General features: G+C 36.1%; 4 protein-coding genes across 9 annotated transcripts; 3 read left to right on the forward strand and 1 right to left on the reverse strand.

Annotated features, from left to right (window-relative positions):
* Positions 1-1,289: 1,289 nt before the first annotated feature.
* LOC145684228 (serine/threonine-protein kinase Doa-like) lies at positions 1,290-52,960 on the forward strand. The gene is made up of 11 exons (XM_081756320.1): positions 1,290-7,654; positions 16,662-16,740; positions 17,529-17,595; positions 21,874-21,987; positions 25,340-25,430; positions 26,461-26,631; positions 27,833-27,962; positions 29,149-29,293; positions 41,189-41,294; positions 45,361-45,563; positions 51,943-52,960. Exons 1-11 carry the CDS (start codon positions 6,626-6,628, stop codon positions 51,986-51,988), a joined length of 2,181 nt encoding a protein of 726 aa, XP_081612446.1. The 5' UTR covers positions 1,290-6,625; the 3' UTR covers positions 51,989-52,960.
* Positions 52,961-84,402: 31,442 nt separating this feature from the next.
* Positions 84,403-133,508, forward strand: LOC145684230 (tRNA (guanine(10)-N(2))-methyltransferase TRMT11). Of its 2 annotated transcripts, none has more exons than XM_081756321.1 (10): positions 84,403-84,670; positions 90,610-90,675; positions 94,528-94,773; positions 97,933-98,067; positions 100,940-101,096; positions 104,051-104,154; positions 111,755-111,896; positions 120,865-121,060; positions 126,366-126,492; positions 130,526-133,508. In XM_081756321.1, exons 1-10 carry the CDS (start codon positions 84,596-84,598, stop codon positions 130,748-130,750), a joined length of 1,473 nt encoding a protein of 490 aa, XP_081612447.1. In that variant the 5' UTR covers positions 84,403-84,595; the 3' UTR covers positions 130,751-133,508. The 2 variants fall into 2 exon arrangements, with proteins under 2 accessions (XP_081612447.1, XP_081612448.1); XM_081756322.1 differs by lacking the exon at positions 84,403-84,670 and adding an exon at positions 89,425-89,499.
* A 27,107-nt stretch (positions 133,509-160,615) lies between these two features.
* On the forward strand, positions 160,616-190,901 carry LOC145684231 (putative ribosome production factor 1). Its single transcript, XM_081756323.1, has 6 exons — positions 160,616-160,935; positions 165,975-166,199; positions 174,976-175,129; positions 182,850-182,932; positions 186,909-187,090; positions 190,475-190,901. Exons 1-6 carry the CDS (start codon positions 160,813-160,815, stop codon positions 190,647-190,649), a joined length of 942 nt encoding a protein of 313 aa, XP_081612449.1. The 5' UTR covers positions 160,616-160,812; the 3' UTR covers positions 190,650-190,901.
* Positions 190,902-228,153: 37,252 nt separating this feature from the next.
* LOC145684232 (uncharacterized) lies at positions 228,154-255,449 on the reverse strand. Of its 5 annotated transcripts, none has more exons than XM_081756324.1 (4): positions 255,183-255,449; positions 247,097-247,325; positions 242,249-242,767; positions 228,154-229,915 (listed from the first exon to the last, which is right to left on the reverse strand). In XM_081756324.1, the coding sequence occupies exons 3-4, from the start codon at positions 242,647-242,649 to the stop codon at positions 228,946-228,948; spliced, it is 1,371 nt and encodes a 456-aa protein (XP_081612450.1). In that variant the 5' UTR covers positions 242,650-242,767; positions 247,097-247,325; positions 255,183-255,449; the 3' UTR covers positions 228,154-228,945. The 5 variants fall into 5 exon arrangements, 4 of the variants coding, with proteins under 4 accessions (XP_081612450.1, XP_081612451.1, XP_081612453.1 ...); XM_081756325.1 differs by having other exon boundaries at positions 255,291-255,447; XM_081756327.1 differs by having other exon boundaries at positions 229,773-230,907; positions 255,183-255,448.
* Between the last annotated feature and the right edge of the window lie 32,909 nt (positions 255,450-288,358).

Genomic DNA, 288,358 nt, shown 5'->3' on the forward strand with positions numbered 1-288,358 from the left:
TGCAGATTCTGTTCCTATATTTTCAACAATATAGAATATATCATTAAACAAAATTTTTCTCTGGACAACTTTCAATATTGCTCAGGCTTCAGTGTTAATCACTGTTTGCTTGGTTTTAGATTGAATTTTTTTATGGCTTTCCGAATAGTGTACAGCATTTCAACAATATTATTTTACTTCATAGTTTTTATTTATTCATTTTTTTAAAGATAATACAATAACATTTGCTGACGTTTACGTAATATTAATTGAGAGTATCTTTAAAAGGAAGTGTTACGTGTCGGTTCATCGAAATTATTTTTATGAAATCAAATTTAGACTAGTTACAATCTCCACTTTACAACTACCTATAAAAGGACATTCAGTACTGTGAAAGTGGTTACTGTTACGAAGAAATTTCGTTATTGAGATTGTTGGAATCTGTACTTAGTGTTACTGCATAGGAAGTGATTCTCCACCGGAAACTCAAAATTAACGTGTTTTACGAAATAAAAAGTAACGGGAATACTAGTAAACCTTGATCGACCCCTATTCCTTACTAATTGTTAGATCATGACGAGTTTATTTCTGTAGTTTTCACTTTTAAGTGAAGAGGGGTCGAGTTGACTAGTGCAGCTTGAACCCAGACACCTACAAAGCACACTCGGCGCTTAGCTTATTGTTTTGGCTACTGTACTTGTTGGCATGGATTAGTAACATAGTTGTCCAGATCTTAAAGAAAAAGTTCACAAACTATATATCCCCCCCCCCCCCCCCGATAAGTCCACTTGCGTGCGACTTAGTATGATCGGAATTGCGATTGAAGTATCTGTATGTCAGTTCGAAAAACAGTTAACCTCGATATTTAAAACGATAAACATAGACTCACTCAAATGTGCAAACACTGTGTCCTATTTTTTCCTTCTAAAAATAAAGGAAAGGGAGTTCGACCAAACTCGTCGCGTAACACCCTCATAGAATCAATTCAAGTCTTGTAGTACTCAGCTTTATTTGATCCGTTCAGTTGCGTTGCTGGGGTATCTTAATTAGCTAATAATACAGCTGTGTGCAATCAGGAAACAAATATTATTACGAACATTCTACCATAATTAGCTCTAATGCTACGTTATAATATATAATCAACCCAATAATAATAATAATAATCTGGTACATCATTAAAAATTAATGAAAAAAGCCCCATAAGTACACTTCTTACATTTCTTTCCTAAGCTACCTTTATTTTCATTTTCATTTTACCGTATGAACTGTACCATTTTTAAAAAACTTTACCATTTTAATAGGAAACCTTTAGTTTCATTACTTTATCTACTGTTAAAATAAAACCATTGTATTGTAGTCTTTAACTCTCTCAAACAATTATTCATGGATTCAGTTCCGAAATAATTTAACCATAAGTACATTTGGTGTAGATACTTCGTAACGGCTCCAGTATCTACTTTCGTTTTGGAAAACAAGGCCATACATACATCTTTTTATCACATGTCTTCACGATAACTACGAATCTTTGCATTTTCAGCTGAAGTGCTTCATTGGTAGAGCGCTTACCCTCTGGTGCATGGAGTCCTTGTTCGATCCCCGCCCAAGTAACTTTGTGGTGGACAACATCGTGTCCATGGGTTTTCTCGGGGTACTCCTGTTTCCTCCCATAATGTTGTTCCATCATTCACTTGCTTTAATCATCGTCTCTCAGCTTGAAGAGCATAATCGTCGGATGTTAAATTGGCACTATTAGATTTCAGTAAAGTGCTTTAGTTTTGTGAACATTCTTGGCTTCATAAATTCCTACAATAGGTAGTAAGATTATTTTAGCCAATAGACGTTGGAGACCATACTGAAATACCAGGTACTCATAGTGCAAATGTATTTTCTAGTACGTTTGTTTAGGATGTCTATATCTTGTTTGTTCGCGTGCTTTTGAAACTGTATCGGAAAATACTTCAAAGATTTTAAGCTTTCAGACCTCCCAGGAATTCAATACACTTATAGTACAATTATAGTACACTTTACTTCGTGACCCAGAGGCAAGAAACATTTTTATACGTATACGTGGAGAGCAGATGTGAGACTACTGACGTAATTCTAATATGATTCTCTCTTCTCATGAAATCTATTTTTCTTGAGACTTAACGTCTCACAATTTTGCACCGACGCCAGGGAAGATTGTGATGGTGAATGATAATGGAGGAATGATGAAAGTGGAAGGAAACGGAAGAATTTCTGAGATCTGAGAAAATTTCCGCATACGGTGTTTGTCCCACTTGACGTGAGTTGGGATCAAACCAGGCACGCGCCATAGGTAAGCGCTGTACCACTGAGCAGTTCCGATCCCCCCTCCTTTCTCGGTCGTCAGTGTGCCCCAGTATTGCACTGAAAGATAACTTCAGTGTCTTGCCAGTATAAACGCGCGAAAATAAAAAAAATGAAAAGCTACGTGTTTCAAAATTTAATCGATCGAGCCTACAAAACTTAGGTAGAATATGAGATATCACTAAATATTAAATCTTCTTGTGTAGTCTTATGCTCAAAATCACTGCGTTATTTTTAGTATGGCAAAACGAATAAGCATACAGTTATATTTGAAATAGACCAGGCATGCTAGCTTGGTTAAGAAATATCACACCGGACATTAAAATCATGTGTGTTCGAGCTCAGGCAGTTATCATTAATCCATTGTAAAATTCAGCAGTAATTCTGTAGAGTTATGGCTGTTAAGTTATTTCAGCTGTTTTTGGGTGATCGGAGTGTCCGGGTCTCTCAGGTCACCAAGTTTGACAAGTGAGATCCAGACGCGAATTACCGAGAGAAAAGTCCTGACCCATGACGTCACTAGTTGGTTAATCTTATAGTTCAGTTTAACGAACAATTGACAGATCACAGGTGGTCTCAAATGTATCCAGCCGTTTGGAGGTCAGAATTGAAAATACATTGTGATTTTAAAATACAATTTTGAAACCGCATGTATATTATCTTGTTCGATGACCTGCCATTTTACCGGCAACACAATTCTGTCGCCACAAAACTTTCATAGCTTTTGGTGAAGAAAATATGACTCGTAGTTTTCACAATCCTGATTTGAAACTCAGTACAATTCAGGGAGTTTTACCGAGACCGAAACAAATGAGTCTCAGGTTCGTGCTATACGCGGAATTCATTTAAAACTTCTCAGAAAAGTTCTTTCATTTTCTGACGGGTCCGTTATTTAAGATTTATTCGATCTAGATGTCGGTGTGGTATGGGATACCCTTTCTGTTGATATCAGTTCCAGTCATTTCTTGTTAGGTGCACTCGCAATAATTGTCAAAAGCGTAGGCCCGAGTCTACCATTCTACCCGACGGCAGCAGCTCGTGACATACGATGTACTTCCAATTCCACCAAATAGACAGCACAATCTTCCTGGGCGGCGTCAGTGTAGGTTATCCCCTTTCGTGACTCGTGTTCAACCGCTCGAGTTCTTGTAAATTTCATTAAGATTTGCAGATAGAAATTCAATAGTGTGTTTTTGAGTCAGATCATGAGGCACCGAAACGTCCATAATTTTTTAATCTGCTTTCTTTAGATGATTTAACACTGTGTGGTGATGGACGTTTAGGTCATTAGCGATATTATGATTCCTTAAATATGCCCATCTTATTCCACTTTTGTTAGAATATCATCCACTTTTGCTGAGATTGTTCGTTCATTGTCAGAAGCATCTTGGATATCGTAATTTTCAGAAGAAAAGCGACTGAAAGTTTTGTGGTTGATGCTTTGATAACTTATCTTGCCCATAAACAGCAGAAATTTCTGTATTGTCTTGCGCATCATTTGTACCTTTATCAAAATAACTTGTAAAATGTAGCACAGTTTTACGGAAAGCTCACTCACCTTTACAGTATAATACCTTACGTCTCATAATAAGAATTTCAATACTTTTTGTACGTCTACTAGTATATCAGGCTGCGACTCAAATCTGAGATTTGCGACAGTAACGTCATCACGTGCGCATGCATGATGTATTAGGTTCTTATCTGTAGCATGTGACAAAATTATATTACAGTTCGATGAGTTGTAGTTTCAGTAATTGAGACATTATTCCTGGTTTGATTATAAAAATGTATTATCAGAGGTAGGATGCGGATGGAAGAAATTATATTTGCATGGTATTCAAAATTAAATGTTTCGTCTAATTCTTATGTACTCTTTTTATAAATTGCTGGTTTTCAACCTTGATTATAAAATACCTAACTTACTGATTACTGGATATATTTGGATCTGGAGAAGCAGTTAGGAAAACGACAGTCTGTAATATCAACATAACAATTTCATCGTCAGTGGAATTTTCCTTCATTGTCACAGTTTCTAGGTCTTACGTACAAAACACAAGACTGGATCATTTGGCATTCTGAAGCAAAGCTAATTTTAGAATTATACGCCGTGAAATGCGTGTGAATGTTTATGAAGTTGCATCAAAAACATCTTCTAAAAAATAAATGAAAACGTGTCTTGGCACGAAAAGCTTTATACTTGAGAATTACAGAATTGAAGTATGTTTATTATTATTACTATTTTATTTTCGGCCCATAAAGTTATGAGGTATTACTTGCAAATCGTGAAATACAGTAGCAAATCGTGAAATACAGTCAAGTTCAGTCCATTGTGATTAGAATAGGAAAATATGGAAGGTAGCTTGAGCTTAATACACATAGATTCAGTGCACTTGGTTCCATGTTTAATTTCCATATCGTGAGGCAATTGGGAAGTTAAAATTGTACAATATTGCTAGTTTTTGACGAAAGATTATTACTTTTTTTCCGCAGAATTTGCTTTTATAAAGTGCTCAGCTTCGTTTTCTGCTAGCTACTACAGGTAGAGATGTGTATGATATATTTTTTCGTTTAACTTCTATATTGTGATAAGCACTTTTAGAGGAAATGGCTGCTCACCATAAATACATTTATTCTACACATTTTAGCCTTTTATATTACCCTAGCCAATTGCCTTTCTTTGGGGCGCCTATTTCTCTGGCGAGCTGCAATATTCTGCCTGTATTTGGGTATGTTTTTCCCTATAAGATCATAACTTCTATATATTAGTGGCGAGAAAGGAATCCACAGTCTTCGTATGGAAAATGGATTAAGATTAATGAATGTTGAAATTTTCGAGGTCCTGATCAAAAGTTACACGAAGCTCAGAGTGGCTTCGCGTAGCGTAGTCGCTAACACCCTCGCCTTTGGTGTGAGCGGCTCCTGGTTCGATTCCCGGTGAGTACACGATCGAAAAGTGTAAAAGCTTTTTCAGGCCAGCCGTCCTGAGCGACGTTTTCCTGGGATTTTCCTGATTCACAGCAGGCAAATGCCGGGATGGTACGTAACATAGGTCCCAGGGCGCTTCCTTCCTTCCCTTTCCTCGAATAGTGTAATCGGAGAGAAACATCCCACATATGTGATGGGCTATGGCCAAAGATGCCGAAAGCCCGGAAATCTAATCCCTAAATCCTGAAATGAAGCTCAGGAACTGATCCTTTTTTGTTGTAGATTTATGTGAATTTTTAGTGTACTTCTACAACCATTAGAATAAAAGTTAAATAATCAGTTTCTCAGTTTTGCTACATTGAGACTTTTGATCAAGACCTCAACAACTGTAACACATTAAATTACCTAGTTTTTCCAAACCTGTTTTCCGCTAGATTTGCTGTATTTTATCAGCTTTTGACATTTATTACTAGATCAACTATCTTTATAGTGAACAACATAAGAAAACGGGGAAAGAGAAAAGTGACTACTGTACTTAGCTCTAAAACGCTGCATTATAATTGTAGTAAAGGCTTTTCATTTAGCAAAATTTTGAAATACGCAAAGGGCTGCAGACAGAGTTCTTGAAGCTAACGAATGAGTTTTTGAAGTAAAATTCCAAGATTCGTTTCGCGCTTAATAAACCATATATAATGAAGCTCGACACCTACGAATCTAGTTATTTTTAGATTGTTCACGAGATGCTTTAGAGATATGGACAATCACATGGCATGTTAAAAGGCAAGACGGAACAGGTGATGAGTTTTAACTATGGGACTTCATTGCTCATTGAAGAGAGGAAGCAAAGAGATATTTAGGTGTTTTGACCGGAACTATATGAAGTGGGTAGGAGTTGCATTCCCTAGTTCTGGCAGCTTGTCTTCTGAGCCTGCTGCTCTCAGCTTGTTATTTTTAGCGACATATTTGGCAGTGGGAATAGTGTGAGTGCGCCTTCCCAGCCCGGCTTACCGTGGTATCTTTAGGTGCATCCCGCCGTGCTATGTTGCCATATTTCAATTATTATTCCCCTCTAGTTAATGTTTGTAAATACAAACTCAGCGTTTCCTCCAAAACTGCTGTTCGCTGTATGGAGCAGGGAGGGAGAGGTTATTTGAGGAAAAGACTCAACTCTTTTTTTCAATACCGACTACGATGGCAGTGCAGGTAGGGGACCGTGGCAACGTAGGAATCCAGGTCCCCAGAAACTCGTGTATTCTCACCTCAACTTGTTGTGTCCCCAGGCCAGAAGGCGACAAGAAGTACCAGTGGTCAGAACATAGCCAAAGCTATCTGTTTCATATCATTTGAGCAGTAGTGTTTGATCGTAAGTGTTGTGTTGTGATCGAGGAAGACAATGGCGGCGTCGCGGCCGCGGCGTCAATATACGCGGTCTGCGACGAGCAGCATGACGCAACTGCTAGCTGATTCCGACGTTGTCCGGACCTGCACGAGCCTCATCCACCGTCTTACCACCCGCGTCCGTGGTCCTTCAGCCAACCCAGGTGTTGACTCTTCTGCTACTAAACTCACAGTAGCACCAACCAAGTCTAACATTATGACAGACTTCAGTAGCACTACAACTTCTACATCTATAACTAGATCGGAACGCGCTCGGGAGAGGGCGCTTTTGGAAGAAAAATATGCGGCGTACCTTGAAAAATACTCCAAGTACTGGCAAAACGAAGATAACTCAAGAGAGGAACAGTGTACAGGACCAACACACGCTTTAGCGAAGAGTGCCACCAGTGTGGTTCTTGCTGAGAAGGCTTATCCTTACGTTAGTATTATGAGGACCATGAATGAGCGGAAGGACGAAGGAAAACAGTTCAGAGAAAAGACGCCGTATCGGACGAAGTATGGAGCCGAATATAAACCTCGTTTCACAACTGCTACTGGGAATACCAACTATATTCGGTCGACACGTCACAAGTCGGCCCATTTACCTGATAAGGGAGCACCGGAAGAGCGGACTGAAGAACAAACTTCGAAGAATGAAAATGTAAATCGACTCCCCCGCCATCCTGGCCGTGCTGCTCGAATGAGAAACAGTGAACAAGGTGATCGTCTTGTGTCTCGACATGTACTGACAAGCAATACAACCTCAACAAGAGCCAAACTCCGTCCTTTGGAATTGAAGCCTGCAGAAGATCCAGAACCTCCAGTAAAACAGGATAACAACAACAATCCAGCGGAGAGAGAGACGAAGAGGAAAGAAATAGAAAACCTTATAATGAAATATTCAATTATAGATGATATATATACCTCAGCCAGCGCAACACGAAAGTACCAACAGAAGTACGGACATACTTCTTCAACTAGTACAACTAAAACTCTTGTGAATCAACAAGTAGAAAGTGATATTTCCCGTAATGTTAATTGTACTGTGAGTAGATTTGATGAAACTATTCAGTTTGGAATGCATGACAGTGCATGCTTCTTTTAAGTACAAAATAAACTTTGTGGTGTTGTTTTTGTGTGTCTTGTTCGCATGTTGCATAACATTCCAAGTCGAGGTGTAGTCTGTTGGATTTTGCTCCTATTTGCATTTGAAAGTTTGTGTAGTATTCCAGAGTTCTTTAAAATTTCGAACAGATTCTATTGAGAGATACAGGTTGCCCCACTTCTTCGTGAACCGATAATAGTTTTGCTGCAACAGTAGTCCTTACAGAAATAATATAAAACTGTAACAAGTGACGATTTTAGATTTTTCGGGGGGGGGGGGGGAGAAGGCGGCGTCATAAGTACCTTTGAAATATTTTTCAGTGATAAGCTGCGAAATTCAAGTCACTGTTCGATAGGGCTTCAGAAGGCATTGTTTTAATGAAACATTTTTCATTAAGTAACTATTACAGAATCATTATTGTTACTATGTCCAGCATGTTCAAAATTATAGTTTTTTTTTTGGGGGGGGGGGGTAGGACCGTTAATTTATTCTGATAATTCGGAACGTTGTATTTTATACGTGGGCTGTAACGAAAATTCTTGGACTGTGAAATTTTGATGCACTTGGTTTTAATTGATTTTTTGTAGGGGGTTACAATGCCAAACAGTGGGAAGAAAGGACATTGTTAATTTTAGAAGTTAGCGATTCATGTATGGAGTAGGATCGATGAATAAAATCATGCCTTGGCATGAGTAAGTGAAGTTGGCCTTCGTAGTTGTGAGACTTGTGTTGAGGTGATTCGAATAGTTATTTCTGTCCAAAGTGGTTGTTTTGAGTTCCTTAGTTTCGTGAGCGATGACAGTCCAGACAACGTAAGATTGAAAAGGACCCAAAATATTTCGTTTTTGTGACGTTGACAAATCTTGGAAGTTGTATGTTCGTTGGTTTGTTTACGTAATTTAATGAGTTCAGGGCTTGGTAATGAGTTCAAATTTCTTGGAAGCAAGCATGTTGCTTGTACAGTCCGCAGCGAAAAACCTGCAACATGAGCATGTAAGTGTATTGTGAAACTACGAAGTATTTTGCTCCAAAATACGTGTGCTGAGGAGGACGCAGAGGTTTCTCCTGGAAGATTCGTGCCACTTAGAAATTATGTTGATTCTCCACACTGTTAGGTGTAGTTTCACAATAAACTTATATGCTCATGTTGCAGGCTTTTTGCTGCGGACTGTACACCTCAAAACAAAACTATATCACCGGTTCCAATATGTCACACTCACGATGCTCTCTTCTTTCGTCCAGAGTCCAGTCTTAAGCTTCTTCACTAAGCTCACCCATACTTGTTGAAACTTGGTGGATAACTTGGAAAGGCTATGAAAAATATGGAAAATGAGCAAAGTAATATTTACAAAATGCTATTAAATAAACTAACAAGTTTCCAAATCTTTATGCATATATAATACCAATAATTTGCGTGCAGAGTTCAGAACGTTATCATCGCTGGGTTCCCAGATTTATACACCATATGGAGAGTCTTGAAAAATAATTTAGATCATATAGTATTGTTGTGTACATATACCTTGTTCACTTTATAAATTTTTATATTATGTTTACTAAAATAAAAAAAAAAAGTTGGGATAAGCTTAGGAAAGAGCCTTGAGTGTTGTACGTAAACGAGGACTTCACATTTATTCATTAGTTTCCTCTTCGGGTTCTTCAGTTTCCCTCTACCATCTTCATTCCATCATTCAGTGACTTGTTATTGAAAAATAGTCACTCGTCCCCCCTATCCCCAAAAGCATTTGACCGCAGGTAGTTGAATAATTCATTTATTTTTTCTAACAACTTAAAAAGTTACAAGGCATCTTGGTCACCAGGTGTCTTGCCTCCATTCATATGTACTATTTTTTGGGGGCGCGGTGGCTCAGTGGTAGAGCGTTCACCCCCGGTGCTTGGGGTCCCTGGTTCGATCCCAGCTCGCGCTGTGTGGACTTTGTGGTGGACAAACACCGTGCACGTGGGTTTTCTCGGGTTCTCCCGTTTCCTCCCACTTTCTTCATTCCACCATTTCATTTATTTCTCATCATCACCGTCTCCTTTAGCCTAACCGGCATAACCGTGGGACGTAAAACTAAAGATTTCATTTCATTTTTTACTATTTTTTTCTGCTATAATTAGAGCACGTGCTATTAAATGAAATTAAGAATTGTCATTTACGTACGTGAGTTTTACGAATGGGTATTCTGCCAGACTCCAATATTTGTCCAGCGCAGCTAAGTGGTTTCAGTAGAACATGGGTCAGAATTACCAGCTTCTTTTGCCTGTTTAAAAGAAGTAATAGTTACAGTGCCTAAATGTTTATTTCCACTTTACTGTATTTCTACGGTAGATGGGCTTTTTCACATCTAAGTCCAAGATCCTTAACATAAACTTTTTTCGATATTAAAACCTAATTTCATGATATGGACTTCAGCAATGAGTTAAGGGGGGGGGGCGGTGGCTTAGTGGTAGAGCGCTTTCCTCTATACATGGGGTCCCTGGTTTCATCCCCGGTAAAGTAAGTGTGGTGGACAACATCGTGTCCGTGGGTTTTCTCGGGGTACTTCCGTTTTCTCCCACTTCATCATTCCACCAATTCTTCCATGATCATTCACTTGCTTTAATCATTGTCTCCCTTAGCCTAAAGAGCATAATCGTGGGACGTTAAACTGGAATATTTCAATTTTTGAGCAATGAGTTAATTACCCATTATTTCAAAATGAGTGGGAATCTCTTGTCTCGACTCCATTTGAATGGATGTGGAATTATGTTTATAACGTGGCCCTCTTGATTATATGGTTAACACACCTGGTCGCGAGAGATCAGGTCAATTCCCAACGGGGGCACATGTTCACATTTTTGTATTTTTTGTGCAGAAATCAATCTATCAGTTCAGTGCTACTATTCAATGCGTTTTGAATGATCAGTCATATCTAACTGCCCAATGCAGAACAGGACATAGGTGCGCACCTTTACATCCGAGAAATAACAGAACGATATAGGGAGGGAGGAAATGAGGTAGGAGATTGGAATAATGAGGTGGTAATTGTGTTGAATTATTGTTGTGGATCCACGAGCAGTATGCTTGCAAAACCATCTACTACGCTGTCGATGTTTGCTTGTTACCACTGTCTTGCAACATCCGGTTTCATGTGTGAACCTTCTTCGCTCTATGTAGTTTACTGAGAAGGGGATGTGCATACTTGCGTCACAGAGCATTCACTTGACAATAGCTGAATTAGATTCAGTGAATTGTTTTCGGATGAGTACGTAGTGTTTAGTTTTCGAGATTCGTTTACCCATTCTAAAACACCTGTTCGGTGTTTATTGGGATAACTTGATGTTAATACTTGTAGAAAATTACAATATTTTCCTTAATTGTATATTCACTGTACCTAGATTTACCGTTAAACATGCCTCGAGGTAACTATTTGGGAAAATTTCATCGGAGTTGAGCTTGAACCATGAGGCGAACGGAGCCTTATATAGTCTTGGCAGTGATTGATACTTGCTCTGCCACTGGGAAACGAATCTCAGGGTCTCTGAACTAAAATCACGTGCACTAGCCACTAGGCCAGTTAAGAGGCCGAGAATTCCCATTTATATTCATTTCTAAGTTGTACTCCGTCGCATTTTAAAATGTCTTATCCTGATCATCTTTTTTAGAATGTTAATATTAGCACATATGCATTCCATTAATTGTACTGTATAATAAAATAGTGTATACTTGTATTCAGAAGATTTTTACGTTGCAAGTAGAAAATATTCGCTGCTGCAATACGGTGCAGTTGATCACATCGACTCTCCTGCTGTACTTGAGTGGTTGTGAAAGTTTTAATTACAACATAAGTCTACAGTGAGGCATGTTTATCAATGTAATGAGGTTTTATTCTTCTGGGAGTGGTTATAAACGATTTAGTTCAAAATGTTAATCTTGTTGTGGCATCAAAACCAGCTCTGACCATTAGCCCGCGCTTATGCTGTAAACAGTTGGCAACTGGAGTTGCTGCGCTGTTTGTTAGTTGCGTTGCCCAGTATAAATATAACTTTCTATGCTCTGTTGCAACTTCAGTTGTTGCCAGTTGCTTTTACTTTAAATATGCCTTAAATCGTCGTTAAAAATTGGTTTAAAGTCGTCGGGGAAAGATTAGATAGATTGCACAAAATTCTTAGTACGTCAATAATTAATGTTTGTTATTCGTAAAGAAAGTGTGTTTTATTTGGGTTAGCATTCAGCGTGAGAAGATCATATTTGCTGAAAGTCCTATAAACTCTCAAGTACGCACAATTCTTAACATAGCTTCAAGATTTCCAGATTTTCCGCTGTAATGCGAGTTCTGGACACCTGCTTAATCAGTCGTCAGCATCCTTGACAACTACTGTTTATTTCAAAGTAGAGGAGATTGTGCCAAATTGGCTTCCGACCAGTCTTTTTGAATAGCGGCCTGGAAAGAGTAGAGCCACTAGGCTGTTCTGTACTATAGCAGCATCACTTAGAAAATTTCCCTGATTCTTCCCCTTCCCCCCTTGATATAAGAACTGTTGTAGTGAGTAAATCAATATAATTAATCCGAAAAACCGTTTTAGACAGAAGTAAGTTAGAATTTAGGGTCAGTTATTTACTCAAGTTTCAGCATGGGTTCTTGATTACCTATCAGGTAAGGATAGATGCTATATGCTTGTCAGCAATTGATGATCAAGTACACTAATGTTACTAATGCATTACGAGAATTTCTATAAGATTAGTCATGTTTTTGCGGGATTATAGTTTAGCACCTTTTCAACACAGTCTATATGAGATGCGGACGTAGTATATAGAACCCGAACCATAGCATGCGTTCAGATTTTTCAAGACTCTGCAGGAAATCGAACACGAGATCACGTCCACCAAGGCGCACGTGCTAGCCACTAGATCAGCGGGGAGGGCGTGAGTAGTTGAATACAAGTTATAGAACAAAATGTTAGTTTCACTGATCACAGGAATTGAAATAATTTTCTCAAGTTCAATTTACGACAAAGGATAGTGTCTACCTTGGTCAATATCGAAATCTACGGTTGAAGTGCTAGCTTAAACAGATTCAAACAGCAATTTGACCCCATATACATATCACGTTAGTTGCTTTTCTTATATTTTCTTTCAATACAAGAGAAATACACTTAATACATTGAATATATTCCATCCTTTGTCCCGTATACTGTTGTGTATTGATGCCTTAGGAAACTATTCTGTAAATATTTTGCTATTTGTGGTATGCTTACTAGTACATACGTTAATAAAAAATGTAACTCAACTACAATAGGAAATTTATAGCGAATATTATAGTCGAGGTGACGTTCCTCATTTCTGTAAATATGTATGTTAAATGTGCATAGTTCAAGCTAATAAATATTTATAGAGAACTATTAGGAATGTTACCACCATGCTTTACTTTATTTGCCACACAATTCACGGTGGTTGTGATTACGTTGGAACAGAAACCTTGCGAACAAAAAACAATACATGATATCACCATGCCCATTAACTACCTCAGATGATTATTATAAGTATTATTATTTAGGTTTCCAGATAGCAAATAATTCTAAAATTTTATGCTCCGTTGTTGCTGTTGATTTCAAGTGACGGTACCTTTTTCGTGCTTCATTGATTTTCCCTTAAAAAATAAAGGGTTATATGTTAGTAGAGTTCAACCAAATTGATCAAATGTGGGTATTGGTAGCTGTGTAGCTTTGACCTACTATACAAGTGCGTGAAATGTTACAATGTGCAGTCTTGGTTTCCAAGCTATTTGACAAAATTAGAAATTTGGATTTAGAGAAATTGTTTCGCAGAACAATTTCTCCATGCAATTGTTGAAAGTTATCCAATCTTGAAACCTGGCATGGTGTTACGCCTTGACAGGCGTAGTATGCATAATGAAATATGGTGTACAGGGATTTGGTTCCCGAATTAGCCATTAAATTTGAGGCTCAGTCGCACGAGTTGAACCTAACTCGTTTGATCTGATCAGACTTCACATGATGGTACTGCTATAAAAGCTTGTGCAGGCTTTTGGTTGCCGAGTTTGAACCATTAAATTTCTTCCTATTGAACTCCAAGGGATTGTTTTTATCGGTGATTATTCTCCATGTCGCGTGGGATCTGACCACCCTATGCTTTGTCAGGATTGATTAGGCGGTGCGAATGTAATGCCTGCACAATCAGTTTATATACGTTGAAAAGAAGAGCAACGTTTACTTCGCCCACCATTATTATTTTCAAATGTAAAGTCTAGATAAAAAGTGAAATGCATATCACTAGAAGAGCTAAGTTAAATTATCGTTCATTAAGTGGCTGACTTCGTAGGGTGTGCGCACCATGTGAAATATTCTTAAATCGTAAACTATTTTAATTAACGTAGTGTAATGAGTATTCACCATTTTTTCTTTCTACAAACTGAAATGTAATGGCATTACTTCCGATCTGATTTTTCAGTATATCAATTGCGCTTATTCCTAATACGTAAGCGTACTTATTTGTTTTTATTTTCTAAGAGTCCTACTAGCAGTTAACTGTAGTGTTAATTGTGGAGTGCTAATGATAAGTGCCGTGACGTTTGGCATTTTTGAAACGAAGATCATTAGAAGCATGTAAACATCGAGTTTGATGGTTGTTCTAATGCTGCTTATAATGTAATATATATCCATAACAGGATCCATGTTCTGTTGTGTCTTTGTTATAGTTCGTATCCCTGTTTTGATCCTGCATTAGACAGACGGACTTAGGTGATCAGGGCATACATAATTGTTTAAATGAGTCCGATGATGCCACTAACAGCAAGTGCCATGCAGCATGCTGTTTCCTCTACCCGTGTTGTTAACGAAGTTGATCGACAGAAGAGAAGAACTGGTAAGACAAACGAAGCTTAATAAATCTTACATAAATGACTTTGATTATCAGATTATTAAAAGAAAAAGAAAACTTGTATACGATGTGTTTACAAATTAGTTATACAAAAATTCGGTAGAGTAACTTAATATTGGAGAGAAGGCATAAATTGGTTGGTGGCTAACATATTTCAAAGAATTGACATAGAGCATCACTCACTACCTTCTTAGCATACAATACATCCTTGTGATACTTTTCCTGTATGTGGAGATGGTTAAGTTGTTCGAGAATGTATTGAAAGATTTCAAGAGAAGTAAAATGTTTTATTCTTATCACTATTCCAGAGTCGTGCAGTATATGGAGTTTCTTTTAAATCCATGTTTATTTCTTTTTTACATAACAATTATTGTATTAAAATTAGTACGTTCCATTCCGGGTGTAATGCTAATGTTAATAGACATAAACAATTTACTTCATTGAATAATCACCAAAGGAACGTTCCCCAAGCAAATAAATGGAGTTTTCTTTGTTCGTTCGAAAATAAAATGCTTTCTGCCTTTACGGTGCAAGGGTGGTATCTTTAAAACGAGGACGAAAGTGCTTAAAAATGTAGAACACTGTTTACCTTGGCTAACATCACTTCAAAGTAGTTGACATGAATAAACTTTTCTCTTCATTTGATATTTGGAAGTAACTTATACAGGGTGTTACAAAAAATATTTTGGAAATAGATTCATTACATCAAAATGAGAAAAAAATGTTCATATAGACCTGTGGCCGGAAGTGCATAGTTTCATGATTACAAGTGCCCAAACCGTATGTAAAAAATAAATAAATAAAAGTGCATAGTTCCACTACTATAGGACTGATCCTAGTCGGGTCAAGACATCACTGAGGAATTGGTATGTAAACTATCCAAATATTAATTTTTAGGAACCTTTGATACTTGCACAGTCATTTTGAGAAATGCTGTTTGGAAGTATTTGATCACTCTCCACCTCCCTCTTTAAAAATTGGAGCATTCTTAAACATGGATGTTTGATTAGTTCACATACCAGTTCCTCAGTAATGTCTTGACCCGACTACGATAGATCCCATACTAGTGGAGCTATAAACTTCAAAGGTCACTTGTTTCACATTTTCGGCACCCTAACTCCAAAACTATCCACTTTTGAGCACAGATCCATATGAGCTTTTTTCATATTTTGATGAGGAATCTATTCCCAAAATATTGGGACACATTTTTGTAACACCTGCATTTTTAAATACTACAAATTACATGGCTCTCCATACATGATAAGTATCAAGGTTTGTTATACTCGTTCTCTCAAATTTTTGTAATTACAACATTGAGTGCGAAACCACAAGTAACATTGGATGCGTTTCATGTTGATACACACTCTCCGATAGTTCGTTGCATATCTGCTGGAATATCTGTATGGTTCCTAGAGATATTTTCAAGAGGAATATAGCTCACATTTTTTTTTTTTTTGTTGGAAAATTCGACAGCTAAAACTTCGTATTTTTTTGTATAACTAATTTATAGACACACTATATTAAAATTACAAAGTTCAAAAAAAATTCATTTTTGTATACAAGTGATAAAGTTTCGTAATGATAATAGTTTGCAGTTCAGCACACACACTTCAAAAGAGTAATGTTTAAAAGAATTATTGGTTTTTATTGTACTATTTATTATATTAGTGAGGCTGTGGTGGTAGTTTTTAATTGTTCTGTTTATTTAATGATGTTTATATCTTTCTTTAAAAACAAAAAAAGAAATTTTAAAAAGTACAAGGCACATAAACAGTTTTCTCACTACCACTGCCTCCATCTATATTGCTTTGCTATGGTAACATATCTTGTTCCCATGGCAATCATTGTTGACAATTGTTGACATGGCAACCATTTGCCTTTCCCCTCTTTGTCTATTGTTGGGTTGCATCTCGGTTAATTGGCGGCTATGAATGATCTACGACAATGGGCACATCCTCACGCAACAACGAACTTTCATCACATGGCTCCTTTGGGTCCTTGCTGATTGGTTGAACGATTGGTGCCCGTGATGGCCTGGATGATGCTGCTGCTGGTTGGCGATTGCAGAGTTCTCGAGCTCCTTCTGTGGAAGATGATGAAGATGGGCACCTGATATACCGCCATGGCGACGTACTACAAGACCGATGTTCGTGAATACACTTTGTAGTAATTTAGATTTCCTCTAGTGACAGTTTTATTTCCCATTAATAATAACTTTGCTATATACATATATCTTTTATTACATATATATATTTACACTGTTTTTAGAAAGGGATTATTATTTATTTTTTTAATACAAAATGAGATTTTAAGGGATAATTAATGCACAATTCTTTTCCAGGAGGTGGGAGGGTGAGAGTTTAGTTTGTATAGGGAAGTAAGTGTAGGATTAATTTTGACTGGTTGTGGAATTTCATTCTTTTCATGTGGGATTTTTTAATAAAGAGAATTTTATAATTTGGTCTTAAGTAACAGTAAGCTAGGGTGTTACTTCAAATATAAGTATTTCGTAATTTTGAAATAAAATATTTGAGCATGACGAAAGGTAGATAATGTGAAATAAAAGATGAGGGAAAGTATTTAGTCACAAAGTAATTTTACAATATAAAGTTTAAAAAAATAGGATTGGTTTGAGTGTTAGAACTAAATTTTACATACTATTCAAGAAAATTGCATGTTTGGCAGTAATCAAAATTGATATAGGTAGCAGTTAACTTTTTTTTCTTGTAGTCACAAGTATTATTTTCTATAATTTAACAGAAGTGTAAGGACAAAATATTGAATCGTAAATAATAAATTAATTTTGAGAGATCTCTAAAGTTAAAAAAGATAAAAAGTTATGTAATAAAAGTTTGGATTGGCAGAGAAAAATTCAGACTATAAGGCGAAGTCACTTATAATGTGTGCCTAATGTATTTTGTACTTCTTTTTCAGACAAGATTTTGGCCACCTTAGGGGAAGGCACATTTGGCAAGGTTGTCAAAGTCAAGGATTTACACACGTAAGTAACATTTACTCGTATACTTACAGTATAGAAATTCAGTCAATGATAAATCTTAGCAATATTTTGGTTTGATGCAACATTTTAAGTCTTTGTTGCCGCCTGACAGTAATTGGTGTCAGGTGGTACCCATTTTGTTCTGATCAGGCCCTTTGGCGTCGTAAACAGCAGTTATAGATTACCCTCTCTTTAACGGCACATGAATTAACCTTAAGTTACAATAAACGGCATATCAAGAGAAGTGGGGAAACAATGTAGTGTGTATTTAGCAGAAATAGTCATTTTGCAATCTGGACTCACTATTCTCAGTGTAACTCGCTGATCTTAATGAGAGTAGAGAGTAGCCGTAGCTTGATCTTGCTCTGATTGTGCTCAGATTGAGGTTGGTGTTCGCTATTATTAGCTTCGTTGGGGCTTACTATCCACAGAACTTGGACTCGCTTGTGCTCGCGCTCGTTATTATTGCGATCAAGGAATTCCAATAAAGATCACGAGTTTAGACATCTTGGTACGAAAAAGATTCCGTTGGCAGAAATATGGCGACAAAATGGGTTTGTCGCTTTAGAAAGACAAGTGTTAAGAGTAACGATGCCCCGCGCTTAGGACGAACGTATGACTCGCGAAGACCGATCGGCCAAATAGAAAATTGGCTGGTATGACGAACTTCGAGAAAGAAACAGTGGTAGATTACAATCAGTAGAAAATTGTGGCGTATACCTGTAGGTTACCCACATTCTGACAGAAAACAATACCCCAATGTTTTATCACTAGTACTTTTTGACAATCGGTTACAGAGATCAAATTTTTAATCAAAAAACTGCAGAGTTTTGGGAAACAATGACGGAAATACAGTAAAATACACCACCATTTAATATTTGCATTTATTTATTACTTTAAGCTAATAGAAAATACTACAAAATTATAAATTATATATCAATACAATAAAACTCTTTGTAATCTCAGCTCTTTGTGGGAGCAGAATTTTTGCAAACATTTTATCAGTGTGTTTCTTGAATGAAAATAAAATATACCTCTTGGAAAACTTAATCTCGCACATTTCTTAATCAGGTGCAAATGATCCAGTATCATAGTCCACACAGTATAGTTCATGTTAGAAAATTGTATCATGGTATATATTTTATCAGCAACTTAGAAACGAAGTGACCGATTTGAATTACGTTAAGTAAATTTTTGTAATAAACTGAATTGAACAAGCAATTTCGCGAAGTCTGGTGAGGATTCTTACCTCGGATAAAATCCAGTTACTAGATCAGTTCTCACTTTAAGTAATAGGATCCGTCACATGTAGCATTGTTGGTAAAGCAAAACTTTAAAAGCCAATCAACCAGCTATAGGGAAAACTAATATTCCTGAAAGGGCCGATATTTAATTGGAAACAGGTAAGTAAGTTTAGCAACATTGTTTTATTGGGTAAAAACAAGTACATATCCACTTTATTTTTCAGCATAGTCACCATTATTTCCAAGCACTTTCTGTACCGTGGCACAAGTTTTTTTTTATACCCTCTGCATAGAAATTTGCCGCCTGGGGTTCAGCCACTTCAACACTGCCGTTTTCAATTCATCAGGTTCTTCAAATCGTTGAGATGAAAGCCACTTTTTTAGGTGCAATGTTGTTGGTGAAACCTCTGGAAATTCGATGTGTAGAGCGGTAATGGTGAAGCGATGAATTTCTTTTTTTTTTTCATTCACTCGCTGCACCAAGTTGTCAGTCTGAATGCTTGGTCTTCCACTCTTCTCTTCGTTGTAGATATTTGTACGGCCTTCTTTAAATGCACGGCACCAGTGCCATACTTTTCCTTCACTCATTACACTTTCGCCGTACACTACACACAATTCTTTATGAATTTCAGCAGCACTTTGTCATTTGGCATGAAGAAATTAGTCACAGAGCGGACCTCGCACCTGGCGGGATTGTGTATGCGCGCAGCCATTTTAACACGCTCCAGCACACACGAAAACAAACAGATGACTGGCGAAACTATGGTTGTTTGATAGCCAATGGACCAAGTGATGTACTGTGCAAGTGTGATCCGATCACTATTGCCAGTCGCTTATAATAAAATATCTGCCCTTTCTTTTGAAATGCGCCTCGTATATATATAAAGGCATTTCGATTAGTAAGGGTAAATTCGACAAAGGTGTGTTTACTGAAAATGCACTCTGCTCTGTCAAAATAATGGTCCATTTATTTTGAAACTAGTTTCTACTGGGAAGGGGGAGAGACTTCTACAGTTCATACATATGCGTGAGAGCTGGCTGGCATAGAGCAGTTTGTTATTTCTGTTTGAACACATTATTAGTCTGTAATTGCCAAGTACTTTCAAGCAGAGGGGCCGCGGTGGCTCAGTGGTAGAGCGTTCACCTCTGGTGCTTGGGGTCCCGGGTTCGATCCCAGCCGCCGCCAAGTGAACTTTGTGGTGGACAAACACCGTGTGCGTGGGTTTTCACGGGGTTCTCCCGTTTCCTCCCACTTTCTTCATTCCACCATTTCATTCATTATTCATCATCACCGTCTCCTTTAGCCTCACCGGTATAACCGTGGGACGTAAAACTCAAAGATTTCATTTCATTTTTTCACTTTCAAGCAGGCGAAAGGACAAAACTGTGTTTAAATTAAATATTAGATGTAAAATGTGAAAAAATGTCCTTATAAGTGAAATTACTGTGAGGGTTAGAGTGGTGTGGAAATTAGTTCAATTTTTGATTGTTAAAGGGAGGCTGCATAATCTGGACAAAATTTCCTTACTAATTATTGTCACTTTTGAAACTGGTTACAAATTTGAAAAAAAAACAATGCCTGCTAAATTATGTGGCCACAGTCTGAGATACAATGAGTATTCGCTGGCGTGAGGTAACAATCTACCGAACCAGAACATACTGAGGACTCTTGTAACAATTAAAGTACTATTTCACACCTTATACCAAATAAAATGAAAAGGGAAAGAAGATCGTACGCCACAAACAGAAGGTACTCCCAGTTTATAAAGTCTGAACCAACAGTATTGGATTACTAAGATCTGGGACCTGGCCCACCCGCTTAGGCACGAGAGGTAATTTCATCCCTTCCAAAGATAAAGAAAGATGGGTCTCAATCTTCCCTCAGCCTCTATATAGAGATGCCTTTATTTCCATTACAGCTTTGGGTTTACTAATTCCAAATGCGTCCCGCACACATTAAATTTCTTAGTCCGTGTTTCAAGACGAGGTCGGATGTTCCATTAAACAGCACACTCCACAAAACAGGAGATAAGAACCGGTTCGTAAAGACTGCACAACAGCGTCGAACTGCTAAAGTCTGGGACTAGACCCAGCGGCTTAGGCAGAGAGAGGCCAGAAGGGTTGAAATGGCGCCTCTGTTGCTGAAACCGTCGGTAGTGACTATGGGCTGGGCGTATCTCTTATCTTGATCAGTTTAAGTGTTAAATTTATTAGAAAAATAACATTAACAGTGTTGGGATATTTCTTAAGTCTAAGATAGAAATGAAAAGGTTCATTTCTAAATTTAGAACAAGACAGTAGTAGTAAAAGTTGGTACATCACTATTGATAGAAGTTAATTTTCTTAGTTATTAAAAATATAAATTTCTAGTGCCAGTTAGCCATTGAGTTCATATCCAGTCGGTATTTATGAACGTTGCTGCTTTTGATATTACGAGCTATGCTGCGTTTTAATATTGCAGTGGTGGCAAAGTAAAATTTTTAATTGCATTCGTATACAATTTTTGTTTCTGTATGAAATGCTAAAAATGAAAAATGATTAATCAGCTTTAATTACGAGATGCAGTACTGATAATAGGTAGTCTAAGTGCGAAACACGTAGAGAGAAGAAAAGACTCAAAAAAATAAAAATAAAAGTTTCACTATTCACATTAATACATCAGTCATGGACAATATAAAATTCTGTGCAGGGGTTTGGAATTCAGGTTTAGCTATATTTGTTTCATCAATTTTTGTAACACACGAACCTACAAGTTCGTGGAGGATTTTGTAGTATAGCTGTTTTCAGTGTGATAGTTGTTTCTCTTTGCTCACTCATATTTTTTTTTTTTTAAACTAGATTGTAATTAGAACCACTTTTAGGTATTTACAAAGACAAGTAGTATTGTTTTTATATTTTTAGTTTTATTTGTAACCATAATCTGCAACCTTTTGGCAAGGAAATTAATTGCGGAAAAGGGGCATCCAAATTATCTTACATGATTGAATCAGGCGTGCCTTTATACAACCTTAATATTACTTTCTGAATTTTATTTTAGGGATCATGTTATGGCCTTAAAAATAATCAAAAATGTTGAAAAGTACAGGGAAGCAGCCAAATTAGAAATAAATGCCTTGGAAAAAATAGCAGAGAAGGATCCAGACAGTAGGCAGTAAGTATTTTCAAAGATTGTGTTGAGTAAAAATACTTTTAACATCAAAGCTAGTATAAAGAAATAGCAGCAGTGTAGAAGGTACTTTTTTGTGTTTTAAGTAGAGCTAACTAGTAATTGCTAAGTTCATCGACATAATATAAGAATACGAGGAGGTGAGTAGATAAACCGGTAGCGACATCGTGCAAATTTTTGCTCTTTGTCGTATTGCTACATTCCCGTCTACTTACTGAGTTTGAGTAATGCAAAAACAAGAATTTAGTAATCGTAGTAAACCTTCTAGTATTTAAAAATTCTGTTTACATATAGTTGCAAGCTCTGTCTGACAGCCAGAAATAGTGGTTTCAGTTCATGAGATAATAATTGTTGTTACGCGAAATTCCTGCGCTATGTGAAAGATTTTCAAAAGAAGATAGTAAATTCCATAACATTTTGTGAGGGAAGACTAAGCACCCCAGGAAGAGCCATCTGTAGGATTGTAATCTCTGCCTACTGCTTAATATTTGATAAACCTATTTTGTCCTCAAGATATAGTTTTACGTATTGCACTCTTGCTACAAAAGTGCCACAACTCAAAATAGTTTTGAGTAAATTGCATTTAAGTGTTGGTAATATATTCGCTTTAATGTTATTAACTAATAAAACTAGTGCTCTCACGCAGCTTCTAGTGAAGCTAGAGCCGTGATTCTTATATTGTCGGATAGAGGGGAGGCTCTGAAAATATATATATATATATATAATGTAACTTGACAATTTTTGAGTTGTGGCACTTTCATAGCAAGAGTGCAGTATGTTTGTTGTAGGAAAAAAAAAAAAAAAAAAACAATTACTTTCCTTACTGATAGATTGGACAAGATGATTACCCTTTCTGGCTGCTATCATCACAAAATTGCCACTGTTGATCATCGTGTCTAATTTCTCAACATTGTTACTGTTGAACGATGAGAGGAACGTATCCGCATAATATCAAAACTACGAAAGTGAATAATTAATTATTAAAATTAGTCTTAACAGTTTCAATAACTTAACGGTATCTTCATCTAACTTTAACGTTAAGTATTGTAACTGTTAAGACTTATTTTAATAAATAAGTATATACTCTAGTCAGAAAAGTATTAATTAAATAATAGTTTCAGAGTGAAGATGGATGAAGTTAACATGAAAGTGAACTAGAAATGTTCATAAAGGAATTAAATAGCAGGCTCATATGTGAGGGGCAAACCGAGTACAATTAAACTTTGTTAAAAATGAGGAAAAACTGACTCATTCTGTATGATTTATTACACTGGCGCAAGTAAATAATTCTTTCTTGAACTGTAAGAAAACAAAATAGTGTACACTTTGATTTTTCGTTGTGTCACTGCATAGCATCTTAGACAACACTGTATAATAGGATAAATGTAGAAGTAAAGATCGCGAGACATGTGATCAGTAGTTGATCGAAAAAGTATAAATATATAAATATTTTCTATATATGCTTTTAGTAAGATTGTGCTAAAGGTACCGAACCTGAAGGAACTATAATATAATTATGCTGATAAGTGTGAGTTTTTATCTTGTTTTGGAAAGTAGTAGTCATTATTTAAGTAACTAGCGGAATGCAATATTGGCAACTTGTTGATCAGATTATTGTTGTTCTGCCCGTTGGGTATGTGTTTAGATAAATCAGGTTGAGAAACACTGTTAGAAACAGTGCGATTTTTTGTTTTACGTAAACACATGGTAAGCGTGTTTTACTCGGCTCAACTTACAACGATAAACATAGCAAATATAGTGGAGTCACTATCTTCATAGGATCCGTACAACGGTTGTCATAATTTAAATATAATTTGATGATTACATCCAGAAACATTTGTTTTTAAGAGTGTCCATAATCTTCCGAGTAATATTTAGAAATAGTATTAAATTTTCAATATTAATGGTTGTTGAAGAATGATAAATTTACTGCTTCTGTACCATAAATAACAGCTTGTATTGCACTAGCATTTGTAAAGTGGGAGTGGAAAATATATCAAAATGATGGAAATACCTGAAGAAAATGCAACTTACTTGATTTATACAACTTGGGACCACCGTTACTTCGCAGAACAACTTGATTCAGTGTGTAATGAAGCCATATAAGTCATGAATAGTTTCAGAGGAATATTGTACCGTTCTTTTTGCAGTGAGACACTTAGTTCCGTTAGCAAGGATGGAGAATATTTGCTTTGGATTCTGAGTTCCAGAACTGACCATAGTGTTCCGTTGAGGCCTAGGGATTGCGCAAGCCAAAGAATACATTCTAGTTCATTTAGATTTTCATGAAATCACGCAACAACAGCGTGAATTGGTGCAGTCATCTTGAAAAAACGTCATTTGCCAAAAATATCTGGATCGTAGGGTGCACGTGGTCACCTGAAATGTACACATAATTACAGACAGTAATATAACCTGTAAACATAATCACAGCACCCATGGAATACCAGTAAATTGTGGCCACTGTCGTGTTTCACGGTAGAAGGAAGACAAGTAGTAGTATATACTTCTTTTGCCATCCAACATACACAGCCACGACTTTTGTTGGACATAAGGTGAAAAAGAACTCATCGCATTATCGTATTTCAAATCATGACTTTCCACTCCGCATGTTCTCAGTAACATTTTCATCGCTCAAATGCGTTGTTGGTGGTGATCAAAGATTTGAGATTTGCACCTCGGATTTGCAATCAGGTTATGCAGCTGCGTTGGACAATGATTGTTGCAAAAGGTTGTCCCAGATTTATTATTATTATTATTATTTATTTATTTATTTATTTCCCAGTTAATTTCGTCGTATTCTCCGTAAGATTCATTGTGACTATCCTTTTCAGTGTTTGGATTCAGTACTCCTGTCACCAAGGCTGCCCTTCCGTCTACTATTTATTACTCTTCGTCTGATTTGCTCGTTTTGCAGGCTTTCATCACCATAGACACAGTTCCTTTCGACACACCTAACACACCAGGATCCTTAGATATACTAACTGTGCATCCACAATAAGAACAAACTATGCTAGTAAAAGGCAGGTCTCGCTTTTCAATTATCACCGTTTGCGCCTTCAACACATTTACATAACATTGCTCACAGCAGACAGGCACTGCATTCACATCTTCAGTGTTACCACCTCACATATCTTATCGTGTTGCAAAGTGCAAACTACAGGTGTTTCCATCATTTTTAATAGGCGATAGAATAATTCTTACATCGAGACGAAAATCAAGTAGATACTGAAATGTATAGAAACCATACAAATAACCTGCCAATAGATTAATTATGTAACAGTGAATGTTCATCCATGTCATTAGGTATAGAATGATGAATATTGTTCCATTGCAGCTTGTGTGTGAAGATGCTGGATTGGTTTGATTATCATGGGCACATGTGTATTGGATTCGAAATGCTAGGGCTCAGTGTCTTCGATTTTCTGGTGAGTATATATGTTCATATTGTAATTGTTGCCAAGAAAGGAGTAAATTCAAAATGAGCTTTAAAAAAGTTATCAGCACAGGTCGTTCATAAAAATTAGTTTTCGTTCTATGCCGGGATCTTCCTCAGACTCTAGGCTGAAAATATATACGAATGAGGCATATGTATCCTCAGCCGGGCCTCGAAAATATATGAAGAGGCGTGTATACAGTAATTCCTTGAAAACAGAGTAGTTTCTGACCTGTCAAATCATCCGTTTCCCTGTGGACTGATGGGCATAATTCGGAATTTTTACCTCTTTTATGTCACCTTTCCGTATTCTGAGCAAGCTTCTTAACAGGATCTATTAATCTCAGAAAACAGTAAATGGAATGCTAGTAAGCTACAGATTTCAATTATTTATTTATTTTTTACATACACATAAAATGAATCAAAAAATTATTAGCTTTTTCTATTGTGTATTTCACTAATATTTCTTCCTTCTATCTTGGCTGCGGGCTTCATCAGTTTCAGCTTGCTTACGCAATAAATGATTCTTTATATGGAACCTAAAATTGTTTATAGAGTATAAATTTGTTAAAACACTGAAAACTTGTTAATAGTGGATATAATTTACTATTGGCAGTCAGTAATACTTCTCAGTGTTCAAGGAGCTCATATTCTTAATAATTTTATGTCCAATATAAAGAAGTACCTCCTGCATAAGTAAACCGAAGTTGTTGAAGGCCGCAGCAAGATCCACGGTCGAAATATTAATGGAATAAATAAATAAATAAATAAATAAAATCGCAGTAGAAAAGGTAAATAATTATTTTATTATTGCTAGTAAGCTTTTTTTTCCAACTTTGTTTTAAATGTTTTTCCGTTGAACCATAGGTAGAATTCTACACTTTTAGAAAATTTTACAATTTTAGAACAGGACTTCAGTGGATATTGAAGTGTCAATTGAGGTGTCATCTAGCTAATTTTCGGCGTCTGAATATTTAGTGAAATGAGATAATAATTCTTTTTATTTTTTTTTCCCATTACAGAAAGATAATAACTACCAGCCATATACTCTGGATCAAGTACGTCACATATCATATCAACTTTGTTATTCTGTAAAATTCCTACATGATAGTAAACTCACACATACTGATTTGAAGCCAGAGAATATTTTGTTTGTAGATTCAGATTATGACATCGTGTATAATAGTAAAAAGGTAAGTAGAATCCTTAAGTAAATTACACGTTTTAGACACAAGGTATGATGCATTTTTTAAAATTTTTTTTTAAGTAGTTTTCAAGAACACCTGAAGTTCTCGTAGAGAATTCTACATTTGGTTAAGAATATCAATGAAAATAAGGAAGGTCAAAAATGCAGATCTATCTTGGGCATGAAAAAGACAAAATTCAAACAAGTTATGTATGTGCAGTTACAGAATATAATTTTTCATTAAAAATTGCGATATAAGGTTGTAAAATAAATATGTAGATCTTTGGGCAGTTGACCCGGCAGGAACAAGTAAGGTAATACCGGTATTCATTGTTCATGTATATAATATACAATCCGTAACGAAATACGTGTTTACCTTGCTATTTTTTATATCATAGTAATCTAAATAAACATTACACATTGATGTGTAATAAAGTGACACTACTAACACATGGCAAGACATGTCATTATCATAGCATTTATCGTGAGTGAAAGTCAATATATCTGTAGTACCTCTCGACAGAAGGATAACTAAGGGAACATTAAGCAAAACAGGAATCATCACCTTACTTAGAAGAATTTCGTATGCTATCCCTTAGCTGCCTTCAGTCTGCCAGTCTGTGAGGCTTAAGTGTGTAAAAGTGACTCGCACACGTCCACATTAGTTTAGTACTTGAAACATCTCATAATAAAATTCTTGAAGTAAATATGGAAACGAAATTAGAAACACCAAATAATAACAATATTTCCTTCGTATTGTTATAATGTCTTGCTGTATTATAGCCTTTGGAGTTAGTTCATATTAATAAAAAAATAAGACACTTCTCCGGGTGCAATTAACTTTCATCCTTTCAATTTTAGTGGACTAGGGTAAACCTGTCAATTGCTAGAGGCTAAAATTATCCATACAATATACCTAAGTGTCATTTTAGTTTATTCTGAGTTTCAATGGATAATACTAGTATTATTAACATATCCTTATAAACTTCAGTCCCTCTTACGAATAGAATGTATTACCTTCATAGCAAAGTATTAGACTTGTAGCTAAAATTATTACATCATTTCACGTAATCTAATTAGCCTTTATTCTATCAAAGCACATATCAGTAAAAGATCAAAGGAACCTGAAGGGTTTTCACTTAAGAATTTTAACCTCTTATTGACGTGTTCCTATTACTGCAATAATAATAATAATTTTTCTTTTCCAGAAACGAGACATAAGGAGAGTCAAAAGAACTGATGTAAAGCTAATTGACTTCGGAAGTGCTACATTTGATCACGAACACCATAGTACGATCGTCTCCACCCGGCATTACAGGGCACCGGAAGTAATTTTAGGTTAGTGCTTTTAAAGAATGTATTACATAATTAGGCCAATCAAAAAGAATTAAATATACGAGAAAAGAGCTAATAGATAAGGTTATGGATTCACATTTAAATATATTTTGACATTTCAAGCTTTTTTAAAGTTACCGTAAAGCATCTTGTTGCTTTTAAATTAATCGTTGCAGGTACAAAGCAGAAATAACAATTTGATTTTGATAAACCAGTAGCAGAGCTCCCGATCATTTTTAAGTCTCACGTAACTAAGTCATAGCTAATATTTTAATTAAAGTGAAGATGTTGAGAACATGAACCCTTTAAGTGTGAATAACGTCCGCGTCCGCAATGTAAGGTTGTAGTAGAGATGGTGTATATAAATATATACACTTTGAATTTGGTTTTATACTGGATTTGTGTGTGGAAGTCGTAAATAGACTCTCTCATAAATTTTCATCACAGTTTCGGTACGAGGTTTAGTGGTAGTGTCGTTGTAATGGATACTACAAAAACCAATCAATATATCTGTTTTTCTTTATGTTCTCAAACAAATTCTATGAGAAAAAAAGTCAAGAGGTATTTGTCCCCAAAAATTCCACACTTAATGGTTAATTTGAGCTTATACATTGGTACAGCCTTAAAGGTCTCCTTCCCCAACCACCGCTTCTTTTCACCCCCCACAACCCTCGGTTAGTCCTCGCGAGCATGTAAGCTGTCACTGCTTTCAGTGTTGTTGTACCTCTGATCCACATGTGTAGTTAAAAGTCCGGCAAAATAAGGAAAAAGCTTTCCTTCCTATTTTCAGTTAAAAAAAAAAAAAAAAGGCAACTTTGGTTTTTAGCCAAGAGGGATCATAAATCTCTACCACGTGTCTTGAAGACTAATAGAAGAAGCTTTAAAGGGGTGAATAGGGTTTTCAGAATTCTTGGAAAAAGAACTCTTAAGTATGACCCAATGTATGTATAGCTGTTATGTTGAAAGTTTCGTGGACATCTCAAAAGCTATTGTATTTTATGTAATTTCTTCAGTTTTACTAGAATAGATAAGCACAGGTGATACAATACCCTTAGAATTCTAATTCATTTTCAATGCTATCAACTACAGATTCTTTTCTTCGGATTTCCCCATTTTTACTTGTGAATTGGATTTTATGGTACGAATGACATTTTCATACAACTTATAATTTTTTATTTCCTTATTGCAGAATTAGGTTGGTCTCAGCCATGTGATGTGTGGTCCATTGGGTGTATTATGTTCGAACTATACCTTGGAATAACGCTTTTCCAGACGCACGATAATAGGGAACACTTAGCGATGATGGAAAGGATTCTAGGACCCATCCCCTATAGGTATGTATTCATGTTTTTAGAATAACGGCTATTTATGTAGTAGTAGCGAAAACTTGTTTCCCCTTCAACATTTTATCTTAATGGACTGACGTGTTCATCATAATGCGTTGATTTATGCGGAATTACTTATACGTGGGGTTAAATATTAGCGCCCATGCAAGCAAATTATTTCAGTCAACAAGACCCATCCTGAGATGTCAGTGATAAGATGGGCATAGGCTTGGAAAGTATACTATTATTTAGAAGGAGTTTCCAGCACATTAAACTATATATAGACGTAGACCTACAGTTTAGTACCCCCACCCAGTACTCCTAATTGTAATTAAACCTTACAAAAAAGAAGCAAACATGTTAAATATTCAGTCACAAAGGAGCTAGTACATTAAAAGTAGTAATATAGAAACAGATAAAAAATAAGAGTTTAAAAAAAATCCCACTTGTAGACTGATATTTCTTGTTCAACTTGGATAAATCATCCGAAGCATAAGAGGGAAATGTGAATAGAGCAACCAAAGCTTGATAAATGAGACGAATGAAATCCTTCATTGAGCGTTCCAAGGTAATGCCTTTGTAGATAAAAGGAGATGGATAATTAATATAAGTGAATTATTATGAAAAAATGGTGGAATAAGAATGTAGAAGGAAACGGAGAAACCCAGAAAAACAGACGGGATGTTCACTTGGCCTGGGATCGAACTAGAGGACTCTGGTACAGATATGAACGCCCTACCGCTGAATCACCGTCCTTCCCATATCTTTTCATAGGTTCAAATGAATGAGAGTCTTACTTCATCACAGCCGGTGACAATGAAGAGCCAAGGTTCGGTAACTTGCATTTTCTGTTCCAAAGAGTATGGCTGGTAAATAAAGAAGCCATTGGAAGATATGTAATTTACATTTGTTTTCATACAAGAAGTTTCCTTATCTTAGTTATGTTCCTCGTTTTCTAGAACTTAGACAAAATTAGACAAAAATTACAATTTTATCTTCTATAATGTTTACAGGTGATCACAGTCATTATACTCTTTTAAGCTTTCGTATTTAATACATTTATTTGGAACTTGTTGGAAAGATATGATGCCAAACTACGTTACGTTTAACACTTCCATTCAATGAAAGTCAGAGAGCGAGAAAAAATAAAGACTTGCTCTCCGGTTTATGTCAATAAACGAAACATTAAACTACTGGTCCACTCCTACATTTTCACTATGAATTCCATTGAACTCAGACCTATGAGGACATAGCATAAGGAAAACTCGGTTGCTTCCACCCTTTTCACATCTTATTCAAGATATTGTTTATGAATATAGATACTTATCCAGGCACTACAGAAGTCATAATACCCTCATCTGATCGAAATGACTGCTCCGACCTCAAGAATGGGAACATGTAGTTGGTCGTAAACGAACTGAGTAGCATAGTTGTTATTGTAAGTCATGGTCCCGGATTCTATTCCTAGTCCGTTTCTGAACTCCCTTGTTGCTATGTGGTTAGCGTAGACGCGGAAGACGAAGTTTCTAATTCCGGTGGAAGCTTGAGGTTAGGATCGCACATGAAGCTGCAGGTCTGTCTCATAGCAGGGTGTCTATCGGTCACGATTTCTTTCTTTTTTTTCTTTCTTTTCTTTTTTCTTTTTTTCTTTTTTCTTTTTTTTATCTACAAATATAAGTGCAGACCGGAAAATTTTATTCTATAAGACGTCAAAATTCACCACCAAAAATGCCTATGTTCGGCTTTAGACGCTTCCAAATCGCAACCAAAGTATGCTTCTATCGCATGTATGAAAATTTGGCCTAATTCGCACCCAAATTCACACTTGAGAATGTTACGAAATTTTATGGTTTGATAAAGAAAAGGTCACGAAAAAGTCACGAAATTTGATTTTGAAATTTTAGTAGACACCCTGCATAGCCTCGCAGCTCAATTGGACGCTAAATTGAACCAATCAGCCAACCTGGTCCATTTCTGTCATTCTATGAAATTGCAGTTAGACGTTGACACAAGTAAATGAAGTGAGACTTCAGATCTTGAACGTTCTTGGGAGTTGGGTGTTGTAACAAAATTTATTTTTGCGGGGGGTACACCCCAATCCTTTATTTTTACTTCCTCGTGAGGCCTCAGAGACTAGAGGAAATCCCAATAGGTTCAAAGCGGTTATTCAGCTGCAATATGTGTTGGATGTAGGTTAGATTAAGTTTCAATATCAAAAAGGACGTTTCTGCTATAACATTTATTTGAACAAAAATTATATATGAATTCAACAACAACAGAATTACTAAACGTAGATAACAGTAACCATGAAAAATTCTCATAACAAATTCGTAGTCAGAAACGTTGATCTTTCGATGCAGAACTATCAATACATTTTAATGAACATCGGAGTTTAACAGTTAGGTTTCAATTTTAACTTTATAAGAATTAAATGTCCAAAAGAAGTATTTAATATCACTTTCCCATTTTTACTTAATACACAATACATTAGCCCATATTGCCATAAATAATAAGGCATCCCCAATCAAACCAAACAGTCAAGTTAACTATGTGAAAAAAGAATGAAAAAAGAAAGAAAAAAAAAAAACACAAGAAAATTAACACAAAAAGAATGATTAAAGATTACTCATTATCCTATGCTAATATGGACTATTACAATTATAACTTACGATACCAGGAAACTCCTGTTCTAGGCATCCACATCGAAAGATATATAATGGAACGATATTCAATCACATTTTTAAGTTCAATACTACTGTTCCATTCACTCCGTCTTCCTGTCAGCAAATGTACCTGACACAAGGTTGAGTACTCTTACATCGGTTCAGCTAGTTCCAACCTTTGCCACTAGATGTCACTATGTCTTTGATGCGTATAGAAAGCATCTATCACTGCCTACCTCTAGCGACTAAACTGATAACTACTTATTCAACTTCCTTACTTCAATCTAAATGCTCACAAACTTAGTCTTTTTTTTTTTCAATTCCGTTACAAAATTCCCCCACAAGGGTGTATAAATAATTTAACAGACAACAAGGTAATTGAAAAAAAATGATCTGTCTCTGTTGAAATCAGGCATGCCAAAATCGGAAGGATCAACTCACCATGTCCACTCACTTTCCAAAACAAAGATCTTACTTGAATATGGGCCCACTTAATTCCGGAATATTCAGAGTTCCATGGAGTTCTAATCCTTTCCATAACGAGGATGAAAATGTGACAGCCATCTCGAGGATCCAGAGTATTTACCAAATGCAACTGATGACGAAGGAAAGAAAGTCTCTACCATTTCTGACGATGTATTCCCAGGGACATGAACAGGCATGGACAAGTACACACATCCTGCAGGATTGAACAAACAAACACAGTATACAAACATAATAAAAATGTCTCTAACATTAAACATGTCTATCTACATATTTACAATATTTAAGGTTATTACACGTGTTTCCGGCAAGCTTTACTTTCATGAATAAGATTCAATTACTTATGAATAGAAATTTTAAATGCAATTTTACAATCTACATTTAAATTCTTTCAACTTTACAAATTATGAAGCTCTAGGAGGATAGTACCTTTTTATATGCATTACATTCCTTTTTATAACAATGTCAGGATTCTCTATAGATTTTAACAAAACAGTGTTTTTGGTCGGATAGCAAAGTATCTGGAATGGGCCATCATAATTCTGACTTAGTTTCGGCATAATTTTTTGCTCGATCGAAGCCTTTAACATACGCTTCACTAAGACAGAATCACCCACAGCGAATGTCACCGGAATACGGCGTTTCTTATAAGCGGATTCTTTCCGACGCCAAGCCTTTTCAATATTTTGAGCTATCCTCTGACTCATCTCTTCCTTATCTTGTGTATTATCAAATACACCAAGATCTATAATCCATCTAACGTCAAGAGGATTCCACATTATTCTCCCAAGATATAACTCTCCAGGAGTTTTACGAGTTTCCGAATTCTCTGACGAGTTCAAAGTATATTGTACTTTGTAAATGTGATCAGCCCATTTAGTTTGGTTTTGATTTATGTACGCTTTCAATATCAACTTTATATTTTTATTTTGCCTTTCCGTGAAGTTACAAGAAGGCGAATAGGGAGCCGTACAAATGTCTTGTATACCTAAACTAAACAAATATTGACGGAACTGATCAGATCTAAAGTAACTCGCATTATCATGCAATAATCGAGCTGGATATCCGTACATATAAAATATCTTATCCAACTTGACACATATAATCTTAGAAGTTATCTTTCTAAGTGGTTCAATAATAACGAACCTTGAAAAGGCATCCGTGACAACTAGCAGATATTTATATCCATGACTAGGTAACCAAGGACCCATTACGTCAATATGCAAGCAAGCATTGGGTTTAGTCTCCTTTTTCGAAAAATACGTACCATAAAGAGGTATATTTCGATCTTTTATCCGCTGGCAAATATCACAGCATTGAATAAATTGAGCAATATCTTGATATAAATTGTCCCAAGTAAAGCGGCTTGCAATTTTAGCGATGGTCTTGGCCCGACCACCATGACCACCCCCGACGATTTGTTCATGGAAGAATTTAATGATACTCTCTTTCATACTGTCAGGAATTACAGCCCGAAGTCCCCCATATACCTTGCCATTCGTTCTTTTTAACAAAATATTATTTTGGATAAGATATGGTTCTACTGTATGTTTATTTTCTATAGATTGGATTATACCTTTCAGCTTTGGATCCATCCTTTGCAGTTCTCCTAAAGGTTTATTAAAAAGAGGCAATTTCCAAAAATTTATAAAAGATAAATGCACATTTTGATTGTCAACAGTATTAATCTCAACAATATCATCGCCCGGAGGCTCGAAATCAACAAAACTATACATACGACTGATATAATCAGCCAAAAAGTTCTTTTTACTCCTAAGATGTATTATATTGAAATTATATTTACTTATCTTTTCTATCATAGAGCCGTATTTTCTTTGTCTTTTATGATTTTTCAAAATCCATGTCAAGCTGGCATTATCACAAAATACTGTAAATTTATTATGATGCAGATACATATCAAACTTGTCTAAACAGTAAATTAAAGATTTCATCTCAAGTTCGAAGATATTCTTCGACCAATCAGTTGTTGGAATTAACTTACTAGCAAACATCACCGGTCTTAATAACCCTTGATCATCATACTGACTAAGGACTCCACTATAACATCGACAAGACGAATCGACATATACTACAAATGGACTTGAAAAATCCGGGACCTTCAAAATGACATGATTTATTATAGCTTCCTTGATCTGATCTAAAATTTCATCTTCCTCTTTACCCCACTTAAATGTATTTTTAGGACTTTTAAGTTCGTATAAAGGCCCTAACAATTCTCCATAATCTTTCAAGAATCTCAAATAATATGAAAGAAAACCTAGCAGTTTCGCTAATGCTCTACGATTTTTAGGTCGGGGAAGTTGTTTAATAACTTTCACTCTTTCTTTGTCGATATACATATTTCCTTCAGAAAATTCATAACCAAGAAATTTTATTTTACGTTTACACAAACGAGTTTTATGAGGGGAAATGGTTACCCCATTCTCTCGAAGTCTTTGCAAAACTTTTTCCAGAATCTCGTTATGTTTTTCAATACTATCAGCATGAACTATTATGTCATCGACAAATATGTCTAAATATTCTCCTTCCAGGTCCCTAAACATTCTATGCATTAAGCTAGACAATACAAAGCCTGATGTTACGAGACCCATTGGTATCTTGCGAAACTGGAGTAATCTAGTTGGGGTGGCAAAAGCTGTTATTGGTCGAGAGCTAGGATGAAGTTCTATTTGATAATAGCTAAATTTTACGTCAAAACAGCTAAAATAACGATGTCTCCCAATGTTAGCTATGATAGATTCTGCGTGGGGACTCGGAAATCCTGTCATTAACACACGCTTGTTGATTTCTGAGAAGTTGACTACTAACCTCGGCGATTTATCTTTATTTGAAATCATGAAGCAGGGTGAAATAAACGGTGAGCTTTTAATCTCTTCAACAACCCCTTTTTCTGTTAAAGAATCGATAAATTTATCCATATCTTTCAATTTATGTTTGGGAACAGGATAGGGCTGTGTAATACACGGTGTAGTATCAGTTAATATTATCTTATGTTGATAATCCTTTATCATACCTAAATCATCGGTGATGACATCTTTAAATTCATTAAACAATTTTTCAACATAAGGTATTAAATTTGGAGAAATAATATCAACAGAGAAATCAACATTACCTTTTCCATTTTCTTCCAACTCATTGGGAGAATTCTGGAATTCTGATCTGGTGGGATTGTCAACACTGACCCCAGCTGGAACTTCTTCCACAAACTGGACCTCTCTGGAAAAATCTCTCGAATCCATCTGCCTAGATGAACAACGCCGTGGTATATGAACGTTTGTCTCAACATTGGTTCGGCTGGAACTCCCCCTTCTCCACCTAGATCTGGCCCGCTGACGCTGACGGGAAACCATCTCTCTGCTCACACCCGATGTTGTTTGGCCTAGGGAAGATCGATTAGGACCACCACCATTGCTCTCCACACCTGAAGTTGAACGATCTATCTGCAAAATTGACTGTGAATAGTTACTAGTTAAAGGGGGTTTAAATGATTGATCAGGTAAATCAGTGTCACTACGCACCACTGGAAATCGACGATCACTCATTGGAACTGATTCCTCAGGATGTTCTGACCTCTGTGTGATAGGCAACTGAGTATTAACACCACTGCTGAATGATATCCATCATATATCGCTGATCGTTCATCCAATGCCGTAAATTGAAATCCACTCCCATCAGATGTTGACGGTTGACACAACAAACCACAACTGCTCACCTCCACTGAAGACTCATGATCACTACGTACCGCAGACGGACGCTGACCTCGATGAAAAGTTGACTGTCGTCTAAAATTCCTAGATGGTACTACTTTTGTCTGGTGAGAGACATCTAGATTACGCTCCGCCTCTGAAACTCCAAGACCTCTTGACATCATGGATGGATGGTGACTACTCTGATGAACCGACAGGCATCTATTTCCCACATCACACGATGTTGTTGATGGACGGGATGAATTGATAACAAAAGTTCCTTGACGAAAACGCCCCGCTGATTCACGACGATTACCAATATTTCCAGCTGACCTATGAAAACCTCTTCCTTTACACGCTGCCGCTGAGGAGCTACGCTGCATAGATATAGAACGCGATCCAGGTCTAATACCATTACTCTCATTTCCACTAAACTCCAATCGTTGATCGTTTTCAACTTGACAACCTTGTCCAGTAGAAGATGAACAACCTACCTGGTCCGGGCATTGCATATCTGCACCAGGAGTTCTGAAGTGAAGCGGTCACATTACATACTCTAGGACGACATCCGGAATTACTATTCTGTCTATTAACCCCACTATAAATTACACTAGAATGTTTTAATTTTGTAGGATAATCAACAAATACATCCGAATGATGAGAATCATGTTGATTAAATTCAGTCAATTTAACTTCTTTATTGAGTTTTTCAAAAAATAAAGTTTTATTTCGAATGTCAATATGAGCGAAATTTTCGTTTAAAAACGAAATTCCCAATAATAATTTCATATTAGGGTGATCAATAATTCCAAACCAAGCACTAAAACAAGAATTGTTCACGAAAAATCTTAATTCAACCATTTCTTCGATGTTTACAGACTCATTGTCCAAAACAGTCACTGAATACTTTACAGGTTTAACTTTAGGTCGACATTTCATACTTATTTCCTTAAAAACTGTTCGTTCGCATAAATTCAAGGTTGAGCCTGTATCAATAACAGCCGGATAAGGCGTTCGACAGATGGAAACCATCATTTGTAAAAGATGATATTGTTTCTCATTTTCATTATTCAAATACATAGAGTCTCCCCGAATGTTACTACCTTTATACGGACATCGATTCCAAGCATGATTACTACTACCACATACATTGCAGACCAATCCTGCCCCAACATTTCTAACACGATTTTGTTTCGTAAGGTTACGTACTACTGTATTCGAAATATATTGATTTTTTACTGTTTTCTGATAATCCAAGGCATATCGCCTATTCATCTCATAACTTTCCGCAAATTCTAAAAATTCATGAACAGTATTAGGCAAACCAGTTAACAATAATAAATCCCGAATCTCAGGTTTGATTAAGTTTGAGACCGTATGACAGAATTCTACATCTGACATTTCTATATTCAATAGTTGCAACACTGATATTTTTTCACGAAGAAAATTTTGAAGGGATTCATGCTCTTTCATAACTCTAAACATCTTACTATTATAAAATTCCGTACGAACTAAAGGTGAGATAAATTTTTCCAAAATACATTCAGAAATATACTTCCAATCAGTCGTTATATTAAGTAATCGCTGCATCTCTTCAAACATTTGGTTTTTACACTTACTTAAACTAGCAACTAAAACTGCTTCAGATGGTGCAACCTTCATTTCGATCATTTCGTTTACCTTCAACAAGAACTGGCATAAAAGAATACCACTATTTTCATTCACAAGAGGTAGTTCGCTAATTTGCATCTCAATAGATTTATAAATGCTTTCTGAGAATATTTTTTTGTGAAATTACATGTGATAGGTGGTTTATTCAACCCACGATAAGGACGTACTTGTGGCACCGCACAGCCAGCGAAGTCCAACAAATCAGAAACTTCCCGATTCTGAGGGGCCCCCCTGGCTCCTGCGGTGGGCACATCGTCAATCTGCACCAGGGAAGCAACGGGAACCTCGTTACCCCCTGGTGGATTACACACAGGAGACCAACCTGTGAACTCTCTTCCAAAACGAGCGGCAAAATTCATGATTGTGATTTTTTTTTGAAATATATTTTCTAATTGAAAGGCCGAAAATGGTCAAAACTTCCCCCGCACAACACATTAAATTTATTAAATCTATAACACAGTAGAACCATTTACATATACTACGTATATCGGAACGAATATTCCTTACAACAGATTTTCTCAAAAGCCAATTATTCGTATTATTTCCAATGCTGAAACGATTTTTGTTTGTTCCTTTTTGTTCTCAACAAGTAAGGGAATGAAACATATACGTACTCTTTACATTCAACCAACCACATATAAATTGATATAATGGGACATCGAACCAAGTACCACAAATCAGGACTCGAACCGTAATGCACTAACCACTCCTACCTTCCGGGATCGAACCTACGCTATCTTGATCCGAACCAATATTCAAATATTTCACTGGAACACAAACCAACACATGTAATAATACCGGGATACGATCCAACACAGCAATAACCGACATTTGCTGACAGGAAGCTTGTAACAAAATTTATTTTTGCGGGGGGTACACCCCAATCCTTTATTTTTACTTCCTCGTGAGGCCTCAAAGAGACTAGAGGAAATCCCAATAGGTTCAAAGCGGTTATTCAGCTGCAATATGTGTTGGATGTAGGTTAGATTAAGTTTCAATATCAAAAAGGACGTTTCTGCTATAACATTTATTTGAACAAAAATTATATATGAATTCAACAACAACAGAATTACTAAACGTAGATAACAGTAACCATGAAAAATTCTCATAACAAATTCGTAGTCAGAAACGTTGATCTTTCGATGCAGAACTATCAATACATTTTAATGAACATCGGAGTTTAACAGTTAGGTTTCAATTTTAACTTTATAAGAATTAAATGTCCAAAAGAAGTATTTAATATCACTTTCCCATTTTTACTTAATACACAATACATTAGCCCATATTGCCATAAATAATAAGGCATCCCCAATCAAACCAAACAGTCAAGTTAACTATGTGAAAAAAGAATGAAAAAAGAAAGAAAAAAAAACACAAGAAAATTAACACAAAAAGAATGATTAAAGATTACTCATTATCCTATGCTAATATGGACTATTACAATTATAACTTACGATACCAGGAAACTCCTGTTCTAGGCATCCACATCGAAAGATATATAATGGAACGATATTCAATCACATTTTTAAGTTCAATACTACTGTTCCATTCACTCCGTCTTCCTGTCAGCAAATGTACCTGACACAAGGTTGAGTACTCTTACATCGGTTCAGCTAGTTCCAACCTTTGCCACTAGATGTCACTATGTCTGATGCGTATAGAAAGCATCTATCACTGCCTACCTCTAGTGACTAAACTGATAACTACTTATTCAACTTCCTTACTTCAATCTAAATGCTCACAAACTGTGTCTTTTTTTTTTCAATTCCGTTACAGTGTGATGTTAATTTAAAGATAAAATTGTAATAAAGCACCTTATGGTATACTTGGTGGATTCCCTAGCCTTTAGATGCTTCGAAAGAGAAAAACATTAAATTAATGCAAATGAAATGTCCGCCTTAAGTGCATCATCATCCCTCCCCCAAAATGGAACCTACAATACCTGATGCATCAAAATAGTTGCCATCTGCAAGCATACACTGCTTCTATCTCTCAGCCAATGATTGGATTCTGTGATAAAAGAATTCTGGAGTCTGCGATGCGGAGAAGTCCCAACTGCATGATGCACCACCTGATCATCAGGGATAGATCTTCCTTCCCAAGAAGTGCTCAAAGATGCCGAAAGAGCAGGTAGAGGGAGAGACGTCAGGAGAATACGGTGGATAGGATAGGGTTTCATACTGCAACTCATGGGGAGTTTGCAGTGTTATTTGAGCGACATTTGCGCGTACATTGTCGTGCAATATGTCACCATATCTTGGAACATTTCAAGATGCTTGCGGGCAGAGTTCAAATGCATTTAATCGAGCTCAGCACTGAACAATCCGCAGCGATCGTTTTGTCTTGACGGAGAAAGACGATAGATCAACCCTCCCATAGATCACTATACCACATATTCTAGAGGTGGGCTTGATCAAGATCCAGCCATTGTCCTGACCGTTTAGGATTGACGTAGAAGACGTTTTACATCAAAAGTGACGATCCAGTGAAGAAAACTTTCCCGGTTATCCTTACACTCAGAGAACTGTATACTTCCAGACGACCAATCTTGGTAACCGGTGTCAACTCATGTGGCGTCCATAAGCCCAACTTTTTCTCAGCGATTGCGCGGAACTGCCGAACATCAGTGATATGGTGTATGCCCGACTAGTCTTTAATAACACGAATACTTCTCCGAGGGCCCCGCTTCAACGGTGTTCCTGAGGAACTCGTCCAAACATGATATTAGTCGGTACCCACGGGGGTCACCGGAAGGAAATTTGACGAACCAATGTCTGTCCCAAATACACTATAAATTTTTGCTCTCTGCTATGCAGAATGCCCCAGTTCGAATTTATCGCACTCAGTTGTGTTCTCTGTAATGCTCTTTCATACGACTCGGTTCAACAACGCACTCTCCTGACGCATTGACTGTGTGCTGGACTTGCACAGAGTTTGTGACGTTAGACGCGTAATCTTAGTCTATTCCTGTGTAGGGTTGCTGATGTTTCTCACCAGGCTCAAAGCGCCCATTTCATTGCCACCAACCTAATAATTGGTTTCGAGCGTTATTGAGAAGTGAATTTTCGCTTTAAGGAAGACTACATACTGGAATTCAAACTATTAAGCTAAAATTACAATGTTATTCGCAAAAATAGAACGTTAATTTCCCGCAGATACATTTCATCTAGAACAAGGGAAAGCAGTCTATTTCCTACAAGTTATTGTGGCTCAGTATGGTTAAAAATTTTGTCAGTGCAAAACATCATGTGTTGCACTTTTTTACAATCACGTTTAACTAAGTTTCGTTGTATTATAAATTATTTTAATTGTCCATGAAAATTTGAAGCTCATAACCAAAGGGAAATTGTTACATAATACATATGTTAATTTTATTACAGAATGGCGAGGAAAACCAAAACAAAGTACTTCTATCACGGCAAGTTAGACTGGGATGAAAAGAGTTCAGCTGGACGATACGTGAGAGAAAACTGCAAGCCTTTGCATGTAAGTAGGCCTCTGTTTTTTGGCTATTGTTTTTACTTTTGGGGGGTTAATTTAAAGTAATGTGACAGGTAAGCTTTTACACCGTGTAAATTGAGGGTATCACCTTAATAGGAATTGGTTAATGAAGAGGTGAGAGATAGCCAGCAGCTGTGTGGTGCGGTGAACTATGTGGAATTAAAGTAGTTTCTTTTAAATAAGATTTCACAAAAGAAAAGAAAATCAACAAACAAGACAAGGAAACCCATGTGGAGGTGAATCGAATTTCAGTGGAACAGTTGCTTCAACGTAGAGTAATGCTTTCGTTTGTCAGTTTAGCTATTTGTATTCGTTATTGTGAAATATACTTTGATTTCAGTTTTTATTTTTTCTGCCATTAACTACCGGTAGGAAGCAATTCTGATGTGTTGCTTAACCTTCTGCTCCCTGACCCTTTAGAATTTATACTTTAAAAATTCACATCATGATGTTGCATATGAATTCTATGCTTCCTGAACATAGTTATTTATTCAATACACGATATTTTACTTAAGATACTGAACTGTATCAAATGATGGACAAAGTGTGTGTGTATATATATATATATACATTTCTCGTTAAACATATAGTAGTAATAGTCTATATACTTTTTTGGCCAAACTCCTTCATGAATCTTTAGGTTTAAATAAATATTCATTTAAGTTTTTCGTATCGACATTAGTATTACCTATAAGCTGCAGTAACACCAGCTCATTTTATATATAAATGTCTGTTACAAAGTTATCTTTCTTTGGTGCGGAAAATAAATTTTCAAGCAGTTTCAATATGGATATTGCCGAAGTTGGTTGTATATGAGTAGCTAGAAGTCAAGAATTTTCAAGTTAATAAAAATCTTCAGTTTTAGACGTCTATCATTAATAGTCATCACAGGATTTTTAATATGATTTCTTGTGTGGTTAAGGAAACCTGGCGTATAACAGCTGCACATGCTATAAACAAAACGAAGAGGAAATGTTTTCGCAGTCACTGCAGTATTCTTTCACACTGTTTCTAGGCAATCAAAGTAATTGACATCAATGTTGCTTGTAGTTAAATGTTGAATCATCATCTAAATACTCCGTGTTCTTTTAAAATTGTTATACATGATTATTTTATTACGATTATAAAAGTAAGTCTGGTTAAATGTTATACATTCATCATTCAAGCTGCCGTTCGTATTTTTGCAGAGACTAACAAACGCATCTCCAATGCTCCATATGTTCTGTTCAACTATCAGACACCAGCTTTCCTTAACCATACAATAACATGATGTAAATAGTTCCAATGGAAAATTTTATTTATTTTTCGGAAAAATTAACATTTCATACACGGATAGTATATATTCTGTACTAGAGATTTATCACAGAGTAATTTTATTTCTGTAGTCTTACAAATTTGTCTAGAAAATCTTATGTATTTTTTCTGATTATCATTTTTTGATAATTGTGTTTTCAGAATTGAATAAAGTGAGGATTTCACTTACACATCTATATAATAAATATCTTTCATTAAGAACTGACAGTTTTATCTTGGGCGGGCATTTTTCTCCCATGAGGAATGAACGCAGGGCTTTTGCTTTAGAAGCGCGTAGTAGAAGACTCTCGGATGGAATAGAAATATAGCAGATGTTTGGGACGTGGTTGACTTCGTACGAGATAAGATCCAATTGCTAACAATCTTACAGTCAATTATTTCTTCTTTCCGAAATGCTCTTTCTCACTGCTGATGAAACTTTAAAAACCCTGTCATACATGGTTAAATACATTGGCGGCAAAGAGGCCAATGAAGGTATAGAAAATTTATTACTATGCAGTGATACCTACTTGAATTTGAACGGCAAGTATTTGGAGAAATGGAGTTAAGTTATGTAGTTTCTGGAGTAAATCTTTTGCTCTTTTGTAAACGTCATTTGTCCGTTGTTTTACACCGATTTTGTAGAAGCTCTCACTACTTCGGAGGGTGGAGAAAAATAATTTTTGTTGATTTGTTTGATTTAAATCAAATCTTTCTCCTCGTATAATACAAGTCACGAACTAAAGAAGAAACATTAGGAATTAGTATTAAATGTCAATTATGTCATTTAAGTGAAAGTATTGGGGTTGAATTTTGAATTAATTCCTAATCGCTAACCTATTTCAATCCCAAACAGTGTTTCTTAAGCATTAAAGAAAATGTACAGCAACATTTAGCTACTGATATTTGGCAGGGACATACTCGGAACTAGCTAGCGGCACGAAATACATATAAAGTAGGTAAATTTCTCTTAAAATTAAGTAACTAACTCTATGGCCTATGGAACCCGGAGGTTCAATGCCACATTCACAAAAGCTCTCCATTGACTTCTATCCTTAACCAACTGGATCCAGTTTCTACTTTGTATTCCTATTTCTGCGAAATCAATATTGTCCTCCCGTCTGTGTTTAGGTCTTCCTAATGCTCTTTTTCCATTGGTTTCCCACTTAAGACTTTGAAAGTGTTCCTACTTTCTTTCATCCTGGCTACATGACCTGCCCACCTGAGTCTCCTAGACTAGATGACCCCAACAATGATTGGTAAACCGTATAAATTATGTAATTTTTCGTTATGAAGTTTCCGCCATTCTCGTTCCTCTTGGGTCCGAATATTCGTCTCAGGATCTTATTCTCAAATACTTTCAGTCTATGTTCTTCCCTCATAGTAAGCGACCATACTTCGCAACCATGCAGAACAACAGGCATGATTATCGTTTTGTGTATTTTAAACTTCAGATCCCTCGACAGAATTCGCGACAAGAAGAGATTTTAAACTGAATAATAATACGAATTCCCTGCTTTCAAGTATTATTTGATATTTTAATGCATCCAAAATTTGCCGTACTACGATTCAGGGGAACTAATATGTATTTAGTACATAAATTTCGACTAAAGTTTTAATTGTTTTTATTTTGTTTCGGAGAGGGAATCGGACCCCTCTAAATACGCCCGTATTACCAGGAAACAAAGAAATGGACGTGGACACAAAAGAATTTTCGTCTTAAATGTCCATGGTGATTTCCCCGTTGGAATAGTTAACGATTTAAAAACCGTATGTTACGAAGAGAAGGAAGTAGGATTCACCCGTTACCCATTCAAAACAGGATTTTCCCTAATCATCCTCTGCATGATACTAGTTTTCATATTGCGCTTACATACATTTGAGTCTCATGGTATTATGATTATCATCTTCCATAATCGAAATAATAGAACAGAAACGGAATTTTACTTATCTTCACTTTAAATTAACTTATTTCGGAATTTGATTTAAATCAACTATTTTTATTTAAAAAATCAAGTGATTTAAATCTTGATTAAAATCGTGATTTAAATCAGACTGATTTAACTCAATCCACCCTGCTACTTCTTTATAATTCATTTTACTTGAAAGAAGATCGATCATACCAGTAGGACGAAGCAGATCGTTAAATGTGGCATGAGCTAAAGCAATGATCCTTCCATGTATTTATTAGGTTTTTTATTTGTTTGTAGTTTAACGAAGGAAATTTCAACAGAACTTTACTAAATTGATAAGGCTAATAGCAAAGAGAACTTGAATTATCCACGAATAAGCAACAGGGTATTTGGTGATAATGCTAATTAAGTGTAAATAATGCATTATATACTGTACGTTATTGTGCGCTTAACGAAACCTGACGTCTGCACATCCTATAAACAAAACTTTAAGAAGTACGTTGTTTGCCAATCACTTCAATAATCTTTCACGCTATTTCTAGGCAAGCAAGGTCACTAACCGCGTTGTTGTCGGCAGAGAAATCGAGTTACATATCTTCCTCTTGTATTACAATTAGAGAATTACGAGTTACTAAATGTTCTAAGTTTGTCAGAGCTGCTGTTTCTGTTGTAGTGTCTTTAACAGCTTCACTTTTAACCTGCGACGTGTTCTGTCGGACTGTCAAGACGTCAGTTTCCGTTAGCTGCTCACTAGTTCTCATCCATTACAGCGAGAGAAATGGTAGTTATTTTTATTAGGTTTAGTGTGTATTGAAATTAATTTGAATGTTTGGTTGTCTTTGCAGAGGTATTTAACATGTGATGATGAAGATCATAGAAACCTGTTCGATCTCATCTCGAGGATGTTGGAGTATGAACCAAGCCAGCGAATAACGTTGGGAGAAGCTCTCAGGCATCCATTTTTCGATAAAATCCCTTCTCATCAGAGATTGGGAGATTTCCATGGGTCGGGGGACAGTGGACGTGAACGAAGCCATTCCTTGTCTCGGTGAGAACTGGAGAAGAGGGAGGTGTCAAATAGCACTTTAACCCTCTGTTTTTCATTTAATAATTATTTCTCACCAGCCCAATCTTACCCTGCCCCATATAGAGCTAGACGTGATGCTCTACCCAGTCATTCGTGGTGGTGATGAACAATGCTGGTGTGCATTGTGATTTAGTCTGGTCGTGTGTTTACATAAATTAAATAAAATAAAGACTTGTGAAAAGAGAAATACAATGTACATATTTCAAGTTGCGTAACAAAGAGAGAACTTTAGTAGTAAATCAGTTTTATATCTGTATACCTTTGTAGGACTGAAAGGGATTTTAAATGCATTTTATAATGCAGCAGCATATGTGTATATATAAGTTTAAAAAAAAAGTGAGAAAGGGGAAAATCGTGGGTGCATGAGTGAATATTTCTTTGTGCATTTGTAAGCATAGCTCCATATGTATATTTGTATATTTTAAAATCGTAACTTGTTTTATGTATTTCTTTTAAAAAGAAAGAACTTGTCTTTTTTTTTTTTCCTTGTCAGTTGGAGCAATTGCTTATAGCATATTCTTAAGCTTTTGTGCATATTGCATTAAAATAAAAAATTCGTCCTCTATATAAATACGTTCGCATACCAGTGGCAGGAGCAGAGTGTTTGTCTACAGTACTTGAAATAATTAATGAACTTTTTTTTTTTTTTAAAGTATGGTTCCATTTTCAGGTTTCGAAAACTTATTTAAAAAGAAAAAAATTAGAACAATTCAGAATTGTTCAAAATTAAGTTGTTCTCTTGCCATTTGTATCTTGCATAAGCACTCTGAATAAAGTACATCTTTGAGTACTTATCTCTTTCTTTAATTAACTAATATTCCTCAGTACTGATCGTTCGTCCCAGAGTAGTTTTAGTGTTGGTAAATCAAGTGACTGCATTTTTTCTTTTCCCTACTCTTCAGCAGCTCTTCGACGTAAGAGGGAAACTATAAAATAATAAACCATATAGAATTTTTAAAGATCGGAATTCGATTTCAAGTCTTTTCCCCTAAATAAATTATAATAATAAAAAGATAAAGCCGATTCAGAATACTCGGTCTTAAAATCGTGGAGTTTATGCTTGCATCTGCATTTATAGTATATAAGGATTTTAAATTTATTTTTGAACCATAATTAAATATTGAATTAGGTCAGTATTTACTTGCAAAACCGTATATCATTTTATTTAGCAATGCCGTTGCATTCATAAATGTTTCTATTATGAATAACTTGGAGTATTAAAGTTCAAAATTAGTTCTCTCGCTTACTTGATAGAACATACATATATTTTAGTTTCATGATTTAAGAATATTTCATGTTCTCTGTACAGTAAAAAGTGGATGCAAGTTAATGTTGACATAGAGATATTAAATACATGATATGGTTATAGTGGAAAACGAAATCGAGTTCCGTATGTATGTCGTGCAGTCAGTAATAACATTAAACTACTATAAAGTAGTAATGATGGGTGAAAATTAATGTAAATACAATGGTTATTCTGTCAGCATAAATTCTGCAGTCGGGTCGTGAGAAAAACATCCGATAAGTCATATTTCAGATACCTATTGTGTATGTTCCTGCATATTGTGTTACGGGCAATTCCTGTAGCATTGAGAAAGTTGGTTTCGTAGTCGTTCTCGAAGTGAGTAGGCGTTAAAATAAGTATTTATTTCAGTATTTTCGGTCTTTAAGACTACGCTTTAACCTTGAGACGAATATTTAGACCATTTATTATGTCATTACATGAACAAATGAATGAATAAAATAAAACTTGGATTGAATCAAATATATTTAAACGTAACCAAAATCAGTTCTTTTTAATTTGGTTCGCCACTAGACAACATTAAGCTGAGTCATTGTACTTCGACCCGGTCTGCGATATTGAAATACAAGTTGCAGGATTCGTTTAATTGTAGACATTGTCGAAATTAGTGTTGGCTGTGACTAATATATAAAACATTAAAAATCAGATCCCACATTTTCACACAATTGGTGAAAATATGTACTGTGTTCAGTGCTGCGGTTGAAGTCCAATAGCCCATGCTGTGCTGCGGCAAAGAAATGTCGTGTGGAAGTAGCGCTATCGTTAACAGTTGCTTAGCAAACTTGAACAAATTTCTTGAATTAGTGATGAGTTAATGTTCACTTTTTCTGTATTACAAATATCGTCACTGAGAAATACTCAACAACATGCGTGTCCATATTTGAACTTCATATTACCTTCGTGGGTCGCTGCGCCAAATGGGTTTTGAGGTAGAAAAATAGTGTTGCCAGGGCATTTCTCTGGATTCTCCCATTTGCTGCTACTTCATTCATTCCACAACCTTCTTTAGCTTACACGGCATTTCCATGAGTCGTAAAACGGAAAGATTGAACTTCATTTTTGAAATTACCTTAGAAAAAGCCAGTAAAGGTTGGCCCCAATGTGACCCTCGTGTGTCTTAACAATAGCTTCTGCGTTCATTTAGAGGCCTTCTACGGAGCACAAAAAGGGGAATCTTCTGACATTCCTCTTTTACAGGCTTTCCACAAACCCGGAGACATGATACGACGCGAGCGGAGTTTTCTCTTCAGAATTCCACAGGACTGGCTAATAGTATTTCAGCAGTATATCCTGAAATGAAATATCCTAAATGTCGGTGGTTATCTCCAATCGTTACAGAAAATCTGTGAATAGAATGAGATGTATGTTTTGGGGCAAATAGACTTGGCTTATGACAAGGGCTAGAATTTTCGGTCGAGGAAAGGTACTGAAATTGATGAATGGAAAGTGGGGGGAAAAAATGGTGGAATAAAAAATAGCTTAATTATATTACGTTGCAAATGTTTTATATTCTATTCGTCTAGATATTGGTCACTTGCTAAATGTAAATTATCATCGAAAAAATGTAAATGAATGTCACAATTTGACCTTCATTAGTTGAGATTTCAAACCGTAAAATAGTGAAATAGAAATTGGCAGCATTCATTCATCATCTGAATGTTGGAAAATATCAAACGTTCTTGGTTTGCCAAGAGTACTTTATTCTGCTAGAAGGAGCGTGAGATTTTGTTCTAACATTGACTAAAGTTCTTTTATTTTACCATAGGTAATTAGTGATTTTACTCCCGTTAGTCATGTGGTATCACTTGTGCCTAAGCGGTTATAGACCTTAGACAGACAGACCTAAGAAGTATATACAGACCTTTGGCGTGGCAGACCTATGTTCGATTCCCGGCGGAAGCTGATGTAGTTCAGATTCCACGTTACTCTGTAGGTCAATCTCTCCTATAGCCTCGCTTCGAAAGGGACACTTGACTAAAAAATCAAATGAAAAAATAGCTTTAGTCGTGATTAGCAACATTTCATAGTTTCAGCATATTCCTAAATTATAGCGTTAGTACAGTATTTACATTTTCCGCAATGTAAGAAAGGCTGGGAACTTGTTCATTTATCCATCTCATGCCTTCGTAAACTTACGTTTCGATATCTTCTATACTATGTTGTTACATATCTAAACAAAACTATGTGCATTGTTATAACGACAATAAATCAATACTAGCGGGAAACTAGAAAGAAATGAAAATGAAATGCATTTTTTGAGTTTTACGCCCCACGGTTACGCCGGCTACGAGAAAGAAATAAGTCATACATCAATACAACATGTATGGATAACGAATGCAATCTCAGTCTGGTGCTGCTTTGGTAAGGTTTCTTGATTAGGTGATGAAAGTTCTTTTTGGTGGAATTTGATGGATATGAATTTCAAGTTTGGAACTCCAAAGTCATGTGGGTAACTTGGAAACAGTTTCAACAACCTCCCAACAAATTCTTTTGATTTGATAAAATACCGAGGTCTGCTTGTGACGTTCCTATATAGATGAGACATTCTATATAAATGGGTGCCAGTATATGTTGCTGATGGTATGCAGAGTTGATTTTACAGTTTTTGGCACATGACTAATAGTGAATCTTCCATTATAATAATATCCCTTGACAACCATAAATTCTAGAAAGTTGCTTTGTAATGGATAAATTATGGACGAGATTTTTGATCAGTCGAAGTGTAAAGTATGGTAAACTTTACCACAGTCAGATAGGTAAATCCAAGCTTCATCCAGTGTAGCGATGAACATTACTTGATACCGGATAGATGGTTCACAGAAGCGTCTACAGTCGCATTCGACGCCCTTGATGGGTAAACTAATAGCTGGAACCTCGTGGGTTTTATATCATCTAACCATGTTTGTAGTAGTCGATCCTATAGTGTATCCGTTTTATTTCCACTGTTTATCACTTTTAGACACAGAAAATCTGACGTAAGGAAAGTGTCACGATATACGCTTTTCAAAACCTGTTCACTTTAAGACTTCGATGCACACGGTACACACTTAGGATAGCAAAACAGTACTGAAAGCTTGTGACTGTGTGTTTACCTTTGAACAACCGGATTAGTGCAATCGATATTATATGCATGGGTGGCGGTTGAAAGCAGGACACGTACACACGTAATCTTCCGTAAAGTTTACTACTTAAAACTCGAACAGTATGTTTGTATGTGCTCTTACAGTAAAACCTACTGGTCCGGCTTTAATGATTAAACCTTCACCGTTTTTCGGATGGTTGTAGGCTACGCGCAGATTCTAAGGAGCTGATCAATAACGTAAAAGTAGGACAATTCGTGTAAAAACTTTCTCCTAGATTGCCTAACACTTTCCATGGAATGTGTTACATTTTCTGTTTTCTAATGCGAGAAAGTAATTACTTACTTGTTCACTTCGGGAGAATAAGTTGTGAAAGGAAAACAACAACGTTTTTTTTTTTTCCTAACAGTTTTATGAAATAAGATTAATAGACAGTTTCCAATCTCGAGAAAGGAATTTAGTTAGGCTATTTTGCTACTTGTAGTATAGAAATAACTTCGGAGGAGAGATTTCGAATCTCCAGTGGATTCGAACTTACGTTAATGAGTTTCCTGAGCTAGAAGTGAGAGGTTTGTTTGAGATTTTACCATTAGTTTTCTCACTGGGCGGAGAAGGTCATTAATAGTTTTAAAATAAAGCAGTTTTGGGGGATTAAAAGTTGTATATCAGTGCTTCAGCTAGAAAGTTATAGCTATTGACGTTATATAAGTGTATATTTAGAAACTTAACTCTCCAAATACAAAGTTTTGTGTTACGGACAGTCTCCAGTAAATCAAACCTACAGTAAATTGTATAGTCATGATTTTATTTCAGTTCTCTTAATATTTGAATAATAATTTTTTCATGCACTTACACTTTTCTTAACACTGAAATCGTAGATATTAAAGTATAACGTGCATAACTACTCTTTGATATTGAGAAAGCTTTATGTTAATATGTATATGATCCTAATTAGGACTATATATTATAGACAATTACGAAATCGTGGAATGTATAAGATCTATATTTTCCTCGTGCTTAAAAGGAATCAAAAGGGTCAAGATTTTTCAAGGAATTGCCGAATCTTGAATAAGACTTTGAACAATGATTAACGTTGGGTGAAGGGGAGAAGCATTGAGAGCGGAAAATGAAATGAAATCTTTGTTTAACGTCCTACGATTATGTCCTTTAGGCTGATAGAGATGATGATTAAAGGAAGTGAATGATGATTGGATAAGAAAGTAGGATGAAACGAGTACTCTGAGAAAACCCACGGATACGATGTTGCACACCACAAACTTGGTCGGGGATCGAACTAGGGACCCCCCAGCATTGAGAACGAGTAAAATCTTAAGAGGGAATTGTAACAAGAGGTTAATTATCATACGGTTCAATTTTATATATATTGATGACACTAAAACAGTTTTCTACAAAACATTCCGTAAGCAGCAAGTCTACCAGACAATAATAACCTATTAATGAGCATTGTTTTCTTATGTTCCGGTAAATTTCGAGAGAATATATTCGAAATATTGCCAATAGATGATGTATATTTTCATCTAACGCGTGTTTCCAGAGTTAATATTTTTACAATTCTCGGTTATAGTTAGGATTTTAAAAAATCAACGTAAGGAAGCTGGATTTAAGTCCTGGTATGGGTTCGTGGTTTGATTTCTACGTTAAGCTGTAGGTTCAAGTCTCATGTATCTGCTTTGAGTCGTTAAATTCTAATCCAAAGAGGGAAGCTAAGCATTTCTAGCTATCTTTATTTTCTTAGTGGTAGAAAGCTATATAATATTGTTCCTTAATACTGTAATTTAAAAAGTACATATGAGATGAATAGTAAGGACCCTTAATTCACTGTAAAAAAAGACGTAACCTGGCAGATAGTACTGCAGTCATATTTAGAAAAGAAAAGACAGTGTTTGATGACGCCGGTTTTACAATGGTTTTCCCCTTTTTTCTAACTACTTTTTAGCATTCACCAGAGGCACCTAGCAAGCATGCAGGGTCACGATGACTGATATACATAGTTTCAGCCAAGTCTGTTAAGCGGAAAAGCAGGCCGAGAGAGGAAACGTTCATACGTGGCACAGAAATCGGCACTGTTCACTGTTGTTCGAGGAGAGGAACGAAGGAAGTGGATGGATAGTATTGTAAGTGGATTGCTGTTATTCGTGTACTAAAGAGAGAGAAAGAAAGAAAACAAGCGAGCCAATAGTAGTTGTTAGAATGGGAGATTTGTTCCACCTGTTGCAGCAAGCCCCCAAAATGGCCAATGTTTGGTTTTTGATTGTAATGTGTTTGTATAATGGTGGTCAGATCTCGTATAAACACCGTAAACAGAGGAGGGAAATTCTCAGTCATGTGATATTTAAAGGCACAGTTCTACTGAAAAAGTGAGGAAATTGTGTACTGGTGTTAAAAGTAGTGTTAATCAATCGCTCACAATTTCTTTCACGTGATAACATTGTTATGGAGTGTAACGCCCAACAGGAAAAAGCATAATTTCAAATAAAGTGCCCTCGTCATAATTTGTCTGTTGGAATAGTGTAAGAAAACGTAAATAATCAGGTGTAAAGAAAGCTGAAAAAATCTCTTACGACATTTGGATACTAGTAAAATCTGTTGCAGATATAAGAGAAACAATGGTTATACGTATTGTGAATAGAAAAGGACACGATGAAAAAAAAAAAGCAGAAATTGTATGCATAAAGAGCGAATGTTAATTGCGTGAATGTATTCTATAAATGTATATGTATGTATGTGTGTGTGTGTGTGTGTGTGTGTGTGTGTGTGTGTGTATATGACATAGACATATTCTTGACATACGCTTTTGTACGATGTACGTGTATATAAAATTTACCCAATTGTTAGATTGGTAGAATGGTTTAATTGATGTTCATCGTTCGTTCTTTCACATACATCAACCATTGTCTGCCTTGTGATTTTTTTGGTACACAAGTGATCAATAATAAATAATTATTTTGTTCATATGTCTGGATTTTATTTCTGCCTTTATCCTGATATGTTGCGTGATGATTGCATGTTCGCTATTACAAACTGAAGTCTATGAGATACTTTCCGCTCTTTCATTATAAAAATTGAGGAGGAAAAAAACATTTTTAGTGAAATATCCAGTCGAAATCGTACTTCCTGAAACTTCGATAATGGGCCTTGTTGTCTGTGGTTATAATTGAGATATTTTTATGCTATTGCTTTATAGAGCCGTTCTATTTCAAGCGGGCACTGCTGTCGATGTGTGTTTTTCCGTACCTCCCTCGAAAGAGGAGGAACACGTTGCTCTGGCCGAGATCCTTCAATGGTTGGATGCGGACAGGGTTGCCACATTAAAGTCACGAACTTCGCTGTACAGTTTTAGCCGTTCTAAATAGCCTACGATCTTCACGTGCCAAAACCAAATGACTGAAGGACCAAATTGGCAGCACAACGGAGGTCATTCACTTCTTTCCCCGAAGCAAAGTGACGGATGAGGCCGAAGTATGTTTCACATATTTTCCAAGGGCACACTTTAAACTGAAAGACTCTAGTAAATGTACTCATCTCTTCAAGTGCTTTTTCTAGATGTACAGGATGATGCATAAAGGTATGTCCAGATTTTAGCAGGTGATTTCTCTGACAAGCAACGAAAAAAAATATCTATATATAGACTGCTTGGGTTCAAAGTGGATACTTTCCAGAATATTGAAGATCTCGTTAACAATTCACATTTCTGTTACGTTGACAACCAAAGTCTCAATGTAGCTTACTGTTTTATAATTTACTGATAATAAAAATCTCTTAAGGAAGATCTCATCCATAGAAGTGAATGAAACCATTAGTTCATTTTTCATGTTGAGTGAGAGACGTGTTTCAGGCTTTTTGATATTTTCTCAAGAAGGGACGAAAAAGAGTGGGAAGAAAAAAGGATAAGAGTTAAGATTATCGTAAAAAGATATCCATATCTCAATCGTTTTAGATTATGATATGTCAGGAGCGTCATTTAGGTGGGGGCCAGGGATGGGTAATTCCCCCCCTGAGTTTGAAATTTATGTAGATATCAAGAGGATAGTGGTAGTAAATCAGTGAAAAACGTGAAATTTAACTTATATCAAGCCCCCCCCCCCCCCAAAGCAAAATTGAAATGATGCTCCTGTAGTATGTGGATCTTTAATAAAATAGTTTTTTTTTTTTTTTTTTTTTGTGTGTGTGTGTGTGTGTGTTAGATGAGAAAATATTACGGGAATCAAAAATAGTAGGAAGTTGGATTTGCTATAAGATGATAGCCATATCTCGAAATTCTTGAAGATTAGGGATATTAAAACTTAATGTATAAACTAGAGATGCAAGTGCTCGGAAAAAAACCGGCTTTTTTTGGAAAAAAACTCGGTTTTTTCTGCTTTGCTTTTTTGCTTCGGAAATTTTGGGCTTTTTTCAAAATACTGCTTTAAATTGATAAAACAGACTTTGTATCGCTTCTCTATAACACAAAAAATCATTTAATTAGTGGTTGATGCTGATAATAATATAAAACATCGAAAATAAACTATGAATTTCGAAAAAATATTTCAAACAATTTTTCTTCAACATATTTACATTATGAATTCCACAGGATTAACCAATGTATATAATAAGAATTTTTTAACCTCCTATATACAAAAGCAAGCAGAATTGGCAAGAACCGTGGTTGTTTTTGAAAATGCCAAAAACCCGTTTTTTGGGGGATATTTAAACCAGGCTTTTTTGACTTAGATTTTTTGCTTTATGTATTTATATTACATATTCACAGAAATAGCCTAAGTTTGTTTCGCCTTGATGTTATTATGCAACAGCGGGGTTATGCCGGAAGAACTCCCATAAGCTTAAAGAAGTGCGGTCAGTAAATTTCTTAAGTTGAGAATCTCCCGCCCTAGCCATTGGGAAAATCCGTCATTACTTGAAATGTAAGACAATAACGGGAAAATCCTGTTATTGCTTTGCATGTAAAATTTAAAGGTCAACGTACCATAATCAGTACGCTAAAACTGAGGTATTAAATTACAAATTTAGTACCGGTACGTAGATATCATTGAAAGTCCAATCCAAGCTAATGTTGGAAGCTACGTAGGCAATCGATAAATTTTGCCAATTTCTATCAATATATTTAAGCAATATTGGCTTCTTTATAAAACAACACGCATTTAGGCATGTAGAAATATACAATTTGGTTTGTTTCGTATATTTAGGCTTAACATCCTTACGAAATACCGAGGTTATCAAGGAGAAGACTTTCGCTTAAACTGACATCCGAACCGCTACTTGGGTTACACATGAAAGAAGTATTGTGGTTCGACCGAGAATTGAACATGGGACACCTTGATTAAAAGGTGAAAGGGAAATAAAACTATTGCAGGTGGTTTGATATCTGGAAACGTTACCATGAAGTTCACACGATTCGCATTTTTCATTCTTTTTATTTTTGTGGTTTAAACCAGTTATTAAAAAAAAAAGTTGGTGTAAATCAGCCAACCCTAAAAGTAAACACTTCTTTTTAAAGAATACACAAATAACTAGCAAAATAGTATGTAGTATTTTTACTTCAAAATATTCCATACCCTCTTTTTGAAACAAAATAAAATTAAAATAAAACATAAGAGAAATACTTAGATTTATATGATACACTTAAAGACTGCACATCTAGAACTTTTGGTTCTGTATATTCTTGAAATTCTACAGTTAAGTTTTATAGAACCACCATCACAGTTTACCCAATCCTCAAGTTTTCTGAATTTTTAACAAGAGGGATTCAACATATCATTACGGAACCCCCCCCCCCCCCCCCCAAAAAAAGACTACGGAATATATTTAAGTTAAGCTAAATACAACTGCACAACAAACATGACTGAGTGATTAGCTTTTGCGCTTCTATCGGGAAGTCCGGGATTCAACCAGCATTCGACCATTCTGTCAAAGCTTTTCTTCATTCCATCTGTGAATGTAGAAATAGTGCGTGTACTGTGAGTTGGGCGACTTCCTTTTTTATTGTTTTTAAATCGTTATTATTACTAATTACCAGCAGTGACGGTTTTGCGAAGGTTAGGGGGGCGGTCTTTCGGACTGAAGCCCGTTCCCCAAAGTTACGGAATGTCTGCAACAAACGAAATATCTATTATTTATGCCTTTACTGATAAACTTTAAGCTCCCGTCAAATAAAAATTACGAATGTTTAAAAAAACTAAACATTAGTAAGAAACCCTTCCCAAAATACTTTTCTAAATCCGCCACTGATTCTCAGTATAAAATGATTTTTAAAGTTGTATCCGGAAGATTATTGCTAAACATATAAACGAAACGAAATATTAGTTATGCCTGTACTTATAAACTTCCCAAATAAAATTAGGACTTTTTAGGAAACGAAACAATCAGAAAAAAAACCCTCCTAAAGTACTTTTCTAAATCCGCTACTGATTATTTGTATAAATTGGTATTCAAGGTTGTGTCCGGAAAATTATTGCTAAATCACTTCACAGCTACAGTATAACAGAAATGTGGAAGTACGGTTTGACGGATATATTGGAAAACGTACGCTTTGACGGATAAATAGAAAAACGGCCAAGTTTAACTTTTGCGCTAGAAGCTAGAGTACTAAAAGCTCTTAGAAATGAAACACGGATGACAAACTAGAGAAGAAAAAAGATGTCGATAACTCAAAAGTTAAAATAAAGTTAAATAGCCTCTAAAATTACCCTCAAATACTACATTCTTCATGTTAGCTTTAATTCGTAAAACATGTGCTCCATCCATCTTGATGGTGAATTTCAGGGCGAAATATCACATTCAGGTCATGGAATTCTTATCTAACTATAGAATATACTATAAGAAAGCTATTTAGATAGAAAAATCATGAAGTTGAAAAAAGCCAAAATTTCCAAAATTCTCGTTTTTTTCCCAAAAAAGCCGGCTTTTTATGTGAAAAAAACCATCGATTCAAAAAAGCCGGCTTTTTTGCATCTCTAGTATAAACTCGTTATTCAAAACAAGTGGTCATATGCTAGTTTCCGGAAATTCCACTTTTACCGAAAGAGAGAGGGGGAGGCAATTTCAACTTTTTTTCTGTATAGAAATGGCTTCGATCATATTTAAGTCTTAAAAAACAAAATGAACACAGCACTTGAGCCGACATGAATTTTTATCATTTCATTTCGAAATGGATATTGTAAGTGGTAAAAGTGTTTGAATTTTTCGCCGAGAAAATGCCATGAACGTATCCTTGCCGCTCGAAGAACTGAAGCAGAGACTGAAATATTAGGTGCGAGGCCGTAGGCCGAGAAAATGGGTGGAGGGGAAATCCCTAGCTAGCCGAAGGCTAATATCAATATATGTGATATTGCACCGTTCCGGAGATATACAGGGTGTTCAAGATGCTCACTTAAATGGCAGGACACCCATCGTTCGGGAAACACGATAGAAGTACACCTATGGTATGCTGGTGTCTATCTAGTCTCTTTAGGCTCATTGATAGTCTGTCCACCTCTACTTTTAGTCGCTCGGTAGTTGACACATCTTATGGTTAATCCTGTATATGTCCGAAACTATGCGGTATCAAATATCAATTTACTTTTTTTTGTGCCTGTTATAAGAATCACCTTCTGAAGTTTGTGTACTACCATGTATAAACAAGAATATTTTCCTACAGAAAGAGGGATTTGGCTGGTTCCAATCGATCAATTCTATATTTACACTAGCCACGCTTATTGCTGTTTCTCGGGGGGGAAAGAAGTCAATTTTTTTCCTCACCAACTTGACTTCGTATAAGTTAAGTATTTAGAAAAAAGTACGAGGGTCATTTAACTCGAACTGGCAATACTGCTACGATTGGAGTGCCATGTGAGCAGGAGACAAATGACAAACGTAGTGTGTTCCGTGGATGTGTATGAGTCAGTTCAACGCTGCTGCGGTCCCATATTACGATGTTGTGGCGAGTAGACATTGTTAAAATGATTGTTGTGTGAAATACCGCCCTAACGCAAAGATCACGCGTGCAGAACAGTGTGTGTTTATCAAATTTCAGGTGGCACGAGGGCGAAATGCTAGGACGATTCACAGAGGATTAGTAGAGGCCCGTGGTGCAGTTTCTCTACCGTATCAGACAGTGGCTAGATGGTTTGCAGCATTTCAGGCGGGACGACAGTCAACAGACAAAATGCACGGTAGAGGAAATATGCGAACGGCTACGGACGAAATTCATTTGCAAGATTACGGACACTACTTGACGCTGAACGGTGCTGGACTTATAGTAAATTGGCGCAGGAGCTGAACATTTCTTCCGGATCAGTGTTCCGCATGCTAACAAGATCTTGGCATGCGGAAAATTGCAGCCAAACGGTACCTCTTGCTCTGACCGAGGTTTAAAAGTGGAATAGGTGGGAATGTGAGTGCCTAAAGCTTCGACGTTACAGTGAGGAAGGTGATGACTTGCACCGCATTATTGCAAGTAACGAAACGTGGGGAAGATCCTACGAGCCTGAATTGAAACGTCAGTCGAGTGAATGGCGCCACCCAGAATCTCCACGACCGAAAAAGCTTAGGCAAGAGCCAGCAATCTTGAAGGTGATGATGATAATGTCATACGATTACGAAGGCATTATCCTGTCACATCAAGTTCCACCGGGCGTTACCGTAAATGCTGCATACTATGCCTCATACCTCAGTGACGATTTGCGACCAGCATTGCGGCGGAAACGTCCACACCTCCTGGAGTCTGGACCAATTCTCCTACACGACAATGCCATACATCCCATCCAGTGCAGACTTACGACGAGGGGATGGGAGGTACTGGAACACCCACCACACCCCTAATATGAGCCCCTGCGATTTTGATCTTTTCCCCAAAATGAAAGGCGCAAACGTTTCAGAAACATTCCCAGCATTGTTCGTGCCTTACGGCACACTGTCAACACCTTCTCTTAACGAGGAGCTTTGACAGGTATTCAATGGTTACCAGACATCTGGCGGAGACTACATCGAAGGACTGTAAGCTTCTTGAGGTGAGTGACCTATTACATTCCATTTCACAACCACTTCGAGTTAAATGATCCTCGTAATATGATCAGTATTGCGTGCTGTACCAACAGAAGGGTGTTCAACTGGTATTCGAGATGAACAGGAAAGGCATTCCTTCAATTGTACTGTTGGTATAGCACAGCTGCATATTCTAGAAGTTGAAAGATGCTCTGTCTGACAATATTCTATCTGGTGAACATTTGGGGCAGAATGTTAATTAATTCACTTTACGAAAGAAGATTCCTGTAAAACCTTGCAGAGGAAATACATTTTTGAAGGTCCTTCGCATTCTAATCTCTGCATAAGATGGGGTGCGAAAGTGATATATTGAAAATGCACCCATACATATTAGCTGTTATACAGGGTGAGACAAAATTCCTGCGTTTGATTGTAATGTATCCTTTGAAAGTAGAATTGCCATTCTATAGGATGTGCTCAATATGATCACTTTGCTGTTAGATTTATAATGTCAGTCGTGTTTTCTACTCCAGTTGGAGAATCATTCCATACCAGTTTTCGCAGTCCGGAACAAGCAATTTTGAGTACTATACCGATAATCGCAAACTAAAACTCATATTTTGTGTTGTATTGACGCAAACGCGTACAGAATGAGTCCCTTGAATCGACGAACAAGAGATTAATCCTTATTATAAATTATTCTAGAATAAATACATAGGCTGGTATTATGAAAAATCGAACTATTATTTGGATAATGAATTTTAACAGCATTACCAATGATGAGAACTAAACCACAGTGACGTTTTTTATTCTTATCATAAAGACCAATAATACAAACATACCAATATCTACAAAAGGTACTAATACGACTTCCTGACTGTTTCACTTTCTTGACAATAAATTCCTTTATGTAAGGTGTGTCCTAAATTTGAAGTATTTTTTGTCACTCCCCGACTGGTCGCAGCACGTTCGGACATGTTGAGTTAGGTGGGCAGGACTCTCAACTTTACAGGATACTCTAGGCTAGTCAGCTCTGAGCATTGGTAGCGTCAGGATCGCTAACAGTGCACCCCTGTTTTGAGATCACGTCATGGCGGATACTTTCGAATAACATTTGGCGATCAAGTCCGAAAAGAGGTGGACGATGACCTCTCTGGACGGCCATCAACTAGCCAAACTAGTGAAAATGTGACTCGTATGCATGAGGTGTTGTATGCTAGTCATCATACGAATGTTCGGCTGTTAGCTGACACTGAACATTCTGAAAACGTTGTGCATCGCATAATTATGGAAGAATTGAACGTGAGAAAGATGTGTGCTAAGTAGTTCCCTACATTGTTGACAAATGAGCGAAAGAGCAATCGAATGTTGATCGCGAGTGAACTAAAGGGACGTTTGGACATTGAACGAGATTATTTGAACAACAGTATTACAGGTGATGAAACGTGGACATTTCAATACGACCCAGAGGCGAAGCCCGAAACAGAAGAAGGCAAAATGAGCAAATCCAAATTGAAGACAATGTTGGTAATATTTTTCGATGCTGAAGGTGTGGTTCACAGAGCATGTACTTCAAGACGGACCGTTACCATTGCCTACTACGTGAGTGTTCTGGAAAGATTTTGGGAAAAGGCCATCCATGTGCGAAAAGACCGCCGCTATTTGGCCGCTGTATCATGATAATGTGCCCAGCCACACGTCCATGAGTTCTTGGCAAAGCTTAATGTGGAAACGCTTCCGCAGCCACCCTATAGTCCCAACCTCGTTTTGGCCGAAATTTTTGTTCCCACGTACTCAATGAATGCCGTTTTAAGGGACGATGGTGCGAAACTTCTTTAACAAATTATTGTTACGTCGGCCATTTTTAAAATAAGCATTCTTCCTTGGCAACCCTCCTGTTTGCTATTGAGTGTGCTAATCTATGAACTGAATTGTAAATCTTAAAACTTTACAGCTTAAAACTTAAAACTTTAAAATTTTCAGTCTCTACCGACCATGCCCTTCCTGTATTACTGGTACTTGTTTAAATTCACCATTGACTCTTTAAAGTGACTCTTTTGGAATGTTGTTGAGGACTGTATAACCAGACTAGGAGTAGATACTACTGCATTGATGTATCTTGAGGATAGTCATATCTGTTTAAAAAAAAAAACGCAGTTTTACGATACAGATCCATAGTATAAGTAGTAGTGGGGGTAGGAGTAGCAGTAGAAGTAGGAACGGGTTAGAAACCCCGCAGGGGTTCGTTGGCTTCTGTTCTCGATATAAAATGGGTAAATTAAAAGACCTTCACATTTTTCATGTATTTTACAATCTGTGGATCCGTATAGTAAAACTGCACCGAAGAATTACCTAAGGTACTAATTCTTGCAATCAGCTTCCTGAAGCAGTATGAAGCTTTCTTCCCTTAGTGATGAAATTGAATTCTTACCGATGTGTCTGAGCAGAAGAGCCGCCACTGCATTATTGTTTGTGAAAATTGCATCAGGAAAAGCGTCCGAATGGAATTAAATTTGTTTTACTGCATCACCATACAGAAATGAGCACTATTTCAGAAATATACACCTCTAATCTTGATAAATCAGGATGATGTGAAAAAACGTGCTGTGATCACATCCTCTATACGTTGTAGCATCAAAGCAAGTTGGCGTTGGATGTGTTTCTGAGGAGTCGAATTTTGCGCTACTTACATGCGAGTTCACAAGACATCGATACCATCTGCTTGCGGTTTGTGACAAGTTTTGCCAGGTCTATAGATTTATCTATAAGATCTACAGACCTTTAGTAGTAAGGGCGGCACCCTCAGCTAGTGATCGAGCATGTAGATGTTCTCAGTTTGATTTCTTCCCTCAGATACGATACCAGTGTTGTGCCGCTCGCGATAAGTGTCAGATTTTAAAAAATACATTTAGGATCGCTGTTTTACAACAGTGCGTAAACTTCGTTCGTATTCAAAACATGCGTCAATCTTTCCATGAAAAGTTGTCGTTCTCAAGGAAGTACAGCTGTTGCTGACACTTGCAGAAATTATCTTAACCGACCTTGCCAAAGGAAATCGCATTTGTTTTCATTAAACACTTTACGAAATCCAAGCATTCAACATATCTTGAGTTGTACTTTGTCCTTATGAAAGAGAGAGAGAGAGAGAGGTAGATGATTAAGGTGACCTGAAAGAATTTGTACACCTTAGCATTTTGTTTTGTTCTGTTGTAAGGGCTATCATTGATTTTAAGGTTTCTTGAACTTATCAAATGGGAATTACTGTGGTAATTAACCTTTGCTTAAAATGGTCCAGGGTTCGATTCAAGGTCTTGAAAATATGCGTTTATGATTGTTCTGTGTAGGGACTCGGGTTTCACGTAGCGTAGAGGCTATGACCAGAAGTTTTGCATGCTTTCATGATGATACGAAAACAAAAGAAAAGTCCGATTATGGCTGGCCATCACGTCGACGTTGATTTTAACAAACAAAAGGTTACAGTTCACTAAAACGGATCGTAAGTTAGGATTGTCTGATGAGATAAAACTCGATTAAACTTAATTTCAAGCAATATCAATGTCTCGGTCCGGCTATGGCTCACCAGGCGGTTCATCGTCTCAAAAACTTTGTCCCGAATATTTCTTCGCGACAATTTAAATTGTAAAATCAGTAAACGGCTATGGTTATGCCTTATGAAATGAGTTATGATCAAACAGATCATTGCCATTTTTTTAAAAATTTTATGGTGTTTTCTCCTCATCTGAAATGATAAACTTTTATGACTGTAATACTTGAATAGAGGATAGTTATTGATGAAAAGTTACCTTTGCCCAAAATTGGTTCTCTAACTTCTAGTTCGAGCTTGAAATCCATTAATTAACTTTACCCTTTGAATTTTAAGATTATAAATGTAGTAGAAAACGGCCATTTCTTGAAAACCGTTTATTTCTAAGGTGTAATATGATTAAGTGATCACTTTCAAACCTGCTAATTTTTTTCAAAAAGTTTGTTTGAAAAATTTCGAATTATTTCTTTTGATCGAAACTAAAATTTCAGTTCGAAAATTTTGATTTGAAATTTTAGGTCCGAAAAATTTGATTTGAAAATTTTGTTATAAAAATTTTGTTCGAAAACAGGTTGAAACATTTAATTCGAAACTTTCAGTTTGAAATATTTTTGGTTTAATAATCTTGATTCTTTTCTTGTTCGAAAATTTTAGTTTCAACTTTCTACTTCTAAAATTTGGATTGAAATGTTTTGGTTTGAAAATATTGATTCCATTTTTCAAAAATTTTAGCTTAAAATTTTTAGTTGAAAAATTTCAGTGTGAAATTAATCGGTTTGAAAAATTTGAATTCGATTTTTTTTAATTTTTGTTCGAAAATTTGTTTCAACTTTCTAGTTCTAAAATTTGGATTGAAATGCTTTTTACGACAATTTTGATTTCATTTTTCAAAAATTTTAGTTTAAAACTTCTACTTCAAAAATCTCAGTGAGAAATTGTTCGGTTTGAAAAAATTAAATTCGAAAAATTTTATTTCAATTTTTGTTCAAAAATTTTTCAACTTTCTAGTTCTAAAATTTGGATTGAAATGTTTTTTTCGACAATTTTGATTTCATTTCTCGTAAATTTTAGTTTAAAATTTCTATTTCAAAAACTTCAGTGTGAAATTGTTCGGTTTGAAAAAATTGAATTCGGAAACTTTTATTTAAATTTTTTGTTCGAAAATTTTGATTTCAAAATTTTTAGTTTTCCAAAATTTGTTTCGAAGATTTACAATTTAAAAATTTCAGTTTGATTTTTTTTTCGAAATTTTTTGATTGAAAATTTGTTTCGAAATTTTTGTTTTGAATATTCTTAGTTTGATTTTTTAATTCGAAAATTTCAGTTTGAACATTTTTGATTTGAAACGAGTTCGAAAAAATTTTAATTTCAAATTTTCACTAGAACTTTTGTAATAACTGGAAATTGGTGAACTCAAAAATTTAATCGAATAGTTAAAACTGTTTATTTGTTAATCGAATAGTTAAAAACCGTTATTTTAATCGAATAGTTAAAAACCGTTATTTTAATCGAATAGTTAAAAACCGGATAAAGTTTGACGGTTAACCGTGAAACAATTAACTCTTTGCACTCTGAAAATTTTTGGCACGTACTAAGATATTTTGAAATGATGATTTAAACTAAACCGTCAAGGTTATTTAAGATATAAATCACGAAGTAACACCACGACCAAGAAAATGACCTTGAAATATCGTGGTTCTCTCTCATCAAAAAGCATAAGAGGAGTGCATTAAGGTACGCATATCCTCATTATATGTAAATAAATTGACAGCCAACTACTTTGAAGAGCTCACACAACGTCTATGTAGAGCATAAATCCTAAACAGCACAAGAATTTAAGTTAATATCAGTCATATAAGCTCTCATATATGTCATATAAATCATATAAGCTCTCATCGAGAATCGGAGACTAAATGTAGACTTGCATGCCTATAACGTAATAAAGAGAATACGAGGTTAGAAGCCTTCCCAAATTATATCTTTAGCAATTTTAAGTGATCAAACACTAAAATTAGTTCTTGAGACTATGACTTTTGTTCTGCCAAATTAATCCACAAAAAGTTGGTACCAATCACGTTCGTCCATGTACCCTTGCCCTATAAAAGTCTATATTCATCCATATAATGTAATAAAGAATCAATCAAGCTTACAAATATTACACAATATTAAGAACATTTTATTCATGAACCTAAACGACATATAACAAGCATACAACAAGTGCTGTCGGAACAGTTTTCCATCAGCTAAGCCCTTAGTAATTAAACTAAACACTGGAACGCTGAACGTTTAATTCGCTCAAACCAATAACAATGTTTCGTACTCATTGTTATCTCATTAGAAGAGTTATTACTATGAACAAATCAGATTTAAGCAAAGTATCATCTCTTTATTTTAATCCACAAAAAAAAAAAAAAAAAAAAAAAAAAAAAAAAACGAGAGATACTAACTAGATCCAAAATCTCATCCCAATCCTTTTCTCCTTCTCAAAGAATGAATATATCTATTCAAAGTAAACCATTAGACACTACTTGACAATTAAACACCGTATTTGTTCGTACCAACAATGCCAATGAATACGTAAGCATATGTAACACGATAAAGATGACATTTCCTTTCAAACATATGATTATAAATCAATAGATAAAGAAGCTTTTTAAATCTTTCCAACAGTTTTATTTAATCCACAAACGAATGCGACATAAATTATTGTTGTTAACCAGGTCCGGTATCGCCCCTCCCCCTCTTTTATGCGTCTCAAATAAATGTATGCTTTCTTGGACACACTTTTTGACAATTGAATATCGTGGTTCGAGTCTCAATTCAAGTCCCGTGAATGAAAACTAAACCTTAACCATAAATCAAGTATTCCTCCCAAAGTTTTCGAGTTGTTGATTTTGAATTTAACGTCTCGTTCAGCAGCAAGAATAGAACCTACTAATTAACATGGAATCCGTACCGCATAATCTCCCGCCAGGAATCGATCCCTGGTCTCCCATGCCAAAGGCGTATACGCTAGCCGCTTAGCCACGGATGAGCTCAAAAGTTTTCGAGTTTCATATTAATACTAATAAAAATTCATACTATTACTGGGGTCTACTAATTCATAATGCAATAGATCAAGAGATCAAAGACCTTGTTTTAGTAATTTTGTACCCATAAAGGGAAACGAAACAAGCCATCATATCCTTCAAGCTAAAAATCCCAGTTCAGTGACGTCATACGAATACATTAGTTCGGACCAAATACCTCTAATTCATTCGCACCAGTAAAGGCGCGGTGTCTTAATGGTAGAGCGCTAACCTCTGGTGCAGGGGGTCCCTGGCTCTATCCCCGGTCAAGTTAGTTTGTAGTGAATAACATCGTGTTCATCGGTTTTCTCGAGGTACTCTCGTTTCCTCCCACTTTCTTCATTTCATTCATTTCTCATCATCACTGTCCCCTTTAGCCTAACCGGCATAAGAGTGAGACGTAAAACTAATGATTTCATTTCATTTTTTCCATTCGCACGAGTGTTAGTCCAAATATATAACGATATAGGGTAATAACATCTCATCAAAGGCGATAAAAATTCCAAATTTTATGCCATAAAAGGAAAATGAAAAGCATACATACACCCTGTATCAATTCATAACGTAAATAAATCATCAAGAAAGAGATCAAAGATCATGTTTTTAATAATTTTATACCCATAAAAGAACCATCATCACCTCTGATCCAAAAATCCCAATTCAATGACGTCATACAAATGCTTTAGCCGGTCCAAGGTACCTCTGACTCATTCGCACCAGTCTGCATGGCTCTTGAGTAAGCATAAACAAAATTTCAATAGGTAATGCAATCCCGAGCCAAACTACCTCTGACTCATTCGCACCAACGCTATGATCCATGGGGCCCCTACATTGGATAATCAAGATTGAGATAGGGTGCCGCCCTTACTACTTCTTTCATAGCAATATGGGGGAAAACAAGAACTTTTGGTATGATCTACGTATTTTCTTTTTAAAAAAATGTCTGCAGTCTGCTAAAATAAGGTACACTACACATAGTGATGGTAATAAAACAATTTTAAAACGAATGATCCCAGCATCACCGCCAAGGGGCCATTGTAAGGGTTAACACATGCTTGATGGTGCTAATTGCTGCCTGTATACAAAGACTAGCGGTGTGAAGATAACTCCTCGGCTGTTACATCACTAAGTTATTAAAGAAAGGGACACGAAAATGAAAAAAAAAAAAAAACACCATGATTATCTCTACATATGTATCAGGCCTTATTTAGAGTCATATTGACGTGTGGTTAGCGTCATTCTAAAGACCGGACTACTAGAGGAAACGTATGTTAGTAGAACTCCTTAGTACGACACTAATCATGCGTCAGAAGTTCTCTGTTTAAGGCTCATCATGTTTTTTTAATCACAGTCCAGCTGGCATGATGAACGCAAGCCAATAAGATATAAGTAATATATTAATATGAATAAGGAACTGTATTATTCGTCAGTGGTCAGCGAAAGCTTTTATTTGCTGGGAACAATGGCTTAAAAAGGTAATACGACCGCCTGAAAATCCTGTGTATCAGATCGATTCACACATACTATAATTTTAAGCGTACACATTGACTCCCAAGGATATAATAAATATTTAACTGACGTTGAGAATTTGTATTAACCTTTATTTTTTGCTACGAGGAAAGCTTTATGAGGTAGATTTGACACTTATACCAAGTAACGAACACTGTATTATAAAACCAAGTTACCCCAGCCCGTCTTGTTTAGCAAACTCGTCGTGACGTCTGGATGACAATGGATCTCCTCTATTTGAACTATTCCCACTCCTTTCTTAATAGAAGTTGTTCCTCTGGCTTCTTGTCATTGTCTCCACTACTTTCATTCTCAATTTCTCCCGCCACTTGCCTTTTCCCTCCTCTCTGATTTTCTCTATATGCTCCATAACCATCCACCCCTTACATCTTCCTTTTACCCTCGCCGAACTCTTTCTTGTCTATCCCAGTCTTGTCCTGGTAAGGATGGTGTTACCTATCGTCACTTACAATGTATTCCAATATACCTGCAGTTTTTGATCGTCCTGTATAATTTTTGCTTGGTCTTCTGAACGCTTTCCACTTCTTTGGATGGACTACCTCATTTTTCCCATCCTCAAATTCACTAAACACCCTGGTATTGCTGATCGTTATCGCCCTATTGCTCTCTCCACATGTTTGCGAAAGGTCTGAACATCTCCTCAAGCATGATCTACGTAGTTCTCCGAACATTACCTCCATTAGTTCTCCGAATATTACCTCTTGTTCTTCAAACAGCAATATAGCTTCAGAGTCTGTTCCATTGTTTATGACTCTGTCTCTTAAGCCCCGACATTTGGCTGGCCTTTCCCTGCTGCTGTTTGTCTTTGCTGTCTGTATTGACCTCTCTCATACTTATGGCTGTCTCCCTTTATGATCTCATTGATATTCTCTGGCAATAAGGCATCCTCTCTAAATATCTATGTATTATCTACAACAATGAAACTCGGATTCTGCCCTAATCTGTTTATTTATTTATTTATATCAGGCCTCAGGTATGTTACTAGACCATTTAACACTGAAACGTGTTAACAATTTGAGCTCAAGATTGGTACAACACAACAACGACATTACAAAAATAGCTTATATAAATAGGTGATCTGAAAGTATACTCATTTGGAAAAACGTCTACAGTTTCTGATTATAAATACTGACAATTCGGTTTAGAAGGGATCTTTGGACAATACAGGGTGTCCGAGAAGTCCTTCGCTGATTACAGACATTGATAACTCAGGCTAGAAATAAGATAGAAATATGAAACTGGTGTTGAATTGTTTACAAACTATAAAAGTTTTTGTCTGTGTTAGGTTTGTTCTGTTTTACAAGGCTCAATTTTTTTTTTGTTTTAGGTTTGTAGTACGTAAGTAAGAAGCCCAAGAAGCCATGCCAACCAACCAGGAGAAGGCACAGTGTGTCCTGTGGTACCATGAGACACGATCACCAACCACGGTGCAGAGACAGTTCCAGACAACATTTGGGAGGACTCCACCTGATGTCAAGAGCATTAAAGCCTGGTATGAGAAGTTCTAGAACACAGGGTCGGTTGCTGACCTTCCGAGGTCTGGTCGACCAAGAACCTCAGCAGACACGGTGGAGGCTGTGCGGCAGTCTTTTCTGACAAGTAAACCTTACGTTTGGGTGAATCGAGTTGCTGACTGAGACACATATGAGAAAGTAGTACTAAATGTGGTCAGTATTTCAGTGAAGTTGTAGGTGCGAAGCTCCAGGGGTTTAGGAGATACAGCTACCAGAACATCACATAGAAGTACAGAATAGTCTTCATACAGTTGGAGGTAAAAGCTCTGTAATACGCCTTGTAACGACAAAAGGTGAATAACAAATATATGGGTACATATTAGGACTAGAGGGAAGTCATATAGGAAGGGTATACCTGACGGCGGCCATCTTGAAATCCGCCATTTTGAATTAAGGTTAAGTTTTGAAAATAGGAGTAGGGTCATGTGATACATGATTTAAGGCGCAAATTTAATCAGAAGAACAATGGTGACGTTAATTTTGATTTAAGCGCAATTGGTAAAAAGTTACAAGGAAATCAAATATTGTTGCAGCATATGTATTAGTCCTTTACCCCACCTTGTAAATTTTGTGTTAATGATAATAATTAAATAAAAAGCAGGTGGATAAATATTAGGTCTATGGTAAGAGTTGCCTTGATGGCGGCCATGTTCAAATCCGCCATTTTGAATCTGACAAAAGTTTTAAACAAAACGCATAACATTGACACCTTATTAATAGCAAATTTTACCATAAATCCAACGGTATAACCATTTTTGCTTTATCATTAACCAGCATTTGTTATCGCATAAACAAGTTGCTAATTTAAGGAAAAATTACAAAAGTGGAATTAAGTCATAATTGAACTTGGGTCTTTCTTCCAGAAACGTCCTCAATTAGTATAATCAATATGTAATTCATAAAGGAGTGCATGACTTGCACATATGCTCTGCTCACAGTGAGCACACCTGACAAAGGCAATCGAGTTATACTTGACACATTCAAAATGGCCGATTTGAACATGGCCGCCATCAAGGCAACTCTTACCATAGACCTAATATTTATCTACCTGTTTTTTATTTAATTATTATCATTAACACAAAATTTACAAGGTGGGGTAAAGGACTAATACATATGCTGCAACAATATTTGATTTCCCTGTAACTTTTTACCAATTGCGCTTAAATCAAAATTAACGTCACCATTGTTCTTCTGATTAAATTTGCGCCTTAAATCATGTATCACATGACCCTATTCCTATTTTCAAAACTTAACCTTAATTCAAAATGGCGGATTTCAAGATGGCCGCCGTCAGGTATACCCTTCCTATATGACTTCCCCCTAGTCCTAATATGTACCCATATATTTGTTATTCATCTTTTGTCGTTACAAGAGGTCTTACAGAGCTTTTACCTCCAACTGTATGAAGACTATTCTGTACTTCCATGTGATGTTCTGGTAGCTGTATCTCCTAAACCCCTGGAGCTTCGCACCTACAACTTCACTGAAATACTGACCACATTTAGTACTACTTTCTCATATGTGTCTCAGTCAGCAACTCGATTCACCCAAACGTAAGGTTTACTTGTGAGAAGTCCTAAGAAATCGGTGCGCAGGGCCTCACGTGAATTACAGATGCCAAAAAGCTCTCTCCATGACATTTTACACAAACGTTCATTGTTTCGTGCTTACAAAGTGCAACTCGTTCCGCCTTGTTGCCCGACGACGGTACACGTCGATATGACTTTGCGGTCGAAATGCTATCACGTATTGAGGACGATAATGGTTATCTCAGACGAATTGCCTTTTCCGACGAAGCGACATTCTTTGTCAGTGGAGTAGTGAATCGCCATAATGTACGCATTTGGGGTTTAGAACCCCCCAGGGAGGTCAGGGAGTTCACCAGAGGCAGTCCAAAGGTGAATGTTTGGTGCGCGTTATTGCACGATCGAATTATCGGGCCATTCTTCTTCGCTGAGGATATCATCGCATCTGCAGTGTACCTGGATATGTTGGCAGTGTACTGATGTGACCAAAACTTTTATAATTTGTAAACAATTCAACACCAGTTTCATATTTCTGTCTTATTTCTAACCTGAGTTATCAATTTCTGTAATCAGGGAAGGACTTCTCGGACACCCTATATTAACTCTCGCCGCTCGAGTGTAAAAGAGATCACTAGACCGTGTTGTTCTAGCGGGTATACGAAAATTGATCTGACTTAATAACTGTTCACATGATATGTGGCCATTTATAATTTTTTTGCAAAAATATTAGGTCAGAAATTTTGTTCCTCACTAGGGAAGGTTTGATATTGAGGAGGTTTAAAACGTCATTTTTTGGAAGTGTTTGGAGATGAGGTTCGTGGTAGGATACAATGGTTAAAAAGAAATTAATTACGTTTTTTTAAATGACTAGAGCATGCCATAGACCAGATAGGAGAACAGTACTCAATATTGGGAGCAACGTATGACTTATATAACAAGATTAAGTAATTATGATTTTTTATGTCAGTGAAGCGATGAAGGAGTCTCAGTTTTCTCATAGCAGTACAAGATACTGTGCCTATAAGATCCGCAAAAGTAAGCTTACTGTCAATGATAACACACAGATCTCTGAAAGAGGGGACAGGAGTTATGTTCTTATGATCAATTTTGTAAATGTGTTTGTAGCGCCCCAGAGGGCCCTAATCCCTGGAAAGCCACAGCTAAGTTTAACGCCCAGTGCCGGAGCACCGAGTTAATAGTTATAAGAAAGGGGTCGCCACCTGTGAACTGCTGGGAACACAGGAATGAAGTAAAACATAACACACAAAAACAAATACAGGATAAACCTGCATCAAAGAAAAACTAAGAATGCAAAAATAATAATAATAATAATAAAATCACAACGGTAAACGAATCCAACCTAAGCGAGACTGCCACCTGTACACTCTACGAGTGCACAGAGAACAGCCCTTTTCTTGTGTCATGATTTCCTTACCTGATAGTAAACCAAAACTTAATCACCAAAGATACACCCGTGAGGTTTGGTTTCTCTAAATATAAAGAGTGGGATTACATGTGTTGTAACATTTATTTAACTATATATGTTTCCACAAGTAAAATTATTCAATAAGTATTATGCATGTAGAAATGGAATAATGTTATTTTCTTACATTGAGACTAGAATCAAATAAAATAATGTTCTTATGACTTTTGAACTTGTGCAGTTATGCAACAAAACAGGCTTATACTATGTATTGAGAAAGTTAAACATGCTGCATGGATAAACGAATATACAGAGGACACACACACACATAAAATAACAGAACATTATGCTGATCAGTTTACCATGGCTTTAGTACATAATTAAACAAAATAGCTCGAGCAATCTAACCTTGAGAACCACGACTAGTCGGGTGGATATAGGATTGGATAGGACATTGTTATAATTGTACATTATACTTGACTGACTTAATACTAGGAGACAAATTAACCCTTTTTTTAAAAGAAACATCATGTCATATTAATATCACTCGTAGTAAACGAAGGGTTCAATAAGGTGGACAAATTGCCAAGTATGGCTATAATTGACAGTGTGACATACTATAATAATGGACATTGTGACATACTATAAGATAGACCCGTGTAATCAATCTACTGTAGACCAAGAATGCGGCTGGGATACCTTTGGACATAGATTGAGAAGAAAGAACTGGAGAGGGAACAACATGACTTCCGCAGAAAATTGAATTAGCTGTAAAATAGCTAGTATAACCCAAGAGGACAACAGAAGGGACCAACTTATGCTAAGTGGCCAAACAAACTTCAAATGGCTAAGATACGTTCGTGGCTTAGCAGTAATGATCTCAAATGACCACTATTAACATATGCATTATTTTACTCATGAGATGTTTATAACACAACTAAGACTCCTGTGAGTTAAGAATAATTATCTGCAATGACAATATTTAAGTGATGTACGTGCAAATCCACAAATGGGTGCAATACGTACTCGAAACTAAAATAAATCATTAGAAATGTCGATGAATTCTGCACGAGGCAGAGAAACTGGCCAGCTGCGAAGGCAGGCACATATCCTTTGTGTACTTACCCTACTTGCAGACATTGGATAGATATATTTCACTATTATTTTCTTAGATGCACTTGCTACACAAATGAGCAACACTTTAGGAGAGGAGAATAATTACACGAGATACACGAAATATTGCATCACTCACATACATAATATAATGATCTTGGACAAATTAACGAATCACTATTACGACGTTGATCCTCTTGACTACCCATAACTGGAATCTATTTGTAGGAAGATGTCCTCATTGTAAATAACCTTCTCCGGGCAGGGAGAAGCCGGTGACACATCCACTTCCTGGACAGTATTGGGCAATTCAGATGATATGGTGGCTGCACACTGGTTTAATGTGATCCACATGCGTAACGTATGTAGTAAGTACAAAACATTGGGTCATTAAAACAAAATTAAGTCTGGCTGATTTAATTAACACATTGAAGAAACGCCAGAGAAAACGTGTCCAAGTAAATTCAGTGGCAAGGAACTATATACATCCAAGGCACAAAGCCATATCTTACTTAAATAACATCTTGCTTCATCTTCGCTTTTACACTACGTAAATGGATTGAATTGTTCAGATTGATTATACGGTTACATAAGCATAAGCCGCTGCGAGATGAATTCATGGTTTTCATGATGGTATGAAGAGAATATATCAATACTGACTGGTTGCTAGACATATTGCGTTGGCTGCTTCCTAAAGACACATTCACAAAAATTAGCTTGTCCCTGTTGCATTGACAATAAGATCCGTGGGCTTCCATAGTTGAGAACAGAATTGATGTAGGCTAATGATGAAGGCAGATAGAATAACTAATCATTGTGTTACTTAGTTGACGACGTGGATGGGTTGGGGGCCGCTGACTGGGGCTTAACTATGCATGATGAGACTTAGCTGCAAACTAAGTTTATATGCTACTACTGACATAATGACAAATTCTCTCTACAGACAGCACACCAGATGAGGGAATATGCTTCTACGAAGCCACTGTACCAAACATGACAAATTTCCACACAATGTCAACTCACGTGGTGGAATGAAAAGAAGGCCTACGTCCCAACACCATTCAAATACTGCTTCAATTTATGTTGATCACAAAGACTAACTAGCGTAAAATGTTCTATGTAACACAACGTGAGTTAAACCCACTTCTTAAATGCAGATGAGCCTTATAAACGAAGATATAGCAAAATAGGTTGACCATGGAATATCACTACATCCTCTTATTCCTCCATGTTCTGGCGGGGTACCCAGAATTCTTTGCGCGCGACCGCGAGCATGATGTTTCTACAGGGTTGCAAACTACAATTATATTACAAGATGTGTCTTATAAATTACACTAGTATTACAATTCTAGCCAGATTATACAGGGCCTTACATGTTTTATAGATTCCTTTTTAGAGAAATGTAAGAGAAGCACATTTTTCGATGTTTAAGCTAAGTTTCCAAGAGTTACACCAGTTAAGAAGAATTGAAGCAACATGTTGATGAGCGAACGCATCGTACTCGGATGGAACTTGTCTGTAGAGTTTGCAATCATCATCGAATAGAAGAATATTGGTAGAGGTGTTTGTGAACAAGGAAGGCAGATCGTCCATGTATAATAAGAATAGAAGTGGACCGAGAATACTGCCTTGAGGAACTCCAAAAGTTACGGGAATAAAATCAGAAAAGTAACCTGAAACTGAAACTCATTATGTCCTATTACTGAGATAGGTTTCCAAAAGACTAAGTAATTTGCCATGTATATTGAATCTAGAACTGAGTTTGTGTATAAGATGGTGTGGAAGAGAATCGAAAGCCTTAGCCAGATCCAAATACAAAATGTCGAGTTGAGAATTTTCTGAGATGCTGTTCACTAGATCTTTTCACAAACAAGTGAGAGAGATGATAATAAAGAAAAAGATCGATAGGAGGACACATCATTTTTATTTTTACCAGACTTATGAATAAGAGTGATATTAGCTCTCTTTCAACAGGTGAGAAGGACATCCTCTGCACAGCAGCGATTTAGTAAATTCGAAAAGGGTTTAGAAAGCGAACTGGCAACACTGCGTAGGAAACAAGTGTAAATATTATATGGCCCTAAGGCGCGCTGCTGGGGCAATGTCAAGACAAGAAAAAGTACTTCGGTCGAAGTGGTACTGATAGAAGACAAAGATTTAGAACAAACAGGTTGAAGAGGGTAGGGAAGGAAGGAGAGGTGGGAGGGGATGAACAAAAGCTATCAGCAAAATATTCATTAAACATCTTTGTCCTGTGTTTTTCATTTACACAAGCATTTTTGTAAATCAGTTATGTCGATATACGAGAACTATTTCTTCGATTGTTTATTAGGGTCCACAAACGCTTAGAGTTATTACTTGTATCGATTGTAATGTGTTCAATGTACTCCTCATACTTTCTTTTGATAAGATATTTACTATGTCTTATAATATCAGTAAAGTTCTTATAAGTTTATTCACTGGGAAAATCCTTCCATCGTATCCATGCCCTTTTTGTTGCGTAGTATGCACTTTAGTTCCTCACCTAACCATGAGGGAACTTTGAAGAAGTGGTTTACATCAAATACCTCTCGGGTAAGTTCTATTTATAATGTTTCCAACTTATACTATTCCTAAACGTTGCACATATACCACTTCTCTCCCTCTTATATACAATAATTACCATGAGCTCTAACCGCATCTGCTTCATTTACAACGCAGTGACGACTAATGTTAGTGTTGCAGCGTTGCGCAACGACCAAAGTATTTCAAGAAAAAAATATTATTATCAATAGTAGTAAAGAACAGAAAAAATACTTATTAATACTTGCATATATACACTTTAAATAACATATTTTTTTTTACTTCTGTAACTGTCCGTTCCGTTAATCCGTTTTAAAAAGCGAAAAATAATCCGTAACAGAGTCTCTAATTTATATTGTGTTGCAGCGAGCATACAACGACCAGATTCCTTCAGCGCGGCAATTGGAGCAAATGATAAGTCTCCCTTACGCTATCTCAGAAGTTAAAGGGACTAGTCGTTGCATTGCTACTGCAACACAGCACGGTTTTCAGGGAACGAGAAGGTTTTTCACGCTAAATAAGATTTCTGAATTTTTTTCACTAGCAATTAACAAATGGAATTTGTTTTTATTCATTCATATTTTTAAATTACGGGACCATACTGAAGCAGATCAATATAATGACAATTAAAAAAAGTGATTGCAGAATTACAAAATAAGAAAGAAAATATCTAGTAGAGGAGAAAACAAATGAAAGTAGACCCGCATGTACAAGTTAATTCTTAGCTTATATTGATAATGAAGGCTTCTTCTACAGTAAAGGCGGATTTTCATGTGTCCTTTACCTCCGTGAGTTGCGAGCGATTGTGCTAAACAGCCAATGAAATCACGCATCGGAGATGGCGCGCTACACTCGCGTCAGAGTAGAAATTTGTTCAATTCTGACGGAAGTAGCGCGCGTACACTATTGTATTCACTGACTAATATGGCGGAAGTCGCAAACTTTCTATTTTACGCATGCGCATTAGCTAGGGAGTAGTAATTTGGCGCAATACACGCACGGATGTATGAAAACGAAAATAATTTACGGTGAATACGCTACATGTGATGCTTCCGTTCTAACGCGGGCATGAAAATCCGCCTTAATTTGTGAATCAAATATTAATAAGTCAGTATGTAGACTCGCTCTCCCCCTCTCTGTGGATAGTATTTTAGTATAGACATATTTCTTTTATAAAATAAGTATATTTTATATTCTTGATAATTTCCACATGAAACTCTATGATGGGGAACGCCACATTGAATTTGAGACTAGTTAGCAATGCTCAGGGGCGTAGCCACGAGGGGGGTCCACCGGGTCCAGACCTCCCCAAAATTTCGAAACTTGACTAACATTTGTAGACTTTCTTAACGAACTATACTTGTTTAACAGAGAAACGATTGATGTAGGCTAAATATTTTATTTTACGCCTCATCATGTACTCTTCTTTTCTTATAAAAATAATCGTTCTATCATTTTTTCTAAAAGTATAGATGACAGTAAGTAAGAATTACTTATCGTCTTTTCGGGTGCAGTATAAGACAGGTTCCATATTATGTAGACGTATTCGACCTCCCTCGAATACGTTGGACCCCTCCCAGTTAACATTTCTGGGTGTAGAACTAGCAGTGCTGTTTGTTTTGATGTTCTTTGATTTTTGGCTTCTGTTACATGCTGATCCTTCGTCTGGCGGGTTTCGAGGTTTCCTTTCCAGAACATATCACATTGGTAAGCATTATTTCACCTCATGTGGAAGTATATTGTGTTCATCGTGCATTGCGTAACAACCAAGACGGATGATTTGGAATGTAGTTTTTTCTTTTACTCACATGTGTGTGTGTGTGTGTTGATGTATGAATATATGACATTCGGAATTCATATACCAGTACCTATTTTGTATCAGCTGTTTTGGGTTTAAATTATTACGTTTAATTTTATTGTGTGCGCTTTAATTCTGTAAATAACCTACAAATTCTGAATGAATTGCATACCATGACTTCTGTAAATAACTTACAAAAAACTTTGACCAGCTTTCAACTGAGGAAAAATTTGCAATTAAGGCTTAGACAAAACAAGCAAAGGGCAATTATGGAGAGTGTTCGAAAAAAAATCCAGTTTAAATTTAGAGGATATCTTATGATAGTAGTGTTGTTTGTACCAGATGCATTTCCTCAATTTATTTTAAATTTTTCTGGATAAACTGTGAATAAAGTGTGTTCAATGTACATTTTTTATAACACTAATCTCCGCTACGAACTCCCTTCAGTCAACGCTGAAGAAGAATTCGGATCACTCTGTCAGGGATTGAGTTTGCTAGAATAAATCGTTCGCAATAATCTAGAAAAATATTTAGTGAATCTACAAAGCCTCTGAAATTAATATTAACTGTACCTATGGCGTCAGCAAAAGATGAAAAGCTTTTTTTCCACATGAGAAAGAATTGACACTTTCAAGGAATTGAAAGTCCCCAGAAAGGTTATCACCATTGGATATGCTTCCCATCGAAAAAGACCTGACAATAAGAATACCAGAGTTCAACAAGCATGTATTAGACAGATTTGCTCCTATCAAAGAGAGGAGAATGAACTTACTAATTAATTAAGGTGATTAATCGGATAAAATGTTCTGCATTTTTTATTTTTTAAAAACGGAATTTTATTTAATTTAACATGTCACATAGCATTTGCATCTAAAGTTATGCTGATTAGTTAATGTGTCAAATTTATATCTTCTGTCTCTTATCGTTCGTACTGCAACACCCGAAACCACATTCCACCGGCGGCCACTGTTACAACGTACGTTTACTTTTTCATGCTATATCCATCATTATCTTATTTTTTCTCTACTCTTTTCTATCATTCTCCTTCAATATCCCCTTCTCATCTGTGCAACCTCATCTTATCATCATTTCTACTCTTTTATTACTTGGTAGAGCGTTCACCTCTGGTGCTTGGGGTCCCGGGTTCGATCCCAGCCCCCGCCAAGTGAACTTTGTGGTGGACAAACACCATGCTCGTGGGTTTTCTCGGGGTACTCCCGTTTCCTCCCACTTTCTTCATTCCACCATTTCACTCATCTCTCATTATCACCGTCTCCTTTAGCCTAACCGGCATAACCATGGGACGTAAAACTCAAAGATTTCATTTCATTTTCTTTTATTACTTCTTTCCCTCCGAACACGGTACATTCGTACTAGGACGGTTCTGGCCAGGACTTGAATTTGAGTTCACCTTTTTATGATTCCTCTCTTCGCCAACGTTTCAGTTTTAAACTATCCAGTTCTGTTTCTACTTTCCTCATTGAAGCTTATGCCTTCTTTGCGATCATTCTTCAATCTTTTCAACATCAGTATCCGTCCATCTGCATAACCATAGATTCTAAATCGTTACTTCAATTCTTACAATTCTTCCCTGGACTTTAAAATTCTACTGTATTCTCTCTGGAATCCGCCTACTTCTTTATTGTCGTACTTTCCTAAGTTACGCTACATGCCTAATTTGGTCGGAAGACCATGTTGGTATCCTTGGGAACTTCATCACTGATGGTGGCGCACGATATGGAGCCTTTCACAAAACTTACATTTATCTCTCGGTATCTTTGATAGATATCTTTAGCCTCACCACACTTTATTTTCAATGCTGGACTGCTTATAATGCTTTCTATGCGTCATAGCACTGGTATTGGGTCGTAGGGAACGAACACGTCATCGATGGAGGATATGCGCTTAAACGAGAATAGTGCAACAAACTTCATATCGCATTCACTTATTTCAACTCTGGTATAACCCTTGTAATGGTTTAACACTAGTAACATTAAATTTATAAACAGGAAATGATGGTTCTCACATTGTGCAGAAATGCGCCACCAGTAGAAATTAATATTCCAGACAGTCCTCTTTTATATATTACATTCACTCTTTTTTAATCGTATAATAACCATTTTTTTAAATGACGGATTGTTCTGAATCAGTACCTAATATCGACAAGGTTTGTAAAGACATTATGATGCAGATACGGGTTGTAAGGCCATAAGCTTAAAGTTTTGCTGCGTGGACCCTTATCAAGAGGCTTTTACAGTACATAAAGGTTAATAACTTAAGAAATTAAACTACGTCAACATGTTAAAATAATTAAAAGAACCTAATTAACCATCCACTTTGTACTCCCATTTGCTTAACTGGACGAACCCAGATCTAAAGGGAAATATTTTTCTGCCCAAATCTCATAAGTAGTGGAAAATTTTAATACTAAAGAAATTGACCCTCCTTTCCTCTTACAAATGTAATTTTCAAGACGCTGAAACATATTTTATTACTTTTAGTTAAAAGTTGAAATACCGAGTTTTACGCATCCAGCTTAAGCAAATCCTTCTTTACTTTATAAATATTTTCTGAACAAGTAATGGGAAATTCGAACATTAAAGAAAATTCACCGTTAGTTCTTTCCCTTTTATGTGTTGAATTTTTATTTTTTTTTTGTTTGTTTTACAGTGGAAAGATGCCCAGTTTCATTTTACTAGCTTCAGAGATTTACGAGACACACTACTTTTTAAAAAAAAAAAAAAAAAATCTTACCCCACCCTTTCTACAATACGTATTTCCAAAAAAATCTTTCTTATATCCTGCTTTCATAAGAAAATCATTTTTTAAAATTAAAATTTAATGACTCTGTAGTAGTGTCCAGAAAGTCACTTATCTTAACTCTTTTATATTAGAGTACAGAAGATAAACACAGTCAAACTCATATTGAATTTCGTGAAGAGTTTCCTATTTCTTTTGACTTAACTTATTCGTATATTTCCCACAAGCTGTAGTTTTAAGTTCACGGACTGTCGAGATCCAGGTTTCAAAAAGGTAACTGAAAATATAATAATAATAATAATAATAATAATAATAATAATAATAATAATAATAATAATAATAATAATAATAATAATAATAATAATAATAATAAGTATTTATGTACGTGTGTAATATGTATATATTGATTGTCTTGTTGAAGCTTTCGTAATTTGGAAATATACCTTTGGTTTGCTTTTAATATGTTAAAAAGCCTACCTCCCTAAAAAGTTTGCAGGCTACATCCCTAAATGACTACGCATCGGTTTCTTCAAACGTAATTGCGTTGCATATTACATTAGTAATTTAGCGTTAGTTGTTGATTTTTTCTGGCTTATACATATCAACTCTATCAAAACACACTGTAAAATGTAGTAACTGTCTGCGTTCTTAATATACATAGCCGGTATTTAGTGTTCACTTGTGAAATATCTAGTGGGTTTTTGTCCTAATTAAGCAAACTTTGGTGGGCTTTTGTCCTACCTTTGGAACGTTATAGTGGGCTTTGTCCTACTCTTAATAAAATGCACTCCACAGAGTATACATATTGCAATTCTGATTTTTTTTTAAAGCTTTAAAAAGTGTTTCTTTCACATTCCATTATAAACATTATTAATTTGCTGTAGTTATTAAACACAGACTAATCCCCACTTGGGGACCAAGAGTTTGTTTTGGGTTTTAAGTCATCATTTGCCGTCTGTGACATAACCTTTGATTTTAACTTCATGTACGTTAAAGGCTCAAGTCTCAAAAATGTAGCATATCTGAATTATTATTATTATTATTATTATTATTATTATTATTATTATTATTATTATTATTATTAGTAGTAGTAGTAGTAGTAGTAGTAGTAGTAGTAGTAGTAGTAATAGTACTACTACTAATAATAATAGTTAATTCCAACGGCAACAGCTATCTTAGTAATACTAAAACTAATGTTAATAATAGTAACGAGTAAAGAGTAGTTAATTACGAGTATGACAACTATTTGCTACGGAAAGAGTTGAATATGATAAATATATGTGTAAAAATAATTTATTTCAAATCAGCACAAAGAAAGCAAAATTTATGACGTATATAACTAAAACACAACATTATGTTACTAATACGAGGTCAATGGTCTGGGAATAGAAAAACGGACATTATGAAAGATCTGTGAATCACATTTGATAGGCTATTAATATTTTGTCACCACACAAATGCTATCATGCAAACAGCAAGAAAGAACAATAGGCATTATTTATTTATTTACTAGTGTAAATTACCCGCATCGCTGGGTTAAATTAAAAAAAATAGTAACATGTTCCGTTAGTCAGTCACTTTTTACTATTACTAAAACGCTCTCTGATATTGGTCATTTTCGATGATTTTTATATAGACTCCTCCTCCCCATGTTGTGGGGAACGGCATCGGAAGTGTCATTGTTCATCTCAGCGACCTCAGAAACTGAATTCAACGCTGACATTGGTCATTTTGATTATATATATTTTATATACACTCTCCCCTCCCACAATTTCTGCGGTTGCTAAATTTGGATTTAATGGCATCAGAAGTGTCACTATTCATCTCTAAGCGACCTCAAAAACTATAAATTCGACACTAATATCGGTCAGTTTCGATCATTTGTAAATGTCTTTTCCTTCCTTTAAGCTACATCGTCAAAGTGATACGAAAAAATCATCTCAAGTTTAAACTTCATTTAGGTTGAAAATTTGATCAAGATCGATCCAGTGGTTCAAGAGTTAAGTTTTATTTATTTTTATATATCTCTCCTCCTACCTCCTCCCATAAGTTCTATCGTCAAAGTGAATAGATAAATAACATCCCAGGCCCGAACCTAATCTATGTTGAAAATTTGATCGAGATCAATTGGGTGGTTCAAAATTTATATATATATATATGTATATATATATCTGCCCCTCCCCTCCCCCTCCCCTAAGTTTGACCGTCAAAGTGATATGATAAAAACCACCCAAGAGCCGAACTTCATCCATATTGAAAATTTGATTGAGATCGGTATTGGGGTTAAAGCGTGATGAAGTTACGAAGATAGTCACTTTTATTTTTATTCTTTTTACACATATATTTCCCTCCTCCCTCTCTCCTTCGATGCACTGTAAAAGTGAAAAGCCAAAAACATTGCAGACCCGAACCTTATCTATGTTGAAAGTTTGATCAAGATCGGTCTGGTAGTTCAAGAGTTATTAAGTTTTATTTATTTTTATAGATTTCTCCTCTCCTCCCTAAGTTCTACCGTTAAAGTGATATGATAAAAACTACCTCAGGTCCGAATCTCATGTATGTTGAAATTGTTTAAAGATCGGGCGGGTGGTTTAAGCATGATGGAGTCACAAAGATAGTCACTTTTATTTTTACTTTTTTGACATATCTCCCGCTCCCCCTCCCCTTCGTTGCACTGTAAAAGTGGAGAGAAGAAAACATCTCAGGACCGAACCTTTTCTATGTTGAAAATTTGATCGAGATCGGTCGGTTGGTTCAAGAGTTATTAAGCTTTATTCATTTTCATATATTTCCCCTCCTCTCTCCTCCTCCTCTAAGATCTACTGTCAAAATGAAATTATAAAAAACTTCTCAGGTTTGAAGTTCATATAGGCTATGTTGAAAAGTTGATTGAGATCGATTGGGTGGTTCAAAAGTAATTAATTCACGAACATAGTCACTTTTATTTTAATATTTATTGATTTTTGTATATCTCGCCTTTCCCCCTCCCCTACGTTACTCCGTCAAAGTGAAATGATAAAAATCATGCCAATCGCGAACCTGGTCTACATTGAAAATTTTATTAAGATCTGTCGGGTGGTTCAAGAGCTATAAGTTTTATTTATTTTTTTCTATGCCCCCTCCTCCCCTTGGCCTAAGTTTTACCGTCAAAGCAAATAGCTGAAAACAGTCCCAGACCAGAACCGCATCTACGTTGAAAATTAGATCGAGATTGGTCGGGCGGTTGAAGAGATTAACGGCGTTATGCAGATTCGTTTTGACGAATGATTAGCGTCATATTAAAAGCCTGACTACTGCTGGAAACATATGCTAGTCGAGCCTTTAGTATGGCACTAATCACCCTGCAGAACGACTCTGCATAAAGCCTTAAGAGTCACAAACATAGTCACTTTCAATTTTATAAGATAATTTTTTTCCAGAACGACAGAATGTGTATTTATACAAATTACTTGTAAGAACTAAGCTAGAAACTGTTTCTGTAAAATGAAACAGTCTAAAACTTGACTAACACAGTGTAAAACTTGACTGACTAATAGTATTCTTGGCACGAACGCGATGATATCGCCACAAGAGATTTTTAGGTCCAGTGCCGTTTAGGACAAATGCCTTTTAGGACTTGTGCCGCGAAAAGATTTTTAGGTTTTGTGCCGTTCAGGTCTTATGCTGTTTAGGACTTGTGCCACGAAATGATTTTTAGGTCTACTGCCGTTTAAGACTAGTGCCGTGTCTCCGAGACTAATAGCTCCTTACATTTCCCGGGTTCGATTTTTTAGCCATGGTATCATGGTCGTCTTTAGGAAGTCTTTTGGCTACAGGCCACTCTTCTGTTTTATATTTCACGTTCTTTTATCTTATAACTATTTCTTTGTTGGCTTTTATTACTTATTCCTGTATTTCAGGGGTAAATCTGGATCTGAAAAGGTAGGGGAATGGCATGTAGCTGCATGACGTCAAGCCGTTCCCCCTGCCTATCTTTGTCCATTGCCATTTTTTAGAAACTGGGAGAACGCCATACATATTTTCTGAAGGTGGGGGGACAGTGCCCGCCCGCGTTCACACGCACTTTTACCTCTGCCGTATTTCTTATTTTTTAAAACTTTTTCTACGAGTTATGTTTAGCAGAAAGAGTCCAGAAACACGGAAAAAAACACAAAATTTACAGGAGAAATGATGATGCAAGTACTTAGACCTATCATAACGTAACCAAATCTAACCTAAACTAACCTAAGCTAACCTGAACTAACTTAAACTAACCTAATATAAGCAGAAATAAGCTAAATCCTATCATTTTTTGGAAAATTATGCTGGGCTCCTATACTAACATAATCTGACATAACCTAACCTAAACTAAACTAAACTAACCCAAACTCACCTAAACTAGCTTAATCTAACACAAACTAATCTAATATGAACATAAATTACCGAAATTATAACATTTTTAGAAACAATTGCTGAACCCCTTCTGCTAAACAGTAGCCTTTGCTACTTACTCTTCATTACCTTTGTAAAGTACCGACATTTCTTTTTCAAGACAGTGATAAGAATATTTGAATCAAGTTATATTAGTTTTTACTAGAAGAAGAAGACAAGATTATAATGTTGGTGCGTAAAGAGAAGAAGAGGAAAAAGAAGAATGAGAATGTTGAGTCGAGGTTCAATATGTTCATTGATTTAATGCACCTTCAACATTTTTTTTTTGAATGCCTACAGTAGACCGTAATATTTTGTAAACCAAGATGTGTTAACAGCAGCAAGAAATATTTTCATTCTATGTTAATTTTTGATACAGGAATATGGGCATCAAAATGACACAGTGCAAGAAATATTTACTGTGGTTTGCTAACGAGTTGGTTGACTTTCGTTTACCGGTAAGTTGTTAATTTATGTTGTAAAGTATTTTTATTTTTAACTAGTAGATGAGGACAATAATGTATAGTACAATGTTCCAACAAACTGATTATAAGCAATATTATGTACTCGATAATATAGCCTTGCACTTGAGGAAAGAAAAGAACCTATTACAGTATAAATATAGCAGTATAGTATTTTGTTCAAAGATTATTCCGTAAACCCCTGCCAGCTTTTTTCAAAATGATAGTAATGGCGAATGAATAGTTAGATTACGTTATGTTTGTTGCGGCGGGCTTATCGAAATTGAACCGGATTTTTCCAAATTTACCGGATTGCGACAGATAATAAAACGAAATTTTAATTTAACGTCCTACAGTTATATCTTTTAGGGGTGGCGGTTTACTTTTGGCGCAAAACATTTTGCAAGATTTACAAGTAAAATTCAATACTTTGCATGAAAAGACGGTATTAGTGCCCAATCGCCGGACCACTTTGAAAACTGAAAAAGAGTACCAAAATGTACTGCATTCGGTTATATTTTTTTTCTTGGATTTATTAAGGCACGTTAGATGACGTTACTTTACGTTAGGGGCATAAAAACTACAGTACAAAAATAAAGCAACCTGTGCTAGCTGGCCACTAAAGCACGAACGCTACATAACCGAGTCAGGGCAGGAGCGCAGCAGGTGCGTCGGCGAAAGTGGGTATATGCGTAAGTTAGAGTAGTAATATTATATGGATTTTGGTGATAAAGATGAAAGGAATGTACCTCTCCGCGGAATAGTCCTTCCGCCTCCACATGCAGTGTCGCTTACAACAACAAAAAGAACAACTTTCTTCTTTTTTACTATTTCACTTACCTCACATTCACTCATTCCTCCTCACAAACTTAAATAATTTCTCCAATTGACCCGGTAAATTTGCTAAAATTGGTCCGGCACTAAACCCGAAAAGACATATTTATGAAGAACAAATTTCTGCAAGTGGTAGAATTAAATATGAGGTAACATATTTGTGTTTTATGTTTACAGGTGTAGGGTTACTACTGTAAAATCCTTACAAGTGCTTTACTACGGATAAAATAAGTGAGTGTGTATATATACAGTATTATCCACCGGCAGTGTATTTCTGCATAGTGTACAGAAGTTGTATTTTATGTTTTCAAGTAGAGCGCTACTAGTATGAAACCATGACAAGTGCTGTTAAACAGGGTGAAAAAAAATCATGATTTTTTTCAAAAAAATCATTTTTGTTGATTTTTTTGATTTAAATCGATTTTTTTGATTTAAATCAAACCTTTTTCTTCGTATGATACAAGTCGCGAACTGAAGAAAAAACATTAGGAATTAGTATTAAATGTTATTTATGTCATTTAAGTGAAAGTATTGGGTTTTAATTTTGAATTAAATCCCAATCGTTAACCTATTTCAATCCCAAACAATGTTTCTTAAGCATTAAGGAAAAAGTACAGCAATGTATATCAACATGACACTTTTCTTTTCACGAAAGTTACTGATATTTGGCAGGGGCATATTTTTAAACAATTGGAACTAGCTAGCGGCACGAAATACATATAAAGTACATAAATTTCGCCTAAAATTAACTAACTCACTCTATGACCTATGGAACCCGGAGGTTCAATGCCATGTTCACAAAAGCTCTCCTGACTTCTATCCTTAGTCAACTGAATCCAGTTTCTATTTTGTATTCTTATTTCTGCGAGATCCATCTTAATATTGCCCTCCCATGTGCGACTAGGTCTTCCTAATGGTCGTTTTCCGATTGGACTTCCAGTTAAAACTTTGAAAGCGTTCCTACTTTCTTCCATTCTCGCTACAGTCCTGCCCACCTGAACCTCCAAGATTTGATGACCCTAACAATGTTTGGTGAATGGTATAAATTATGCAGTTTCTCATCATGAAGTTTTCGCCATTTCTCATTTCCGTTCCTTTTGGTTCCGAATATTCGTTTCAGGATTTTATTCTCAAGTACTTTCAGTCTGCGTTCTTCCCTCAGCGTAAGCGACCATGTTTCACAACCATACAGCACAACAGGCATAATTATCGTTTTATATATTTTAAAGCTTCAAATTCCTCGACACAATTCGCGATGATAAGAGATTTTGAACTGAATAATAACACGAATTCCCTGCAGGAATTCCAAAATAAAAAAATCAAGATGATCAGTTCCAGAAGAAGAAACACTTGTGATTGTTAAAAATATGTTTTATGTGACGTGAAAAACAGTTCGTTGTCCGTGCATTTAAGACATCTATACATAGCAGGCACGTTTTCATACTTTTCTGTTGGCTATTTTATTTCCTCTTACAGTTTTTCCTGCGCAGGCGCGGCAAATTTTCTGCGATCACATCGCAGATCGCGGCATGTTCTGCAATGGGGTCAAGTATCCACTTTATCAAAAGTATTATTCGATATTTTAACGCATCCAAAATTTGTCGTATTACGATCCCGAGGAACTTCTATGTATTTAGTACATAAATTTCGCCCAAAATTTTAAAATCTTTTTTTTTTTTTTTCGGAGAGGGGATCGAACCCTCTAAATACGCCCCTATTATCTGGAAACAAACAAATAGACATGAACACAAAAGAGCTTTCATCTTAAATGTCCATGGTGATTTCCCCGTTGGAACAGAAATTTTAAAACCCTGTGTTACAAAGAGAAGAAAACAGGGTTCACCCGTAACCCGTTCAAACGGGATTTTCCATGATAGTTCCCACATGATACTCGTTTCATGCTGTGCTTACATACATTTGAGTCTCACTGTATTATGATTATTATCTTCCATAATCGGAATAACAGAAGAGAAACGGGATTTTACTTACTTTCACTTTAAATTAATTCATTTCGGAATTTGATTTAAATCAACGATTTTTATTAAAAAAATCAAGTGATTTAAATCTTGATTAAAATCGTGATTTAAATCAGACTGATTTAAATCAATCCACCCTGCTGTTAAAATTGGTATCATTTTTAAAACCCACTCGTTTTCACTACCTTCTCTTATTGTATACCCTCCTTCGCCGACGCGCCTGCTCGCTTTCGATGCACCCCTTGCTGATGCTGTCGTCCCCAGCTTCGCCCTGCCGACACTCCTTAGATAGCATTCGTGCTTTTTAGTGTCCACCTAGCACAGGTTGTTTTGTGTTTTTTGCACTGTAGTTTTCATGTATGCATCCGGACTTTGTATTTATATGTGGACCGTAAAAGAATTGTAATTTTTCAACAATTCCTTATCATAGCCTCCTTGGAATATTATCGATGCCACGTGAGATATTTTCATGTCGTCCAGCGCAAATCATTTAGAAAAGAATAATAAGGAAATTAATGAAAGAATTGTAATTTTTGGACAGTTATTTCGAGTAGTGCGCCAAAAGTAAACCTGCACGCTTTTAGGCTAGAGAGGATGTGAAATGAGTGATTGTGAAATTAAATTATTTGTACTGTTCCACCGCCAATCCAAGCAGGGAACACGTTTATCAAAGGCGCACGCGCTGGACACTAGACCATAGGAAGGGCATGTTATTGTTGTATTAAACCTATTGTACGCAATCGACCAGTGACGTTGTTATTATTATTATTTTGTGGATAAAGATGATTGGCACAGCATTAGAGCATCAGTTTGACGTCTGAGACTTTGAATTTGGTTGAAGTTATAATTTGACGTAACACTGCATTGATATCTATTACAACAGTTGATTGAAATTTGGGGTTAAGTTCCAAAGTTGGTCGTCCGTTTCTAGCAAAATTTTGAAAATTTACCTGGAAGAAATGAATAATTTGTTTTTTTGTGTGGTTAATAATGTATAAGAAAAGCGAAAGTTGTGTTTGTTTTCTTATATAAACGATTCTAAACATGGAACTATTTGGCAAGAGGAGGGAACTACTTGGCGCAAGGTTACTTTATGGTAGGATTATGGGAATGTAATGAGCATTTGTTATGTAAACAAGGCTGGTAAACATAATGAGGAAATCTATTAAAGTAAGTAAAAGTCATGGCTTAATAAATCTAAAAGTGAAATTGTAGAAAATGGGGTAAGCAAATAACTGTAAAGAAACGTGGAGAAAATTATGCTTTGCAATGTAACGGTAAGTAACATAACCAACATAGCGGCAAGGTTCTAGAACACGGTTCCTTTTCCCATTTTGCTGTAATAAAGACAGAAAACGTGTCCTGCGGGGCTCTAACCCGCCTTCACTCGCTAACGCTCGCTCGGCAATACTATGTGAATTAAATATTAAACTTTGGTACAGAAAGGAACCAAAAATGACACTTTTTAAAAATGTGGCTTATGAAATCGTGTTCTATTTTATTACTGCTGCACATCGATGGTAAGGACACTGATAATGTCACCCTTCCGCATCTTTATGGACAAACAATTAGCCGGAGGGGCGAGTCTTCTGGACTAGGTTAGGTTTATACCTGTTCAGAGAACAAGCACCACCACACTTCCGTGATACGGTAATCATTGTTGAATTTATGACGGAGATATCTGGGTTGTATTTTTTACAACAGAAGAATGCTTTTAACAATGGAAATAACGAAGTAATCAAAATTTCAGTTAGGTAAAGCACTATAGTTTGTAGTTGTGTATGCGCCTGTTGTGTAGTTGTGTATATGGCAGCCATTGTTGAATTTAGGACTAAGAGATCTTTCCTCGTGTTTCCAACAATAGAGGTAATGAAGTAATCAAAATCTCAGATGTGTAATGGACTAGATTGTGGCAATGTATATGCCTACATGGTAATGAAGCCATTGCTGACTTTATGATGGAGATACCATACCTCGCATTTCAACAATGGAAATAAGGAAGTAATAGAATTGCAGGTAAGTAATGCACTAGTAGATATTGTAGTGATGAGTGCCCTTGCGTAATATGACATTTATTACTGATTTTATGACAGAGAATTCGTGATTCCCGTATTCAACAATAGAATGCTTAAAACAGCAGAATTAATGAGGTAACCAAAATTTCAGATGAGTAATGCGCTATAAATTATAGTAGTAAATACGCCTGTTTGATATACTAGCCGTTGTTGATTTTTTGACGGAGATATTGTGGCTCTCGTATTCAACAATAGAATGCTAATAAGAATGGAAATAATGAAGTTATAAAATTTTCATATGGGTAATGGACTAGAAGTTGTGTATATCCCTGTGTGAGATGCCAGCCATTGCTGAACTTATGACGGTGACATCGCATTTTCAGCAATGGATGCTTATAACAATGAAAATATTCACGTAATCAAGATTTTACATGAATTATTCACTAGACCGTGGAGAGACACGCTTAATGTGCTTAGTTTGGTTTTATGACGGCTGTAAATTAAGTAGTAATTTTGTTCCGATGTGTTATTTATTTTCTAAAATAATTATGTTAGGCAACAGTTTCACCATCTAATGACCTGCCTTCGAACTGCTTGCTAGTAAATAAGAGCCTTTAGTAAAACGTGTGCAACCGAGTTATTATTAATTGAGAAACCGTTGTCCCTTTCAGTGTTATAGATCTCTTGGCTAATGGTCTGCATATTACTGCATCAAGACGATTATTTATCTGTTATGCCTCGTTTCATATGTTTAAATTACTAGGTTTTATAAAAAATAAACTTATTTACCTCCATGATCCGTAAAACCAAGTGGAATTTCTCTATGCTTCGAAAAGTAAACGGATTTTCTTTCTCTGTCATATATAAATTCTACGTAATCTTGTATTTTTAATTTCTTACATAGTTTTAGCTGGATATAACATCTTGTGGAATAAACGTAGTAAGTATTTTGATATAAAGAATGTTTGATCACAGACATGGGTGTTGATAATGTAACTAGCTAGCATATATTAACAATACTTTTTATTCTATATATTTTGATTATAGCATCCTGTTCATTATTGAAATTAATATGTACTTTTTTTTTTTTTTTTTTTTTTTTTTTTAACAGGAGTTCGAGTCGATTCTCAGTATGTTCAACATTCCTGTCAGTTGGGTAGAGGAGCCTAGTCATCTGGTAAGTTTTAGCACTTCTAGTGTAAGGGAAATAAACTATTCTAAATTAGGTTGTGTAGAGTCCAACTAAATAGTGCAGGGTACTAAGATTATAACTATGATGAAATGCTCTTATGTGTGTGTGTATTCTTAGGAAATTCCTGGATGAGGGAGCACAATCTTATAAAATCTTGTAAATAGGATATTTCTCAGGCTTTGAACCAGCAATTTGTAATGATAAAGCTTTCTGTAGAGCCAGAAAGCGTATTTCGCTAGCAAACATCGCAGGATAACCTTCTTCCACTACACAGTACACACGTAGACAAGCAAATTCAACACAACTATCTTAAATTTGCCTCTCCACAACATCAATACGCCGGGAATTCCTCTAATTTAGAACCAAATGAAGAAAATAATGTTGAAGAAAGTATGAAGCATTTATTAAACTTGGGCCGCGATGGCTCAGCGGTAGAGCGTTCACGTCTGTTCATGGGATCCCTAGTTCGATTCCAACTCGCGTGGTGGACTTTGTGGTGGACAAATACCGTGCGTGTGGGTTTTCTCAGGGTTCACCCGTTTTCCTCCCACTTTCTTCATTCCACCATTTCGTTCATTTCTTATCATCAGTGTCTGCTTTAGCCTAGCCGGCATAATCGTGGGCCGTAAAACTGAAAAATTTAATTTATTAATGTTGGTAAAGACACACACACGCATGTGGACCGTGTAATACTTATATACGTTATTCTCTATATGCAAGTATAGCGGCATAAAAAAAATATGATGTTAATTAGGTACAATAAAATGCATAGTGTGAACACAAACTTACAGTATAAGACAAATTATGTAAAAACTTTAGGACAACGTGAACTGCATGTTGTCCTGACTTTTGTCGGCCAAAGAACACGAGAAGCGAGAGGTCACATGTGGTGACGTAATTCGTGGTCTCGGGTCTCAGATCTCGACGCTGCTTAGTAGTAGATAACAGGAGATTTAACATTGGCTGGGCAAGAAAGATCGAATGATTTAAACTACTTACTGAGCAAAACAATAATTTATTGTAAAAAAATAATGTGTGTAAGAAAATCCATGTCCAGGATTTTTTGAACAAAACTGTACATTACCTAGGTTTAACATAATTAAGAAGAATAGAACTAAAGGAAGAAATATCTAGGCTGAAAGGTGTATTACCCATCACATTACGTGAATGTTGAATTCATAATAATAGACAGAGCTCACTCGGGACTAAACTGTTAGTGTACACGCCTTTGGCGTGGGAGACCAGGGAGCTCATATGCTTCGGATCCCACGTTAAGCTGTAGGCCCACTCTCATACAGTATAACCTTAATGTTCGAAAGACGCTAAACTGAAAATCAATTCAAATCATAATATTAGACCTAACTGATATAATTGTATTTTTTTTAGTGTCTCCATTTATAGCAGTGTTTTATTGTCGTGAACGACACATTTAGTGAAGAAATGTAATGTATTATTTCGTTTTTATGATATGTAAAATATGTTTGAAAAACCACATTTTTGATTTTACGACAGTCTACAGAGAAGAGCTCCAACAAATGGTCCACATCAGAATGATTAGAAAACGCTGGTCTGTAGTGACGCAAGTCTCAGTGTGACTCCAGATTCGAACGTCTACAGTATCTGAAAGTGAATCACAATATTAGTTTTCAAGGTTTTAAATCTGACTAGACATCAACAGTTGCATTCGCCCATTATGGTTAAGAATACTATACTGAAGTTTTAGATTTTATTATGAATGTTATAGAAACGCTCAAAATATTAACATGAATAAATAGCATTCACCTCAAACGGTATTTCTTTTGTATTACTGCAGTATGTCGTTCGTAAGTCAATCATTTGCAACTGCTCATTATTGACAGGTAAATATCTGCTCCACTTTGACTAAAATGTAATGGAAGCCTACCGCTTGATTGTTGATGTCAATATATTGAGCATTTCAATAATATGATACTGCACATAATACAGTCAGTTTCTACGAGGGCAATTCAAAAATTATCTACACTTCTCATTCTACAGTTTATTTACATGAAGCTAGGGTTATACTATACACATCATTTTTCTACGTAATCTCTCTCCTTATCAATGCACTTGGCCCAACGGTCAACAAGCTTACATATTCTTTCCAAATAAAAGGTTTTCGGTTGGTCGTGAAGCCACTGTTGCACCACATTTTGCACAACTAAATCTGAGGCAAATCAGCGACCACACAAAGCATCCTGGAGTGGCCGAAACAAGTGAAAGTCAGATGAAGCTAGGTCTGGACTGTAGGGAGGGTGTTCCAATAACTCAAATTTCAGCTTGTTGATGGTTTCAATAGTGTGATTAGCCGTGTGTGGCCGTGAATTGTCATGCAACAACAAAACTTTTTTCGACAACAAACCTCGGCCTTTATTGCGAATTGCCGGCTTCAGGTTCTTTTCCAACATTTCACTATAAATCGCACTGTTGACCGTCTTTCCCTTTTCCATGAACTCTACCATTATGAGCCCCTGTGAGTTTCAGAACACTATTAACATAACCTTTCCTGCGGATGGCTCAGTCTTGAATTTTTTTTTTTTTTTCGTTAGAGATCCAGGGTGTTTCCACTGCATACTCTGGCTCATAGTGATGGACCCATGTTTCATCGCCGGTGACTATTCTCCTTAAAAATGCATCACCTTCGTTGTTGAAGCGTGTGAGTAAGCGTTGACAGACCCTAACACGAGTGAGCTTGTGTTCTGCAGTAAGCTTTCTTGGTACCCACCGTGCACAGACTTTATGAAAACCGAGCTCGTCGTGGATGATTTGATGGGCAGAGCCATGACTGATGTTCAAAGCAGCTACCACCTCATCAATAGTGATTTGCCTATTCGCCAGAACCTTGCTGAATGTTGTCATCTGTAGTGGAGGTTGATGGCCATCCTGCTCCCTCTTCGTGCATTACACTTGTTCGACCACTTTTAAACTTCTCGAGCCACAAAAGCACAGTTTTACTTGATAGTGCAGTTCTCCCATATTGCGATGATAGTCTGCGATGAATGTCTGACCCTTTGACACCCTCCGACGAGAGGAATCGGATCACTGCTCGTTGTTCCTCTTTGGTGCAAACTTCTAATGGAGCAGCCATGATATATCTGCAACAGAAGGAAGAAAAATGAAGGAATTAAGATCACACTTTCACAGGATTACCACAACAGTATAACAACAAAATATGCGAGGACAGGAGACAAAGTGCGCAATGCAAGAAAAGTTATGGCAAAAGTGTAGATAATTTTTGACTCGCCCTCGTATTAGAATCTGTCAGTTTTAAGTGGCGACCATTTAGAAGTAAGCTGTTATATATAAGACTATATTGTATATTTAGGCCTATTTCCTTTAAATGCATCATAATAAACTTATTTTGTTGCTATAAACAGAGTTGTAATGCATTTCGTATTGCTCTTTTAGGTTATTTCAGTTAATCCGGACTTCCGTTTATCCGGTCAAGTTATCCCCCCAATTAATTCAGATTAACGAAGTTTTATTTACTGTACTTTTTCTTTCGTTCACCTCCGGTACTTGGGGTCCCTGGTTCGATCCCAGCTCGCGCCGTGTGGATAAACACCGTACTCGTGGGTTTTCTCGGTGTTCTCCCGTTTACTTTAGCCTAACCGGCATAACCGTGGGACGTAAAACTTAAAGATTTCATTTCATTTTTTGTACTTTGTATTTATCCCTCGTAAAATTCTGTGAGTAATTAATCTAAGATATTAGGCATATTGAGAACCAATAGCTAAAACTTCGATTTTCGGTTGAAGTTGTAGTTTCTTGTAATTTTTACAGAATTGTAATATGATATTTTGACATTGTGCTTTTCAGCCCTTTTACATATTGGAACTTCCATCGGAGGAGATTGTAAAGAAAATAGCTTCCCGCTCAGTTGCTTTGCGTTCTTGTTACGAGCTTTGGGCCCGAGGAAAGACTGTCAACGAATTACACCAAAACTTAAAGGCATATCCTATAGAACACATGAAGCCTTATTTTGGGTCGAAAACTTCCTTTCGAGTACAAGTGGAAACATTTTGTAAATCTCTTAGCACTGCTGAGAAGGTTGAGAAGATAGAGGTATGTACAAAGTAGTAACCTAAGTACTTTGGATTTCTAGTGTTTCATTCAACCGTAATGTATAAGAAAGTTGCATAAAGGTGTGAAGTGAGAAGGGAATATTAAGATGAGCTGGTAGCGAAAGTGATACCTTGTTCAAAGCTATGCTATTCAGTATGCTTGCGAATAATTGTGAGTGGATCAATTTCTTTTAGGTAATGGAAGTCTCCTACTGTACAAATTATTATTATTTAAGTACCGTACTCTGCCTTTTGGAAGGTCCTGGGAATACTAAGGGGTCTTGTTTTCTTCTTCTTATATATATATATATATATATATATCGGGTGTTCTAAAAATGGCGCCCATGGACTACAGAGCACCTTTCTACAGGCCAAAATAAAGCGAAGATATTATATGATGAAATGCTCTCCAGGGCCTCCTTTAGCCGCTATGGGGAATCAAAATTTCACAATGTGGCAACAGCGCAGATTAACTTGGAGCCATCAGCATTACGAATACAACAAGCCGTTGAATCGATTGCTACATTAGCAAGTGGTGCTAGTGTCAATCAGTATGGACTTTAGCTGCCATCTGGAAAGAATCGATATAGCTATTTTGATAGATTAGTAGATTTAATCTATGGTTCTTCATTTGGAACGTTGCCACATAGTGCAATTTGTCTTCAGACGAGGACTCGAAAGGTATGCAAATATATATATATTTGCCTTATTTTGACTTGTAGAATAATGCTCTGTGGTTCGTGGGCGCCATATTTAGAACACAAGATATATATATAATGTATATATAGGGTGTTTGGCAACAACAACAAAAGAACTCTGGGGAATGAATAGTCACACAAAAACATGAGAAATAGCTTATAGACTAACATGGGTGCACAGATGCATCATTTCGGAGCTACAGGGCGTCTGAAACTTTGGGGCATCAGAACTTCAGAATCAGAAGTCCAAATGAAACGAAACTGCCAGACAAGGAAGGCCTATCTATGTAGATATTTTTGAGATGTAAATAGTGGGAAGGAGATACTTGGTGGGATATTCGTCTTCACGAATGCCAGAAACAACATTTTTTTTTTTTTTTTTTAACGAAATGTGGAAAATCACGAATTGGAGATAGTTGTGCCATTGATTGTGGACAAATTGGGAATGATAATGGTACGCTGGGAGGGAATGTATCGTTGTGGAACAAGAACAACACATTGGGACTAAATGCAGACAACACCCATAGGCATGATAATGGTGTGTCGTAAAACCATCTGTTTCCCGGCATTATGACAAAATATAGGAACATTGACGCTAGTGGACGGTGCCAGCGCATGTGACTGCCCATCAACTATCCTACACATAGATTGGTACAAGCAAGAAGCTTGCAAATCATTCAGGAAGTTATGGGCAGGTGAGTAGGTTAGACCATTACATTTCCTCAATGTTTTTTAAGTAACAGTCTATTCGTAGGATAGCTAATCGCCAACCACATTTGTTTACATCTGGCACTGTTAGTATTGTCATATTAGTTAAGGTTTCGATGAATATATTCCATCTCCACTGTGAACTGGTAGCGACGGAAAATCAGCCAGTTCCGGTTTTAACGATAATCTTTACAGAGTAAAGACGGTAAACTGTTTTCTGGAATCAATTAAGCGTCCGAGCATGTTTCTTATTCACTTTAACCTCTCTACTGAAATTTACTGCCACTTTCGGTTTGAATATTAGTTGAGAAAATATCACGACATACATTCCAAACTCCTTAAGGTGGTGCACACGTGACACTACCAGTTGTTAGTTAGTTTCTTAAAAATTTGAATTAGAAATCTGTTGTCAATATGTGTAGTAATAACCACCACGTTGGAACAAAACCCTAAGTGTTCAAAATAGCGTTATGCAAGTTATTCAGCTATTTGCTCAATTTTTTTTCTGTTTTATTTAATTTTAGTTGTACAGTCTGTAATAAACTTATTTGTGCATTATTTTTAGTGTGCCCAGCTCAGACAGTTTAATCCTTTTTATTTTAAAAGGCTATTACCTTTAAACAAAAAGTGTAACTATTCGTTGTACGTTCTCGCAACGGATGTATATCAGCAACGAGGCAAGCGAAGCAGCTGACGACCTTGGTAATCAACAGTAGTTAATCACGGCTCTACCTGCGCTTACATCACTTTGTTAGGTGGGACTCACGTGAGCACAAAGCGGAAACTGCGAGACGTAGCTGGCATTGGGCGCCGAGACACTTTATACGATAGGAAGCATCTTGCAATCGCTGCGATATTGAAATGTAAAGTTTAACATATCCGTTTATAATGCAAAAAGCTGAATACATCTACATTATTTGTTGTCAGAATATTACCTATCATTTATAAAGATATGTAAGTATTGTAATCTGTATCAAATATAAGCTTTATTTATGCGTATCATTGGCGTTATTCTAACCCGAACATTGCCGTTTCATGTTCGTTCGCTTTGTTGTGCATGGTGGAGAATATATATTAATGCTAGCAAATTGTTGTTGTAAGTTGTTTTTCAGTCAAACGATGCCGAAGTTTTGTCCTAATTGTAAGTTTAAGGTTGTTATTTGAATTTTCGCGTATGTTTAGTTAGCGGTGAAAGAAGCTATTGGTTTTGTGATAACTTATTTCGTCGTTAACGCTCGGGTGAAAAGTTATGACTATCTGATGTATCTAATGTAATGTAATGACTATCTAATGTAATGTTTACACTATTTGGATTACCATCCTATGGAGTAAACATCACAAGTCAATGACAAAAGTTCGTTCCGTTTGGTAAAATTTATTTTGGGAATATCAGTGGTATGGCTAGAATGTACAGAAAATTACGTTCTTTTCAATTTACTGAAATCGGTACTCAAATTGTTCTTCTATTCTGAAGTTATTCACGAAACTAATTTCATCAAACGGAAAGAACTTTTGTCGATGACTGTACATGGTCTGAAAAAAAAAAATATAAATTTACCAATCTCCTAAGTTCAAAGCGATTTCAATTCATGCCCAAATAAAATCTTATTTTTTTAGTGTGTATGAAACCTTCTTTAATTATTTAGTAAATTTCCAGTCTAAACACTGCAAGAAATGAAATGATAAAGCTTTCGATGCAGTTAAATTGTTTCTGTTTTTCACGGATTCGTTTTGCTTTCTTTCTTTGTTTGCAGAGTTTTAGTTACTTACCGATTGAAGGTCCCGTAAAGTTGAAAGATCCTGATGTCAGCTTACATTACATCGAATTCTATGGCCTTGATCCCAATCATATTCCTGAAAAGCCTTACGACTTGTTTTTCGGACGATGGGTAAGTTATTTCATACATGTTTTATTTTTTCGCACAAGTTGTTTCATCATGTAATTATGTGTACTAACTGAAATACCCACTTTTCGCACGAGAAGAGTAGTTTTGTGGAAAACATTTGAATCGAAATTAAATGATAAAATGCCAGTTCTATTTAGTACTAACAGTTTTCAAAAGTTTATTTTAAACTATTCTGTTTCCATGTTTTTCTTCTTTTATGGATACAAAATGGGGAATGAAAACATTATAGTGTTTGCTCTTAAAAAGCAGAATTTTGAGAAACACTTGGACATGTGTCAATTTATTTTTAATAAGGAATATATAGAGGGTGGTGCGGAACCGACTGACACATTTCATAGTGGAATATTGTACAGGATGGAGTAAATTGCGGCTGGGGGATGGAAAGTGGATAGGATGCCATTTCATAATAACACTGCAACAGTAACAGTGGACCTTGAGCGTAATGTCAGGTAACAGTATACTATCTGAACAATCACGGCACTTTAATAAATGACTTGATTTCGTAATAAATACGAACACAGAAAATACATTGTTCAAGGCTCCAACGATGTCCATGGTAACTGTTACGGTATTTCTATAAAATGTTGTCCTATTATCACCCACCGGTAACCCACTCCAAGGTATCGTGCCTGCGCATATTCAACTTTGAAATGTATCTGTCATCGCCACCCGATAAATATATATATATATATATATATATAGTAGATTCTGAACTACCCGGTCTTCGTACTATCCGGCCCAGTTTCGAAAAAGAAACTGTAATAAAATGAGGAATAATTTCTTTAATGATCTACTCAACTTGTAAAGCTTCATTATTATTATTATTTAAAAAAAAAATAATGTTTTGACTGTTTTAGAAATACCTTTACACATTTATGTAATCATTTTCAGTGAACAGTAAATCAATTTTAAATCATTTAATTAATAGTCATGCCTACGTTTTACACTAATGATTTCATTATTTCAAAATCGTATGTATGTATAGTGTACATAATTTTATGTTTCTTGCAATTAAATTTGATATTACAAAATTTATATTAAAATGTGTACAGTGTGCAGTACATAACAAATCTTTACTGGCCTGTACTAAAGACTCAGAAAATATGAGTAAGAGTGGGTTTACACCGATATCGTGTATATATTGCTTTTATTTTTATTTAATATGTTGAGCAGAAATGGTATTTTATTTGGCAATAGCTACGAGCTGAAAAAAAAAAGAAAAAGAAATATAAAAATTTCATGAATAATCTCGATTTAAAATGTTCCATGTTATTACCGCTAGAGGCAGATGTTTTATGTATTTATCGCAACTCGGTTTTATGGTAACGGTTCCCGTTACCAAGGTTTTGTTTATAAATAAATACAATAGAAGTCGTCGCCATGTAAGTTAGAAGTGTATAGAATTGCTGAGAAGCAATTTTTAATTATTAAATCTAAGTAAAATCAACCGAACTTGGTGTGACGTTACAGGTTTTGGTATGAAAGGTATGTTCCTAATGATACGGAAGAGGCAAGAAGTGAGTAATTATAGAACTTCGTCCTATCCAGCTTTTTTGTCATCCGGCCTGCCCTTCCGCTACATTAGACCGCATACTTGGTAGTATACTATATATACAGGGTGGACAATTTATATGGAACATCCGTAATAACGGAGAAACCAGAAGAGGGAGAAAAGCGAAACTTTCTACGAAGCAGCTATAAGAAGGGGGACATCGTTTTACGTATAAAACACCACCACTCAGTGAACAGTGTTGCTATTCCAGTATAAAGCTATATTTGTTCAAATGGCACCACGTCAGATTATTACACATTTCAAATCACCATGTTAAACGAAAACTTAAAATACCACATTTAGTATTTAGTGTTGCAAAGTAAGGATTTTATAGTATCACAAACATTCAAAATTTGGAAGCTCTTATCACACATACAGCACAACGGAGATGGACAAGACAATGCACATCGGAAGTACTATAGCGGTGGATACTATGGTCGTGGTATAACTTGTTTTGAATGAATAGCAACGAAGTTATAAGGGCTTAAAAATTTGAATTTTTTTGAAAGGTTTTATTTCGAAAACATGTTTAGATAAGTATCATATCTAGTTACTTGTGTGGTTTGCAATGGATGTGTAAATTATTTTGCCGTTTACAGCACTTCGATATCTCAAACCGTTCCGGAGATATAAGAAACATTGCTAAAACTTGCAACACTGCTTAAATCATGTAATTGCGAGGACTTGTAATTACACCTACTAAAAGTTATTCCTGCAGTGCTATAAAAGAGAAGGAAAACAATAATCAGTTTAAATATTGTCCAGAAATACGCTATTTTCAGCAGTGTTGCGAACTTTATCATATCTCCGGATCGGTTTAAGATATCGAAGTGCTGTAAACGGCAAAATGATTTGTTTGCCAATTGTAAATCACGGCCTAAGCGTCACGTTAGTTTCCTTGCCAGCAGTTGAACAATATAGTAGAAAAGGCTTTCAGCGTACCTGAATTTGACCGGATAATTTTCGATAAAGAATTATCTTAGCACATGATTGGTACATTGAGTAAACACAACATTCGTATACGAGGGACTGAAAACCCGAGAACTGTAGTGGAGCTTGTGGGAGATGAAGGGGAAGGGGGGGGGAGCAGTTGACGTACACATACCGAGACATTTTGGGGAAGAACTCTACTATCACTTTGGTATCTGTCGTCGTAGAAAAAGGGCCACATATTTGTAATTTAGCCATATTTTCCAACCATGGCTGTTGCATTAAACTGTTGTTTTTGTAAAACGTTAAAAATGCATTTTTCTTTTAGACTCATTCTTTATTTTAATGTTAATATGTTTGTAATTTTCATAGATCGTAGATGGTCAAAGAAAAATGATAAGTGACCTTTCGTTGAAGAAGAGGAAGTTCATTGGAAATACGAGTATGGACCCACAATTGTCACTTCTGATGGCAAATCAAGCTCAAGTACAACCAGGTCATCTTGTTATGGATCCTTTCGTAGGCACAGGTAAGAATTTAAATTCCTTATATATATAGGCATGACTAGAAGAAAACGATAATCGTGCCTGTTGTTCTGTATGGTTGCAAAATATAGTCGCTTACTCTGAGGGAAGAACATAGACTGAAAGTATTTGAGAACAAGATCCTGAGACGAATATTCGGACTCAAGAAGAACGGGAATGGGGAATGGCGGAAACTTCATAATGAGGAATTACATAATTTATACGGTTTACACAAAATTGTTAGGGTCGTCAAGCCTAGGAGGCTTAGGTGGGCAGGTCATGTAGCTAGAATGGAAGAAAGTAGAAACGCTTTCAAAGTCTTGACTGGAAGACCAATCGAAAAACGACCATTAGGAAAACCTAGGCGCAGATGGGAGGACAATATTAAGATGGATCTCGCAGAGATACGAATATAAAGTAGAAACTAGATCCAATTGGCTAAGGATAGAAGTCATTGGAGAGCTTTTGTGAACGCGGCATTGAACCTCCGGGTTCCGTAGGCCATAGAGTTAGTTAGTTTGAAGAAATTTAGAAGTGCGTATCAAAGAACATGTTAGGGATGCAAATATATTTACATTTATTCGGTTTCAGGTCTTTGTATCAAGAATTTTGTTTGGATTGTTGTGTGAAATTTATTTGTTAAAAAGAAATCCAGGCTTCACTTGCATAAACATGTATCTATGGTAACAGCTGTTACTGTGGATGGATGTTAGCTAGCAACCTTTGTCATACGGTTGAGGCGTGGGAGGTGGTGCCCTCTATGAACTTTCATATAGGTATGCGTGGCTTCCGTTTGTCAGTTCCATGAGAAAGGTAAGCCGTTCTACATCTGAATTTCCAAATGCAGTTCAACATCAAAAGAGGCATGTATAAAGCAAATTATGTTGAAGTTATTCTGAGTTTGCAAAGTGAATATTTATTGCAATGTTATTTAGTTGGTGAAAGAAGTTAGAGTATTCAGTAGAAAGAACGTTTAATGAAATTCAGATTCGACTGTAATTTACGAATGAAAGAAAACAAGACTTTAAGTTGGTTAGCACAGTGGACATTAGTATGTATGTATATTTTTATATTATTTGCATGGATCTTGGAAACTTGTTTAGATTGGGCAAGTATTATTTATTTATTTATTTATTTATTTATTTATTTATTATTATTATTATTATTATTATTATTATTATTATTATTATTATTATTATTATTATTATTATTATTATTATTATTATTATTATTATTATTATTATATTATTTAATCCTGTTCTTAAGTTCAGCCAATTTATAAGCCAATTCCGGGTAGTCATTTGTTACTATTTGGACTTGAGAATTAGCTTCGTTTCGTTATTTGTTAATCCCCATTTTTTAAATTTAGTACTAAGTGAACTTTGTTATTTTTGTTCAGTTGAAAATCATCTTTTTAATTGGAAATTATATGTAAAAGACAATACACCATTAAACGTTTTATCCGAGTCGTTTCTTGTATTTAACCTAAGCAACGTAACAGTATCCAAAAATAAAACTAAAAGGGTATATGATTTGAAAATTTATGTATTCTTTTAAAACATCCAAAACTTAAGGTTGATAGGGAGAGGGAAAGTCATTTAAAAAAAGTCATCAGTGGTGACATAATAATTATTAAAAACACCGACATAATGGACAACATTTCCAAGCAAATGCATGAACGTGACTTTACTATTTCACAACGAGCCACACTTGCACTTGAATAAACACAGCAGTAGGTAAAAAGTCTTCACTACTCTTTTCTGGTAAGTCCATTTCTTTATATTTCCTAGTCCATTTTGTGCATTCGTACTATTCCTCGGGCCTTATTAGCGAAACAGCTTCTGGCAGTTAATTTGCAGAGGTAATCAATCGCCGTTGGTATTTTTGCGTGCTCCGTGCACATTGATACTATGCGAAAACTGTTTATGTTACAAATCCTAAAACTAACTTCAAAATCCGATATAAACTCCAAAAGTTTGTTTAGTGGTTATTTGCAAATAAATTTTTCTCTACAAAGTTCTTATAATATTACTTGAGTTTAACGTATGAATCTGATGTACAGGGCCGGCTCTACCATATGTGTAACACGTGCATTTGCATGGGGTGGCAAAATTGTCATAACTGTATTATTTAAGACAAATATTGTTTGTTGGAAACAGACTTATTGATGATGATTGTTAAATTTACTAAGCTGATTTTCTATTTGAATATTACATTCATAAATCATGTTTAGGTCACATTAGTTTAAGGTCACATGGACAGTGCTAAAGCAAATAGTCAAACAAATCCTAGCATGAATTGCTTGATTGTTGTCAATTATAAGAACTCAATTCTCGAACAGTAACGAACATATGTTCCATTTAGTTAGTTATCACAATTTTGATATGAAAACTAGTCTTGTCTTTGTCACAAATAAGTTCCTTATCATTGAAGAGGAAAATCAAGAAATAAAGATAAAAGAGCTAGTTGCATTAGAATTGCAAACTGATATATTAAGATTGAAGCTCGATGTTGAATTCTATAAAAAGGATTACCATCTTTCGTCTGCAGGTGTGTTTGCTTTATCTTTCACTAACATAGTAGATTATCATTTAAGAAAAATGTATTTTTAGTGTGTAGGCCTTTCTGAGTGGGAGTGCCCTTTCTTTCCCCTTCGTTGTTCGTGATGGGGTAGCATACTTAAAATCGTGAAGTTTAAAATCTATTCTTTCTGGAGAAAGAGGGGAGCTGCAAATGATGCCATTGCACGGGCCGTCCCTGCTGATGTATTTATTACATTTAATGTCTCGAAACTAGAAATAGATCACAAAATAAAACTTCTTTTACTCACTTCTCACCCAAGTAGTAAGATGACATAAACTTCGTTATATATAAAATTCTTTTTGATTCCTTACTTGATACTAATAAATAGAATTCTTCTAAACTAAATTACACTAGAACTGTTCATTTTGTATCACAGGGTCGTTGTTAGTTGCTGCAGCTATGTTTGGAGGTTATGTTCTAGGAACAGATATTGATTATTTAATGCTTCACGGAAAGACTCGACCAAGCCGTCCTACTCAGGTAAGAGTAACTTACAGTGCAATAATTTATGACTACTCATCGTTGTTTGTATAGAAAGCTCATTTGAACTTTTTTTCTCACCTCAAAGATTTAAATCAATAGTGATAACGTTAAAAAAAAAAAAATATTACATCTGTTTTAGTAATATTTTCGGTCACTTTTAAGATGTGTTGGTTAACTGCTTGAAGTATCAAGTTTTGTATATATGATACACAGCAAGTATAATCATTTTTATTTTGGCGTGGGAGACCCGGGTTCGATTCCCGGCGGGAGCTAATGTGGTTCGGATTCCACGTTAATCAGTAGGTCCACGTCTCATATAGCCTCGCTGCTGAAAGGGACGCTAAACTAAAATCAACAACAATAATTTTTATCTTACAAAACCTTCAGTACAAACTATATATATATATATATATATATATATATGTGTGTGTGTGTGTGTGTGTTTTATGGAAATAGCTCTATACCAGTATACGAGGGCCTTTCGGAAAGCAACCTCCAGTTGGTTAAAAAAGGAACACCAAAATAAATACGAGTAATATATTATATACGTCTGAAAACTGCTTCTTTGCTCTATTGTTCAACATAGTTTCCATAAACATTTAACATTTATCATATCTCTGTACTAGCTTAGGAATTTCATCACCATAAGAATCTCCCGCCTTGTGCCTTGAGCCAGTGTGTGACCGCATTTCAGCTCCTCATCATCACCAAATCCTGGAAATTTGTGGAAATTCATCGGACAGCTCCGAGGTTGTGAAACGTCGATTTTCACGAACCTTTCCATTAATTTTCTGAAGGAGTTCATCAGGAACCACTGGTGGCCTGCCACTCCTCTCTTCATCATGAATGTTTGTTCGTCCACTCTTAAATGAACGAACCCATTCACGAACAACTCCTTCACTCCGGTACAAAGTTCCCGATGAATAACTGCTGCCAAATATTATTTTGCCGTCAGAAAACGTTTAACAGCTCGCACCTCGCACTGTGGCTGGGTTTTCTACTGCAGCACACTTTGTGACGCTACAAGAGTGGAACTAGTGATCAGACAACCTTCACTGTATCACGGCTGGAAGCAGACTGATCTACCGCGTACGTCTGTGCTAAGATGGCAGCGCTGTTCCACTCCTTCACGCACAGTGACAAATCGGAGATTACTTTCCGAACGCTCTTCGTACTTACATTTTTAAAATAGTGTTATAGTTAAAAGTCCTGTAATTTTATGTTAAAATTTTCATATTGTTTACGAAAGTTATGTACAACAAGAGAAATAAAAGTTCTTACGTATTTTGCGCAAGAGTGTCATATATTCTTTCTGTCTCGTAATATTTCACTTGCTTTATGAACTGCAAGCTTATAAGGGAGTTGTACCTTATAAATAATTAAATCGAGAAGCAAATAATATACAGGCTATATGATTCATTCCTCATCAGTATTTTACTGGACGAACTTCTAAAATTATTCAAAACTCCCAAAGCTTCGTTAATGAATTAAAAATGCACATTTTCTGTCATACTAACAATTACATCGAATTCCTCTGTTATTCTTAGTAAGACAGAAAATATACATTTTGTAATTCATTAATAAAGTTGTAGGAATTTTTTATTTATTTTTTTTTTTTTTTTAGTTCATCTAGTGGAATATTGATGAAGAAGGGACCATATAGCCAATATGTTATTCGCTTCTCTGTTTAATTGTTTATAAGGTGCGACCCCCAAACAAGCTTGCAGTTCATAAAGTAAGTGACGTATTAGGAGAGAGAAAGCCTAAAATACAGCTTGAACCAATAGTGGTACAGTCGTCCAGTTTTGTTTTTTGGAAGGACGAAAGAATAAAATTTTATGCTCAGCAGACTATTGAACGCAAATAGGACTTCACACTTGCGCATTTCTCTTGATTAAACTGGCGTCCTTTGCTGTTCGTTAGAAGTTGGAGTGCTGTTTTTGTTTCGCAGAATTCAAGTCCCTTGTAACCATACAGAGAAGATTTAGACAACAATACGGACAGGAATAGCCAGACCGCCATTGCATTGTTAGATGGCACAAATAATTGCTGGAAACTGATCCTGTGTTGACGAAAGGCAGTGGGGGAAAAGCCCGTGAATGAAGAAGTGGAGAGGGTTCGGGAAGCCTTTCAGCGAAGTCCACGCAAATCGATAAGGCGTGAAGTACACAACTGCAAATCTTGTGCAGCTTATTCAGAAACTTTATTCTAATGGCAAGCCTTGCAAATATGATTTCGCTCACAAACTAAACACACTTTCTTACAAGGCTGTTTATAATCTTTATTATAAATTAACTAGAAATGTTAGTTTCGGAAGTATATAACTTCCTTCTTCAGACCACTACTCCAACTGAAATCATATATAATTTCGGGGTAATATTATTTATGATTTCAGTTGGAGTAGTAGTCTGAAGAAACAAGTGATATACTTCCGAAACTAACATTTCTAGTTAATTTATAATAAAGATTATAAACAGCCTTGTAAGAAAGTGTGTTTAGTTTGTGTTTAAGATGGACACAAGACCTTTTTATCATAATATCCATGATTTCGCTGTTGAAATGCTATTGCACATTGATGAGGACAATAATTCCCCTAAAATGATAGCCTTTTTCTGACGAAGCCACCCTTCCATACGTCAAGTAAGATGCATAGGCATAACTGCAGGATATGGGGTGAGGAAATCCCACATCAGTTTGTGGAACATGAACGCAAAAGCCCAAATTAAAGTGTGGTGTGCGTTGACTGAAAATTCTGTCATAGGCCCATTCTTTCAAGAGACTATAATTACAGGAGCAACGTACCTGGCAATGTTGTAAAATTATGCTGTACCTTGCATACTACAGGGTTCATGATCAATAAGCCAGAGCTCCTCACCATTACGCCCGTCGCGTGAGAGAATTTCTGGATAACCATTTCCAGAACAGTTGGATCGGAAGGAAAGGTCCTGTTCAATGGCTCCCAAGATCGTCCGACTTCACCTTGGACTGTTTTGTTTGGGGATATATGAAGAATTTTGTGTGCCAGACCCAAATTCAAGATTTGAATGATCTAAGACAAAGAATTATATGCTTGTGGATAATGAAATCTGAAATGTTCTGCAACACGTGGAGGGAAGTTGAGTACTGACTTGATGTTTAACGAGCAACAAAAGGGGCACGTGGAGGTGTACTGAGTGATTTTTTTTATGCTGGATATAAAATACTATTTTTTTCTCTTTCCGAAAAACAAACCCGGACAATTCTATCACTATTGATTCTCGAGTTATTCAAATTTCTTACCAGTATATATTCTTCCGGACGCTGTATAACACTTTTGCACAAAATAAGTAAAACTTTTTTTTTAAACGTAATTTTAGATTGATATTAACATAAGAAAATATTATTTAGGAAAAAAAAAAAAAAAAAAACAAGACTATGAAGAATAATTGATAGTAGGCTAGAATCTAAGTTACTAGAATATAAATTATTAATAAGTATAAGGTATTAGAACATCTATAATCATTACTTCATTAAATTTTATAATCTGTACCCCTTTGAGATTCTCAAGTACAAGGGGCACTCAGTGGTACAGCGCTTACCTCTGATGCGTGCGGTCCCTGGTTCGATCCACGGGCAGTAGTTCGATCCAATAGTTTGTAGTGGACAACATTGTATCAGTGGGCATTCTCGGAGTACTTCCATTTCCTTCCATATGTTCATTCCACCAATTCTTCCATCATCATTTTCTTGCACTAATAAACCGTCTCTCTTAGCCTAAAGGGCATAATCGTGGGACGTTAATCTGAAAGATTTCATTTTCAAGTGCAGTGTGATACGAAATTCACGTGAATTCTATTATTTCTGATTCTATTTTTCGTTTAATTTTCAATCTAAACCTCGTCAGATTGAATATCACAGACTTCAAAGATCACAGATTGAGAAACGCTTCACTAGTTTCTTCATGAATACCACTCATTTTAGCTTTGGAACTAGAAAGGTAACCAAGATAATTCTGTTGCTTTTTGTAGAGTTGTGTGTTGCATTGGCTCTCACAACGTGAGTTGAATACGAATGGAGATAAGGTGAAGGTCAGTTGTTGGTGTGGGTATATCTAACATACTTCCTGGTTGTGGCAATTCAATTACACCGGGAACTTGCGTAAGGACAGACTGAACATGGGACGGCCACAGATCATCATAAGGACGTGTATGCTGTACGAGTTCAAACTGGTGTCAAATGCCGCTGCAGCGGGGCGGAAGATATGCCAGGCCTTTGGTGAGGGTGTCGTGACTTCGCGGACAGTGCAGCGGTGGTTTAACAAGTTTAAGGACGGTGACGAAACACTCGAAGACGCGCCACGTGCCGGAAGCACGACAAAATGAAGATCTTCAGGCAGCAATTAAGTGAACAGTGGCCACACATGTGAGGAACTGGGACTACAATTCAGTGTGAATGGAGAAACCATTCGGCAGCACCTCCATCTCCATTCTAGCAGACACCTGTGTTTCTTTGCTGTCTCGTGTGAGGAAGGAGCCATTTCTGGACAGGGTGTTAACATATGATGAGAAGTGGGTCCTCTACGAAGCTCCACGGCGCTGTCATCATTGGTTAGCATTCCATGAACCGGTTCCAAAACAACCGAAACCAGTACTGCACCAGAAGGAGGTCCTGCTGTGTGTTTCTTTCACTGCTCGCGGCATCGTGCATCGGGGACTGCTACCAGCTGGTCAGAACATCAGTGCAACTGTGTACTGTTAGCAGTTGAGCCGTGTTGAAGAAAAACTCAGAGCTCCGGAGTCAGCACTTCTGAATCGCAAAAGAATTCTCTTGTTACAGGACAGCGCTAGGCCCCACGTGGCTAGGATGACCCAGAACACCATTCTAAGCCTTGGATGAGAAACACTATTGCATCCGTCATACTCCTCGGACATTGCATCATCCGATTATCATCTGTTCCATTCCTTGGACAATCATCTTAGAAGACGCCAGTTCAAATCCCTAGTAGAGGTGCAAAATGCACTTGATACCTTCTTCGCTTCACAGTCCACCAAGTTCTACCGCGATGGAATCCATGGCCTTCCAGAACGTTGGCAGAAGGTCGTCGATGCTAATGGGGTCTATTTTTTATCTTCCACGTACGTCTTAGGTGACATATCGATGTTCGAAGGTGTTGGTGAAAAAGCGACAGAACTTTCTTGGTTACCTTTATACTTTTATACAGTAAAAGACAGATTCTGACCAAAGCATATATTATTTCATAAATAGTAGCGTTAATGTTTCGGCAAAGATGCTTTGCCAAAACTCTAACACTATTATTTATTAGGTAATACAGCATATGCTTTGGTCAGAATTTGTCTTTTACTATATAGTTTCTTCAATATTACTACATTATTTAAAAAAGAAAATACAGTATTATCATTTAAAAAAGAACAATACTCTTTACCTTAAACATCCAGTTACAGACATTATTATCTTGAAAGAAGGTAAGTACTGTGATAAAGTACCTTACCTCTGGACCCAAGGATCGTAGGTTCGGAATTATCCCAAGTAGTCTGATCTTGAGGAGACTGCGCTGTGTCTTCGGGTTTTAGCGGAGTACTTTCATTTCTTTCCATTTCTCATTTCACTAGAATTATTATTATTTAAACATTATTCAATCGCATTTTACTGTCTGTCTCCTTTAGCTTGTAGGGTATAATAACGTTCGTGGGATTTAGAGATTTCAGATTTTTTTCTTTTCTTTTCTTTCTTTATTGAATTTAAATTTCTAATGTATTCACCGGCAATAAATTGACTGGACTAAATGTTCCATAAAATTTGTCTGGAATTAAAATTGCACAAAGTAGCCACACAAACAGTGCCTACGTGAGACACTCTGTGACGAATCGTATTTCTGTGAAAGAATGTGATCGATGACTTAGTGGATACCATGGTTAATGTGCAGCGTAAGGGACTTTACTAAGCACTATCTTCAACATCAAAGAATAGTTTCTTTTGTGCTATGATACGTAACAGTAGTTGAAGGTTAATTTTAAGGTGAAGGTGTCTATGTACTTACGGCAAGATAGCTTATATCAACTTGCTGCCACACAGTTGCATTCGAAAGTTGTAACCTCGTGATAAAACTTCCTTCGTTGATTATTTCTGAATAAATTCGTCAGCTATATTATTATTCGTCACTTGAAATAATAATAATAATAATAATAATAATAATAATAATAATAATAATAATAATAATAATAATAATAATAATAATAATAATAATAATAATAGATTGGTACTATGAATACTAGGTTTTTGTCTTCCACTGTACACTGTAGATTAAAAATCGCGCTTAATTAAATCGTACTCTGATTGATTGCATTAAAAAAAAAAGTTCGCCCACCAACTACTCCAATATCCAAGGACTTCGTTATACGCAACCTTGTGTTCATTTAAATTATTGAGTAACAAGCGATATGCAAGTAGCGACATTATTAGCTTTAAGCAGGCAAGAGCGACATCTATTAGTGTGACACACGGACAAACTAAGACGTTTGCCTTTTATTATTAGGATTACGAGGGGTGATCAGAAAGTAAGGTTTCAAAGCCTGCAGTGAAACGTGTATATATATTATTTCATACAGCCAACAGATAGTATACATTAAGTTATTTTTCGATATAGTCTCCACATCGGTTGAGACATTTATCGCAACGTGAGATGAGTTTGAAGATTTCTTTCTGGTAAAAATCCTGCCCTTGCGTGTTCAGCCACGTTGTTGCGAAGTGTTTCACCTCCTCGTCTGAAGCGAAGCGAGGGCCTCCTAGGTGCTTCCGAACGACATTCCAGGGGCCGCGGTGGCTCAGTGGTAGAGCGTTCACCTCTGGGCTTGGGGTCCCGGGTTCGATCTTAGTCCCCGCCAAGTGAACTTTGTGGTAAACAAACACCGTGTGCGTGTGTTTTCTCGGGGTTCTCCCGTTTCCTCCCACTTTCTTCATTCCACCATTTCATTCATCACTCATCATCACCGTCTCCTTTAGCCTAACCGGCATAACCGTGGGACGTAAAACTCAAAGATTTCACTGCGCCCCTCGTCGGTGATATTTTCTTTACCAGCCGCAAACTTTCGACACCATGCTGCGACATAATGACGGGACATTGCAGTCTCTTCGTAAACCTCTACCAACTGCCAGTGAATTTCAGCCACGATTACATGTTTCGCCCACAAAAACTGAATAACTGAGCGGACATATTCGCGAGACCAGTTTTCCAAACGAGTCGCCATTTGTGTTTACCTACATCTAGCGCCAAGTGGCGGGTGGTGGCTGAAACTCTGCATAGTTGCCAACTCCATGTATTAAAATTACCGCACACTCCTCAATCCTCTCTAACAGACAAAATTCCAGAAACAATCGGTCTTGTAACCTTAGTTTTTGATCCTTCCTTGTATTTACAGGGAAAAAAAAAAGCTAGTAAGGTCAGTTCATTCATTCGGTAATTTAATTCACACTTAGTCTTTCAGAGTTATTGAGAAAGGAAATATTTGTAAAGTGATCAGTACTTTTGAACTTTACTATACATAGATTTTAAGAATAAGTTTTCTTTACTGATGAATATATTCTCTTCTTTTTCTCACAGAAAAAACGAGAAAAGGATGAAAGTGTTCGAGCGAATTTAAGACAATACAACAAAGGTCATCAGTATGTGGACGTTTTGGTAGCCGATGCAGCTGTTCCCATATGGAATTCATCTCTGAAATTGGATGCTATTATTACTGATCGTTAGTATTCATAGTCAGTATTATCTAAATAATCTAGTTGAATTAATTTCGTGAAAATTGTGTGGACGCGTTAGTACTGTGTTTACTTTAAATTTGCATTACTATTGTGTACAGATTTATATTAAATACAAATTTTAAATCCATACTATACCACATGTACCGTATGTAACAATGCTGGAAAAATATAATCTGATCACTGGAGTAACTTGAAGCCGAACGTTATCTCAGTCTTGGTACATAGCAGAAAATGTGTTGAAATAACATAAAATGACTAGTAGCACTTTAACGTTTTACTTGTGTGTTAATTCAAGACCAAGGACATCGCCTTCCGAGCATATAAAAAATATCTAGTTACTGGCTGTGAGTATTTGCATGGGTTTTTATTCTTCGGTATGAGCAAAGCTTTACGCAGTATATTTGGCATTTATACTAGGTAACGAATAACATTGTATGCTTTGTGTAATCGGTCACAATAATAGTCTTGTAAACCTGTGAACTGTCTGACAACAGTTACATAAATAGCAGTGCTGCCATCTGTTTTCCTTACCTTTTATTCTTATGTCTTAGCAGGTAAGAACAGGAGATGGCAGAACTGTTACTGATGTCACTATTGTCAGACAGTTCACAGGTTTACAAGACTATTATTGTGACCGATTACACAGAACATACAATCTTATTCGTTACCTAGTATAAATGCCAAATATACTGTGTAAATCTTTGCTTATCCCAAACAAGAAAAACCAATGCAGATTCTCACAGCTTGTAACGAGTTATTTCTGATATGCTCGGAAGGCGATCCTTGGTGTTGAATTAACACATAAGTAACATGCTAAAGTGGTAGTCATTTTGTGTTGTTTCAACACCTCATTCTTTACTGTATAGGCACTTACTTGCCCACTTAAATTACCAGCGATCAGTTTTCTGTGTTGTTTGATTATTCTGAGAGTCGCGTCGTTTATTTGAAGAGCAGTGCATAATTCTGTTGGAATTTTGATTGCGAATAATTTGCTTTAAACATAATAATAATTAATTCATTATATTTCATTATAATATAATAACAATATGTGAATCTCTGTGTAAAAGTTCTATCTTATTGTCACTATAGGAAGTCAGAGAGCTTTATATGAGGGGATATCAAAAAGTTCGTGCTATCACCTAGAAGAAATCCACTCTGGAGAACTCTGACACCATGATTAAATTAATCCTTCTCTACGCAGCCACCGTGCCTAACGACACATTTTTGCCTTCGGTTCTTCAATTTCCGTAAGCCGATCTTGTAAAAGTCTGCAGTTTGACTTTGAAATCACAATTGAGCCTCAGAAATGACGTCATGTCTACTGTCAAAATGGCGTCCTCTGAGTGGATGCTTCATTTCTGGGAAGAGAAAGAAGTCACTTGGTGCTAAGTCCGGTGATATCGGGAGGGGTAATATTTCATATCCTAATAAAAATACCTTCATCATGGGCGAAATGAGCTGGTGCATTGCCTGCCAACAGCAGCACCCTTTTGTGATCAATTCACGAGGTTTCTTCGCCAGTTCCTCTTGTAACTTAGTCAAGAGATGGGAATAATAGATACTAGTAATGTCTTGCCCCTGTGATAGGTAATCTGTCATGATGACCCCTTCACAGTCTCAGAAAACGGAAAGCATTATCTTGGCGGCAGACTTCTGCATTCGTGCCTTTTTAGTAGGGTGTGTTTCCATTGTTTGCTTATTTCCTTTGTTTCTGGATTGTAAAGGTAAACCCAACTTTCATTCATTGTTACTAGTTTGCCGAAAGAGTCCTCTTTATCCATCTCACCCGATGCAACATTATTCTTACAGCGTCCTCGCGATTTCTTTTCTGGAAAGGTGTGAACTGTCATGGCACCAGCGTGCTCACACTTTCTGAAGATGCAACTGGTTGTGAATAATATTCCAGGGAGATCCATAACTCATACCTATGGTTATTCGCCTGTCTTCCATTATGATCTTCTCAGATTTCTCCGTCAAGACGACATCATGAGTAAACGATGGTCTTGCAGATATATAGGCGTCTGTAGTGGTTATGTGTCCAGTTGGAATTGCTATTTCCACTTGAATACCATCTCATAGGATGGGCTTTCGTTCCCATAGACTTCTTTCATCTCTTCGTGGATCTGCTTTGCTGATTTCCCCTAAAGATGAAGGTCCTTAATAACAAGCCCCGTACTTCAAGCTTATCCATCATCGCACCTTCAGTGATTTGATTTTTTTGTTTATTATTATTATTATTATTATTATTATTATTATTATTATTATTATTATTATTATTATTATTATTATTATTATTATTATTATTATTATAACTAGTTCAAAACTTGCATGGTTAACATACAAGGACCTAACTATAAAATGTATGTCCGGAAGTGGGTTCATCACCTTCTATGTGATTACGCGAGCGTTTTGATACCCCCGTGTTTTTGAGGAATATTGATTAACGTATGGGAAATAAGTGACTAGGCATGTAAGGGAGCCGTAATTACACAGTTCTTGTACGTAGTGTTCCTACCTATTTCTCTACGCTCAATTTTTGGTTTGCCATAACTCATTTAGATTTGCAAATTATGCTACGCATAAATATCGGAAGTCAGGGAATACTTATGTCTGTCTGTCAACTGATATCAGAATAAAAACGATGAGAGATAGCAAGAAGCTTTATATATATATATACAACTGATTCAGGATCATAGGAAGAGGGTTCAACTCGTCCATCAACCCTCTGTTAAAACCGGGAGTTGTACAAATTAACAATTTTCGATTTCAACTTTGATCACCATAGAGCAAGGCGGTAATAGCGAGAAGCGGGTTTTTGCAATCGATAAAGCACCCCAAGATTATATTCCATCTTCTAAAACCAGGAGTGGTAGAAATCTACTACCACATACGGCTTCAAAATTAATTTTCACAATGCAAAAATTATAAGCGGTAGCGAAAACCGTATTTTTTGAAATAAATTTAACATTCCAAGAAAAAGTTCCATCTCGACCTTTGGCAATCTACGATTTCAGGTTTCAAGACTGGTCGCCATAGTGAAAAAAACAGTAGTAGATCGAGAAGCCAGTTTCTTTACATGAATTCAATACCGGAAAAGAATGTTCCATCTCCAGCTGTGTTCCTCTCTAGCGCAACCGGAAGTTGTAGAAATGAAGTGGAACATTAACCCTTTTGCGTTTCAGGTGTCATTTTCCCATGTGCGTGCTGTAATACCAGGTTTTCATTTACTGTTAAAAGACTGTCTAGATCGTTATATAGGATATATTTATTGTGGAAGCGCGAGGATAGCATTCGCATTACTGATTATAAAAATACTTGCATTGTGGAATATTTGGACTGAAAAAAGGAAATTTTGATGTTCAGAAGGGATTTTATGCTCCTTCAGGTTGGCAACACTGATCGGAGATCAAAGGCAAAGATTTTTCTTTTTTGCGATCTCGAAATACGATATTGAAGTTGCCAGTTGTTTATCGTCAGAACAAACACATGGCTCCCTTAGGTCTGCCATCTGCAGAGACAAAATTTTTCTTTTCTTTCCTGTCAATAAGGTGAGAAGGAGAAATAGTCAACCAACTCGTGCCTTGCACCCATTAAAAAATTTCATCACCCCCAGGTTTAATATGATCCTTAATAAAGGATACGTTTTCATGACATTCCCATGAATGTCACTGGTATATTGTAAAACATGTAAAAAAACATAATTAAATGAATGATGTAGGTAGGATAGTGTACTTGAAGAGATAACAGAATAATCTTCTGATAAAAAGGCCTTGTGTCCATCTTAAACACAAACTATATACAACTTTCTTACAAGGCTGTCTATAATCTTTATTATAAATTAACTGAAAATGGTACATATCTAGTAGTAATATTTAGGTAGTTAATTAGTATTTATTTTAGTTAATATATGTTAAAAGAAATATAAAGATTTGTTAACAATGTATTATGTCTGTTAAGAATTTAAAATTGTCACAAAAATGGACATATATATTGAATTTTGATGAAAAGTGATTCCTGATTGGTAGAGATAACAAATGATGTAATATTATTTATGATTTCAGTTGGAGTAGTAGTCTGAAGAAGGAAGTGATATACTTCCGAAACTGTAACATTCCTAGTTAATTTATAATAAAGATTATAGATAGCCTTGTAAGAAAGTTGTATTTAGTTTGTGAAAAATCTTCTATATAAAAACACCACCAAAAGGATTTTATTGGAATAAATACATAGCTGTCATCAACTAACACCATAAAAATTACAAAAGAAGCTTATAGTGTATAATACATAACTGTGAAAGATTTAGAGATCACTGATGTGATGCATATTGACACGAAGTTCATACTCTCGTTTTAGAGTTAAGCCTGTTATGTGTCCATTTCTTTACACAATGATTAACAGAGAATTCATAAAAGAGTACTTACAGTCCACTGAGGTCCATGGTTGTGTACTTACTACACTTATCCAGAGCACCATGTAACGTTATTTACTTTCGTTACGTTACATTCTCTGATTCGAAATGTATATTTATACAGTTCACTAAATCATCATGGATCACCCAACACAATTATGCACTTTTAAATATATATATTCACCTTCAACATATATAATGTTCGTTACATTAAAATATTATACATTCAGTCTATACAAGATGGCACTTCGTTCTATTTTTCTACATTTTTTTGGCACTTAGTTATATTTTTCTATATTACCATAACAACGACATCAAACAGATAAAGAAATTGTCATAGCAACGAAATTAAGAAAATAACTCGATATGATACAAATATTTAAATTATTTCTTTATATTTTTCTTCTTAAGTGCTTGTGCCTTTAGAATAGCACTTTTGCCCGTAAATATTAACAATACTTAAAAAGTACATACAAAATATACATTATCGTTGTAACCAACACTAGTGATAACCAGAACATCGAGAATTATTGTCTAAAACAATGGTTGTTGAAAGATCGTCGAATTCTCGCTGAGTGAATGTCGCTGAATGAGTGATCTAGTAGAATTTGTTAAGGTTGTTATAGTCACTTTCTGGTAAACGACAGAAACACTTTCGTTTTCTATTTGTTATTTCATATTCGCGGAAGTTGAAGGGCATAAAGAGAGAACTGTTTGTGAAACAGTTTTATTTTAGCCAAGGCCTTCCGTGTTTTCCAATAATGTATGTTTACACTTTACCTAGTTTGTTAAGAAAAATGTTTTTCCATTGTTATTTTGGAACAAAAGTTAATTGCATGTGTGATACGATCGGTTCCACTTTTACTTCTTTTTGTTTTTTCGCACTTTGAAAAGGGTTCCTGTCTTTATTTCTTGTTCGAAGGAATAGGTGAATTCTTGAATTTATAATTTCGTTTTTGTATCACAATTAAGGAACGTCTTAATTGTAACGGAGTATTTTATGACATCCACATGAATGTCACTGGAACGCAAAGGGTTAATCTTCGTATAACAGAAATGGTAAGAGATAGCAGGAATTGGCTGTTTAATCCGGCTTTAGCATCCCAGAAATAATTTCAACTCTGATCTTTATCCATCTGTTACACCTGGAAGCTATAGCTCTACTGTGTTCAGTATTGGTTTCACTATTGAGTTCAGAAGGCTACAGTAGCTCCACAATATGAATCGTAACTCACTTGTTTGAATCTAATATCTGGTTGTTGCCGATTTGAAGTTGAACGTCTCTTTTTGAATACTAAGGCTGCGTGAGACGTGGACCTACATCTTAGCATGGGATTCAAATTACATGAGGTTCCAGCATTAATCCAACGCGGCTCTCTCTCTCTATTAAACATGTAGCTACGAGAGAGCTAAGTATATCAAGCTGTCGATTAGGATTAGGAATTAGATTTCTGGGCTTTCGACATCTATGGCCATGTTAGCTCGTCACACATGTGAGGGATGACGGCCGTCGGTGATAAGACTGCCCGTGGAATTGGAGAGGAAGAAAGGAAGCTGCCTGGGACCATTATGTTAAGTACCATGCCGGCATTTGCGTGGTGTGTATGAGGAAAACCCAGGAAAAAAACTTCGCTCAAGGTGCTGACCTGAAAAAACTGTTACGTCTTTCCGACCGAGTATCCTCACCGGGAATCAGACCCGGGACTGCTCGTATCAAAGGCGAGTGCGTTAATGACTACGTAATACGAGGCCACATCAAGCTGTCGAAAATCTTACCTTGTATCTCCGATGTAGAACTTCATTACGCTATATTTCAGTTTTTTCTGAAACTATGTTCACGCGGAGGAAGCAGTTGAGGGCAGAAGGTAAGATTTTCAGTTTTGAATTAGGTACCAAAGAGCAAACTTCACTAACTACTGTCGAATATATGTATACATACCAAATATGAATAAGTAGCATTGCCACGTGTACAACACATGAAGGAATTTGGTTTCTGTGACGTAATAGTCTTAATAAGTATTTAAACCGGAAGTGGTGGAAAACTACTATCACTTCCGGTATTAATACAGGAAATGAAATGCATTCCTGGGACGGTTAATCGATTGCAGAAAACCGTTGTATGCTATTCATTACCCTTTGTTACTCTATAGCGATTATCGTTAAAACCGGAAGTGGTTGATTTTCTGCCACTTTTGGTTTTCATATAGAGATTAGAGTGAAGATGGAATAAATTCGTGGGATGCTGTATTCATTGCAGAAAACAGCTGCTCGCTGTCTATTACAGGTTTTATTCAATGGTGATCAACGTTAAAACCGGAAGGTTGATTTCTTCCACTTCCGGTTTGAGTAGAGGGTTAAGAGAGATGATACATATTCTTCGAATGCTAAAATTGATCTCAACAAACATATTCTTAGAACGCTAAAATTGATTGATAAAATTTCTCGCTATCTCTTGTCGTATTTGCTATGTAGATCAATGCAGAAACCGGAAGTCGTGATGCATTTCTATCGCTTCCGGTTTTAAAAGTGTTAAGATGGAGATGGTGTGTATGCTTGGAATGCGTAATCGATTGCAGAAAACAGCTTGTCACTATCTGTTACCAATTTTGGTCTGTGGTGATGAACGGTAAAAACCAGAAATGGTTTATTTCTACAACTTCCGGTTTAAATATCAGGTCCATCAAGGAACTTGATTCTTATATTTTGACCCTGTACATCGTGACCAAATTTGGTGGTGAACCATCAAGTATCTCTTAAGATTTTTTTTTTTTTGTCTCTCAGACAGGCGAGCGGACAGGGTAAATATATGAAGGAACTGTGGTGAACGAAACTCCTTTAAAATTAGTTATCAAAAAATAATATTATTATTAGTCCAGCACAAGAGCTCTTACGAAAAGTTTCATCAGATAGAGAGGGAAGAAAAGAGATAAAACATAGAGGGAAGAAAAAGGGTAAGAGCAGATAAAGAGGAAAGAAAAAAAGGGAAATAACAGATAGAGATAAAAGAGTAAACAACAGATAGAGGGAAGAAAAGAGTAAAGAACAGAGAAGGAAGAAAAAAAGGGAAAAGATCAGATAGTGAGAAAAGAAAAGTGAAGAACAAATAGAGGGAAGAAAGGGGAAACAAAGAAAAGAAAAAGTAAAGAACAGATAGAGAGGAAAGAAAAAGGAGAAAATAACAGACAAGAAAAATGGGAAAATAACACCGAGAGAAAAGGAAAAGAGTAAAGAACAGGTAGAAAGTAAAGAAAAAGGGAAAAGAACAGATAAGGGGGGAAGGAAAAGGGGAAAAAAACAGACAGAAGAGTAAAAATCAGATAGAGGGAAGAAAAAGGAAAGAACAGGTAGAGAGGGAAGAAAGGTAAAACAAATAGAGAGAAGAGGAAAGTAATAAAGAACAGATAGAGAGTATGTTAACCATGTGGGTCTGTAGTTAGGTAAGATCTGTAGTCTGTAGGAAGATAAGATCTTAAGTGAGATAGTCAACCTCCTGCAACCAGTCGAGGTTACCCGCATGTTCGTCTACCTTACCGTAAAGAGTTACCAACAGGCACCCACATTCGGATCGTCCATGTAATATAGGGATCCATAGGCCATCAGATACGTGCTTACCGGACTACAGCGAAATCCGTTGCGGAACCAAAGTGTCATGACGAAAGAAATGAGACTGTAATCACTTAGCATGTACCGATGGGGCTTGAGGATGTTGAGATTAAGGCGTATAATCGCCTAAAAAACGTATCCTAACTCCATATATAAGACTACAGAAACTTCTGCAATGGTTTACATGTGATTCACATCACAACGTTTCGTTCACAGACGCTCAAAAAGACCCGATGTATGCAATATCGTCCAAGGAAGCCGCCGCAATCGCTCCCAGAGTGCAACGCTTCGCCGTGGTGATGGTTTGTGGGATCTAATATCATGGAGTCACAGAGATCCACTGCTGTGAAACTGTAGTGAAATACTAGTCTAGTATTCTAACAACTGGACTTGAATTTCTGTTATAATTTTTTGCCAAAATCCACTAATACAACAGGATTCCACGCCAGTCAGACTTTAGTCATGCCTCCAGTTACCCAAGGTTATCATAGCTTACCAATAGCCGGCTGGTAACGCTGACTTCAACTCCTTGGACTAATCTGTGATCCAAATTAAAGGCCAAGGTCTACTCAAGGCAACGCCCTGATATTGCTTCCCTGAAACTGTCGTTGTACGTCCTTCGAAAATGGTGCAATTAGCGATTGGCCGAGTTTATGAGCCTGTGTGTTTGCCTGCAGCATACATGTTGAATGACCTGTATCTGTCGCTTGTGCACTGGACTATAGCCAATAAATCTCTGTATAGAGCATACGCATGTTCGCACGTGCTTATACATACTATCCACCGACATGTGTATCAGAACTTTTGTCTAGTTTAGGTATGTTATATAGCAGATCGTGAAAGATATGAATCAAAATTTTCTTTTTGTTTAAATATGTTCAGCTCTTGTAAGTAATTGTTTTTGTTTTATTTAAATCTGATCTTCGATGTGTTTCTTACAGCGCCTTACGGTATTCGTGAAGCTACTGAGCGAATTGGAACAACGAAGAATTACCAAATTAGTGAAGAACATCTACCCGGGCATATACCTTCGAAGATTGAATATGGTTTGGGAGAACTGTACAGAGATCTCCTGAAGTTCGCTGCTAAACATCTGGTTTTCGGAGGGCGCCTAGTTTGTTGGATACCTGTTTACAGGTAAGCAAATGCATTTTGCCTCTAATATAGGGTGTCCGGAAAATTGTCTCGTCCACTTCAGCCAGTAAGAGCTACCTATGTTGTGATATGTAGGCGCGGGAGATCCAAATTCGATTCCCGGCTGGAACACATGTGTTTTGGATCCTACGTTAAGCTGTATGTCTCATAAAACCTAGCTACTGAAAGGAATGCTAAACTTAAATCAAATATGTAAGTTGAATAGGGATTACATATAAATAAAACGCCATCGCTTTGTCACCGTCCTAAAGCTTTTTTTTTTTTTAATTTAAAAAAGACACTTGAAAAATAGATTTATTCTGAACTTTATTAACCAAGCCTCGTATATTCCAAACACTCTAGAAACTCTTCTCTCATCGCTTTGGTATGCCTCTTCGTCTGTGTTGGTAAGCCTCAGTTAGATTTTGTAGCCAAATATGGACATATGATGTAGAAACAATGACTCCTTTGTGAACGTTCTCTCTGAGTCCGAAAAAACGGGACAATTACAAGACACTTACTTGTTGTCATCGCCCATCGCTGGTTCGTTTATTTGAAATATCCGCACTTCTTCAGCCAAAGAGTGTGAACTTGACATTATACGTCATAAGCGGGAAAATTCAGTCTCAAGCATTCATACGAAGAAGCTAACTAGGAAAAGCTTCAGTGCTCCGGCACCCCTGGAAGGACCATCTCCACGTCACTGTTTACTCCTGCGCTCGCCGTACTTTATCGAAAGCGGCGTTCATGCTGCCTACAATTATAGCAATACTATGTGGTTACGCGCATATAAACATTCTTTTTTAATACATCGAGTGTCAAGTCAGAATTGGTGAAGTTTTGTATATGTGAAAAGTGATAGTTCGTATTTTTTCGCAGTAACCTTTACATACGTGAATTTGTATGATAAAGCGTCATCGACAACCTCATGGACAAGGGATTATAATCGTAACACCAGTTTGGGATACTCATTGAGGAAGCAGCAGTCGGAACTCAAACCCAAAACATTAATTCCAGAAACAGTCTTTCTGCATCTACACGACGATAATCCTCGTGTCGTCGTTCGCTCGCGCGTTGCGCGCTTTTCAGAAGAGCAGCGTTCACTGCTGCCTAAAATATAGGGTGTGCGTCTTCAATTATTTTCCTGCGCATACTAAATCCAAATTGTATAGTAACACTAGTGTGTATATTAGTTGAATCAGTTATCTCGTTCATTGCGAGTGGATTATTGTGGTGATATCTCATTTATTGTTATCTACGTGAGGATTGCACTTTGGAACCAGTTAAGGACATCAATCCCAGGAGTAGCATCTGTGATTGAACCCAGGACATCGATGGACTAATTCGTAGGCTAGCCGAAGAAATAAGTGAGTTGTCTTTTAGTTAAGCCACGCCATCTCAATATCGATGTTCAGTGAAAAGTTATTGAATGTAGTTATATTCTGAGCTCGAATGCATGTAACGTTTATGCTTATTCAGTAATATTATATTCTTACTATTTAAATGTGATATTATTATTTGTTGTAGAGTCAGTATTTAATTCCATCATACTTGTAGCCTAACAAATATATTTACGTTGCCTGCATTTTCATCTGTTGTGTTTCCAGCTACCGCATAACGAAGTTGTAGGCATGGGCAGTGATCATAGTCGTCGTAAAATAGCTGGAAGATAAAAGGAAGAAAAGGGCGAAGTATGAGACTGAGAAATTAATCCGAACCACGACGTACACTTTGGTCACAACCCGAAGTGGCTAAACCGTGACAAGAACATAGTTTAATCTTCGGATAGAATTGTATTTAAATATATTAGCGTTCATTTATCAAAACCCGACAACAGTAAGCATTTGAATCACGTAGTCACAAGCAGCAGACTTGGTGTAAAATCATGCGTAGATTGTTTTAACTCGTGAAAAAAAAAGAAAAAAAGAAAAAGAAAGAACAGAAAAAGAAAACAATGAGTAGAGTTTGAAAAAATAGAAAGTAAATCTAATTATCATAGAAATATCATTAGTATAATTTGTTTCGTAAGAAATTAAAACATTTTATTTGTTCGCGAATTTTTCTTCCGTCAATTTTTATAGTACGCACAAACGAAAATACCAAACAGCTGATCCTAGCTGAAAACACACATACACCCGTAATATATGCACCTTTTATATAATGATGAATGGATGATTATGTTAACTTTTTATCGAAATACTCTGCAAAATGAAATTTTAAAATAAAATAAAAATTTTGTGTAACTGAAATGATGAAATAGTTTTAGAAAAGTGCTTGTTTACATTTTGTTATTGAACTCAAGTGTTTATTTTTTGCATGTTTTATACTGTGAGTTGGTTACTTGTGACTTTAGTAAACATGGATTTTAGTATGTTGGAACAACTTCAAACATGGTCAAAGGACCAGTTAGCACAGATTAGACCAAACTTAGAAAACAATACTTAGAAAGTGGAAATTAATGGAATATTTTAGAGTTTAGTTTCGAGTTCTTGTTTTTAAAAAATAAATAATAATATCATGAGGCCGTTTACAGTAACTATAGGCATAAATTCTTTTGGCATATATTTAGATAAGAGTGAAGAAACCAATTACGTTACTTGGCGTAGAATTCATCTATTAAAAAGTTTTGGTTCACCAGATAAAGATAAAAATTCGAACATTCCGAAGGAAGTTACTTTCACCGTAAAAACTTAGTCATTTACATTTGATGTTACGGCGGAAGTGCGCACAGATGACAGACGACGAATTATAGTCATAGGTAGACGTACACAATGGTCACAGCTTGATGTATTGTTTGAGGAATTCGAACACCCATATGTCAAACGTGGACATTAGGCGGGTAACAACCTGTGAAGGTGGGGATGAAAAAAATGAAAAGCTTCTTGAAACCTTAGGACTTGTCCAAAAGTAGATTATCTGAGATATTGTTTGTTTGTTTGTTTGATCTCAGGTATAGGGCACATGAACCTATCGAATTGTGGGAACTTGTGTTTTTTGCAATGGTTTGATTTGGGAGTAGATCAACTCGTCACACCACAGTATCGCAGTTTTCATAGGATATCTTAGAAGTTAGCGAAGCACTTCTCTCAAAATTTTGTTAATAGTGTGTTCAGTAACTTCCTTCAGAAGCCGTAAAGAAAGTGGATTATTAAAGTAAACATGTTGTAGATAATCGGAAGGATATATATGCAACTTAGGAAAACTAGGAAACACAACTACCTACCAATGATCCTATTATGAAAACTGTGGCAAAACAGATTGTTACACGAGATGTATAATATCTCGGAATCGGAAAAATGCACATAACTTCCATCTTCCACCACTGTTTAGACAAACCATAATGGTGTGTCGCAGAAACAAAATCACTGACTGGCGTTCAAAGGAATTCTTTTTTTTTTTTTTTTTTTTTTTTTTTTTTTTTTTTTTTTTTTTTTGAGTGCTTCAAGTGACAAAAACGTAATTAAATGACATTAACAGTTTTTATTAATTCCTACTGACGTGCGTAGCTGGGTGTTGACTGAAGAGGGTTATCTGTCTCATATCGTGTAGGTCTGTAAATAGTGCAAACATTGAATTAATTGTGTCATACTAAAACATGAACTACCGTAGAATACACTACGTAGATAAATATTCAAAATATAAGAAAATAAATTTAAAATTCAAAACATCAATTTTCGAAGGCACAATGAAAAAAAAAAGATATGAAAAAAGAAATCTTTAATTTACCGTTACATGGTTAGAATTTATGAACGTGGGTTCGAAATAAGTTCTACGAACTTAAATATTGAATTACTTACAATAAATTATGTATAACATTTGTGCCTTATATGTTGTATTTAGTTTACAATGATTATATTTTTTTATCGTAACAAAAGGCTACGTTTAAATTTTTGGTATTGTTGCGTTCGCGTGGCAACAACAATATTTTCATTTCATGATTTGACAAAAGTGGAGATGAAACTTAAAATTTTTTCGATGAAAACAAATTGCACAATGCGTGAGTCTGTTTGAAATCTGTGATATCGACACTTGATAGCAAGATAATAATAATTGTAATTTATTGAGTGCGTTTTTCGAAAAAACAGATGCATCAAACTTGATTAAAGTAGTGCAATATATTCTCGCTATACCAGTCAGTAATAGGCACGTCGAACGAATATTTGGTGTAACGAAAGCTGTATGATGAGATGGTAGAAATACAATTCCGGCAGAACTTGTAATGGCCGATGTCAGTGTTCAGATGAAGTTGTGAATATATCTGTTAAGATGATGATAAAACGAATCTGAAAAGCAAGATTCTACTTGATTCAGCGAGGAACTTAAAAATAAAGTACTAATTTATTTTTATTTAGTTCGATACAGTGTATATATATATATTTGTAATGATAGTGTTGATAGTTGAAGCGATTAGAGGATAAAAGTGGTATGTAACAAATTGTACATTTCGGGAAAATTGACTTTGTCCGTTAACATACCCCCTTCATCGTTTCTAAATATCTGCACTCAGACGAGGACTTACTAAATGATGTGTTACGTAGTATGACTAACATAGAACACGTGCAAGAACCGCAAGAATTCAGCGTTTCAAAAAAAAAAAAAAAAAAAAAAAGTAACAACTTTTATCCTGTAAGCACTTCAGTGGGGCGCGGTGGCTCAGTGGTAGGGCGTTCACCTCCGGTGCTTGGGGTCCCTAGTTCGATCCCAGCTCGCGCCGTGTGGACTTTGTGGTGGACAAACACCGTGCTCGTGGGTTTTCTCGGGGTTCTCCCGTTTTCTCCCACTTTCTTCATTCCACCATTTTATTCATTTCTCATAATCACCGTCTCCTTTAGCCTAACCGGCATAACCGTGGGACGTAAAACTGAAAGATTTCATTTCATTTCTAAGCACTTCAGTTATTAATAGTCATGAGTGGTCATGAGTGTTTGAAGTAACGGTGGTAATACAGTAAATATGCAATAATCATCAGCTTCAAATTTGTTCTCTCATTCACACAAATACTCTGGTCCCGGGCTTGCCTTCAGTTCAAGCTGGCAACTGAGGCTTAAGGAGACAGATGATTAACGAAACGAGTGATCATTAAAAAATGGTGGAATGAGAAAGTAGGAAGAAAAAGGAAAATCCGCGGGCACGATAAACGGGTAAATGGTAAGTTAAGTAATCGTCTTCCAAGACAGTGCTTATAATTAGATTGAGACGTTTTAAGGTGAGTTGGATATATTGCTTACATTGAAAATGACTCAGAGCGCTTAGTGTTAGTTTGGTAACTGTTATTGATGCTGGGGTAATGTAGTTCTTTATTCTTTAGGAGTGACTATAGTGAAGACAAGTTACCACAACACCCGAGTTTTGTTCTGAAATCCAACTCCGAGCAGATATTGACAAGCCACTCGAGTCGACGGCTTCTTACTTTAGAGAAAATAAAAGAACCTGAGGTAAGATCAATTTATCCAGTTTTTTCATTACTTATATTCGTAATATATATAGATGTCCTTTATCTTGTCAAAATTTAAGCGACAGTCTTGTAGTTTATGCATTCTGTGGAACAGTAAGATTTTTTTAATATTTAATTTTGTAAATATTTAATTTTCGTACACACTATCCCTACCAAATACCGTTCCTTACCGAAGTTTTGACAATGCTGATAGCTGTGAGCAAAACTTCGACGTTTAATTTAATTTTTTAAAGCAATTACCGTAATAATTTGGAGCAGCAAAAGTAAGTACTTTTATTGTGTAGACCTCTCAAGTGAGTACCTTTGAATTTACTATTGTAGATCTCCTTTAAGTGAGTAGCTTTGACTTTATTGTTGTAGATCTGTTTTAAAGGAATTTTAAGATGGCACCACATACCTAAACACATCCGTGCTATGCATTTTTTTCTGTTTTTCATTTACTTGTTCGCTCCCTATCTGATAAGGCGTTCAGCGAATGGGTTAATAGTATATCTATTTTAGAGTGTGTGATTATACTGGGCGTCCCACGTAATACCGGCCTGACCCGAGCGAAGTATACTTAGCTTTGAAACGCGTGGTAATTTTTTACGTTACAGGTAGAGCCTTTCTGTTTCAACTGTGCCCCTTCTGACGCTGCTGTCGTTGTGTGTTTTCCCATACCTCCCTCGAAAGAGGAGGGACAAGTTGTGCTGCGGCGGAGTTCTTTCAATTGTTGAATGCGGAAGCGTTGTCATAATAAATTATTTTACGGACTTCACTGGGCACTGTGTTGTTAGCCATTCTAAGTAGCCTACGATCTTCACTCGTGAAGACCAAACAACTGAATGATAAACTGGCAACACAGCAGAGGTCATTCACTTCTTTCCCGTAAGCAGAGGGAGGGTTTCCTCCGTCAGAGGGTAGCGCGGGTGGGGCCGAAGTATGTTTCACATATTTTCCGAGGGCATACTTGAAATAGAAAGACTCTAGTCTCATAATACTATGATAAACAGAACTCAAACCAAACTAACAAGCAACTACTGTAAATCGTAATTTATGTTACAAACAAATAATATTAAACAATATTGCAGGAGTATACTTTGAACGGAACCCTACTATTTGTCTGTTTAAGTGAGACACCTAGTATTTCTCTGTTTTCTAGTAAGTAATTCACTCTAGCTCAAGTGAGAGTTTCTACAGTTGTTAAGATCTGTGACAAGTTAGTTCATCTTTATATTCGTTAACCTAACATTGGATAGTATTTCATATATATGTAAGATTTCATTAAAGATTTCTCCTGACCCACTTACGGTTGACTGGGGTAAACGAAATTTAATACAGACATTAGTACCTCTGTACATAGGAACTTTCAATGACCACACACTTTTCCCATCGCTTTATGGACTTGTAAAGACGTCGTTTATAGAAGTCCGCAGATTGTTCCAGAAGACAGCGAACATCAGAAATCAACGTTTCATCGTCTTTGAAATACTTCCACTTCAAAAGTGTCTTCATGGTTAAGAGGTTGAAAGTCAGATGGTGTAAGGTCAGGAGAATACAAGGAATCAGAAAGGATTTTCTACCTGCAGGACCGCGCTTGTGTCGTGTCAGGTCAGTATGCGAGTTCTGAACTGGAGCTTTGTCGTAAAGAATACAGACATCTTTGCTGAGCATTCGACGCCTTTTGGTTTTGATGGACTCCCGTAATTTCTGCAGCAGTGGATTATAGTATATCTATTAATTGTGGTACCCTTCGCCAAAAAATCCATAATCGCTAGCTGGTCCAATATGACCTTGCCAGCTGTGGGTTGGACACAGGCCTTTTTTGGAGTTGGCGACTAAGTACGCTTCCATTGCTGTGATTCGGCCTTAGTCTCTGTATCGTAGTGATTGACCCATGTTTCGTCCTCATGTTGTATGTCAGGAAACTCCTGCTGATTTTCGTAATACAAGATCAAAGTTTCCTAGGAGCAAGTGATTGGTTCCTACTTTTGGAAAGATGTCAGTAGCCGGAGAACCCATCGTGCAAACACCTTATACACTTGCAAATGCTCATTATTCTTTTCCACACTTTTTGACATTCAGCTAGTTGGCGAATGCTTATGCGACAATCCTTCAGGATGGCGGCTTCTACTTGTCCAATAGTGTCTTCATTAATGACGGACTGAGGTCGCCCTGGAATGGGAGCAGTTTCTACGGATATTCAACCACACTTGAACTGACGATGACGGTACTTCACAACATTATTTGATTGGGCTTTCTCTTTAGAAGTTTCACCTTCTCAAATGTTTCTTTGGCGTAGGCCCCTCAAACACAGAAACTTGATCACCACTCGGAATTCGATTGGATCCATCTTTACACTTTCGTTCAGTTTAGTATCTGTCACATAAAAAATATAAGGAGTTAAAAGCTGAAATTTTCCTCGTAATCTATAGTGATATGTATCAATACACATGTAAAATTTCAGTATTGTACATTAACTACAACTAAGTTAGGGGAAATCTTTAATGAATGTGACACGTATATTTTGAGATTAATCGTGTAATGATCAATTTTGAATTTAGATATGCTATTTTCAGAGGAAAGTAACATTACTTGAGCTGTGTAGAAAATACTTAATAGTAAACTGTGAAGGAGATAACGTAAAACACTTATTCTGTTTCTTACTTGCATAAGAGTTTTTCCTCTTCCTACCACTTGTTCTGTGGCCGTGTTCTCAGGTTAAATCACTCATGAAGATCGAATTATAGTACAAGGAATTTTGAACTTTTGATGCAAGGATTCTAAAATTGAAGTAGGACCTCTTGATAAACGTAGATTTTTTTTTACTGCGATTTCTGTGGAAGAACTGCAGATTTAACAATGCGCCTGTATGCACTAACAGTGTAAGAGTCTCTGATAGACAGTGCTTATTCTGTTCTAGAACGTAACTTATATATTTAACTTTAAATATCTGTGTAAAAATTAAATTATAATTAGTAATTGAGGAAATTATTGAGTATGTAACCATTATAATACATTAAAACTTAAATTCGTTGATACGAGGGTAGATCGATAAGTAACGCACAACAATTTATGTAAAGGTGAAAGGAAAGTGAAATAGGTATCACATCAAGAATATATATGCACAAAGTATAGAGTGTCATATTAAAGCTTTTCAACATAGCCGCCAAGACTTTCAACACGATCGTGGTACACATTTCAAAATACCTTGTTCACAGAAATCTGGCTTTTGGATGGGATGGATACCCATCTGCGCACAACGAGTTTTACGTAATTTCAGTTTGTCATGCACCACATCATACACTGTACCATACTAAATGTTGACCATATTCGAAGATGAATTCACTGTTCATTACGAATTGCACCTCCAATGCCCATGACATTTTGTTCCCTTTTGATGTTGGTAGACGTCTGGCAAATTCGCAAAATTCACTTGACTGTCTTTAAGATGTGTACCTGGGAATATTTCTTCGCTCTATACAATCTGCCAATATACGCACACCACTTTCTTGTGAATTTTACTTGGGCTTTGTTCTTTTCCCACGAAAAACGAACTACACTTCTCTGCTCTTCACAAGTAGACAACTGTGACTCACACGCTGTCTGTGCTCAGTAGTTTACACTTCTGCCACTTGAGTTACTCCTGATTAAAGCCTCCCCGCTGGTCTAGTGGCTAGTTCGTGCGCCTTTGGTGTACGTGGTCTTTAGTTCGATTCTCGATGAGAGAGATAAAAAAAAATCACGATTATTCACTTTCGTTAATCAACCCTAAAGGGCATATCGTGGGACGTTAAACTAAAAGCTTCATTTCACCTGATCGAACACCTGCTAACATCACTGCGAATTTCAGAGTACTTCTCTTTCAGTCTTGCCTTTCAGATCAATATAATGTCACGTGAAAAAAATGTGCGTTACTTATTGATCTGCCCTCGTATTGTGTGGTACATCTGATGTATTTGCCTTTAAGATATTGTTTATCATTTTATAGACGGTAGAAAGAAAATTATATGACTTCTTTGTTCTATTTTTAGGAAACATCAGACAGTGAAATTCAACTGGATGATGTGACTTCAACGTTTCGCAAGAAATATTTCACTCCTCCCACGCTTCCAAGAAGAGAGCGCAAATTATTATTTAGCACTCAGAAACAGAAGATAGTCAATGGACTCAGCTCAATACAGTTAGATGATAATTATAGTGGTACAATTAATAGTACTCCATTTCATGAACTAGATAAACCATTTGAAGATAGATAGTAGAAATTGAACAATCGCTACAGATCACATTCTGAAAATGGAGGAAGATTGAAATGTTTAAAGCACCACCAGCTAGTGAAAGTTCCGCACGTAGCTGCGTCGGTAATGGGAAGTCAATGGAAGGAAGTGTGACTAGCCATCAGCATCACCGCTAAGCACGAAAATAAATCTTTTAATGTACTCACGTGCTGTGCTTAGAAAATTATAAGGCCTTTGTAGCTTATTTAATAAACTTTGCTAGTAGAAACCATATGAACTTAGTATAGAATTGCTATTTCCTAGAAACGTCACATGTTCGAACCTTGTTCAACGACACTCACTGTGTATTTAGGTTTTCCCGAGCCTTTCCTGCTTCTGATAACTGTATTAGTCAATAACTATTACATGGTTAGTTACTGTCAACATAACCATGGATAATGAAGATTTTATTTGAGTTAGTTTCAGACATATGTGTCGTGTAACTGTGTTTTCTCAGGAAATCATTAAAGTATGTTGGATCAAAAGATGAAGAATTTGGCTTCCGAATGGTTATTACGGGTTCTTGCTGTACGTGTTCGAGAGTTCGATCTTCGAATTCTTCTACGTCAAATTGTAGGTGTACGTGTCATGTAGTATCGATGCTGACCAGGTAGAACAACTTTCAAATCCAAAATCGAGTAAAAAACTTCCCTTGTGTTAATACAGACATGTTATTGCATCTCTATTGACAGTCACATTACTGGTCTTCGATGTAATCACCTGCATTGTCTCGCACTGTTTCCCAGATCCCATGTAACAGTTGTGTGTCGTTAGCGAGATCGTTTTAATCGCTTTCGGTTATGAACTGTCCGATGCAATATCTAGAAACCTTTTCCCTCGGAAGAATTCTTTCAACTGTGGAAAGAATCAAAATCATAGAGGCTCGGGTTTGGGTTCCTATTGGAACTTTATGTTCACGATGAACTTTCGTGGCGCCACTTATTGAAGCACATTTTATTTATTTTTGCGTGTGTGTGTGTGTGTGGGGGGGGGATAGTGTTCCCGTTCCTAGGTCTCATGAATCGCAACATTGCGTTTCAGGAATTTATTATCCAGTTGGTATCTATTTAAATGGATATCAGCCACAACGTACTGGTTCCATTTCTAGATTTGGGGAAATAATGGGAAAACCAGTATGCCGCGATTTGCGTCATGTGCAATTTCTCCTGTAGGGTATGCCATATAGTTTGATGATGAAACTCACCTTCCACTGATACCTTGATAAGTTTTCATCTGCTTTACCACAATGGATAAACAGCTATAATGAAACAAATCTTCTGCCTTCTCCCAAAAAAAAAAAAAAAAAAAAAAAAAAAAGAAAGAAAAAAAAAAGAACACGCTTTGACCCATCATGTAACCATGTAGCCGGCCGACACGGTAGCGCATGGCTGTCATATGCTGATGCTGACTGTATTTCTATGACAGATCATTTGGATTTATCTTCAAGAACGCCTTTTTAAAGTTTCATAAATATGTTTTAGGGCAAAAATTTGACTGATTAATAAACCATTCTGTAAAAGTCCTTTTTCTATTGCCTTGTGGTGGAGATAAGTTTCAATGGAGCAATGAAATCACAATGCAGGTATTTACTGACTCGACCTTACCCCAATTTGGTTCCGGTGGGAATCGAATCTGCATTAGGTTACAAGACATGAACGTTGCGTCTAAGTGTATGGCTATACAAGGATGCGTTTCCGATGCGTTACCCCCGCAGCGAACGCGACCTAGGTGGCTACTTGGGTAATTTTACTTTCGCCAGAGTTATAAATCATACTGTGAGCCAGTCAGGGTTTCCAGCCTTGCTGCCACACACTTATTCTCATTCATGCGAATCATGAGAAATAACCCTATTGTGTTACATAGATTTTTCTGTGATTAGCCAATTTTTCGGAATTTCCTTGTATTTTTGTAAACTTTCTTTTGTTATACACGCACATACTTTATAATAGCAGAGTTCTAATACTCTGGACAAAGCATTTACAAAGCAGCTGTTTCCTGGTAAAATCCCCTTGCCTGGCAACATGTCTTTGCTTTTTTACCTTTTCTTTAGATATCTTTTACTGATTCCGAAACAGCAGGCGGTCTGTTGTTCCGAAACGCCCCAAATACACTCGAGCCGACGTATTCTGCGTGTTTGCAGCGGATTGTGATTAACCATCCACATTTAAATACATCATCGTATTCCAAGCGTACGCATGAGCCATAAAAACGCGTTACGAACGCATTGAGTAGCCGTACACTAAAGCGAAGACTAACGACATATATTGTTGTTAAAGAATGATGTGGAGCAAATTCTTCTGTTGATAGCTATAAGATTTATAGACATATAACATCGTAAAGCGAGTCTGAAAAAAAGTGAAAGCAATTTTTATGAGTTAAGTTGTTTACACCATAGCCATAGAGCAAAGTTTCGTGAATATGATACAGAGTGCTCTGCATAGTTTCCACTTTCTTCACTTTGTATGTTCTTTATTCTGTAATTTAGGAATTCCAGTTCATTTCTCTTGATATAGTTCTCTGCAGCTTACTGTACTGAAACAGATTTATTCATTCCGAGTTTGATAAAAGAACATAGGGAGAGAGTATGACTGTACAAGTGCCCTATTATACTTACCAAATATCTCTTTAAGTGTACTTTTTTTTATTTATTTTTATTAATGTGTAATAGAGTCAAATGAAGAAATACGAGTGTATTGTAAGGTTGGAATTGATATCAGTCAAATAAATTTGTTTATGCAGATATGTTTGTTTGTATTTAGGTGGAGCTTCTAAGGATTTGTTAAAATCAAGAGTATATAAATATCTTCATTTGTTACATATTATAGAGAAGTGTTAAAATGTGTTTCTATAGAATATTATTTTTTTAAAATAGCATTATTTAATTCGTTTAGTAAGATTAACAATGTATTTGTTTGAAACTACGAGGGGATTCGGTTGGGACAATTTCTTTTTATCGTATAAATAAAGTACACGGGAAATAGTGAACCTCAATGGAAACGCACCTCTCCTTTCTTGTAAATCTTTATTTTTTAACTTATGATTTTTATTTATTTATTTTTTTACTTATTTTCAAACATCGGATACAATGAGATCTCCATTGCTAATGCAATCATTGTTTTTTTTAAAAAAAAAGTTCGAGTCGATAAAAAGGAGAATAGCAAGATGGGGTTTCTAATTCGGTATACCTAACAATAGTGCACGAATATTGACGGGGGCTCATTTGCGAATATTGCAGAGGGTTGGGGCACGCGATCATAGTTACTCTACTAAAAGTAACATTCAAAATAATATAATTTGAATTGTAATTATGACTGTGTTATTTGGAATAATTCATCCTGGGAAAATGTATGGATTACACAGGATATATGGATCTGATACGAAGGGTGCCCCGAACCAAAGAGGTCACGGAAAGATATTACAATTAATCGTTGTCGTAACTTGGAACCCTATTAACGATGAGCTTTCTAGATCGATTAACGATGAGATTACAAACAACAAAATAATTAATCTTTGATACTTCTTGTCTTGATCCTCGCCAATTTACTGATTTACTAAATGATGGTATTCCAGAAGGTACTTTACAGGAGATAGCTGAAAAATGTTTAGTTGAGCATGCAAATTTGAAATCTGAATTGTTGAAATTTGCTAAAATTTTTGAAAAACTCCAGAAACTCTGCCAGATTACTGTCATAAAGCAAATAATAAAGACTTACTGACACATAACCAGATATAGATGTTGCAGAATGCAACGGTTCTACTGAGTGTAGTGCCTCGGAGGGCGAAAGTGAACCTGAGAAATGCATTGCCTCTTTTTCAGAAGGCCAGTCTTATAAGATGTGCAACGAAAACCTGTGTAAGCAGTGTTTTACTTACGTTGCTACAGGTTGCTAGTAAGATATAACATGAATGTTTCCACTTTCCAAACGCTGTTTACAGTTTATAAATATTTGATAGCACTTTCAGTTACTCAAGTGTCGTGTGAGCGAGCATTCAGTTATCTTAAATTAATTAAAATTTGTACACGTTCGTCTTTGTCAAATCATATTCTGCAATCATTTATGCTTATGGTCATTGAAAGGGATGTACTGGGAAAAAAAATCCCTAATAATGAAATTATCGATGAAGTTGGCAAATCTTCTGTCTTTAGAAAAGTGTTGCTGTAAAAGTTGGTTTGATAAATGAACTTCATTACTCACGTATTTTTTATAAGAATTGCAAAACGTATCAAAATCATGACTGACAAATGCGTTATCACCTCTGTGTAGTCAATAAGTAAGAGATTTTTAATGTACATCAAAAGTTCGTGCTGTTCGTTTCGTTTTTCTCTCTTGATTTTGAGAGGGTGATTCCTAACTGCCGTTAGTAGAAAAAATATTTTAGGCAGTAATCTAATATATTGTCATCAAGTTCCAATTTAATTAGTGTTTAAGAAATCAACAAGAAATTATTTCTTGTCACTCAGCGTGCTTTATCAGAAATGTTTTAAAACCGTTTCTCTAAACTTTCTCCGCCTTATGCAGAACCGTTTTGACGTAAGATTAGCGTCATACTAAAGACCTGGCAACTGCAGGAAACATGTTAGTCGAACTCTTTAGAATGGCACTAATCACGCGTCAGAACGACTCTGCATAGGGCAGCACTCAGAAACTGGATGACAGCACGCTGGTCCTGTTTGGGCGGATTGGGGATCTTGAACGCCATCTTTCACTCGTTATACTTGCAAAACGGAAACACGTATCAACAATATTCCTACATCCAACACACATTGACATTAGCCATTACACACTATTAAACAAACAAATCCTCCTACACACTATACCAATAATACATGGAACGAACTATATATATATAATTTGTAGGGTATTTGTTTTTTATTTCTATTTTTAGTTCTAATATTTCGTACTGCATAAAGGATGCTGATATACACTAATCACTATTCCAAGTAAGATGATCCCTGATAATTCCTAAATATAGTATTAATGTTTAAGTTTTCAATATTCTTTGCGATATATGTTTACTCTGTTCCTTTAAGTATAAAATTTTGTAATTAATGAAATTTGGTGTATAGTATTTTTTTTTCGAAGTATAGATTTCTGAATGATATCACATTTGCTAGAAATGGGGGCATTATTTCCCCATACCCTCTTTATTTATTTATTTATTTATTTATTTGCCTGTTCATAGCTTATAATATGAGGACAATTCCCAATTAAGCATTACAGTTGTAAGATATGGTTTACATTCTCTATATGTTATCATTAAGATAAGTTTCCACAGAGTAATAGCTTTTTTTCTAACAATAATTCTAACAGAGTATTTCTGAATATCCATTTTTCGTTAATGTTTGCCCAAAGGAAGTGTGCTTTGGGCAAAATTGGATCAATAGATCTTCAAGAAACGAAAAGGCTAACTTCAAGACTGAGAAGAAGGAACTACCAACATAAACGTGTTTTTAATGATACGCCTTCGAGTTCATCAATCATTTTTGAAAACGACCCTACAGATTGTTTCAGTTCAAGACTTCAACAAGACGGTTCGGGCTCTTCTGAGTTCTGTGAAAGTGAAAATGATTAGTTCGTCCCAGATATCGCCACCAAAACTCCGTCAGAATGGCAAATGAGAATAAAACTGAAGACAACGGCACTAAATAGTGATAGGTTTGGTGTATCTGACCGTGTTACTGCTGCAATTGCTTCCAGCGTTCTACAAGATATTGGAATGGTGACAGACACGGACTATTCTCACGTGGTCGATAAAAATAAAATACGGAGAGAGAAAAGTCATATCAGGAGACCTTTGCAGTATAAACTGATACTTTGCTTCGTGGTCTATACTTTGATGGGCGCAAAGATGATACCTTGGTAGTTGAAGAACGTGATTCTAAGTCATTTCGTAGACTTCAAAAAGAGGAGCACTACACTATCATTCAAGAATCTGGGTCGACATATATTGGCCACGTTTCTCCATCATCGAGATCTTCTACTGATATTGCTTCCAGCATAATTTCCTACTTGACTGAAGTTAACATTTCTTTGGACGAATTAGATGTTGTTGGCTGTGATGGTACTGTTACCAATACAGGATGGAGGAATGGTGTAATTCGGCAAATTGGACTTCATATAGGTAGACCGTTGCAGTGGGCTGTATGTCTTCTCCATTTTATTGAGTTGCCTCTCCGCCACTTACTTCAACACGTTGATGGGGAAACAACAGGTCCTAAAGCCTTTAGTGGGCCGATCGGTCAACTGCTTAATGGCTGTGAAAGATTACATGTAGTTGAATTTGAAAGAGTTGACTGCATAATCCCTGAAGTAGACCGTCAAATTCTCAGCAAAGACCAGCAGTAATATTTCAAGAGCAGTAAATGCAGGGGAATGTCCAAAAGACTTGTCCTATCGAGACCCTGGCCCTATGTCGCACTCAAGATGGCCGACAACCACAAACATAATTCTTAGGTTGTACATCAGTATTGAAAATCCTTCAGAAGGTCTCAAAGAATTGGTACTTTTTATATTGCGTTCGTACGTGCCTTTGTGGTTAAAATCAAAACAAGCCATTCTTTTTCAGATGGTTCGAAACATCTTTTTGAAGCAATTGCTACAACAAGATACCTCCCTGAAACTCTTCGGCAAGTGGTAAAGCCTATAATTGAGAGAAACGCATTTTTTTGCCCATCTAGAAAACTTGCTCTTGGCTATGATAACGGACGAAAGGAAATATATTGGAAAATTTGCTCTTAGACGAATAATAAACGCAAGACAGGCAAAAACTAAAGGAAAGACAATCAGGAACTTCATACCACCCAAACTCAATTTTGGTGCTAAAGATTATACTGAAATGATTGACTGGTCGACCTGCAAAGTATCTTTTCCTCCACTGTTGCGTCGAATCAATGATGATGAAATCAGACTCCTTATACAGAGTGGCATGGTACCCGATTGAGAACTTGTAAGAGGATTCCCTTGCCACACACAAGCTGTCGAGAGACATGTAAAACTGGTAACAGAAGCAGCTGGCAAAGTATGTGGTGCTCAGTCAAGAGATGCATATATATCAGGGCAACTCCGTAATCCAGAGCTATTATGCCACACTTCAGCCAAAAATCTAATTTCGAAGTGGATCCTCATTGCTAAAACAAGTGAAAAAAATCCACAAAAATCAAGGATTAACTAAAAATATGTAAAACACACATGCATTGGATGGTTGGGTGGAACTCGAACTGCAGCCACCTCCTTAGGTGAGTTCTAGGTCATTCCTGTTTACGAATGGGCGAAGAGCTGCAGATGAAATTATTTAAATTTTAAGTACAATTTTAAAAAATAAAAAGTTACATGAATGGTTTTACAATGTTCATTTTTTAAACCAGTCATGACTGCTTTTAAAACCAGTCATTTGACTGAAATAATCCAAACTATGTTATACAAATGAAAAATGTAATTTTTTGGAAAATAATTTTCAGTTATGTTGTGAATTTAAAAATATACAATAACTAATTTTTTACAGTTTAATACAATTTATATTACAGAAAATAAATCATGGAATCGATTAACTATTGTTTATTTATAAGACAAAAGAAATTAAAAATCACAAGATTGTCTTCATTTTTGGTAAACTTTAACTGCGATGCGCAAACGGAAGATGTTAACCGATTTCAGTTTTTTTTCTTAATTTTTCTAATCAGTACCAAAGGCAACTTTTCCGCGCTATAGCGACTTAAAAAAATAAAAAAGTTTTTTTCGGCCACTCTGATACACAATCCAAAAGTGCATATTTCATCAATTGTCAATAGGTAGAGGGTAGTAGTAATCGCCCCACTTGGCCTAACTTTGGATTATCCTCAATGAGGGGCCCCAAGGCCAGGGGTCAATGACCTAGGGGTACCTAGGACCACCCCCTCTAAATTTTGGCAGGGGTACCTTGGCCCACCCCCTAAATTTTGGCAGGGGTACATAGGACCACCCCCTTAAATTTCGGAAATTGCCAAATCTAAAAATTTGGTATGGTAGCCTAGGACCATAGTATGTACCTCTATCAGTATTGGGTGTCTATGTCGTTCCCTTTCATGGGTAAAAAATTGCCAAAAATTCAAATTTCGGGGGTTTTTGACCTAATTTATCCCCTTTGATGAGGTATTATTACCCTATATAGTTATATGGGCGTATACAGGGGTCCATTACCTTTCATAAGACATGGGTATATTAATGCACCCCTTGAAAAATTTGGGAGGGGTACCATGGCCCACCCCTTAAATTTTGGAAATTGACCAATTTAAACATTGGGTATAATAGTATAGGACCCTAATATGTATTATGATAAATTTGGGTGGTCTACCTCATTCCCTTCTAGGGGTACAAAATTGCCAAAACTATAAACGTAAGCAATACGTTGTACCACGTGTTTGGTTTTCGACCTAATTTATCTCCTTGGATGAGGTCCTATTACCTTATATGATTATATGGTCATGTATAGGGGTCCATTACCTATCATAAGACATAGGTACATTTGTGCACCCCTTTAAATTTTTGGGAGGGGTACCTTGGCCCACCCCTTTAATTTTGGAAATTGCCCAATTTAAACATTTGGTATTATAGTATAGGACACTAATATAGATCACTATAAATTTGGGTGGTCCACCTCGTTCCCTTTTAGGGGTACAAAATTGCCAAAATTTTAGTACAACCACGTGTTTGGTATTTGGTACATTTTATCCCCCTTTGATGAGGTTCTATTACCTTATATGGTTATATGGTCATGTATAGGGGTTCATTATCTATCATAAGACATAGGTACATTGGTGCACCCCGGGAGGGGTACCTTGGCCCACCCCTTAAATTTTGGAAATTGCCCAATTTAAACATTTGGTATTATAGTACAGGTCCTCAATATGTATCATGATAAATTTGGATGGTCTACATCGTTCCCTTTTAGGGGTACAAAAATTGCCAAAATATAAACGTAAGTAATACGTTGTACCACGTGTTTGTTTTTTTGGTCCATTTTATCCCCTTTTGATGAGATCCTATGATTACAAGGGGTCCATATCCTATCATAAGACATGGGTATATTGTTGCACCCTTCTTAAATTTTGGCAATGGGGGTCCACTGAAATTGTCCAATTTAAGCATAGTACAGGACCTCAATATGTTTCGGTGGTCCTATTTTCAAATTTTTAAGTACAACCACGTGTTCGGTTACTGACTCAATTTATCCTATTTGATAAAGTTATAAGGTATGGACGGTATCTCCTTTCAATTTGGTAGTACCCTTCGGGTGTAGTACGGTCACGTGATCAATGATTTGGTTTTGATGCGCGACGAGGTCCCTGGTCAATGTTCTCTAGGAATTAGGTGGAAACTTTGTCCAGGGTTCTCGTCTTATATCGCAGAGTTCTTTAGGAGAATCTGATAACGTTGTATATGGAATGAACAATAAAAAGACATAAATAAGTATAAATTGTATTGTATTCATTTTTCTGGTTTCTTCTTTTTCTTTCTTATTGACAATGTTTGTATATTGAGCTGGGTTTCTTCATTAGACCGCCTCCTCTTCTTGATTGTAATGATTTGTTTCCATGTTTTGCAGCATAGCACCCGTTTGCAAAGCTTCGTATTGTGAATTCTGTAAAAAAGAACGAGGAAAAAGATGATTAGTATAGATATAGATGATGATTAAACAATACATTTGCAATGATAAATATGATAAAATTACCTGGAAGGTATATTGCAGCAGTCTACGATCATTAACCGTGGGTACTGTTGTGAACAAGTATTGAATTTCACGCAGAGATTTTCCTTGGGCTTTACAGCACAAATAAAAATAAGCATAATAGCCACATACGGATGAACCAAGACTTTGCATTTGGCTATTATTATATTTATAGTACATACAATGAAGTTTTAAGAATGCAACATGTTGTGGTACATAAGGAGGAAGGCCATAGCTGTCAAAATATTCTCCAACACCGCGATGATCAATATAAATTGCAATCCAATGACTTCCTAGTTTTGTGGATGGATCTATATTTACAATCATTGCCAGAGGAAGAGAAATCCGTGAGGGCAACTCATCGCTTGCAAATACCCCGGTAAAATGATTTCTGAATAATGGACTACCGTGTAAAGCACTAGCTAATTGTAATGTATTCAACATCGTGAATGGAAATGATACATAACGTATACGTACCTTGTAATTTAAAAGTTCAGGATAATGTTACGCTGGTGGTCGATCTCTAGGAGTGAGGGAAACTCTCCATACACAATACAGTTTGCAGGTGCTGCTAATTTCTCTTGGAAATGAACTTCCAATCGGATGGCGCCATGTCGTTGTAAATTCCAATAGTGACAATCTCCAGCAGAAGAATCGGGAGTTAGGTCAAATACAAACAGTGTATATCCATTCTTGTAGTCGGCTCTTGAAATTGTATTTCCAGTATTGGTAAAATGTATGCCAGAGCCTGAGAACAGTGTGGTACGATGAAATGTAGAGATTTTCTTCAAAGTTGGGTTGCAATGGTTTTGAAGGTACAGCTTTTCCATCCACGTACAATGTAAAGAAATTAATGTTTAGATGTTGAAATTCAAATGGATTGGTGGTAATAGTTCCACTGGATGCTTCATTCGATGTAAATCCTACAATAATACGATTTGGCAATGTTCCCATAAACAGGTTATCAATAGTTTTGGATTGTATATTCTTCGGGATGGTAAATGATTTCATTTGAACCCTTGTCAGAGGATACTTTGCCGGTGTAGATTGTAAAATTTTCTTGTGTGCCAATTTAACACTAGGGCTGATGCTGACTTTTTTCACCTGCAACGATACATCTAGAATATTGATTTTTGCATTGACACCACTTTCACCGGCCATGAGACAAAAGTTTGGTTTTGCAGGAATAAGTTTCACACGTAATTCCACTCCATGAATTAAAAATTTATCTTGATTAAAAATGTCACAATGAAGATGTCCAATCATATCGAATTTCATACTTTGTTTTGTCAGTTCATAGCGTTGTTGAAATCCTTTGTTCTCACTTGTGGTTGCGTTCATATGACCAGCCGTATCTTGAAACCACATTGCTGTTTGTAAATGTGTATTTTTACCTCCATCACTATAATTGAGCAGTTTTTCCATGTACGAACGATATGGATGATTATGTGACGGAAATGAAATCAGTTTATTGTTCAAGTAGATTTGTACTTCACTAAACATAGCATTTAGAAAATCATTGACAGGTGCAATTGCTTTATCCGTATTGGTGAAGGAGGAACCATCTGGTTTCACAATTTGTGCTTGGATGTACAATAAGGTTTGTGGCAAATCAATGTATTCATCACTGCTACCACTCACTACAAATTCTATTGGTGAATTTTCAGCTATTGAACTAATTGGTTTGTAGCCTATAATACGATTGTCCAGAACACTGGTTTGCGTGGGCAACGTTGAAAAAATGTCCAATTCACTTTTTACACATTCACAGGATTGATGATGTAAGAAAGCCATCGTTGAATTAATCAAAAATATCTGGTGACGATGCCAATGATTTCTTCTTCTTCTTATGTGATAATTTACGTTTCTTTGTAGGATTGATGGTGGTGTTGATCGTTGGAAGGTCAACCTCAAACTGAGAGCAGTCATCCCATTTTCGTTTATGATATCCACTTCCCAGCATAGTTTTAAACTTATTTTTAGCTTTTTCTTGTAAATTTGATTTTGTCTCTTGCATCCGTTGATGAAACGATTCTTCCAGCGGTTGATTCGAGATCACAACATCATTAATCATATTGGCACCTGATTTTAATAATTCTTTTCCCACAGTTTTAGCTCCTTGCTTCACAAGTGGTAACACTGAACGAAATAAGCCACCAAGGAAACTTCCAATGCCATGTCCTGCTTGATAGGGACTTTCCACATAGACGTTGCCGATACCGGACAACGCGTGTTTTTGGTAGTATTGCAAATACGGATCAGTCATGACGACGACGACGGAAATGTAGTTTTGTACACACCGTTCCAAAGGTGAATGGCATCCGATGACCTGTGCTATCCCTTATATCGATTTGTATTTGCTCAAAATTCATTTTTTCCACCGGAACATAATGTGCAGGATTAAAGATTTGTACTGCATGACTTCCAAAAGTATGATTCACAGGATCCATGTTGACAATTCGTAGCAATGGTACCATTGTATCTCCAACAATGACAGATTCAATAATGTCACAATAGACGTACATTTGTGATGGTAAGCCTAATCGTACATCCGGTGTATATTGTCCCTTTTCCATATCTTTTAAATCACTTTTCGGTTCAAATCCAAACATTAAACTAACACTTGGTGAAATTTGTACAGAAGTATGGATTTCCTTTTTGGGATGTCTTATGAGGCATATATTATTAGTTGCGTCATGAGATATAAATAAATTGGTTTCTTTATGATGTATATTAATTGCATGAATAAGATCCCGTATATTGTTATAATAGCGAACAGGGATCGTTACAACCTTCCACGGTTCTTGATCATTACTACTTGATGATTTGTAATATATTTTATTGTTTTCACTGTTAATGTTCAGCAAAGAATGTGGATAATGAATCTCTACAATTGCCACATCCCATTTCTGGCGAAACTCTACACGTCGTTGTAATTTCGTAATATATGAAGTCAATGTATTTTCTGGAAAATAATCCATGGAACTATTACTGGGAAGTGTAACGTAAAAATCTTGATCAGGTTCCATTCTTCTTCTTCTTCTTCAATGAAGTTGCAGGGATCCACGAATTGAATGAGGAAGGATATCCTTTCCACTGGACGAGATACTCCTTTCTGCGACCTTTTGTTCTTGTACGTAATATTTTATCGATGAAGAACGTCGAAGGGAGCGGCACTGGTTGTAATTCTTCTCTGTAGAAAACACCATCGATGAGTTGATGATTTAAATCCTCTAGTCGATACACTGGTGGGTTTCTTGGTACAATGGCTTTTACTCTGAATATTTCCCAAGTCCAGTTCTCGAGGTAACCCTTGTCAAAGATACGTTTTGTTTTACTTATACGAACAGTATCACCAACAGATAAATCCGTATCTTGTTTTGAACGTTGTAGCTTTTTGTCGTACAAGTTATGCCACACCTCCAGTAAATTGTCCTGAGAAACGTTTGCAGGTGCCATTTTAATACTGGAATGCCGACTTTCATTGTATGCTTTTACAAGTAAAGGCAATACTTTGATGTAATTGTATGTTTGATATTTGGTAAAGTATTTCCACATACGATGTTTCAATGTCTGATTAAATCTTTCTGCGATGCTGGCTTTAATATCTGGATCCTTTGTTGTAACATGTTGCACGTTGTGTTTCCTGAGAAACTTTTGTACTGTCTTGTTGGTAAATTCAGTTCCTTGATCACTACGTAGCACAATTGGTTTCCTGTCCTGGAAAATCATTTCAAATGCATTCACTATATCCTCGGCACTTTTTGATTTTAGTGGTACAGCCCACCCGTACCGACTAAACACATCAATCACTGTAAGAATATAGCGGTAATTGTCATTATAGTTTTGAAGTGATTGTAAATCATTTAAATCACATTCCCATTGATCATCAATATTGTTGACAAGATAAAAATCTCTACGGAAACGACGACGTACAGGACGGTGTAACGTGTAGGTAGGTTGTTTGTTTAACCAAAGTTTTATTTTGGCTAGAGGTATAGATTTTCCTGTGGCTTGCCATAATTTCTTTGCAGTAGAAAACGATGCAGGGTGTGCTGGATTGTAATAAATGGATTTCAACTTTTTGTTCATGGTTTGTACGTTGACCATTGTGGAATAATACGTTTTCTTTTTGGTCGGACTTCTAAAACATCATCATCATCATCTTCTTCTTCTTCTCCGGAAGAAAATAATTCAGGTGCCGGTTTTGGTGGTGCAGATCCTTCAGATGCTGATGTACTATTATGCTTGACAATATAGTTTAATCTTCGTGGATTACCAATTAATTCTTGAGGTGTGTTTGACGATGCAAGGTAGTTGCAAAACAATTCCCAGCCTTGAGGATTAGAATGTTTCCTCGGTCGAGTTACATCACACATTAAATCTACAATATTGGATCCATGTAGTTTATTATCGTTGATGTACACTGTTCCTTTATGATCTCACGTAATTGCGTCATCTTGTTTTAAACGACGGAATAGTAGTTCGGCTTTCTTACGATACATTTGTGGTATTGCGGCTAAAATTTCTTGTTTCGTGCTATCGTCAACATTCGGGACGTCACCATCAGGTTTCATTGATGTAATTGTAAGTGGTATTGGTTCTTCCTGTTTACGTATCACATAAAGATATTTCTGTAATATTCTATTGTACTGATTCCATTTTTCTTCATCACTTGGATACGATGTATTCAATATGGATTGCATTTCACGATCGAGATTAGATTCTCGATTTTCACTCGCACGGGATGATGATGCATGCATTCGTTGAAGCATTTCTGGTGGCACTAAAACCATCTTCTTGCTATGTTCCATGATGTTCATTGTTTAAACAAAATACTGGATAACACATTTCCTACAATAGGTGCAAGTAATGCAGGTAAGAATCCTCCTTGTTGTACGGCTAAATGTTTCTTCTTTTTATCCAATGATTTTGTATTGTCTACGAGATAGCGTAGCGTGTTCTTGTAACGCTTTAATCTTGACTTCTGCGCACTTGTCAGTGGAACATTGCCTTTTAAGACATTATAACAACATTCACAAATACTATGAATTAATGAAGCGTCTGCATTGGCAATAATAGCTTTACGCAATCTTGGTTTAGCTTTGTGCAGAGCACGTAGCAGATCAGCGTGTTTCACTGTAGGAGACATCGTGACAGACTAAGTCATTCTTTTCACATGCACAATAATTTAAACATGTTTTGTTGGTACGTAAACATAATGATGCAAATCGTCGGGAAAAATATTTGTACGAAATCGCATTTCATCGGGTGTATCTTGTTTAAGATCCATCAGTAAATAGCCATGTGGATTTCTTGTTGCGTCTGCATAACTTTCTTGTAGAAACAGTGGATGCTCAGGCATGATTTGATAACTCATATGCTTGATTTGTGACTTGTCACGTGGATTTTTAAACAACACCAAATACGAACAATTTAAACTCATATTTCTATTTGCTTTACTTTGATGAAATACATTTTGTGTTATAAAAATCACACTAATATTTCGATGATGTGATCCTTTTGTGAACATATCAACAATATCACTATTCACTTCTCGCATATGGTCATCAATAATAATCAAATGTGGTCCATCTTGAGGCTGAAAATCTTTCATTCGTGGAAGTCCTTCGTGAAACTCTACTGGAACCGGCATTGTTGAATACACGTCTTGCCATTCTGCATAATACCAGTATATCTTACGAAATTTTGCATTGCTCATGGTTGGGAGATGTGACATGAATCGCTTCACAAAATACGTTTTTTCACACCCACTAGGCCCTGCGAGAATACAGGTAAATGGATGTTTCCATTGTGTATCCATGATGAACACTAACACCTTGTTTCAAAAATGATGCGTATTTAAAGAGAGTACAACAATTCTTGCACTCACTGGTGTGAAAAGGAAAGAAACAGTTCATCTATTTATCGAATAGTTGAAAACCGTTTATTTGTTAATCGAATAGTTGAAAACCGTTTATTTGTTAATCGAATAGTTAGAAACCGGATAAAGTTTAACGATTAACCGTGAAAGCTGATCACTGATTTAAATTCTAATTGAAAATTTTTCGTTTGAAATTTGTTTTGAAATTTGTTTCAAAAATTTTTGTTTGAAAATTTTTTGTTTCAAATTTTTTTCAAATTTTTTTCGTTTGAAATTTTTTTGTTTGTAAATTTATTGTTTCAAAATTTTTTGTTTGAAAATTTTTCGTTTCAAATTTTTTTGTTGAAAATTTTTCGTTTCAAAATTTTTGTTTCAAATGTTTTCGTTTCAAAATTTTTCGTTTCAAATTTTTGTTTTGAAAAATTTTTTACTTTCAAGATTTTTGTTTAAAAGTTTTCGTTTTCAATTTTTTGTTTTGATTTTTTTAGTTTGAAAAGTTGAAAAAAAAGTTTTAAATGCCAAGAATCTTGTTCAAAGTTTCCACCTAATTCCTAGAGAACATTGACCAGGGACCTCGTCGCGCATCAAAACCAAATCATTGATCACGTGACCGTACTACACCCGAAGGGTACTACCAAATTGAAAGGAGATACCGTCCATACCTTATAACTTTATCAAATAGGATAAATTGAGTCAGTAACCGAACACGTGGTTGTACTTAAAAATTTGAAAATAGGACCACCGAAACATATTGAGGTCCTGTACTATGCTTAAATTGGACAATTTCAGTGGACCCCCATTGCCAAAATTTAAGAAGGGTGCAACAATATACCCATGTCTTATGATAGGATATGGACCCCTTGTAATCATAGGATCTCATCAAAAGGGGATAAAATGGACCAAAAAAACAAACACGTGGTACAACGTATTACTTACGTTTATATTTTGGCAATTTTTGTACCCCTAAAAGGGAACGATGTAGACCATCCAAATTTATCATGATACATATTGAGGACCTGTACTATAATACCAAATGTTTAAATTGGGCAATTTCCAAAATTTAAGGGGTGGGCCAAGGTACCCCTCCCGGGGTGCACCAATGTACCTATGTCTTATGATAGATAATGAACCCCTATACATGACCATATAACCATATAAGGTAATAGAACCTCATCAAAGGGGGATAAAATGTACCAAATACCAAACACGTGGTTGTACTAAAATTTTGGCAATTTTGTACCCCTAAAAGGGAACGAGGTGGACCACCCAAATTTATAGTGATCTATATTAGTGTCCTATACTATAATACCAAATGTTTAAATTGGGCAATTTCCAAAATTAAAGGGGTGGGCCAAGGTACCCCTCCCAAAAATTTAAAGGGGTGCACAAATGTACCTATGTCTTATGATAGGTAATGGACCCCTATACATGACCATATAATCATATAAGGTAATAGGACCTCATCCAAGGAGATAAATTAGGTCGAAAACCAAACACGTGGTACAACGTATTGCTTACGTTTATAGTTTTGGCAATTTTGTACCCCTAGAAGGGAATGAGGTAGACCACCCAAATTTATCATAATACATATTAGGGTCCTATACTATTATACCCAATGTTTAAATTGGTCAATTTCCAAAATTTAAGGGGTGGGCCATGGTACCCCTCCCAAATTTTTCAAGGGGTGCATTAATATACCCATGTCTTATGAAAGGTAATGGACCCCTGTATACGCCCATATAACTATATAGGGTAATAATACCTCATCAAAGGGGATAAATTAGGTCAAAAACCCCCGAAATTTGAATTTTTGGCAATTTTTTACCCATGAAAGGGAACGACATAGACACCCAATACTGATAGAGGTACATACTATGGTCCTAGGCTACCATACCAAATTTTTAGATTTGGCAATTTCCGAAATTTAAGGGGGGTGGTCCTATGTACTCCTGCCAAAATTTAGGGGGTGGGCCAAGGTACCCCTGCCAAAATTTAGAGGGGGTAGTCCTAGGTACCCCTAGGTCATTGACCCCTGGCCTTGGGGCCCCTCATTGAGGATAATCCAAAGTTAGGCCAAGTGGGGCGATTACTACTAGGGTATTCCCAGGCCCGTATCCACGGGGGGCAAGGGGGGCTGCCCCCTGAACTTTGGCTGGCCCCCATAAAATTTCACGGTAGGCTTGCAAATGAACTATAATATGGTGATGAAGTATAATATGATTGGGTCGGGCCCCCCTTAATTTTTGGGCTGGCTACGGGCCTGGGTATTCCCTACAGCGTGTAATTCTCACAAGGGACATCACCCAATTGTCCGGCTCCGATTTCAATGAAATTTTTGTTGCTGATGGAGGACATGTATTCATTACTTGTGAGGACAGAAATTTTTGCCATGGTGCATGTTTTCTATTTTTTAATAATTTTTAAAGGTTGTGGTGTGGTTAATAGAGATTACTGCAGAAGTCCCTTACTACCCTTTGTAAACAGAGTGTTAATGAAAGAACAACCATGTAGATACATATAGGGCCTAGGGGGAAGTCGTATAGTACGTATGACCTTGACGGCAGCCATCTTGAAATCCGCCATTTTGAATTAAGGTCAAGTTTTTTAAATGAGAATAGGGTAATATGATACATAATTTCGGGCTAGAATTTAATCAGGAAGACAATGGTGAAGTTAGTTTTCAGATGCGCTTATTTGGTGAAAAGTTACAGGATATTAATTGTTTATACTTACAATGTGCGTAAGTCCCTTACCTCCGCTTCTAACCCGCGTATTAATGATAATAAGTCGATAAAGGTTTCGGTAATACATAGTATGCCTAGAGGGAAGTGATAAGATAAGGGTATCATTGACGGCAGCCATCTTGAAATCCGCCATTTTGAATTAAAGTGAAGTTTTGAAAACTGAAAACCATAGCATGTGGCACCAAATTTTAATAGTAAATTTTCCCCAAAAGCCAATGGTATGCTTATTTTTATTCTATAGTTAACCAGTATGAATTTATGACTCTTCTAATGCGCACGAAATGTCCATTACTCGATCTTTCAAACTGGGAACACTCCTAATTTTCACGCATGTTTTAAGATTCCAACTGGCACTTTGCAATTTTTTCCATGGCTCATGTTTTCTAAATTTATTACATTTTTTTAAGAGTTGCGATTTGTCAGTTCATGAATACTGTTGGGATCCTCGAACGGACCCGAACCGCGGACCCCTAACTCACGAAACAAATGCTCAAGCCACTACCCTAAGATCGCTATTTTAAGTAAGAGTCAAGAAACACTCGTCTATGTAGCAAATTGTAAACGTTTACGATTCCAATATTTTGTTAACGATGAAACACTGATTTCGGTCATGATAAAATACTATGGTCCAGAGAATTCAAGTTTAAATTAAAAAAAAAATACCGAAAGCATCTCCGTAACTTATCTCTATTATATTCGATTATTCTCGTTTTACAGGTATTTCCAGTAACCTTGAACGACAGGGACACGAACACAAATACAGCGAGACATTTAATATTTCAAAGGCTCTCCCACCGGGAATCGAAACTGAGACCCCGCCTACTGAACTATCTGATGGATGGGGTGCCTGGTTCGCTTCCGGTCACTCGGGACACTCCCACATCGCTCGGGACACTCCCACTTTCTCATTCCACCATTTCATCAATCATAATTCACTTGCTTCAATCATAGTCTTCCTCAACTTAACAGGCCAATCCGAATCGAAAAACAGTTGTATTTTCTATTACTCATTAACGTTTTTTCACAAAAAAAATATGTAGAAAAAAAACATGGGGAGTCGTAATTCAATTCAAAAGTGAAACAGCAGACTCATAATACCTTAACCTAAGACGAAACCATTACATTTCGTTTGGAACTTTTCCAAAATATATACGGATATTATGAAAAGTGGCAATATAGTGTCTATTTTCAAACAAAACTGAACCAAATTACGGTTCGTTTTCTGAAATAAACGGACACATACTGTTTCAAGTTTAAACCGAACCCAAACCAGTTAACCCAGAGATGGCGTGGATCAATGAAACCTTGACCCACAACCCACCGACCCACCACCCACCGTGACCCACTATGACCCACCACCCATTATGACCCACTCCTACCCAATATCCACCATGAACCACTGACTCACCAAAACACATCGTCATCAACTCAGACATGATCCACGTCCTCTTTACCGACTAAAGAGTTTACACTTGTAAAATTCCAACTAATTTGAGTTTGAATTTCTAACGTCAATCGCTCAAGCACCGTTCTTACAATAACGATGGCTCTGACCTTTACGATATAAAATGGTGTCGTGGGTAAAATTACGAAGAATTTCAATTAAATTATCATGGTCTAATTATTTCCTTGTTGAATTATCGATATTTTTAAGTGGGAAAACGGATGAAATTTTTAAGTCCCAATTCAAGGTCAGTCAACCAACGTACTGAAGCTTCTATTACAAATTTTATGTCTATTTTCTCACAATAATAATAATAATAATATAGAAGACAAATTCTGTATGAAGACACATTGTATTAAAATATGTAAAATCGCCCGTACCGTTAGGCAGAATTAAAAATACCCGGGATTGGAGAGAAGTGTCAGGACCATCAGAACCTCTGCATACATCCCTACAACTAGCTAAATGTTATAACGGAAAGTTTCGAGGTAAATTTCATGTAGAAAGCAGGGATACAGACCTCACAAGAGCTATAAGACAGTTTGTTTTTAGTAATGGTTATGCTGGCTAAGCTACAGAAGACTTCGATGATGAGAATGAAAGAAATATTAGAATAAAGAAAGTGGGAGGAAGCGGAACCCGAAGAAAACTTACACACAGGGTGTTTGTTCAACACAATGCCTACTAGGCGGGAGCTGGGTGGAACAGGGTGAACCATTAAATTAACAACACTTCAGTAATAATAATAATAATAATAATAATAATAATAATAATAATAATAATAATAATAATAATAATAATAATAATAATAATAATAATAATAATAAATAATGGTATTAAAAGTTTTAAAGTTGCCCTAAAATTTGGCAAAACTTACTTGAACGTAGGGATTTCGGAGAGGAAGTTCCGTACATTCAAGACACACCTCTGCAACTACCCACATTTTAAACAAAAGCTTTCCACTAAAGTTTCATGTACAAAGTATTCTACTGTAGGTTTTAAAGAAAATAACTGTAATAAAAAAATAACTGAATATTAGTCAACAGTAGGGCCTAATTTTCAGGATATGCAGAGGTAATTGTAAAAGCTTTGCTACAAAAAATACCTACACAGACCATAATTCAATGAGCTATGAAATACAAAGTAACAAAAAACCTATAAGATTCAGTCTATAGAGCAATTGTTACTTAAAGAAGGGACATACACTATTCTGAGAATCGAGACAAGACAAGAAATGTTTACGATACTTTTCGTCTCGTCTCGATTCTCATCTCCAAAGCGAGACGATAATTTGAGTTAGCCTTGTCCCGTCTCGAATGTAAAATGTTAATTCTCATTTTTTGTTTGTTTTAGAAACTAAAACGATATCACTTCGTTTTAGCCCTGATTCGCTTTACGTATCTTTTAAGTTATTACGTTATTATAGTAAACATATCAACTACTAATTTACTGACCATAAACATGAATTGCATCCAAAAATCTTCGATTTATTCCTCTGTAGTATACGTACATAAAATGTCAGCAGCAATCATAGCAAATAATGATCTTGATAATACCAACATGTCCTATCCATCATAAAACAATAATCTTACTCATGACAACGAATCAATAACAACGTTCTTTCTTTTAATTATATCTAAGTTATCTGTTTAATTATTGCGCCTCTGATCAATGTTGATAAAATGGGTACAGATTAATTATAGTATCGCTGTAAATGTCGCCCAGAACGGGAATTCCGTAACAGTATTCACGGAGAAGGAAAGAACCCTGGATATTTTCAGAACACTTACTTTTTGAATAGCCCTCGTACTAATCATTATTACATCAATATAAATATTTTTCTTTTCTCTTCTTTCTCCATATATATATATCAATTCATTTATAACAATATTTTTCTTTTATTACTAATTACATATCATAAACGTCGATTCATTACAAATATCATTTATGGGTCTATCCAAAATTATAGGTAATTGATGACTTACGCAGAGTTACTACTTAACTGTTCCTCTTTTACATTGAGCAATAACATCCATTTACAAACAATATTATTTATAATTAAGATTGTCATCTTATCAAAACAACAACAAGATCAGAAGGCAATAATTACGTTTAAAAGCTTCAATTTAAATTCACTGTCATGGATTTCAAGTTAATACAATCGAATCTCTTTTGAACATGCAAAATAAAATAAAGAAACATAACATTCAGAATTAACACAAAGATAAGATAAGTTAATCACATGATAACATGTCGCACAAACATAAAGTTTAAATGAAGTATTCACAACACAACTCGTAATATCTGAGATAATAAAATTAAGAATTGTTATCTAAGTTTAATTTAGTTAACATATCAGGTTTAACTAAAGCTTCAACTAGTTTCAAGGGTTTTAGTTTAAATTATGATTAACAAATGAGTCAATTAAAGTACATTGAACACCACAATCTTGGTTATTCTCTCTTGATCCATTTCCCGTTTCATTTATTACTTCGGTCCTATTCCGACAGTTCCTGCCATCTCGAGATCTCCAATTGAATCTGTTTTGAGTCACACTGGTATGCATGACATTGTTACTGTAATTACGTCTTCCACGAAAGTTTCTTCCGTTCGTCCAACTGTTCCTCGGATTACCATAATTCGTTCCATTTCTGCCGCTAGAATTGAATCTTCCATTAGCCCCAGTTCCAGTACGTATAACGGATCTTTCACTAATTCCAATGCCAGTATTATCACGTGACCTCTCATCGCTGCGAAGGTTTTCGATATTTTCACTAGTTATATTCAGGTTTCTGACAGGAATTGGATTGGGTGGATTACGATTACTTCCGCTAGGGTTCGGGAATTGATTCTCGAAGTTCTGAACTAAAATTATCAGATGATTGAAGTTTACGCATTGAGCAGACAACAGTATCTGTTGTAATTTATATGGCAATAAAATGCGTACGGAAGCGATTATTCTGGATTCGGGCTGAAACGGATTGACAAGTTTAAGTTCATTATAGGCATTAATCGTAAAATCTGTAAGAGATTTATCGACCCGAGGTGAATAGTGTCGGGTTCGCACCATCGCATCACGGTTAGCTAACAAGAAATCATTTTCGTAATTAGCCAACAGGGCCCGTTTAAATTCTTCGTAGGATTTGACATGATCGCGAATAGCTTTAAACCACAAGGAGCAAGGGGGAAGTAACAGATGTGGTAACAACTTCATAAATTTAGATTGATCCACACCCATAATTTCACACTCTGCTTCAAACTTCTCTAAGAACGAGCTTACGGTTTCGTCACACTTACCGCTGAATTTAGTCATGGCCTTAATTTCACTGACCTTAACGTTTATTTTACTATGATTATGATTTTGTTGGCGTTGATAATGGTCTGGAACCCTTTCGCTCTCATGTATCTGCCTTCTTCTTTTGCGATCTGGACTTTGGAATCGCCTACTGTGATCTTCCACAACTAAACCATCATCAACAGAACTCTTAGAAGAAAATATCCCGTCAGTTTCTATTAATGGAGTTCTCGGGCGGTGATGCAATGCTTCCTGTTGATGATGCAATATTTCCTGTTGATTGGGAGTACCCAAAGCCTCCTTATACATAAGATCATTGTAGCCACATTCCCTCTCTTGTAACGATCTGATTCCCTCTTGTAAGTTGGATATCAGTATGCTATGTGAATTAACCTGGGCAGTAATATTCACTATCTGATTTTTTTGTTGGGCTGTCGTCGATTCCACCGCTTCAACGGCTTTCTTTATCGACTCTGTTTCTAGAGCTAGTTGATCCTGTCTATCTTGCCATTTGTTACTAAATTGTTGAAACCTAGTATCAAGTTCTCGCGTCATATCATTTGTAATTTTGACGGTAACTTCATTAGCTAATACTTGCAAATTTTCTTTCAAACTGTATTGCAAGCGATCAAAATTTTCTTGCACACCTTGTACTTTATCTGCAAGAGATTTATGCTGCACTAGTATCTGTTCTAACTTATCATCGTACAATTTTTGTTGTTGATCAAATTTCTGTTCTAGCTTTTCATCTTGTTGATCAAATTTCTGTTCTAGCTTTTCTAGCTTTTCATCTTGTTGATCAAATTTCTGTTCTAGCTTTTTATCTTGTTGATCAAATTTCTGTTCTAGTTTTTCATCAAGTAGTCGACTAAACATATCAATAAGGTTAGAATAGGAATGTTCAGACACAGCTGTTGCATTTCCAGATATGGTTTCGTTTGAAACACTGGGTACTTCTTCAATCTCAGAATCCTGCATATTAACAATTCTTTGTATTCTCTTCCCGCTTCTTAAAATAGTGAAACTCATAAAAAGGTATATGTACTTATGCACATAAACTCAGTTCTTACTATTCTTCGGAACTAAATAGTATGGTCCCGTGTTTTCGGCACCAGATAAAACGATATCACTTCGTTTTAGCCCTGATTCGCTTTACGTATCTTTTAAGTTATTACGTTATTATAGTAAACATATCAACTACTAATTTACTGACCATAAACATGAATTGCATCCAAAAATCTTCGATTTATTCCTCTGTAGTATACGTACATAAAATGTCAGCAGCAATCATAGCAAATAATGATCTTGATAATACCAACATGTCCTATCCATCATAAAACAATAATCTTACTCATGACAACGAATCAATAACAACGTTCTTTCTTTTAATTATATCTAAGTTATCTGTTTAATTATTGCGCCTCTGATCAATGTTGATAAAATGGGTACAGATTAATTATAGTATCGCTGTAAAACGAGATGCAAAATTCCTCTTCTCGTGGGCAACATTTAAAAAAAATCAAAATATTCTTGCCAAATGTCACGTTTCTGCACTGAGAAAAAAAATTGTAGGTGACATACTTAAAAAGATAGATTACATGCGTAATTCCTGTAGTTTCTGGACTTAACGTACAACAGACGTATAACTGAAAACGCATGTTTTATAATACTTTCTGTATAAGTGTTCCATTTATACGTACTTTCTGTATGAAATAATGTAGGCGGTCAGGATCTCACATACAAATGAACGTATATAACATATAGCTGACGAAGGTAACATAAGTATATGAATGTAATATACGGAAAACTGTTAGATGTCAGACATCCTGCAACGACATTATGTAACACCTAAGGGCAGTGCCTATTTAGCATACGGAAAACGTATGCTCCGTTCTGATTTCTATAGTAAACAAGAGGACACCGTATATTTATACAATATACCGCTGTCCGGAGAAGGGATTTTTCTCTGTGTGCTTGTAATGGTATGAACTGAGCGATAATTAGCTCCTAGCTTTTAATCTTCTACGAGATAATAATAATTATTATTAATTTATTACTATTACTAATATTATTCATGAAGATTTGATAGTTCAAGTATTGAAACATCCGAGTATTCAAATATCTGAATACAATAAAACGTGTGTCATCGTCGATCAATCGGTATCAAAAAACCTAAAGTAAAGAAAATGTCCGACCTGGATTCGAACCACGAACCTCAATATTACTGATCCAGCACCTTGACCACTGAACTACGATCACTACGCGGTAAATGATTCATCTTTAATCTCGTTACTTTAGGTTTCTTTGCCTCCCCTTGCAAAGACGTATTTCTTCGTTTCAGAGCGTCTTTCGTATTTCTTTTATGATGATATAAGTGAATAATCTTCGGCAAAGTTTATATTAATAACTTGAGTTGTTCTTAAACCTTTGATTCACAAGTTTGTTTCTTCACCACACGAAACCACAGTTATGACTGATTTAATTCTCATACTCTGCATTTGTTTCAAAGCAGTCGCCATTACCTGATCAATGATTTATATCCGCCACGATACATTGTAACTAAGTTACAAGATGTTTACGTTCTATCTGAATGACGCATCCACCGAATCAATTTTGGAATATCCCGTTAAGTTAGCTTTCAACGCAACTAAAGGAAACGTATGTAAACGAGTACATAGAGTTCTCCGTAGTAGAATGGATGAAGTCATGGTTCGATAACTACAAGGTTCGTGGTCCGAAACCCATCTCGGAAGTTTCAGATTTTTTAAATTCTTAATTCCTCAGTTCTCAAGATCTTTCTGTGCCTTCGTAATCATCTGATCCTCTAAACTGAGTTCTCCACCTTAATTCGACAACTGCCTAATGTGATCCTCGCTGTTCGAAACCTTCCCTTCTTTTGTTTCTCAAAATCACAATTTTCGTCATAATACGAATGCCGTCCGATCATTTTTCCTCAATTCTAAATCTGTGTATATAAATCATCAATCTCTGTGTCCATACTTGAATCTGTCTCTCTCTCAATGTCACCCAGGAACTCATATGGCTTGAGATCAAACCTTCGACTCTTAAAATCAAATGTAAGCTCTGGCAATGTGCTATCGTAACTCTATAGGTTTTTTGCTAAAAACAGTGTCTTTTCGATTTTATTCGGGGGGGGGGGATTCTCCGGCGACATAAGATTTTCATTTTTTATTAGTGTATTACTATACATTTGATCAAACAATACGTATTTATGAAGCTCAAGGGAGGGGGAATTACACTCTCCTGTCCTGCCAAAATGACCCCCTTGGAACATTTGCTTGCAATTACTGGAAAGAAATGAAATGAATCATTAAATAACACTCATTTTTGTCAGTAGATATTTTAGAGCTCTGTGCATGCATTACAGACTTTAGGAACCACAAAACCTACTGCCGTTATTGGCAATTTCCATGGATTTCTTAGGGAGCATCTTACTAGCTTGCAGTCTTTAAATAAGGGATAGAATGAAAGTAAAGATCTTTATGAATCTCTGGGAACATTGTGTGACTTTCTTTTTTTAATTTAGGCTCTTAAAAATATTTCAGAACAAACGAATGGAAAAGACTGTTTTAAAGCTATAACGTTGTAAATTTGATTCCTCTTTCTTTTTCAGCTGAATGGAAAGAGTATACTACGTCACACTCACTGCTTTAGACAAGGAAAGGTGGAGGAGGGGGAGGAGTTGTATTGAATACTAGAAGCAACTAATCGATTGAGACATGTATTTCTGGGTGCATAAGAAAACGGGGCAAGAGTTTGTTATTAATTTGGACTTAGAATTTTTGTAACAATTTCTATGTCGCGAATTGTACACGTAATGCAAAGAAAATTTAAAACTATTTTGTAAAGGGCAAAAAAATGCAGGCCTAGCTGTGGCACTTTACTTTTCTTCGTGGTATGATTGCTCCCTGTTCATCTGCGTCTTGGCCATTAACTGATTTTAGCTCCTTGAATCAACCACGAATTGAAAAGGGTTAAGAGGGAAGGAGGAGAAGGTATCCTTCTTCGCTCTTTCCAAAGAAGAAAAAGACAAAATTATTACAGATTCAACATTTATCATTGTGAATCACAATATAACTATTATTCAATTATACCCACTAATTAACGAAGCTAATATCGAGAAATTCCCATTTTTGCCTTTTACAAGTTTCGATAAATAGCAACTGATGCAATTGTTATAATAAGCCATGATATAACCAATGATAATAAAGAAGTAAAAGTTCGCTTTCTTTCTTATACGGAATCTTCGCAACCAGTGTTTCTTCCCGACATGTTTTTTTTTTTTTTTTGGGGGAAGCACTGCCACTCGGAGCCCTAAGAGTTCCCCCCGCAGGACACCAAAATAATACGTCTATAATATTATAATAATAAATAGAATATTACCAGCAGTGCTGCCAGAATATTAAGAGTGCACTCCGGAACATTTTTTCTGAAAAAACGACTGCTCGCAACAGATATAGGTATACTCAGTTGAGACCTCTAGTTGTTCTCCCAGCTATATGTATACTCGTTCGAAGCACCTAACTGCACTTCCAAGAATTCCATCTGGCAAAAATTCAGTTCTAAGAATTTTTAACTGTACATACGAAAACCAAATAAAATGTTCTATAAAGTATATATTGATACCGTTAAACTTTTCTTAATGAAGCTTATGGCATACTTGCTTTTTTTCACTCAGCATTCGTTTCCGTCCATGTATGTAGCCACAGATTCTAAATCTGTACTTCAATCCTTACAATTCTCCCCTTCGACTTCGAAATCCTTCTGGATTACATCTGAAATCAGTCTACTTCTTTATCTTCGTACCTCCCTACTTTTACAATTTACCTAATTTGTTCCAATGAACATGTAGGTATCCTTGAGACTGTTGGTGCCGTACTGTACCGAACTCTTCATGGAACTTACATTGATCCCTCAGTATCTCCTTTAGATTATTTCCACTCCTAACTACACTTCATTTTCAACGTTGGATTTGTACAGTCACGAACATTAATAAATGGAGGTTGCAGCCATGAGAAATAATGGCTTCAGGCTCCATTTATTAATGTTCGTGACTGTACAATGCCGCGCTGGTACTGCCACTATTCTTGTTCTCTCCGTTCACCACGACTTTCCTCCATCTTACCCTAATCTTTCCTCCTTTATTACAAAGTTAATATGTTTTCAACCAGTGTTCGAAGTGGAAAAAAAGCAGAGGCGGTATGTTTTATTATGACTTTGACTCAACATGCCTGTTATTTAAATATTGTTTTGATCACTGAAAAACCAGAGACGGTATGTCCTCATTACTGAAAAAACAGAGGCGGTATGGCATACCACCGCATTCCGTCTCACTTCGACCAGTGCCCTCTAACTCTTAGGCCGCGCCTTCATTGCATCCGAATGCGATTGCGAATGCGAATGCGAATTTCCCAGCACGTGTAAATGAATTGGAGTGCCTCGACTAGTTCCGACCTGCGAATTGCGAAAACCGACGAAAAGATGCGAATGCGAACGATCCCAATATGCTGGGATTGTTCGTCCGAATTGATGCGAATGGAGCGTCGTCTGCAGAGAAGTTGAGCGCTACGTGAGAGATGAAAGTTCTTTTTGCGTGAAAGTAGTCGACGGTGCGAGGTGCGGAGATAAAAATGAAAATGATAATGGAAATAAATGTTGATGTTTTAATAAATTGTGTTTTTTATAAAGTTCCATTGTGGATCCAAGGTTATCCAGATTACCACAAACGACACGTCGTGAACAAATTATGGGCAGATGTAAGTAAAGAACTTGGAGTGGAAGATATTAATAATTTTATTTGTTTTCTCTTTAAAATATGAAGATCTAATTAATACACGAACCGCAACTTTTTATTCAATTTATATTTCCTCTTTGTTCCTCAAATAATGATTTTACGAATACATATAATTATTGACTAATATGTTTGAAATAGCAAAAACGGGTTTTTTACTCATGGAGAAAATTTTCTTAGAAAGTTGGTTGATTTTGCAATCTCTAATTTTATTTAGTTTATTTATTTTAAAGTGAACATAGCGGTTACCACAGAAGCATAATAATAACAGGAGCGACATTTGCGACATTCACTCTATTTTGCACACAAAGGAAATTAATACATTATTATTATTATTATTATTATTATTATTATTATTATTATTATTATTATTATTATTATTATTATTATTATTATTATTATTGCTCTGAAAACTTTAAAATATGAATTTTCAAGCAAAAATATTTCACATTGAAGGTTTGAAAGAGATATTACAACTTGATTCGCATTCACAAAACTTCGGATGTAGTAGAGGCACATGAATTCGCAGTTCGCATTCGCATTCGCGTTCGCAGTCGCATTCGGATGTAATGGAGGCGCGGCCTTAATCCTAGTTATACGTGGTCATTGGTTTCCATCAAATGCTGTATGAAACTTGTCTTTGATAGTTAAGGTCAAAGATGTTGGCTAAAACTTTTACACGTACTATAAACGATCAAATTCAAAACTAAATTCAAACGTTTTCTACAATTCTTTTACTTCATTACCATTTTGCGTAACACAAGGCGATTTCGGGTTTCCGACTCTTGCGATTTTAGTTCCGCCGCAGCATTGCCAAATTTTTAATCTAGTGTCAATCATTTTCTGCTTATTACAATTTTTCCAGTGTTTAACAATTTTTCAGTGTCATATAGGACATGACTAATACGACTGCCTTTTCCTCTATGTTACCTTACGGGTATTAAATTTTTTGAAAGAAGAAGAAGAAGAAGAAATATGACAGAGTACATGTGTGTTCCATGGGTGATGGATTTAAAAGCATGTTGAGGTTGATTCGAAGTTTTAAATGACATCACAGTAGTGATTTTGTGTGTTACATATGCATTTGACACAGCAAATCGATTTTCTTAAGATTTTTGAATTAGAAAAGACAGGTGCAGTTGTGTAGAAGAAGAAGGAATATGGCAGAAACTAAAATGGGTGAAGACGATAAGAAAACTGTTTTATTTCCTTCAAGTTCTTTTGTTGGGTGTCAATCTTTAAAGAGAAAACTAGAACGTCGTAAATTGGAGGAAAAACGGAAGGTAAGATGCCAGTAATTTGAAGAAATTGAAACTATGAAGGTAAATACATCATAATGTAACTAAGCAAAATTGGTTATAGTTATCTAAAAAGTATGAATTCTTAGGAAAAAAGGTCATTATTTGGTTTGGCCTATGTTTAGCAGAAGGGGTCCAGCTTTTTTCTCTAAAAATTAAAATTTTGGCAATTTCTGTTCACATTCGGTTAGTTTAGGGTAGGGTTGGTTAGTTTAAGTTAGGTTAGGCTAGTTTAGATTACGTTAGGTTAGTTTAGTTTATGTTATATTAGTGTAGGAGTCCCGCATAATTTTCCAAAAAATGATAGAATTTCGCTTATTTCTACTAATATTACGTTAGTTTAGGTTAGTTCAGGTTAGCTTACATTAGTTATTTTAGGTTAGATTTGGTTACGTTGTGTTACGTCTAAGTACTTGCATCACTCATTTCTCCTGTAAATTTTGCGTTTTTTACGTGCTTTTGGACCCCTTCGGGTTTGGAACGAAACATATCCCTTTGGTTTCTCTCCCAAATCACTTGGTAGTGATTTTGTCTTACTTGGTACTGATTATGGTTCGTTATTTAAAACTGTGATGTAGTCATGAGTATAAATATAGTGTGGACATATGGCACAAGAACTACAGTACATAAAATACGAACCAATTTGTGTTAGGTGGCCACTAAAAAGCACGAATGCTATCTAACCGAGTGAGGGCAGGAGCGCAGCAGGGGATCCCGAGCGGTAGCGAGAAGGTGCTTTCGCAAGGCACAGGCACGTCAGTGACGGAGTGTATAAACAGACGTCATTTGCAACCTTTTACTGAGAGTCACAGTATCGGCTCCGGAGTTGTCGATGGATTTGGGAAAGACTAAATGCCACCTGATAAAAAAAAAAAAAAAAAACTGCCCTCTACCTGTAATTAGAATTTAACCCAAAATTTCATTTCGAATAAGATAGCGTTGGTTTATAGACTTCATGAGAATTGTTCTGCTGACAAGGAGATCATTTCGTCGAAAAGTTTTGATGAGTAAAATATGAAAAAATTAGTTTGAAATATCTTATTCAGAAGCATAGCAGCAAGTAGGTGCATTAGTATATATATATTAATAAAAGGAGGAAGCAACCGATTTATTTTACACACCACAATTATCTGTAGGTGCGAATTAAACAACGTACAAAGAGTGAAAAAGTGGCTTGACCGGGACTCGAACCCGGGATCTCCGGCATACCGTGCCGATGCGTTAACCACTACGCCACCCCGTCTGCTTCCCAGAACAGCGATGCACTCTCTGACTCCTGCAGTTGGCGCTCTCCACTCAGACCACTCTACTCATGACGGGAGATCCCGGGTTCGAGTGTCAGTTCAGTCAAGCCACTTTTTCACTCTATTAGTATATATTTTGCTAGTATTAGTATATATTAGTAAGTATTAGTATATATTTTACATTAAAGATAGGCCTATATTTCCGTAGTTGGTTTCTATCCATAAACTAGCCAAAAGAGAAGTAATAATTAAGAGACTACTCACCCTAATAATTTTAAGGGTTTTGTTGGATTAAATTCCAAAGTTGGTTGTCCGTTTCTAGCAAAATTTTAAAAATTAACCGGGAAGAAATGAATAATTTGCTCGTTTCTGTTTATTTAGTTTTTTAGGTATTATTTTTTAAGTAGTTATAAACATTTAACTATTTGGCAAGTGGAAGGAACTACTTGGCGCAAGGTTGCCGCATGGTTGGATTGTGGGAAAGTAACGAGAATTTTGTATTGTGAGGGAAGGTTCTAGAACACAGGTCCCCCTACATAGGTTTGTAACTAGATTAGTTCCTTTCTGTACCAAAGTTTAATATTTAATTCACATGGTATTGCCAAGCGAGCGTTAGCGAGTGAAGGCGGGTTAGAGCCCCGCAGGGCACGTTGTTTTCTGTCTTTATTACAGCTAAATGGGAAGAGGGGCCTGTGTTCTAGAACCTTGCCGTATTGTGAACATGAATTCCTCTTGAATATCTGTTTCTTCGCCGGAAAGCTTTCTAGAAATTTGATACAATGCTTTGTAACTAGGATATTTTTATTAATACCTGGCTTAGCTTGTCAAATGCAATTTAGCAACAGGATGAATGTCTGAAGATAATGTTACTGAAATGTCTTCTATTAGAGAAAGCGAATGTTGTAAGAAATTATTTCGAGCTTCCAACTATTTTATAAAATTGGGTAGTTTGGGGAAGTGAGTTTGGAAATGAAATGAAATCTTTGTTTTACGTCCCACGGTTATGCCGGTTAGGTTAAAGGAGACGGTGATGATGAGTAATGAATGAAATGGTGGAATGAAGAAAGTAGGAGGAAACGGGAGAACCCCGGAAAACCCACGCACACGATGTTTGTCCACCACAAAGTTCACTTGGCGGAGGCTGGGATCGAACCCGGGACCCCAAGCACCAGAAGTGAACGCTCTACCATTGAGTCACCGCGGCCCCGGAAGTGGGTTTGGATGTGTTGCGAAAAATATGGAGTCGGTGATAATAATAACAGTGTAAAAGAGTGCAATATACATTTTTAATGTGATAGTTTTGAGTAAAATACGAAATTTTAATTGAAAATCGTAAAATAAGTACGCAGTATATATAATGATTTTAAGCACTATCAACTACAGTTAAATTGCTTGTCAGGGCGTGTACTATAATGTACAGCGTTTCTGCATGTCTTTAGAGGTGTGACAAGAAATAAGCATTTTGCTTAGAAATTCAGGCTCTTAACTACCACACAGATATAAGGTATCTTTTTGATATAGTACAATTTTTCGCAAATTTAATTTGTTCTATTTTATAGAATCGCTGATGTGTTTTTATTACAAACTCTTGTATCCTACCTACCAGGGTTGTCTGGTTTAAACCGGGTGATTAAAAAAAAAAAAAAAAAAATGGTTTAAACCAAAAAACGAAAAATGTTCGTAAAATTGTAAGTGTTTGTAAAATCTTGATAAACACACATTTGTGGGTTATCACGTTTCACTCCCGTATATTATTCGTATTATATTCAGACTTAAATTCCCCATTGATTACTCAAAAAGATTATACTACAAAAGCAACTATTTTTTTATAAGTTTATAAATGTTTGTTTTGTAGTTCTTATTATTATTATGTAATTGCAATCAAAGAAAAATTCTAAATATTGTTTCGTTTCAATGTTGACTATTGTTAAAATACATAGAAATGCCGTACTTTTGGGGGGGGGGGGGGATGGGGTCATACAGACACCGCGAGAGGCATTTAGTGAAATGAGAAGTATCTCTGGTATCTATTTATGTATAAAATGAGTCTGAGCCAAAGTGGACTCAAATAATTCGTATTTTTAATCACTTTTCTTACTGATGTGCAAATTAAGTCGTATTTCTTTAATTTGGATCAATAAAAGTCGTGGTTAACTAAGTTGAAGTAAATTAGTTCTTCTGTACTCCGTAGTACTTTGAAATTGTCCATATGTAATTCTGTATAATGGTTTCACTTGTGCAACTGTTTTATCTTTTTGTCCTTCTAAAATGACTCTTGACAGTTATGTTAAGAAGCATGTAAAACTCAGTACAACGTATTTTTGTCAGGATTCCTTTGTGAGTGAGTCAGAAGACGTATCGCATTTGTGGCCAATTAGTCCTGGTCTCGTGTTTAAATGGAGGACAGTTTCTCTCGGATGTAACTCAAGAAGCGGTTTTTATTCTGCTTTAAGCTTATGTGACCCCTTCCAGCATAACCCTGTTGTTGCATAACAACATCAAGGCGAAACAAACTTATTTCTGTCCATATATGATATGAATATGTGGAGTAAATTATTTTAAAAAAAAAAGTTTTTTGGTTTTTTCAATAAAAACCATGGTTTTTGCCAACCCTGCTACCTACAACTCTTCATGTCGGAAATAAACGCTCTACCTTCTAGTCAATGTGTGCCAGTAATCTACTCAATTAAGACAGTTTAGAAAGTGTAGCCAACAGCGAAATTCCATTATGTCCTGCGAAAAATATATCGTATTTTTATGGACTTTTTTCTTCGAAAAATTGCCTCCAAGATTCAAGTGCGTCTTATACTTGAAATTAATATAAAAATGTAGAGTGTTTGATTTAAAATTTCCGCCAGTCTTAAAAATGGCCATATATTCGATGCCGCGGGGAAACATATCTCTATCTTGCAACATTGGATTCAACTGGCAGCAAGAGTGCACCGATGCGACGAACACGAGTTGCTGGGATACACAAACTTGCTAACACTGTCTCCCTCCCGCCCCGCCATCACAAACTCAGAACCACAGACTAGAATATACAGACCGTAAACTGTGCGAAAAACTGGAAACAAGGCGAACCGTAGCGCCTCCAACATGCGACTACGGAACTAACCAGTCGATCTGTTAGTCGACAACCCATGACGTCACGCTCGGGAAATGTTACGGTATTTTTTTTAAAAAAAAAGTTGCTTAAAAATTAAGGTGTGCCTTATAGTCCATAAAATACAGTGTTATTTGAGGAAAGTAAATTATATTGTGCTTATTTGTACACGTGATCCCAGGTTCAATTCCTGGAGGAGAGCACAAAAATTTAAATTCACAATCATCTACTTTTATTAGTCATCCGTATCCTTTGGCCTAAAGAGCATACCATGGGATGTTAAACTTAAAAAAAAAAAAGAAAGAAAAAAAAGTCGTGCCCCCCTTTTGCCTTGTTTTTTATTTATCAACAGCCATATGGAATCTCAGCTGTCATTGGGAGCTTTGTATAGTAGTATACAGAGAAAATTATTCCGATATTTTTCCATATTCTATGTAAAAGTATGTATTTTGTTTTAATTGTTAAAATATATATAGTGTGTAAGAATACAGTGTAACATATCCATTCAAAAGAATCGGTATACCAGAGTCATCATTCTTACTAATACTTGGCTAGATTTGTGTTTGTAAATTTGTTTCCGGAGTTGGTAGGTTGTTTGGGTGCAGAAGTCAATTTGTTTTTTTATTTTATTTCTTATAACTATTTCTTTTTTCTTTTTAATTTTTATTATTATGTAGGAAAAGAAAGCTAAGAAAAAGCGTCGAAAGATGGAACCTCCTGGAGCTCCGAAACAAGTTCCCAAAACCATTGATATGATGCGAGTGCCTGACGGTACGGAATACGATGAGAAGAATCCTGATGAGGAACTAGAATTTGATTTAGATCATGAAGAATTTCGGAGTTACTTTAAAAAAGAAGTACAACCAAAAGTCCTTATTACTTATTCAGATAATCCAGAGAAGGTGAGCAGTCTTTAGTGATATTACTCAGGTGATTCAAATTAAAATTGGTTTGATAATAATGTTTTATGTATAAATTTATATTTGTTTCCCAAGGGCTAATAGCTGTGCCAGAGTGTTACCAATCTCTTATATATATAAAAATGAAAGTCACTATGTTTGTAACTTATATCTCTTGAACCACCCGACCGGTCTCGATCAAATTTTCAGCATAGATGGGGTTCGGCCCTGGGATAATTTTTATCATTTCACTTTGACAGTGCAGTGTAGGGGAACTGGGGGGGGGATAATTAAAAATGATCGAAAATTACCAATATTAGTGTCGAAGCCGCGGTAGCTGTAACTATCTGGCAGCAATATGAATGGATTTTGTAAAAGAACGAGGAAGGGAGTGTCTGAACACTATGGACGTTTTCCTCGAAAATTCGTCGTCCGCTGCCTTCTTTATTCATGGAGCATGGTGGCTCAGTGGTAGAGCGCTTGCATCTGGTGCGTGGGGTCCCTAGTTCGATCCCCGACCAAGTGAGTTCGTGGTGGACAACATCGTGCTCGTGGATTTTCTCGAGGTATTCCTATTTCCTCCCGCTTTCTCATTCCATCAGTTCTTCCATCATCATTCACTTGCTTTTATCATCGTCTCCCTTAGCTTAACAGGCGTAATCGTGGGAAGTTAAACTTGAAAGATAGTGCCGATTCCATAGTTTTTGGTGTCGGAGGAGATGAACAGTGACACTTTCGATGCCGTTCAAATCCAAATTCAGTCCACAATAGTGATATTTAATTTTTATTTATATAGGCTACTTATTATTTTCTGATTTTTCATTATATTTTCTTTGTTCAGTCGATTTGAGAGCGCTTCAGTAATATTAATAGTAAAAAGTGACTGACTTTAACGGAACATATTACTAATGTTTCTTATTTTAACCCAGCGAAGCGGGTAATTGACGCTAGTACTCAATAGAAATAAGTAAACCATTCAATTGTTATCACTGAATGAAGTACAATATTATGTTTTCTTTCATTTCCCTTGACTGATTTATTTTTGATGTCTTATTTTTTACATGTCCATGTGTGTAGTTATATCACATTTCTCTAAGTGTATAGGCCATTCTCGTGTGACTGTTGCATTTATTTCACAGTTTCAGGCGTTCACAATGTATAGAATGTATGGACCATTTAAGAACACTGGTCAAACATTTCGCGGATCGAGCCAGAAACAGCATAACCCCAGTATTGTGCCGATATGATTTATTTGCTTGTGCTTGGTGGTCGGTACTTTACAGAATGCACACAATTCATGCCAGAGTATGAGCACTGGAGAATTGTGTGATTTCATGAGGCATAACTGGCGTCCGGTAATAAAACGTGAAAACCACAACGCCAGAAGTGGTGACGCGGAATAGTTGGATCTGAGTTAATGTAGTAGTGTGTTAAATAGGAACAATGCCGCCACAGCGTGATTTCGAGTCTGTTGCTTGGAGAGCCACTGAAAAAAGGTACCCGAGAAAACCTATGAATATCATGATGTGCACCACTTGGCCGGGAATCGAACCGAGGACCCTGTTCACCAGGTGTAAGCGCTTTACCACTTTGCCACCGTGCTCCATGGATAAAGAAGGCAGTGGACGACGAATTTTGGAGGAAAACGTCGCTAGTGTTCAGATCCTCCCTTCCTCGTTCTCCTACAAACCCCATTCATATTGCTGACAGATAGTTACAGCTACCACGGTCAAATGTGTACAAGATCCTACATAAGAGTTACTTGGCGATAGTGGATTGTTCCATATACTCGGGGCAAATGATAATCCATCACAAAAAGAGTTTGCACCAAACATGCTGGAAGAAATGATGTGTTAGTTTTAGTAGTTAGGCAACTACCATGTTACAGAGAATTGCACACACACAATGTGAGAACCTGGACCCTGAAAGCTTCTATATGACGAAGGAACTTCACCAAAATATTGCAAAATTAATACATGGTGATGGACTCTGTGCAGTGGAATCAGAAGTCCAGTTTTTCTACAACCCAGACCACCTCGTTTACCAAACTTCATTCTCCTGAGCTTTTTTCTATGAGGTTATTTTGAAGATATCATGCATCTAACAAAGATATAGAACAGATATGACCTGAAGCAAGAGATGACCCGATGACACTTTACTACCATTGAAGACGCTATGCTACAGAGAACATGACGAGAAATCGAGCGTCGTCTTGATAGAAGTCTATTATAAAGGTAACCAAGAAAGTTCTGCCGCTTTTTGTGGAGGTTGTTTCATTGGCCCTCACACCATGAGTTGAATGCGAATGGAAATAAGGCGAAGGTCAGTTGTTGGTGTGGATATATACTACCTGGTATACTACCTGGTTATGGCAGTTCAGTTACACCGTGAGCTTGGAACTTGCGTAAAGATATAGTGAACATGGGACCTCCGCAGAGCGTCATAAGGGCGTGTATGAGTTCAAACTGGGGTCAAACGTCGCTGCAGCGGTGGTTTAACAAGTTTAAGGACGGCGACGAAGCACTCGAAGACGCACCATGTACCGGAAGACCAACATACCTACAAAATGAAGATCTTCAGGTAGCAATTGAGCCCAACAGTGGCCAGACACAGGGTTGGCAAAAAACCATAGTTTTTATTGTGAAAAAAAGTTTTTTTTTGTGGTTTAAACCCTTTTTTTATTGGTTTAAATAATTTGCTTTATGTATTTACGTTGCATATGGACAGAAATAAGTTTGTTTCGCCTTGGTGTTATTATGCAACAACGGAGTTATGCTGGAAGGGGTCACATAAGCTTAAAGCGGAATCCAAACCGCTTCTCGGCTTACATCCGAGAGAAATTTTTATCCATTTGGACTTGAAACCGTGACTAATTGGCCACAAATGCGATGAGTCTGCCGACTCACTCATGAAAGACTCCTGATAAAAAATACGTTGTACTGATCTTTACATACTTGTTAATATAATTGTCAAGAGTCATTTTAGAAGGACAAAAAGATAAACAGTTGCACAAATGAAACCATTATACAGAATTATATATAAATCTGGAATCTCCCGCTTTAGCCATTGGGAAAACCCTGTTATTACTTTAAATGCAAAGCAATAACAGGAAAATCTCGTTATTGATTGGCATGTAAAATTTTATGGTCAACATATAATCAGTACGCCAAAACTGATGTATTAAAGTACAATTTAGTATGTAGGTATCATTCAATTAAAATAAAACAAAGTCCAATCCAATCTAATGTTGGAAGCTACGTAGGCAGTCGATAAATTTTGTCAATTTATATCAATATATTTAAGCAACCTTGATTTCTTTATAAGACAACAGGCATTCAGGCAAAGCAGAAATTTTTAATTTGGTTTCGTTTCGTGTATTTTAAGCTTAACATCCTTATGTAATACCTAGGTTATTAAGGAGAAGGCTTTCGCTTAAAAGTAACATCCAAACCGCTACTTGGTTTACACTTGGAAGAAGGGTTATGGCTCGACCGAGAATTGAACATGGGATGCCTTGATTAAAAAGTGAAATGGAGATAAAACTAATGCAGATGGTTTGATATGTGGAAACGTCATCATGAAGTTTATACGATTTAAAGCATTTTTCGTTCTTTTTTTTGGTTTATACCAGTTGGTTTTTTGAAAAAAAAAAAAAAAAGATTTAAACCGGCCAACCCTGGCTAGACATATGAGGAACTGGGACTACAATTCAGTGTGAGTAGAGAAACCATTCGAAAGCACCTCCACCAACTTGGGAAGCACTACAAGTTGGGTCGATGGGTTCCACATGATTTGACTCCGGGCCAGAAGGCAAAGCGAGCAGACACCTGTGTTTCCTTGCTGTCTTGTCTGAGGAAGGAGTCATTTCTGGACGGAGTGTTGACATGTGATTAGTAATGGGTCGTGTACGAAGCTCCACAATGCCGTCATCATTGGTTAGCATCCCATGAACGGGTTCCAAAACAGCCGAAACCAGCACTGCACCAGAAGAAGGTTCTTCTGTGTGTTTGGTGGACTGCTTACGTCATCGTGCATCGGGAACTGCTGCCAGCTGTGCCTGTCAATGCAACTGTAAGAAAAACTCAAAACTCTGGAGCCAGCACTTCTGAACCGCAAAGGGGTCCTCCTGTTTCAGGACAACGCGAAGCCCCACGTGGCTAGAATGACCCGTGACATCATTCTTCGCCTTGGATTGGAAACACTATTGCATTCGTCATACTCCCCGAACATTGCACCATCCGATTATCACCTGTTCCGTTTCTTGGACAATCACCTTAGAGGACGCCAGTTCAATTCCCTAGTAGAGGTGCAAAATGCACTTGATACCTTCTTCGATTCACGGCCCTCCAAGTTCTACCACGATGGAATCCATGATCTTTCAGAACGTTGGCAGAAGGGCGTCGATGCTGATGGGGATTATTTTTGATCTTCCAGGTATGTCTTAGGTGACATATCGTTGTTCGAAGGTGGTGGCCGTGTGCGTGGGTTTTCTCGGGGTTCTCCCGTTTCCTCCCACTTTCTTCATTCCACCATTTCATTCATCACTCATCATCACCGTCTCCTTTAGCCTAACCGGCATAACCGTGGGACGTAAAACTCAGAGATTTCATTTCTTTTTTTTTCGAAGGTGGTGGGTGAAAAAGCGACAGAACTTTTTTAGTTACCTTTATAAATGAGGCAAATGAAACTTCAATAACTACTATTTTTGTTGTAATTTCCACAAATCTGTATATTCTTTGTTTCCTAAATAAAATCTTGAAGTTGTACAGCCTGTATAATTTCTTTATTTAAAAGATTCTTCCTGTTTTTTCAAGCTCATCCAATGTTACTCTTGTCGTGAGGCAGAGAATTTCCAGTGTTTACGAGCTTGTGCGGCAATTTCTTTATTACCTATAACAGCGGTTTCCCCCCAATCACAACAGGTGTACAAAACATATATTCCCGAATACTATTTAAAAAAAGAATAAAGAAGACGTAATAGAAGTGCACATTACAGTATTAACTACAATAATCAAAGAATATAGCAATATGTACAGTCGACAAACAAAACAAAAAGACCTTCTCAGTACATTATGCTTTTACAATTTATAATTACAAATAAAATTACTATCAGTTTCATTTCTACCTTGCTACTATAACTGAAACTTCTCGCTTGAATTCCAGATTGCTCAGATACGTATCAAAAACAAAAAAGAAAAGCTTTGTATGCAATACCATCAGCAAGTATAAATCTCAACTACTACTATAATTTTTGATACATATACTTGAAATGGTAAGGAGAAATCAATATTTGAGTTACGTCGTATCAATTCATTATGTTTTGTGCTAAGCGTTGTAACAGGTGAAAATCTGCGTGTGATATACCATAATAAAAGGGTAATCTAATACGCAATACATCTTTTTTCACATTAAAACGAAGTGAACCTAGAAAGTCGGGATTGTCAATAATACCATTAACATTTTTATAGAGAAAGATATGTTGACGTATTTCTCTTCTGATATATAATGAAGTGACTTCAAATTCTTGTAAGAAAGATTTATAAGAAATCCTTTCACAATTCGAGGACTTATTGTATTTTTTATAATAAAGAAATCGCAGAAACTTATTTTGCACTCGTTCAATTTTATCTATATTCTTTCTAGTGTAAGGAAACCATATCAGGTTAGCATATTCTAACTTACTCCTTATAAAACTATTAAAGAAATTAATCAGAGCCAATTCATTTTTCATCGCCTGAGTATTTCTGAACATAAATCCTGGTAATTTGAAAGCATCATTACACATTTTGTCAATGTAGAATTCAGAAGTTAATTTATATTCCAATGAGACTCCACGATCTTTTACAATATTGCATATTTTTAAACTCTTTCCAGACAATTGATAATCGTAACATAAGATTTTTCTCTTTCTAGAAAAAGATATAACACTGCATTTATTTGAGTTAAAATATAGTTTAATGTCTAAACTCCATTTATATGCCCTTGATAAATCAGAGTTTAATTCATTGCATCAGAGTTTTTATCTCTTTATATAACTTGACATCAGCAAATAACAAACACCTGGAATATTTGAAGATATCTGGTAAGTCATTAATGAATAATGAAAAAAATTAAGGTCCTAAATTGGAACCTTGTGGTACCCCAGAATTTACCGTATATGTGTACGAATTAGTATGTCTATATGTTACGAATTGTCAGGTAAGAAGACGTCAGCTTTAAAAAATTATTACAAAAGCCAAATTTAGACCATTTGTGTAGAAGAATATTATGATCAAGGGTATCAAAAGTTTTTGAAAAATCCAAATAACCTGTGTTGACATTATTTCCATTATTAAAGGTATTAAATATATATTGAACAAAGTTAACTAAATTTGTTACAGTGGATTTTCCTTGACAAAAATCATGTTGATTAATATATATATATAATATATATATGTTTTTTTTACATGATTATATATTCTACTGTATAATACATTCTCAAATATTTTTGATGGGGCTGAAATAATATAAACAGGTCTGTAATTTTCTTCCTCCAAAGAGTTACCTGATTTATGGATTGGCCAAACTCTTGAAATTTTCCAGAGCGTAGGATATATTTGTGTTTTTAGAATTAAATTGTAAATATGACATAATGGAATTTTCAACACTGAACAACAATCTTTAAAGATGTACGCTGGTATCAAATCAGGTCCACTAAATTTTGATGGTTTTAATTTTTTTTACAGGTTGATTATATTCTGAATCAGTAATTGTATATAAAGAAAGAGATTGAGATACTATCATATTATTTGAATCAAATTGACTATATGTAGAAGGGGAAGGAGAATACACACTTTTAAAGTAATCTGCAAAGGCATTAGATATGGATTCATCTGACATCAATACTTCATTTTTTATCGTCATACAGCAATTTGACTTTTTTATTTTTTTTATAAATGCCCAAAGTGGCTTTGTATCTAACAAGAGTAGACTCTGTCTGAGAGATATATAATTTATATAATGAATCAATCATACTTTTTAATTTCCTTCTCAATTCAACAAATTTATTATGATAGTAAACCGAGTATTTCTGCCGTTCTCTACAAAATTCTTTTTCCGTTATACATTTAATAATTGAGGGAGAAAACCAGGGAGGGTAACGATGTCTTGCATTTACCACCTTCTTAGGCACGTTCTTATTAATAATATTGTTAACAGTATCGTAAAATTTGTTCAATGCACTCTCAGGGTTATAACTCATCTTTACAACATCCCAATTTTCATCTCTTAAGGAAGTATAAATATTAACAAAGTCAGCTTCGTTATAATTAAACATTGTTACCTGATTCTGTTTCGCATTAGTTATTTTTCCTGCTAATAATATTTGTAATAGCAAAGATGGATGATGATCATCATCTTTTAATAATGTACACGTATTTTTAGCAACACTACAATTTATACTTTAATTAACAAAAACCAGGTCCAATGTCCTACCATTTTTATTCCTAATATTATTTACCAATTTTAGATCACAAAAAGATAAAAATTTCGCCAGAGCAACACATATGTTACCATTGTGTAGTAGGTCCGTATTATTATCTTTAACTTCAGGGATATGAAAGTCACCAGCAACCAGCACCTGATACTGGTTAGAAATAATATTTTCCATTAATCGATAGTATTCAATATACTTATCTAATTTAGAATTTGGTGGAAAATAAACCGTTGAAATAACAAAAGTATGTATCCGATCTGTATCTTAATACACACTGTTTCGACATTACTAACTTTCAATATTAACTTTTAAATTTTCAGTTTGGTATTTACTCAAGACAGCGATAAGAACACCCCCTCCTCCTTTAGTTACTCTATCATTACGAAATACGTTATATCGATCGTCAATAAATTCATTATTAAAAACATTATCGTCTAACCATGTTTCTGTCAATATTATTACATAATTTTCTGCAGATATACAAAGCAAGAGATCATACAATTTAGTATTAATACCCCTCACATTTTGGTAATAAATGCCTATCTCATTTAAAACCATTATATTGAGAATACTAATGTATTACAAAGCTTGTACATCATCCAAAGTTTTAAGAATTATAACGTTTCTATCATCTTGACTTTTTTATTATTATTATTATTATTTGATATTTCCCGTCTGATCAACCCATAAATATGCATAAATGTTTCTCATTTTTCTTTTTCTTGGCTTGACCAAAAATACGCTTTCTATAGGAGGTAATAGATTGATTTACGCATATAGTTTCACTCGTAGTTTAACCCAAATGTGTTCAGATTTCTTTTCACTTTCCTCCTCTGTAAAAACTTTTCCTTATCCAAACGTCGCACAAACTTAACTACGATTCCACTAAATTTTTGATGGGGTAATTTTTTCATTCTATGACATGCATCTACCATATCGTCACTAACATTAACATCTAAAGACTTGCCCTATATTTTTTACTACATCAAGGGTATTTTCATTTGTACTCTCCGGCACACCAAATATTTCAATTGTATTGCGCCTTCCGCAATTGGAAAGCCATTTAAATTAAAACGTGGAGAACTTCCTTCTAGAAAGGTAAAAACAAGTGGAAGCCATTGAGCTGACGTCAGATTGCTGTTTAACCTGAGATCTTTGTGAATAGTGAGTTGGGAGTTGTACATTATTATTATTATTATTATCATTATTATTATTATTATTATTATTATTATTATTATTAATAATAATAATAATAATAATAATAATAATAATAATAATAATATTTTCATTTTCTTTCTATTGCAGAGAACTCGTCTGTTTGGACGTGAGTTATCAAGAGTGATACCGAATTCAGTTGCCAAATTTCGACAGGGAGCCAGTGTAAAATCTATAGTTCGAAGTAGCATCAACCGAGGTTTTACGGATGTCATTGTTGTAAATGAAGATGCCAAAGAACCAAGTATCCTTTGAGTAACTTTTTTTTTTTTAAAAAAAAAGCATTAGGTAGGGCCTATATTATAAATTGTATTTTAATATTTTGTGTGTAACTCTGGTCCAATTCTTTGATTTTCGATTTTTCTTATTGCGTATGCTTTTTTATAGCATAAAAGTAGTCAATCAATCAACCTTAGTTTTTCTTCTTCACCACCAACGTTAAATGAAAAAGCAGTGTTGCCAGTTTTGCACTCTTTTCCTTTGGGTCTCATCATATCAACAATCCAGTATTTTGGGGAAATTGATTCGGAGTGTTTTAGGTTGTTTCAGAATAATGTGCACGTGCACCGTATAATTTTTGAGCGACTTTACATTTCGTTCGAACACCTTTCTGTACTTGAAACATTGCTTTTTTCTCTTTAACATAGGATACCTTAGCAATGTCAACCCAAATGGTTGGTGAGATTGGAAAAAACAAGTCATTTTAGATTAAAAACCAACAACTTGGCTTTTTCCATTTTTTTCGTATATTTATTAACGGAGTTGGTCTGTGGCCCCAGACTTTTGATGCACCCGGTATGTTAGAGTATCTGAAATCAGAGGACACTCGCACTCATTTTTGCTCTCAAGAGGGTCACTCCCACCCTCATTTTGATAGATGAGTGTGAGGGTAAGTGAAGGTGAGTGTAATGGAGTCAATTGATGGTGAGTATGGCTGAGGGTGAGGGCGTGTGAGTGCGAGTGTGAGGGTATCAATAATGTTTGAGTGTGAGGGAATTGATTGAGCGTGAGTGTGCCTGAGGATGAGTGCATCAACAATATTTGAGTGTGAGGGCGAGTGAGTCGATTGAGGGTGAGTGTGGCTGAGGATACCAACAATATTTGAGTGTGAGAGTGAGTGAGTTGATTAAATATGAGGACAAGTGAGTGTGAGTAAGTCAATTGAGGGTGAATGAGAGTAAATGAGGATTAGGGAAGATGCCCATATGTGGCTGAAATGCTCGTTATTGTCACGAGAAGAATAGGTTGGTTACATAAAATTATCCCATGCCTCTCCGTGAAACAACAGTTTTCAAAATCGGTGAGACACGTATCCATTTATTTTAATGAAAAGTTTATATACTGAGTTTCAAGTTCCTAGCTTGAAGGATTAGTGAGATCTTCAATTTGCTTGAATTATGACCCCCTTCCGTTAGGATATACATTTTAGTGAAAGTAACCTAAACACCCAGTTCAAGGTAGGTAGTAACACTATCCGGAAATTAATTTGAATCGGTTCAGGTGTTTTCACATGGTTCGATGTCAAAGACGATGCTTTTCACTTTTATATAAAGATTCCTACAAACTGGAAAGTCAGGGAAACCAATTGAACGCCAGGGGAAAAGTTGAAGTTAATGGAGAGTACTTCAGGATTCCTGCAAACTGGAAACTCGAGAGAAACTAAAGATGGTCAAGAAACGTCAGGGAAATCGATTGAAATTCAGGGGAAGATTTGAAGTTTCTTCGGAAGTTTTTCTTTTGATAAATGGAGGATACTTAAAATTTACCCCCGCTCCCCTCCAAAAAAAGTAAAAACATTATGAAACATTGATGCAATGAATCGGTGGACCGGAATATGTGTACTTTACTACGTCGCACATAGGGCCAAAGTATCGAGTTACGACGCCAAAAATAAAAAAGTTGATTCTATTGAATATCCTGCTCAGAAATCATCATGAGATGACTACACCTATATGCCTTTATGCGGAATATGATTAAATTTTATTGTCTTATTGCCGAGAACGATTATTAGCTGCAATTGCAATATTTGTGTTTGTACTTCGTCATACTTTGATTTCACATTGTGAACCGTTTCCTTTTTTTTTTCTTTTTATCTTAGAGGCAATTGGTCGGCGCTAACTTGTTGATGATGGAGTCATGTTCTTCCAAAATATTGTTGTGTTCTTACAATTAGATTGACACACGTACAATGGCACAATGGTACATGAAAGTATGTTGGAATCCATGTATTAGGAATCATTCGCGAAAGTTTGTTTATATATGCTGTGGCCACCGCTACCATTTAGGCCCAATTTATAATAAACATCGATAATATCACAGTCCTCCGAAATGTTCTGCAGTATCACATCACTCTGTACTTGTACTAAATGCAGAGCTCATCTTGCAGTGGAACCACAGCCTCGTTTTCAATTACCGTAATATTTGCAGGATAACACTTCTTTGTCTCTGCTAGATATGAGAGATAAATATCTGATCCTCTTTCTTTTGCTTCAAGTCTCATTCATTTATAATCTTCTTTTGGCAAGCTAAGATCCACTAGAAGGCCTAAAGCTTCGTCAGGGTTGCACGGTCATATAGTAGCAGATGATGTATCATGGATCGCTTTCATATTTTTCAATCTTTTAGGCGAAGACTGGATCGCCAATTTCACAACTTCGGCTGCAGTACTCTTGCCAGATTTCACCAAACTTGATTCTACATACAAGCACAGCTTTTCGGAAATGGTATTCTTTACAATTTTCTTCACATATCTTTTCTTACTTCGTTGCAAACTCTCTTCGAACACTTTTCTTGATCTTCCTCTTCTCATTTGCTCCTAAAGCCGTGATGTTGTTGAGGGACGCGGTGATGGTTGTAACACCGGAAGTGTTACGTCTTGATCAAGCCACTCCATATGCTTATTTCCCACTCGTACATGTAATTACATGCCCGCCATTTTGCCAAAACCTTTGACACAAATACTTTCATTACAGTTTTCAGTTTATTTCCACGTTGTTCAGCAAGTTCACTGATACCACACTTGTTTAATGTATACTGTAATAATTGTTCATTATATTTTAATGAAGACCTATTGTAAAAATGCTCTTTAAATAACACTATAAAGAGTTCACTTCTCTTAGTTTTCATGTTCTTCACAGATCGTTGCCACAGCTGTGTGTAAACAATACGCTCCAATCAGGAAAGGGGGAAAAGGGGGGACGTGTGTATTCCTGTTCTATGTTCGATATAAGATATACTGTCGAATTGTCCAAGAATAGTCGCGGTACTCTTTGGAACTTTTTTTTATAACTCTCTGTATAGTAAATATTTCTTCCTTGTTTCGACACCGCACTAGTCCATCATACTACCTGTACTGTATTTACACTAGGCTCACTTGTTAGGTTCACAGTCATTTTAGATGTACACTATATATATCTAACTCTTCAATATTCGTATTGAAATGTTGTTACTGCCACTTTGGGAAAATTTAGCACGAGCTGTTTCTCCGTCAGCAACTCAGGCACAACTAACTGCAGTTGGCCGTTCGAAATAAACTCCGACTTTGCGCACATACGCTGGCTACTGTGTTGCGTTCTCAAAACAAATTCTTACGGTACATCATGGACTGGTATATAGGGACTATTTTGAAGGCATTTCTGATTAGTTTCATCACAATATTTTTTTCTATTTTTGGCGCCGTAATTTCGTTTTTCGGCCTTATGTGCGTCGTTGTACTAGTTATTCTGAGACTTTCCAGATCGTCGAGAAAAGTTTACTGACAAGGGACATCACCCAGTTGTCCGGCTCCGATTTCAATGAAATTTTTCTTGCTGATAGAGGACATGTATTCATTATTTGTGATGACAGAAATTTTTGCCATGGTGCATGTTTTCTTTTTTTATTCTTTTTTTTTAATTAAGAGTTAAGTGGTTATTAGAGATTACTGCAGAAGTCCCTTACTTCCCTTTGTAAACGGAGTGTTAGTGAAAGAACAACAATGTAGATACATATAAGGCCTAGGGGGAAGTCGTATGGTAGGTATGACCTTGACGGCAGCCATCTTGAAATCCACCATTTTGAATTAAGCTCAAGTTTTTTAAATGGGAATAGAGCAATACGATATATAATTTCGAGCTAGAATTTAATCAGGAAGACAATGGTGAAGTTAGTTTTAAGATACGCTCATTTGGGGAAAAGTTACAGGCATATTAATTGTTTATATTTGGTCTAGGAATTAATTCGTGCGGTTGGTACGCACACATTGAAGCTGTAGTACAAACACAAAATACATAAATACCTTAAGAAAAATATTGTCCATCGCTAGCCACCACTTTCGCCCATCTGTCAGGCAATGTACGGATTCCGTGGCGAAAGAAGTCCTCATCCTTGGAAGCGATCCAGTCAGAGACCCATGTTTCGATATCTTCTGAAGAAGTAAACCGCTGTCCAATCAAATCGTTGTTCATGCAATCGAACAAGTAGTAGTCCGAAGGAGCAACGTCTGGTGAATACGGCGGGTGGGGTAAAACTTCCCATCCGACATTTTCTAAATAGGTTTTGACCGGTTTTGCGACATGTGGGCGAGCGTTATCATGTTGAACAATAAGTTTATCATGTCTGTTCTCCCATTCTGGTCGTGTTCTGGCCAGAGCTTGCTTCAAACGCATTAATTGTCGTCGATAACGTTCTCCATTCATAGTTTCACCCGGTTGCAGCAGCTCATAGTACACCACACCTTTCATATCCCACCATATGCACAGCATAACCTTTGCACAGTGAATATCTCGTTTTGGTTGTGATGGACCTGGTTCACCTGGTTTCACCCAGGTCTTTTTTCGTTTAGGGTTCTCGTAATGGATCCACTTCTCATCACCCGTAATAATTCGATGCAGAAACCCCTTTCTGTTCTGTCGTTGAAGCAGCAATTCGCAAATGGTTTTTCGTCTTTCAACGTCTCTGTCTTTCAATTCATGTGGAACCCAATGTGACATCTTTTGAATCATTCCCATGGCTTTCAAGCGTTTGGAGACTGTTGTTTGATCAACGCCTAATGCTGCTGCAAGTTGTTCCTGCGTTTGACACGAATCCTGCTCGAGCAATGCTGTCAATTCTTCGTCTTGAAATTTTTTTGGCTGTCCAGCTCGCTCTTGGTCTGCCAAGCCGAAATCACCACTTCTAAACCGTGCAAACCACTTCTGACACGTTCGCTCAGCTAGAGCATGGTCACCATACACTTCCACCAAAATACGATGACTTTCAGTCGCACTTTTCTGCATGTTAAAGTAATGCAGCAGGACACCCCGCAAAAACACTTTATCAGGCACAAATTGCGCCATGTTCACTTAACTACAAACTGGTGTTGTTGACGCTTTAATCCACTGCCCTATACTACGAACGATACGCGATGAAAGGGGTTTGCAACACATGCGTGGATACACGGAACTGTGGGACGCTCCGTTCGTTGCGCCATCTCTTGTCCACCCGCACGAATTAATTCCTAGACCAAATACTTACTACATGCGTAAGTCCCTTACTTCCGCTTCTAATTCGCGTATTAATGATAATAAGTGGATAAAAGCTTAGGTTATATATGTTATGTCTAGAGGGAAATGATACAGTAAGGGTGTCCTTACCCATCCATCTTGAAATACGCCATCTTGAATTAAAGTGAAGTTTTGAAAAATGAAAATCATAGCATGTGACACCTTATTTTAATAACAAATTTTCCCAAAAAGCCAATGGTATGCTTATTTTAGTTCTATAGTTAACCAGTATGAATTTAGGACTGCTTCTAATGCGCATCAAACATCCATTATTCTTTCTTTCAAATTGGCAGTACTCCTAAGTTTCACCGCATGTTTTAAGATTCCAACTGGCACTTTGCAATTGCGTAGCTCATATTTTCTAAATTTATTACAATTTTTTTTTAAGAGTTGGGATTTGTCAGTTCATGAATAGTGTTGGGATAAGCATCCAGCAATCTTTCTGAATTTTGAAAACTTGTCATGTAATTATTTATTTCCTATGCCATGTAATTATGTATTTCCTATACCTGCCCTTTAAAAACTCATTTACTGATATGTATCATCGCACAACGAAACAACTCCAACTTTGCATTCAGATAATACCGAAGACGTAGCTTGTATGGATAGTAGATGAGACGAGAAATCAAATGAAAATTCACTTCAAAAAGGAAAACGAAATGATTGTTGTGTAAATCAATGGTCTTTTGTTTTGTTTTATATTTAATTCTTTATTGTATATTTATTTATTTATTTTCTAGGGCAGTTTTTTAGCTAGTCAGACAAAAAGGTCATTCGTTTTCTAGTGATTGTTGTCGATGGTTCATTTTTGTAAGATTTATAATCAGTATTGATCGGAAACTCGATTAAGTTACCCTTTTTATAAACGAGTTACCTGTTTTCATATTTTTTTCATGGTACAGACAGCGTGTTGGGAACAATCATATTATGCCTCTTTGATATTTTCTATCATTGCTGCTGTTCCTTTAAAATTGTATTTATTAAAAACATTTTATTGTTTGTCGTTTGCGCAACATATAGGCTACATTTCCTGATAATTATGTGTTCGTATAACACCAATTTGTTATAGTTTCATTTGTATTTCTTTACGTCACATAGGTCCACAGGTTCCTCATGTATTCTGGTTTAAAATAAATAATTATATTGTAAGTCTTCAAAATTCAGAAAGATTGCTGGATGCTTATCCCAACACTATTCATGAACTGACAAATCCCAACTCTTAAAAAAAAAATTGTAATAAATTTAGAAAATATGAGCTACGCAATTGCAAAGTGCCAGTTGGAATCTTAAAACATGCTGTGAAACTTAGGAGTACTGCCAATTTGAAAGAAAGAATAATGGACGTTTGATGCGCATTAGAAGCAGTCCTAAATTCATACTGGTTAACTATAGAACTAAAATAAGCATACCATTGGCTTTTGGGGAAAATTTGCTATTAAAATGAGGTGTCACATGCTATGTTTTTTTTTTTTTTTTTCAAAACTTCACTTTAATTCAAAATGGCAGATTTCAAGGTGGCTGCCCTCAAGGATACCCTTACCGTATCACTTCCCTCTAGGCATAATATGTATTACCGAAGCTTTTATCCACTTATTAATACGCGGGTTAGAAGCGGAGGTAAGGGACTTACGCACATATTAAGTATAAACAATTAGTATGCCTGTAACTTTTTCCCAAATGGGCGTATCTTAAAACTAACTTCACCACTGTCTTCCTGATTAAATTCTAGCCCGAAATTATGTATCGTATTACTCTATTCCCATTTAATAAACTTGACCTTAATTCAAAATGACGGATTTCAAGATGGCTGCCGTCAAGGTCATACCTACCATACGACTTCCCCCTAGGCCTTATATGTATCTACATGGTTGTTCTTTCATTAACACTCCGTTTACAAAGGGAAGTAAGGGACTTCTGCTTGGTGAGTAAGGATAGGATGAGGCCTACTTAAGAATTTCATGGTCATGGAATTCTTACGAAAGGCCAGGGAAAATTTAGTTTTTTTTTTCTTTTCTTTTTTGAGAACCTGTACGAACTCCGTAATAGATACACAGATAGAAACACAGTAATCATTTATCAGTTTCGGTATTTAAACTCATAACGAAGCATGTATGCATTCGCTTATTACACTTTTGTCTGGTTTAAGAAAGAGAAGTAAGGAAGTTGAGTTGAGTTGATTTTGAGTTTAACGTCCCTTTCAGCACCGAGGCCATATGAGACGGGACCTCTCATTAACATAGAATCCAAACCACATGAGCTTCTGCCGGAAATCGAACCCGGGTCTCCCACGCCAAAGGGAAGTTAATTAAAGGAACGATGAACGTAAGAGAGTTGTTTTATGCTAGTGGATTATGGGGTATTCTCCACAAAATGTTGAACAGCTAACTACGATGAGTCAGCCACAGCATACCATGTATATTGTTTTCCTTAAATAATTTTTAGATGGCTTATTATTAATTCATCTTCCAAACGGCCCAACGGCGCATTTTCGAATGCGAAATGTGAAAATCACCAGGGAATTGAGAGTAAGTAAATTTTTCTTTCTTTTTTTTTTTCCCTTTATGTTTTAAACGCTGTTAAGCGAACACAGCAATTTATTAATACTATGCATTTGTAGTTACTCCCTTTCTTTGTTTTTCTTCAGGTATTTGCCTCTTAAGACTCTCTTTAAATTGAATAGTGCTAATATAATCTGGAATTGAGCGAACAAACTCATTGTAAATTAAATTTTGTACTTGTATAGAATGCTCTGAGGGAGTAATCGTAATTAATGTTGATACCTGTTTTTGATATTTTGTATGTATGACTTGTGATTCCTATTTTGATGATTACTATGATTATTTCAGATAAGTCCTTTTTGAGAAGACTACAAGACCAAAGTCACTATTGGTGAAATACACACAGTCGAGCCCGAGCCCTCCCCTCTCACGCCTTTGGTATAGTTGTTTCGATTTCCGGTGGCACAGCCTTAAAAACGAATTTATTTCGCTGGTCCGTATTCCACTTTAATCTATAGGTTCACGCCTCATGTATCTATCCTCTGTGCTGAAAAGGGGCGACTCCAACCAACCTAGACATATAAGTAGCCTCGGTCTAAAGACAGCCACTTGCTCATAAAGGGAAGCCGCTGTTTAAGAGAAAGAAGGAAAGAAAAAGGATCATTGATAAAGATTTGGTATCAATTTGGGTTCAGTTCACTGCCTGTCAGTTACTTTTCAAGGGAGAGAAAACCAAACAGGACAGTATTTTAAAAAAAAGCACACGGGGCCGGCTTCCCTTTGTGAGCAAGTGGCTGTCTTTAGACCGAGGCTACTATACCAGTTCAAGACATAAATAAATAAATAAATAAATAAATAAATAGAAGATAAACACTGTGTACACACATTAATTAACATTAGTGAGAGTGGATGGTTTACAAGCACTCAGGTGGTGGATCGTGGATAAACGAAGAGAAAATCGACAGACACCACTCTGCCTTATCAACGCCAAAGAATCATACGCAGCGATGACATGTTTCTCACAAAATATGGCCACCATTACAACTCTGAAGGCTCAGGGAGAGAGGGAAGGGAGAGGTAATATTCTATTTTTAAACTTACTTTGGCTTCTCTAATAACTGTGCAATAATTCATCGGATTCCATAAACATGATGCAATCAGTTTTCCAAATATCTTGATGATTTTCCATGGGATGACCCATTACAAAACGTCAATTTATTCTCACGGCGAACTATGTAAGGAATGTACATCATATTTTGCTCTGTCAGTTCATACATTGTAGCCTCTCTTTCAGTTCACTCAGTGGTAGGGCGCTTACCTTTGGTGCAAGGTGTCCTGGTTCGGCCCAAGGGTATGTGAGTTTGTGATGAACATTATGACATATGTGGATTTTCTCGGGGTTTCCTGTTTCCTCCCACACTGTTATTCTACCAATGATTTCTTAGTTACCCACTTTCATTAATCATCCATCGTCACTAACGTACAGGCGATAGACGTGGAACGTAAAACTAGATTTCATTTATTTTTTCTTCTTTAGTTAGCTTTGAAAAAAAGTGTGTAAATTAATTGTCGGAGTTTCAGACCGTTGAGTACCAATATCAAAAGTGGAAGAATGTATAACAAGTTGAGGGAGCGGACTGAGTAGCGTACAGTAGTTAATATTAATCGGCGGGGTCACGGTGGCTCAGTGGTAGCGCTCTTACCTCTGCTACGTGGGGTCCCAGGTTCGATGCCCGGACAAGTAAGTTTGTGGTGTACAACATCGTGTCAGTGGGTTTTCTCCGAGTACTCCCGTTTCCTCCCACTTTCTCATTCCATCAATTCTTCCGTCATCATTCACTTGCTTTAATCATAGTCTCCCTTAGCCTAAAAGGGCATAATTGTGGGACGTTAAACTGAAATATTTCATTTCATTTTAATACGTTGGCACGCTAAGTGAGAGATCCGAGCTCGATTCGCGACCCGGTCGTTCATCTTTCCAGTCTTTGTATATTTTTGAATTTTCTACTTTCGTATATAAAATCTGTTACTTTATTTATTAAATGAAACATTTAGCTTATTAGTTAAGTCAGATGCTTCACTGTATCCGGCAAGAGCTGTACTGACTGATGTCAAGGAAAATAATACCTGAGCAGCACTAATAAGGATTCCATGCATAGTTATAAAACCTCCAAGGACTGTTGAGTTCAGCGTTCTCAACCTTTTAAAGGAAGACTTGAAGGAATGCTATTTTCCCGCATCAGAACATGCAAAATGCAAGTTATACAGAGTATTAAAAAAAATTGTCATAATATTTTGGAATAGATTTCTAACATAATAATAATAATAATAATAATAATAATAATAATAATAATAATAATAATAATAATAATAATAATAATAATAATCTCATCTGGACCTGTGGTCGGAAGTGCATAGTTTCGTAGTTACAGGGTGCCGGAAACGTGAATAAATTAACTTTAAAGGTCCATAGTTCCACTACTATAAGACCGATCATAGTCAGATCAGGACATCACTGAGAAACTAGTATGTGAACTATCCCAATATCCATCTTTCAGAACGTCCGGTACTTGCACAATCATTAAATATTCATCTTTCAGAACGTCCAGTACTTGCACAATCATTAAATATTCATCTTTCAGAACGTCCAGTACTTGCACAATCATTAAATATCCATCTTTCAGAACGTCCAGTACTTGCACAATCATTAAATATTCATCTTTCAGAACGTCCAGTACTTGCACAATCATTAAATATTCATCTTTCAGAACGTCCAGTACTTGCACAATCATTAAATATTCATCTTTCAGAACGTCCAGTACTTGCACAATCATTAAATATTCATCTTTCAGAACGTCCAGTACTTGCACAATCATTAAATATTCATCTTTCAGAACGTCCAGTACTTGCACAATCATTAAATATTCATCTTTCAGAACGTCCAGTACTTGCACAATCATTAAATATTCATCTTTCAGAACGTCCAGTACTTGCACAATCATTAAATATTCATCTTTCAGAACGTCCAGTACTTGCACAATCATTAAATATTCATCTTTCAGAACGTCCAGTACTTGCACAATCATTAAATATTCATCTTTCAGAACGTCCAGTACTTGCACAATCATTAAATATTCATCTTTCAGAACGTCCAGTACTTGCACAATCATTAAATATTCATCTTTCAGAACGTCCAGTACTTGCACAATCATTAAATATTCATCTTTCAGAACGTCCAGTACTTGCACAATCATTAAATATTCATCTTTCAGAACGTCCAGTACTTGCACAATCATTAAATATTCATCTTTCAGAACGTCCAGTACTTGCACAATCATTAAATATCCATCTTTCAGAACGTCCAGTACTTGCACAATCATTAAATATTCATCTTTCAGAACGTCCAGTACTTGCACAATCATTTTTAGAGAGGCTGTTTGGGAGCACCTGATCAGTCTCCGCCAACCTCTCTAAAAATTGGTGTGCAAGTACTGGAGCATTCTTAAATATGGATATTTGAGTAGTTCACATACCAGTTCCTCAGTGATGTCTTGATTCGATTACGATAGGTCCCATAGTAGTGGAGCTATAAACTTTTAAAGTTCACTTGTTTCAGGTTTGCGGCACCCTATAACTCTGAAACTGTCCACTTTTGAGTACTGGTCCATATGAATCTTTTTTCTTATTTTGATGTCAGAAATCTGTTCCCAAAATATTGTGACACCTTGTATAGTGGTCTGCTCTGCTTTTCTTAAGACATCGGCAGACCGCCATTAAAACCATTTCGTAAGACGAAAAGAAATTTTCAAGGCCACCTGCAACCTGTGATTTATATACAGTGTCCTTGTTGTGGCATGTGTAAAGATGAATGTGGTTGTTACAGTCGTTTCTAAAGATTGAAGATATACTATTCATAAGATTATTTACCATTACACTTGTTCTTTCGGATATGGCAAGCAGGTAATATTTTCTTAAAATTTTGTTTGTTTCTTTAAATTTGCAGAGGCACTATAAGGGGCTTACGGGTTGCAAACCGGAAGTTATAGTGAATAACTTTAGGACCCGTCTTGGACATACTGTTGCCCGAATGTTTGCAGCGTTGTTTCCCTACGATCCTGAGTTTGAAAAGGCGAGGGTTGTTACATTTCACAACCAACGAGACTACATATTTTTCAGACACCACAGGTGAGTTCCTCTTCTTTATTTTATTGTATTTTCTGGTAATACTTTTATTACACTTTGAGCTCTTTAACAGGTATCCGAGTGTCTACCAATCATTACAGCAGTGAGATTTAAAGAACAAGAATTTTTGAAATGATCCAAACAATGAATCAAAAGATTCCGATCTTGGCCACGAATTTTAGGAATGATCCAAAAAATGTATCAAAGACTGCAATCTTGATCAATAATTAGTTTTTGGATCAGGGACCACAGAATTTTTAAACGGCCCCTAAATCGTTAAAAATAAATAAATAAATAAATAATAAAAAAAAAAACAAACGAAATAACACATTATACTGAGTTAAGTGATAGTTTGGGTTTGGCAACAATATATATACTTGTCCAGATATAAGGCGTATAAGAAAATTTTTGATTGAAAAAAAATGTATGGGATTTTTTGGATCAGGGACCACAAAATTTTTGAACGGCCCCTAAATCGAGGTTTCGTATTTTTATGGAATAAGCACATCATAGTGAGTTAAGTGATAGTGTGGGTTTGGCTATACGAAGTAGGTTTTGTGGTGGACAAACACCATGTGCGTGAGTTTTCTCGGGATTCTCCAATTTCCTACCACTTTCGACATTCCACTATTATCATCAGTATGGTATTCTTAAGCCGCGGTACATAGTCACAGGCTGAATAAGTAATTTCGTAAAACACACAAAGCAGGTAAGCTTTTTAATGTTTAAATAAATCTTTGGTTTACAGGCTCTATACAAATATTGTAAACTTTCTCGACGATGTTCACGTAACCAATTGGGTCTTAATCGTAATCATGTTCAATGTTAGTAGTGAGATTTTAGTTGTGATGCGATATTGAGGTCAATAGAAGTTGGGAACAAATATCTAGCATTGACTGTCAGAAAGACATAACGTAATAACTTAATTATAGGATATACAAGGAGTGAAAGTTCAGGATTGGATCGGGAATCGATCTAGATCTCCGGCTTTGTATACCTATGGATTAATTACTATGGTACCCAGTTCGCTTCTTAAACAATAATACATTGTACAGTACTGTTCAGGCATGTGATCAGAGGGACTGAGCACCGACCTGAGGTATAATAGAATGTACGGCTGTATAAGGAGCTATAGTGCTGCCAAAATGTCGAGCCGTGGCAAAAATGCGAACTAAAGCTCACACCTTTGACATACCCACCCGGTGAGCCAATAAAGGTTCAGCTCTTGCTAAGCGACAGAGCCTTGCAGCCGTCTACAGCAAAGGGAGTGGAATTCCTTCAGTCGATAGCAGCGCTTGGAACGGAAGATTAGGTGTGTGAAGTCAATGTAGTATATCTATAACTGAGTAGTGTAGTGGTTAACGCATTGATACGGTACGCAAGCCTAAATTTGATTCCAAGTCCATTCGTGCATATTTCACTTTATACAGAGTGGCCCAAAAGTAGGTATACAGTCCCGTACTAACCGGCTCATGACATTTTATATAATTTACTTATTCTTTTACATACAAGCAGTGACTTACAGTTTCTTTATTAATTGTTTCTAATCTCTTTTTACTCATACCTTAAGCTTGGAACAAACAGAAGCAAATAAACTAATTATCTTAATAAACTAAAATGTCGTAGTTTGTAGGGCTGTGTACCTACTTTTGGCCACCCTGTATATATACAGGCAGGATTGAAGCTAGTGATGGGTAAATTCCCGGGAAAATATTTTTCGGGAATATTCCCGGGAAGATTCCCAAAATGGGAATTTATCCGGGAATTTATGTACAATCAGAAAATTGCATTCTATTGCTATATTATGATTTCAAAGTTGAATTAATTTTTATATCAGAACATATTATTACTGTGTCCACAGAGGATTGTTTAAAATGTATATTCTGAACGGTACTATGTTACTTTATTAACACTTTATTATTAGAGAGTACGCATAAATGTATATTTATTTACAATATGTTCTATCAATTAAATATATGTAAAAAAATTATATAGTAAGACCTAATACTTTTAAACCACTAAACAGTTTAAATTTATATGTAAGTGGATTTGTACAACTTGACTCCATTACTGATATTATAAACACATTAAATTTATAAATGTTACAAACCAATTAGATTGGGTAAATGCCAGAAGATACATGTCTCAACAATTTATCAACATTTGCGCATACAGATTTATGTTCACAAAATTTTCAACATACTTACTTATCTTTATATTTTAGCACGTAACATCACCATACACGACCTTTCATTCTACCTATTTCTCGAAATTCCATACGTTAATTTACATGTAAAAGAAGTCCGAGTACTTCTTCAGAAATTCGAGTCAGAGAGAGGAGACAGACCGATGTCTATTACTAATGGTGGTTCAGGGTTTATTAATAGTACTTCATCTCTATTTCTACATAATTCTAAATTACTTTACAAAATGGTTCCTTTTCATCATTTGTAAATTAGTACTTTGCTAATTTTGGCTGTTCTTTAGCATTGGGGGCTAGCTTTTGCACCTACTTTTTTTGGGATATTCTATTCCGATGCGGTTGTTTTATGGTTTCATACGTTAAATTACGTTACCAACATTAAATTAAGACAGCATTGCAGAGCGAGCGTTAGCGAATGAATGCGGGTTAGAGCCCCGCATGGAACGTTGTTTTCTATCTTCGTAACCAACAATTCACTTTCTTTTCTCACATAAATCACTTCCATTTACCTTTGCGTTTTGTATAAATCCCCTACTACCCTAAAAAAAAATTGTGTTCGATATTTTCTTGACTACTTGAACATCACTATCAACTCATTTCTTCCGTAAATCATCCTACTTTTTGCTAGTTTTGGCCTCACAATACTAAACAATTACCTTACTTTTTAGTGCAAATGGAAATGGAACTTTAAAACTCATATTATTAGTTATACAAAGTACCGTCAAATAATTTTAAATTTTTTAACCTCCAAATTCTTTAAAACCTAGAAGTAAATCATAATATATTAAAGTAATTAGTCATATGGTTCTTATAATTTGGAAAATAAAGTAGAGAAATGGAAATTAATTACTTCCTGGGAATTTATAGGCCAGGGAAAAAACCCGGGAATATTCCCATTTTTTAAATTCCTTCCCACCGGGAATATTCCCACTGTCCATCACTAATTGAAGCCCATTTTATTTTATCCAGTGTATACCGGAGCGTCAAGGGAGGCCCTATAGCTCCCCTTAGATCCGCCACTATATATATATATATATATATATATATAAAATTGAAATCATACACATACAATAATTTGTATGATATAAAATCAGTCGTTTTCTTCTTTATCATGTATAACATAATTCTAGTTAATAATTTAGTTTAATAATTAGAAGTTATGATGAAATTATTTTTTCTTGTAGATACACACTGGACAGTAATTCAAAAGTGAAACTAAGGGAACTGGGACCGAGATTTACGTTGAGGTTGTTATCACTTCAGACTGGGACTTTCGACGCAAAGACGGGTGAATATGAGTGGATCATCAAAGGCAGAAGACATGAATTGGAGACTAGTAGAAGGAAATTTTTCTTGTGAGACAGACTTGTGTCCAAAAGTGAAGAATTAAATAACTGTGATGAATTGATTCCCTTTGCTCTGATAATATTCTTGTATAAAACTCAAAGCCCGTTAGGCATATTTAATAAAAAAAAAATATTCAAGAAAGTTCTTCTGCTAAGTTTTCAATCATATTTCGATATGGTTATTATTATTTTTTTTTTAAATTTTAGTTTTATAATTTCTAATAGTGCCTAACTCATCATGGTGAAAATTTAGTATTTAATCTGAGTTTTCGTTTTTTATTTATTTTTTTTCGATTCTTAAAATCCTATTATAAATGCTGTTGCAAATTTCAGTGTTCGTTATATATATATATATATATATATATATATATATATATATATCATGCGTTCCCACCGATGTGAAAGCCGCTGAATGCCGTTGGCAGTGCCTAATCTCTGGATAGTGCGAATGGAGCGATCGGTCACCCGGAGAAAATAATCAACTGTACAGAAGCGTTTCCCACGAAGTGGTTCCTTTATCATCGGGAAGAGGTAGTCGCAGGGACTTAAATCTGGAGAATATGGGGGTAATACAGCACTTCCCTGCCCCAACGATGCAACAAATCAGTGACGGCACCTGCTGAATGTGCCCTTGATATGCCATACATAATGATGGGTGGGTTCGTCAGGAAGTAGCGTCGTTTTCGTCTTACAGCTGCTCGCAGATTGTTTTGCAAAAAATTGCAGTAGTACTCTGCACTAACGGTGTGCCCTTGGGGGACGGTATGGTTTATAATTACAGCATCCCAATGGTATGCAATGATGAGCAAAGCTTTCTCATTGGTTGGGGTATTTCGAATTGTTTTTCTCGGTGACCCAGGATGATGTCACTTGTTTGATTGCCGTTTCAGCTGTGGTTCGTATGCTCTGGTGCAGGTCTCATCAACAGCAATGATCTGGCGTAAGAAGGCCTCACCTTCACGTTGACACTGCTCCAAGTGTGTTCGAGTGGCATCATATCGCAGCCATTTGTGGTGGCTGATCAGATCATGTGGAACCCACCTTGAGGCGATTTTACGCAATCCCAGGTTCTTCTTCAGAATTTTCAGCACAGTCGAATGCGCTAGTCCTGTATCGTTGGCCAATTGAATCGTGGAGTTTCTATCCGCTAACACTAACGCGTTCGCTTTCTACACATCTTCACTTACAGGAGAGTGGCCGGATCGAGGCATGTCTGTGACATTTTGTCGTCCGTCATTAAAGGCTTTGACCCACCTTCCTACTCTACGGTATGGTAATGCACTTGCACCGCAAACATCTTGCAATACGTCGTAGCAGTTTTGCATCCTGCTTTTAGCGCATTCAATTTTCAACCAACTCGTCTGATCTTGCTTCCTAAACATGACTGTATTCCGCGAGCACTCACCCAGCGTGACTGTAGTCCACGAACACTTCCTCAGAACTGCCTTCTAACAGCTGGCGTTGCGCGCGCATGGAGAGGAGAGGAGGCGAGTTGATGTGCTCTGAGAGAAGGTTGGCATCTAACCTACCGCTGGTATGAATTATAATGGATTGCTTTGTTCCCGAGTATAGGTATATCAGTATTGCCATTACAAAAAATCCAGCCCTTGTATCTGCAATAGTTTTTCTTGTGGTTATGAGGGAGAATTAATGTAACAACTAGACGAGAACCTTGTTATGTTATGCTCGTGTTACGTGTAATACAAAGAGATGCCTTGTTTTTCTTCAAGATGTAAATCTGAATATGGAAGGAAGTTCGGTAAAATGTATCACTGAAAAATAATCTTTTCTTATAATGAGAAAAAAGTATTTTCTCGGAAAGGTAGAAATCTTCGTAAAATTTATGTACGCGATACTCCTTTTAATGAAAAATTTACAGAAATGTAAAGTTTTTTTTTTTTTTTTTTTTTTGTAAACAAGAAGAAAGTAGAAATTACATTTTAAAAAATTGAATTTAGTAACAGGTATTGTATAATGTTTATTTCCAGATTATCCTCATATCTTGTAACTCCTTACAAAAGAATGATATAAATTGCCTTTGAAAAGAATCATTGTCAGGGCCTTATTCTATACTAACCTTTGCAAAAGTTCCGGAGCGTAATGCCTTACAAAACTTGCAAAAGGCAATTATAACTTCTATGCTTATTATCGGGAACTAAAACATACATTTTGCGTTACGTTAATGCAAACGTTACGGAGTGAGTCTTTTACTGGCAGCGAATCGAAAATAAAACTTATATTACCGGTTGAAGCTGGCGAATCTAACTCTTCTGCTGGAAATTTGTCAAGTAGAGGTCAAGATGCCACATGTCATTCTTCTACAGACTAGCTAGACGACAGTACTTGTTTTGAATTTTTTTTTTTTTTTTTTTTAATCTTAATATGAATTTCAAATAATTGTTAACGGTTTGTATTTTACATTTTAATGTTTATTTTAATCCTATTATTTTCGATTGCATCAAGTAAAAAGAAATCGTTCAATTTTTCGATGTGTTTAACCATTAAATGAAAATTAGTGCAATTTCGATTAAAAAAATTAAAATCGAACAATTTTTTTTTTTTTTTAATAATTGGTAATTGCACCACTTCTCCCCATTTTATTAACCTAATTTGTAGAAAATAAAATGAAATCTTTGAGTTTTACATCCCACGGTTATGCCGACTAGGCTAAAGGAGACGGTGATGGTGAGAAATGAATGAAATGGTGGAATTTGTAGAAATGCATTTCGTTAATTTATAGGGTGACCACAAAAACAGTCCCTGGTTTCGAAAGGGTGTAACTTTAATACTATTTTGCTTAAACTTTCATACTAGTTGGGTTATGCACCACTGTGTGTTTTAAAAAATGCATATCGTGTAAATGACGTATCAAAAACGCTTCTATAATCTACTCAGCACTTAACCTTCGAAAAGATTAAGGCTGTCGTGGATTCAGACTTACGTACGAAACATATTACGAAATCTTATATCATAAAATTATTTTAAATATTAGCAGCAGTATTACAGTATTTGTGTTTAAACATTGCTTCACCGATTTATCAAACAAACAACAAAAGTTTTGTATCAGAAAACGTGAATAATAGCCTTCACATCAATTATCATCTCTCTCTCTCTCTCTCTCTCTCTCTCTCTCTCTCTCTCTCTCTCTCTCTCTCTCTCACTCACTCACTCACTCACTCACTCACTCACTCACTCACTCACTCACTCACTCACTCACTCACTCACTCACACACACACACACACACACACACACACACACACACACACACACACACACACACACACACACACAAAAGCGGTAAGTTGGCAAGAAAATACAATCGATAAAACCAAAGACCGGAGGTTCGAATCTACTCTAGGAAAATATGTTTTTTTCGTAAGTGAAATGAGATAAGAAAAAAAAAAAGATTGATAAAAAGAAATTGAACATTGAACTAGCGTTGCAGTATCGTCATACACACCAAGGAACTACTTGCCTCATGCGAAGAGTATGGTTTGAACGAAACAATAGCTGTTAGTCTTTGTCAGAAGGGAAAATATAGACAAGAAGACATAAAGAACTCCTTAACTCCGAATGCACTTCTCATACCCTGAAAAAAATTTCGTGTCTTGATTGATGTGTAATTGCAGTAATTGTAAAAGTCTTCGAATCTTAGGGTGTTAATATGAAAATTGTTAATTTTTTTTTTTGCAAATATATTGTTATTATTTGGAATTAATCATATGCTTTAGGGATCTCGACGGTTCATCGCCGCAGAAACAAAAGCTCGTGTGTGAATTTTATTCTACATAAAGACAACGTTTATAGAATAATTTTAATCTGACTTAACCATTATATCTATCTATACGTAACTTTCCACCTATTCTCTGTAAACCAACGGTCCTTTTCTCAAAGACGTCGCACGTGGCGATATTAGACATCAAACATAGTCACACCGAACTTAATTTGCATAAAACAATTGTAGTAATTTGTGACTCATGTATTCGAGCATTAAGTGTTTATCAACCCCATCCCCTTTTGTCGTTTTCAAACTAGTTCAGAAATGAAAGAATATCATCTTCTAGAAAATACAAAATACTACTTAGTAAACTAAGCAGCATTTCTGAAGTGGTCTTCGTCTTTGCTTAGTTTGCCCTCTTAAGACAACAAAATGATCATCGAAGTGAAGAGTACTTCTTCTAGAATGGAAAACATACCAAGAACATAAACTTTTCCACCAAGTGATATTTTCTAAGTACTAAATAATTACGTAGAGAAATTTTAGGTGTAATTTTTACCTTCACTACATTTTCAAATGTAGAAAAATGGATTGTTAAAGTCAGCGCGGTCAAATCATCTTCATGCACTTCAAAGGGAGCGGAACACCATTGAAGTAACCCACATGTTTCTTTGTTACATGAGAGGGATAAATCAACAAGTCTTATAGTTGAGGGTGATTTTCCGGTTAACCTGCTGGAAAAGAGAACGATGTTGCAATTTTGCACCCTCTTGTTCAGAAAGTGATATACAAAGTTAAACAACACGTTGTATAATCTTGATAGCTCCATATTTAATATGCACGATTACTTTAAAAGGACTACTTTAATGATTTTTATGTTAGTGATACTGCCATTATTATTGATACATTAGCAAAATATATCCATTTCTAGTATAAGTTTAGCAATGGAACAGCGCGTGCTGTTGACACCACTCTTGTGCCGTTTAGGGTCGTTTTGAAGTGTTATTTACGCTTGAAATTAGAATAAATTGGTTACTTGGGTACAAAGAAAGCCGGTTGGGAACGATTTGAAGGTGGCAAATACACTGATGAACAACGAAAAATTAGAATTAAAAAATAAACAAAATAAAATTACCCTATGTCGTAAACATCGTCAACACCTAATGGCCCATGCCGGTAAATGTTGATCGTCGCTATAGCGACGCGTCGAACGACTGCCGCTAGTGTGCCACTGGTGGCAGGGTTTCATCGAGTCGAAAGAGATATCTAGAGTCGGGGTATTGAAGTTACCACCGCGTAGCAGCGAGGATTTCATTTTGGTTCGCGCTTCTTCGTTTAGTCGCGGAGAATCGCGAAGGGTCCAACACGAACTATCTCCAGTCATATGCATGCGGTTATTATATATTATTTTTCCTAACGAATTGTTCCTAAAGTGAGCTACGGGGGTCAAGAGTAATCTCTGCCTCTACATCATGAAGTGAAAAATCTTGAGATGAGTGCGTATAATTGAATGAATTTAGATGACAACTGTAGCAGATCATATGAAAGTGAATATGGGAGAACTATACAATAAAGTAAATATAAGCGCGTCATTTTGTTATAAAATTACATGGCGAACGGATTTTATCTGATCTGAAACGATTATCGTCGAATATACACGGTTATAGGAGCACTCTGATTAGCCAAATTAAAAATACCTCAACATTTATGCCTCTACAAGCGACTTTTCCTTCATCGCCTTCGTGGCGAAGTCGGAAAAGCACGCGCCTAGTAATCCAAAAGTTGGTTGTTCGCGCCCACCCCAGGCATTTAAAAAATTTTTAGTGTTTCTTAGACTCCTTAATGTAAACAAATTACACATAGGTGATTTAACATATTTTTGGGGAGTAATCTTGTTGTTCATTGGTGTTTCGTCGCGTCTCTGCCGTTGGTAGTTTAATTTTCAAAACGGAAGTGGGGCCACCACAGACCGTCACTGCGGAGCCCCCAATTTTTGGCGAGATATCTCTAGTTGCCCATCGGTGGTCCACTGACGCTTACGGCATAGGGTATTGACTTCAAAGTTGGGCAGCTCAAAGGAGGCAGAAAAATATTCTCATTAATTGTCCGTTTACCCTCGTCTCGTCTGATTCAGTTGCTTCCGACAGAACTTGTGAGATTTGCTGCGTGTTGATCAGCAATTTTCTCACAATTTAAATATTATTATTACCGGTATTTTAACTCGCATTATATTTGTCTCTCTGGAAATTCAAGATGAGACGAAATAGGAATATACTTTCGAGCTGGCCATCATGCTTTCTGGATCTCACCAACTGGACTTCTAAACGTGGGACCATCTACAGTACTTTAAAGCCATGGTGTACACCATGAAGATTCGGAATTTACAGTATTTGCTGCCATGAGTTCACTGACGTTGCTTGTTGCCGTGCGTGGGGAATGGAAGAAGCGTGTGGCATACATCATTGTTGCAGAGGATTGTTATTTCAAGCGTATGTTACAGGGTATTGACACAAACAGCGCACAGTTATTAATAAGACAAAACGGTCAGCGGCATTGCAATTCTACGAGAATACTGCATATAAAACATGCGCCAAATGCCGAACTTCGTATTTAAACAATTTAGTGATATTTAAGATGACGTGCTCCAACATAGCGACTGTAGTAGTCACTTGTGTTTCTGAGAGTACTAGATCCTCAAACATCAAATATGGCCAATGCGGACTCCAGCCTTTCCTGTGTTACAGTTGTATCCAACATTTGGGTCACACTGTACAACGCATATTTTTTATGTGGATGTTGCAGGTGGTTAAGTTTAGAGCCGATTTCGTCGTAAGTGATTTGCTGAAAAATCATTCAACTTCAGTGGTCAATTAAGCACTGAGTGTTAATTCATATTGTAATCTTCTGGTACTCAGGTAGGTAGAGTAAGTAATGGTTCTTGGAATTTGAACTTTCTCCCACTACCGTTTTATTATAAACCATATAATTCCCAAACTTACGTGAATTTACGAATATAGACTTAAAATTGAAGAAATTTGTACTATAGAATGTATCTGCAACATTCAGGTCAGTATTTTTCACATATAGAGAGCTTCGATTATTTATGTCTTGATAAAACCACCACCTTTGCAGAAGATACCAAATAAAACACAAACTAGCTCTGATTTAACTGTGAGCTCCTCTGTGGGTAAGCGGTTAGCGTACGCGCCTCTGGCGCGAGAGACTCGGGTTCGATTCCCGGTGGGAGCTCATGTAGTTCGGATTCCACGTTAATCAGTAGGTCCACGTCTCATATAGCCTTGCTGCTGAAAAGGGACGTTAAAATCAATCAATTAATCAATCTGATAGTAATAAAGTTCTGGCACATAGTTTGTCGAGCGGATTTAATCTCCGACCTTCATCAAAACAAATTGCAAAGTTCTTGCTATTTTTCAGTTTTTAGTAAATATATATTAGGTAAATCACTAGTCCTAACAAACATGGTCAAACGCAGTAAATTGTAGCTGATTCTTTGTTTGGAAGTCTGTTGACGTATTTTCCAAAATTTACATTCATTCCAAAATAGCAATATACTATTTTTTTTTTTTTGGGTTAAGTTTATAGTTACCCCTCCGCTTTTTATAAAAATCAGGAAAATTTACAGGAGAAATGAGGTAAGAAATGATAATTTGAAGTTTTTATTTGATGTTTAGGAATGTAAATTCGGCAGGAGAGTTATGTTTAATACGAGAAAAGATATATGGAAATTAGTACTATTTGCCGGGTGCGGAAGCATTCGCGGAAGGTTTCAGCAGCATGGTAGTTGTAAAATATGACGAATATGGCGAACACGTGTAATAGATGCGCAAAAATAATGAAGAAAACCTTTTAAATTTTTGTGAAGCCCACGGAGTACTGAAGTTAAGTGAAATGTAACAATTTTTAACACTTAAGCACTGTTTCTTGTATGTTGCAAAGTCCAAGGGCAACTCTGGACTGGAGGGGCAACTCTAAACTTAAGCTTTTTTTTTTTTTATATGTATTTTACTTACAGACATATTGCAATCATAGTAGTTACAAGCGCTAAAATTTAAATCGATAGCCAATTTCACTATTAACAATTTTGTTTCTGCATATGCTGCTTAGATAATGAAATATGTATATTAACGCTTAACTGGGTTAGACGATTTGTATACTATGGTTTGTTCTAATTAAACGTTTATATAGTGGTGCTATGTACAAAGAATTTGTCTCGGTACATTACTACAGATTACCACAAGCAGATAATAAGGAGATACAAGCAAGTATCACAAAAACTAAGTATTTGTTGGATCAGCAAAAAATGATGATAAAGTAATGAAAACGAAATTTTCAAGCAATTTTGCATTATTCAACGTTAACGAGAAGTCTGATTTCGTAAGTGGACGGTTTATTTTAATTTGGAAGCAGAGAACTTGCATTGATACTTGGCAAAGACTCACTCCTTACCCTCTACAGAAGTATTTATTACAAGTTTTAGATGGATGGATCAAAGTTTAGCATCCCTTTGAGCAGCAAGGCTATATGAGAAGTGGACTTACAGCTTAACGAGGAGTCCGAACTACATGAGCTCCCGCCGGAAATAGAACCCGAGTCTCTCGCGCCAAAGACTACACTGTTCAACATGATTGGGAGTTATTTTTGAAGTGTAAACTAAGTTAATGCTCATTCAATACATTTCAAAATAAACTTCTTTGCATCTGAAATGAAGTCATTATGAAATAGACATAATTTTTACCATTATCAATACTATGTCCTCTCTATGTGTTATCCTCAATTTATAGTTTCCATTATAGGCACTAAAAGGATCTTTCTCATGTTTGCTTCGTGCTCTAATTCAGGGTTCATATGTTTAAAACAAAATGTTTAAAACAAGTGTTTAAAACATGCTTTAAGAGAAGGCTGTTGTATTATTAAGTTTGTTTTAAACGTTTTAATCAAATTGTTTTAAACGTGTTTTTTTTTTCAAACGTTTAAAACAACTAAAATATCAGATTGAAGAAGCTAATTTAATTTTCTAACAAACAACCCATCCTCCGCACGATTTGTGCATGGAGTAAATTACAAGCAGTTATATTCTTATTATAACAGCAATTACTGAATGAAATTCTGTATATCAGTGTGCGTATAACTAAACCAACAGAAATTCAAGTGAAGTACTTGAACATTTCTTAATTTCCAAGAATAACGGAGGTTGAACACACTATACACTATTCTAAGATCCAAATTCACAAATTCAAAACTTGGGCATTTTTTGATCACTATCATTTCCATAATAATGAACAGTTCTCACATCATAAGCTAGAAGAAATACTCTGACAAATACAATACAACTCATAGAAAAGAGCAGTGACTAGCCTACAAGGAGCAAATGACATCTTTTAACTAAACAGTTTTCAAGATACATCTCTATCTGCAACATGGATAGCTAACAGTGATTAGTGTCTACGGCATAACAACACAATTAGCCTTTAGACGCTCGCCAGGGATTTTTAACAAAATGGTAGACTTTCACGTTCGGGGCTCTGGTGACCCTCCTAATTATCACAGAATCATGATTTATACACAGTTGGAAAGCTTATAGACCACAGATTCCAACAAGGCGACATTCGTGAAATTCCCGCCGTATTCGTAGAAACGAGCAGACACAAAAATCATTAAAAAATATGAAAATATTGACTGCGGGGCCCTGGCAACTCTGGCAGTCACCGCAAAATGCTGCTAAAAATGTGCAAAATATGTGCTTTTGCGCTGACAAAATGATGCTAATGTGTAGGCCACATACTTGTGTTACTATAAGAAATGGTAGCCAGTGATGCCATTGCGTAACGAATTCGTTTTATGTAGGAAGTATTTATAAAATGCGCAGAAAAACATTCATTGAATTAGACATTCTTTCCCCTCCCCCACGACAGTACCACGTCCACATGCAAATCATTTTTGCTGCACACATCATGTATACGAACAAAAATTATGCTTCTAGATCACTTCAGTAATATATATATATATATATATATATATATATATATATATATATATATATATATATATATATATATATATATATATATATATATATATATATATATATATATATATATATATATCTTGCCTTATATGGAACCGTTCACATACTAATTTTTGTGGATGTACCACAAAGGGGGAGGAATGGCCTCTAAAATCTGATGAAAAATTTAAAAAACGAACTTCATCCTCCCTCTCTCGGCCGTAGTTAAATACCCACTACATACATAAAATGTAGGGATGTGCACGAGCAAGTTCAAGCGAGTTTTCATTGAAACTCGACTTGACTCGAAACCGACATAATTGAGTTCGACTCGGGAACTCGGCTCGAAAAATTTTCTCTAACTCGACTCGAGTTTCGAGTCGAATCAAATGCTGTGTGTAGTTTCAAGTACTTTCTTCAAGTATCCTAAATAGACAATATAAATATTATCAATGATACTTAGTATTACTGCAACTTATTATTATTATCATCATCATTATAACAACACCAGCGTGTGTATAAACATGAATAATAGGCGGTTTGTATCTGAATACTAAAAACTAGTTGACAGCTGATCTCGGAAAAGGTGAAATCAAGGAGGCAAGGACATCGTTCACGAGGTTCTGGGTTTCCGTTCCGGAGGAGCAAATATTCAGGCTCGAACCAAAAATCGTTAAAAGTTAGACTGCGTCGGCCAAATATGTTAAAACCTGCTCGGCTCGGGTTCTCAACGGCTCTAGCGGCTCGGCTCACAGCTCATTCACTATCGAACCGAACCAACAGCTCACCCAACCGAGCCGGCTCGAGCCGAGTAGGTGCCTCATCTCAACCGAGCCGGCTCGAGCTGCTGCTCAGTTGAACCGAACTGAGCCAGTTAACATCACTACCTGGGTTGGTCTTCTGCTTCGGCTCAAAAGTTAGATCGTGCAGGTCTCAGCCTTGGTGGTAAGGACTACAGTATATATATATCTGTGCTTACATTGGTGCTCACATTTGAGGTTGTCTCTTTATAAAAATCCATAGTCGTCCTGCTAATCGAGACGAGAAGAAATGCGAGCAGTGTCTCATCTTCTGAGCAACACTAAAAATGTTCCATGTTACTGCTAACATTTCTTATGACTTTCGCTTTCCAGTCTAATCAGACCATGATTTCAAAACGAGTTAAAACGAGCTAAACGAGCGAGCCGTTTATCAAACTCGACTCGACCTCAAAACAGTGACTTGGCTCGAAACTCGACTCGAGAAAATTACCTTTGACTCGACTCGAATTTGCTTCGAGTTTCGAGTCGCAACTCGTGCTCATCCCTAATAAAATGCATACTAGCGGAAGTCTTCATTCCTCAGGAATACTTTGGTACCAAATCATCTTTCTAGCTTAGGGCTGAGCTATTGATGTTTGTTGGAAAAGTAAATGTAATTTACGTCAAAAAACTGAAACTCCAAAAATTGTCTAATTTTGATCCCTCCCTTCTCCCCCATATAAGCAAGAAGTACAAATACACGATATTACCATGTAATGGCCTACTTCATTGTTTCATGTACCAATTTTTATGAATCTATTCCCCAAGAGGGAGAATGACTCTCAAAAACCGTTTAAAAAGAAACAAAAGGACACGATATTTACCCTCCTCCCACCACCACATGGGATCCCCACATAGATAAAAAGCACACCAGCGGAAAGCTGCATCCTTCAGGAATGAATTGGTTCCAAAACCATCTTCCAGCCTTAATTAGGAACTGAGCCATTGAGGTTTAAAGCCCTGATACAGCAGTTGCGTCAATGGGCGTTTAAAGATTAAGAATGCAGAAGACCAGTAGAACGTAACACAAAGAAACTACATATTCAGTGAACAGAAATTGGGCAAATCCCGATTTCTTTCTCCGGAATTGAACATTTGGACGGATCGAGATTAGGGAAGTTCCAGAAATTTGATCTAACGGTTGAATATAGATGGCAAGCAATACCTGTGAGCATGTAAAAATGGAATATATATATATATATATATATATATATATATATATATATATATATATATATATATATATATATATATATATGCCTATTTAGATTATTGTTTTAAACAAAATGAACATTTTAAACGTGTTTTTTTTTGTTTAAAACAAAGTACTTTGTTTTAAACGTTTAGAAGTTTTAAACAAAAAATGTTTTAAACATAACAAGCGTTCTTTTTTTTTTTAAAGAAACGTGTTTTTTCAACCCTTCTCTAATTACAGTCAAACTAAACCCAACTTTTACATTAATCTTTATTGTATTTTACAATATACTTTTTACATAACACTCTTAAAATTAATAATTTTGGGCAATAACACACTTACGTCAACGTCTATGCTACCCCTCAAAACAGCACTAGAGATCATCTCTAGCCACTTCATTTCAGAGTGTGTGTTTCGTTTCTTGTCTTAACTTCGTGACCTGAACCAAGACTCCTGCTTTCCAGCAACTGTTTCATATTTGGAAAGAGGTGGTAAGTACGGATAAAAAGTAGTTCAAATGTTTTACTAGCCGAAACACTAGTAGATGATGAAAATTAAATATTCGTTAGTACCTCTTGTACATTTGTTACTCGTTCGTTGGAATGTAATTCCTTTCGTAGATTCAATTTAATGTCTTCAAGTGTACGCTTTATTCAAGTTGTTCGTAGCAATTGTGTGCGTCTTTGGCGTTGTGTAATTTGTTAGTCAACGTAATATTTAACTAGATCAGATCGAAAGAATACGGAGGCTGCGGAAGGTCTGTTCTGCTCTGTGATATATTTATTCACGGTGAATGCTGCCATAGTAAAGATAGTTCCGCTTTGCTATACCTAAATAAGGTAAATAAGATTTTTTCGACGTACTCTACCACGAAGAATATCTATGTACGCCTGTCGATTGACAATTCGACTAAGTATGAATTTGAAGTGCACCAAGCCGCGGATATAGAAGCAAACTTCCAGCACAACCTTTTGGTTGGGTCTGTTTAAACGAAATCTTTTTGGTAGGGGCACGGAGAGTGATTTCCATTCGATGACTATTTGAATAATGTCCTACAGAAAACACAATGTCTCATTAGTTGTATTCACCCTGTTCAGAAACCTGAACAGTGTTCGACCCTGTTAATCATTTCTCTACTGGACAGTCCTTCCGCTGATTATCGTTTAACTTTTTGGGATCGCATACGCACATTGCATATGTAAATTACTTATGAGAATAGCACGAACAGACCCACTGCCCTCCTGTTCTAGTTTTCCATGTCATACATGGGCTGTGTGCAATTTCATGGAAAACGAACTCTTGCAAATGCTTTAATTTTTGCTGATCTTGATTTCCTGGATCTGAATATTTTCGATAAACACCAGTTGGAAATAGATTGTGTCCTATTAAACTTAGGTATGCGACAATTCTTCCTTTCCAGTTTTGCCAAATGAGCTAATATCTTGTGCGTGGGTTTGCGCGGGATTTTCAGGTTTTCTTCCACTTTCGTGATTCCTTCGGCCAGTGCATAATAGTGGGACGTTAAACTCAAAATATTCTTCCTGTACTGTTGGCTTAAGAGGCCAACGGTCTCCAGGAATCTTACATAGTTTAATACAAAATGTTGATGTTTCCTTACTCTCTCAAAGGGTCACATTACTATCGCGACAAACCACATCACATAATCTTCAACATTACATGTATTCGTGGGTAGGTGTATGAGTGGTCAGTTGTAGAAATAGGAAAGAAGCTAATTACAGGGCAGTCGTTTTAATTACAACGCCGTTTAAAGCTGGATTGTTTCAGTGTAGTCCTATATCAGTAGCAGGGATAATGTTAGCCTCCTGAATCTGGATGGTTAATTGTTACTTTAGAATGACTTCGTATAGAAAATAACTTTTTTTGAGCTTTGGACCTCTAACATATTCGGTTTAACGTATCCGTTAAAGCGCATTTCTGAGAGAATCTTGAGAAACGACTAGTTTAATGTGGTCTCTTCCGAATATGCGAGAAATATTATTGTATATGAAGAACTTAGTGCGAGTTTTTTTTTTTAAAAAAAATAAACATTAATTTTATAATTACGAAGTTCGTACAACAGAATGATAAAAGTGCAGCTTATCAGCTACATAAATTAGCATTACAAACTTTGAGTTAAAAGCTTCCTTTAGCTCTATGTTAACCTAGATTTACGCGTAAATATATAGCAACATTCAAGGAAATATCCGCCAAATGATCAAAATATGTTGGCATACATTGTTTTCAATCGGTATGCGTTAACACATGTAATTTTAAGGTTGATTTAGTGCTAAAAGCCTTGCCACAGTTTTGGCATTTATGTGTCTTTTCACCTGTATGTGTTAGTTTATGTACTTTTAAAGTAAACTTTCGAGTAAACGTCTTGTTGCACTCTTGGCAACGGTGTACTGTATTGCCGGTATGTTTTAAAATATGTCTATTCATGGACGACTTAAGACTAAAAGTCCTTGGAGAATTTGGGCATGTGTATAATTTTTTACCTGTATATGTATTACTAATGCACAATTCTGAGTGAATATTTTCTTGCACTCTTGGCAAGCATATAGTTTGTTGCTAGAATTTTCTAAGATATGTTGTTTCAAGGCCGATTTAACATTGAAAGTCTTATGACAGTGTGAGCATGAGTAAGTTTTTTTTTTTTTTTTTTTTTTTTAAATCTGAGTGGAGTAGTTTGTGTGCATTAAATGTATATTTGTCAATAAATGTCTTGTGACATTTTTCACAAGCGTATGGTACCTCACCTGAGTGCTTTAACTTATGCTTTTCAAATCCGGATTTCTGTGTGTGTTTTACTATACTCCTGGCAAGCGTATAACTTGTGTTTTGTATGAGTTAATACGTGTCGTTTTAATATATCTTTATTAGTAAAAGCCAGTGGCGTAGCACACTTTTGCGGGCCCCACCGCAAAGTATAGAGAAGGGGCCCTAGTCGTAAAGCCGATAGAAGTAAGGTTAAAGTTCTACTTCTTTAAATCTTTATTCATCGCAAGATTTCGGGGCCCTCTATACCTCGGGCCCCCCCCGCACTGCGGGGGTTGCGGGGGCAGCTGCTACGCCACTGGTAAAAGCCTTACTACACTCAGAATAGGCATGTAGTTTTTCACCTGTGTGAATTAACAATTATATCTTTAATGTAAAATTTTCCCTAAAAGCCACTGCGCACAACTAACAAACATGTGGTTTTTCTCCAGTATGTATTCGCATGTGTCTTTTCAATGTGGATCTAAAGGTTTTGCCACACACTGGGCACCTCTGCGAAGTTTCGTCATTATGAATCACAATATCTTTTTTCAATGTGGATTCAAGAGTACAATCTTTTGAATATTAATATCCACCGGAATGCATAAGTATTTGTTGTTTCACTGGATATTCTTTTGTAATGCCATTATACTCCTGGTAAACACGAGTCTTGAAATAATATGTATCAATACAATAGGATTATTTCTTACACATATATAAATTATTTCGATACGTCAATCCTGTAACGATCGATGATCGTTAACATGTAAAATAGAAACCTGAGTCCAAGTAATTTTAACACTTATTCATATATTGCACGCAAAATTCGATGAGGAAAAAAGTACTTAAACTGATATGAAGAAAAATATTATGTATATAACTTCTATTTTTGTTTAGATAGTTTGGTTGCGGTACTGATAAATGAATGTGAACGAAATTGCTACATTCGCAATGCACATATTTTTATAAGACTCGACAAAATGCTTTCAATGTTTAATTTAAAAGCATAGAACAATTGGTGGCGACGAATGACACAATACATATATTTTCAATCAGTCCCGTGCCGTGAGAGACGAGGATTATGCGGGGCGCCGAAGTAAGGGGGCGCAAAATTAGAATGTGTACGTGCACATATACAAAATGGAAGAAAAAAATTAATAGAAATTGCTCAGAATCAAGGAAAAGCAGGGTTTATTTTTGAAAATTTTCTTACGCTTCGCGGCTTATTTGTTTACCTGACTCATATGTACGGGGGCGGCGTTGTATACTCTTGTCCCCGACGCTGATTTTCCACGGCACGGCATGTTTTCAGTGTAAGTTTTTTAATAATAAATAGGGTATTCGTTTTTCTGTTGAAAGTTTAGCGTCCTTTTCCCACACTGAAGTTATATAAGACGTGGTTCTGAAGTTTTTCTACTTTACTACCATAATCAGGGCTAAAAGTGAGGAGAAACGTATGGGGACGCCGTACTCCGACCTCGAAAAAAATATGTATGGCGTCCCCCAATTCCTAAAAATTGCAATGGGTAAAGAAAGGCAGGAGGACAGTGTCACATCATGCCGCTATCTACCGTTCCCCTACCTTTTCAGATCCAATTTAACCCTGACCGTAATATTTTCAAATTTAGCACTCCCTCAGGAACCGAACCAAGTTTTATGTTAACTAAAATCATACTCACTAGCCACTTAATCAGGAATGACTATAGTATTAGAAGTAATTAATTAAAGCTTGTACAATCTTTAGCCGAACTATATAATGCTCACAATCAGAAGTTACAAGTAAAAGGCACAAAAATGTTGTGTTCCATATGTTACGAAGAGAACCACTCGCAAACTACTGATGAAAGATTTCTCAATTACGGGGTCGCGGTGGCTCAGTGGTGGACAAACACCGCATCCGTGGGTTTCCTCGGGGTTCTCCCGTTTCCTTCCACTTTCGTCATTGCACAATTTCATTCATTTCTCATCATTACTGTCTCCTTTAGCATAGCCGACAAAACCGTGGGACGTAAAACTTAGATTTCATTTTACTTAATTCTTTCTCAAGGTTATGTATGCTGTACGAGTGTAAACTGATGTTTAACGGCTCTGCGGCAGGGCGGAAAATATGCCGGGCCTTTCATGAGGGTGTCGTGACTACGCGGACAGAGCAGCGGTGGTTTAACAAGTTTAAGGACGGTGACGAAACACTCGAAGACGCACCACGTACCGGAAGACAAATACATATACAAAGTGATCTTCAGGCAGCAATTGAGGTGAACAGTGGCCAAACATGTGAGGAACTTGAACTACAATTCAATGTGAATAGAGAAACGATTTGGCAGCACTTCCATCAGCATGGGAAGAACTGCAAGTTGGGTTGATGATTCCCATATGATTTGACACTAGGCCATAAGGTAAAACGAGTAGACACCTGTGTTTCTTTGCTGTCTCGTATGAGGAAGGAGCCATTTCTAGATAGGGTGTTGATATGTGATGAGAAGTGGGTCTTGTACGAAGCTCCACAGCTTCGTCATCATTGGTTACCATCCCGTGAACGAGTTCCAAAACAGCCGAAACCAGTACTGCACCAGAAGGCCCTCCTGAGTGTCTGGTGGACTGCTCTCGGCATCGTGCTTCGGAAATTACTACCAGCTGATCAGAACATCAATGCAACTGTGCACTGTCGTGTTCAAGAAAAACTCCAGCACTTCTGAATCGCAAAGGGGTCCACCTGTTACAGGAAAACGCTAAACCCAATGTGGCTAGAGTGACCCGGGACACCAGTCTATACCTTGGATGGGAAACACTATTGCATCAGCCATACTCCCAGGATACTGCACCGTCGGATTATCACCTGTTCCATTCCTTAGACAATCATCTTAGAGGACGCCAGTTCAAATCCCTAGTACAGGTACAAAATGCACTGTAGAACATGTGTTGTAGCATTCAGTATCAAGGTAATTTCCCACCTTTGAACACTAATAACTTCTAAACTGTATAAGATAGATAAAAACAAATTACACCACTAAATTCCTGAGCTGAAGCTAGTGTTATTTGATGTATCATACACCCCCTTCCTATTTTTTAAAAAAATGACTTGAATCCAAAATGGCGGCCATGAATGGCATACACTCCAAAAGTTGCCGTCCCTCATCAAACCTCTGTTACCATCATCACTTTTTACTTTTCCCGTTGATTTTCAAACTTATGCAGGTGTCCAAGGACTTTTGACTCACTCTGTATATAAATAATAGCTTAAATTACTTTAGCTATTACTTTCAGTGGCGAAAGTACGCAGGCGGGGAAGGGGATGGCTTCTCCAAAATTTTAGGATTTATATAGAAAACGAATCAAATGTTACTCATATCCTTCAAGCCCGTCATTTGGTATGCCATTATTTCAAAAGTGTACATTATACAAAAAAAAAAAAAAATCTCTGTGCGTTTGAATTTTGCTGTGTGTCAAGGGCCTTTTGTGGCTGGATACCCAGTAGCGATTTCTTAAAAAATGCATTACTCTAAAACGAGGATAATTACGTTCCATTCCAACTAATGTAGAAGCTGTACCACCTGAACTTCTTACTTTGATTAAATGTACTTGCAAGATTAAGGGGATCTGATACCTCTTCGCTTAGGTTTCTAACTCTCCATTTGATAACATGTAAAATTTAATATGGTAATTTCTAACAAAGTATTGCAGGTAATGACTTGAAATTTTTAATACAAATACACAAGACACACATAAATCCAACCACGGTCTCCAATTTACGTTACATGCGTTAGATTAATTGCAATATATTCTTCAGTAAGTTTGGCAACAGAGAATAAAATGTATGCTGCAGCGGGGAGAGGGCTGACCATCTGTTTGCTTGTTAGCTGCTTTTAAAAGGACGCTCTTACAAGAAAATCACGTTGTGATTCTCACTTCTCAGTGTTAGAATGGTCTGGACTGTAAGAGCCCAAAACCACTTCTTTCTTCCTTTCACGGTTTGTTTGTTTCTTCCACCCCCTGCAGTCACAAGAAGACAACTTGTTTCGGAAAGCATTTTGAATTAGTAGCAAAAAGCAAAACTGAATGACACCACGGACGGATTAAAGGGAGGGGCGGTCACTCCCTCCGAGAACATTTGAATACTTTGAATAATTGGAGTAAGAAACTAGAAATTGCGTAATCTAATAAGAAAAGTTTGTTGAAGTATACAGATCAAGACGCATTTCAAGTGTTACAGTATTGTACTCCCCTCCCCTCCCAATTCCCTTCTGAACAAGTTCTCTTTTGTTTCTCTGTACCATATTAGCCTTTACACTTACACTTTCACTATCCAGTATTGATTTTGACCATACCATCTGCACAGCAAGGCGAGTAAGGTTTACGAATCCTTCCTGCCCCACTTTTTAAAAATTGCTAATTATTAAAAAAACAAATTAGTGAAAAAAATCTCAACGATAAAGACTTATATGCAATCTTAAAATAAACTCGCCGCCTGTCGCGTATGCTAGCGATCTAATATATACGAATAGATGAAAAGTTAGTTTGAAGCCTTATGTATTGTTTTTCTGTAAATAAGTCAGAATTCATTTTATCTGTTTCTATTGTTGCATCGGCAAAAGTGAGTTTCAAATCGTTTTAGGCTCGTTGGTCTTTGCGAGGTCCCTAAAGATGCAAGGCCGTGGGCAGTCGCCCACCACTTGAAACGCCTCTACACTAGAGGTCTGCACGTGCTCGGGCCTACAAAGCATGCATCACTTCGGGCCCGGGAGGGGTTCGGGCAGTAGCGTCATTTCAGATTTGGCTGGGGGGGGCAAGACCCCTTGATATATATAAAATTTCGCGTTTTTCACTGACTTACTACTATTCTATCGATAAAATATATATAAATCTCAAACTCAGAGGGGCAAATGCCCCTCCCTGCCCCCTAAATGACGCCCCTGAGTTCGGGCTGTGAATTTTTAAATATACAACCATATTTCTCGGACTTTTTCTGGCCTAACTTTGTAAATATTGTGTAAAACGATACAAATCGCACCTTTCTTTCTGGAGGACTTCTGCAAAATCAAACGTCGAATTGCCGTAAATAAAAATACAATTTTGAATTAATAATTAAGTTTCTGTAATTCGGACTTATTTCGGGCTCGTTTGATTATCACAGAGCTCAGTCCGGGCTCGGGCCTAAATACTAAGACATATTTCGGATTGGGGTCGGGCCTCACATTGTAAATTCCGGCCCGTGCAGACCTCTGCTCTGCACCCGCACACATTCCTTCCTAGTCCAGAAAATCTCCTCCCCTCCGCATCGTCAATAATGGTAAATTTGTTCCTCGTATATTTGCTTATTATTGTAAGAGAAGTTCAAACCAGAACTCTAAAATTTGTTCGTTCTCTGGGGTAATGTGAGTAATGCAAATTGAGAAAGATATGCGTAATATACACATGTCAGAAAAACTTGATATCAATTTGAATAGACCTTGTACATAATGTTTATTTTAGAAATAATAAACGTATGCAAATATATCGAGACATCTGAAATTTAATGTTAAATAGTGGCGAGTGAGCCAGACGGGGCGTGCACTATTCAGTTAGTCAAAGAACTCGTAGCTTGAAAACTACGATTTAAACCAATATTGAATTAAACAAATTTGTAAAAAGTTAGATAACCATAGTTGGAAATAGTGTGTGTGTATTTTTTAGGAGGAAATCCAGAAGTACATTCTCGATAAAATAATAATAATAATCAGTGGCGTATTTAGGGGGGACTTCCGGGCTTAAGCCCCCCCTGAAATCTTACTAGTAAAGTATATGAAATATCTTGCAGAATTTTCACATTTTCAGGGAAAGCTCACCAAAATTTAGCAAAGCCCCCGAAACAAAATCGTAAATACGCCACTAATAATAATAATAATAATAATAATAATAATAATAATAATAATAATAATAATAATAATAATCTTCCTCACTTCAATCATAGGTTGATGGGCAAGAAGGAAATTTTAAAACTTTTCTCTCCCCTGGGAGAGCTGTTTTATAATTTGATAAGGTCTCTTCTTCGTTACTGCATCTATCCTTGGTCGGGCCGCGGTGGCTCAGTGGTAGAGCGTTCACCTCTAATGCATGGCGTTCTTATTTCGATCTCAGCTCGCACGAAGTAAACTTTGTGGAGGACAAACACCATGTGTGGTTTTTTTCTCGGGGTTCTCCCGTTTCCTTCCACTTTCTGCATTCCACCATTTCCTTCATTTCTCAACATCACTAGCTCCTTTAACCTACCAGGCATAACTGTGGGACGTAAAACTTATAGATTTTTCTATCCTTGGTCTTCCACTTCCTGGTTTTTCTTCTGCCTTTTCCTCTATCCACACGGTGTCCGATCTGAGTGTCGAATAAGATAGGTAAGCATGCTCTTTCTTCTCTATCCTATTATCTTCATGATCTGTTGTCCTTTACTAGCTTCCTTTAGTACGTCTTCATTCCTTCCCTTATTATTATTATTATTATTATTATTATTATTATTATTATTATTAATCTTTCTACGGGTACATCTCGCTTTTGTGGCAAGATTCGCCCATTCTAAGGTTTTAAACTTTCGCTCTTGATTATAAAAATTCATTATACATTATAAAAGTCTATACAAAGAAATGTATAGGTTTACATCTTATAAATAGTATACACACATTCTACCATTATAAAAATAGTATACATCTTACAAAAATAAATTATCAACGAAATACCTCATTACTGTCAAACAACATTTGTACTGTGTATATATTTATATTTATTATATAGACTATCATGTCTTTTAATCACATGGCTACCCAGCTTGCCTCACGACGATGGGCAGACGCCAATAATTTGAGTATTCTAGCAGGGAATCGAACCTAGAACCAGGCGATCAGGAGTCGAACGCTCTAATCATTAGACTATGAAACCGCATTGAATGACTATAAGGTTAAAATTCAAATCATTCTACAATAATTATCAACGAAATATTTCACTACATTTCTAACATTAACGACATTTATACTGTTGATACATTTATATTAAATACTTTATGAAAACGAAACTATATATCTGAAATTAAAACGATCCTACAAAAAGCATTTTTCCCAACAAAATACCTTACTATTGTCAAACAACATTTATACTTTGTGTACACATTTATATTAATTACATTATAGAATAGAATAGAATGATTATATGCTTGAAGTTAACTCATCCAAAAAGCAATTATCAATAAAATATCTTAATATTGTACACTGATTACATGTACTGTACACTTTGTATATTACCACTCTGGTGCTTGGGGTCCCGGGTTCGATCCCAGCCTCCGCCAAGTGAACTTTGTGGTGGACAAACACCGTGTTCGTGGGTTTTCTCGGGGTTCTCCCGTTTCCTCCCACTTTCTTCATTCCACCATTTCATTCATCTCTCATCATCACCGTCTCCTTTAGCCTAACCGGCATAACCGTGGGACGTAAAACTTAAAGATTTCATTTCATTTTTTTTTTGTATATTACCAATACACTAATGTCTGAAAATTGAATAAAAATATCGTATGTATGATATTATTACATTGACACCACAAAACCAATTTTTGCCAAGTCTAATACCATCTTTACCGACATTACTTTTAGTTTTATTACAAAGTAGAGCATTTATAGCATCTTATACGAGAACAATATAGAACTTCTTATTGTGATAAAATACATTTAACACAAATACGTTATTTAGATACAATATTTTTGTTCGTTCCAAATTTTTAATACAAACTACTGCTGCTGTTGTCTTTTTACATTTACTGTCTTTTTGTTTATCGAATCTAACACTGAGGTTCACGACGGAGAGGAAGTGACTGTTCCAACCGAGAATCAACAATTCCAGGAAGTATGACTGCTATTTCTATAGACAGCCGACAAAAGGGCAAAGCTGCCCAAAACAAGTTTTTGAAAAAAAGGAAAAAAAGAAAGAAAATTAAGAAGAAAGGATCAGAGGCGACATTGGTTTTTAGCCTGAAGCGCTCATAAATCACTACCACGTGTCGCGAAGACTGAGGGCTCTCAATTCCTTCAAAAAGATCTATCCATATACTATATACAGCATAATTGCCAAACTTACTGAAGAATATATTACAATTAATCTAACGCATGTAACGCAAATTGGAGACCGTGGTTGGATTTATATGTGTCTTGTGTATTTGTATTAAAAACTTCAAGTTATTACCTGCAATACTTTGTTAGAAATTGCCATATTAAATTTTACATGTTATTAAATGGAGAGTTAGAAACCTAAGCGAAGAGGTATCAGATCCCCTTAATGAAAAACAACAAATGATCAACTAACGAGGAAGGTCCATAAACCGTGAGAGTTGAATTTTGATGAAAATTACTGACAAGATTCAGCTCGAGTTGCTAAGTAATGTAATAATAGTCACTCGATGCGGAAGTGTTTCGTTGAGCTGCTACCCCGATGCCATCTTGAAATACAGTAGGCAATATCCAAGTATATCCTTTTGGCACAAAAATGAAAAAGATTTTTTGTAGATCTGACTTCAACATTGTAAAGCAGGGTAGGACATCTATACGTGGGAGTACTTCTAGTGCATGATCGCCATCTTGAAAGGCGCCATATTGAATCGCAGCCAAATATGATAAATGGCAAGTGGGTCATGTGGTGTATCAAGTAGCACTGGAATTTACTCCTGAATGCATTTCCGTAACAAAAGTTTACATATCTGTTTTCGCTTCAGAGTTGAGATCTCTTACCCACAAGAACATATAAAAACTATGCGAGTTAGACTTGTGTTATGAAATGCGGTCGTGCGAGCAGTTGCAGGACTTTAACTAATGCAATAGTAGTCACTTGATGTACAATAGCCACTATACCAATCAGATCTTGAGCCTAGTGAGAGAAATCGTTAATTAAATTTAAATGCCTCTAGTGAAAAATAGAACAGCAGCATGCTACAAATTATACCTATTTCGAAGTGCGATGGAATAGACTGATGGTCGATGAAACACGCGTTTAATAGTACTGACGAGCAGAGAATACCGAAGGAATTGTTCGAATATATATATTATAAAAATGCTATAAACTGGTGCATATTTGTTGAATTACCAAAATGGTTCGGATTCGATTCTAATCAATAGGTCCACGTCTGCATTAGCGTAGCAGGCACAAGTGTGGGACGTTAAACTGAATCAAACCAAAAATCTATTTTAGGCAATTTTACATGGTCCTTTATAGTGTGTTAAGTATTCTTCTCCAATCTTGAAATCTTACACAAATACCCTCATTGTTGCAGAATATTGCGTTCTTTTCCAATACTCATACTTGACAACCTATAATTTACCGTGCGTATTACGAAGTTAAAATATTGTAATGCATTTATTGTCAGTTTGTCTAAATAAAATCGATTTATCGCTGAAGCATTGAACTATGAAGGGGATTTAAATTAACAGCCTATTCTTAGAAGATAGAACTGGAAACTTAGATTCACTTTTCTTGTGTCTGTTCTGCTATTAGTGATCAGAGAATGCATACACACCTTGCTAAAAAATAGATGGCAATATAGATTATAACAAGATTCAATACCAAGTTGCAATTTATAGAACAAGCTTCTTTCTTGCTTTTTCCTACAATAATAATTAAATATCTGCATCTTTCCAGCTTTAACGATAAAACACTCGCTTATAATAAGGGCAACACTAGTTTTCATATCAAAACTGTGATAACTAACTAACTGTAGCAAGTGTTCCTTAAAATCCGAGGATTTATTTATTATTTAAATCACGTACTTGACAACTCAAGAAATCCATTTTGGGACTTGTTTATTCATTTGCTTTAACACTCACAATGATATGTATGGCTCTTTTTCGTGTTTGAAATACTCTGGGAATGTGTTGAATTTCCTCAATATTGTACTCCGTATTATTGAAAACTGACAAAGTAGACTTATCAGTTCTCTTGACTTTAGACTATTGTTTAGGGTTTTAAGACATGGCACGCGAAATTTAGAGTGCTTTCCTACAGGCAACTGCAACATGGGTGTGTAGTGATGTGTATGGTGTCTGTCTTCGAATGACAAACGGTAGTAGTACAGCAATTTTGGTGCGGGCAGGCGTGTGACGTTCGGTACGAACGCATTTGTTGGACCAGTGAAACATTCGTTCCGTGCAGAAAATGCGACCAATTAATCCGATGAACGTAGTCAACATTTTAAACCAAGCAGTGGTGGAAAAATATAGTGTCGTGAGAATGCGGTAGAAGATAAGACATTTGCAGGTACATTGCTTGCAATGATAGCAAGCAAATATGATGATGACGTTTCTCAAACGGTTAGTGACATTAGATGTGACACAGAGAGTGAGCATGAAGATTCGACAAACGAAATGAATTTGGAACAGATAACTAGTCCATCAAAAAGTGACAATGAACCTTCTACGAGCGAGTATGAAATGTGATATCCAAGCTGGACTAAATCTGTACGTGTAACAAAAACTGTCGTTAAAAATACAAACAAATTCAGGAGCACGTTTGCATTACTGAAAAGGAATGGGAAACGTAACACTGTTGCAGCTGCAACGAAGAAATTTAAATGTGGCGTTTGTGTATAAGGCTTTGAAGTTCCATAACAAAGCACCTCGCACTAAAAGACTTACGGTACATGATTATCATTTAAAAGCGTGGATGTTACTGACAGAGAGGAAACTGAACTATCCATTCCGTGCTTCTCGTGGTTTCATTAACAAATTTAAGAAAGAGCTTGAAAACGAAGGGGCCCAAAATTTTCTTGATAATGCCCAAAATTTTGTGATTAAAATTAATAGAATAATACATGAGAAACCGTACAATAGTGAACGTATCTTTAATACTGATCAGTCTAGGTTTGAGTATGAAATGACCTCTGCTCCACTCTGTCAGAAATAGGTGAGCGTGATACTATAGCAGTGGTCCAGTCTTTGGACTCAATATCCCACGCATACACCATCCAAATTCACATTTCCCCAGTACGGCTAGGCACACACACACACACACACACACACACACACACACACACACACACACACACACACACACACACACACACACACACATACATACATATATATGCTTCAAGAAGCCTAAAGGCGTGTTCGGACCCAAAGTGAAACAACAGTTAGGTAGACAGACACCTTTCAACATTGTTATTGATGCAAGGAAATCAGGTAAGCTCACTTGCGAACACGTCAAACGGTAGCTAAAAGACGTGTTTATTCCTGATGTGAAAGAAGATTCCCTGCTGTTGCTTGACTCGTTGAGTGGACAGACGGGTGAAGACGTGCGAGAATTGTTACATGGAGAAAAACATTCGTGCTGAAGTTATACCCCCAAAGACCACAAAATTTATTCAGCCTCTTGATACATACCTTTTTCGGCAATATAAGCTGGTAAATCGGAGACTTGAGGACTATTTTCGACATAAATTCGTTGTGGTACACCGAACAAGTCATATGACACAATTTTCATATTGAAAATGTATTCTGTTGTGTATCATCAATTTTGTGCGCCAGTTCTAAAGGATATGCTTGCAAATGCATGGCAGAAATGTGGGTACGTCACAAAAGCAATAGTTGGTTCATTTACAAATGTTCTGGAGACTATGTTGCAAAGTAGAAAATACTGTCTGTGGTCATGAAGATTGTGACGAAAGTGTATTTGTTAAGTGTTTGTACTCCTCCACGATGTGTGCCAATCACTTGCTTATGGATCTCCATCATCACAACTGAAGAACAAAAGACTAGTAGTTTAATATTTGCTTATGTGAGCCAGTTTATATTATTTTTCTAATAATTTTTCTATTATTTTCGTATTAATTTTCTAATAACTTCAAGATATATCCTTGTAAACTCATATGTGCCGTTGCACCTAACTTATATTACGGCATTTAAATACTATGCATAATCGTAACAAACACACACACACACACACACACACACACACACACACACACACACACACACACCCACACACACCCACACCCACACACACCCACACCCACACACACACACATATATATATATACAGCGCGCTTCGAAAAAGGTATAATTTGTCACAGTGCTGCTATTCCATTTTTCACTACAGACATTTAAATTTAATTAACGATTTCTCTCACTAGGCTCATAATCTGATTGGTATGGTGGCTATTGTACATCAAGTGACTGCGTTAGTTAAAATCCTGCAACTGCTCGCACGACAGCATTTCATAACACAAATTTAACTTGCACACTTTTTATATGTTCCTGTGGGTGAGGGAGCTCTTAACTCTGAAGTGAAAGCAGATAAGTAAACTTTGGTTACGAAAATGGATTCAGAAGTTAATTCCAGGGCTATTTGATACCCCACATGACCCCCTTGCCGTTTATCATATTTGACCGCGATTCAATATGGCGCCTTTCAAGATGGCGATCATGCACTAGAAGTACTCCCACATATAGATGCCCTACCCTGATTTACAATGTTAAAGTCAGATCTACCAAAAGCTTTTTCATTTTTGTGCCAAAAGGGTATTCTTGGACATTGCCTACTGTATTTCAAGATGGCGTCGGTGTAGCAGTTCAACGAAGCATTGCGCATCGAGTGACTATTACTACGTTACTTAGCAACTCAAACTGAATCTTGTCAGTAATTTTCATCAAAATTCAACTCTCACGGTTTATGGACCTTTGTCGTAAATGTGAATGTGATTCTGCTGGTCTGCAATGTTCTCATATGTGTAAAAACTGTCTCGGGATTGAGTGTGAAAATACAGAAAATGAACCTGAGAACGATATTGAAGATGTAGAAAACTTTTTAGTTTTCTAATAATGTATACATAAGGTACATAGTAAGACATATAATAAATATTATGTAGAAAAAAATGAAATGAAATCTTTGAGTTTTCTACATCAAATTACATAAAGGCAAAGTAAATACCTCATTTTAAAGCTCATAAAATTATCTTCAACTTTTATTCAAAAATTTTCCACATTTCTAATTTGTCATCTTAAATAACTGCCTCTGAACATAAAACAGTGTTGCTTGGTTTGACTTTTTTATATACATATAACAAATTTATACCTATCAAAATTGAAGTTTGCCAAGAAAATTATCATAAAAATTTAATCTCAGTCTTTCCTGTATGCATATATACTGGATATGTATTCAAAATGTCATAAAGAAGAAAGCTACGCATTTTTATCTTGACAGACTTTAATCTTAAGCACTGCGGATTGTGGTATAATATCAAAGAAATTTTCCTTAATATTGTATCAAACCCGAGTGAGTTTTCGGGAAGTTACAGCAGAGATCTAGGAAACCTCGAGGAGAGGAGGTGAATCCATTACATTATTTTAATCTATTTTAACTCGAAAAACTTATTTAATTTTTACTGTAGTATTTATGATTTCTTGACTGGCTACTGGGCGTAAATTCGAAAGTATTAGCATTTTGCGTAGGTACGTATTGCCCGCTGTATACTTTTAGTTTCACGTTATCAATGATAAGCTTTTTCACTTCACGTTTCATTAAAACTAGACGATTTTCGTTTTCCAGATTCTGTCCGAATTATTTGCAATGCAGCTTTCATTTTATTTCAAAGTTTCCGATTATAAGTATTATTTTCTAACTTTTTCCACTGTTTCATGACCGTATATAACACGGTTTCGTACATCTTATGCTGTTTGTTCACGATGACAAAGCTTGATCAAGTCTTGCCCGAGACCACTGAAGAATATTTTGTGAAAAAGACGACACCACATCCGTCATTTTCTCTTGAATTCAATAGTTTCGTTCAAGAGATTTCGTCTGGATCCTGTTCTATGTAATCCAATTCAAGAGCATTCAGTAGCTAATCAGCTCCCGAGTTGATTGCACAAAAATACAAAATAACTATGTTCGTGTCGTGGGATTGACCAACAATTGTTGAATTAACATCTTTATGAATCTTTTTCATGTGTTTATGATGTTCAAAGTGTGTCTTGTCACAATAAACAAAAGCAAAAATTAGCGCGGGAAAATACTGCGAATATCCGAGTAATCGTACTGATAATATACACGATTTAATTATGAACTTGCAGTGTTTGCACGTCCATAGTAATTATTAAATTTGGAAGCAACAATAGATATAAATATTGAGAATTTATTATACACGAATATTAGTTGCAGGTCTGCCAAATTAAAAGACATATATTTAACCCTTAGTAATATCCGTTTCCCAGGCGGATGTACGAGATTTTTTTCTTCAGAGTTGGTACGCATATTCGTGATATGATCTGATATTTCACTTGTGCTTCAGTTGTTGGTTGACTGTGCTTTTTTTTTTGCAGGTGGTCGCGTGTCTAGCTCATTGTTGCGAACTTCGATGTGTATAAAGTTATTCCAGCCCGTCTCTCAAGCGGATATTACTGTAAAAAATATATTTTGTCCGTTTAAGATGCGGATATTACTTTATACTGACAATTATTAATATTGGGTGTTTCTTTCGTTTCGAAAATCTAAACATTTTAAGATCTCAAGTAGCAAAGATATAACTTACGACAAAGGAATAGAGCTATACTACAAATGGCTATAGAACATTTAGAGATGGCTACAGATCAGAAACTGATTATGATTACGGATCCGATGATTCGAATGTGCCCGAACAAGATCATTTATACGAAACAGGTAATGAAAGCAATCCAGAAATAGAGTTTAATGAAGCCAATAATAAATCTGATGAAGGATACAGCATTGGTCAGAGCAACGATCTGAATAATACGAAAGTACACCAGAAACTGACTGATGCAAAAAATATTTGTATCAGATGGAGTTGCAAGAAGCCAAATTTGGGTTTTATAACACCCAAGGAAAACATGATAAAAATTAAATTGTCATCATGGTTAGGACCCGCGAATCAGTTAGGGAATTTTCCAAATCCAGAGCACATCTGGCATTTATTCTTCACTGATGATTTTTTGAATGAAACTGTGGACCGTATTAGTGTAAAATTGAAGTGATGAGAAGGAAGTTCGTAACTCCTCCTCAAGTTATAAGAATACTGATAAGGCTGAAATCAGTGATGTGCCGTAAACTATAATTTTACGTCTACGCGATTGTCTACTGTAATCTATACGTAATCTACATTACACCTTTTCCCATGTAAACTATGTAGACAATCACTATCAAATGTAAGGAAGAATTTCGTTGCTCGTTTGTTCATATTTCCTCATTCAGTTGTTTTGCTTCGGTGCAGGGAAAGATTAGGGAAACGACTAACATATAAAAAGTAGAGGGAATTATCTAATCTGTATGTTTACTCTGCTCTGCACATACCACTTTCTTAGATTTTCCACTTCGAGCACTGCTTTTATAATGAAATTTACAAAACTAATTCTCACCTGTGGGCTTTCAGTCTTGAATCTGCTGTATTTGCCAATTTTTTCTTGCATATTTTACAAAATGCATAATATTTCATTTTCCTTCATCAAGACGAAACTAAATATTCGAAAGTTACTATTCGCTGGTCTAGGCATTTTATTTTGTACGCAATTTCGCAAGGTAACGACAAAATAAAGATCCTTTATTCTCCACGATGCCATATTAAATTACATGTTGTTGACATATTCTACATAGTCTACGTTGTTTACATTGTCTACGCATAGTTGACACGTAAACGTAAACTATCGTTTTTTACGCGTAGACGCACATCTCTGGCTGAAATTAAAGCGCTTATTGGTTTGATGGCTTTATGCTCCATTTTCAAGTCGGAGCGTGAGAGCTTGGTGTCACTTTTATCAACTGACAGCACTGGAGTTCATGCGGCCCTTAGGTTTGATGATTCATCTATTCTTGAACGAAGGAAAAGAAAGAATCCTCCAGCAGCAGTGTCTAATGTTTTCAATAAGTTCATTTCTAATTACCAAACGACATATTCTACTGGGATGCATATATGTGTTGATAAAATTTTACAAGTTATATGTTTAGAAAAGGATTCTCAGCGGTGAAGCATGTTGCATTGAACACACGGGTACACCCACAAATGAATTACGATTGCTTCATATTGTTTATGAACTTTGTTACGTAAAATCAATTTTCTGGGTGTAACTAAAGATTATTTAAAACTGACTTTCACCACTTTGGCTTCAAACGTCTCAATTGTGTGTCCGTCTCTCAGGTGGATGTTACTGTTATAGGTTATTTTTTGGATGTTACCAACTAAGGGTTAACGTTTGTTGTTTTAAAATGACATTCTGGACTGTTATGACACTGGCGTATGCCCAAAATAATACGTACAGATTGATAGTATGCGTGCCAACTTAAGTGTCTTGGAAATAATTATACTTTATCGTGCTATAATATATGTAATTATTTTATAACGAAATTAACTTGTAGTATCTTAGAAGTTGTTTCTTGCTTTGTGGGGTTCTCGGTACGGGTTTAAATACATGTACAGACGTATGGCACAAAAACTATTGGTCATCAAAAGCGAGAATGCTGTTCAACTGAGTCAGGGGCCTACATGGGGATGCGTCTGTCGGGAATAGGTGCGTCATCAACGGAGCGTATGCGCATAAACAATAATAGTTCAACAAGGATAGTTAGTAGATAAGAAAATAAACATTCGAGAAATGGAAAAAAAATCACTTACGACGATCCTACTCCTACTCTACCTTAGTTTCATTGTTTATTCGTTATTTAAAGTAAATTAGGGTTTTGAATATTTTGGTTATATACGACGCATCCATGAATTCAGAAAAATGTCCCTAATCCTCGAAAAAGTTCCTTTTTAATTGTTTACGTAAAATTATTGGGGCCTAAAATTCAGGTACCTGCCTGAAAGTACATCTAAAAATACTCCTTGCCCTAGTATACGCTTGCCGGAAAATATGGTGGAGAAAATATTTCTGAACCATTAAATTGAAAAAAGACAGAAAATTTTAAAAAAATATTGCTCCTGCTATGTTTCGTATATCATTTTCTTCAAAATGAACTAATAATTCAACATTACAATAAGTATGTGTCACGTATCCTTTAAGAGAAATTGGAACTAGTACAGAAATGACACGTTAGGGAAGAGGCCGAGACTTATCGTTTGCGTTTTGCAGCAATGATAATCTCCAAATCTCCGTGACATAGACTGTGATACACTGTAAATAGTGTGCATCCTTTTGAGGCTATCTTTGAGCGTCATAGCTGCGTGTACGTTTCCAGTGAGAATATTTTTATAAACGAAATATTTTTGTTGGATAGGATGTTGTAATGAAAATGTATCCCAAAGAAACATAAGCAGCTTAAGATAAAACTCTACGTTACGTCCTTTGCGATTTTTCGTGCTACGCTCTTAATATTATGGTATATTTTGGAAAGAATAGAATTCACGCTAGTCAATGAAGCATTCACTTATTGAAACGAATCGGAAAGGAAAAGAAATTGTACATACAGAGTTTGTATAATAACTTAATTTGCTCTGCTGTTTTCGAAGAATTGGGGAAAATAATATCCGTTTCTGTGGGACTGTAGACCCACGACGATGAAGTATGTTTGACAGCTTCGACGGTACATTACGAATATCATGAAAAGATTTGAACGTTTGAATAGAATGGACATTAGAAACGTACATGTGCTATCCAGCATGAATATCTCTTCTTATCTATGTTCCTTCGTCTTCGTCTTTTGCCTTCAACTTCCATGTTCCTCATTTTCTTGCATAAATAGTCGCCATATTTTCTTATAACTTGGCCACATCAGAGTATTCTTTCTTGTACTTCCTTCGAATGTCACTTAAGCGCTACTTCTTCCGTCTTTCAGCTTACCAACCTGACATGATACTCCTATCTGAGCTTTTCCTTTTCGACCACTTTAATTTTTGGTCTTGTGCTTTCCTGACTCCCCATGATTCTGGCGTAGGGGTAAAACGTTAGAGGCCTTAATAGAGTGTTGTAGCCTCTTCTTTTTACCTTGACACTTATACTTTTATCACAAGTAGCAATTAATATTTTCTTCCAGTTCATTGATACTACCATAATTCTGGGCTCTTTTTCCGCATCTGAACTTTTGATCTTATTTGATCTTAGATACTGAAATGTATTTACTTTCTATCTGCACGGTTTCCTATCCATCTCCGAAATTTATATATATTGCTTTCTTTCTACTGATTGTTAATTTTCAGTTTTCCAGTTTTCTCCATTCTTTTGTGTTATCATTGCATAAGACAATGTCATATACAAACAGCACACCAAGGTGTTTAGTAGCTTTAGATAGGACAACCATAAATAGCTTGAACGCATACGTGCTCAAGGAAGATTCTTGACGTAACGTGAATCTGAGAAACATTTAGTCCATGAAGCCTACTCTGGTTTGACACCTATCCTACCCTTTTCATACATTGCTTGGGGGAAGCGAACATATTTCTCTGGTTGATCTTTTCCTATCTAGCATACACAGATCTCGCGATGCAATACTCTGTGAGAAGCTTTCTCCAGGTCGATAAACTACAGGTAGTTTTATTTTTTCCTTGGTATTTTTCATTATTTGTTTTATTGCAAAAATCACTTTCCCAACCGAGCACGAATTCGAAATATAATCTTCTTATTGGTGTCTCTTTGCGAAGCCGTCTCTCAATAACTCTTTACCTAATCTTCATTGTGTGGGACAGCAGCTTAATCCCTCCATGATATTGCAATCTTGAATACCACATTTATCCTTGAAACTGATATTATTATACTCTCTCGACTCTTTGGGTACTATTCCTTCGATATATATATATATATATATATATATATATATATATATATATATATATATATATATATATATATATATATATATATCTTGCATTAAAGTATTTATATATTCTATGTTCGCCGAGGGCTTTCCATACTTTCAGGTGTTTCATCTGGGGCACGTAGTTTGGAAATTTTCATTTTGTTTAACGGTAATATTACTCCTTCGTTTGTTATGCTTTCTGCAAATCCTTAATATGATACACCGCCCTCGAAAAATATTCTCGAGTTTCCTTCATTTACCAGTCATTATAATAGACTTTCCAACTCCTTTATTATTTTCAACATTAATTTTATATCTTTATAAGAAAAATCATTTGTTGATTTGTATTGTGCCGTATTTTTTTAGAAGTTTTCCCTCATATTTGCTAGTTTCAAGCACTTTACACCAACCTCTGATTTTGCTTTTTTCTTCTTTTTTTTAGTGCTGTGTTAGTCGGTATTGTATTCGATCATCATTAGATCGTGATTTAACCCTTTTTAAATTTGGTATTCCTTTCGTTTTGCTTACTTTCCACAAATGGGGACTTTATCTGCTAAAGAGCTATTTCCTGAACTCTTACTTAATATGTACGAGGGTCGTTCAGAAAGTAAAGAACGTTTTGGCATGGTTAAATAAAAACAGAAGATATCAGCACATTTTATTTACAAAACCACAGGACCTTACTCTACTTTTCTCTGTAATCGCCATAGTTGTCAAGACACTTGTTAGAACGTGGGACCAGTTTTTCAACGCCGATGGTATACTCATCTGCCGCTAAAGATCTGCAGCTCATCAGCCAGGCTGTCACTGCTTGCTTGAGTTCCTCATCCTTTGTGAACTGTTTTCCACCCAAAAATTCCGTAAGTTTCGGGAATAAGTGAAGTTTTCGGGAATTTTTTCTTTGATTCTTCACTTCTTTCGTAATAAGTGATGGCCTCCCACTCCGATCTTTTCATGCACGTTGGTCCTTCCTTGATTAAACATAATGCACCATTTCCTCACTGATGACTTGTTATTGCACCATCACCATAAACATTCTTTATTTGCCTATAAATTTCAATAGGCTTAACATTTTGCGCGTTCAGAAAGCGAATGACACTCCGTACTTCACATTTGGCGGGATTTTTGATTGTCACTGCTATTGTGAATCGCTGCAAAAACAAGTAGCGTGACCGCACAACATTGAGACTCGGCTTACACTGAGGTGAAGGAAGAAGATAACTCCTGCGCAGGCGGTCGCAATGGTGAGGGATCAGCGCCGAGCGCGATGCGCAATCGTTTTTTACTTTCTGAACGGCCCTCGTATTTCCCCCTTTCTGTTTAAGGACCACACTCTTTATCTTCCAGACATTGTAGACTGCTTTTATGAGTTGCAGTCTTTCAATACTTTTTCTTTGAACTCATATATTAGATTTGAGTTTGCACCACTTACTTTGAGGTATAATTCTCCTTGCAATTCTTTTATGTGCGTGTGTTGTGTTGCAATGACAATTAAGTTCACGATTTTACAATATTCATTATTTTGGAAGTGTTTTTTTTTTGGCACAGGGGTAAAAGTGAGGAGGAAGACGTGGGGACGCAGTCTACCCACTTTCAGAAAATATCTATAGCGTTCCAATTTGTAAAAGAAATTATAATTGGAAAAGATAGATACAGGGGCGGCGTGATATCATTTGTCCCCGTATCTTTTCAGATCCACTTTTACCCCTGTTTTTGCATAAAGTGAAATCTATTGTGCTTTATCCCATGTTTATATGTAAATAATTGTTTCACATTCTCGTGGCAGAGCGTGTTGTATCTAGCCATATGAGATGCCAGCGCAAAATTTGTTATTGTCCATCATTTACAATCGCTAGTCCCTTAAAAATTTCTTTTCTAGAAACAACATTCTCTTTTCTCGTTATTCTATTACTTTTGCTATTTACACAAACTATAGTTAAACTTTATTGAGTAGACAGGACAATTCCTACCCCATGTTTACCTTGTTGATTTGTTCCACTATACAGTACCTTATACAAATTTTATAGACTCTTCGCTTTATTTCCACTCCATCTTCATTCCTAAACACAGTGCTTCTGTTTTCTCTTCCTTGTAATTCTGCAACATCCTTTACGGTATTAGCTCCAGATTTGAAGTTTCGTATCGCATCTGGACTAATTTATTTAACTGAGTTCATTCATTCTTCTTCAGGCTTTACTCCTCTCTCACACCTGCACGTAAGGCTCTTCCACGCCTCATGCGGGAAACGTCTTTACCTTTTCTGAGGCGAGAAGAAATCGATCCGATATATTTTGTATGTGGGAAAACATCCAAAAGGCGTATGCACTTCCTGACGCTGTCATTGTTTACCCAACTCTGAACTAGCACTGAGTTGCGTTATCTTGTACCTCTAATAACTGATTTGAATATCCCTGGTCATGACGGAAATCATATTGATGATGAGGACTGGCCCCAAAATCGGTTTTGGGAAGAAGGCAATAACATTTGGGATATATAAACGAACATAATGTCGTATGTACAGAAACAATAGAGAGACACCTATCTAGACTTAGGACTTCGTTCTTCATCAACCAAGTAATCATAAAAGCCAAAACCTTTATAAACTCTATCCTTGCATAGAGTAAGTGCACTTACAAGTAAACCTTACATTTGGGCGAATCGAGTTGCTGACTGGGACACATATGAGAAAGTAGTAGTAAATGTGGTCAGTATTTCAGTGAAGTTGTGGGTGCGAAGCTCCAGGGGTTTAGGAGATACAGCTACCAGAACATAACATGGAAGTACAGAATAGTCTTCATACAGTTGGAGGTAAAAGCTCTGTAAGACCTCTTGTAACGACAAAAGGTGAATAACAAATATATGGGTACATATTAGGACTAGGGGAAAGTCACATAGTAATGGTATATCTGACGGCGGCAATCTTGAAATCCGCCATTTTGAATTAAGGTTAAGTTTTTAAAACAGGAATAGGGTCATGTGATACATGATTTAAGGTGCAAATTTAATCATAAGAACAATGGTGACGTTAGTTTTGACTTACGTGCAACTGGTAAAAAGTTACAGGGAAATTAAATATTGTTGCATCATATGTATTAGTCCTTTACCCCACCTTGTAAATTTTGTGTTAATGATAATAATTAAATAAAAAGCAGGTGGATAAATATTAGGTCTATGGTAAGAGTTGCCTTGATGGCCATGTTCAAATCCACCATTTTGAATCAGACAAAAGTTTTAAACAAAACGCATAATATTGACACCTTATTAATAGTAAATTTTACCATAACTCTAACGGTATAACCGTTTTTGCTTTATCATTAACCAGCACAAAATTAAATGGATCCTTACGACTACTGCTTTGACGGAATTTTAAAACACAAATGTGTCAAGTGTAACTCGATTGCCTTTGTCAGGTGTGCTCACTGTCAGCGGAGCATTTGTGCAAGTTATGCACTCTTTTCTGAACTACATATTGATTGTACTAGTTGAAGACTTTTCTGGAAGAAAGACCCAAGTTCAACTATGACTAAATTCTACTTTCGTAATTTGTCCTTAAAACAGTAACTTGTTTATGCGATAACAAATACTGGTTAATGATAAAGCAAAAATGGTTATACCGTTGGATTTATGGTAAAATTTGCTATTAATAAGGTGTCAATGTTATGCGTTTTGTTTAAAACTTTTGTCTGATTCAAAATGGCGGATTTGAACATGGCCGCCATCAAGGCAACTCTTACCATAGACCTAATATTTATCCACCTGCTTTTTGTTTCATTATTATCATTAACAAAATTTACAAGGTGGGGTAAAGGACTAATACATATGATGCATCAATATTTAATTTCCCTGTAACTTTTTACCAATTGCGCGTAAATCAAAATTAATGTCACCATTGTTTTTATGATTACATTTGCGCCTTAAATCGTGTATCACATGACCCTATTCCTATTTTAAAAACTTAACCTTAATTCAAAATGGCGGATTTCAAGATGGCCGCCGTCAGATATACCCTTACTATATGACTTCCCTCTAGTCCTAATATGTACCCATATATTTGTCATTCACGTTTTGTCGTTACAAGAGTTCTTACAGAGCTTTTACCTCCAACTGTATGAAGACTATTCTGTACTTCCATGTGATGTTCTGGTAGCAGTATCTCCTAAACCCCTGGAGCTTCGCACCTACAACTTCACTGAAATACTGACCACAATTAGTACTACTTTCTCATATGTGTCCCAGTCAGCAACTCGATTCACCTAAACGTAAGGTTTACTTGTTAGAGAATATTTCGACGGCACCTCAGTGACTGTTAGTGAACAAAACGTGCTTCTACAGTTTCTTTAGCTACTATAGTCCAGGCGATACATTAACGTACAAAGAAGGTAGGCGAAGATGCTGCGTAAGATATTCCAGGATAGCTATTGGATTTCCTTTATGACATGCATGTACGAGATGCATTTGAGTGATATCCGCTCACATACCTATTTAGGCTCCGCAGTTAATGTTCAAAGACGCTTCTTTGTTCCGGTCATAGGACGATTATAATGTTCAATTTCGTATTCATCGTATTACATATTTACAGTAACAATTGTGAAAGTTCTCAAGTTATCATTATTTTCAGAAAATCGCTAAGAAATATATATCTTCTTTCTTGTCCCAGAATTAGATCAAAGTCATAATTCGTAACTTTTGACTCTCGTCGGTTTTACAGGATAAATCTTTTAGACTGAATTCTCACAATATTTTCATATGATTCTGGTAGAAGAAAAATCATGAACTCTTTATATTTGAAAATAATGCTAATAATGAATATAAAATAATGATGTACACATAGCTGTATTTAAAACGTATAAATACTTCATATCTCGTATAAGTGTTTTAAAAGTAAGAAGTTTTGTCACAGAACTATATTCTATCCACCAATTCATTTACGAAATTACTTTCACTTTTAAATATTAATCACTATTCACGCTTGAGCATTAATCAACATTAAATACAAAATTACCTTATAATATATGAAGTGCGACATCTGTATATTTATTGCGAAGTGTATTTCAAAAATGTTAACAAGCATGTAATTTCTAAATTTTATGTGTTAATGTATGTCTTTTCAAAGCCGACTTAACAGTAAAAGTCTTGCCACATGTATGGCATGCATGTGGCTTTTCACCTGTATGTGATAGCTTATGTATTTTCAACGTAGAATTCTGAACGAATGACTTGCCACACTCTTCACAAGCATATAATCTTTTACGTGTATGAGACAACGTATGTCGGTTCAAAGCAGATTTAGCATTGAAATTCTTGCCACAATATTGGCATACATAGGGCCTTTCCCCAGTATGTGTTCGGTTATGAGCATTTAATGCATACTTATCGCTAAATGTTTTGGTGCATTCTTGGCATGCGTATGGTCTATCACCAGTATGGTTTAGCTTGTGTTTTTCTAGTGAAGATTTCTGAGTATACGTTTTATTACATTGGAGGCAAGCATATAGCTTCTCATCTGTGTGCGTCAGCATATGCCGTCTTAATGTCATTTTATGAGTGAAAGCTCTGTTACAATTATTGCACGCATACGGCTTTTCACCCGTATGAGTTTGCATGTGTAATCTCAATTTGGAAATTACAGTGAATGCCTTTCCACATACTTGACAAGCATGTGGTCTATTTCCAGTGTGAATAAATGTGTGTACTTTTAGAGTAGACTTACTACTGAACGTGTCACCGCATTCTGTGCAGAGATATGGTTTTACACCTCTATGTCTTAATGTATGAAGTTTTAATGCAGATTTACAACTGAAAGCCTTTCCACACTCAACACATTCAAATGGATTTGAACCTGTATGCATTAGTTCGTGTAATTTCATTTTGAAGTTGCGAGTAAAGGATTTACCACATTCTCTACATTTATATGGCTTCTCACCTGTGTGAGACAGTAAGTGTCTTCTCAATGAAGATTGATATTTAAAAGTTTGGCCACAATATTCACAAATATGTGCGGTACCACCTGAATGGATCACCATCGATTCTTTCAAGGTAAGTTGCGTCCTGAAAATTTGTTATCAATCGGTGTAATACAATTCACAATTATAGTTAACAAATGTATTTAAGTTCTAGCTGGAGATGTATATCCTGTAAAGTTGTGGGCAGTGCATAGAATCCAAAACTGATCCATAAATTTGAACTGTAAATTGCATATTTTGCTCTAAGTTTACAGGTAAATACGTTACACGGAGTAGATCATACTTCCGGCTAGAGATGAGCTGATGCGCAAAGAGCTTTATAGAAATTCTTCTTCTCCAAACAAACATATAAGTAATGGAACTGGTGAATTGAGGTGAATGAAATCGTTCAAACGCGAGTAACGTAGAAATATTAATTTCCAAGGAACACGAAAATATACTCAAATTTTCCAGCTTGAAAAGGTACGACTTAGTCGAAAACGAATATGGACACTTTCTTTTCAACTGGTTGAGGGAAATGCTGATTTGTTTCATAGATCATTTTTTCAAACTGAGCAAAATTATGTTAGATTAGAATACCTTTTAAAGTATACATAAGTATTTTTGTGTATCTACCTTAGGATATGAACAGAAACTAAAAAATGGCGGTCACAGAAAGAGGCAGCTAAATACGATCAGTAAACTGTTTTGTTTTCGAGTATCATCTTTGCAATTGAAGGTCAGTAAGCCATTAAGAAAATTATCGAGAAGAATCAAACAAAATTCGATGTAAGAAATTATCGCTGCTTAAGGAAATTTTGGGCGGAATATTTTGAATGAGTTTTGGATTTGTTGACTGAAATAATAGCTTTTAGTGGTTGACAAACATCCCTTCTTGTGTAGTTAATATTCGTAAATTGAAGAACAATGATATCAACATACTCTCAGCCGGGATATCAACGCATACGTTAGGACTTGTGCAGTGAAATTTACCAGAATACGATTTATACATGAACTGGTAGAATTCTCTAGAACTTTTGAAGAGGCTAGTGACTACATCTATGAGCTGACAATAGGTAGGCACATAATTGAGGATTCCTGCGAAAATCAAGGATATTTCTTTACATGAGATATTAACAATGATTGTATATTTACAGAAAAGGGCCTTGTACTTGTATGGATTTAAGTGAAGTATTATCATAATGAATTTATAACTTTGGTTGCATTTCTATTTAGAAAGAAAACTACAAGAAAGAGATAAAATAGAGAATTTAAAATTTGCAACGTACAAGAAAGATCGATGAATACACATTTACAGAAAATATGTTACCAAACACAGCTAGTCTTAAGATTCTTTTCCTCAATAGAAATCATAGGAAACACTGATTTTACAGGAACCTATGATGTTTAGAATCCTTTAAGATATAAATACCTAAATAGGTAGGGTTTCATAAATATTAGTGTAGAATCTTCGTGTGCCCTCAGTGTTTATTTTCTCTTGGTCAAAATAATAACACCTAAGTCAAGCATCGAATGAATAAGGTTGATAAATTGTTGTAAGTATATACAAACTTGCCTTGTTGTTTTGATGAAATCTCTTTTCACCACCAAAGCGTAAATGGATCTAAATATTACGTGGAATTAGTTTTCATACCCCCAACAGAAATAAAATTTGAGTCTCTCACACCGGGGATGAGAATGTTATCCATCTAGCAACGAAAGTATCACGACTACGATGGAAATGCAGGGATTTTAGAAGATGGTTTTCGTTTCTAATACATGATTGGAGATACGCAATAAACAAAAATGAAATGAAATGAAATTTTTGAGTTTTACGTCCCACGGTTATGCCGGTTAGGCTAAAGGAGACGGTGATGATGAGAGATGAATGAAATGGTGGAATGAAGAAAGTGGGAGGAAACGGGAGAACCCCGAGAAAACCCACGCACACGATGTTTGTCCACCATAAAGTTCACTTGGCGGGAGCAGGGTTTGAACCTGAGACCCCTAGCACAAGAGGTGAACGCTCTACCACTGAGCCACCGCGGCCCTACACAATAAACAAATTCGGGAATGATATTTGCCTTCCACACTACACTAAATATTAGTTTATAAAATTGTGTGTATGAAAATGTGTCATATACTTTTCCTTCAACATCTCACATGAAATTAAGAGATTTGACTATCTATTTAGCTACCAACATTATTAAGCTTTATTTATTTATACAATAATAGTCTATGTTTATTTCGTACTTAGGAAGTGACAGATTACAAACTATTTCAAATTGAAGTCTTAGAAATGAATAAATCACTGCCATCGTTGCTTCTGTGTGAAGGCAAGACAAGTAAATAATCGATTGTTGGAGGCAGTTTACACATTCCTTCAGCGCGATTATCTCTAAACCCTTCATCACCGAGAACGTCTGTAATGGTATCGGCAGAGAGTATTGTCGATATGAATGGAGAAATGTGGTTTTCGCTAAGACTTTCTGTCTTGCATACAATAACAGACGTGCGGATGTTCATAGCTGAGTAGATGGACAGTATACTCTAGTGTTTGTTGTTCCTCGCCATGGAGGACCGACGTATGGTGTTCGGTATGAAGGGTAATAGGCTACATATCCCAATCACTTCAGTTTTTCCTTCTTTGAAATATGATTAGTGAAATATTTCTGATGTGACGCGTGATCTGACCTTAGCTTGATATTTTGCGAGACTCCGTCTTATAGGAGGATAAGACTTGTAGTCATGGCAAGAGCAACTAAATTTGCTCTACTCAATATACGCCCTTATTTTGGCTTCGTACATCCTCCGACGAAAGCCTTACCTAGCACTTGCATCAAAGGATGGGGAGGTTGCTGACATGCAGTCAGGCTTCTGAAGCGACTATTATTCAACTATATGGAAATGGGAAACCATCCCCACACGTACGACGTATTACAAGGATTCGTCATCTATACGAATGGCTATCTGCCTGAACTGCTACATGTGGACTATCTTGAATATTTCTTGACTGAAGCGAGCTGATGACTGTATGACAGCATAAAGGTCAATGCTTTCTTGATTTTGGCTGGGATACCTTGGACACTTCCTTAATTTTGGGATGCGCAGATAGGACCTTTTCCATTAAATTTTGGAAATTGCCAAATTCAAGTATGCTATGGTAGCATAGAACAAGGGTTTGTACGTCTGTAAGTTTATGTGAACCATCTCGTTTCTTTCATGGGTAAAATATGCCAAAAATGTAAATTGCGAGGTTTTTGACCTATTTTATCCCCTCTGATGAGGTCTAGTTACATTATATATGGGTGTGTACAAGGGTCCATTCCCGGCGCATATGCGTGCGTGTACACGGGTGCATTGATGCTGCCCTGTTAAGATTTGGGAGGATTACCTAGGACTACCCTAAATTTGGGAATTGTGAAGAAAAAACAGTAATTGGTAAATGTTCTTTAGAAACGTACAGTATGGATCATTGTAAATTAATTTGAAAATTCTTGCACTCACTGGAAGAACTTACTGCTGTAGCAAAAAAGAACCGTTTTTAAAAGAATCGGAGCAGTTTAGATAGAAACTGGCAGTACTGTATATTAAGTTTTCAATCAACTACGTGCTTGCTGAATTGGACTGAAAACTAAACGCTGAGAGTTTTAAAATTGCTCAAACCATTAACAATGTTTTGAACTCATATGATAACAGCTCATTCTTGTCTCGTTTACTAAGTATGACAAGTCAGTGTAACAATTAACCAATCATATTTCAGTACTACGCCTTTTTCACACTAATCAGAATTTAGCCGAGTAAATGTGATGTCATAATGATAAAAAATCAGAGTAACCTCCCAAAATCAGATTCAAATATACAGTGATCTCTGGATACTAACTGATCCTTTAAAACTATCATGTCCATATCCTATTATCAAGCCCAATAATAGTCAAAATTAATCATTGGCCCCCAAATTAAGTAAGACTTCCAAAATTTGGGCCGGACCCTGGTTCCAATAATTTTTCCTGATTTGGCGAGATATAAATCAGGGCCTACTACTAGCTTTGTAAGGGTGCTGTAAGTAAAAATGTCTTACCTCAACTAAGGATTGCAAGGCCATGATTGATGCAATGTATTGAAATTTGGCTGTCGTGCTAGAAATCTAATGGTGGTTAGGAATATGTGGTATAGCATAACCTGAATAGATTTCTAATCTGTTAAGGGTCCTTCTAAAGTGGTGACACTGGATTTCGAAAATGTATATACATCCATTTAACAAAGTCATACAAGGTGTCCCAAAAGTCACCGAACCCGATGTTTAAGACCGTATAACTAAAAAACTAAATGGAATAAGGAACGCTCTTTGCAACAGAAAGCCCTATATATTGAGAAGCTTTTCAGACACAAATATGTTTCTTGCCATGCATGATTTAATAATAAACATTAAAAGTGTAGCCAGTCGGAATTTTTTTTTTGCAAATCGATTATACGGATCACAGAAGCCATACCCGTAAACTTTTTCAACATTTCTCAATACTACCGAATAATCTCGTTATCCATATATTGAATTTGACAGAAAAAGTACGTTGATGAAGTCTTACAAACATTGCACACGTGTATTTTTGAGCTATTCACAAAATTCATGTTTTTACGATGATATAAACCATGCTGGCAACACTGCTGTTGTCTAGTGTCATTGCAGACGGGTTTGGCCTCTAGCTAGCACACTAAGGCACTTTTAATGAAAAAGGAGAAAGTTGATTTTTTAAGGATATAAGGATTAAGTACATACACCTTGCAACTTTGAAATCGACAAATGACTACAAATTACATGAAATGTTCAAGGTAAGTGTTCAAAATGTCCACCATTTTTTTGGATACATAAATTTGTACGTTTTATGATATTTTCGGGCACCTTTCTGTTGGTTACTGCACAGTTATTCTTAATTTCCTGTGTAATGTTTTTTTTAGATCCTTCAAGGTCCTGGGTTTATTTTGGGTACTTTCCCTTTTAAGTAATCCCACAGGAGATAGTCAGCAGACGTCACATCTGGAGAGCGACTGGATCATAAATCTTTGGAAATCAGACGATCGTAAAAAAAAATTCGCGCAGCATACGAAGTGAATCGTTGGATGTGTGGCAAATTGCTCTCCATCTTGTTGCAGCCAAGCGTCATGTTCATCTTCCAATAGAGCAACGAACTGCATTTGAGATCTGCGTACACAGCAGTGTCCACTGCTGTCTCAAAGAAGAACGGTCCGACAATACGACACCTCGATATTGCGCACTACATCCCGATTTTTTTGGAGTCCAAGGGTTGTTCATATAACCGATGTGGGTTTTCTGTTGCCCAGAATCTCGAATTATGGCTGTTTACATAGTCATCTAATTGAAACCACGCTTCGTCGGTAAAAAAAAAAAAACAAAAAAAACACGATATTAAGAACATTGACACCACTTCTGATTAATGATTGGAACCAACGATAGTAACGCAAACTCCATCTCTTTAAATTCATAAACAACATGAAATCTATATTAATAAAATTTCAACTTCCGTACAGCCCTATTGACACCACTTCTGATTAATGATTGGAACCAACGATAATAACGCAAACTCCACCTCTTTAAATTCATAAACAACATGAAATCTATATTAATAAAATTTCAACTTCCGTACAGCCCTGTGAGCAGCTGACTTGCGTAAATCACATCCTGAGGCGAGCTTTCTGACTTTTTTGGTGATACCACAATTCTTTTCCAACACGCTGCATAACGTCAGCCACCAAAACAGAGGGGCGTCCTGAACGTAACCTGTCTGCTACTGATCCAGTTTCGCGAAACCTTTGAACCAGGGAAAAATGATTGACTTCTGTGGCAAAGGAGACTTTCGGAATTTTACACTAAACGCTTCTCTTATCCAGAATATGACACTGTTCGGAAGTATTATTCCACAATATATACTCTTTCCTGCGTAGAGAATTTTATTTTGAAAAACAAAGCACTTCAGCACAAGTGGACAACATCACCTATCGAACAGCAAACAGCTAACTGGATTGCAAGTATTCTAGGCATATTAACAAATGAAAAAAATAATCGCTACATTTCAGGGTTGCAAGGTGTATGTACGTTATCTTTAAAAAAATCAACTTTCTCCTTTTTCATTAAAAGTGCCTTAGTGTGCTAGCTAGAGGTCAAACCCATGTCAGTGACACTTGAAAGCAGCACTGTTGCCAGCGTGGTTCATATTATTGTAAAAAAACATGGATTTTGTGAATAGCTCAATAGTACACGTGTGCAATGTTTGTAAGACTTCAGTAACGTACTTTTTCTGTCAAATTCAAAATATGGGCATCCAGATTGTTCGGTAGTATTGAGAAATGTTGGAAAAATTTATGGCTTGGCTTCTGTGATTAGGTATAATCGATTTGCAAAAATATTTTCGACTCTGGCAACATTTTAAATGTTTATTATTAAATCATGCATGGCAAGAAACATGTTTGTGTCTGAACATTTTCTCAATATATGGGGCTTTCTGTTGCAAAGAGCGTTTTTTCTCATTTCATTTAGTTTTTCAGTTATACGATCTTAAACATCGGGGTCGCTGATTTTGGGACACCCTGTATATTTAACTCTCAAGACGTAAGACATTGATTAGATATCATTTGAGTTTCACACAAGTTTTTATTAGGGGTTTAAAACATGATTGAGTAGTAATTGCTATTTATGTACACAGCATAATGAAGAGATGAAATCCAAATTTCTAGGACACATCTTTTTCTCAAAAACAGAGTTGTCGATCATTTCCAATTCACCAGTATATATATAAATAGAATCCCTATGCGCTTGGATCCTCTTTCAATCTGTAATATTATATGCAAGTCAAATTTTAAATGGAATGTGATTTATACATGATACTCTCTATCTTATGTCCTCTGCAAACTGCTAACACCAAAGATTTAAGAAGTCATGAGCGATTTGTTATGGGTGATATTAATGAACATATAGCAAACCCTTCAAGCAATGATTAATTGGTAAAGAAATTCGGTGTTCCGCGCAATAGGTGTATACTTATTGTTTAATCTATCTACTTGTGGGTAGCAGTGGATGCATAAGTTCTAAGCTACCCAGCGTAGTAAAGCTTGATGTCAACCTAGGGAAGGGAATCTTAGATTTGCTCGTCATCACAAATTCATCTCCAGTAAATATACAACTATACACTGAGTTGCTAATATAAACTTGGATGTTCTTTCAAATTATAACTACCTAAGTGCCTGCACCTTCAGGACAAAGATATAATGACTCAGATAAATGCATATAAATACTTTTTCGAAAGCAACTATCTTATTTTAACCAGTTGTTCAATGCTTTCATGAATTCATTCACATTTTACAGCACACTGGAAACCCTCATTAAATTTCTCCCAAGGAAAGTGAATGGTTATACCCTTGGTTCAATGAAAGTCATGATTACTTTACTGGACTCCGGTGTCGTTCTATTCTTCCATCACATGGTTCACAAAGCCTTTGAGAAGATTGATTATTAGTAGCCATAAAAGTAACCAGATAATGCCAGAATACGGACTTTTATAAAGTTGTTATATAGTACGGTGAAAATATGGGGTGGCAAAATCAGCACCCGTGAATGATAATAAGTGCAAAGCTCCCAATGTATAAATTGAAAACGACTTTAGGAGCATTTCTAATTCTTCTTTTTCTTTTTTAAATATACATAGAAAATTTGACCAGTAGTATTCTATTTGAGATGGCTTAGAGTAAGACGTCTTACAGAATCTAAATTTATTATTACCATATATTTGGCCTTGTTGCTACGAAAATAGTGTTTTATTTCCTTGTGTGGATTTGATGACTACAAACTATTAAATAAAGTATAATTCACTTCAGTGTCGCTATTAGTCGATGTAGATAACGTGTTAAAAATAATTGCTAATTTCTATGGAGGAATGAGATTGCCTTATAGAATATCCTTTTAAAAGGGTAACTTTCAACGAAAGTACATTGGTAGATATTTAAGTATAATCACTACTACCTAAGGTAACAAACACATGTAATATACTAATACTTGTACACAAGAATTAATACAGTAGGTAAATATTCTTCCTATAGATAGTAGAAATTAAACCGATGTGAATTCCCTCAAAATCTATCACTGTCCCTTCAAAGGTAGAAACGAAATTCTCTTCTTACTTATATGTCAGGAATATACCCTAAAATATTATTATGTAGTTTTGAAAAATCCTACAGATTTATATATAAAGGTCGAAGCGTTTATGTTGAAACGTCCTTATAATTTTTGAAATAACAGATAAAAGACGCCTGAGGATTGTACGATGCAAATATCTACATGGAGACAGTCTCAGACGTACTCCACAACACTACCAGATTAAATTGTTGCAGAGCAATTATAAATTTGTATTTTATCAAATAGCACAGGTTTCAAATTAACACACTAAATGAAAATTTTAAATATCAACTTTTTATTCAGTGTTACAAACCAAGGGCGTTACAGTATCACAAAAGTTGGGAGTTTGGAGGTCTACGATAGAAAGAACAAAATTGAGACGACGATGCAACATACATAAAAAGTGCCTCAATGTGGAATACTATATGAACACGGTATTATTATTCCGAAAGAAAACTAAGAACTTGGAACAGGATTGATCTGTTATAGAACACTAATCTTTGACCTGTGGGGTTCCTGGTTTTGTCCCAGCTTCATCCGAGTGAACTTCGTGGTGGACAAACTTTTGTGCATGGGTTTCCTCTGTGTATTCCTGTTTCCTTCTAGGGTCATCATATTTATCATCGATCTCCTCACCGTTGTCTCCCTTAGGCTCGGTGCATATCAGTGGGACTTGAAAAGGAAAAAGAAAGTATTAATAAAGTTACAAGCAAAATTTTACTTTCCTAGAAATGATTTACTTAGAAAGTGTAACGTAAGTGAAAAATTGAAATGAAATCTTGTTTTACGTCCCACGCTTATGCCGGTCAGGCTAAAGGAGACGGTGATGATGAGAAATGAATGAAATGGTGGAAAGAAAGTGGGAAACGGGACAACCCCGAGAAAACTCACGAGCAAGGTGTTTGTCCACCAAAGTCCACAGCTGGGATCGAACCAGGGACCCCAAGCACCAGAGATCAACGCTCTATTACTGAGCCAACGCGCCCCCATCTAACGTAAGTTTTACATCCAATGACATAAATGGTTTTAGAAAGACCTTATAGATTATAATGCAGTTTAGAAGAATATAATATTTTTGCAGTACTATACTATATTTCAGGAGGAATCCCCTAAGAGAATAAAGGGATGGGGCTCAGGGAATTTAATCTGGGATCGAATTAGTAGTGGAATTATATAAATAAATTTGAAAATCATAATAAATGAGTCATGCTAGTTTCTCAATAGAGAAGATCTAAGATACGCAAGTAAGATAAAGGAAATAATTTTCTGTACTTCACCCATGATGCACATGTAGAACCATTATATAAGCTGGTAAGGTATGAAACACAACCCTGCATAAGTGCCTACAGCGTCACATGTTTCTGGTATCCAAATGACAGGGACTCGAATGCGAGCGTCGATTTCTCTCTCCTTCACGAAAGCATAAAAGCTATGTTCTTCAGAATGCTGATGGGTTTTTGTCAGTATGACACCTCGGTCATAGAAGTAGTATGAGACTATGGTTGGCTGGCTTCACGTCTTTGATAAAGGTGCTTCCTCTAGAATTAACCTCGTGTTGCCTTCTTCATTTGAAAGCATCAAAAATGGCTGTCATGATGCTTGTTCAGTAGGTTTGTTCTGTTCCTTTCGTGTTTCTTCTACGTTGTCCACCTCAACATAAAGTAAGAATTGAAAGATAGTGAAGTGATTTTCATGGCTGAGATTGTCTTCAGGAAACAGAAGGAAAAGGATGATAATTGAGCAATTTGGGTCAAATGGAAAAATAGAAAATATTTGGTGTTTTTACTTAATTACCAATACAAAATGATGATTCAATAAATGAAGACCGCGTGCACAGAGAATTCAAAATAGGTACAATGTCTCGTTATGATCTAATTCTATTGCTATGTCAAATTGCTTGAGATATATGAAAAACATGGTTAGAGATTGCTATACTGCTAAAAATGAAGTATTTGCGGAAACTTTTGTAATGATTGTTGGATTTCTTTGTTTATATAGCATTACACTAATGTTTTTGTAATTACAAGTTTTTCTAGTTGGAATTACAAGAAGTTATCTCAGCTAGAAAAAATAACAAGTGATGAAAATTTTACCAATATATAACACAATCGAAAACGTTATAGATATCAAATTGTTATAAAAGGTATTATGAATGTGGTACTTACCCTAGCAGTTTGTAGAAATAATACCTTTTGAAAAACCAAATTATAGTCTCTAATAACTTTGTCCCTAGTTATTATTCGAAATATGGAATATTGAGTTTTACGTCCCACAGTTATGCCGGTTAGGCTAAAGGAGTATGGAATATTATAATATTCGACAGTAAGTAACTTCGAATATGCAGAGCGTACTTTGTTCCTTTCACACGTACTTTCACTGATACAGATGCTTCACAATCTGATGTTGGCTTAACTATAGCGCCCCAAGTTTCTAACACTGAGTAGTAAACGTGATATTGCTGGTTTTCATATGGTATACCGACTTGAAGTATGTAATAGTTTGATGAAGCGCCAAAAGATATAATTTTATGTTGGGTTGGATATCATGTTATTCGCAGTATTGTACATTATCTCAAACAATGTCTCAATGTCGATATTTAAGCTGTAGAAATTTTCAATACTTTTCACGTATGTATTTAAAAATTACAAGGGCGATTCCAACTAAATGGACTGCTTCGAATGTATGGTGAGATTGTTAGTTCGTATCAGGCCTTTAAGTCAACTCGTACTGCATGTAGTTTTCAAACAGGATTACTGTACAAAACATAAATTAAATTTAGTGGTAATATTTTGAACTTCCAAAAAATGTCTGGAGATGGTTTGTCTCTACTAGAACAGGTCTTTTAAAACAGTAAATGGCAATATTTAATAGAAGTTCAAAATGTACTCAATGAAGTAAAGTTCTCACATCATTTTCCTTAAAATGACTCTTGTAAGCAAATGTGGTTTATCTATAGTGCACGTTACTCTTTTAGGAAGTAGAATGTGATAATTTTTGCTTCGGATTTGTAAGCAAGAAAATAAGAAGTTTTAAGCAATTTCTGAAAAGTGCACTTTTGTGCTTTAAATGGCGTCGAAATAACAAGCAAACGAAACCAAAGTTTATTTAATTACTACGGTTCAAATTTTAGCGCAAATGAAACCACGTTTATTTCATATAGTTCAAATCTCAAGCTAAACGGTTACATTACCTTTACAAGTGAATAGATTTCCGGTCTGTTATAGAAGTTTAAAATTACAACATATGCAATTAAATAATCATGGTTTTAAATACTAGCTGAAATGTCCGATCTGCATACGGGGAGAACAGATTAAGGGGAAATATTAGAAAGACTTCTTTGAAATCTGCTCCTACTTTAGGTAGATGTTTAAATCGAAAGCAAATAAGAAAAACTCAGCTCTATCAATGTAAGTTGAAAAATTCAATTCAACCGATGCAACTTCTTTGTGGAATATATAACCTCCGTTTAATCCTTAGGATAAGCCATTCAATCAAAGTGTAAAAATAGAAATCATGGTTAATACAAATGTCATCAGTTTCAAAAATTCATGAAATGGTTTAACTGTTTACTTCCCTTGCCATTACATGCATATACAATTGAATTAAATATTTCACAAATTGTCCTCTTGCCATTTTAGAGGCTGAGATTTCGAAAACTCTAGACTAGTGTCTAAATATTTTCAATGAGGAGTTAATTTACAAAGTTTCATCTCCATGTCTTGAATGGTGTTTCAGACACTCTATTTTCAGTACAAGTTAAAAACCTGATCTCCTTTAAGGAGACATATATTAAAACGACCAATATTATACGGTCTCTTCCCTATACTTACAAGTATACCAAGTTAACAATGTGAATTTATATAAGGGACATACGAAGCAACAAACACTCAGTTTTATATATATAATACAGACAAAATTAAAGATTCTTAGAATGAGAAGGAATAAAGGAGTAACGTTCTGTGAATTAAGCTCAAATTTTCACTGCATCGTTATTGTTAGCTTTATGGCAAAGAAGTATTTAAAAACATATCGAAACAAGTTCAGTTGGATGCGTATATTTCAGTCTGAGTCAAAAATTGATAATGTTCTCTTTGAATAATCTCGGTTAGGTTTGAAATAAGGAATTTGCATTCTTAAAAGATGGCATACGTAATTTGAGATGTTTCATTTCCAGATTAAATGTGCAATACGAGCGAACTTAAACGTCTGGTACGAATGACGGCCTTATCCTGTTTATACAAAATAAATTGTTACCTTTCGACTTCAGGTTCATTTGTATCTTCTAGTTTTTCTTTTATATCTTCTATTTCTTCTTTTGAGTTACCTAAATATGCTTCGTCTGAGTTCTCAAGACCGTTAGATTCTTCAAATTCATTATCACAAAACGTTAAATACGTTGCTTCCTCTTTCATTTCAGGTTCTGGCTTTACAAAATTAAGTTCGTTTGAAGTAGTTGTAAAAGCCACGCATTCACGTTTCTTTTCGTTTTCATCTGAAGATGGTGGTAACGCAAAATCTTGGGTTCTAGGGAACATAGGATTTTTAACTTCCAATGCATTTTCGTCAAGGAAAGACTCGTCATGTTCAGTTTTAATGAATATTTGGTTATATTCCAACAAAGACACTTCACAATTTGAATTATGCTCTTCTCCCATTATGATTTGATTGTAAATGAAGTGCTTCTAAATACTCAACACGAGTTACCAAATATATATGTGAATAGCTAATTTTATTTTACTCTTCTTTTGTTCAAGAAATTTGTTACTACAGTACCTAAAAACGAAGAAAATAAGTATAAACTTTAATTAAATTATATTATTTGCTTTGTTATAATAAAATATATACAAATAACTGCAAATATCCTGCATTACTCTGACTCATTAATCAACATATAAAACCACCAGACGAAGTGGAAAATAGTTCCTTCAATACTTAAGAAGAAAACTGAACTGTCTTCCCAGCATTGACGCAACATAGGAGTGCACAGACAGCTTTTCTCGGAACCCAAATAATACATACTTACACGACAACTAAACTTATTATAGCAATCTTTAAGGAATAAGGACAACCAGAGAGTGACATAAGCATACAATGTTTTAAAGATACAGTTAAAACAGTTTATAATAGAATACGGTGCTGGTAGCACAAGATGAATTTTGAAATTTACTATTTAAACAAACCTTACAGGGAACATTAGAAACATCAAATTTCGGGCAGGAGAAAGAGAAAACATTTCTAGTTTCTACTCTTAAAGAGAAGCTTTACTTAGGATTCCTTAAAGTCTTGTTCTCATTATCGCCCAGTTTATTCTTGGCCTACGTAAAGATCTGATCCGAGTTCTCCGACTAGGAATCTATTCGTTTCCTAAGCACTACCTATTCAGGTGACATGTCTTGGAACCTTCGTCTCTCTCTCTCTCTAGTCATCCATGACAATAATTCACACCCATAATATAGGACAAAATTTCTCGATTTAGACAAAACAAATATCTTTTGTGGAATAACACACATTTCATGTTATTAACTTGCATTTTATTTCCTTGGTATCTTCTTCCTATTGCTAAAGTATAATGTTAATAATATCTCCAGCTTTAGGTACTTTCTTAAGTTTCTAGTTTATGTACGATAAATACTTCATAACTGGATATCTCTTCCCATCTTCTCAAAGTGGGGTTCTTCTTCGTTTTTCAATTCTATTTAAAATAGATCGTTCTTCTAGGTATTTTCTGCATCTAGGATATGCTAGCGAATCATAAGCATGTCTTTATCCAAGAAAAGGACCTCATACTGGCCAACCTACTTGTTTTGCCATTTTTCCCAATTTCTTACCATTAATGCAAGTAAGGCGGTTTGAAAGTGTAATGGAAGCATAGTCATGACTGCTGGCAAGTACTGTCTGCAAGTTTTATCGAGAACCTGATAAGCGGAGAGTTCCACATCTCGCGATCAAACGAAATGTTTTCAGTTCATTAGTTGAGAAAAACAAAACTCCAACGACTGCTGTGAAAGAACAGACCTGACATATATACAAATTAGCAGAATTTGATTAGATAATTTAGGAAAAACAAAAACTCAGACAGCGTGAATTTAATTTGCTATTAATAATTGTACAACTGATGTGCGTTATGATAACTTGAAAAAACAGAATTTCATAGAAGGTCGATGCGAGAACCACCAACGAACGTGGGTGTGTCTTCTGACAACGTTTCATTTCAACCATGAAAATCCTGTTTCTCTACCTGTTGTTGTGATATTACTTAGTTTTAAAACGGGACATAAAAATATCAGGTTACTTCTAAGAATGACCTAATATTGAATATATCCAGAGTAAACTCTCTTCATTTTTACTAAGCGTAAAATATTTAAGAGCAGAGTATTATGTGCCTTCCAAGGCAGAGTGCATCACAAAAAAAAAAAAAAAAAATATTTTAGAGACAATATTTTATACTAATACATAAGCACTCGTAGATAATAACGTGGATGTCAGTAAGATTGGAAACCTGACTTTGGTCCCGTTTTAAAAACTCATATTGCCATTGAACTTTTATTTTGTGCTTTGGAGAAGGAATTCTTTTCTATTTGTTTTCCGTTTTAAATCATATTCTTTAAATTTCTTCAGTACATCGGACTAGTAATTAAATTCATGTTTTTGTACACCCATGTCCAAAATTATTGTCGCATGTTTATAAATGTTGTAAGAATATAATTTGATAACGAATTGGCCCAGTATTTCTTATAATGTTCGTATGTGTATAGTCGGCAAAGATATGTATGTGGCAAATTTCATGTTAAAAGAGCAGTAAAACAAAAATAAAACTTTCTTGTCCAATTAGCAACATTTTGTTTTACCCATTCTAATTTTCGCATTTATAATTCTTTTCCTATGAAATTTACCACAAATATACATTTCCCGATTATACACATAGTATCAGTATTAAAAGTACCCTGCAAATTCATTGTTAAATTATATTCTTACCAGAAGGCAGTTATAGATATGCGACAATCATTTTGGACAAGAGTATACATTGGTTCCATATCAGCTGGGGGTTCATTTCTTCCGGGCGTGCTTCAATTTACGTGATTTACATGTAGCAGACTTCGGACGGGGCGGTGAAGCCTGAATAAGTAGGGAACATGCCCCAAAGAGATCATTTGGGCTCATTTTTAACTCATTACTTTCTTACAAGAATGCCAAATATGAGTCCTGTACGGAAAGTGGAAGCACGTGCTCCACATCCCCAGTCACATTTGCGTCATGTGCAGACTACTTTTACTATGTTTATACAGAAGCACTTTTTCTCTGAATGCCAACGCATCTCGCTTCGCCAATCTCTCCCGAAGACTTTCTCTGCGATGAGTAGGTGACAGGAGTAATCGAGACTGAGAAATATATCTACTTTTAACAATCGCTTGTTTAATGTTATGCGCTCACACAGGAACAATACAGATGTAATTGCAGTGATATTTACCGTCTTGTCAAAGTAGGCCGAGCGAACCTTCTGTCCAGGACCTAATCGTACATCGCGGATGCACTCAGAAAGCACATCTACTGTGGCTACTTTCGGGTTCTCTTGAGTACACCATCCATCTACCAATGACAAATCACAATCTACATGACCAAGAATTCTGTTCAAGAGGTTGTGTGTCACAGTACTACTGTACGTGTCATTCGAAGTTGTAGAATAAACGAACGCTAGTGTTTTGCGTTTGCGCGTTTTGCGAGAATCTTCAAGATGAAGTAGCATAACACCATTACTAGCATGCATTAGCAGGATATTGAGACACTAAGATCAATGTATCGTGTAAATACACACAATCTGTAATACTGTGAAGATATCGTGTCCAGCACGATGAATGGTGTTATTTAAATAACAGTAAAACAAATTTCGGACAGGCGATATATTGGACTCAAAGTCTGTGAAAACGACAAACATTATTTATTTAAATCATGAACGGTAAAGTTTCATTATAGATCGATGTTAAGATTATAATTTGAATTTCCAATTCTTTTAGTGAATTTTAGGGTTCATTTACATTTTCATCCCTAAAAGAATTTGTATTTTTGTGTTGTCTCTTTTCACTTAGGTATTTTTTAATGAATAAACACACAGATAATTCCTTTGTCCGCATTCCTAAAGATCACTTCATCTGACATTAACGTACAGGCTCTGCATTTCATCAGTCTCCTTTTGATTCACTGAACTAGGAATTCAAGGATCTGTGCCTTGGAACAAAACTACGGAGGAAACGTCATAAGACAGAGTTCACTAAAAACGACGATGCAGATAGGAAGTCTTCGCGATGCTTGATTTTTGCACCTAAACTTTATCCATATTATGAGGCCAACACACATAATTGCGTATTCTTTTATCAACGACAAACATGATTTTGTTATTAGGAAGCATTCTTACTCCAAGTTATTCCACGCCATAAGTTTATCCTAACTTTGTTACTTGCGTGCCAGCTTCTGTTTAAGCCATCCACAGTCCAAACTCTATGTTCCTGAAGATATACGACAGCACTTCGAGAAAAGTATTGCATATTCCAGGCAAGTGCTGTGTAAGCTTTTACCTATCCTAAGTGCATCTTTGCTCTTTTACCCTCTTACGTTGCAATGTGTTTCTAATTGAAAAGTATCCAATTTCATTTGTTAAGCATCCCAAGTTAAGTTCCATGTTCCGTTAAGGGGGTCGAAAACTACACTGGACCTCTTAAGCTAAGCTAACCTAACCTAACCTAATCTAATAGAACCTAATATAACGTATATCATGCAATCAAACGAAAATCAATAGAAAGAAGTGGTGTCAAAGACACTGAACCCCTTAACGGAACATTGACCCAAGTTAAAAACCCATTACCTCTGCTCTAAGGATTTTAGTTTACATAATCCTCGGATGGGCTTCTGAGTTCTAAATTCCCAAATTCTTAATGTTGTTTTTGTTGTGTAGAGGCATAACAACTGACGAGACCACACTGCACAATACAAATTTTGTTTGAGTCGAAATATTGTCTCCTTTCCACTATAGTACTATATTGTATATATCAGTTATCTATACCAATGGTTATCAATAACATGAAAACATCTAAAGTAAATGCCACTTACCTGATTAATATCGCATGGAATAACCTTTAGCCTACACAACAGTACTGATTCATCGTAGAATGTAATTATATAAGAATGTTCTCAGAGACTTGTATCATTCGTCACACTTCATACCATTAACTTCTATTAGTGAAGAAGAAAGATATCTGGTCTGCATCCTGATTCCAGAACTGATCTCAGGTGTTCAATATTATTGAATGTTCAGAATTTGTCAGGGTTTTCGTCCCTCCTAAGGAAAATATAAAGAGTAAAACATTTAACCAAATTACTCTAAATGGGAAGACATATATATCAGATGTCATGTCTCTACTCTGAGAGACCCAAGTTCGATTCGTGGCTGGAGCTTATGTGGTTTGGATTTCATATTAAGCTATAGTTTCACGTCTTCCACAGCCTTACTGCACAAAGAAAGGCTAAACTTAACATCGAATATCTCTACTTTCCAGAGACATAGACATATTAATATAATAATTGTCACCATTTTCAGATTCTCTTGTGGAATTTACAAAAATTGTTCCTTAGTTGTAACCTTATATCACAAATGAGACAGGAATATTGTTTTTTTTTGAATGTGTTGTGTAATGGTCCATAAGCTGCTTAGATAAGAAAATATCAACTCTGACAAGTGACACTGTTTAGTGGCAGTTTTTCTACACAACTTACAATATATTAAAATAAATTACTTATTTTATTTTCACCTTCAACTCACATTTGTGTACGAGGCGCATGTCAAGGCAAGAGCCGATATTTCTTCTTAAGAAAACGAGCAAATGATTGATTTACAAGTACATACCTTGCTATTTTTCGAGGTAGTCACCATGAATCTTCAGACATTTCTGGTACGGTGGCTCAAACTTCCGTATACTTTCTATGTAAACATCTACCGCCTGAGAGTGCAGTCAGTTCAGAACTGATCTCTTGAGCACTTGAGTGTAGTTGAAACGCTTCGGTACAAACCACTTTCCCGGATGTAAGGTGAGTGACTGAATAGGTGGCATCGAAATATTTGAAATGAAATCTTTAAGTTTTACGTCCCACGGTTATGCCGGTTAGGCTAAAGGAGACGGTGATTATGAGAGATGAGTGAAATGAAGAAAGTGGGAGGAAACGGGAGAACCCCGAGAAAACCCACGAGCACGGTGTTTGTCCACCACAAAGTTCACTTGGCGGAGGCTGGGATCGAACCCGGGACCCCAAGCACCAGAGGTGAACGCTCTACCACTGAGCCACCGCGCCCCCTCGAAATATTTGAATTGCCTCTACAGTACGAGCAGGTGTGTGTTGCCAGGCGTTATTGTCATGGATCAAAAATTTCCGACCGTAGCATTGCTCTCCGACGATTTTGGATGGTATGCCGCAGATTAGTCAATATTTGGCAATTCACATCTCCTGTAACTTTCGTCCTGCTTCCAAGGACTCAACAAGAGTCACACTTTTCGTCTCAAAACATTGTATTGACAGCTGCTTCGACTACCTACTGACGTACAATATTCACTATGTGAGAAAAGAAGTTATCTCTATCTTCCCCTAAGTGACCTAAAAATGTCATGCAGCTGTCATTCTTTGCTCTTTCTGAGTGTGTCAGTACATTTTATCAGTCACAACTAGATGCTCTGTTTTTATAGACACTTCTGGAAACTATTATTATTTTTTTTGCCGAGTTCAGTTATAATGAACTGATGATTTCTCGTTAATGTGTTCCGCCAGATCATCCGTCTCAACACTAGGCATTTCGCTACGCTCATCGCCATGTACATTTTAACGGCCTTCCGAAAATCTGCGTCATTGGCTGACATTTCCTAAATTTATTACTGTTGGTCGGTAAGTTGCCCAAAGTCCCAGCTGGATATAAGCTGTTCTTTGGCATTCAGAAATCGTTTGACAGATATCAATTCACATTTGGCGGATTTTGTATTACAACAACCATTCGACACTTTTACTCGCACGTATGCAAGTCTACTTGGATGATTTTGTCTCTGTTGGAAGCACTGAATACTACGGCAGGCTCCTACGAGTGCTCAGCTTCATGAGTAACATTCATAAAAAAATTATCGGCTACTCTTTTGACATGCAGGGGGGCGCGGTGGCTCAGTGGTAGAGCGTTCACCTCTGGTGCTTGGGGTCCCGGGTTCGATCCCAGCCCCCGCCAAGTGAACTTTGTGGTAGACAAACATCGTGCTCGTGGGTTTTCTCGGGGTTCTCCCGTTTCCTCCCACTTTCTTCATTCCACCATTTGACTCATCTCTCATCATCACCGTCTCCTTTAGCCTAACCGGCACAACCGTGGGACGTAAAACTTAAAGATTTCATTTCATTTCTTTTGACATGCACTCGTATCTTCTTTTAAACATGACAGTTCATATTACACGATGTAAGGTTGTAACCTTAAATAATTTGGTAGTGGATTAATTTGACTTAAGCTAGTAACTAGAAATACCCAAGTTACTGACTCTTATAACTGGGTCCATATATGTATATACGTAAAGACGGTCGCCCAACTCTTGCGCCCCTATAAAATACTTCGTTCCTACGCACTGTTGGTTTGTGTTTCATGCACTATAATTTTGTTGCGCATGTCCATACGAAGCATTTGTACCTAGCCCTATCAAAGTAGACCTGCACTTCCTGTATTAATACAACTGCTTCCTGAAGAAACAGTTTCTAGAGCAGAAAGAGTGGATATATGACATAACACTTATCCAAAAACGCAATTAAAAAGACTCACATTGTCTGTCAATTCTAAGTAGCATTTTCGAAGTTATATTTTCTACCAAAGTAAGAAGGTTTCATATTTTAGTTATTTATCAGTGCGAAATTTACAACACTTGACAATCCAAGGTAATATTGCGCAGTAACACATTATAGATTCATATGTATTTTGTGACAGTAAAGTTGTCTATTCTATAATCAACCCTCGTATCTTCAATGTCAATTCTTGGAACTAACGCCTAGCCAGTCGATATTCGCAGAAGAGCGAAACAATGGAACTTTTCTACTCAGAAGGTGCCTCTTTCCTCAAGATATTTCAGCACCTCTCGCCGAATCGTATTTGGGAAGGTATTTGCTCGTTCCCTCACTCACACCTACGCAAAGCTGAATTCCCAAACAATAGCAATGAATCACACATCATAATGTGTATTTTTGCTAATAATTATTAATTATTTACGTTACTATGTGCTTTAGTATCATTAATGTACTCTCAATCAAGTGATAATTAATTAATTAGTCTTACTGTCGAAGCAGTTATATAAAAACTAAATGTTTTATGCGAACTATTTTTTATTCCAATAACGTATCAATGAGCCACCATTATGTCAACGAAGAGAGCAACCAGGACTTGGCGCGGAGAGTGCAACTTAGACAACGGAAGAGGTTAGAGCACTCGACGAACGACTCCAATTTTTAAGATAGTGCTAAATGCAAGCGCCAACAGTTTAAATACAATTTTTTGTGTTAAGCTAATCATTAACGTTTCAACTAAAGATAAGTTAAATGAAAGATTTCAATACGGAAAGACTTCTAAGTTATAATTATCTACTAAACTCACGAAAAACGTAGCGAAAAATTCAGTACTAGTGAAAATGGAACTATCATGTAGGAGGAGTCTCTTGTTGGAAGCTGGAAGAAATAATTTTTTCCAGTGATGGTGAAAAGAAGATAAGTACTGTCTTCAGAATGCTCATGAAATTCTCTAAATTTCCATAACCGCGATATCCGTCATTTCCGTCGACATCGTTCCGTGCGCTTCCGAATCGATTCCTAGGGGCCATAATTTTCGTAACAAAATTTATTCTGTGTGAGGCGCAGAAGTGTGTTTCTAATTGCCTAATATATATATGGGTGATTCCACGAAAAAGGGAAATTTTCACTTGGAAAATTTTTGTTCCGTTGATGGTCGCCTATTTCGAAAAAAATATCAGATGCACTTACTACTACTAAGTACATGTTAATTAGGTGTTCAGCAGAGCTGAATCGTTATTGGTATATTACATAAAAAAATAATAAACTTTTCAGCACCCACGGAGTTGAGATTAGTGAACACGGAGTTGAAAATTGCTGTGGAGTTGAGAAACGTGATATATCTGGGTGATAAGTTTTGGTTTATAAGTGATTAAGATTATAATTGTCTACTATTGTCTACTTCATTTGTTTTCTGAGCTTACGCAAACCGTCTGTCTTCTCTGTGTGATCAAGTCAACACGTCGAAAGTGCAATACTTTTTCAACATTTGGTTAGTGTATTTGTATATTTGGTATATATACAAGGTTTGTCAAAACAATACACACATCGTTTGGAAGCTGATTCCTGACACCAAGGTAAGACGAAAAGTATAGACAACCTGGGTGCACAAATGCTTCCTTTCGGGGTTATAGGCTGCCGAAAAGATGAAAAAACTGAACTGTAAAGGTCCATAGCTCCAAAACTATTAGACCTGCCGTAGTCGGGTCAGGACCTCACTTAGGAACTAGTAAAACAAGCAATCCATCAAAAGAGGAAATAAACCAATATCAATTAATTTACGCACCTGCTTTCCATGCGCAAAAATATTTTTCTTCTTGCTTCTTTAAAAGCTTTTTGTTGGTGCGCATAACACTTATAGATTGAGACGTCAATAGGTTAAAAACAGACACCATCTAGACTTGACTGAAGTTTTATCTCCGGCAACCTGATAGCCCCAAATCTGAACTTCCGCGAAACACTCCTTAAATGGGCTAGGATCCACCAGCCGGCCTTTGAGTGTGAATGACACGTGGTCAGGGTGTCGGCTCCAACGGCCGCTGTGATGGTCTGCGCGATCAGGTTTCAGTACATCTCTACTCAAATGAGTTTTTCAATTGCCTCACTGTGCGAAGTAAACACCATTAATTTCTGAGCTTCCACCGGGAAACAAACTCAGAACCACGCACGAAAGGCGAGCGTACTAGTCACTAGACCATAAACGAGCTTTATTTCTATCAATATGTTGAAAGAAGAAATATTTGGAAGAGCATGTGCATAACAAAACTATAGGATCAACTCCATGAACTTGTCTCAACTCCGTGGATTCCTTAGTTTTCAGATGGACATGGAGTTGAGAAAATTGAATATAATTTATCTTTACCGGTCCACCTTTTAACCAGTACATGTGAGTAATTGTGTATGAATTTTCTACGTTAAGGCGTAGATTTCTCAAGGGAAAGAAGGTATATACCATACAAATACATTCAGTAATAAATACCATGGTGTTGAGTAGCAATTAATATACGCACCTGCTTTCCACACACAAAAATATTTTTCCTATAGATTTTAACACATGCACACAACTTTTTCTGTTCTTCAGTCAAACATGTCTGCCTTGTCTTCTTGTGGGTGTTGCTAATGTGGACGACCATGCTATCTGTTGAGAGCAATGACAATTTTTTCTCATGCATGAAGTTGAGACGAAATAGAGGTGAGAGAAACGAAGCATAGCCAAGCGTTCGAAAATAATCGTTATAAAGGTTTGCTTTCCATAAAACCGAAACATTGAAGTGTTCTCTTCCATTTAACTACCATTAAATGATGTTTGATTTGCGACTTCAGTTGTAATTTATTGATTAAAATCAGTCAACTGTAGTCTGTGACAGCCGACGGTGTTTTTAATAATCGGGTAATAATTAATTTTGTACGTATGTTTCGTGTTATATTTGCAAACTGTTATACATGGCATACCTACTTTGTGACGGTTACTACCAAACAAAATTAAAATGAGGTGATTCTTTCTAGTAGTAGTTTGAAGAAATGCCCATGACAGAAAATTTCCCTTTTTCGTGGAATCACCCATATATATATATGACATATATTCGTCCAGTGTGATCATTTCAAATCGGGCAACAACTACTAAATAGTGTTCTTGTGTGTAGTCTCCTGTTATCTTCTATCGTGGAACAGGACAAGCATTAATATATAGTGCATGCATGATTTATTCTTTTATTAGGCTATAGGTAAATCACATTGAAAGTGGCGCAGTGCAAAAGTACATTTCTCTCTCTCTTTCTGCAACCATCCGGTGTCAGCAATGTCATTTATTTCCCCCACAAGTGTTCTTTTTGAAATTATCGATGAAAGATGTATTATCGATATAGCCGTAATGTTTGACTCGCCAATGATGGTGGGCTTACGATTCAGCCTTCTTGTGGTTATTTATTGCACCCGAACCTGATGACCGTGAGTGTGTATTCCTCCTTATGAAAATTGGAACAATATCTCATCATTACATGACCTTTCCTCATAGGACGTTAGGAACAAACCCAAGATCACGATATGACTTATCTGAACTGGGATAGGGAAGAATTGAACCCGAAACACTCATAATCTATAAAAAAGAAAGAGCGAAATAATAAATATTTAAGGCTAATAGTTGAGTGAAGGATGAAAATCAGACATGAATAATTGTAGTAATTGTAATCGTAATGGAAATGAAGAAAGAATAATTGTGAAACAATATATATTAGAGAAACAGCAAATAATTAATAATAAGACGTTGACAAGAGTAGACGTGCACCTAGAAATGTTGTTGGGGTTCCAAGATCTGGGAGTGTAGGATTCCAATACTACAAGTGACTACGTTTATGTAGTACTGAGTGGGCATTACTCTGTACCCGAAAAGACGATATGCAATTGCAAAATACTTCCACCTGCATTAAAAAAAAAGAGGTAGAACTACATTACTTTTCTTAGAGAAGGAGCACAGATGAATTGTTAGATCAAATCTTCTTGCTACAGCAATGATTTTTCTGTTAAACAAGTATGGTTTTATTGAGAAGGTGTACATATATATGATGAGTTACGAAATTGGGGGGTTCCGGACTCGTACCCCATGTAAGTACGCCCCTGAGTGACAGGTTTATATGGCATCTGGGGTTGCATCAACACAATAGTAGACTTTTTTTTTTTTTTTTTTACAAATTACTAATCCGAAATTGCAGCGCATTCCTACAAACAATACTATCCTTGATATGGTGATCGTATTCTTAACCTGAGCATGACTTTTTTATTTTTTTACGTAATCCCCTTATTATTTGCAGTAACACATTATAATAGTAAAATTATCCAGCATATTTCTAGATATCCTGAATCTACAGCTATGTTAGCTAAAACAAACGAAAAAAGATATTAGTTTCTTCCTCAAAATACTAGGTTTTGATACTGACTAAGTTGTAGTGATTATTGGCCGGAATACAGTATGCATAAAACACGAACCAACTACAAAGACGTATGCTAGTACCTGAATTAGCGCAGGGTGCACAATCGGCAGCGAGGAAGTGCGGACAAGGGAGCAGGCACGTCAGCGGCGGTGCGTATGGATATAAACGAGCATAGTGTTAAAACATTTTATGTTATAAAATGTATATGTTATGTGGAGAATAGTTTTGGGAACGATACTAAATGCCATCTAATAAAGTATCAAAATGTAGTAAATTAGGTTAGATTAAATGTTCCTCTTCATATTTGTAGTTTCAATTTGTTTCTATACTTACTACCAACTGTTCGCCTATTTAGTATAGCATGTTTTTCGCACAATTTCGAAAACAGATACTTCTAATTTTCAAACATGATATAGCCTATGATAATGTTCTCATTTACGCGCCATTTCCACACTGCCTTTCCCATAAATCATAACAAGTTTACTTCTCCGCCAAATAGTCCGTTCCGGCTCCACATATAGTGCCGCTTACATCATCAAAGACAATTAAGAGTAACAAGTATCTTCGTAACTGAACTATTTGCCTGATTTAACATTCACTCCCTCTTCTTTACAAATCAAAATAAATTGTCTAATTCATATGGTAAATTTTCTAAAATTGGTCTGGCGATAAAGTAGTTAACCCTACTTCGCAGACCCACCAGCTTGGCCATGTGTTGATCCGGTTAGGTATCATAGTAGTGCTTATTTTAGTGGGCACCTAGGACAGGTTAGTTTGTTTTTTGCGCTGTAGTTTTCATGACTATAATATAAAGTAAGTTAATTCTAATGTAATTAAATATAATCGAACACCGTACATTTTGGCACTTTTTTTTCGATTTTCAAATTCTTCCGGCGATACAGCATTAATGACAATTTTACCTGTAAATCATCCAAGAGTTGCACGCCAAAAGACCAGGTGCATTCGCCTAATCTACAAGGTACATATTCTTAATAATAATCGAATCAAGTACTATTCATTCGTCCTACCACTTTGCAAAATCGAGCACCCGTATGTTAGTGCAAGTGCTTCCTGATTTCTTGGCCCTATACATCGTACTAACTAAATTTTATGTGCCTTAAATTTATCGTCTTCAAAGATTGCTACAGGATCTCATCCTTATCCACCCCAGTGATGCCAATTCCTTCAGAGCCGTTTTCCCTTCACAAGCTTCAGAATTTCCCTTTTCCGGACAAAATTTCCCTTCATCCAAACCGTTCAAGTAAACGCATTTTCAATCGTTTTCGCTTCCACCCCCTCGCCCCAATCTTATAACCACATACAAGCAGATACCTACCTGACAGCCTTCCTTTGAGCTTGCGCAGAATTTGAACTTGATTTGTTGTTTAGGTATCTAAGGCGTCGCGATAGAGGAGGGGGAAGAATATGGAAAGGTGTAGGGTAGGACCTATGTTTAAGGTGCAATATCTGCATTTGCCTGGTGTGACTGAGGAAAAACCCTATAAATACCTAGGTTAGGACGGACAGCGTAAATAAATCATAAAGAATATAAAATAAATATTATGTAAATTTAATTTTTATCCTAGATATCATGATAGATTTTAATATTAATATAACCTAAAGTACAAAGAAAATATTAAGTATATATTTGGTATGTAGCAGGTACTTACTTAAGAACAGCACTCGCATATTTACTGAAACGAATACGAACAGTTATAAAGAAAACTAGCTGCTACTCTCTTTGACTGTACACGAGGAATGTTCGTAAGCACAATACAGAGTTTATGGATGCGGAATGCTTAAGAATTTATAATTCTGTGCGCACAGTTACCAGAAAATTTGTAAACTTACACAAACACACACACACTAATGATCCAGTATTCGCCCATATATACATATTTACATTCACGACACGCAGATTTTCTTCTCTTACATCGATTAATCATCTTCACAATCAATTTTCTGGTTGGGAAAAACATCTTCTGATTGGGAAAACCAAACTGTTATAATAGTTGGAGTGATAATTTAATTGAGAAATATTTCATTTTATTGCATCGCCTTTAATTCGACAAGAGGAAGATTAATTTTGATAAAAGATTTTAAATAATCATTGATGTAATGTTTCGAATTTAACTGAATATGTTGATCGATGTGTAATGGGGCGTTTACACTTAGTCGATTTAGTCGCACGATTAAATCGACTAGCTGCATTTGCCACTAAATCGAAGCAACTAGGCCGAATCAGATTGATGGATGTGTTCAATTATTTCAACCACAGAAAATAGAACGTCTTTTAATTCAGTTGCCAGTCGATTAGTCGCCTTCGATCAACAAGCGATTAAGTTGAAGTCCCGTTTACACGGTCGATTAAGTTGAAATGTCGTCAATTCAACTGAATCGAACGCAAATCGACTAAGTGTAAACGCCCCATGATGTTGATAAATATTAACGAATGCAAAGCAAGATAACTTGTGAGAATTTATATGAAATATGTGCAACGGATTATGTTTGGAATAAATACGACGTTGAATATATACTGAATTTTAATGAGATTAATGAGATACGTAAATACATTCAATCTATAAATGATTGAAGAGAGGTTCAAATTTCCCTGCAACATTGAGAGATTACAATCAATTTCCCTTTTTCCCTTTTCTCCAAAATTTTCTCAAAATTTCCCTGCGCCAAGGGAAATTTCCCTTCAATTGGCATCACTGATCCACCCTTTGGATAATGGGATACAGTGTTGCCAACAGAAATTTATTTTCCAACGAAATTTTGGGTGAAAACAACTAAAAACAGCATCAAAAGAACTAGAAAATTACGTAAAACATTTTTATCTTACCTTAATACACAATGCCTTAACTTTAAATACACAAACTAGTAAAGCAACTTTTACACAGTGATTCAATCTTCCACCTCCCCACTGGCGCAAATTCCAGGGTAATGTGGGAGACATGTACCCTCGAATCTTGGATCTGAGGGGACTGTCCCACTAATAATCTGATTTGAAATGTATCTTTTGGAGAGAAATGTGATGATTTGTGTCTGATTGCCACAAAGAAAAGTGATGAAATTTATGTCCCCCCAGAATAAGCCTCAAATCTACCCACCTCTCAATGTTGAAGACAACTCTGCTTTCCTGATCCTTCACAGCATTGTTCTTCAACTTCATAAATATGTTGAATATCGCTTTTAAAAAAAGATTATGTGGTCTTACCCGTCCCCCTTACCCCCCACATGTTGAAGACTAATTTGCGGCACTGTATCCCACTCCACCCAGATGAGCAGAGACGGATTCCTACGTACTTACTCAGCCATGCAAAGTGTAAAAGCCAAATGCAAAAGGGGAAATTCTGATTAAGAAGGGAAAACCCCGATTTCTATTAATTTATTCAAACAGGAGAAAAAATAATACTAGTTTTTCTTTTTTTAAAGGTGACCACAAAAATTTATTCTCAATCAACAAATATTTTTCTCTTTTCGTGAAATAAGAAAGGCAGGAGGTTCATCTTTCGTTTACTTGCAGTAGAGGTGAAGATTTAAAAAAAAAAATGTAGATCTGCAAGGAACAGTATATCTAGCAACGCTGACGATGACTAAAATCGAAGATTCAATCTCTTCTTTGTGTTCCTTCCCCTTAGCCAAGCCAACACCCTTCAGTCACAAGATCTAGGTACTTCTAAGATAAGCCAATTCCAAAACAGAAAACACAGGTAGACGAGAATTTTAATTTGTTAAAATTTCTGTTACTAATACAAAATAATTCTCTCAAGGGAAATATAGACAGAAATAATTACACAATTTCTTAACATAAAAAGAACTAGAACTCAACTAGATGGGGTTTTTTAAAAACTAGATTTTCAACTAGCAAGTAGACAACTATTTTTACAACTTAATTGCCTTCTAAAAGAACCAGATTTAGTTGGAAAACAACTAACTTGGCATCACTGATGGGATAATAGGCACAGTGATAATAGGTATACTAATGTTCAGTGTTGCAAACAACTCCTCAAGAAAATAGGCTAATGACCCTCAGAAATAAGTTTTTTTTTTTCTAACGCAAAAATGGCTAGATTTTGAACTGCTAACCAATAATGCACATTGTAGATTTTAAACTCTTTGTGTGTTTGTGACGGATTATAATTGAGTTATAGCACAATTTTAAATGTTGAATTTTATTAACTAAAGACTAACAAACAACATACATAACTTTAAGTTTCAATAAAATTTATCAACAACTCATCTGATTTATGAACGTTGCATTGAAGTGACCATCAATGACGTCGTAGTTAGCCGAGGCGCTTGAACTGGATATACCAGCGTTGGATAGTGGATTGGTTGTGTAGATTAGGGGCGGATTAAGGCTTTTGGGTCCTGGAGCCAAGTATTTCAAGGGAGTTTTATGTTGCTAATAATACCAGCGCATAAATTTTCTTTGCTGCCTTCCACAGCCTCATAAGTTACGCTCATCGAAACACCGGGAACTATGCCGTAATATTTTAGTGTGCTCCAAGTTTATAAGAAATAGTTTAATTACATTCATTATTAACAGTTAAATGGTCATATTCTGCAGTGTAACACAAATGCCAAATACAATCCAAATGGTCAACAGTCCCTGCAAAAACAATAATATTGTAAAATGAGAAAAAACATATACAAATAGGTAAAGCTTACAAGGCTACATTGTTAACGATAGTGATATATCGCTCGCGAGTGAGCAGACTATTCTGACTAACTCTTTTCGATGAGTGAGTGAGTCGTTGTTCACTAGAAATGAGCAACGATTCTTCGCGAGTCGTTGTTCTTTGGGAGTCGTGGTTCTTCGAGAATCGTGGTCCGTCATTGTTCTTCGGGAGTCGTCGTTCTTCAGAAGTCATGATTCTTTTTGAACCACTATTCTCTGGAAGAGACGATTCTTTAGGAGTGACAATGTTTGGAGAGCGTCAATCTTGTACGTCGCTTACTCGCGAACCGCCCTCTTGCTGTTTAATCTTGTTGGTTGGTTTAGTCAGTTGCTGTTTTGGAAGGTAGTTTTGCTGGTTCTCACTATGGCGAGCGCCTCTTCAGTCGAGTTCGGCACATGTGCGTTACCTTAGTGTATTTGTACCTCTGGCATGAATAAATTAAAAAGAATGCTAACAATGTAAATGTTTAGTACTTTGATGCGGCAGTTTGACTTATATTGAAATTTTACATATAAAGCGTAAACTTTTAACTATCAGTTAAAATCCAATCTGCAGAATGGGTACAGCGATATATCCCTATTATAATTAATCTGTACCTATATTATCAACATTGATCAGAGGCGCAATAATTAAGCATATAGCTTAGATATAATTAAAAGAAAGAACGCTGTTATTGACAGGACATGTTGTCATGAGTAAGATTATTAGTTTGTTATTGATAGAACATGTTGTTATTGTCGAGATTATTAGTTGCTATGGGAAAGCTCTTTACGGAGATATACACACGAAATTAGAGGATACGTATACGAAAGATATGGTTGCTGTTGATATTTAATGTACGTATAAAACAGAAGAATAAATCGACGATATCTGGACGCAATTCATGTTTATGGTTAGTAATTAGTAGCTGATATATTTATTATAATAACATGATAATTTAAAGATACGTAAAACGAATCAGGGCTAAAGCGAAGTGTTTTTATAATATATTTCGTTTTATCGGGTGCCGGAGACACGGGACTATACTATACTATTTAGTTCCGAAGAATAGTAAGAACTGAGTTTATGTGCATACGTATATATGCCTTTTTATGAGTTTCACTACTTTGAGAAGTGGGAAGAGAATACAAAGAATTGCTAATATGCAGAATTCCGAGATTGAAGAAGTACCCAGCATTTCAAATGAAACCATACCTGGAAATGCCGTAACTCTGTCTGAACATTCCTATTCTAACCTTATTGATATGTTTAGTCAACTACTTGATACTAAATTTGATCAACAACAAACTAAATTGGATCAACAACAAAAATTGAATGATGAAAAGTTAGAACAGATGCAGAAATTGAACGATCAAAAGCTGAAATCAAACGATGAAAAGCTAGAACAGATACTAGCGCAGCATAAATCTCTTTCAGATAAAGTACAAGGTGTGCAAGAAAATTTTGATCGCTTGCAATACAATTTGAAAGAAAATTTGCAAGTATTAGCTGATGAAGTTACCAACAAAATTACAAATGATATGACGCGAGAAGTTGATACTAGGTTTCAACAATTTAGTAACAAATGGCAAGATAGACAGGATCAACTAGCTCTAGAAACAGAGTCGATAAAGAAAGCCGTTGAAACCATGGAATCGACGACAGCCCAACAAAAAAGTCAGATAGCGAATATTACTGCCCAGGTTAATTCACATAGCATACTGATATCCAACTTACAAGAGGGAATCAGATCGTTACAAGAGAGGGAATGTGACTACAATGATCCTATGTATAAAGAGGCTTTGAGTACTCCCAATCAACAGGAAACAATGCATCATCAACAGGAAACATTGCATAACTGCCCGAGAACTCCATTAATAGAAACTGACGGGATATCTTCTTCTAAGAGTTCTACTGATGATGGTTTAGTTGTGGAAAACCACAGTAGGCGATTCCAAAGTCCAGATCGCAAAAGAAGAAAGGAGATAAATAAGTACAAAAGGGTTCCAGACCATTATCAACGCCAACAAAAACATAACTATAGCAAAATAAACGTTAAGGTCAGTGAAATTAAGGCCATGACTAAATTCAGCGGTAAGTGTGACGAAACCGCAAGCTCGTTCTTAGAAAAATTTGAAGCAGAGTGCGAGATTATGGGTGTAGATCAATCTAAATTTATGAAGTTGTTACCACATCTGTTACTTCCTCCTTGTTCCTTGTGGTTTAAAGCTATTCGCGACCATATAAAATCCTACGAAGAATTTAAACGGGCCCTGTTGGCTAATTACGAAAATGATTTCTTGTTAGCTAACCGTGATGCGATGGTGCGAACTCGACACTATTCACCTCGGGTCGATAAATCTCTTACGGATTTTACAATCAATGCATATAATGAACTTAAACTCGTCAATCCGTTTCAGCCAGAATCCAGAATAATCGCTTCCGTACGCATTTTATTGCCGTATAAATTACAACAGATTCTGTTGTCTGCTCAATGCGTAAACTTCAATCATCTGATAATTTTAGTTCAAAACTTCGAGAATCAATTCCCGAACCCTAGCGGAAGTAATCGTAATCCACCCAATCCAATTCCTGTCAGAAACCTGAATATAACTAATGAAAATACCGAAAATCTTCGCAGCGATGAGAGGTCACGTGACAATACTGGCATTGGAATTAGTGAAAGATCTGTTATACGTACTGGAACTGGAGCTAATGGAAGATTCAATTCTAGCGGTAGAAATGGAACGAATTATAATAATCCGAGGAACTGGACGAACGGAAGAAACTTTCGTGGAAGACGTAATTACAGTAACAATGTCATGCATACCAGTGTGACCCAAAACAGATTCAATTGGAGATCTCGAGATGGCAGGAACTGTCGGAATAGGACCGAAGTAATAAATGAAACGGGAAATGGATCAAGAGAGAATAACCAAGATTGTGGTGTTCAATGTACTTTAATTGACTCATTTGTTAATCATAATTTAAACTAAAACCCGCTGATATGGTTGGGGTTAATCCCATATCAGCTGAAGGTTCTCATGATTATTCGTCTCAATGTTCATCTAATAGTTTATTTGAGCAACATGTTATGATGTGATTAATTTATCTTATCTTTGTATTAACTTTGAATGTTATGTTTACCTTTATTTTACTTTACATGTTCAAAAGAGATTTGATTGTGTTAACTTGAAATCTATGACATTGATTTTAAATTGAAGCCTTTAAATGTAATTATTGCCTTCTGATCTTGTTGTTGTTTTGATAAGATGACGATCTTAATTATAAATAATGTTGTTTGTATATGGATGTTATCGTTCAATGTAAAAGAGGAACAACTAACTAGTAACTCTGCGTAAGTCATCAATTAGTTATAATTTTGAATAGACCCATAAATGATATTTGTAATGAATCGACGTTTTATGATACGTAATTAGTAATAAAAGAAAAATGTTGTTATAAATGAATTGATATATATATGGAGAAAGAAGAGAAGAGAAAACTACTTATATTGATGTAATAATAATAATTAATACGAGGATTGATGTAATAATAATTAGTACGAGGGCTATTCAAAAAGTGAATGTTTTGAAAATATACAGGGTTCTTTCCTTCTCTGTAATACTGTTACGGAATTCCCGTTCTGGGCGACATCTACAGCGATATATCCCTATTATAATTAATCTGTACCTATATTATCAACATTGATCAGAGGCGCAATAATTAAGCATATAGCTTAGATATAATTAAAAGAAAGAACGCTGTTATTGACAGGACATGTTGTCATGAGTAAGATTATTAGTTTGTTATTGATAGAACATGTTGTTATTGTCGAGATTATTAGTTGCTATGGGAAAGCTCTTTACGGAGATATACACACGAAATTAGAGGATACGTATACGAAAGATATGGTTGCTGTTGATATTTAATGTACGTATAAAACAGAAGAATAAATCGACGATATCTGGACGCAATTCATGTTTATGGTTAGTAATTAGTAGCTGATATATTTATTATAATAACATGATAATTTAAAGATACGTAAAACGAATCAGGGCTAAAGCGAAGTGTTTTTATAATATATTTCGTTTTATCGGGTGCCGGAGACACGGGACTATACTATACTATTTAGTTCCGAAGAATAGTAAGAACTGAGTTTATGTGCATACGTATATATGCCTTTTTATGAGTTTCACTACTTTGAGAAGTGGGAAGAGAATACAAAGAATTGCTAATATGCAGAATTCCGAGATTGAAGAAGTACCCAGCATTTCAAATGAAACCATACCTGGAAATGCCGTAACTCTGTCTGAACATTCCTATTCTAACCTTATTGATATGTTTAGTCAACTACTTGATACTAAATTTGATCAACAACAAACTAAATTGGATCAACAACAAAAATTGAATGATGAAAAGTTAGAACAGATGCAGAAATTGAACGATCAAAAGCTGAAATCAAACGATGAAAAGCTAGAACAGATACTAGCGCAGCATAAATCTCTTTCAGATAAAGTACAAGGTGTGCAAGAAAATTTTGATCGCTTGCAATACAATTTGAAAGAAAATTTGCAAGTATTAGCTGATGAAGTTACCAACAAAATTACAAATGATATGACGCGAGAAGTTGATACTAGGTTTCAACAATTTAGTAACAAATGGCAAGATAGACAGGATCAACTAGCTCTAGAAACAGAGTCGATAAAGAAAGCCGTTGAAACCATGGAATCGACGACAGCCCAACAAAAAAGTCAGATAGCGAATATTACTGCCCAGGTTAATTCACATAGCATACTGATATCCAACTTACAAGAGGGAATCAGATCGTTACAAGAGAGGGAATGTGACTACAATGATCCTATGTATAAAGAGGCTTTGAGTACTCCCAATCAACAGGAAACAATGCATCATCAACAGGAAACATTGCATAACTGCCCGAGAACTCCATTAATAGAAACTGACGGGATATCTTCTTCTAAGAGTTCTACTGATGATGGTTTAGTTGTGGAAAACCACAGTAGGCGATTCCAAAGTCCAGATCGCAAAAGAAGAAAGGAGATAAATAAGTACAAAAGGGTTCCAGACCATTATCAACGCCAACAAAAACATAACTATAGCAAAATAAACGTTAAGGTCAGTGAAATTAAGGCCATGACTAAATTCAGCGGTAAGTGTGACGAAACCGCAAGCTCGTTCTTAGAAAAATTTGAAGCAGAGTGCGAGATTATGGGTGTAGATCAATCTAAATTTATGAAGTTGTTACCACATCTGTTACTTCCTCCTTGTTCCTTGTGGTTTAAAGCTATTCGCGACCATATAAAATCCTACGAAGAATTTAAACGGGCCCTGTTGGCTAATTACGAAAATGATTTCTTGTTAGCTAACCGTGATGCGATGGTGCGAACTCGACACTATTCACCTCGGGTCGATAAATCTCTTACGGATTTTACAATCAATGCATATAATGAACTTAAACTCGTCAATCCGTTTCAGCCAGAATCCAGAATAATCGCTTCCGTACGCATTTTATTGCCGTATAAATTACAACAGATTCTGTTGTCTGCTCAATGCGTAAACTTCAATCATCTGATAATTTTAGTTCAAAACTTCGAGAATCAATTCCCGAACCCTAGCGGAAGTAATCGTAATCCACCCAATCCAATTCCTGTCAGAAACCTGAATATAACTAATGAAAATACCGAAAATCTTCGCAGCGATGAGAGGTCACGTGACAATACTGGCATTGGAATTAGTGAAAGATCTGTTATACGTACTGGAACTGGAGCTAATGGAAGATTCAATTCTAGCGGTAGAAATGGAACGAATTATAATAATCCGAGGAACTGGACGAACGGAAGAAACTTTCGTGGAAGACGTAATTACAGTAACAATGTCATGCATACCAGTGTGACCCAAAACAGATTCAATTGGAGATCTCGAGATGGCAGGAACTGTCGGAATAGGACCGAAGTAATAAATGAAACGGGAAATGGATCAAGAGAGAATAACCAAGATTGTGGTGTTCAATGTACTTTAATTGACTCATTTGTTAATCATAATTTAAACTAAAACCCGCTGATATGGTTGGGGTTAATCCCATATCAGCTGAAGGTTCTCATGATTATTCGTCTCAATGTTCATCTAATAGTTTATTTGAGCAACATGTTATGATGTGATTAATTTATCTTATCTTTGTATTAACTTTGAATGTTATGTTTACCTTTATTTTACTTTACATGTTCAAAAGAGATTTGATTGTGTTAACTTGAAATCTATGACATTGATTTTAAATTGAAGCCTTTAAATGTAATTATTGCCTTCTGATCTTGTTGTTGTTTTGATAAGATGACGATCTTAATTATAAATAATGTTGTTTGTATATGGATGTTATCGTTCAATGTAAAAGAGGAACAACTAACTAGTAACTCTGCGTAAGTCATCAATTAGTTATAATTTTGAATAGACCCATAAATGATATTTGTAATGAATCGACGTTTTATGATACGTAATTAGTAATAAAAGAAAAATGTTGTTATAAATGAATTGATATATATATGGAGAAAGAAGAGAAGAGAAAACTACTTATATTGATGTAATAATAATAATTAATACGAGGATTGATGTAATAATAATTAGTACGAGGGCTATTCAAAAAGTGAATGTTTTGAAAATATACAGGGTTCTTTCCTTCTCTGTAATACTGTTACGGAATTCCCGTTCTGGGCGACATCTACAGCGATATATCCCTATTATAATTAATCTGTACCTATATTATCAACATTGATCAGAGGCGCAATAATTAAGCATATAGCTTAGATATAATTAAAAGAAAGAACGCTGTTATTGACAGGACATGTTGTCATGAGTAAGATTATTAGTTTGTTATTGATAGAACATGTTGTTATTGTCGAGATTATTAGTTGCTATGGGAAAGCTCTTTACGGAGATATACACACGAAATTAGAGGATACGTATACGAAAGATATGGTTGCTGTTGATATTTAATGTACGTATAAAACAGAAGAATAAATCGACGATATCTGGACGCAATTCATGTTTATGGTTAGTAATTAGTAGCTGATATATTTATTATAATAACATGATAATTTAAAGATACGTAAAACGAATCAGGGCTAAAGCGAAGTATTTATATATATATTTCGTTTTATGGGGGAGTAGGTCCAGTACGTAAAAACCCGAAATAGCCGGTTCTTTCCTGTTCTCTGGATCCGCTCTTAAAATCGCACATAGACAAATTGAATATTCAGTTGAGAAATTAATGGAAACGAGAGCGCACATCGCACCAGCAGTAGTGATAAGAACTGATTAGTCACTCTGCGTTTGTTCGTACATCAATATTGTGCAACCGTTAGTTTTAAACAAAACTATGTGTTCTACAATTCTCTAGAGAAATGGTATGTTAAAATGAGCATATGTAATTCAAATAAATTCGTAATAATTACAGTAAATTTTAAATATATTTTATAATGGGAGAGAATTGATCCTGATTGTCTTGGTTCATTATTTTCGTTGCAAAAGGTAATTTCAGCTTAAATAATGAAGGTCTACTTAAGGGTATTTTAAGATACTTTTATAATATAGGAGTAGTAGGAGTCCACGTTGGCGCGAGTTTGAACTTTGTTCCCGACATTAGTAATATCATAGGTCAAAGGTCAATGACATTTGCTCGGGGTCAATGACCTATGACCTAGGGATACTTAGGACCAACCCCTCTAGATTTTGGCAGGGGTACCATGGCACACACCCTAAATTTTGGCAGGGGTATCTAGGACCACCCGCCTTAAATTTTGGAAATTGCCAAATCTAAAAATTTGGTATGGTAGCCTAGGACCATAGTATGTACCTCTATTAGTATTGGGGTTTTTGTCGTTCCCTTTCATGGGTAAAAAATTGCCAAAAATTCAAATTTCGGGTTTTTTGACCTAATTTATCCCCTTTGATGAGGTGTTATTACCTTATATAGTTATATGGGCGTATAGAGGGCTCCATTCCCTTTCATAAGACATGAGTATATTGGTGCAACCCCTTAAATTTTTGGAAGGGGGTACTTTGGCCCACCCCTTAAATTTTGGAAATTGCCCAATTTAAACATTTGGTATAATAGTAAAGAACCCTAGTATGTATCACTATAAATTTGGGTGGTCCTCCTCGTTCCCTTTCATGGGTACAAAATTGCCAAATTTTTAGTACAACGTGTTTGGTTTTTGGCCCAATTTATCCCCTTGGATGAAGTCCTACTATCTTATATGGTTATATGGTCATGTATAGGGGTCCATTCCCTTTCATAAGACATAGGTACATTTGTGCACCCCTTGAAATTTTGGGGAGGGGTACCTTGGCCCGCCCGTTAAATTTTAGAAATTGCCAAATTTAAACATTTGGTATCATAGTACTGGACCCTAATATATATCACTATAAATTTGGGTGGTCCATCTCGTTCTCTTTTAGGGGTACAAAATTGTAAAAATATAAACGTAAACAATACGTAGTACCACGTGTTTGGTTTTGACCTAAGTTATCCCCTTTGATAAGGTTCTATTACCTTATATAGTTATATGGTCATGTATATGACTTACTACCTAATATAACACATGGGTACATTGGTGCACCCCTTTAAATTTTTGGGAGGGGTACCTAGGCCCACCCCTTCAATTTTGGAAATTCTTCAATTTTAACATTTCGTATCATAGTACAAAACCTCAATATGTGTCATGATAAATTTGGATGGTCCACCTCGTTCCCTTTTATGGGTAAAAAATTGTAAAAATATAAACGTAAACGGTACGTTGTACCACGTGTTTGGTTTTTGTCCATTTTATCCCCTTATATGAGGTCCTATAGGACTCCATTACCTATCATAAGACATGGGTACATTGGTCTACTCCTTTAAATTTTTGGGAGGGGTACCTAGGTCCACCCCTTCAATTTTGGAAATTCTCCAATTTAAGCATTCGGTATTATAGTACAAGACCTCAATATGTATCATGATAAATTTGGATGATCCACCTCGTCCCCTTTCATGGGTAAAAGATTGTCGAAAATTAGTAGGACCACGTGTTTGGTCTTGACCTAAGTTATCCCCTTTGATGAGATCCTATTATCTTATATGATTATATAAGGGGTAAATTATCTTACATAACACATAGGTGTATTAATGCACCCTTCTTAAAATTTGGCAGGGGTACCTTGGCCCACCCCTTAAATTTTGAGAATTGTTTAATATAAGCATTTGATACTATAGTACAGGACATCAATATGTATCACTATAAATTTGGGTGATCCATCACGAACCCTTTCATGGTTAAAGAACTACCAAAAAATCAAATTTCGGAGGTTATCAAATGACGGATCAAATGACCCCTTTTGATGTGGTCTTATTACCTTATATGATTGTATGGGCATGTATAGGGGTCTATTCTATTTCTTAAGATATAGATGGATTGGTGCATCCGTTGTAAAATTTGAAGGAGTACAATGGCCCCTTACCTTAAATTTTGGAAATTGTCAAATGTAAACATTTAATATAGTATTATAGGACCCTAATATGTATTAGTATAAATTTGGGTGGTCCATTTTTGTTCCCTTTTATGGATAAAAATTGTTAAAAATTCAAATTTCGGAGGTTATTGATCCCCTTTGATGCGGTTTTATTACCTTATATGAAGATATGAATGTATTCAGGGGTTTATTTTCTTTTGTAAGGCATGAGAGCATCGATGCTTTCATCTTAAAATTTGGTAGAGGTACATTGACTCACCCTTAAGCTAGGAAATTGCCCAATTTGGTTTAATAATATAGGTTCTTATAAATTTCGTTTCCTTTCATGGGTAAAAAATTGTCAAAAATGTAAATGAGCCCTTTGATAAGGATGAATGTGTACAGAGGTTTATTACCTTTATATTTTATGTTCTCTATTAAATTTGGGAATTATTAACAAGTTGGTGTCCCTTTTATGGCCATATATTCAAATTTCAAAGGTAATTGGCCTATTTTATTTTCTTTGATGCGGGTCTATCATTGAATGAGTACAGGATTTCTTCCTTTTATCATAAGACACAGGTGTATTTGTGTACCAATCTTAAATTTTAGGAGGGGTACATTTCTTTTTGTCATATTAATTGGTAATTGTTCTTAAAATTGGGTGGTATCCCATCTTTGTGTAAATCATTGTCAAATATGAATATGGTCATGTGACCTGTTATTGACCTATGATGGGTTTAGGAGTCCACAACATTGATACATTAAAACTTTGTAGGATAATTTGAGAATTGTCAAAATGAAATTACGTCATTGGTCTTGAATATTCCCGCCTATGGGCCAAATATAAACGTAAAAAATACGATGTACCATGTGATTGATCTTGAGGTAGTGTACAGGGATTCATTTCGTTTTCAAAATTCGTGGAAGTTATCAAATAACACATTTCTAGACAACAGCTGGTTCTGCTAACGTAAACAATTGACGGAGATTATTGACTTTCTTGAACATATAATGATATGGTTAATTGTAAGACTTAGGTTATTTCGAGACAGGTACGTAGGACCATTCTTTAAATTTGGGAATTGTGATAAACAGAATTTTAGCATGAGGCGCGAAATTTGAAACAATACTTTCAACTTTAATCACAGCTCATAGTCTAAGATCATTGGTGTTGGTTGATTTGACCTTGAGCTTTAGAAATCTGATGGCTAACCTTATTGCATCTTATGACTCATAGTCTAAAGGCAATACATGCTACAACACTGAAATTTAGTCACAAGGTGATGTAATGTGACACTGGCAAAGTTATTGTTGATGCAATCTGATTGGTTGATCACTATCTTTCACGCAATCTGATTGGCTGATGATTTTCAAATCTTTGCTGCATTTAGTTTTAAGTTTTGTTTAACATTTAAAAATATTGTTTTCGTACAACATTTTACACTCACCGATAAATATGAATCGAATATTATTTATTTGTTAATCGAATAGCTAAAAACCGGATAAAGTTTGACGGTTAATTGTGAAACGAAAAATTTTTAGTTTAAAATTTTGTTTGAAATTTTTGTTTAATTTTTTCAAAATTTCTATTTTGAAAATTTTTGGTTTGAAATTTTTGTTTTAAAATTTGTTTTAAATATTTGTTTGAAATTTTTCCGTTTCAAATTTTGTTTTAAAATTTTTGTTTGAAATTTTTCGTTTCCAAATTTTTTGTTTAAAATTTTTTGTTCGAATTTTTTCGTTTCAAATTTTTATTCGAAAAATTTTTGTTTGGAATTTTTTGTTTTCATTTTTTTAAAATTTTTGTTTGAAAATTTTTCATTTCCAAATTTTGTTTGCATTTTTTTCAATTTTTTTGGAAATTTTTTCGTTTGAGATTTGTGAAATATTTTTTGTTTTAAATTTTTTCATTTCAAAACTTTTAGTTTGATTTTTTTGAAATTTCAGTTTGGAAAATTTTTGTTGGAATTTTTTTTAGTTTGTGCACTCATTAGTAAAGAACGGGAACTTTAGAACAAAAACCTCTGGCAACATTGTTTATCATGATGCAATAGTACACGTCAGAACATGGGGTTTTACTTGAAATGAAAAAAAAAACACAAATCATTGAAATGGATCATTTTATTACACTGCACTGGTTAACCACATACATCCATACCAGATAAAGGATCTGGATATTGTCGATACAATGTATTTTGAACTTCTTGCACTAGTTTGTCTAATTTAAATTTCAACTGAAGTCTTTTAAGGTCTATTGCAATGTCAATTGGTTGAAACTCAATGTCCATTTGATCACATATAAACTGTTTATCAATACAGGTATGCACCCACGTACGATGTGGACAACCATCACAACATCTAGATACATGTTGTACAATATGCATGACACATTTCGCAAAATGGTACTTTTTCAGGAATATACTTGTTTTTTTGCACACTTCCACTGCATGTTTAACACACTGGAATACATTGATGAATTTGTTCCATTGCGTTTGCGTTAGATATTGCGGGCTTCATGCAATGTACTATTTTTATGTAACAGCATCATCTTCTTCTGAAGGACTGTACGTAGCACCACTTCATGATTTGAGCCTAATGATTTGACTATGGTCACATTTAGCTCATCATGAAAATAATCATTCATTTGGTCGATTCGTGAACATAATATTTTTCATTCTTTAAAGTTCAGTTGTACACCAAATTGTTCTGCTTTGCCCAATCGAATCACAGGTTCAAACGTAGCACAGATACCAATCATCACATGTTTTGTTTATTGGATAATAGCTTGCAAAGAGGAATTCTTAATCGTTAGAAGTACACATCTTTCCTGCTGAAACGCACTTGCTCGAATGATTTCATTGGCTGACATTGAATTGGGCCACAAACTAAACATGTTGTCGTACTAAAAATTTGGCAATTTTGTACCCATGAAAGGGAACGAGGTGGACCACCCAAATTTATAGTGGTACATACTAGGGTTCTATACTATTATACCAAATGTTTAAATTGGGCAATTTCCAAAATTTAAGGAGTGGGTCAAGGTACCCCCTCCCAAAAATTTAAAGGGGTGCATCAATATACCCATGTCTTATGAAAGAGAATGGAGCCTTCTATACGCCCATATAACTATATAAGGCAATAACACCTTATCAAAGGGGATAAATTAGGTCAAAAAACCCGAAATTTGAATTTTTGGCAATTTTTTACCCATGAAAGGGAACGACATAGACCCCCAATACTAATAGAGGTACATACTATGGTTCTAGGCTACCATACCAAATTTTTAGATTTAACAATTTCCAAAATTTAAGGGGGTGGTCCTTGGTACCCCTGCCAAAATTTAGGGGTGTGCTATGGTACCCCTGCCAAAATCTAAAGGGGTGGTCCTAAGTACACCTAGGTCATTGATCGCGAGCTAAGGTCATTGACCATTGACCTATGACGTCACTAATGTCGGGGTCAAAGTCCAAATCCGCGTCAACGGGGACCCCTACTACTTTAGGCCTATATCGAAATTCTTAACACTGTGATGTACAAAATTAAAAACGTATTTCCCGTAAGTTGTACCTACAACATAACTGAATTTTGTTGAAGCTCACAGGGGTGGGATGTGTGGGACCGATGCCCTTATTAAGGTTTTCTGTAGTTAAAACAGTTCTTAAAACGTAATGTTATGTTATTGACACAATACATCTAAAAATGACAAGAATCTTGTAATCACGCCAAGGGAAAACAGTTGAACCGTTTAATTTTTTTGATATAGTAATTAACACTTACTTTGAATTCAGTTTATCATGTTACTTTGATTTGATTCAGGTCCGTATCCTCGAGGGGCACGGGGGCCGGGCCACTTCTAAATTTTTACTGTCTCCCTAAAATTTTCACGGTAGACTTGGAAATGACCTATATAATATAGTGATGACCTATCATATGGCTGGATCGCCCTCTCTAGCATCCACCGGGCCCCCTACATTTTTGGGCTGGCTACAGACCTGATTTGCTTTGGTCTTGAGTTTAGCGTCCTTTTCAGTGGTGAGGCACTGTAGCTCAGTGGTAAAGAGCTTACCTCTGGTGCGTGGGGTCCCTGGTTCGATCCCATCCAAGTAAGTTCGTTGTAGACATCATGTCCGTGGGTTTCCTCAAGTACTTCGTTTCCTCCCACTTTATCATTCCACTAATTCTTCCATCATCATTCAGTTGCTTTAATCATCGTCTTCCTTAGCCTACAGGGCTTAATCGTTTGCCATTAAACTAAAATATTTCATTTTATTTCAGCAGCGAGGCTACAATGAACGTGGACCTACTGATTAACGTGGAACCCGAACGACATGAGCTCCCGGAAATCGAACGCCGGGTCTCGCACGCCAAAGGCGCGTACGCTAACGGCTTAGCCACGGGGGAACTCGTTACTTTGATTAAAATGTGTATTCTAAGGGGGATGTTGTGGCCAACATTTTCAGGAAAAATTTTGTTTCTCACGATGTTGTAATAAAATTATAATATTTTTGGCATTGAATTTAAAGTTGTAACACTTTTGCAGTAATTCTAAAATTGTATTGCTATAGCATTGACTCTAAAGTTGTAATAGTTTGCATTCCGTATTTTGATTCGTTTAGGCTGTAATTTGCATATAGCTTTTTTGCATTTGTGATGTATTTTCACACTTATTAATAGTCATTTTATTTAGTCTAATTTGTATCTGAATTGCATTTTTGTATGTTACATCTGTTAATTGTAATTTGCATTAGTCTATAAGTGTAACTTTCTGTGATTTTTTAAAGTTAAATTTGTTAATAGCAGTATGCTTTGTAATCTAAAATTGGAGTAATATCTTTTAAATTCATTTTATGTTACGCATTTAGTCTGATAATACAATTTTAGTTTTTAACTTCTCCCTCTCCCCGTTGTAAAAATATAAGTGAGTCACTGAGTCGTTCAAATGAATCGATTCATTTTAGTGAGTGGACTATTGAGCGGCGATCTCAGAGGCGAATCGGTTTGCCCATCACTAGTTAAAGAAGTTTTCTTGCTACATTTTTACAGGCAAAATAGAGGAAATCAGAATCACAATCAAAGAGGGAATTTTAGAAGTTTTGTAGGCTAGACGAGAAATCAATTTTAGCTACCCTGTAGGAAATTTTCAGAATTATCAGTTTCTAACACCTGTGTATGGAAAGAATTATCAACGATTTCCGAAACAGGCACAAACACATCCCATTTGCTTTTTAGTGGTCATGGTTTTCACACAGAAGATGCATGTTTGTTGCGTAAGAAGTCTTTAAACGCATAGTCTGTAAATGTAGGAAGTATATTTACAGATAGCACTGTATTAGGAAATAAGGGTCATGTAAAATCTTCCATTACTACACGAAATGATATGATCTTACTGCCATTACTGACTGAAGATAAGAATACTGATGCTGCATTAGATTCTGCTTCACAGATATCAATAATTAAAGTTTTAGTTTAACCTAATGCAAAGGTATTGAATATTGGCACACGAATGAAAGGAATTACTCACAAGGAATGGACATGATGTGTCATCCGGGCACCCCAATCAATCGTTGTCCATTCGATAAACATACACATAACAAAGATATGTTCATGCATAAAAAAAATTAGGAGCCATGGGCAACGGAGTAAGTGCCTGAGACCCAGCAGTGAAATAGTTATTGCATCAGTACTGTTCATTGGAATATCATGGTTTATTGTTAATTCTCTTCAGTATGAAACAAGCTTTCCAGAGGTGCTGTGCATTGGGACCTATAACGTACATGAACAGGGAAAATTGGGAGAATGTTGGGAAAATTCCCTCCAGAAATCGCTCCCATCAAATTTGAATTTGGACCCTTCTGGAGTGATCCCGAGTAAGACCACGCAATCCAAATGTATCTCGAAAAATACTAGAGGGGATAAGAAATGAAATGTACCAAATTTTGTATTGATAGACGGTAGATATGAGGGGAAAACCTGTATACCATTATACGCTTTTCCCTCATACCTATTCTGTCTATGAGTACAACACTTGGTACACACATTTCTTATCCACAATAGTATTTCATGAGATGCATTTGGGTTGTGTACTTTTACCTAGGGCCACTCCAGAGGGATCCAAAGTTGATGGGAGGGGTTTTTGGTGGGAATTTTCCCGTGATTCTCCCGATTTTCCGTGTTCAAGTACGTTATGAGCCCCAATGCATGTTTCATGCTGTTTCCCCTCTGGAAAGCTTGTTTCATGCTGAAGAGAATGAACTATAAACCATTACTTTCTAATGAATAGTGTTGATACAATAGCTATTTCACTGTGAGTCTACGATTTTCTTTTTACTTACAGGTTTAATAGGACCCAGGTACTTACTCCTTTCTAGTGATGAGCGCAAGAGTCTTGGTCTTGTAGTTCTTGCAAGAGTCTTGCATGCAAGCCCAAGACCAAGACTCTTGCGGAAGAGGCTTGCACAAGTACCGACCGATATTGAATATTTTATAGAATGTAAAAAAAAGGAGAAAAATCGTTACATTGTTCACTGGAATTTCTTGGCTTCAGTAAAAATGCAGCTAGAGTGAATGTGTTCCCAGTAATTTATGGAATCCGTGTAAGGTTATCTGCTCCTGTACTATATATAAATAGCTACAGTTCACGTTTTCTGTAGTTATTACTCGTTTTCAAGCCACACAAGTGTAATTCTAATCAAACCTTGTTGCACACAAAGAAATGTGCCATTGGTGCTGGATTACAATGCATTCCTGTGTTTCTAAACAATGAGGATTACTTATCGGAAATCAGACACTTTTACAAGTGTTTTATCCGGAGTAAACTTAAACTTTGACCTTCTACACATTATTCGGCGTAAGCTCTAAACTGCGATAAACAAAACCACGTGAAACTAAATCTCGCTGATTTGCTGTTGTCCTACCGACGCTTGTACTCCTCCGCAAAATAGTTCATGTGATTGCATTATTACTTTTACTATGAAGCTTCATATGAAACTGCTATATTATTATAAATGACAAAAATATAATACGGATTATCTAATAATACAGCAATCGAGTGTGGCTAATGGAACAATAGAAATAAACACTAAGCATGCGCAGTAATTATGGCGCCAACTCAACTGTGGACGGGTGTTCTGCTTTTAAAGTCTGAAAGATGACTGGCATGAATCCCGGTTCCGCGAGTGATGTGGTGAAACACCAACAAGGCAAACCTTTACTCACTAAGCAACAATTGTTTACGAGCGAAATTCAAATACTTTTTTTAAAAAATCTTTCGAGTTTCTTTTCTGCTGCTGCTGTAAGTATCGGACAACACGAGACAGTATTGTCAAAATGCACGTGTGTATTTTGCTCCTCACCGTGGAGAGTGGGAGTGATACATCACTAGCCAATCGTATTTGTGACAAGCGGAAGGATACAAATATTTTGTTTATCGGAGTTTAGAGCTTACGCTGAAAATTTGTATAGTTGGTAGAGTTTGTCGGCTCGTCCAGGGATAAATATAGCAAAAGAATTTTTCACCCTTCAGTTGCTTCAGGCCACGGGCGTCGTTAGCTTGGATGTCGGGGGGATGCTTTCCTTTAGATTTTAGTCAAATATATTTTAAGAAACTATACTACTTTGTGTATATATAACTTTTGTCGGAAAGAGGATTTTGATTTTGATTCATCTAACCCCCCAGATTTAAAAAGCTAATGACTCCAGTGTTCAGGCAGTCTGTTTTTAAACGCCACAAACATCCAGTAAGGAACTGAACACGAATTTGAAAAAAGTCTTTCTCATTCAGTGCTGAACAGACGTACCTACTCCTCTATAGCTTCGAAACAAGCGCAATGATTATTTAAAATTAACATCTTGGATTGCATAATTGTGTTCTAAAAGAATGACTGACAATGTCTTAACAGATATGTCAATAAGTGATAGTAGCAGTTTTGTACCACCAGATGATAGTAGTAATGATAAAACTATACATGAAACTTTCGTAAAGCATAAGAACAAATTTGCAAAATAAAGAACGAAAGTGGCGAGTGCAAAAAGTAAACTTCATGTGTACTTCGAAGTTGTTGGAAATGGGAAGCATCCCTATGGGTTATGCAAATTATGCAAAAAGTCGAACAAGAAAGTGGCAATAAATAAAAAAAAAATACTTCATGACTGAAAATACAACCTATACGAACGAAGCGCAGGAACTATTTCCATTAAGGCAGTAGTAAACTCGAAAACTTGCTGAACAGGTGAGTACTTGACCAATGAATTATTTAATAATGATTTAAATCTAGAGATTATTATCTCGTCTTAGAAAAGAAATCAATTGTGTGTCTGAGGCACCATTTAAGGAGAACATTAGGTAGTTTTCCACTAAATCTGAGAGATAAATAAATAAATATATTTATTTATATATATTGATAAATATATATTCATCAATGTTTTTATTATTATTTTCGACTTGTGACTTGCCCAAAACAGTGCATATACTATAATAAACTTTTCAAAATAGTCTATATTAAACAGCATATAAAATTATGCATATTCAAACAAGTTTTTAACTGTAACATATTTTCGGTGTGAAATTTCGAGGGACTTTGAAAAAATTTAGGGGTGTTAAGCCCCTCAAATAAGACCTAGTGACGTCACTGCTGTCGTAAGTAATGAACGGCTAGCAGCAACATTGTACAGGATTTTTTTTTTAAATATTTGATTTGATTTGAGTTTAGCGCCCCGTTCAGCAACGAGGCTATACGAGATATTTTGACCTACAGGTTAACGTGGAATCGGAACAATATGATCTCCCGTCGGGAATCAAATCCGGGTCATAGTCAGGGGCATAACTAGGGTGCAAATCATGACAGAGTCAAAGTGGGAGATGGGGGTAGATAGAATAGTAAAAAAAAGTATTTTTCCACTGAAATGTTTTGATATAGAGAATTTGTATTTGTATTTATTTACTGCATTTGAAACCAAGATACATTTGGTATTTGGAGGGTTCAGACAGTCCTCTTTCTTGTTTCTAATACACTTTAAAAAAAAGGAAATATGTTACATTATTTAATACACATTATTGCAAAGATAATCTGCTACGCTGTAATATACCTTATCCACCAGGAATCTCTTGAGTTTCTTTTTAAAAACATTTATATTTTCAGGAGCCGCGGTGGATCAGTGGTAGAGCGTTCACCTCTGGTGCTAGGGGTCTTGGGTCCAAACCCCGCTCCCGCCAAGTGAACTTTGTGGTGGACAAACACCGTGTGCGTGGGTTTTCTCGGGGTTCTCCCGTTTCCTCCAACCTTTTTCATTCCATCATTTCATGCATTACTCATCATCACCGTCTCCTTTAGCCTAACCGGCATAACTGTAGGACGTAAAACTCAAAATTTTCATTTCATTTCATTTATATTTTCTTCATTTTTTATTTCTCTGGTAAGCTCATTGCAAATTTGTACTCCTATATGGGTTGGGCCTTCCTGTACTAATGTTAATTTTGTAAAATATTGTCTTCTTTCATTTTGCTGTCTGGTATTATAAACGTGACTTCTTTGAGTTCCGTTTTTCAATTTTGCTGCATAGATTGCAGTTTCGTATACATACATAGATGGTAGGGTAAGGATGTGGTGCTGTTTAAATTTATTTTTGCATGATGTTCTCATGTGTAGACCAAATATTATCCGTATTGCTTGCTTCTGTTTCATTAAAACTGCTTTGCTGCTTGAGGATTTGTCCTAAAAAATGATGCCGTAATTTAGTATAGAGTGTGTAAGCCCCTAGTATACTTGGATCAAAGCATTAGTATTTAACGTTTCTTTTAGTATCCTGAGTGCATAAAATCTGGAATTTAATTTTACTATTATTTCTTTTACGTGGGTTTCCCAAGTAAGATTTTCATTTATATTTAGTCCTAAAAATTTAATATCATGGGTGAAATCTAGTTTTAGATCAGTCTATTATTATTGGTTTCTTTAATTTTTGTGTGAAAAACTAGGTATTTTGTTTTTGTGTTGTTTATGCATAAGCAGTTACTTTCGAACCATTTTTTTGGCTTGATCTAATTAATACTCTATATGTGTTGTTCCTTAGCTCACTTATGGTTTTACCTTCCACAATTACGCTTGTGTCATCTGCATATAAAATTACTTCAAAATTCTTTAGTATTCCAGCGAAATCATTTATATACAATAGGAATAGGATTGGATCTAATATTGAGCCCTGAAGCTCGCCGTTGGGGACTTGTCTTGGGTTTGATACAGATGTTTTTACACTCCCATTTTGTATATGGGTCACTTCAAGTGCTTGCATCCTACCCTGTAAATAGGCTTCCATTACTTGTAACACTTTTTCCCTTCAAAGGTTTCGATATAGAGATCGTCTGTAATTAAACTATGAAATATTAGTTGCCGCTAACTGGAGGTGTTATTTTTTTCTCACCCTTGCATTCACATACTGACATAGAACTCACACTCACTCAACCACACGATCACAAACGGAATCGTACTTAACGACTCAGCCTATGCAACCTCGCGCTCACGATGGGGAAACGAATTCGAACTTACTCGATCTCATGCTCACTCGCCACTCAGAACTTCACGCTCACTCAACCTCGCACTATCTCGGGTGCGTTGGTTTTCTCATTTCCTCCTACTTTCTTCATTCTACCGTTTCATTCATTTCTCATCATCACCGTCTCCCTTAGCTTTTCGCGTAAACGTGGAATGTTCAACTAGATATTTCATTTCATTTGAAAACATTGAGGGCATGGGCTACCACTGACCTCTTATATTATTATTATTATTAAGTATGCATAACAGTGAACAAAAAGTTTCGGTGTCTTTTGTTTGAACTTTTGCTTTATCACCATTAACGTTTTTCACCGTAATGAAACTCCATCATAAATTTTCGCAGTTAAATTTCTCGTGGATTGGTTTCGTAAAATGTAAATTTTTACCAATGTTACTTCCCTCAAGAGTCGCATATGTTACTGACGTTGGTTGTTATTCCATACCAGTCTTCGCAAAAAGTCTGAATATAACAACATAGCGCAAAAATGTAGACTGTCATTATTTTTATGCCCGTTTACGCTAACTAAATTGCATATTTTGCGTTGTGTTTACGCAAACGGTTACGGAATGTACCCGGTTGTACCATACCATACCGGTTCATTAATTTGCATCAAGAAATATGTATAGTGATTTACCTACTTGGCAGTGACGGGTTTCGTGGGTAGGCACGGGCCTACCCAAAAAGTTTGAGAAATCTATAAACCCTAAAAGATACAATAAAAAATAAATATATTTTTCATTATTTATATGAATGGTAGGTAATTATTTAACGAATAGCACTATTGTAGAAGTAATTTTCTAGTGTCATTAATCAATCAAATGTGTATATGTATTTATAATCGAGGGAGCGGGCTCACCCAAAATTAAAATCCTAAAGCCGCCCCTGCTATTTGGTCTTAAATCCATTAATGTATTGATTTTAGCCTTACAGAAAAACGTTCTATAATCAATTTACTTTGTATCAAAAATAAAAATTAATAATTTTCTTCGTAGCATTTTATTTTCCATCTAGATATTACACACAATGATCACCGGAGTAATAGAAGTTAACACATTCTCCAATCTACAATACTGTTTGCCTCATTTTGTAACGGTTGGCCCAAAATCAGCGGATTCAACTCAATGCAAATAACTTAATGAGTAATTATATTTACAATAACAAGAATCGCAAAGTAAAACACAAATTTTGCATTGCATTGACGCAAAGCGCAACGAAATGATGTCCGAAATTCTCAGATAGCCCCAAAATGGCAGCTATGTCATTGTTCTTAACTTCAATTTACTCGCTCCACCTAGGAATGGAACCTTTGAGTTTTACGTCCCACGCTTAAGCCGGCTAGACCAAAGGAGACGATGATTATGAGAAATGAATGAAATGGTGGAATGAAGCAAGTGGGAGGAAACGAGAGAACCCCAAGGAAACCCACGTACACGATGTTTGTTCACCACAAAGTTCACTTTGCCGGGACCTGGGACTGAACCCGGGACCCCTTGTACCAGAGGTGAACGCTCTACCACTGAGCCACCGCAGCCCCTCGCTCTGCCTAGGGAAACCGATTCACAGGGAGGAAACCTACTTCGTTATCGGCCGTGGGTCGCTAGCACACTCTTGCGGAGGAACATATGTGGGGGGATCAAACTTTTCCACACACTAAAATTAAATAGGAAGTTGTGCAGGTGTATTTTATATTTACAAGTGTAAGGTTACTAGTGTAAAATTCACTACAAATGTATAGAATTGTAAGTGCATATTAAAGAAGTAAGTGTATATTAAAGAAGTGTATTAGATACTTTTTCTGACGGCTGGTATATCTGCACAGTATACAAAATCTGCATTTTTGTTACAAAATGTAGCAGTAGTAGTGTGAAACCATTGCGAGTACGATAGAAACTCGTATCACTACTAGAAACCCACCTTTCTTCACTTCCCTCGCGTATGGGCGAACACATATTTTATACAGATGCATCCCTTGCATTTAAATTTTTCATTCTAGTTTTGAGGTATATGACCAGAAGCTGTGTATATATACATTGTGACGTAATTGTACTTCTTCAAGAATTATATTTGGTGACCCCTTGAACGTTATGTATGCTGAGGTAATTTCATGTCACTCCGCAGAAATGATTTAGAGGACACTAAGAATGAAATTATTGAAAGAATTATAGTTTTACAACAATTATTTCAAGCGGTGTGCATAAACGTAAGCTCAACGTAAAAAATAATTGTATACGGAATGTCGAAGGGGACGTAAGAAGAGGATAAAGAGTGCCATAATATTGTCTATAGTGTCTTATTTTAAAGCATTGCAAATTACGCGAAATCTGCACTTTCCTTGTGGGTGGGGTTAGATTTACATGGGAGTTGCACCATCCGATCGTAAAGTAACGTCACGTGGCATTATCATGGTGACGTGTTGGCTGTGAACGGAAGAGTGTTTTCTGTGAACTGTGATAAAGGTGGAATATAACGAGCACCAGTGCTATAGCCCTCCTCGCTCGCTGACTCTCGCTTAGCTATGTTTCGTGGCGTAAATAAATCACTTTTTAAAATTAATAGAGTTCTTTGTGCAAAGTGGTCTAATACCACGTGATATTACGCCATGATCGGGTGCTGCAACTTCAATGTAAATTTAACCTCACCCTTTTGGAGTGTTTCATGGTTTGTATTTTCTGTACTGATTTTAACGCTTTTCGATTATATACAAACCTTAGTGTTTCATTCTCGCAGTAGTTAAAGTATTGAGAGGTATGAATAATATGAAATCTGTTATGGAGAGGAAAATGTCAATAAGAGAATGGAGAACCTCATTCAGTAAACGAAGAAGAGCGGAGATAGAAGGAATAATGCGATAAGATGGGAGGCTGGAAAGTTCATTAAATCACCAAGAAGAAATTTACCTGGATCAATCATTTTAATACACTATTCAACGTATTCCCCCCCCCCAGCTCAATATACTTTTTACTACGATGTTGCAACATTTCTAACCTTTGCAAATAGATCTTGTCCTGTCGTGGAAACCAGCCCTCCACCTCCGCAATGATTCCCTCATCGGATAGAAAATATTTGCCTTTGAGATGTTTTTTCAGATGTGGGAAGAGGTGATAGTGGGAGAGGGCAGATCAGGTGAGTAGGATGGGCGAGGTACACAGGTGAAGCCCAGATCCACCAGCAATTGCAGGTTTGATGAGCCATGTGGAAAGGTGCATTGTCCTGGATTAACTGAACACCACTACTCACTTTTCCCCGACGTTTTCTCTTTAGAGCCTCCTTCAGCTCAAATAGTTCGCGGTGGTTCAGTGGTAGAGCGTTGTTGCAACGCTACCACGCTTATTTGGAATCCGCAATTTAACGTCAACTAACCAATCTATAATGGCACAAATCAGACGGAAGCATTGTAGATCCAACACAGCGGGCGGCTTCTGAAGGGTTCAAACATACCTAAGGAAAAACAGGTATTTTTCTTACCTTTTTTCTTTCACACCTGACGATGACGCTAATAAAACCTCTTTATCTCAAAAGTATTATGTGAAGCCAATAAACAGAATATGTGATTGAAATTTCAAATATTAAACACAGTTAAACAATTCTATAATTTTATTTACAACAACTTTAAATGGAATTTCAACAATAACAACAATTCAGAAGTTCATTAACGGACCAAAACATAATTTTATCGGTAACTTGAATCTCTTTTTAACAGAAAGAGCTCAACTAGTTAAAACTTTACAATTTCAAAAATTTTTCGATTATTTATGCTCACCCTATACGAAATACTACAACCAATTAATATATATTTTTTCCACACATTTATTTCAACCAAAAGTCAGCCTTCAATGGTTAAACAAGTTCACTTACTTTTAAATTAGCCAACCAACGGAAAATTTCAAAATAAATATGAATAATATTTAAAACTTAATCGCGTTAAGCAATTCACACGTCAGAAAAAGGCTTCAAAGTCGTTTTAGTTTTATTTAATTTAATTATTCCGAAACAAAATTCAACTAATTTTTCGTTAATTATTATCATCTACAAACCGCATAATCGAATCTTGTAATTCAACATCAATGCACAAATGAGGGACGTGAAATTATCCGAAAAAAAAAACCGAAAAAAAGACGAAAAACTGAACAATTCAGCCTTTGATCAACTGCCAAAAGTGGAACTTCAAATAGACAACCATACATACATAAATAAGACAAAGACAAGGGATTTATCTCCAGGTTTTACTTAATTACACTTACCGTATACTGCTTCCAAAGGTCCCCTTTCTCTGGCTTCAATTATAACACTCAACAAATGAGTAGTTCGAATGGACAGTCAAAAACGAAGGCAAACAACACATCCTCAGCAAAGATAAGCTCTGTCCTTTTAAACCATCACTTAATTATAGATTATAATAATGAAGCGAAGTTAGCTTTTTCTTTTCTCTCTTAACTCCAAAAAATTAAAGTCACGGACACCCAAGTCCAACAAGTACTGACTAACTTTAACATTCGGGTTACATTAATAGGCTCAGTTTGACACCCATACTATCCGCGTTAATTCTGGATTCCAACAGAAGCTTCACGCAACGTTCTTCAGCCACAAGGCAGAAGCGCAAGGATACTACATTGTGTGCTGACGTATTACATACACAACTGTTCTTTTCTTTCTCTTCCCTTTTCGCTCTGAAACAAAGCATACAAGTTGCATTCAAATCTATTTCTTTTATATAACTACATATTCATTATTTTCCATTCTTCTTTCCTTTTAAAAAAAGAGAACAAATCACACATAATGATTAGAAAAATATTATTATCGTTTAAAAGTCCATCTCATTAATAAAGAACTATTTCTTTCTTTTTTTCAAAAGTTCACCTCCATTCATGGGCATAGGCAGACATTTCAGGAATTATGCGTAAATGCATTTTCTTCTCCAAACTTATTTCCGCTTCTTGTGTCCAGTAAGACATGCCACAGCGTTCACCTCTGGTGCTTGGGGTACCGGATTCTATCCCAGCCCCCGCAAAGTGAACTTTGTGGTAGACAAACACCGTGTGCGTGGGTTTATTCGGGGTTCTCCCGTTTCCTCCCACTTGCTTCATTCCACCATTTCATTCATTATTCATGATCACCGTCTCCTTTAGCCTAACCGGCATAACCGTGGGACGTAAAACTCAAAAGATTTCATTTCATTTTCAATCAAATAGTTGGAATAAACCCCAGCATTGTTGGTTTCACCTTTTTTTAAGATATTTGATGAGGATGACACTGTACTTATCCCAAAACAACGATGCAAGCACGTTTCCAGCTGATCTTTGACTTCAGAACTTCTTCGATCGAAGAGATCCACTATGGCGCCACTCCATGGAGTGCTGTTTAGTCTCTGGATCATAGTACTGTAATCGTTTCATCTTCTGTCACCAGACTACTCAAGAACTCATCAAAAATTCCTATGACATCTGCACCCGTGACCCTTGTTCTCTTCTGGTCAGCATTTAAACATTTTGGGATCCATTTGGCACTGATCTTCCGCATGTCCAATTACTCTACTATTATGACACCCACACGCTCATGCGATATCCCCCCCACACGCAGCAATGTTTTTGATCGATATGCGCCTATCCTCCATGGTCATGTTTCGTCGATGTTTTCCATGGTCACTGCATTTGAAGGTCTGCCTGAGCGAGGTTCAGCTTCAGTCTCACGATGATCAGTCTTAAAACGCTTCACCCACTTCGCTACTGTATATCCAGGAGTGTGTTCCCTCAAAGTTTTGTGAATTTCCATAAGGATTTGTTTTGCAGAACAAAAAACTTGATGACACTGCGAAGTTCATTCTTCCCGAATTTCCTTATTTCCTCCGCCATAGCTTCTTAGAGAACCTGTAAAAAAGGAAATAGCAATGATAAAATGATCATATACGTGGTTTCTTGGTGATTTCATGAGTTTTCCAGCCCCCTCGTGTTAACAGGAAGTGTAATAGATGTCATTGTAGGTTGATAATGAATGGTAGGGTCGAATAGAGTTGGAGTGTAGAGAAAGTAGGGATATCTCTCGATATATAGAAGTAATGCAATTACTGCGTATTAAGCACGGGTTACCAAAAAGAATGAAACCAATTCTCATAATTAAACATTACGGGTCTTATGAAGAGTCGTTTTGATGTATGATTAGCGTCGTACTAAAGGAATGACTACTGCAGAAAACATATACGAGTTGAACTCTTTAGTATGGCACTAATCAGGCGTCAGAACGACTCTGCATTAAGGTTCTATAAAATTACAGGAAATAAAATGTAGTTAATTAGTCATCAGATCTATAAAATGCTCACCCAGAATTGAATCAAAAACATTACCGATTCTTTAAAACAACTTCCATCATGTTATTATGTGAAAAATACGAAATAGTAAAAGGTCATCCGAAAAAAAGAAAACCTCCTAGTTGTCTGTTCTCAATCTGCGGTGTCTTTGATGCTTTCGCTATCTCGAAATGGAACTTAACGATGATGAAAAATATTACCATGTTAGTTATCTTCGTACATCCCTTCCTGCTACTTATATTAACGGGACCGATCATAGAGGCTTTGTAACGCCCGATGAAACCCATATACTGGAATACAGTTCGGCACCGTCATTACATTTGCATGAACGAATACTGTACAATATCCTCAAAATGCTTCCCCATGAGGGCAAAATTGAACTGTGAAGCGCATGACGTCCGCTTAACAGAGGTCAAATGAGAAGTCAAAATACTAAACTTAATGTCTGTAACCTTAAAAGATTCCGAAATAGGCATATAATAATAATAATAATAATAATAATAATAATAATAATAATAATAATAATAATAATAATAATAATAATAATCGTTATGTCTATTTTCGTCCCTTGTAGATAAAATATCAAAAATTCTGAAATATATGAGTAATAAATTTAAATGATAAGTCCATATCAAGTTTCGTGTGTCTATCCTTTTGGGATTCGGAGATTTTAGTATAATAATTGCAACTTCTATTTTGCTCCATTTCTCTTTGAATTCCCAAAAATCCTTTCTTAGTGATATCTTTTGTTACAAATTCCATGCCCTGCTTAAATTTCAAGTTTCTAGCTTAAGAGGGCTCATCCCAGCGAAATTAAAATACCGCTAATTTTACAGTAATTATGTGATATTTTCAAATAGATAAAATATAATGGAAATGTGGAAAAGGAGCGCCCTAGACAATATCATTTTACATGAGATGCTGTTATCCCAACTCACTTGCTTTCAATTTCTTGCCATTTTGAAAATCGGCAATTATTTTCGCGTTCCTAGATGGCTGAAAATGGAAAGCCACTAGGTGACTTGTCATAACGGTACCTTACGCAAAATACTATGTATAGGGCGCTTTTTTCTACATTTCAATTATCTTTTATCTATTTGAAGATATCACATAATTACTGCAAAATTAGCGGTATTTTAATATCGCCGGGAAAAGGCCTCTTAAATGGTTTGGCCTGGGAGTGATCAGTTGGTCACTCATTCGCTTAGGAATTCACAGTACGTTCAATAATTCTGAAACTACCTCGAAATGGAACCTAACGATGCCAGAAAAACTGTTACCATGTTAGTCATTTACATACATTCCCTTTCGTTCCAGAAACTCACGAGGCCGATCATAGTGGCTTTGAAACGCCCGACGGAAATCATCGAATGGAATGCGGCTCAGAATCGCCGTTACACTCCCTTGAATCAACACATTTTCCTCAAAGCATTCAATTTTGAGAGCAAATATGAGCTCAGGAAGTAAGTTGACACTGAATCAGACGAATACGGGAGTAGTACGGACCCCCATATATGCAACCGAGTCAACAAAATTTTATTGATTCTGATTGGCTGATAGAGGTCACGTGATCTTAGATCCCGCCCACACGAGAAATTCAAATTTTAGGTCACGTGGTATGACGTCATGAGTCACTCTTGGAGGAAATCCATTTTCTTTTATGACCGGGATTTTTGAAATTTGTTCTCTTTTACGGTATCCTCTTGAAAACGAGAAATGAAAAAAAATACAATAAAATAAACTTCGTGTGGATGGGAGGTGGTGTCGCTAGCGGAAGGAAAGATAAAAATCATAAATGTTTTATGACTAGGTTAAACCATGACTAAATCACATTATTACTATTCCTTCCGTATATTGCTCATTTTCTGGTTAAATTTCATATCGGACTTCCGAAGAAGAAAAAAACTATTCAAACAATTTATTGACCATGTTAATACCGACCACTCCCAGCCACGGCCTCGTTTTCAGTTTTGTTAGAAATAGGAGAAGTAAAAAAGGTAAATAAGGAGAGTAGGAGGAAGAGGTAGGAAAGAAGAGGAAAGGAATAAGGGAAAGAGGTAACAAAGTGAGAGAAGGAAAGGACAACAGAACTATTACTGGATGTTGTTGCAAAATGTAGCAAAGGAAAGTGGATGGTTATTGAACTGACTTTGTTTTCAAGCTATTGGATAAGGATTTAGTACTAAGGTAATCAGATATAGACACATGTTCGTACATACAGCTCAGACCTAGACCCAGATAACCACGACTACTGGGTTATCCCAATCTAGCCCTGATCGGTGAAAAAGTTTAATTTAATAATTTACCCACTGTTTCCGAAATACTCAACTAATATCCATTCTTGGAAGTTCAGACTTTGAAATCGACCACACACATAAATTAGCCAAGAAAAAAATAAAAGTTATCAATGTAATATTCATATTTTATGCGTCGATATAAATTTCGATGTATCTAAAAGAAAACGTCGTATTCAGGCTCATCCTGCTATGTTAGTTTCTCTCCCAGAGCAGATTTAAACCAGTCGGTATTGGTCCTTCATGACCTTGGTCGTGAACTACCACATATCAAACTATTAAGCGTACATTACCAATATTAGTACAGTAAAAAAAATTCGTATCAATACTACAACTTAAAGCTAGATTTATCACCCAATCACACATTCATTCACACAGGACAGCGTAAAGGTATTGAGGTTTATAGTCAAAGTAAACCATCTAACTACAATTTTCACAAACATTTATTACATTAATTTAAAAGAACGAAAAGAAATTAAAAGCACGAATTGTTGTAATATGTCAGTAGCATATACATTAATATTATATATATATATATATATATATATATATATATATATATATATATATATATATATATATATATATATATATTCGTTGTGTGGATTATACAATGGCATCGTTTTAGATGCAGATGAATATATAAATTTTTGTTTACATAGAAGAAAAGAAAAGAAAAAAAATATGATCACATATATGACGATTTAGATATCGTAAAACAAATTTGTAATTCACAATATGAATCACTAAAATATTTCCCTTACATTATTTATTTAATAGCAATG

The sequence above is a fragment of the Thermobia domestica genome, chromosome 4 (genome assembly GCF_964235325.1).
Source record: "Thermobia domestica chromosome 4, izTheDome1.hap1.1, whole genome shotgun sequence".
NCBI classification, from domain to species: domain Eukaryota; kingdom Metazoa; phylum Arthropoda; class Insecta; order Zygentoma; family Lepismatidae; genus Thermobia; species Thermobia domestica.

Coding starts and splice junctions, on each gene's coding strand:
- LOC145684232 (XM_081756324.1), bottom strand. CDS start 242,649: ATGGGAGAAGAGCATAATTCAAATTGTGAAGTGTCTTTGTTGGAATAT. Junction 229,916..242,248: donor AATGAACCTGAAGTCGAAAG/GTAACAATTTAT, acceptor ACAAATTTTCAG/GACGCAACTTACCTTGAAAG.
- LOC145684228 (XM_081756320.1), top strand. CDS start 6,626: ATGGCGGCGTCGCGGCCGCGGCGTCAATATACGCGGTCTGCGACGAGC. Junction 41,295..45,360: donor AAAACTGCAAGCCTTTGCAT/GTAAGTAGGCCT, acceptor TTGTCTTTGCAG/AGGTATTTAACATGTGATGA. Junction 45,564..51,942: donor CGAAGCCATTCCTTGTCTCG/GTGAGAACTGGA, acceptor ACTACTTTTTAG/CATTCACCAGAGGCACCTAG.
- LOC145684230 (XM_081756321.1), top strand. CDS start 84,596: ATGGGCATCAAAATGACACAGTGCAAGAAATATTTACTGTGGTTTGCT. Junction 94,774..97,932: donor AGAAGGTTGAGAAGATAGAG/GTATGTACAAAG, acceptor CTTTGTTTGCAG/AGTTTTAGTTACTTACCGAT. Junction 98,068..100,939: donor ACTTGTTTTTCGGACGATGG/GTAAGTTATTTC, acceptor TAATTTTCATAG/ATCGTAGATGGTCAAAGAAA.
- LOC145684231 (XM_081756323.1), top strand. CDS start 160,813: ATGGCAGAAACTAAAATGGGTGAAGACGATAAGAAAACTGTTTTATTT. Junction 160,936..165,974: donor AATTGGAGGAAAAACGGAAG/GTAAGATGCCAG, acceptor ATTATTATGTAG/GAAAAGAAAGCTAAGAAAAA. Junction 166,200..174,975: donor ATTCAGATAATCCAGAGAAG/GTGAGCAGTCTT, acceptor TTTCTATTGCAG/AGAACTCGTCTGTTTGGACG.